The sequence below is a fragment of the Plectropomus leopardus genome, chromosome 23, assembly GCF_008729295.1.
Source record: "Plectropomus leopardus isolate mb chromosome 23, YSFRI_Pleo_2.0, whole genome shotgun sequence".
Classification (NCBI taxonomy): domain Eukaryota; kingdom Metazoa; phylum Chordata; class Actinopteri; order Perciformes; family Serranidae; genus Plectropomus; species Plectropomus leopardus.
The window spans coordinates 14,442,792-14,711,874 of NC_056485.1; the positions used below are offsets into that span (position 1 = coordinate 14,442,792).

The window sequence follows — 269,083 nt, forward strand, 5'->3', positions numbered from 1 at the left end:
TTGAGTAAACTTAACAATTAGACATAAAATAAACATTAATTGTGATTAACAGTTGTATTTACCTACATTCTTCAAGGCAATTGGTTTTCTAGATGTGTTTCAATAAAATCAACTTGTCAGATTTTACAGTGTAGGGGGAATATTGGTAAAGTGGGACACTTCCTAAAAATTTGCCTTTCTGTGTTTTTTTAATTAGGATCCAAATGTCTTAGCCCTTCATGTGATGCTCTTCCAAATAGTTTAAGAGCTCTACTTATGACAAAATTTCACACAAATGTCTGATAGAATAAGTAGGCTAGCTAAACTGATGAGGGACACATAAACAGAGAAGACAATTCTCTAATTAAAATGATACAAGAAGCTATCTCAGTTTGCCAGTAACACACTAACAAAATGCAAATGGAAAAGTGGATCAGTGTCAAAATCCCAATAAAAAAAAGATTAATATGAACATGATTTTTTAAAATTCTGATACACAAGTACATTCCAAAACAAAATATACAACAATTACAAATCATCCACAAAAAATCAGAAAATTTACACAAATTAAGTAAATATAACTAATTTTAAATAACTTAATTAGCTCACCCAGTGATTTATTCCTCTATTAAAAGAAATTATATATATGTGTGTGTGTGTGTGTGTGTGTTGTGTGTGTGTGTGTGTGTGTGTGTGTGTATATGTATATGTATAATCGGTTTCCTAGATTTTATTAAGTAAAATCAAGTTTTCAGATTTACAGATGATGAAATCAGTATTGATTTTTAGTAATGGACGTTTTCTATATGTAAAAGATAAAAATGATTACGTTTTCTATCCCACTTTGTCCCACTTTAGCAGTATTCACTCTATCTGGTGTTATTTTTCATCCCACCTCACGCACGCACAAGGTCGGAGGACTGGATGTACAGTGCACCAGACTGATCACTCAAGAGCAACTCGTGACTTTTTCTCCCCCCTAAAATACCTTAAAGATGACACCTCCCGCCCCAAATATTGCGTCACGGGGTGTAAAGAAAAAAACCCAGCACAGTTCCTAAATGTTCTTTTTTGATGCTGCATCTTGTGGTCCGCAGCCAGTGCACCCAGCTATACGGCGGGATGCTGGTTATGCAATCTCGCAGCGCTGCTGGGTATCCCACTGCATTACTCACGCGCGGCACTCGTGCACGCGCGCACGCATAGGCTACATACAGCGCCCATATGTGTCGCCATGCATGAAGGAGGCAGAACCGGCTGTACTGTAGATAAAGAGCTTTGTTCAGACAGAAGTGCGTTTGCTGGAGGCTGATTTACAACATCTGAATACAAAAGCGTGCTGGCTGATGCTGAAGTTTAAAATGATTTAGACTGACTGGATGGAGTGACAAGTGCGTGTTAGGTGTTAGACTATTAATTAAGTGTTGTTTGATTCAGAAAATAATCCACACAAGCCTATAAAGTGTGGATAATTACATGCAACAGCAATGCTGAAAGGTAATAGAAAGATATGTATTTATTATAATAGCCTATAGGTCTTCTGTAATGGCACATTTAAATACCATTACACATTCCTAGAAAGATAAATAATTTACTGTGACATAGTGTGTTTAAGTTTTATTAACTTTATATCAATCAAATATTGTTTTAAAATCCCAACTGAGGATTACATTGTAGTAAGTAGTGGTCTTATAGTGCTCATTAATTCTCATCCTCTAAATACCCAAGGTTTCCAGTTTGTGTTTGTAAAGTTTTGTGAGGCTTTGATCATCCTGGATGTCACAATAGGTGAATGCCTCACAGCCCAATAATGTTGGCCGGAGGCATCTAAGGGTTAATTTTCACTTCCAGTGATGTCACCATACAGTTGATTATAGAAAGACAACCACATTAATGATTAAATACCCAACGCTGTATTAAATAAAATAAAGAGTTAAATCAGTTGTGTGGTGCTAAGTCGCTGGTTAATGCCACTGACTGGTCTCAGAAGGGCGCTGCAACTAAACAGCGTCATATCTCAGACACTTCCTTAATTTTAACAGCAGCTACAAATCTTATTATTCCATAAATTTACCTGCTAAGAGCAATATAACTTAAGGTCATGTATTGCCTTTTGCTATTAAGTATTATGCATTATACAATTCTTAAAATAATATTTTTGTTATGGTTAATAGTTATCAGGGCTTAGTAATGTTTAAAAACTTACAGTACTAGTATCAGTGCCAGTACCTTTAAAGTGATACTGCTAGCAACACAGTTCATCATTTGACAGCCTTTTTTTCCTGTTTTGGCAGTCAGTGGTGTGCAGGGGCTTTCGGTGATTTTTTATCAAAATGTCTGTTGTACTGCATTCATGTCAGAAAATCAAACTCTCAAATATTATTTGTATCAATTTTAATCCAGTATTAGTTAAGCTCTAGTGTCCTGTCTATTTGTTTTCTAATCAGTGATTATTTAGATAGTCTGGTTTCATTTTTTTTCATATATTTGTGCTTTTCATTTAAAAGAATATGAAGAAGATTGTAATATATATATATATATATATATATAATATATATATATATGTGTGTGTGTGTGTGTGTGTACTATCTGAATTACTTATAGTACACCACAACGGACCGAAATCTAAACTTTTTGTATTTAAAAACTTATGAATTGACTTTGAGCTTTCTGTATACTTGCACTCAGTCAGTCCCTTGCATTTTATAAGCAACTTTAAGATTTTTAATTACATACAATTCACTTTAGGTAAAATTATTGTCTGTTGATAATATAAGTAAAGAACAGTGTGCAAATTTTATAGTTCCTTCAGTCTTGTAAGTTTTTGATCTAATGATATTTCCGTATCAACAGGGCAACTGCATCTGCTGATGAAGATCATGTGATTCAACCGAAAGCTCCAGAACGGCTACAGAATGGACCTCACTGTTTTGCCAAGGTAAAGGACGAACTTCTTTTAATCTTTATAGTTTATTTCAGCACACTGAATGTTTTTATTTTATTTTTTTATTTTAACCGAGAATAGTCCCATTGAAATTCAAAATATCTTTCTCGAGGGACTCACAGTCAAGACAGCAGCATAAAGAATTTAAAATTAAAGAACAAACTAAGAGCACAACAGCTAAAAGTTAAAAAAAAAAAAAAAAAGCAGCATTAAAATGTGAAAACTGGTCAAACATCATAGTTGATACGTCGCTTAAATGCCCAAATAGTATATGTATATCATATTCTTTTAATATTAATGTAATTTATGGTTTAAAAAAGAGGTGGAGGTGCCCAAATTCTCCCCTTTTGGGGGGCGGCCCCTGATGTTAATGAACTGCTGTTACACTTAGATATAATAAACGACCTCTTTCCTTGAGGTTAATTTCATCTTTTCTGCTAAATTGGGTGCGTGACACTCTGGCTGGCTGCCGTGATGCGAACCTCCCCTTGTGCAAGAAAAAAGAAAAAGACACAAGCTCATATTTCTCTCCCAGCTCTCTCTCTCTCTCTCGTCTCAGCTCCGGCTCAATTACATCATCACACCTTTAGTGCAGGAAAACTCCCGAGCCGGCCCCACGCGCTCTGCACTCTGCCAACCTTTCTTTCTTTCTCCTTCTTCATCTCTCTTTATTCATTGTTAAGCCTACAAGCCAATGGATAAATGAAATAGGAAAGAAGCTTGTGGTTTCTTTAAATACACACACGCGTGCACACCACATGCACACACCACACACACACACACACTCCCTTTAGTTAAAGTGTTTTCCTTATTTTTGTGGACGCTGCTATGTATGAATCACCCCACATGATGAGAATACAGATGAAATGCGAGGGCACGTGAGCGTGCGTCTTCATTGACGCCCTCTCAATGTCCAACTTCATTCATCTTTCCAGCAAAGCATCATGGGTAGTTGAGAGCTGTTACATCATCTTGCTGTATTGGTATGCTTTGTAGCAGAGAGCTGGACCCCTCTCACTCTTCTCTCTCTCCTCTTCTTCTTCTGCATTTCTACTACACGCACACACTTTCAGTCTCTTTTGCACGGCGATGACAAAGCATACCAAAGCCAAGCTGTATTACATCACTGGTTTTAACACGAGGCTGTGTTCGCTTCCTCCTCCGTGATGAAAGTCACAAGAGGACATTGAGGAGATTGAGTTGTGTAACTCCTTCAGATTTAGGGCAGTGGTGCATGCTCACGCCTCATGAACACCGTCATGATGTATCTGATGCAAAAAATTGACTCCTCATACAGAGAAAAACAGGGCAAGGAAATGAGAAAACATACAAGGGCTTGATGGCACCATAAAAACACAGGATAAGCAGCCTTCTGCGGGGTTAAAATCCCCACACACGCATTTGCTGGGAGCATCTCAGTAGCGAGAGTGGATGACTAATACTACTCTCCCCTCACACTCATACACACCTACACACTCCTTCACGAAGCAGCCACTGGGCTTCCCTTGAGTACGATGCTTAAAGGAAAATCCACCTAATAAACCCGGGCCTCATGCGGATATTTACTGTTTGTGCTGCAGGAGTGACGCATTTAATAAGTGGGATTTCTTTCAGATTTTTCAGAGCAGTAGCTGTTAATTATTTGTAGTTCCCATTTTTTCAAAGCGATTAAACATGACGCACGTAATTAGAACAGTTTCAAGCACCGATAATGGAAGGAGTTCTAGGGTTATTGTGATCTTGTTTTTTCCCCATATAAGCCTATGCACATCACTTAAGCCGGGCAACCGGAGTCTCGACCCTCAAAACTTTAAATTTTGTGCTGTCAAACGCGACTTTAGAGTAAAGAAAAACATGGCGGACAGCAAGCTAAATGTGTCCAGTCATTCAATTATGGTATGTTTTACAGGGCAGCATTACTAACATTTATTTAAAAATCCAGTGTGTAGGATTTAGTGGCATCTATTGGCAAAGATTGTATATTATATTCATAACTACTTTTGCATTTGTATATAATCACCTGAAAATAAGATTTTTTTACCTTACAATAAGACATTTATATCTACATAAAGAGCAGCTCCTTTTACATGGAGTCTGCCCTGTTGTTTCTACGGTAGCCCAGAACGGACAAATCAAACACTGTCTCTAGGTCGGGCCATTTGGACTTGCGTGCTTTCATGTTTTCACAATGGCGACTGTATTTCTCACACAGGCTTGGCATACTGGAACAGTTGCAGTTCTTTCAAAGTTTTTTTATTTTCAGGATTACAAAAGTAATACAACAAAGAACCTCCGCCGCTTACCGTAACTCAATGAAAAATCAGTTCAAAAGCAGTTCTGAAACTTCACAGCTTGATGCCACTACATCCTTAACATCATTACTTTAAGTTTACATAATCATTAACTTAAAGATCTTACCATTAATAAAAATGTCTTGTTGTTACCTTAAAATTTAAAATAAAAGTTAAAGTAAAAAAATCAACATACTTTTACCAAAGGCTAACTTTAAAAGTCTTTAACTCCTGCATCACCACATCTATTGAACCGGATCAGTGACGCGTCTTGACGCTGTTACACTGAGGATTTCCTGCATCATTCACAGAGAGCGACACGTTTTCCTCGTTTCCTCTTGTTTCACCAGAACTCTGGTCTTATAGAGCAGTGTTTGAGATTGAATCACACACTGAATCAGCAGTGGCGCTGTAGTCTCTTTCCCAAGCGTAGGAAAACATGTATTATTCAGCGCGCTGCTGTAGGATTAAGAGGAGGACACCGACTTTTCAGACCCACCAAATCCCTGCAGCTCTGTCAGGACGTGTGATTCGGTAGTTAGCAACGGCTCTGGGGAGCCATAACTCTGCTTTGATTAAAGGTCTCAGTGAAAGGTCAAGAGGGAGAGGGAGGCGGAAAGAGAGCAAGAGAGCAAATTGATGGACTACAGAGAGCCTTTGGTTGATGGAAATGTAAAATGTCCCTCTTCACTGTCAAAGCAAAGCTTGAAATAAGTGTGTGTATACTGCTGTGATAATAATGAGCTGGACTGACTGTGCCCTAAAAAACATTTTTTTTCTCACTTTGTACAGCATAGCAGTGTGTTCACAACTTACACACTCTATGTGTCTGTTTGCCTCTGACTGATCTCAAAATTTACAAGAAAGATACAGAAAGTTCTTTTGTTGTTTTTTTGCTCCAGAATGTTTTTTTCTTTTGTCGCTTTATAATGCAGTTCAGGAACTCCTAAAGCACTCAATTTTTGCTAAAATTATAACATTTTTCAACTCTCACACACACATCTTTACCTAAATTCTTACCATATAGACTTTTTGGCAGTCTTGCTTCCCAGCCCAGTCACAAGAAGAAAAAATGTGGCGATGTGTACATTTCTGCAAACCACGAATACTTAACATTTGTACGTTACATATCATATCAATGTTTCTAAAGTGATATAAGCCGACTTTATCATCAGGAGGTGGAAATGATAATAGGTGGTGTGTCACCAAAGTGAAAGGCTTACAAAGATGTTCTGAAGTAACCTGACAATGCCTTTCTAGCAGCTTTTTGGGCAACATATGCAGGTGTTTTGTTGCAAACACATAGCTGTTTCCAGTAGCTTTCTAAGCACCAAATGTTTGTGTTTTGTAGCAAACTGTCGCTGTGTTTCCAGTGGCATTTTAGGCACCATATGAGGGTGTTTTGCATTGATCAGTTGCTGCATTACAAGCGTCTTTTTAGGCACTAAACATATTTTTTATTGTAGCGACCCATAACTGTGCTTCCATTAGCTGCTCAGGCACCAAAACATCAGGGTTTTGTAACGGCCCATCACTGTTTTCCATGCCAGGATATCTGCATGGAAAATTATTATTTTTTTGTAGGACATTGCTACTTTTGCAGCATGGAATTTGTCACCAAAAGTTTTCATGCTCAAACATAAAGTTTCAATGTTTTTCCGCTATATAATTGTGGCACTGTTCAACTTTGCTTTTCACTGGAACTGACCCTAAACTATATATTAAAGCTGCGCTAATAATGTGAGCTAAAGTACTTTAATTGTCACTGCAATTACCAGTCAACTCTGTAGTTTCCTTTAACTTTACTGAACTATTTAGTGTTTTTTAGTGTATTGTTTTGGTTTTACAACTTGCAGCTTCAGTTTTTAGTTCAGTTTGACTGCTCTCATCAAGTCAGGCAGCTGATTTAAAAAGTAGGATCATCTAATGTTTAAAAACAGGCTATTTTTATCAGTGGTTTGTGTGGACCTTAACAGAGCAAGAAAGAGAGTGAATGTTGGACTTAGCCTTTTGTCAGCTCAATGCTGATGGTGCTCCATGTCTGCTGGATGTGCAAACATGCAAGTTTGTGAGCAGCTTAATTTTTTTAAGGCTGCAGTATGTCAAATATTTTTCATTGGTTTTGAACCTCTGCTCCCTCCAAATGGTCAAAAAATGGTTTTTTTTAAGCTGCAAACGCTGAGTATTGTTTTCATATTTGTTGTCAGATTTAATCGTAGTCAGGTCCACTTCACTGGTGGCAGTTTACTGATTGCACAGAACGAAGCACAAGTACTGTTTCTATGGTTACCTGCTTTCAAATTTAGATGGTGGACCTGGCAGCCAATAAGAAATAAGAACATTTCTGAAGCTGTGGTATAATGAAAGTATATGATATATTATTACTATTGCCAACTTTGATGATATGATTTAAAGAAAAAACTGATATAAATATAGAAATTATGTACGTTTCCATAGAAACTACATTGTGTGCGTGTGTGTGTGTGTGTGTGCGCGTGTGTGCGTGTGTGTGTGTGTGTGTGTGTGTGCGCGTGTGTTAGAGAGAGAGAGTGAGAAAAAAAACATCTGTTTAAATAAGCCTGTGAGATATATGAGTGTGTGTTTGTGTGTGGACAGTTAGTGATACAATACAGAGCTTACGTAGTAGTTTAGTAGTAGGTCTAGTAGTAGTAGTAGTAGTACTATGGGTATACAGTATTTATTATATATTATATATATATACACATATATGTGTGTGTGTGTGTGTGTGTGTGTGTGTGTGTGTGTGTATATATGTGTATATATATATATATATATATACAGACCTACTACCTACTAGTAGAAATTCAAGAATTTATAATAAAATGTACTCTCCCTGACTTCATTACACAGACCATTTGACCCAGGCCTTAAGAAATTGCAGTCATACTTTCATATTTTGGCTTTGTTCCTCCCTTCCTCACTCCCTACGTCTACATCTGTCCACAAAGTGAAATCTGCCCTGCAATCCTGGCTTCCACTATTTTTCTTTCCACCAATTAAATCCATCCGTCAGTCCATCTCTTAGTCACAGCAGCTGGAGTCAGATGCAGGCATTTCAGTGATTTCCCTCCAGTTACTGGCTGAGCTCCTCTGGATGGAGCCCAGGGGGCCAGAGTGACCAGATGTTGGCCAGCTGTAGTAGCTCTTGTCTGGGCCACTCAGTCACCAGATGGCCTCTCACCTCTGGACCCATCTGAACTGTCCTCATCACTCTCCCTGTCTGGCTGGGAAACCCATCAGTCCATCAACCAAGGACTTTTTTTGTTTTGCCTCCTTTGTTGCTCACACAATAAGCACAACACAAATCTTCTTCATTTCTTGTACTAGGTGAGCGAGCAGTAGATGCATGCTCCCTTCTGTGATACCATTGAAGGGTGTAGTTTGGTAAAGATAAATTAGTTCCTACATGAAACTGCCCACAGCAAGGTCTGTAGATCTTCTTGAGTAACCGAGTCATGTTTTCTGGAAAGAGACATTTCTGTTGATTTTTTTTTTCATTTATTTTTTGGCTCTTTCCATTTTATTGGAGAGAAAGTAGACATCTTTACGGCTGATTATCTCCAACACTTGGCAACTCACACAAGAACAATATTGACTGATGAATAGCAGTACAGGTAAGAGAAAAGGTCTCTCTTTAAGACAAAGAAAAAGCAGCAGATCTTAACAACTGCAAAGCAGAACCATGGAAAATGTCAACATTTTTGCTTGGAAAATGACTTAAAGTGGCAGATTAATTTGTAATTCATTCATGTATCAGTTCGCTTACAAATAGTTCCAGCTCTGTTTTCATCCCACTGAAACCTGGAAGGACATTATTTTTCTTGTACTGCATTCAGATGCCTATCACATGCATTTAAACCTCTGAAACTTGAGAAAACTGATTTGAGTTTCTTTGAAAAGCATGACTTAAAATGGTACTGAGCAACTACTGAGTACTGTCCCACAAACAAGAAAATGACTTGAAAATTAGTTTGCAGGGAGAAATTATTTGGTTAAAGTTAATAATAATTGAAAAAATAGGGAAACGTTCCCAGAAAAACATTTTTATAATTATTATTATTAACCATTTTATCTACATATTTATATTTTTTTGTTTGGTTACCTTTTTAACCTTTTTTCTTTTCTTTTCTTTTCTTTTCTTTTTATTTACTTCCTTAAAGAAATCAAGCCAGTTTGCAGGTTTCAAAGGCTTATTTAATGAGGAAAAACTGTGTTTATGTTAAGTATCTGTTTTATAATAATAATTACTACCTCCAGTTACAAAGGCTATTTTTTACCTCTTCTCATAACGTCAATGTTTTCCACATCTGTAGTCTTATTTGTTTGTGGGATCACGTATACTGTGAAGAATGAGTTCTTGAAATCTTGCCGATTGCCGACATTGCAAAGAACAATTGCCATACATCACATAGAGCCCTGAGGAGGAACTCATGCTGTATTCTGTGCTGTGATTCAATAATGTATAATGTCACAGCACAGCTTAGGGGAAGGACAAAGGGAAGGAGGCCACACATGTCATTAACTAAAGATTTATTTAAAGGCCCAGTGTGTAGGATTTAGGGGAATCTATTGGCAGAAATGGATTGTTATATATTAAGTATGTTTTCTTGAGTGAATAATCACCTGAAATAGGATTTGTTTTTTCATTATTCTCTAATGGGCTGCTTATATCTACATAGGGAGCAGGGCCTTGTCTTATGGAGATCGCCATGTTGCACCATCATGTTTGTAGGGCTATTTGCATTTGAACGTATCCTCATAGAACACTTTGAATGATATCCTACAAATTAGTGGCCCACAAATGATGTTGCAGTTACGTCATTAATGTATAGTTGCAGTGTAAGTTAAGGCAATTAAAGTCACTTGACTCAAAGTTTACACTGAACATATGTCTTCAGGGCAAAATCCTGGGGGAATACCTATACTATCAAAACATTTGGATATATTTCTTTTCGTAGTGTAACAACCTAGCTCAAAAAGGTGGCAAAAATGGGAGACAAGGTGAGCAGGCTGACATGGACAATAATTTAAAATAAAAGATGAGTTAAACTAAACAGTTCAGTGCGGATTTTCAGCAGATCAATCGTGAAATGTACAAATGTATGAACAGTTTGTGAGAAGTGCGGGTTTTGGCGTTGGCCACTGTAGTTTGCAGCCTCTGTGGATGATTCAGCTTACGCTAAAAGACCTCCTGAATGTCTGGATCTCAAGTTATCAGAGAAAATATGTGAGCACATATTAACAGGTGCCAGAATAACTGCCCATCTCCAACATGCCAGTTTAGCTGTTTTAATTATCTGGTCCATTAGTTTCGACTGGAAGAAGTTTCAGCTGCTTAAATTGTGCAATCCTCACCACCAGATGCCACCAGATGCCACTAAATCTCCCTAAATCATACACACTGTTCTTTAAACCAACAGAAAATATGATTGGATAGAAAAAGCGCAGTATACGAAAGACTGACCAAGTGAATCCAGCAGCAGCTGAGCAGCAAGCGCAGGTGTCAGCCGTCCCACTGATGGACTTCCTGTCAATCTCCTCCAGGGAAACTACACCACAGAGGACCACTCAGCACTAGAACACTGTATGCATTAACACATACACACACACACACACAACATGGCCTTTGGTCTATGTACTGTTTACTTTGTCGAGGGATTTAAGAGTGTGAAGTCAGAAAGAGGTCAGTGAGCAGAAATAAAGAAACACACGCAAAGCCCAGTGACATACTGTATGTACACACACACACACACACACACACAGTCTTTTTGCCTGGAGATACTACTATTCTAGTCAGTTCCTATTCAGACAAGTAGCAAGACTGTGTGCGTGTGTGTGTGTCGTCCCTGTTGTGAGTGATGTGTCTGAAGGAGTTTCCTGCAGAGAGCTGCAGTGGTGTTTTGTCACAAGGCGAGATGCAGCAAGGAAACCCTACTGTGTGTGTGTGTGTGTGTGTGTGTGTGTGTGTGTGTGTGTGAAACGCTGACATAGGGAGGAAAAGAACGACTGAGTTATTGAGCACGATATTGCCCTCTGAGGACAGACAGGAATGAAAAAGATCAGGATAAAAACAGACAGAGGAGAATAAAATGCGGTAGAGGGACACAAAGATAGAGATAAATAAAGAATGAGGGAGGCATAGTACAATAACGCTTCTCTGAAAATACAATAAACGCAATATAACACCTATAAATAAAGGGGGAGACCTACTCTACTACTAACAGACTGTAACTACCAGACACTCAGCTTTTGAAGTACAGAAAACAGAGAGAGTGCAAATAAGTTTTTTACAGTTGCTATTACTGCACAAAATGTTAACATATACGATGCACACGTTTCCTGGAATTTGCTTAAGCAATACAGAATTAAGCTGTGAGGATCGATTTGAGAAAAGCAATCTTAATATGCAGTAAATCTTAACTTTTCATCTCTCCCTTATTTTAATCAAGTCTTTGTTTTCTTTCGTTGACCATACTGTAGATAAACAATTAGGCAACTAAAACGACTTTGTTAAGGGGGATCTGTTGTGTTTTTCCTCATTTTCTATTCTGTTTTCATCAAAACATTCGCCTGCTACGGCTGGAAGTAATTAGTTGCAATGCAGTCGCCAGACAAAATGTTGGCATTGTATATGCATTTGCATATTTAGATTATGCATCCCATGAAATTATTGATTACTGCAGCTTTAAATGTGTCTATTGTGTAGTTATCGAGCTAACTAGCTTGTTAGCACATTAGCAAGATATTTAATGTAACCGCAGGAGATGTTTGTGTGTGTGTGTGTGTGTGTGTGTGTGTGTGTGTGTGTCTGTGTGTGTGTATGTGTGTGTGTGTTTGTATGAGTAAAACAGTGATGCAATCAGACAGGCTGTTGTCACTGTGAGCAGCTGTGGGTTAGGACCCCACTGTGTGACACCACTGCTGTCTGACACGCACGCACACACACACACACACACACACGCTCACCTGTCAGTCCATATAACTTTTAACATGGGCGACTTGCGAGCCACACTGAGCTGTCGTATAAAAATAGCGCAGTCTTTTTATTCATAGAATGAACAGCTTTGACGCTGATCGGAAAGGGCAGTGTGTGTTTGTGTCGGTATGTGTGTGTGCCTCTGTATTTCCTCAAAATCAAAGCTACGTGTCAGTTGACATAAATCTGTATTGCTTGGAGTCTGTAGGGTGGCTTGTGCATGCTATGAATGTCCTGCAACGAGTGGCTGCTCAAAAACATCCATGTGGCCCCTTTCTTGGCAATGAATATCATCTAAAATTAAACTCTGAAATTAAGAAAAAACGAGTTAAGACTCCGTTGAATCAAAAATGTCATAATTTATCTTTGAAAAGTAACAGCAGAAAATATATAGTCTGACAGGTAGCAAACCCTGTCTCTAAGGTCTTTAGAAACTCCCTGTTGGTTGTATTAAATCAATTATTTTCCAGACCATTAGTCATGTTATCGAGCAGACCATGCATTTGACTCTTCACCTCCAGCCGGTATTCAGTATTGACCAGAGCTATTTCTTTTCAATCAATCGATCTCTCTCTTTGTTGTTAATCAATTAGGCCGACATGTATAAACAGACAGCAGCTGCTATTTATAAAGTCATTGATCTCTAAAGGTCATTCAGTTGCATTCATGCTGTATCAGTATGTGAACACAGCAGAGGACCATCCCTGAATGTGGTTCGCTCTTGCTGTGCAGATCACACCACCAAGCCAGCAGAGTGGGACTTTGCTGTTAATGAAAATATTGAATATTAAAAAAAATGTCTAAATTAAAAGTTCTGGCCAGTTCATATAATATAGGTTTCTATGATAAAATAGCTGGGTCCAAAGTCATTAAATATTCACCATATGTATTGCTCATAGAGTGTGTATAGAGATGGACGACGCGTCCCCACTTACTCGCTATGCTTAAGTAAAGCTAAGATATCCCAGATATGGCTGCTGCCATCTTGCGCTGGTGACGTCATTCGGAGCTGGAGCCTGCAGTAGCGATCTCCACGGTGGGGGAGTTCCCGCCAAAACACCCGCCGATCAATCCTGAGCAGTCCCACTGAATGTGAGCGCATGGATTGGCTGACACAGCTGTCAATCATGGTGTAAAACCCCCTTTTTGTAGCATTGAATAACTCATGAATAACTCATTAAAATCAAACTTGTGATGAAAACGATCACTTAAACAAAAAGCAGGGGGATGATAACTACTTAAGTAGTTCAGTTCCTGTCACTGAAGGTGTTTGGGATAAAAAAAAATTTTAGCGTATACTTTGAGTTTTTAGTTTGGCCAATGTCCCATTCATTAACATGGAGGGGCGGGCTTTATGGCCAATACTGCAGACAGACACCAGGGGCTGATCGAGACTGAAAAGCTACACTTTGGAGAAACTGTCATGTTACCAATGTTTATATACAGTCTATGGGTGAGATGGATCAACAAAATATTGGATTTTAACACAGTTCGAGTTCAGCACTTGTTTCTTGGGGTCCTCAGTCCTTCCTTAACCTTAACTTCAGGGCTTTTATTATAACCATGGTGTCAAAGGTCCTTAACCATAACCCTTTGGAACTTGAATCAACATTACTTTTCTTGTGCTGCATGCACAAGTCTTTCATAAGTATGTAAACCTTTAAGCTCTGAGCTAATTGGTGCATTTTTTCCCCCAAACAAAATGGAGAAAAAGGCAATGAGCAACTTGGCAGGAAATGTCCCACAAATTGCAAAAAAAAAAAAAAAAAAAAATTAGAAAATTAGATTTAAAATAGCTAAGGAAAAATGTCCATATAGCTGTATTTATAATCATCATAATTAAATATTAAAAAACATACAACCATTTTATGAGGATATGTTAAACAACAAAAGGAATAACACAGTGACAGTAACTGTTCTTTTGTAGCTGCTGGAAGGCCACCAAATTGATCCTGAATTAATATTTTAGCATCCACAGCACTCAGCAAGATAACTGCCCTTTTTATTTCCTCTTGGTTGTGTTTTAATGTTTACTTTTCAACCTTCGACTTAATATTTTGTAAATTTGGTTTGGTCCTATGTGGGAATTGGTCTCAATGACCATTATGTCCCATATGGCAAAAATATTACATCAACATCTCAATCGATTACTGATTTTGGCTTAATGTCTGTCTGTTTTGTTTTTTGAACATCTCTCTTTTCAACTGTTTGCCCATAGGTGTGTGTGTAGGAAGGTGTAATCTCACACAGTTTTGCACGTCCGTGTCACACATACCTTGGTGCACCTACACACACACACATACACACACACACACGCACATCCATACGAAACTTGCAATAAAAAAAACAGTTGTTGCTTGCATAACAGGCCAGCTGTTCTTGCAGTGGATGCTGTACATGAGCTATTGTTGTTTATTTTTAATTATCCACTTTCTCACTCCGCTAATTGGTTTGTGACATGTGGCGCACACACACCTACATGCACACCCCACTGTCCACAGTTACATAACACATCAGCCATACAGTACACCTACAGCTGCTCTGCTTTCAAAGTTGTATAACTGAAAACACTGAAGAGTTTTATTACAAACGCTAGATTCAGACAAACTGGACTCCATTATTTGATGTTAAAATGTAACCATGGAAACTGTCTCTTGAAAACAATCATCTCCTCAGAGCTAATTACTTTAATAATATTCCATTATGAGTTTTACTTTTATTGCATTAATGAGTTTGTGAATGTGGGTGTTGAAGTATTCAATTGCTTTTTGTGTTTGTATTTTATGAGAAGGACTTGCAGCTTATTTATTTTTCGATGAATCATTCACAGTCTTCCCATTCAGACTGAGACGTGTGCCACCTCAGAAATCTGATATCTGCCATCTGTCACAGATAAACATGTGGAGCTTTTTAATTTGTGATGTTAAGTTCTGATGATTCAGACTGTGTAGTAAATCATGCCATCCTCTCTTGGCATTATTTCTTCAGTTGCTTCTTTTAATGAGTGACAAACCACAATCAACACAACAGTCACATATTGCTTTAGAAAGCACAGAATTGTTCTGTAAAACAAGTAGGCCAAAAGTACGTGGACACATTAACATTATACCTTTCTGTAATTGCTGAATATCTTTTTCCACCAACAATAATCTGCTGCTCTAACAGCCTCAACTCCTCTGTTTCCAGGCTTTCCACCAGATTTTGGAACTTGTCGGCCAGCGATGTCAGGCATCAAGTTCATCCCAAAGGTGGTGGATGAGGTCGAGTTTAAAGCTTTGTGAAGGTGAGTCAAGTTCTTCCCATCAAACTGGGGAAACTATTTCCTTATTGAATTGTCATTTGAAACAGAAATGGGCCTTCCCCAAAGTTTGACTCACATTATTGTCTAAAATGTCACTCAATGCTATAGCATCTAAATTTCTCTGCAATCAAACAGAGGAGCGTAGCCGAAACTGGTTAAGGTTGAGTAACAGTTATGGTCATTATTAAACGAAGCCAGTGTTGACTGTGTTTATATGGGAAAGTACCCTAAGTGCATTGCTTTTCAATGAATTTCTCAGAGTCTCTTGTTCTGCTTGCTAATCATAATGTCAGGGTTTTTATACGTGATGTGTTTATCACTGATGTAAACAAGATAGTCCCCCTTCACCTTTGTGTTAACTGACTTTGCTTTGTGAAAATATGAACTTATTCTTCATAGAGTCACGGAGGATTTGTCTTTCTGGAGCACTAAAGTGGCCCCGTGATGGATGAGATTGTTCTTGATTTGAATCCATGCATCCTAAAAGATTTAGTCAAGTACCCTTGCACATGATACTTCAGTTTGAAGAGCTTCAGGGACTCTGTTCAGTTTCCATTAGCTCTCTGTGTCGACTGGAGTGAGGACAGAGAAGAGAATGCCACATTATTATCAATCCAACAAACCTTTGCTGACTACAAATCAAATTGTATGTCAGTCCTATCCTGAGATTAAGGATAGATTGGTTATATTCAGATCTAAAGAAACTTTTTGAACCTTTGAACTTGTTGTCTGTTGTGTGCTTTTAATATTTTAATGTTTTTTGTGCCTCTGTGCCAGCAACAGCTGAGGCCGGAGGCATTATGTTCACGTGTTGTCCGTCTATCCGGCATGTTCTTGTGAACACGATAGATCAAGAACGTCTTGAAGGATTTCCTTCAAATTTGACACAAACATGCACTTGGACTCAACGATGAGCTGATTAGATTTTGATGTTCAAAGGTCCAGGTCCCTATGACCTCATCTGTCTAATGTTATTTAACACGATATCTCAAGAATGTCTTGACGTATTTTTTTTTTTTCTTTAAATTTGGCACAAACATTCACCTGGACTTAATGATGAACTGATTAGATTATGGTGGTCAAAGGTCAAGGTCATGTTCACCTTGCATTTGTCTCATTCTTGTGAAGGTGATATCTAAAGAACACCTTGTGGGAATTTCTTCAAATTTGACACAAACATTCACTTGCACTCAATGAAGCGCTGATTAGAATTTGGTGTTTAAAGGTCAATGTCACTGTGACCTTGCATCCATCTTATTTTTATTAATGCAATATCTGAAGATGGCCTTGAGGGAGTTTCCTCAAATTTGTCACGAACATTCAGTTGGACTCAAGATTGAACTGATTGGATTCTGATGGTCAGAGGTGAAAGGTTAAGCTCCTGGTGACCTCATACAACATGTTTTGGCCATAACTGAAGAACCTTGGGTGCCCACCTTGAAACTGTGCTGATTGTATAGACCTTCTGTGCTGCCACAGGGAAGATGTGTGTGAAGCATCCATGTTTTCACAAACATGGATGAAAACTGTAACTGCAACTTGACTGGGGCGCAGAAGCATACAACTACATACAACAAATATCAAGTTAATTCTGTGTTCAATCTTGCTTTTTGTAAAGTAACTTCAGTTTCCATTGTGCACGAGCTTGCCTTGTGCTTCACTGTTAATTTCTGGTTTGTTAATTGTCTGGCAGCTGATTGTTTAGCCACTGACATATCTAATTGTTTGCAGTTTAGATGAATGTCAGCTTGAAAGCTGGCAGCCAACCAACACTGTCACAGCTTCACAATACCAAAAGCCAGATATTTACAATACAACAGAAAAAAGCATTATTGATTATATCTTTATGAACATTTGCCAAGCTCTGGCTTTCTTTATGACTCATTCAGAGCATTTAATGCTGTGCAGTTATGCAGCATGATGTTTGTATGATAAACAAACGCAGAGTACAAGAGCTCCGTGCAGGCAGAACATGTGCGACCTGAAGTGGTTATTTTCTGCAAATGTAATGATGCTTCAGAGTAAAGAGATGTTGCTGCAGGATTAATGAATGCTTCTTACTAACTGTGGCCCACCACTGCTCAGTGTTTTTGTATAAAACCATTTATTTTACCAGTTGGTTAATTAATTCCCCGCTGGAGGTTTAGAAAACCACAACAAGTCTTTGAGGTTAACACCTCTGTGCTTGTCTTGCCACAACTGCGAATACTGCTTCAACTCTAACCCTGTTTATCAGCAGCACTCTAATCGATGTGTAGAATGAATTTGGCTTTAAATCTTGCAAATTTGAAGGCACGCATTACAAAGAATGACTGCCATACATTACATAAAGCCTTGAGAAGGAACTCGTGCTGTCTGCTGTCTGTTTTTCTGTGCTATGATTCACTGATGTATAATGTCACAGCAGTTTTTTTCCCCACATTTTTGTTTATTGTATAATCAACATTTTAGGAGTTCTGATCATAAACAAACCAATTTGTTTCTCAGTGAAACACAGTTAATTTATTCTGCCATTTTTGAAATATGGAAATTTCTGTTTTCTAAATAATATTAATGAGACATTAATAATCTAACTTTTTGGTTTTGGTCGGATCTTGGGTCTAGAGCTGGGGTAGGCAGAAATCTGAAAAAGGCACATAAAAAATTGGCAGAATTCCTTCCTGTGGTCATTTCTTCTTTCGTTGCTCATTGTGCTCTTCCCAAGTTTTTCACAGGAATCGAGCCAATTTGCCCAGGTTTTAAAGGGTTAAACTGGCCAGTCCAGCTTTAAAGGAGTACTCCACCAATTTAGCATTTCAATCGTATGATATTTTTACGTCTATAGGACATTTAACAAATATAGAGACATACTGTATCACTGTAACACATTTCTTCTTCCTTCTGGAAGCCTGCTGTCTACATTACCCATAATCCCACTCAACCGCCAAAAGTTTGGTCAGAGATTCAGGTGTGTGGTTCTAGTGACATAACGTTTCTCTGCTTTTGTTTTTTAACAGAACAGTTATCTATAAACTTGGCTGCAACCAATACTACTGCAAGTGCTACTCCTGCTTCAAGTACACTTTTCTCTCATGTAGTACAGTATGTTAGCTTCTCATTAGCAGTGACAGACAGCAATGGTGTGTGTATGTATTTTTGTAAACTCTCATCGCAGCATGTGGCTTCATTAGCAGTTCTTGTGTTCGGCTGCGAAACACATCCTGCTAGCAAGATGTGTTGACTGTGGCTCTTTGAGGTTACCACCTGTTCGCTTGCTCGGCCTCGTGTTCTCATGGAAACCAATATGGTGAAGAGCCGGGCCAATCAAACACACAATGGCCTCTTTGTTTTTCCACTTGTGTGTATGTGTGTCTCCACGCTGCGATATGTCCATCTCATGCTCACTTGTTTTTGACCTCTATATTGGCTCAATCACGCAGTGCACTCGCCTCATTTTTCCTCCCTGCGCTCACCTGTAAGATTCAGTCAAAGCTATTAAAGTTTGACGTGCAGTCTGCCACTTGAGGCTGTTCAAAGCAAGCCTGCTGCATTAGACTAGACTTCAAATGGCAGATGACTCAAATGTTCCTGATCTATGTATTCCACGGAGGTATTTATAGCTTCAATAGATCGCAGAGGAGTGGAAGCACTAGCTTTTTTCCCCTCTTTCTCTGTCTTCTCTGTCTCTCTCTGTAAACTGTAACTGTTTCTCAGTGTTTTTTCTTTTGCATTTTCACAGTATGTTTGATCAATCAGCTTGTTTTTTCCATTCCCTTTTTGTCTTCCTTTCTACTTTTTTCTCCACAGTAAGGGCTGTCTATCACTTTTTTTGTCAGTCAACATTTATAAACTGATAAGACAAACTCACCTCAAGGTCCACCTCGAGGTTTTGTTTTTTTAAAAGTTGGAAAAAGGTGTAGGTGAATCAGTTGTAGGTGCAACTGTTGTAGTTACTGCAGTCGTCTGTGTTTGTGTTGTGGGTGCAACTGTTGTAGGTGCTGCTGTCGTTGGTGCTTGTGTCATAGGTGCAGCAGTTGAAGGTTTTATTTTGCTCTCCTATTTTATTCGGCATGTTCGAAATAAAGATCTAACTACCACTTAGTAGCTGTTCTGGAGCTTTCGATTACAACCAGACTTGTATTTTTTCAGTTTTCATGGATTTTGCACAAATGACCTTTGTTCCTACCTTCTAGTGCGACCAGTCTGAACTGTTCAAATTCAAGTTCAGGTTTTTTGAATTATAATTGTAAAAGGCAAAAATAATTGACATCAGAAAATTGATAATACACCAGAAAGAACATTTTTATGAGTTTTCTTCTGTTTTACTTTGCCTTTTTTTCTTTTGTTTTTATTCTGGTATGGCCTTTGTTTTTATTGATTTTATGTTTTATTGTTTGTTTGTTTATTTTACTCTATTATTATTATTATTACAGTGATTACCCGCTCTATTATTATTATTATTATTATTATTGTTATTATTATGTACCATCAGGTCTTTAAACTTGAGCATTTCAGTTTAACAATATGCAGTTCATATAAAATTTCTACATATTTTTATACCCATTTTATCCATATGATATTCCAGTTTTTAGACAACCAAAAAAATGATCCAGCAAATGACTTTAATCTTCAACCCAGATGGACGTGACACTGAATAATTAAAAGTAATTCTCCCTGTTTGCCGCTATCCATCCTTTAATCTCTTTGTCTCACCCTCTTCTCTCTTCAGGAGGCACTCTGTCTCTTTCTCTGACCTGTCTCACCCTCGTCCAAGTCTCTTTTTTTCTCCCCCTGTTGCTCTACATCTCTTTTCCAACCCTCCTCCCATCCCACGCCTCATTAGCGTTCCCAGTGATTACCCGCTCTCACTGATCAAAGGAGAAATCGCAGACTACACTCAATAATTGATGCTCTTAAACAGCTTATCATTTGACTCCATCGCTGCTTATGATGCTTCCAATAACTGGCCTTCTTTTTCATTTTCCCCTTTTTCTGTCAAACTGCTCCTGCAGATTCCAGGTTCATTTTCTACATATTTCTTTTAATAGAGGAATAAATCACTAGGTGGCAGCATAGTAACACACGGTGCATACATTGACAGAGCAGAAGGGTCTATAACTGCTTAGACTGTATCATCTGGGCAGCTAATAGTTAAAGACTCAGGATTGAGTGCGACCAGCTTGATCCCAGATTAGTGGCAAATAACTGCTGCACCATTCATCTTTTCATTTATCTCCTCAACTCCTCTAATTACCTGATCAATAAGCTCCAGGTCGATTGCAGATCAACTGAAATAATGTTCCCCCAACCCATTAGCGACCTTTAACGACCTTTGAAAAGCATTTGGTGCTTTAGCCAAGTCTGTGAACCCTCAGTGTCTCGAGGTTAAGGAGGAGGTCATTTCCAAAACAATTAGAGTCAGACTGAAGTCTCATTTAGTCATCCCTTTTTTATAGTCAAATGTATGTATGGTTGATAGTTATTTCATTTTTAGGAAAAGGGAGAATTAAGCTCTTTGAGGCTATATTATATTTATTATTTCCATTTTTAGTATTATTATTTGCTGTCTTTTTAAGTATTTACCTTTTCTACATGATTTGAATATGAATAACCTGTTGTTTTCCTTTTGGATAAAACCACTAAATTAAGTGTTTTAAAAATAAATAAATATCACATTTTTTCTAAGAAAGGCCATACATTCTAACAATTTTTATAAATGCAATTTCATATATACCCGATTGCCAATTACAATGTAATTGCAAATTCAAGTAACCTAATATTTTGCAGCCCAGACATGCAGCTTTGTGACATTATTTGGGATGGCATGCAGTTGAATCCCAACCAAACCTTGATAAAGTATAACTCATTTTAAAACACAAAGCCTCACAATTTTTTTGTGTGAACCACTGTAAGATCCCAATGTCATTTTGACAACAGTTTCTTTTTTTGTAACAACCTTGGCAAAAAAAAAAAAAAAAAAAAAAAACCAAAAAAAACAGAACAATAACAGAAGAAAAGCAGATTTTAGAGTGTGAATTTAGTTTAGTATCACATAGGCTAAGTCTGACTTTTTTGAGGTAAAATCAAAAGACTTTTCTTTAAGACGTGTCCAGAATCATGACTATAAACAGGGGGATTTAAGTGCAATGACAGTTTAATCCTGGGATTTGTTATTTTCTGCTTTATTCTGGGGTATGGGGTATATTTGTTCTCTTTATTTGAGGAAAAACTGCTCTGAGTTTAAATTGACCTAGTATGTCACTAATGGAAAAAGAGAAATCATTTGTGTAATGATTATGGTAATGTAAGGATTGTTTTTCCACAAAAATAGCTGCTAAGTCTGTGAATGCTCTTAAATGACTCATTTTTGATATTTGTGTGTAGGCTTATTTTGAGATGTGATGTAATCGGTCGTTTTGCTGTGTGTGTGTGTGTGTGTGTGTGTGTGTGTGTGTGTGTGTGTGTGTGTGTGTGTGTGTGTGTGTGTGTGTGTGTGTGTGTGTGTTTGTTTATGAGCCTGGTTTGGTTGTGGGTGGTGTAAACATGAATGACAGATTAAGACCAGGATTAGGGCATTTCCTCTGTGAGATGTGTGTCAGTGAGTTTGTCTCGTAACACCAGACAGGCCCTGATGATGTGGTTTATGATGATGGTGATTTGGGCTGAGACTTTCAAGGATTAGTTTGACGTTTTGGTAAAGGTGCTTATTCGTAAGTAAGTAGAGTAAATACATGCCGCTCCCACTGCAAAGAATTAAAAACATAGCCTGGCCTATGTAAAAAAAAATGTTTTGGTGGACACACAGCACTACCAGGTAGAGTGCATTGTGGCAGAATAAAGTCAGAATAGTATAATAGTACAGTAATAACATAGTGTAGTGTAGTGTAGTGTAGTATAGTATAGTATAGTATAGTATAATGTAGTAGTGTAGTGAAGTATAGAATAATATGGTATAGTATAGTTTTAACTATAGGCATATTATAGTATAGTTCTAGTAAAGCAATAGTGTAGTATAGTTATAGTTTTAGCTATCGTTATAGTGTATTATAGTATAGTATAGTACAGTACAGTACAGTACAGTATAGTGCAGTATGAAGCTACAGCCTGCAGCCAGCTAACGGTGCTTTGTGTTGACCAAAGGTGATAAACCTACTATTAGCACCTCCCAAATGAACATATCAACACATCTTATCTTGTTTGTTTGATCTTTACAAAGACTAAAGTATAAAAAGCGACATATTTTTTTAGTGTTTGTGCAAAGCTAAGTAGCTGCTAGCCACACAGACTTGATGGTAGGCCTCATCTAACTCTACTCAAGAAAGCAGATAAGCATGTTTCCCGAAAATGACCAATAACAGTATATCCAACCATTGAACCAGCATGTTGTACTTGCTAAAAATAAATCTCAAATGTGATAAAGAAATGGAGGTTTATGACATGCAACAAATGACTCCCAAATAGCCTATGAAAATAATGAGTAAAGAGAGACCACTGTAGTAAATGAGGTGTGAGTCTCAAACTGTTGCATTCACACCACTGCTGAATAATATGTATATTCCCTGCAATTAGCATCAGTAACAAGTGTATGAATACAACAATATTTGTGCAATGTGTCAACTGCACATTATTAAAGAGATAAATATGGCAGGTACGAGGACTACTTGTTAAAGATTAGTACAGGATGTGCGACAGCATATTTGCATGATGATAATGACGGCGCAGTAATTTGCCCTCAGTTTGATACGTAACACGAAGCCGTTAATTATCTCTTTGTTATCAGTTTCTTTTATTGCTCAGCTGTGATTGCGGCTCCCGCTGTGCGATGCTTGGATGGAAAAGAGGGGAAATTTGACAACCTGTGAGAAGCTCCCCGGGAGAGCTCGGAGGAGGTGTGTGTGTGTGTGTGTGTGTGTGTGTGTGTGTGTGTGTGTGTGTGTGTCTTTTCCTTGTTCTTGTCTTCCTTTTCAGATTAAAGTAATATATTGAATTTTCTTTGGTGTTGAGTAAATAGAAATATAACTTAAGATGACATAAATATGCCCAAACATCATCAAATCTTTCACCTTGTACATCAAACTAGAGTTGAATCAGTACTCAGTTAAGTTGATTTAGCTATATTTTTCGAGCAAAAAGGCAAAATATTAATTGACTCAGGCTTCGCCAATGCAATGTTTCAATTCTCTGTTTTATATAATTGTAAACAGACTTTGTTGGACTTTTTGGGGCTTTTTTGGACAAAACAAGACACCTGAAGACATGAGTTTAATTATTATAAACCGTTTGAAACATGATTAACTTGGCTGGATTTGATTATTAAAAGAAAATTACCTGAAAAAAAGAAGAAAAAAAGGAAAATAAAAAAGAAAATCAAACAAACAAAATTAAAACTGAGAGTTAGAATGAGTTAAAATTATAATGATAATAATAGTAACAACAATAATACTAATAACATAACACTGAAAATCTGGACAATATTCATTAGGTTTTTTTTCATTAGTTTTTTTTTTTAAGGTCTTTGTCTTGTCAATTTTTACTTCTTTTTTCCTGCATTTTTTGGGAAATGTTTTAACAAGCTGTTTTTTGCCCTTTTCCCCCATGTTCTTTAAAGATGTCAAACCAATTTTCCCACATATCAGAGGTTTAAAGCAGCACAACAAAACTGATCTTGATCCATCGTGTTAAAGGGTTAAACTGGGATAATAGTTTACACTATTTTTCCACATTTCATGCCCAATTTATAAAGAAAGTTGCAGCTACACGTGATTTTTTTTTTTTACAATGTATTCCACTCACATGCAATTTTCACCCTTGGTCATCTTCCTCCCTCCCTCACCTCCATCCTTCAGCCCGTCCCTCCCACTGTTGTCAAGGGCAACTGCAGAAAAAGACCTGAATACAGTAACACCTGATCGGCGGGAGAATCCAGCAGGTGTGTGTGCACGCCTGTTATTGTGCACGTGTACTGCCTTTTTCCACCTGCGGGCCAACTGTTACAACCTGACAAAAACCCTCACAAATACAGGTGGGGGAGGGAGGCTGAGAAGGGCACACACACATCCATCTACACACACACACACACACACACACACACACAAACGCAGGGTGTAAATGAAGTGACTGTTGGCAGGCTCACAGCTAATTCAGCATGAATATTTAATCAACTGTAAACAAATTACTATTGCACTGAGCGGTGCCAGTGTGTGTGTGTGTGTGTGTGTGTGTGTGTGTAGATGTCTGTCTCGCTGCCCTTGTATCTGTGTCAGTGTGCAAATGTTGCTCTCTCGCTCTTTCTCTTTCTCCTTTATTAATGTGGATGTCTCTCTCCCTTCCTAACGGTGCTCTATCTCTCTGTTAGGTGTGGACTTCTCCTTAACCCTTTGAAACCTGGCTCGACATCAGTTTTCTTGCGCTGCGTTTAGATGCCTTTAACAAGCTACTGACCCTTTGAAACCTGAGCAAATTGTTTTGATTTCTTTTGAATTTCCCCTAATTTGCACAAAATTAGTTAAATTTTGCAAGAAAATTACATACAAATTAGTTTTTGTTGTTGTTGTGTTTTTTTAAAAGAGGGTAGGATTATTAGAAAATTATCTAAAAATGAGGAAAAATGTTCCAAAAACTTTATTTATAATTATGACAATTTTATATTTAAAATTATGTCACGGGAAAAAAAAACAAAAAAAAAAAACTGACATCTCCTGTAAGTAATATACTGTTTATCCCACACAGCCCTCAAATCTGAACTATCCCTTTAACAACAACTGTATTGAGTGAGCCCAAATCTGAGCACAAATCAGGTCAGGAACAAACTTTTAGAGCATGTCTGGGCAGAAGGTTTGAATTCATGTGTTATTACCTGCAAGAGGAATGTGGTGTCACTAGGTTTAAGCCAGCAGCAGCAGCAGTAAGGTAAGTTTATATCCCTCACATGCAAAATCAAAGTATAAAGCCACGAGATTTGAATCCACCTACTTTCCAGTGAGGTCCATAAGCTATTTTATTCATTCAAAAGAGTTTGGCCTGTGATCCCTGCAAAAAATATAATTTGAATGATTTTAAGAAGCTTGAAGAAGTAAAGGTACCCAAGATTTTACAAGAAATAGGAAAAAAATGTAATGAAGAAAAATTAACCAACAAGATTTATCTTGGTGCCCTATTTTAGTTTCTGTACATGTTTGGAAATTAATTGTTCTTCAATTGCTGGTTATTCTATTACTCCTTGAAAGACAAACAATAAATCAGAGGGAGTACATAGATTGTAGAAAACAAAACATTTACTGGGAACATCTTAGAAAATGGCCATGCCAATTGTTACCTTGCAAATATTTTGCCCAAATTTGGTTTGCTATTCGACCGGCTTCCCAATGAGCAATGCCAACATGGTTGGCATAGACTATATATAAAGATGGATGTGATAACAGCGACATGACCCAAAAGTGAAGCCAAACCAACTCAATCGCCCCTGGTGGCTAGTTGCAGTACTAGTCATAAAGCCTGCCCCCTCCATATTAGCAGATAAGCAATGGGCCAAACTAAAAATTAAAAGTACACATCAAAGAAATGTTTCTCAAAGTTGGTTTCTGTCATTTTAGGTACTTCTTATCACACCATTTGTTCAAGTGTTCATTTTTCATATAAGTTTAGATTTAATTAGTTATTTGATGCCATAAAAAGGGGGTTTGACATCATGATTGACAGCTGTGTGTGCCAATCAGCGTGCTCATGATCAGTGATGCTGCTGCGAATTGGTTGGCCTGGTTTATGTGCGGGAACTCAATACTTCAGAGATCACTTCTGCACAGACTCTGGTAGCAGAAAGTGGAGATGCGTCATTCATCTTTTCAGTCTGTGGTACCAATGGATGCCTTAGGAAGCCTCTTAAAGATAGTAATATATACTGCCAATTATTTTTCCCAGTGGCAACTGGTGGCACGGCCAACAATTGCATCAGAAAGGCCATGGTATCCGCTCTCCCCTTTGGAAATGCCACTGATTGAAACTATAGGATTAAAAGACTGTTTTTAAGCCAACATGACCCAAAGTCCCAAAAATGAAATGGAAATTCTAACATCTATGATCAGTCCCATTTGAATTCTTCCAAAAATCCATGCCAGGTATAGAAAGAAAGACGCACCCAATAAGAAAATTCAGTCATATCTTCACAATAGCTTTGGCCATTAAGACAGTGTCTTGGTGTGCAAGGGCAGCATAGTGGTGGGAAAAGTGGGACCCAGGGCCGGAATCAGAAGGGGGCCCTTAAAAAGCCTGGAATGAAAAGTTTGATTTTGTAAATAAGTATTGCCTCAACTACATTCAGATTTGCTGAATAAATCAGTTATAAGACTTTACTTTGTATTAAAAAATTATTCTGAAAGTAGAAATTCTTTGCGTGATGGAGAGGGTTACAAGCAGAGGCGTAACCCACAAACAAACCTCAGTGGCTGTTATTTTATGAATATGACAGCAATACAGACAGCCAAACTGTCCTATTGTACACAAGCGAGAAGAAACTTCTGCAGAGTTAGAATAAAATTAAAAGTAGAGGACAAATAATGCAAGATGCAGGGTGCTTAATGTCAGTATAAAACAATGCAAAGAAATAGACCAAAAACACCAACAACGGAGACAATAAAAGCAATAAAACCAAAAATGAAAGGAAATAAAAGATATAAAACATACATTAAATTAAAAGGTAAAATATATAAAAAGAAAAAGACAAAATAAAAAGACATCACATTAAAGCAAGTTTATACAAATTCATTTTAAGAAGGGATTTTAGAGAAGTCAGTGTGTTGCAACTGTCCTCATTCTCCCCTTGCTCTAAAATTGTCAAGTGCTCATAATATAATTTTTAAAAACTCCTCAAACTCCCCTCTTTACTCACTCAGTGTTAGCATCTTGTGAATTTGTGAAACTGTGTTTATATTAGGCCTGCGGTTTCTCTCGCGCTCTCTCCCGCGCGCGCATGCGTGCGTGTGCGCGTTATTTGCTCTCCGTTTAACCTCAGAACAGCGACTGGAGGCGACTCAACACACGGCCGCTTTCAAATCTCTCCTCTCTCTTTTCTCTCTCTTTCTCTCGCTCACTCTCTCTCCCTCCTTGCCCCCTCCTCCCCCTCCTCCTCCTCTTCCACCACCTCCTCCTCCTCCCTCCCCTTCCTACCTGATTCAGATCCGCTCCGACGCTATGCGTATGACCGCGTCTCTCTCTGCAAGGCGAGCACCACCGGAGAGCCCCGCACGCTGCTGCCGCTGCTGCTGCTGACCGCGAGGAGCACCTAAACGCCGGCTGCCGAGCGACCCAGGCCGGGCAACAGGAGCGGGAGACGCCGCCGCTGATTCACCTACGGCGGGGGAGCAGGAGGACGAAATTCACGCGCGAAGGTAAATAATATCCACATTTCATCGACACATGAGAGCGCAGAGGGGTTTATTTGTCAGAGGAGGAGGTGGCCGTCCAGGTCGCCGAGAAATGTTTTCGCGTCTGTGACAGCTGAGCCTGTTTGACGAATATGCACGAGGTAAATTGAATATTGGCGATTATTTTGACAGCAAACAGCGATATGGACGGAATGAATGATCAAGCTGGCTCAAGCGCACGACAGCCTGTTGTGCATCCGTTTTTGTTTTTATATTTTAAGCCCATAAAAAAGCCACAAAAACACAGTTGAACACACTGAAAGCCTACCTGTGCGCGTTTTTTTTTTTTTTAAATTTTTTTTTATCATGATCTGTGTTTTAACATTTATGTGATCAAGTTTGGTGTGAACGGGGGCGGCGGTGAAGTGAGATGCAGACAGGTTTTTGAATAACGTGTCCACATCGTAATGAAGGAAACGCACACACACGTGCGCGCCCGCCCACAGACACAGTATCTCTACCACCTTTTAATGCTCAAAATAACATATGATAGTAGCTACTCCGCGTGCAAGAGCGCGTGCATTAATGTGTGTGAGATGGTCCCATATTAATGCAGGATAGTCTCCCTGTAATGAGCCATATGATCATCATGATTGCCATCATCCTTCCACTGTATTTGCCCTTGTCTCCAGTATATTTGCCATTCATCATCATCACCATGGTTTTGGCACTTGCCTAAAGGGCTGATCTGCATCAAAACGGCTCTGTTTAAAAACACACAGAAGTGTTTTCTCACAAACGCAGGGCAAAGTAAAAGAGGAACCAAGAAAGAGAAGTGGACGTCATTAACTGAAAGACAGCGATGAAGGAGGAAGAAGAGAAATAATAGTAGAAGAAGAGTTGTTTATATGGTCCATAACTTCCTGCGAGGGAGCTGCCAGCCCACCCCCCTCCCCCACCCCAGCCCCTCTCCCCCCAAAAAGAGCTTTTCTCTCCTAATCAATAATTCATTCTTCCATCTTTTCCAGAGTTGGCCCTGGTTAGAGAGATCGGCAAGAGGACGAGTGTGGCGTCCCGGAGCCTGCTGTCCCATTCGTCATCCTCTCCTCTCTTCCTCTACTCCGCCAAGCTCTCACCTCGCCAAACTCATCTCTTCCATCTCTTCTTCGCTGCTTTTATTCCTCCTCTGCAACTGGCAAACTTTCCATCCAGTTCTTTCACACTTGCGTCCTCTCTCTCTCTCTGTTATTTTATTCTCATCCTCCATCTATTCTCCTCTCTGTCACTTTCTTTGACTGCAAGCTCATCATGGCCTCCAAACTGAACCCCAACGTCTTGTACGTGGCGGAGCATGGCGAGCCACTGGGGTCACCCCAGGCGGACTCTGAAAGGACCCACATTGTGAGTACTGCTTGATCTATGTTTAAAACTGACGTAACAGTGTATATGGCTGATTTGCAGAGTGGGGCCGTGGCGGGGGTGAGGGAAAAATCGATACAGTATTATACCGCAATATTTTGAATGGCAATACTGTATCGATATAAGAATGCCAAGTATCAATATTTAATTATATAGACTATTAATGTTGAATTAACAAGTGGTAGCCCACTAGACTGATAAAATCAATTGCTTTTCAGTTCACTAGATACAAGTTGCTGCAATAAAAATGACTGATGTGAGATGAACAGTAAAACTGACAAAGCTGTCCCTTACTTTGGAGTTGAAAAAAAGGTAGTACGTTGCTATAGATTGCATATTATGTTACTGAAATACTCAGCATATAGAAAAACATTTTAAAATTGTAATAATTTTGTATTGTTACCCAAGATCAAGAAAATGTCATACTGGGGGGCCTCTGACTCCCACCTCCAGGCTGCAGCAGAAAGTGTCCTAATTCTCTGTTATAAAACGCCACAGATTGACTGTCTTTGTGAAAATAATGAACACAGTTTTCACTGCTACATACAGTAAGAGGTGAAAACTCTATGGTGCCAGATTTCCGCCACACATCTAAGAAACTAACTGCATAATATAAGCCCCAAAGAATCAGTAAAGAAGCACCCATGCTTAATAAAATCACTAGTTTGTTGCATTTTAAACTTTTTAGGAGCTTAATTTGACCTTCAGCCTCACAGAAGAGGTAGAAATATGATTGAAATAGTAACACATCAAAAACTTTTCGGGGTGATTTCACATCATTTCAAAATTGTAAATCTAAGTAATCAACATATATGGCCCAATTAATTCATAATAATTAAAAAAACTTAATTTATAGAGCACTTGTGATACAAGGGATGTAGCTCAAAGTGCAGCACAATGAAAATTCAACAAAAAAGCAAAAAGACGACAAGATTAGACAATCAAAGGGCTGTCAGGCAGTGATAAATAAGATATGAAAGTGAAGGTAAAAAAGTACAGGTACCAATAAGAACAGTGAGAGTTGAAAAAATTAAAAGAATTACACAAATTAAAAGCCAGACTAAATTAATAGGTTTTCAGCTGTCATTTAAAAATGTTCACTGTTCTCAGTTTTGTACAACTGTGCAAAACAGTTTCAATCCCTCACCTGCATCCTCCTACATGTTCTTTTTATCATCCTGCATGGCAAATATAACATATCCTGTGCAGCCCTTCTTGACTTATATGTGAGGATAAGTTTTTTAAATGCCTTTGATATAAAAAAAATAGCTTCAGTTGAGGCATTATCTTAACATTGGACATATAAATTTTTACAGTATGCAGTATGGCCCCATTACTGCTTAAGTAAGCAGTTGAATCTTCTTGGTACACAGGAAGTGATGAATCAAAATGTAACTCACACTGCAAGCATTAAAGTGAACAAGTCAAGTTCAAGCAATCTGACGACTCAATAAACGTGTGAAAAAGCATCTTGGACCCTAATCCTTAGTGGTCAAATTGTATTTATACACAAGTACAGTAGCCTTACAAGTACAAAATGACTAAGACGTTGATTCAGACATTCAGTGATTCTCAGTTCTTGGAAAAGTCTGAAGCAGAGTTTCAGCTTGTTACCTAATGTGCGGTTTACATGTTATAATTTAAAGTTATACATAAGGCAGATATCAATTGTTTTAAGACAATGTCCTTTTAACCCTTTGAAACCTGAGTAAATTTGCTTGATTTCTTCCAAAAGCATGGGAAGAAGGCAATGAACAACATCTGAAGAAATTGCCCTAAAATTGTCAAGAAATGACAGAAAGGTACAAAAAAGTTTTTGAAAAGCAAACCAATATGCGTTCAATGGTTTAAATACTAATGATACTTGACAGACTGAGCGCAGCACAAGAAAACTGACGTCACTCCAAGTTTTAAAGGGTTAAATTGACAATTGAAAGGACTTAGACAAAAAGAGGACATAAATAAGCAATTAGAGCAAGTCAACAGTGACCAGAATTTGTCTCTGGTTGAGTAGAACACAGTCTGCAAAAACAGCTTTCAGACCATCATGTTGCGAAATTCTTGCACAGATGACCATTTCACAAAAACTGAAAGAAATAAGCGTGCAAATGTACCAAAATGGATGCAAAATTTCGACCAAATTCAAGGATCTCTACAGAAGTGTTTGGTGTGAAGGCTGGTTTGGAAATTACCACCAGCAGCCATCAGTCAAATTCTGGTAAAATATGCGAGCAGCTGCTAAATTTGCTTCACTCACTAGCCAAAAAAGTGGTAAAGTACTGAGTAGCTGGGGGATCTTGGAATCCTTGGCCACTGTGGCAAGTAGACAAAATAGTTCATTTCCATCCTTGGGTGAAGGATAGAGCATTGGGCCTCTGCCCAAACTGGATCAAGCCCTACCTTACCAGCCGGGTTTGGGCTGTGCCCTAATTTCTCATCATTGCCCTGCAGTTGCATTGAATTTGGTTTGCCCCTGTTTTTATATGAATTTACCAAATGGTTTCTACTTTGTCTCCTCCGTCTTGGCGTGTCTTCAGACAGTGCCCAGAGTCTCTGTCAAAGGTGCTTTGAATAACAGTGCTCCAAATAACGGAAATACTGATAGAACATTTCAGTAGCGCTCTGAATTTGTAATCAGTTCGTGACAGAGTTCAGATGTTAGAAATGGTGGTCCGAATGTTACCACGCTGAAAAGACTTAAGTTAATTTTAGCTTGTACATTTTTTAAAAATGGAAATTCAGGTTTTCAATTGGGCTTTGAGTAGGAACTATGCAGCTTCATTTAGGTTCAGGCCTGATTTCGTTGGGCCCGCTCAAAACTCTGGTGAAGGGGATGCTTGAGCTTATGACCCCCTTTTTTATATATGTGTAGATATATATATTTGAAAAAAAAACATATATTTTTTCTGTTCTTTGACGTAATTTTATTGACTCTTGTAAAAGTTCGAATCTCATTGCACACCAGATCTCAAAAAGTTTGTTTTTGTTTATTTTTTGGGGGATGAAGAACACTTTTTTTCTGTCAGTTTTGTATGATTTCAAACCAAATGGTGCTAGTTAGCTGATATAAGCTGTTTTTTAAATTTAAAAGCAGTAAACAATACGGTTTGAAGTTCACAATTCGCTGAAGATTATTTAACAGGAGTATCACAAGCCGATTAAACTGCTTTCTCATAAATCAATGGCTAAACGTTTCCTCTACATTTTGAAAGGAGGACATTTTGCTGCTGATGTCCTCTCATGTGTTCTGGATGCTGAAGAATCCAGAATTCAGTAAATTTGTTCTTTATAAGACTTAAGATATTGTATTGTAGTAATATCTGACAATTGCCCGATACAGGTTTTCCGAAACTCTTCCTTTTTTGTCTCCTGTCTAGGCTGGAGAAGCTGGAGAGGAGTCATCAGACAGCGACGGTGAGCAAGAAGAGACGTCACACAAGTTGATCCGCAAAGTGTCGACCTCGGGACAGATAAGGGCCAAGGTAGGAAAAGACGGTGTGAAAGAGAATGTGTGTTTGTGGAGGTGGGATTGCAGCTTTGGCAGCGTTTCTAACCGTTAAACTGGGTTCCCAGAGAAGTATTGGAGAATTTTACAATCTAGTCTTTCACCATCATGTTGGCTTTCAGCAGTTTTTGCAACACCGTGTCCCTTTTGAGAGCTTTTCTTAACTTTGTACATAATGAAAGAGGACATCTTGAAGGTAAAAGGCAACATCAGCAACACAGTGAGGGAGAAAATGTTTTGGTTCATGGAAGTACTCTTAGCTCAGTTTGGGAAAGTCATGGATTTTTTCATCAGGGGCCATGCTGGGAACCCTGATTAAACCTCTGAGCTGCTCATTTATTTAAGAGGTAATATTAAGATTTAGATACACCGAAGAATGGATGTGCTTGTGGATTTGAAGCCATTTGGAGGACTTTTGCTTTTATCTGAAGCCAGTGATACTCAGCTTATGGCCTGCAGGTCAAATCTGGCTCCCTATGAAGTGGCAAGTCATTCACACAGGGTATAGTTTTTGTACTTTAAGTATACTTAAGGTGCCAGAGTGCATAAAAATGCATAAAAAAAGCTTGTTTATAAAAAAAAGTGCCAGTGAAGGATCCCCAGCAAACCTTGACAGAGGTCCTAACTAAGCACTTTATGTCCTGAAATCCTTGAAATGTTCTAACATCCTAGAAATTTCCTGAAATCCTAGAAATATCCTAAAATCTTAGAAACTTCCAACATTTTTAGTAACATCCTAAAGTCCTAGAAATGTCCTAAAGTCCCAGAAACATGTATGGGGCTCTGGCTTCCCGTCATTTTGCAAAAGTGGCCCCCAAGCTAAGCGAGTTGAGTATCGCTGCCTTACACTCTACTGTCACATGAACATTTATGAAGAGGTTTGCATAATTCAACCCAATGAGGGATTTTTCACTCTATCTGTCTTTACTGCGTTCAATTGTCTCTGTCTCAGGTGTAACTTTATCAGCACTTGGTTCAGAACTTTATCTGATGTGTCTGTGTCTGCTGAGGTCAGCTGACTTCCTGCTTGTGCCTTGCCCACTTCCTGGCTTGCGTCGGCTCCTCTGCTACCTTCACTGTAACGTCGAGCTGTGTTCAAATCTCTGATAGCCGATCTGACGTAATCACACAGTAACAGCTCTCCCTCTCTTATTGGACTTGTGATAGCTGCTTGTTGGCCTCTGCACTGGTGCTTTACAGGAAGATATTGATGGTTTGATATCAGCTTCTTACTGGCAGATACACTCAAACACACAAATCTGCCTCATTAGTTATTGATGAGCTTATATCCACAATGAGAAATGCTTTATTTTTAATGCAAACACATGGATGACAAGAGTCCAAATTAATATTATATGTGCGTGTGTTTGTCTTGAAATCATTATCCATTACTGGCAATGACCGTCAACTGTAAATCATGCCCCGATCGATAAGAAACGCAGGATACCTGTCAACCCCTGTTGTCATGGGGACAGCATCCCATAATGCTACAACTGTTCCTGGAGCAGATAATGGTATGGGATATCAGTCTAGTATTGATTGGTTAATCTCATCGGACACCGCCGTAATGTGATGTTGAGAGTTGTGTGCACGCCCATATAAGGGCAGAAGAACACTATAGAGGGTTGCCATGGTTTCAGGGTCTCCAGGCAGTAAGTGGGGGAAGACAATTACAGGTGAAATCTGTGACCACATAGTAATATATTTAAAATGCGTTTTTTTATTGTCACCTATTAAGATTTTAGATTTTCATGCTTATTTCAAGTCAAACAAGTCTCAAGCTGTAATGGTTAAACAGAATAGAGCTGTAACTAACAATTATTTTCACATTTTCAATTATTTTCGCAATTTAATTGATTAATTGTTTGGTTGATAAAATGTCCGAAAATGGTTAAAAAAAAAAGGTTGGTTAGTATTTCCCCAATCTCAAGACTTTGTCCTAAAATGTGTTGTTTTGTCCACAACCCTAAAAGAGGCAGTTTACTCTCATAGACGAGTAAGAAACAAGAACTGATTAATGCATTATCAAATTGGTGATGAGATTCATTTAAAGTTGACAACTACTTGATCAATTACTCTAATACAGACTTTATTTGGGGGACAGCTTCACAACAGCAGAGACATCTCTAAATGGGACAGGAAAGTTTCTATAAAACGAGCATTCAGCCCTTAGTTTTAGTGTGATGATGTCATCATGGAGCTCTTTTCCTATTGGCTGAAAGAGGCATCTGATGTTGGTGAATTCACCATCTGTCAATCAGATCTGACAATGCTGTGATTAGTTAGTTCTTTGTGTGTGTGTGTGTGTGTGTGTGTGTGTGTGTGTGTGTGTTTATGTGGACTGTGTTTACCTACAGGCATGTGGCTAAACACAGGCAAGTCAAAAACAACAGAAGGAGGCTGTAGTGACAACAATGGCCTGAGCGGATTAGCGTGTTTGTGTATCCTTTGTTTGTTTGGGTACATGTTGGTGAGTGGAGATTGTATTGGTGTTTACGTGTGTGTATTTTGTGCTTGTGTATGTGTGTGTTTAGGGTTTTTCTTTGTGTTTGAACAGCCTCTTAGTCCCCTTTACATGTTCTGCTCCCCTAATTTTGTCTCATGTCTGTTACTGTACTCCATATTGTGGCAGTCTGTTGGCACACTTGTTACGAAGGTGCTAATTCATATCAAGTGCAACATGACATCCTGACACCATTAGATGAATTGAGACCCTCACCCATAAGTCCCAAAATAATTACACAGATGCAGCGATAGCCCTCGGAAAATGTGGCGTGTAACTTCCATGTCACTCTGGACACATCAGTGTTGGCTGTAATTAAATTTCTTTGAGTTTAGAGCTTTTCGAAACATCAGATAAAACCATTTATCTCAATGAAGTCACTCCTTGCAGTTAATTCTTTTGGTTCTTAGAATCGTAGCACACTAAATATTAAATTTTGTGGTTCTTGAGTTCATTTGACTCTTTTTATTTTTTGCTGTGTCATGTCAAGCCTTCAAGAAATTAACTTATAATCACCGACCTTACCCTGCCAGTTGTGTGTGTGTGTGTGCCCGCGTGTGCCCGCGTGTGCGTGCGCGTGTGAGGCGAATGCTTCACACTGTAAAATGTTTTGTTGCTGCCAGTTTATATTCTGTAATCAATGTGAATGTGACCTTGGAGATTTGCTAATTGTTTGACTCTGTAAACTCAAGCCTGTGGACTCCACTAACTGGATTTTAAGATTAATTTCCCCTACGTGTGTGTCCTTGTTTTGATATCTTTTGATCAGTTTGACTTATTTACCTGATTGGGTTTTTTTTTTTAGTCTTGCACCACCCTGTTCATGCAAAGATTCTAAGAAGTCAACCCACCCTACCCTGCAGGGAAAATAAGACACATATTGAAGATCTTATGTTTCGTTTTCGATACAAAGAATTGCTCTTAGGGCCTTGTAAACCACAATGCCCCCAGTTCAAGTCTTTGCTGCGTGCCATATCCGTTCTCTCCCTCCATTTCCTGTCTGCATTGGATATATTCTGTTGATATATTATATCAATCAAAGGGCAAACATGTCCACCGACATTAATGTTCATATGAAGAACTTCTAATTTGTGGCTGTTTAAAAACAATTTAAATGCCCTTGAAATAAAAAGAGCAACAGATGCTGGGACATCAACATGTGAGAGCAGCAGTGTCATTGTTGTCAGCTTACTTTAAAAAAAAGGAAGTCCGTTTCTAATTTTAGTTATTCAAAAATGCTTCTAACCAAATGTGTATCTGGTCTAAGAAGTGAGAGAGATAAAGAAAACTTTTTTTTAGCAACATACAGTATTAACTGTTTACTGGAATGGTTATGCCTTATGTTAATCGCCTGCAGTCATCCCATATGACTGTTCTCTTTTTTTATTATTATAATAGTTTAAGATGTACAACATTTAGTAAATAGGAAGTCCTTATAAGGCTAGAAGCATGAAGTGTGTGTGTGTTTTTGTTCCAACAAGTGCCCATGGCCATAAATCCAAAGAACATGCAGCTCTGCATATAACAGCCAATCAATAGCATGCATTACATCCAGATATATGACACTTTACTGTGGTAGAGCACAACATCATTCACGGTCCAGTGAAGGGAATCAATACATTAATGCATCAGATCTGAAAAAAAACCCAAAAAAAACAGCCATGTTTTGTACTTATATTTTTGCTTAATCTATTTTAGAATGTATGTTTACCATAAATTTACATTCATAAAAGCAAATCATAGGTCTTTTTAAAAACGCATGTTTTTCCTCCTAAGGTTATAAAAAATTCCTGTCCACACCAACAATATGTAAAAAATAAAAAATCTCTGTCCACATCAAAATGCAAACCCGGGCTGTCAAGTGCACGCTATAGCAACAGTTGGCAATATAACCTCTACTGTAAGGTCTCGTCGGCCAATCAGAAGCCTGAGGTCATTACCGGAAACGCATAACAGCAACAACAACAGTAGCACATTGCAGGCAAGGCTAAAATAAAGTAACACACACTGTGCCTGTGCAGCACCGATCAGGCATGTCTTAGTTTCAGTTAGCTGCGACACATCTGGAGAAACAATGTCTTGCCGCTTTTTTCCACATGCTGCATACGGTTGTCAGCAGAAATAAACAGTGAAAATACTGTTTTGATAATTACATTGACTCTATACCACTGTTAATTACAGTTTCAGTGTCTCTATTTGTCACATACAGTAGATGAGGAAATACAAATACATCTGTTGAACTCAAACTTCCCTGCTTCCGTTTCAAAATAAAAGTCCTCTGACGACGTCTCTGTCGACAGAATCCCATAAGTTTTTGACACAAGGCATATTATTATGAAGCATTAGCAGGACCGGTTGTTATAATTGTAGGAGCTGCATGACTTCATGAGCTTAATGTGCTCATGAATGTGGATATACAAAACTCATAGCAGCAGGCAACCCTGCGTGCAACACGCTGCAGTTCAGCGAGGTTGCCATCACATGCTGCCCAGGCGGAGAAAACAACACACACTCGGCATGCATATGCATTGCATATGTACGAAAGGACCAAATGCATAGAAAAAGATTCTAAAAATACCCATGTACGTGTGGATGAGGCCTAAGTTTTCTAGCTGACATTTTATAAGTTAGCTCGCTTGCTGACAGTTTTCTCGCTTGACAGTTAGTTTAGCTGTCAGTTAGCAAACATTAGAGGAGGATGAGGAAAGGGCTCTCTAGCTTAGTTAGCAAGCTCAATAAACCATACAAAGTAAAAAATTTCTCTCTTGTTGAGCAGTTTATTTTTCGATACATTAGCTTCTTCCATTTTAGCCTCTGGCTCACCATGTGTTAAAGTTCACCACAGTTGAAACTGACACTTAAATGCTGGCGTGACACAGCTTTTTTTATTGATGCGTAGCGGACTTCTGCTTTTCTAATTGAGTGGTCTGAATGATCAGCAGCCAAAAGCGTGATGATTGTTAAAATTGAGAAACAAAACTTGCTGCATGCAGGGTCTTAAGTTTTGGCCACTCAGTCATTTGTCACAAGCTGTGACAAAGGTCGTGCAGTTATTTATAGAACTGTCCTCTTTTTAATCAGCTTTTTGCAAGTGACCTTTGACCTCCTGATTGTTTTACTTCCTTTCCTTCTCTTTGTCTTTCCACCTCCAGGCTCAGTTACATAAGGTTTCACACTCTTTCGTCTTCCTCTTTTCTCCCATCCTCCTCTTCACCTCCTCCTCCTCTTTGCCTTGCTCTCATTTACTGTGTGGAAAAAAGAGGATACACAGGAAGAGAATGAGGCGGAAGAGCAAACAGCTCCTGTGAATTGTGTGCAATTGTGATTTGTGCGTGTGCGCGGCTTTGAGTAGGCCGGGCTGTAATGGACGTGCACATAACACACAAACACACACGCAGAGAAAAGGGCAGTCCCGTCATCATGTTTCTTTTCCATGTGAGGCAGTAAGACATCCTCCCGTCCTCTCTGTCGTTATTCTACCGCTCCATCTCTCTTCCAGGCTCATTCCTATTATTTCCTGTTTTTTTCTTTCACTGCACTCTTTATTTTATTCCTTCATTTTTTTTTCCATTTTTCTTATTTATTTCAATGTCTCTCCAACAGTTTCATAAGACTCCCAATCAAAAATACATCAATCAGAATAAATAGCAACAACCTATTCTCTATCAACCTTTTTTCACATTTCCATCTTATTTTTCTCTGTTTTCTATTACATTTTTTTTCTATTACAATTTTTAGAGCATCTGCACCTTTATTTTTTTTTAGATGCAAGCAATCAATAACCCTTAACTTTCCTGCTCCTCCCAAACAAACATATTAAAATAGCAGCACCACTTTAGATTATATAACCAGTCGTATTTCTGGTGTTTTGAGTGGTGACCAGCAGGTAACACCATTTTTTTCATTTTTTTTTTCCCAGTTCCTGTGGATTTCCTGCACGCCGCTTTGGAATCAAACCCCCACTATATTTGTTCTTTTTTATCTGCATCTCGCTCCCAGTGCTGAAATCTGTGTGGGTGTTCGCTGCAATGGAGATGAGGACGAGTAATTGTATGTGTATGTGTGCGCGTGTGTGGTGGTGTGTGTGTGTGGGACGGTAAACTAAAATGGCTTGAGGAGAGCGCATGAGTGTGTGGGATGTCCAGTGTATGTGTATGTGTGCATGCTTTGATTTATGCCCTTGGCTTGATGCGATACAGCTGCAATAGTGTGTGGGTCAATACTGAGAGAGATGGAAAGAGATGTGGAGAGAGAGATGGAGGTAGACAAAAGGGAGAAAATTAGTAAGTGGAAAAGGGAGAGCGATGGAGGCAGAGTGGAAAGTAGCAGAGAGAAAGAGAGAGAGACAGATCCTGAGTCAGTTATATAAGAAGTCCACACAGCGAGCAGCAGGCTCTAATACCCATATTTACCATCACAACAGGTTGGCTGTAGAGGAGGCGGCCTGACTATTTAAGAAGTGTTGTTCAGTCGCTGGTGCAAAGATTGCATAAAACACATTGTTTGTAGCCTTAAGGCTCAACAAACATGCTCAATAAAACATTTGAGAAGCCATTTTTGGGAATGCTTCGAACTGTTAAAAATTGCTTTTTCTTTTCTCCTGTGTTTTGAAAGGGCTGCTACCTTTTAAAGCATTTTACTGCAAGTTGTTTATGTTCCAACATATATAGCCAGTTTGAGGTAAATGCCAAATTTAGAAGAAAGTAGAAGAGGGTAGAAGAAAGTGGGGATTAGGCTCTGGTAGTGTATAATGTTTCATGCCTCCCCGAACTTCTACTAGGATATAACAGTATTAAGTGTGCGGCACTAACTGATGGCGAGTGCGCTACTTACTTTCAGCTTTTCAGATTAATAAATACCCAATAGAAACCCACAAAATGTTAACAAAAGTAATATTCTCACACCTATTTTCTTTATTAAACAGAGAAATGAACTGAACACCTTTTAAATTTAACTTTCTCTTGGCCAAGGAAGACTGACCAGGCTTAATTGCCTAATTAACTCATCCTAAAACAGTCAATTCAGTCCAACAAAAGAGAAACAAAATAAAACTCATCCAAACCGTCTTGGTTACTCTGGCTAGTAATGTAGTTAGTAAGTCCACTGTTCCATCAATCACCAGCTCCAGTTTGATCGAAATAAATCCTTAATTCACCAAGTTAGGTGCAAAAAAAAATATTCCCCACAGTCTCTCCGCTGCCGGCTGTTTACAGTCCTGTAACTTATCTCTCCACCCACTAGGTGTTATGGTGTCTTTCGGCTGAGCTGCCTGTTCCATTAGTAGATACAAGAGACTGAGCTTTGGTGGTGCATGCTGTGCACTACATACAATGAGTTTAATAGAAAGATTGTAAAACATAACCTTCAGGATTTCTAAGGACCCTGGTATACTGTAATAGCATGAGTTATTCAAACACTAGATGGTCTCTAGTGTTTCATGTTTCTCAGTTTGAATAGAGAGCTTGGTAGCCACCTGACCTAAAAACTATGACATGAATGTAGCATGAAAAATAATAATAATAAAATACAGTTCCAGATCATTTCAAAATCAAATGTAAGTTGTCACCTTGGGGTTAAAGTCCAGCCCACAACATTTCAGTTTAAATAGTAAAACTCTGTTTCAGTCTTTGTGTTGACTCATTATATACACAAAGTACTGTAGATTTAAAATTGGGATTGACGTCATTAAAAAAGCTTGTTAATTAAATATGTTTCTTGGCAGGTACTGTAGCTTTGGCTAGTGCGCCAAAAGGTTCATTCACATTATGTAAGTACAAAACGTCTCCAACCAGCATTTAAAACAAGCTGTTCTTTGGAAATATGACAGTCTTTTGTCACCGCAGTTGCTTTAATACTCCTCACTAATTATAAACCCAGTTGTATGCGTTCATTTTTTAGCTCAATCAAAGCAACATGACCCCACTTCCAATATCATTGCTTGTATATTATTGGTAATCTTTGTAAAGCTGCTAACTTGATATGATCCCGAATGCACACAGAGTGTATTATTGATTTGCTATAATGAAATTAATGGGCATAGGCTGTTAATCATACATGCCTGAGTTTATTCAACCATGCACATTCACACACGCACACACGCACACACACACACACACACACACACACACACACACACACACACACACACACACAGAGTCTAAATGCTGAGTTGGTCTGTCTCCCTGACTGACTGGTGTTTGATAGTCTCTGGCTCCAAGATCGGAGCCAGAGACTATCCCTCTTGTCCCCCTGAGACTGTCCAATGAGGGGGGACTCTTCACAGTCAAAGGAAAGGAAGAAGTCCTCGACAACTCCACATTTCATTCAAGGAAAGTAGGAAGTCCTTAAAAAGCTCTGAAGAATTTTCTGGGAGGAAAAACACTCATTTAGATTCTCAGCAAGTATTTCAAAACATGTTTCCTTGGTTCAAAACGACCATCAATTTCTTAAGAACTTACGTGTTTTCTTTTAATTTTGCAAAAAGAAACATTTTCTCAGACAAGGCCACAATTTCAAGTCAAGTCATTAGTGACTCAATTTGGATGCAAACTCACTGTAATAAGGAAGTTTCAGACTGAATCTAAAACACTACTGAAACTGGTCTTATGAACTAAAATGGCATTGGCTCATATGAAATTGGATCCAAGAATAATCATTCAGCTCCCTTATCCCATTTGTCAGCTGTTATGTTATTTTTAAAAAAGAGTAAACCTTTGTGTGACATGTTTTCACTACACTTCCTGTCTCCATTTTTTTCTTCTCTTTTTAATGTTTATCTTTTGTATCCCGTCTTATTTCAATTCCTCGCTTTCATTGCTGCCACCTGGTTGTGCTTTATTCCTCTTGCCTTGATCTCTACATGCTCCCTCTCTCTCTTCTCTGACCTCTTTTGTTCAACCTGTCCTTTCTTTCTTTTCATCATGTCCTCCCTTCATCTATCTACCTTGTTGCTCGTGCTTAATTTTCACCTGCCATCTCTAGATCATTTTTTTTTTAAGTCTCTCTGTTTTTTTTGTTATCCTGCAACTCTGTACCTTTCTCTCTTTCTACCGTCCTCTCAAATTGTTTTTTTTTTTATAACTTTATCTAAATGGGTGCTATTCTGATTATTTGTGATATATCTAGTTAGCAAAATATGCCTAAAAACTCCCAGAACATTGCTGACAGTCTCAACGTGGTGCATTTTATTCACCTGTTCCAGAGCTTTTGATTGTATTTGTATTATATTATTATCACATGTATTGGGGGTTACAAATAAGCCGTACCTGATATTAAACATCTCAGGTATAACTTGGCTCATTTTCTTTACACTTCTCACCTCTAGGGCTGGGCAATATAAATATATATATATATATTATATATATGAAACTAAATATTGGATACTGATATATCGTGATATGGAATAAATAGTGTTTTTTTTTGATTTTAAAGGTGGCTTTACAGAAAAGTAATTTACGATCTCTTCTTATCTCTGAGTCTGACAAAAAATGAACACAGAAATCAGTTCCCTCAGTTGGCTACTGTAGCTAACTCCAACACGATCGGCTAATAGGGCTAGCTGCCCATTGCAAAGGTAGCTTAAGCCAGTGTCGGAGTAGACTCTATTAAGAGATTTAGAGCCACATTAAAAAAATAATCTGAATTTATAGTCGCCTTTTCCAGACTAAAGTATTCTCCCCTTTTTGTTTAGGCACTAGTGGTTATTTGATATACTATTTCATGGCATGTATGATGGATAAAACATACGCCAACAGCAGATCATTAGAAGGCACCTGTTCATGAATACAAAAAAATAAAAAATAAAGCCCTATAAAAGCCCTAAATGTGTTGTCAACAGTTGGGTGAGTAAATACTGACCTATGGGAGCTTTTGTCTTTGATTTTGTTCCTGAACATTTTCTCTTGTTTCACTTCAGTTTCCAAAGGTGCTTTAATGAGACGTCTTTATGTCTTAACGTCATTTAGTGAAGATTTAGTGTTATGACAGGTCAATGTTAGTCCAACACTGGCTTTTTTTAGTCACGTCACCCTTAAATATTGAGCATGAATGTCACAAAGACTTACATCAGCAGCAGGGGGTGGCTGAAAGAGACTTTAGGTGAGTTGACAAGCCTTTCCATCTCTGTGTTGATCTGAATCCATCACTCTTGTTCTCCCTCCTGCTGTTTTTTTTAAATGTTTTTCTGCTGTTTTTCCTTCTTTTCCAGTCTAAACCTCCCTGTCTTTCCTCTCCATCTTACCCTGTCATTCCACCTCCCTCCTGCGGCTGAAAAGTCTGAACCGCCATTAGGCTTTAGTCTGCAATAGGCCATTAAGGAAAGTGTGTGTGATTGTTGTGTGTGTGTGTGTGTGTGTGTGTGTTTGTGACAAAGTTGATGACTTGTCTGCATCGGCTGTGTCTAACATAGTGACACTCGCTTTGGAAATGTGCTAATGATGAGGAGACAACAATATCTCGTGTGTGTGTGTGTGTGTTGTGTGTGTGTTGTCACTAATGAACTAATGTGTGCTCTCAAGCAGTAACAGCTGTGTTGTGTGTGTGTTTGTGTTATCACTAATGAGCGAACACGTTTCAGCCGTGACAGGTGTGCATTTTCCTGCGTTTGTGTTTATGTGTGTGTGGAGCTGCTAATGTGCTAACATGTGTTATCAATCAGTAGAATGTGTGTGTGTGTGTTTGTGTGTGTGTCCACAGGCATGTACTGTTCATCGTTTCCTTGTCTCTCTCTCTCTGCTGCCTGCCGGCTAATGGAGACTGACAACAAGAAGCATGAGTTTCAGCGTGTTTATTTTGTAGATCTGAACTGACATCTTTTCTGTGTCAGAGAGACATGACAGTGTTCACTCAATTGGGTCAGTTAGCGACAATTACACACACTAGTTAGTAAGTATGTTTTCATCCACCCGTTGTGATGTGCATTTTCGATTTGAAAATGAAAAAAAAAACCAAAAAAAAACCCCCAAAAAAAACCAAGAAACAAATTTAATTTTTCTTGACAAAGATGATCAACATGAAACTTACATGAAGAAAAACAGAAAGCACATTGTAATGAAAAATAAACAAAAAATGGTGACATAACACTTTCCACTGACATGAAAAACACAATCACTTTCTTATCTAAAATGAAGTACCTCTTAGCACTGCACGTCCTGCTCACTGGACCACCACCAAAGCAAGTGTCTTAATATGAAGACACAGAGGCTGCAACATGTCCTCTGATGCTCTCCTGCTGTCATGTTGTGCAGTTTGTCCTGTAAGGGACTACACATTCTTACTTGTACTTCTCTCTACTTTTCCTCTTTCCTAGTTTCCTTTTTTTTTGTTTAATGTCTTTTTTTCCTTGTTTTGTTTTTATGCTTGTGTGCACCTCTTGTCTTTTTGTTTAACCCTGTTTATCTCATCTTTTTTCCCCTCTCTCTCTCAGTAGCCAAAAATAGACTCAGTCTTGGTTTTTGTCAGCTCTCTCTCTTGAAACCTCTTTAACAGGAAGCAAGAGACAGTCACCACAAAACACACACTCATGTAAGTCCACACACACACAAAAACATGCTGCTTTTGCAAAAACTGCTGTCCTGAGAAATCAGATAAATTTTATGATTTGGTTCATTCTTTTGACTGCAGCTTGCAAAGTCAGAGCTTTGTGTGTATGCTTGAATGTGTGTGTGTGTGTGTGTGTGTGTGTGTGTGTATGTGTATGGGTACACACATACTGTACACATCTTTGTGTGTCTGTGTGTCCATGTCCTGTCACCCCCCACTGACTTAAAGCACTGCATAAAGAGTAACAGTCTGAGTCAGCAGCATGAAAGAACACATCTGTTAATGACAGTTGTGAAGACTGCACTGTGTGTGTGTGTGTGTGTGTGTGTGTGTGTGTGTGTGTGTGTGTGTGCATGTGTCTGTGTGCGCGTGTGTGTTTGACAAAGAGAGAAGGAGGTTGTGAGTTCAGTCGTTTTCACAGCAGCTATATTCACTACATTTCCGCTGGTATATTTCCTACAACAATAATTAGAATCAATATGATTATTGCAGCTACCGCCTACCTGCTCTGTTTATGTACATATTTTATTGTACAATGCAGGTGGCGAAGGTAACTCTGACTTGTGAGAAATAGGGTTGGATACTGTTTACATCTGAACCTGTCCCGGTGCTGGTACCTCAGATTCGGTATCAGTACCCAATTACACTGACACTTCACTCTTTCTGTAGGCCAATAAGAAAGATCTAATTTTTTATCAAGCTGCAAGTGATTTTACTGCTCTACTGTTTTCTAATCACACTAAGAGCTAAGTCTCTGCCTGTTTGCATGTGTGTGTGTGTGTGTGTGTGTGTATGTGTGTGCATTCACGTAGCTGCTCGTCAGTCTTGCTTTCTGGTTAAACACGAGCAGACAAGTTTGGGCTGGCTGGTCTTTTAGGCTGAGCTATGGGAGTGTTTGATTTGTCGTTTCTCTGTGAGAAGACACCTCTTTTATGTCATGAACCTGTGTTGGCGTGTGTTTCACTTCCTGTACGGCGTGCAGCGCAGGAGGGCTCCCCTTTGTGTTCCCTGTTGGTTTTTGGTGAAAGTCGCAGAAATGGAGATGCTGTAAAGATCAGTTATTATGTAGAAGAAGTATTGAACAGTGGCGGACTCAGGCAATCTGGGGGGGCAGGGGCAAAAAAAATACAAAGGGCACCAACTGCATGCAGTGGGGCACCAGTGTGAAGGCACTGTATCGTGCTGTGTCCGCTGAAAGGGCACCTAGTGGAGTATCAGTATCTCTGGATTATATCATTACTTCACAGCTACTTCTGCTAATGCTAATTTCAGTTTTTACTTATTCTTGCAAAAAACGTTATGCATATATATAGGCATATACAATAAGTGCAGTTATAATACAGGAAAGATTGAAGATGGAAAGATTTTTTGATTTTACAATGCAGTTTCAGTTTTAAACAGACCTCAGTTATGATTTGAAAGCTGTTGTCAAATGAGGCCATTTACTGGATGTGTGGCGTGCTACAACATGCAAATAATAAGACTATCTAACCTGAAGCTCGACCAGGCGTTAAAACACGAGCCAAAACAGGAGCCTTTGCCCCACCCAGACCTTTAATCACTTGTTTTACACTTTGGAGACATATTGTATTTAGAGCTTTTTTTATAGCTTTTATAGATAAAAGGTAAAGCTGAGAAACAGAAAACAGAGAGGTGTTTGAACAAAAAGCTGCTAGGAAATCGATTTATTTCAGGCATTTGATAAATCAAATGTTTTTGAAATTGTTGCCAAGTCAAAGACTGTTTCTGGTCGCGGAAACTGAGTTATTAGTAATTCTTAGCGGAAACAAGAGTCTGGTTTTCTGTGTCTCTTTCTGTAACTCTTGATGTTACTCAGAGTCCACTGGCAGCAGGGTGACTGTACTGGAAGGATGTGGCTTCCCTTCTAAAAACAACACATCTTATTTTTATACATCTCTATGTGTGTGTGTGCGTGTGTGTGTTTTTGAGATAGGTTTTTTAAAAGAGGAAATTTCCTGTCATAATGAAAGCGAGAAATACAGATAGATAGAGATAAACACAGTCTCATTAATAGCACAGCAGCAGCAGATAAATTGATAAAAGAGCAGAGGAGAGAAATTCACTACAAATGCTTCTTGTGTTAACAATTTTCTGATGATTGTAAAATAGCAGGGGACTACCCCTTTCCCCTTTCTTCTTACATCCCTCATCACATCATTTTCAGACTCTGCCATGCAAAGACGCAGCAACTTAATTAGACTATCTTTTTAATTATAACTTTGAAGATGCACTGAGCGTGAAATAAAAAAAAAAATTAAAGTCAAATGTACGTGTAGAAAATCTAGATCTGTGACCTTCAGCATTTCGTCCTCTGACAGATCATTAACTGATTTGAATATAATTTCCCCGCAGAAATAGAGTTTGACATCATAATCTCAACTCAAGGTCCTCTCGCTAACTTTTTTTCCCCTCAGGAGCTTTTAACTATATCCCATGGCCTTCTCGTAAGACTTAAGAGGTTTGGCCAAGCAATATCAACTTAAAGTTGTCAGAAATATAGATATTTTTTCAATATCACGTGTTGAAATGATACAATGTCTGTTAGTTTTACATTCAATGATACTAAAAGTATGTGTGTTTTCCAGCCAAGGCTGCACAGATTAATCAGTGGGACAGAAAATTAACCGGTCCTCATCCTGTGGCTGTTACATCAATCTCTCCAGCAACAAACCCCCGCATGACTGGAGGATCAGGCACAATCAATCGATTAATCATTTATTTGTTACATGTAATTATACAGTAAAATGTGGTTTCATCAGCTCCTTTAACTTGTACGCTGTAATTTAGTCATTTTTTTGCATTTTTATACATTGGACTTTTTTTTCTTTTTGCCATGGCATCAAGAGAGTTGTGAAGAATTGTTTTTTTTTATAATAGTAATGTATCATAGTTTAAAATTCTGCTATTTTGGTATTTTAAAGTCTACTTACTAGCTTTTTTTCAGAGCTTTTCATCAAACCAATAAAAAGAGATATGGTAAAAAGCTCAAGAAACAGCTACTAAGAAGGGACCGAGACTGATTTGTCTGTCAAACTACGATCATCAAGGTTAAAGATGAACTTTAATGCTTAATGTTGAAATCCTTCAAGTGCTATAGATGAAACCATAACAGCCATTGAGCTCACATGTCAACAGATGTATGCTGATATGGTTGAAAGGTCTGAAAAAAAACAGTAAGTGGATCTTGAGTTAGATAATGGTTAAAACTGAACTCTAAAGCTTAAAAATTGGAGATGGTGTTTGGAGTTGCTACAAAAAAAGCTACACACCCGTGCATCAGCAACAAGTCTTTGCAAAGCAAAATGATTGCTCTTCATGTTGTTTGTTAACACAACACTAACACGAGTTATGTTTCAGGGGCTCGATGCAAATCATTTTAAAATTGACACATTCAAATAAGGAGTAGGGCCAAACGTATCGGCTCACATGTGGCTATCTTAAGCATGTGAGGTTTTATGCAAAAAATGTTATTTTGTTGCTATTTTGGCTATGGTGTTCACACTTTCAGAAAGAGACCAATGTCCTGTCAGAGCTCAGTGTTACCCGATACTGATGTAACTCTGTCTCTCCGTAAAGTAATCTGCTCATACACAAAACTAATACAAAGATAAGTTTGTCAAGTTGAGACTGTAGAGAAGCCTTTTCTTCATCTCCACTCTGCAAAATATTACAGTACTTCCCTGTTGGAGATCTGTGGTTTGTAGCTCAGGCAGGGCTGAAGGAAAGCGCTCCATGTGCCTGCACTCTGTGTGCAGAGACCTTGGTTTGTTATGAAGCTGCGTTGGCGTGTTCCTCGCTTGTGTTTACACTCTTCCAGTAAGTAGATGGTGTGAGGGAGGGTAAATGCAGTTTGTCCTGAGGGTGCAGGAGGTGAAGAGGATCATAATGTTTGCATCAGAGGCGGAGAGTCCAGCTCTCACTGGATGAAACGATCACCTGCTGCTTGATTGTCAGACTAATGTGTGGCCTGTGTTTTAATTGGCTCGTAGTCTCTTCCTTTCTTCCTACATTATCTCAAGATAAATCACGATTCAACTTCATTAATCAGGCATTGCTTTCTCTTAAACACAGGTGAAATATCTTGTTTTGTGTTAACTCATTCATGATTTTGCTGGTTTGATTTTACAGATTAGTGTTGCTGAAGAGCAAAACAAGTCATTAAGCAACGAAAGAAGAAATGGCCCAAATATTTGTAATAAATTAGGAAAAAGTACAAGAAATTACTAAAATCATAACAAAAAAATCATGATTTTGCCCGTCTGATTTTACAGTTAGTTCTGCTGAAGAGGCAAACAAGTCAACAAACCCCAGATTAAAGCTAAAACAATAACTTTTTCATTTGTTAACCCTTTGACACCTGAGCAAATTGGCCTGATTTCTTTCAAAAACTAGCATTAAAGGCAATGAGCAAGAAAAGAAGAACTGAGTCAAAAATGTGCAAGAAATTAGTGAAATGGACAAGAAAATTACCTAAAAATGAGTAAAAACAAAGATAATAAAGAAAAAACAAGAAAAATTATCAGGCAAAAGTGCTCAAAAATTTAGTACAATAATTAACAACTGTTAATATAAACAAGAAAGTATATACAATTTATACTACCTTTTTAAAGGAATAGCCTAAAATAACTCAGTTGAGACTTCATACAAATTTTGTCCAACAAAAACAAAACCAAGTGATGCCTCTTACAACTAAATAGACAAGCTTTGCGAAGCTCCGGAAACACGCAGTTACCTCCATAACCTGCCGGTGGGCTGCATTCGGCTCCGGGGGATGGACGCCTGGGAGCCAGGCGGTTTGTTTACATAGTGGAGGATTTTTGGAGGGTAAATTTACAAATGATGGATTTTCGACTCATTGCTGCTGTTTGCAAGCTAATGACTATCAGTGCTGAGCCTCTACCACTCCAAAACTGTAGCTGCAGGCTATTGTTAAGATACGCCGTGATATCTTCTAAGTGTAGTAGGTGTATTATAATGGTCGGGAACACTGTTTTATTTATTCTGGCATCATGTTGGCTAAAAATTAGTGACATTCTTTAGTAAACAAACATGCATGTAAAGACAACAGGCAATATTGAAGTCAGCAAAATGATTAAAGTCATATCTACGTATATTGTACAATAAGTTGCTGTGGTAATTATAACGACAGGCCAACTTCAAGACAAGATACTCTCCTAAGATCCTGAATAGTTACATCCACTCTTAGCTTCTGTGTTTCCTGCATTGACTTCCCACTTGCCCTCCGTCCCCACAACACCTTAATTTAATTGAAGAAAAATCTGTCGACTCTGCAGCATCTCAGTCAGTAAAGACAGGACAGTCTTTCAGACCCAAGCTGATGATGCTGGCAGATGTTATCACTCAACTCTTGCCGCTCTTAAACACAGCATTTTGTTGATACACCCTGTTGCATTTACTCTAAATGCTGAGGCGTTCTTTTTTTTCATCAAAGTGTCCCTTTTTAATTTTTTTTTCACTTGGCTTAGTTGGCCTGCAGAGGCTTTCCAGGCTTGGAATGAGGCTTTCTCCCCCTGCGACTCAGGCCAAGGACACAACTGGCACAAAAAGATGAGGACAAGACGATTTATAATCATATTAGGAAGGAGCGCTTACCCAGCCCCGAGTCGCATGAACGCCAATTTCTCTCCATTTCCATCTCTATCTCGCTCCCTGACTCTGCCTTTTGTCTCTTGCTGCCTCTGCGTCTGCCACTCGCTCTTTCCTTAGTCATCAAGCTTAAAGCTGAGCCAGACAGTGAATCATATTAGAGTTAGAGGTATTGGCAAGTTATCAGAAACACAACGAATACCCCCAGTTCTTTTTTAAATTTTTAAATTGTTTTAGCTTCAATATCTGGGTAATGAAGCCGCACACAAATGCACACGAATTTGCCTTTTTTTGCGTGCACACACTACTGGCAAAACACACACATTATCCCCCCGACACACACCAGCATTCAAATACACACCCCAAACTCTTCACATGCACACACACAAGTCACAAAGGGTTTTACCGGGAAAGAAACTGATGTTTGCGAAAAGAAAAAGCCACATCCTTTGAAACGCAGAGCGGGGCCGAGGGAGCTTAGTGTTTTCTAAACAGAGAGCCGATCGAATATCGCTGTAAACAATGAGAGAAGGAGAAGAAGGGGAGGACAGAGAGAGAAGGAGTTGAACAAGAAGGACAAGTAGGGGGAAGATGGAGAAGGAGAGACGTGAAGTGAGTGTGTGAAATTACAGGTGTGTGTTTATTGGATGTTATAGAGGAGAGGTGATGCTGTTTAGTCCAAGCTCCTTTGTATGTAAAGTAGGTCTGTGTGTGCATGTTTGTGTGTGTGTGTGTGTGTGTGTGTGTGTGTGTGTGTGTGTGTGTGTGTGTGTGTTTGCATGTGTGTGCGTGAGAGAGAGAGAGAGAGAGAGAGAGAGAAAATGGTCAAACAAACAGGATTGTCTGCTGGTATTTTATTTTCAACACCAAAAGAAAGAAGTGCCCTACATACTGTCTGTGTCTATGTCTGTGTCTGTGTCTGTATCTGTGTGTGTGTGTGTGTCAAAATGAGGGTGCAACACTCACACACACACACACACGCACACAAACACACACACCTTACTGGAGGAGCACTGTAGTAAATCTGCCCGTGAAGAAAGGGAAGATTGCAGCTCAGGAATCCGGCCTGAATGTGGCTTCCTGCGTGTGTTCACTGTGGAAGTGTATACATATATGTGTGTGTGTGTGTGTTTCTGCAGCACACGTGTGCAGACAGACATGTAAACGCCAACATGATTTACCTCAGAAACTTGTATATAGTGTATGAGTAGTAGCATGACAAACGGTACGTTCAACAAAGCAGCCGTTGTTTCAATAAACGGTTTTCACGTGAATCATCGCACTTTGGTTTAATCACTGTGACGAGGACATGATTATGACGACAATTCTAATGAAAAGTTTTGCTTCTTTTCACAGAAAGCAGCCACTTTTTGGTAAAATATGTGCATTGTGTTTGCCTGATTTCAAGTTTTGGAGCTAAATTTTTAAAGTGGTTGTCGACAATCCAGCTGCAACTAACAATACTTTTTTTGGTCGTTTGCTTTGGAAAATGACAGAAAATAGAGAGAAATGTTCAACAGCCATCTAAGATGACATCTTCAAATTGCATGTTTTGTTCCACCAACAAATGAAATCCCAAAGACATTGAAAATACTGAGAAGCAAATATTGTATTTCAGTGAAACTTTGGCTTTTTTATTTTATTTTTTGGCTTGAGAAAAGACTTTGGCAATTTCTTATCAAGATGTTGATTATTGTTGACTTATCCTTTTACATTCTAACACTTACTGTCATTAGAAAAGCAGAAAGTTTTGAACCATAAAAGTTCCCTCTTACTGTTTTGTGCCATAAAGCTGTTGATTTCCCTCCTATTTTCCCATTGGGCACATCGTAAAAGCAGCACAAAATACTTCATATATGATTATTTAAGCCATATATTTGAACACTTCACAGTAAGTGAAATGTCACTGCAGATGTAAGGTTGTCTACCTCTTTTTCTATCATCATGCTGAAAAGCAAGAAACATAAAAACATCAACCTTTATTAAAAAATGGACCAAGGCAAAGTCCATTTTTAATGGCAGTCACCTTGCAACAAGTGTTGTCACGACTTCACTGTTTCTACACACAAGATTTGTTCACTAGTAAAGATGTTGGCATTAACTGGGCAGGAATAAACTAATGAAAGGCTGCCATCAAGTTGCATTGTGGTAAATGTAGGATCAGGTGATTTTGGAGCTTGAACCCAGACAAGGGACCGAAAAGTCAGGATATATGGGCCTCTGGTGCTTTGATTTTGATGATTCTTAAGATGACTGAAAACAAGACCAAGTCATGAACAAGACCAGAACTGTGTGAGTGCTACACTGTATAACACACTTAGGAAAAGATGTAGAACGTGTAACAAAAAATAAGCACTCCTCAAATTGATCTGAAAAATTCACATTCCATTAAAAACACCCCCAATAAACACCTCTTTTATTGCCAAACTGTATGTGTACGTGTACTAGGAGAAATGTCCTAATCTTAAACTGATAAAATAAATAAATGAAGAGGCATTGCAGAGGTGAATTTTATAAATACAAATTTCCTTTTTTTTGTCTTTGAGAAAACAGAGGTCTAAATTAACTTCATCTTTATTCAACACTCCTGTATTGCACCGACAGTTTAGTGTTTTCCCCACAGTTTGTGGACCTTAAATAAAACCTTGAGTCATCTTTGTCTGAGACCGAAACGAGACAAGGAAGTTTTATTTATAAACCACATTTCATACACAGAGGTTCAAGGTGCTGTACAGAGAAGTTAAAAACAACATAATACAAAAAACAAAGTCATCTCAAAGTTAAAACAACAAATACAATTAAAAAGAGCATGAGAGAGAGAGAGAAAGCTTTATTAGTAAAAGAATAAAAAAGACTTTAAAATAATATACTGATAATGAACCCTTGGGTTAAAAAAAACAAACATGTAAAGGCTCTTGAGAATAGAGTTCAGTTTATATTTAAAAAATCCAAACTGTAAACCTTTACAAGACCGATTAAAAATGTGAAACTGAGTACTGCAACACTGGATTATATAAACAAAAAAAAAAAAACAATCTGTCTCCGGCTCGATCACTGTATAACATGACAGGCAAACTGTGTACTTAAGTGGTTTCCAACTGGTGGGTCGTGGTCCAAAAGTGGGTCACAAGTGACTTGTAAAATACACACTTTTTTTGAAGTACAGTAAGTCACACAGCTTTTATTTTGAAGTGCTCTTCCTGTTTATTTTTGCAATATGTTTTATTTCTTTGTGTTCTAAGCCAAAATTTGTACATTTTGTGAATTTAAATTAAATATGTGGGAATGTGTGAACAGAGAAATCTGGACCCCATGGCTGGACCAGTTGGAAACCACTGGTGGAGTCGACCTCCCATTTTAAAAATACAAAAACTTTATGAGATCCATCTGATGGCAGCAATAGATCAATGAATTTAGTAACAAAACCCAGGAGGGACCTGCAGTCTTCTCAGAGATGATCACATTAGATTGCAGTATTTAAAGCAACCTCTAAGTCTGAAATATTGATGTTCTGGAATAGACAAGACAGACAAGTTTGTTTACTCGTAAAGTTCACACTTAAAATGCACAAGTTGATTCAATAGTGAACTGTCGTCTCAAGATTTTTCATTTTTTTTGCATGTTTTAATGTATTTTTATTAACTGTAGCTTTGTGAATACATTAGACAGGCACAGATTAGAGACAGGCGTCTGAGTGTGTTTGTGCAACGTGTTTGCACAAGAACGAGCAAATGCATGCACATGATAAGATCATGATTAAATTCCCCACCTGTGTGTGTGTGTGTGTGTGTGTGTGTGTGTGTGTGTGTGTGTGTGTGTGTGTGTGCAGCAGTGTGTCAGCGTTGCTCAGGCGCAGGATTCCCTTCAGTCTGACGAATAGACGGAGGAATCACAGACTCACAGATGGAGCGCACACACAGAAGTTTGTCATGCTTTCTGCACCACCAGCTAACCACTCAGTGAACTCCTTTGTAGAAAGTCTATTTTTGTCACCGTGTGTCTATGTTTGAGAAACCGAGCTTATTCTAGAAACAGCCTGTTACTGTATATGGTAAATCCCCAACCGTCCTCGCTCTGTGTTTATGCATCAAGTTCCTCTTCTTTCTACTTCTCTCTTTTATCATTTTCTCCTGTTCCTGTTTTTGTCAACCTTCACCTTGTGTTAAGCGCTTTTTCTTTCATTTGTTCTTTCTTGCCTTTTTTTCCACCTTTTCACTTCTGTCACTCTTTCTTGCTTCTCTGATGTTTTCTTTCTCTTTTATTTTCTTTCTTTCTTTTTCCCTTGGTCATTGCCGAAGTCTGTCAGTGTGAGTGTGCAGGCATGCTGTGGAGCAATCTGTTGCCTGTCAGATTAATAGGCAACGCACGCACGCACACACACACACACACACTCACACACATACACTTGCACGAATACGCAGGGAAACACACTTAAAGTATAACGTTGGCAAAAATAAATGCACACATGCAGGTGTACACCCACCTGTGACAGAGGGGTCGTGACCACACTGAGGCAAACTTTAGCACACCATCTGCCTGTTACTCTGTGAGTTTACCTGTTTTTTCTCATCCTCTAAACCTTTTTTTAGTAATAGAGACTTTGTTGACAAAAAGAAAATTATTGGTGTTTGAGGTGGCGGTGGATTTTGTACTCTCTTTGTTTGAGGTACAGTTGGAATTCCCCCCCTTTTTATTTGGTCCTGAGGTTTTGAGTATGTGATTCGAGCAGGTCTCTAGCACACTCAGATTGCCTTTTATGGTCACAAATAGCTAAAAATGTAACCAGTCAGTAGTGACTTGTCATTAGGTTTTTCCACACCTTGGATTCTTCTGCAAGTTTTAAGATGCCCTTTCCCACCCTTGAGATCAGAAACGCAAACAACAAGTCAGAAAATATATTTTTTTATGAAGTGATCATTAAATTAATGTCTAAAAACTTAGATTTGATGATTAGATTTGAACTTACACTAGATGATTCAGAAGTAATTGAAAACATGTTAAAGAAATCAATTTATTTATATTTCTTTACCATTGTGTTACATGGACCTTGACAGTACAAGACCTCACATTAACCCTTTGAAACCTGGATTGTCATCACTTTTCTTGAGCTGCATTCACATGCTTTAAACACATTTTTAGACCTTTGAACCTTGAGCAAATTGATTTGATTTCTCTCAGCAAACATGAAGGGAAAAAGGCAACAAGCAGCTTGGTAAGAAATGTCCTGGAAATTGCAAAAAAAATTTTTTTTGGGGGGGGGGGTCCATTCTCAATGTTTTTTTTTGTACTGGCGTTTTCAAGTTTCCGCATAACTTTTGTTTGTGGTGTAATGCTGCCACTATACCAACATTTTAGACCTACTAGTATAAAAACAATATGTATATCCCCTAGATATCACAGCAAAAACACAAAAGCCCTAGGCACGCAAAATTGGCTAATGTTTTTCTTTTCTTTATCAACAACTTTCACACGGTGCTGGTACCAAAAAAGTAACAATAATAATAAAAGGAATAATGTTATTGATAATTATTATTTTGGTTGAAAATTTGGTTGTTCTTTTTTCTTTTATACCTCCAGTACCTTCTATAATAATGAATGCATAATAAACAGAGATTGTATCATTTTAAACATATGGTATTGAAATATCAATACTTGACAACCTTAGTAAGTTGCATACTGAACTGTGATTGGCTCCAGGTCAGCTGTGATGTCACAAAATCCTGGTTATATTTACAAAATACAATCATATATATGCAAAACACATTTTGAGTGGAGGGGCGCTTTAAACATATTGCGACAGATAAAGTAAAACTAGTTAAATTCTTCATATTTTCACATTGAAATGCAAAGAAAATCTTTTTGATTAAACATAACTTTGTTAAGTAGAGCAGACGGCGATGGCGTCCTTGTGTGGTTACACAACATGTTTCCAAATTACATGGCGTGACCATGAAAAGCTGATGAGACTGAAACCATTCTAGTTAATGTACAGCGTACGGCCACCCACAGAAACAGCACAGAATAACTCGCCTACATATAAAAACACACACACGCTGTAATCCTCCGCTTCCTACACCTCTGCTACCCGACCACATGCTGCCGCACCTGATCCAGCCAGAGGAGGAAGTCAGAAATTAAATATTCATGTCAACAAAGGTGTGCTCCCTGGATTTCAAAGCACACACACTTTCACAGTCATATACACAAACACTCGAATGAGGAGAGGCCTCTTTCTCACAGTCGAGTGTCCAAAAAAGATGTACACAGACACTTCTGTTGATTTCACCCTTTCTGAAAATACTCCAAACCAGAAGAATTCAACTCGCATCCACAAGAATTCAGACGTGCACACACTACAGATATAATAAAAACAAGCACGCACACACACACACAGACTTGTTTCCATTTTTAGAGCCTCCTCTGGGATATGGGGTCTAAATTTAGGAGGTCATTTTGTTAAACAAATAGAGCATCAGCATGTTGGACGATTGTCAAAACACGCTGACCATATGTTTCCGTCAGCGTGTGTGTTTATGAGCATAGATTTATCTTCTTGCGGACACTTGCATGTCCGCGCAGAGTGAGGTTATTTTAACAGCGTTTTATATAAACACCAAAACCTGACGGGGGAGTAATGGAGGGAGAGAAGGGGAGGTGGAGCAGAGGGAAGAAAGGTGAAGTTAACATGAGAGGGAGCAGAGTGTAGGAGGAGAGATGTTCAGTTTCATTAGCTTGAGAGACAGGAGAGAAACACAGACACACACACACACACTTTTGCATGATTACACATATATTTAGCAATAAAGCACCAGCTACTCTGCTTGTGTAAGTCCCCACAGTGCAGCGTTTCATCACTTTACAGCATTTTCAACCCTGTTTACCAGCTTGGTCAAAGGTCACAGTTTCATGATTGCTTTATCTGGTCGGCATGTATGTTAAAGTTTACATATGACTTAGTAATAAAGGTCTAGAAATGTGATTTGAACAGTTAGTGTGTACTAAATCAAGACAATATGAGAAAAATTGTCAAATTGTCTTTTTTTGCATGCTGTCTTTCAGAATCAGTAGGTTTTGGAGGCTGTGTGAATCTGGCAGATTAGGAAGAAACTTTTGAAAAGTTTAGCCACAAGGTAAAGGAATAGTTCACCCGGAAAAACCGTTATTTTCTGTATACCTGGTGAAACTTCATGAAGGTATGAAGAAATATACTTCCAGCTTCCCCTTGAAAGCCAGAGTTTACGAATGATCAGAGAGCCCTCAGTCGACTGAGATTTAGAAGTTTAGTTGTTTATTTTTTGCTTTTTCAAAAAACATATTTTCATTGTTATGTTGTGTGGAAATTAAAGAAAATGTTTTTTCCTCTCATAATTGATTTATTAATTAAATTAAGTAAGTTGACCTCAAATGACAAGATGACTAATAATCATATCCATAATAAATAAATACCACAAGTTTGTTTTCTGTAGTTTTTCAGCTTATTTGCTAAACATATTGGTATTAAGTAGTCCAGCCCTGTAGCAAACAGTTTCCACTAAGACAGAAAAACATTTTTTCAGGCATATTTTAAAGCAACCCACACCTTTTTCCACACTTTTTACTTAAAAAAAAAAAAAAAGATGATCCTCAAACAGCATGACTGCCTCCAGAACACACTGAATTCCCCGACAGAAGTTTGTAAAAGTCAAAACTTTAAAAAACATCACAAAGCTCAGATCGCTGATTGCACCTTTAATCCTCGAGGTGAAGCCATTTAGACCACCAGACTGTGCAGAATGAATTTTAGTGGCTAAATCACCACAGTGAGAAAGCAGATTATTATGGTCTAGACACGCGGAGGTGTGCACCATCCATCACATTACAAAACCTGTCGATAACAGAGACAGAGGAGAGGGGTGGAGGTCAACTCAACAGTTTATTTTTATCTGACAAATAATCCACCATCCTGAGTCTGACACAAACTCATAACACACATCCGACTTCTTGATATCAAACTGATGAAGATGCATAAGTGCCCCATTTAGGCCAGTTGTATTGCTTTCTTTAAAGTTTTATGTGAACTTGTTATATGTGAAATATCACATGTGAATGACCCTTTAACACCTGCATCAACATCATTTTTCTTGTGCTGTGCTCGGACACCTTACATAAGTATTTAAAGTATTTTCTTTCAAGAGCATGGGAAAATATATCCTGCAAAAAATTAGTAAAAGTCAAGAAGGGGGGATTATTAGATATTATCAAATAACAGCAAAAACTATATTTACAATTCCTATAATTACATATTTAAATTTGTGTTACAGAAAAAAAAAGTTTACTTTTTAGCACTTCCTTAAGGTAATTTTCTTGTTTTTTTTAACCGTTCTTCTTTACTGTCCTTTTTTTCAGGTAATTTTCTTGTAACATTTTATTCATTTCATGCTATTTTTGGGGCCATTTAGTAATTCAATAAAATCAATGTTGGATTCAAGAAACGAAGGAACAAATTAATCAGGAACAAAGCTGTGTATTCAATCTGTATCTACTGTGAGTGGCCAAATGTAAGGCTCATTACCCAACAGCAAACTAATGGGGAAAAATGTAAATTTTGACCTGAGGGTGGCACCACAGGAAATAATATTAACTTAAATAAATTGGTCAATTTATTGCTCTATGCAGTTGCTTCACATGGACTTGATTACTATGCTGGTGTTATCTTCAATATACATAATTTGCAATGTATGAGAAATCAAGTAAGGGCAATTACTTGTGTATTAAAGAAGTATGTGGCAAATTTCTGTTTTGAACATTTTTAGTTCCAGCAGTTCTCTACATTTTGGCTACAACTAACAATTATTTTCATTGAGCAAATTGATAGATTGTGAAAACAGTTTTAAAAAAAGGAGAAAAGACAAAAGCCAAGAAGGAATTTGTTTGGAATTATCATTATAACTTTTTAAATTATGTCACAAAATTATTAGAAGTTTGTAAGCACTTTCTGGGTATTTTTTTTAAAATGTTTTTTTTTTTATGTATTTATTTTTAAAATTTTAGGTAATTTTCTGGCACTTTTCACTAATTTTTTGGGTCATTTCTTCTTTGATTTCTTCTTACAGTGTGTTTGAAAGAAATCAAGCCAGTTTGCACAGGTTTCAAAGGGTTAATGTATTTAATATTCATTCATTATGCAATATAAGAAAGATACAACTTAGGGTTGATTTTCTCTACGTTTACTTAATCAGTAATATAAAATATATGTATTAGTTCATGCTACCTGCAGATTTTCAGCTGATACCAAAATTTAATTTTAAAGCCAATATCTGCAATACTGATGATGTGCTGATATTATCATGCATCCCAAAAGTGAGATCCATAATTCCTACAAGCTTTGTCAAACGTACAAACAATGCAAATGAGCAGATAGCCTCATCAGGATTCATCCTCACGCTCTATAAAGGAAGAAAAGGGAGCAAAGGAAAGGACAGAATGGAGGTCAAAGACAATACAGAAAACAAAAAGAGGAAAAATGTGGACAGAGGGATGAGGAATGATGACAGAAGGGGGCGGACAGTACAGATGCAGAAGATGAATCCAAATCGACCGAGGACAGTAGGCGTTAAGAAAAGAGGGTTTAAAGGAGAGGGGATAAGAGAGCTGTAGGACGAAGAAAGAAGGAATCACAGTGAAAAGAGGAGGAGGAGGAGGAGGAGGAGGAGGAGGAGGAAACGGTCTGGGTAATAAACAGACAGCCTGGATCGAGGCGCACTGGGCGGAGGGATGAGATGGGAGAGTGTTATTGATCGGAGGCAAAGAATAAGAGTTAATGAGGAAGAAAGACAAGAAGGAAAAGACAAATAAAAAGAGGGAGAAAGATTGAAACAAAAGACAGAGAAAGAAAGAAAATCTTTGCTTATGAGCTTTACCTGAGGAAACAGCTTTTTTAGAGCATCTACTGTCTGTATTTTGACGTATTTGGCAGTGAACCAGAATAGGCAGGCGGGATATAACGTTTAATTTCATTCTTGAAAAGAGGGCATGCCATCACAAACACCCCAAAAGCACAAAAAGCGTCCTGTAATCGTGGTATTCTGGGGAAGCATATTTATTTTTCTAGGATAGCAAAGGAATGACTCGCCCTACTCAGCCTTACCCTGCCTCTTATTGCCTCACCTTGACGTTCTCACCCAAACTGATCTTACTTCTCTTGCCTGACCATCGAAGGCAACCAGTACTAGCCAATCAGAGGGAGGGAAGGGTGAATCATGTCTCCGCCGTCCACAAACCAATGGGGCGACATTACTGTTGCAATGGCCGCTATTTATACAGTCTTTGGTTGAAATTTATACTAGTTTACATAAGAGAAGAAAAAACAAAGTCCCTGCATTAAATTATGCTCACTTGAATATTATAATTACCACCAATATCAATGTATTTAAATATTAAATATTCATAATCTAGTGTGCTGACTGTTTTTTTCTCATTTTGTATTATCTCAGCACCTAGCCCTTGTGTCGTCTGGATGTGTGTGCTTTTGTGAACTTTTTGTACTAGTTTACATAAGAATACGTCATATTTTCTCCTACAGGAAGACAACAAACAGATTTTGATCAAAAAAAATTCAAGAAATATATTTTTTGGCATCCATGGTTAGATAGATGCACAGTATGCATATGGATGAGATGTTAAGGGGTTGAAACGGTATTTTTTCATTTAATCTCTGTTTTAACTTCACCTTACCTTCACAGAAACAGACTCTAACTGGACTGTTGGTTTGCACAGCGACAACCTTTATTTTTCTTTGATATTTCAAACCCAACTGACATTATTATTTACGCCCTAGAAACCTTAGTTAGTGTTGTTTATCTCCTTTATAAAAATAGAAAATTCATGTATAAAATGGAAATTACCTCTGAAAAACAGATTGAGAGGTATAGTGACTCTTTTGCACAGAGCAGGATGAGCTACACACACACACACACACACACACACACACACACACACACACACACACACACACACACACACACACACACACACACACACACACACTCCTCTAAGATATCTGATTTCCAGGCTGTTCAAAACGTCCACTATCCTGAAACTGGAGCGAGAAGAATCGAGACATAATATCGAACTATAATCACGTAAACTGAGCCTGATTGAGACAGCGACGTCGCTGAAGGCTGCAGTCTGTTGACCCAGTAAATTGATACTAATCTGAAGCCTTGTATTCTCACCAGGTGTCGACACACAGCAGCAACATAACAGCGTTTGTATCCGTTTTCATCTGTTATGACTCATGGAAAATTTTTGGTGAAGGTGACTGATTTCCTGATTTCAGGTTAGGTTATGTGCGGTTTAAAATCTGTCTCTCGCTGCTGTTTGGACCCGCAAAGTTGTAATTTGCCTTCAGAGGAATTAGTGTGATTAAGAAAAATGCTCTGCTTAATCATAAATTAATTTGAGTCTTTCATGATGATTAATGAATACAAAATGAGAGTTTTTTCATCTTAGTTTTATATTTAAATCTGCTTTTTTAATATCTCCCAAATATTCCATTTGCTCTTAAAGGGTAATTGATTTTTTTCCATTATAAGGCACTCCACAGTATCCATTATCCTTATTATCTCGTGTGTGTGTGTGGACGTGAACAGTATGGGTGTGTGTATTCATGTGTGTATAATATACTTGTGGTGCGACACTGAGCATATGGTCCACTTCATATTGTTTATCTTGAACTCTTTATATTATCAGATTTGATTGTTAGATTATGTGAATCTCCCATTCCTAAAAAGCATTACTTTTAAAAAAATTCCTGAAAAATTAACTTTAAAAAAGAGGGCAGGATTATAAGAATTTATCCAAACTAATAGGGGAAATGACCCCAAATCAATATTTATAATAATAATAATTTTAATTTTCTTTTCTTTTTTTTCTTTTTTTTTTTGTCTTTTCCAGGTGATTTTATTTGTAACTTTTTTAAATTAATTTCCTTGCTAATTTTTGGGCCATCTCTTTTTAAGTTGCTTGTTGCTTTCTCCCTATGTTTTTTAAAGAAATCAAACCAGTTTTCGTAGGTATTAAAAGGGTAATACACAAATGGTCAATTGGTGTTTGAAGTATTCCTTTAAGTACTGTCTTTCAGAATTCAAAATAGTAAGTAACTCTTTATCAGTTAACAGCTATGATCCCAAACTTTTACTAATTTGGCTCTAATAACCTTAAGAAAGTGAGTCAATGTAAGTGAAGTAAACAACACCTCCTGCAGATATTTTTAGTAATTAAAGTAATTTTTAATAAGCATTTTTTTTTCCACTGCTGCTTGTTAAAAAGTAATCAGGATTCTTTGTGATGCCACAACAGCAATGAAACTTCAAATCAGACACAGAGGAAAGATTTCTCATTCTGAAATAAATTTTTATTCTCACTTAGGGTTAGGAAAAACAGTGTAATTTCTTATAAAAGCGAGTGAATCCAGTTGCAGAGACACGGCCACATGTTACAGTGACAAGAAAAATTGTCTGATTCACGTTTCTTGACTTGATTCAGAGTGACTTGATGCTGATCTGCAGTCCACAGGCTCCACAGGCTCCCGGCTCTTTTATCACATTTAGCAGCGCTGAGGAATTGGAGCTGCACAAACGCTGGAGCCCGAAGCTTTTCTTCTTCGTGCTCTAATCTGTCAGTTCTTACAGTCTGTGTTTGTAGTCGACCAGCGACCAGTTCACAGCTGCAGGCACTTTGTATTTAGACAACACAGTTAAAGCATACAAAGGATAAAATGTTACAGAAAAAGGGCCTTGATCTGCTGAACAGTATGGCTGCACATTATTGGGCATTTCTGGATATATTTTTATTAAATTCCAGCTGATGTTACCTTACAAACTAAATGTGGTAAACTCAATACAAGACAGCCAGATTACACTATTGATGGTACTGTCAAAATCCTTCTGAGAATTAAATCATACACTGTATGCAAAATGTAACTTAATTTAACTTTTTTATGGAAATATTACAACTTTCTCTAGTATAGCTACAACTTTATTTTGTAATATTACAACTTATGTATGTGTGTTATTTCATTCTTAAAATAATAATTTGTTTTTTCCTCAATTGTCCCTTATACCCCAAAATTGCAAAATTTTCACCATGGAAAGTTCATACTTCTTCCACACTTAAACACTTTTATGTTCAGTAAACTGCTGTTAAAATTTGCCTCCAGTCAGACAAAATTGACTGTAATTATAACACACACACACACACGCACACACAGAGTATTCAACAATCCTAGATGCATCTCTCACCCACAACTTAAATGATGTATGTTTTACAAAGCTATTATACAGCAATAAAAACGTAATAATAAGGACTACTGATGGTCGTTTCAGAGAACGTATGGTCATGAAAATTTGCCACCAAGTCACGGAAATGTGTAGTTAAAAGTATGAGTGAACCCAAAAAAAAATGTTCATATGAAGCAAAGGAAGTTTGAAAAATCCCAGTTTCTTGTGAAATTTAGGGGATTTTTCAAGAATTAATATAACTGTCAGCAGTGTTTGTAGGAGCGCAGCAGGATTCAGTTTACTGCAGCAATTATGTTCTGAACGAGACTGAAGGGGTGGGAAAAGCCCCACAGGTTGCCGTGGAAATCACTCTCATCTCCCATGACGACGTTGCGACCAATTGCACAGAGAGAGAGAGAGAGAGAGAGTTTTGTTATTTCTGCTTACTGTGTGTGTGTGTGTGTGTGTGTGTGTGTGTGTGTGTGTGTGTGTGTGTGTGTGTGTATCCTGAGCTGTGTTACAAATTCCACAGGGAAGGGACATTACAGCTTGACAGCACAGGGACATAAAAACAGAAAATATTGCACAGCACGCGCACACACCCACACACACAAACACACATGTGCACACACATGTTTCCGACACACACGTGCAAACAAACACGCAGGCACACACATCCGATGTGTACGAGAGCTGGGAGACAAGATTAAACAGCACGGTGTGATCATCAGGGATAATCACCACCAGCCACAGCATGCGCAGACACACACACACACACACACACACACTTCATCCCTTCCCTTGTCTCCTCCCATCTTTACTCTCCCCTTTTTTGGCCCCACCTGCATGAAGTCATGCTTCTTTCATTTTCTTTCCTTTTCTTTCTCCTCTCTTCTCTCATTTTTCTTCCTCTCATCCCTACTCACCTCTTCTCTTCTTTCCTTCTCCTCCTTTTCACCCTTGCCTCACTTTTCCCATTCTTTCTCTTTACATCTCCTCTTTGCTTTTCTTACCGTTTTTCCTTCCTTTAATCCCTACTCTCATCTCCCCTTTTCTCCTCTTTCCTTTCCTTCCCTTCCTTTAACCTCTCCTCTCCATCCTGCTCCACCCATTTTTTTATTTTTTATTAACTCACCCTCTCGCCTCCATTTCAAATGTAAAAACTTTATTTAAATGACTGCTCTGTTACAATCCAAAAACACCCAAAACATCACAAATCACCAACAGCAGCATGGACAGCATGCTAATCACATCAGCACATTAAGGGAACCTTCCACCTCTCTTTCAACAGCTATCTCTTTCTGGCTGAGAGACTTATCTGTGTGTGTGTGTGTGTGTGTGTGTGTGTGTGTGTGTGTGTGTGTGTGTGTGTGTGTGTGTGTGTGTGAGGATTATGCAGCATCAGAGCCAGATTTGGTCCGTATGCTCCATGCCCCCCCCCCTACCAGCAGCAGCAGATTATGTGTCCTTCACTGCACAAACCTCACAGGCAGACGCCAAAAACTGGATGATATTTCCAAAACACATTAACATACAGACATGAAATACAGCTAAATGTGAAGAACTGTGTGTATTGATTGCGTGTCAGAGAGATTGAAAGTGTGTGTGTGTGTGTGTGTGTGTGTGTGTGTGTGTGTGTGTGTGTGTGTGTGGTGTCTGTCTGTGTGTGTGTGTTGTGTCTGTCTGTCTCTACTCATCTGTCGATCAAATGTACGACAGTGTCATTACGTTCTCTCTGGCTGTTTTTCTTTTGTCGTGCATATCACTAGTGTGTGTCTATTAATAAACACACAGAGGTACATGAGACAGGATGTGGTCGCCATGGTGCAAGGTCCTCCCACGCCTTGTTCTAACTCCGTGTGTGTGTGTGTGTGTGTGTGTGGTCAGACAGCGTGTTTGTGCATCACAGATGATGCAAGCCGCTTCTTCTGTTGCCGTGTTTCTTAAGCAGTTTAAAATAATTTCTTGCATAATAAAAGTTGTCAATGACAGAGGGGTGACCCACACACACAGACACACACACACACACACACAAATGCACAAAGCTTGGTTTACTTTCAATTTGATCAACAGACGAGAAAATGTCCAGCCGTAAAGAGTCATAAATTCTACTTTTTATTATTTGTGTGTGTGTCCTTACATTTCCAAGCTTGAAGGTTGATTTGAAAGTCAGGCTGTTACCATGGCAACCCTGCATGCCTTTGCATTACCAAGTTTAAAATGTCAGTAAGCAAAAAAATATAGAAGAAAATATGTGTAATTAACAACGGCAGACCCTGAGTCAGCTGTTATTTGCAAATGATACTTGTTTTATCCACCTCTGAATGCCAGGTGGGTGGAGTTTGCAGCATCAGGGCCATCCAGGTGGCGTCTGCTTGTGTCTTGTGCATGATATGGTACATTAAACATGTTCACAGATGCGTTTCAGTGCTTTTTAAATAGCTTTGGACATCTTGTGTGTTAAGCTCCACCTGTGCAGTGTTGCAAAGTGTTTAAAACAAGTGCTTCCAGACGATAAAACACTACAGAAACAGCAGCTTTTTATGTTTTAGTGTGCAGATGGATTTGTATGTCCACAAGGGGAACCCAGTGTGTTTCTATTTATAACCCAACACATACACACACATGCAGCTGAGGAGTTAAAACCATGCCAAATCTGACAGATAAATGACTGCACTGCTCTTTCTTTCTCTATTTCATTGCCTTCATGTCTAATTTTTCTTTCTCTCCTTGCTAAGCTGTCATTTCATTTCGTTTCCCTCCCTCTGCACCCCATCACCTTGACTCTTCTCTGTGTTTTTCCCACCCCCAACTCTCTCCCAGTCTGCCATCTGCTGGAGAAAACAAATAACAGCACTGTTTTGGTTTTTTTTTTGAATCACAGCTGGTGACATTGGGCGAGCTTCATTGAGCATTCCTGCGACGTCCAGCCTGGGACACCATGGCCTCGTGATTACAGAAACACGGCCATATTTAAAGGGTCAGGGGGTTCAGTGTCTGCAACAGCGAGCGTGCGTCTGTTTTAATTAGCTCTGGCAAAGACACACCTGAAAGTGTCAGCGTCTCTGTGTCGTTTCCAGAAACTCATGAATAAACGGCTGCTGTCTGTTGTTCGGGAAAAACTCCATCTTTATTTATTATTATTAGAGATTTAAATTTAGTATTTCAGAAACCAGGTATTTTCTTTCTTTTTAAAAACAAACATTTTTATTTACTTTGATGTACTGGATCAAATATTCACTGTTCAGTGTTTTCATCTTGTGATAAAAGCAGTCATGTTAAAGGTTTTGCAGATGGGTTACAGTAAAAAAACCCAAAAAGGAAACATCTACAGCAGGGGTACTAAGCTATTTGCTTGGGGGCCACTTTAACAAAATAGAAAATCAGATTATTTCCCATGCAAACTTTAGTTCCTGTCATAAAAGGATGTTAGTATCTTTGTCACTGTCAATATGAACAACTGTTGTCCACTGTTTAGAAAAAGTTGAAACTCGGATGGTTCTGTCCCCAGAAACACAATTTGACAGACTTTTATTTTGAAAAACAAGTGGTTTTAGAAAATTCATTACTTGACAAACTTTTCCTTTAGTAACATGATTTGTAGATGAAAAAATTAATCACAATATATCACCATATCTGTTACTGCAATAGTAAGTATGTTGGAAGTTGTTACAAATAACAATAATATTGAATTGTGACCAAAGTATCAACATAATATTGTTTCATTCGGCTTCTGCTGATTCTCGCCCCTGCTTGAAAGTAGCAATGTTAAAGATGCTGCAAAAAACAGCTTGCAGCATTCATACAAAATATTATGGTCCTAGTTGTTGGTTTCATATTTCAGTAAAATTATAAATAAGAGTTAAATTTTATGGCATTTTTGCAAAAAATGCAAGAGGCTGCATTGGTGGAGGCATACTGGTGAGAAAAACAAACTACAATCCAGGAAGTATTACAAGAACAATTCAGTACATTCATCAGTTTGAGGCTGATAAAATTAAAACACTGCAGAGCAGTTTAAAATATTATGAGATAAGAGTTTATAACTCTGTCTGTGTGCTAACTTAACTATTGTTTGATCCTTGGATCCTTGTCACATTACAAAATACTTCTGGACATGTTTTATTGGCATTGCTCTGCCTGATGACGTTGCAGCGTTGCAACAGAGCCAGATTTAACTTCATAGCAGAATCACCTTGAGTTTTTTTGTTTTTTTTTTCCTTTGGTTGCCAAAGCTTTCTGCACAGGCTCCCGCAGTGCCAATGCAGTGGTTTCATCGTAATAAACCTCCTAACGCTAAATTTTTAAGGAATTCTGTGAAGCTCTCTTAAGTAAGCCCCTCAACCAAGGAGAAATTCAGCCTTAAGTGTCATGGTTAAGGAGAAATCTTAAGGTGTTTTGTGCAACTGACCCTATTTATACAGTGTTTTATCAGCAGCATATATGGACTAGAGATGTAACATTCCTTTTATCAGAGGCATTTCACATGAATAACTTTTGCTTCATGACTCATTTAAGTCACTAATGAATCTCTTTGACCTGACTCCAAATTGATTTTAAGCACGAGTGACTTAGATGGAGGGAAAGATGTGGGTGGGAAAAAAAGTTTTTGGAAAGGAAAAGAGGGAGAAAAAAAAGGAAATTGAGGGGGAGAGACAGAAGGAAGGAGGGAGAGACAGAGACAGACAGTGAAAGAGAGAGAGTTGGTGTCAGTGAGTGAGTCTGCAGGGAACAGCATGTTTCTGCTCATTAAAGACAGAATGATATGCCGACTGGCAGAAAACATACACACACACACAAGCACACGCATACACACACATATGCACACACACATACTCGCCGTAATTTGCCTTGGCAGATGAGACACTGATCTGACACTGAAAGCAGTCCGGTGACAGTGCGTAGGCAGCTAACATTCACACACACACACACACACACACACACACACACACACACACACACACACACACACACACACACACACAGATGCACACACAGAGTGCGGACAGCTCATGCAGGCTGGCAGGACATGAGTCTGTGTGATCACTGTGACGTTTCCAGCTCTTATAAGCAGAGTGGTGTGCCATTAACCTCCCCGTCAATTTGAAATGATGTGACTGAGTGTGTGTGTGTGTGTTTGTGTGTGCGCACTCTTAGTGCCAATCAGACAGGTTCCTCCACTTCTATTTATAGCCTGGAGGAAATGGGCTTGTTCTCACATGAACACACAGACACACACCGCCCCTCTCAGGTGTGTGCCATGCAAGGTGGGGGAAGAGCTTATTTACATTTTCCACCTTATCTCCAGTGTGTGTGTGTGTGTGATGCGTGTGTGTAAGAGAGAGAGAGGCACACACACACACACACACACACACACACCAACAACGAGGAGTGTCCGAAGTTCACCTGAGAGGGTGTGGCTACCTGACAGGGGATTTTTGAGAGGGAGGAAGTAGGATTGCATTGTTTCAGGAGCCGTTGCTGTGAAAGGAGAGCTTTTGCTGTGGCTGGGTGTGTGAGGCAGAGATGCAGAAGGGACGTTTTGTTTAAAAAAGGTAGAATAATTCATTTTCAAGAAGCAAAAGAAAAAGATGGATGAAGAAGAATCTAAATAGTGTTAGAGAAGAGAAAAGGTTGAGAGAGTCATTGTGTTTTTGGAGTTTCAGGCCATTGTTTAGCTATATTGCTCAGCTAGCACAGACAGTGAGGTCATCAGCGGGCGCTACTAATGCCGGGCTTGTGTCAGCTCAGCGGGTGCTGCGTGGCGCCCTTGTTGTTTCGCTGTGAGCGAGGGCTTGAGGACGACGACCAGCTCAGCCATGAGGACCAACTGGAGTCCAGTCACATTGAGAAGTTACAGGAGAGTCGCCTGGTGAAAGAGGTCAGTGCATGAGAGGGCAGGCATATCTAGATTGACACCAAATTAGGATATTTTGGATAGATGATAGGTGATATTGCTTGCATTCACACAGTGAGTAACTTATTTGACTGTGGTTTTATTTTGACAGATTGTTGGAAGCTCCAGCAGTGGGTGTGTAGTGATTTTGCTTTGCATAAAGTCAGTATTTGACCTGGCAAATTCTGTATTTGCACTGTGTCTGTGTGATAACCTGTGTGCCATTTTATGTGCTGCTTGAGAAGGATGAAATTATGTCGGTAAAGTACAAACTTTTTACAGTCAATTTTCAAGTTTAAACCAATAAGGCTGGCAATGATTTTGATTATGTTGAACAAAAAAATCACAAACTCCATACAAAGATCAGAACCAACAATGTGTAAGTCCTCCTCTAGTGACTTCCCTACCTGTTCTCAAACACTCAACTCATTTGTTCCTATTGAAGACATTAATCTTCACGAATACTGCCTGATATGTACTATGGGGCCAATAGTTGTTTATTAAAAAATGCAAAGAAATTGTCATCATTGGAAGAACTTTATTTATTCATCCATTTATTCATTTTTTTCTTTAAAATTTCACTGGCTTGTTAAAATAAGTTGGTAAGAACTTGCTGTATATGATGTCAAATGTGTCAGTTTTGATTTAACATTTGCTAAAGGTGTTTAAACAAAGTTTTGTATTGGAGTTTGTTGTATCCCAAAATCTAAATATTGACAGAGAGGTTTTCATTTTTATTGTAAATGAATATTGGTTCTCATTAACTAATAATAATTGGTGTTGGCCCTAAAATACCAATGTAAGTCAACCCCTGGTTTCTACGATTTTTTCCCATGTTAAAGGATTTTTTGCGGGGAGTTCGGCTTTTTCTGCTGAGAATATCCAAAAAGAGGGGTGGCATCTGCTGTTAATGCCCTCTGAGGCCTACTGAGATTTGCGATATTGGATTAAGAAAAAAAAAAAATTGAATTGAAATTATTATTGTTCAATCCTTTGGGCCATGCTTTATGATAGGCCTAAAATGGACTTCACCAATCTGTAAAGCGCTTTGGGTTGCTTTTGAGTAAGAAATGTGCTATATAAAAAAAAAAAAAAAAAATGTTTATTACACAAAATTAATTCCTGATGTCAAAGAACCACATGAAGTTGTGCTTTCTCTTAGCCAACAAACTTGACCAGATATTGGTCTGCGGGTCACTCAGCTGTCTAGGAAATAAAAAGAACTCCAGCAATTTGTTGATCGGTCATGCAGGAGTGTGTGTGATTTGGCGGGACGGTGGTAGACAGATGCATATTTGTGTATGTGTATGTATGTGTGTGTGTGTGTGTGTGTGTGTGTGTGTGTGCGCACTCGGTTGGATTGTTTAATGTAGCTGACTCAAAGGAAAGAGAGAGAGAGAAAGGGCGGCATCAGTCCGATTTGTATGTGGGTGCACTTCAGAGCTCCGTTTGACTGTGTGCACATTTTGCAGATGAGTAAGTTTATGTGTTAATGTGCTCCTGTGTGCATATCCACTTCACAGCTCCTCTCTCTCTCTGTGTGTGTGTGTGTGTGTGTGTGTGTGTGTGTGTGTGTGTGTGTGTGTGTGTGTACGTGTGCGCACATCAGCTCTGCTGGGGCTGATTGTTGTGATGTAATTAGTCCTGCTCTAATGAATACACTGATCTGTCTGACAACATCTCTCAGCTGGAGAGGGGAGAGGAAAACACCATCCAGAGTGCGGCTACAGTATGACCGCAAGCTGGTGCAGGCCCAGCCTTTGCATACGTTGTATGTTGTGTTTATGCAGGCGTATGTACAGTACATGTGTGCTCTGCTGATATCTCGTGAAAGCCAGCCAACCAGGAAGAAGCCTTGGTCTTATTTAATCAGGCAACTTGATTAAAATTGTTGGGTGCACAAGTGACCCAGAGGAGGTGTTGTGAGAAGGTCATGCATGTTGAAGCTGTGTGCATAATTATGCAATTATTCCGCCATTATTTATTCTATATCTCCCGTCTCCATAGTAATCCTGTGTATGTGGTTAAACTTTGCACTCAGATTGTGGGAGATGGAGGTTTTATTGCCTGAAAAATGAGTGAATTTCATTTCAGAGCTCCGAATGAGAGTGTTACAGGTTAAAATGGTCATACCCAGATGCAGATTTCAGCATACAAATCTACCCTCCCTGGGTTCCCATAAAAGTGGCTATGCCAGTCCATGAGCTCGCTCTGAACACACGTCATATAAACAATATTTCTATTAACTCCCGGGGTCATTGCCATCGCTTCTTTTATGCAGCTTGAGTGCGATTCATAATGAGACCGAGGTGAATATGTGGTAGATTCTATCATGTGAATGTGAATAAGGTTGGATTGCTTTACATATGATTATGCCTACTTCATACATAGCAATTTTCATGTCTTTTGGATCATTGCCCTTGCATGTTATTCATTATATAAAGTATTTTAATACAAGACCTTGGCCATAAATCCCACCTTCATGAAAGTTTTAATGTTTTTGCTTCTGAGAGTTTTGATTTAACTTCATGGTAAATTTTAAAACCCAACCAATACTGGGTTTTTGAGGGGTAAAAATTATAATAATCATCTATCTATCTATTACCTCTCTCTCTCTCTCTCCCTCTCTCTCTATATATATATATATATATATATATATATATATATATATGTAATTATGCAATGCAATTATTTGTCAGATTTTGCATTGGTTTTATAGGACAGCCTAAATGTGAATGGGTGAGAGAGAGGGGGTGACATGCAGCACAGGGCCAAGGTTGGAATCGAACCTGCGGCCAATGCAGCAAGGACGTAGTCTGTGTACACGGGGCGCCTCCTCTTCCAACTGAGCTACTGATGCCCCACAAGTTGCTTTTTTTCCCGCATGTTTTTGAATTCAAAGGTTTTAATACTTGCAAAAGGCATCTCAAACACTTACTTTATACACAGATACTCAAGTCTTTCCATACATTTTACATATTTTTTATTTTGCTAAATGGCTCAAAGGTATTTTCCTAGTAAAGTAAGACAACCGAGCCAGATGTTAGCAGCTGGGGACTAGTGATACTACATTTAAAAAGCTGCCACCATCTATAAGTTTTACAGCAACATGCAGATTACAACATCCCGACTTGGGTCTAATTTACAGTACTGTACGTCCTTCGGCGATATCGGTGGTTGCTATGTCATTAGTCGCTTTTGTCAAACAAATCCGCTCTGATTAGCTTCTTGACTGACAGCTCCCGTTGGTGTTGCTGCAGCAACCAGGGGAAAGCCTGATTGGTGGAAGAGGGGTGTAGCACCTCACCGCTATCTCTGACGCGTCAGGTGGTTCAGTCAAAAGAGACCTTTACACCTTCATATTTGTGTTTTCTTCTTTCTTCTTCCTCCTCAAGGCATTGCCTTGTTCTTTTGTTTGTTTGTCTCTTTTATGTTGACTCTCCAGAGTTCCTGTTTGTTGTAATTCCTGCATCACATTTTTAGTGCTGTTTCTCTTTCTTCGCTCCTCGCCGCCGTCACAGCCCTGTTTTTTTTCCTATCTTCTCTCACTAATGATCCATACCATTGGACAATCTATCATGGTTTCCACAATCAATCCTCCCCATCCTCTTCCTCTTTCTTTCTCTGTAACAGTCTGACAATATGAGATTTGCTCTCCCTCAGGGTGCTAAGGCGCATTTATTCTAAGAAAGAAACATGCGCTGTGGGAGCACAAGAAGCGTTATGTGTCATTACAAGGCAGGGTATCACTCGGACACACGTACACACACAGAGATGAGAGCTGAGGAATGAGATAGTGATGGAGCGATGAATTTGATTTCAGAAGTGCTTTTGCCTTGTAATACTCCCTCTGTTGAGACAGCCAAGGCCATTACTGCGAAGACAGACGGGCAGAGAAAGTGAGACAGAAAAAGATGAAGAGCAAAGAGAGAAAACCAGTGGGATAGATGAGTGACATTGAGATAGAAAGAGAGATGAGGAGGGACAAAAGACATGTATACAGAAATAATGCAGTTAAAAGACAAAAGGAGATTGATGGGAACAGATATAGAGAGGTTAACAGGTGGAAAGGAGACAGATTACAAAGGTGCAGAGATGTAAAGATGGTGGGACATTGTAAAAGAGGGAAGAAGGAAGAAGGAAAACCTCCAATTGCAAAAACAGTAGCTTCATACCAAAACAATGCTTTTTGATACCTTATGTTGTGGATTGTTTAAGGCTGTGCCCAACTCAGAATTTATGTTGCTCAAACTGCATTGACTGTTCAATATGAATACTGGATGACTTGTTTTGTTTTCCATATGAGGTTTTAAAGGCTAACAACGATCGTAAACGTGCTTCAACATTTTTTGCAGACACAAAATACTAACAAAAGTCAAAGACTGTATCGCATTAACTTGTTGTAAACTGTAAAATCACCACCTCCGTAGCAAAATCTCTGGACCAAAACACCCCTAGGGCATCACTGGACAAAAAGAGGCTGCCCGACTCTCAATAAACTGAGGGTCTCCGACTTTAAGTGGGCAGCGCTGGAGTTGTTGATGTTTTGGTGTCATTGAATCTTAGCCAAACAGAATGTTAACATTAAATAAATAGAAAGTGATGTATTATAAAAGTTTAATTACTTCAGAGAATGAAACAAAGCAACAAATTTTAGAAAAAACAATTTCATTACTTGATACAATTATTTGGTTGCATCAGTAAAAATCTTTTCTAAGTGCACAAGAGACTGCTTTGTTGTTTGTGATTTGCAGAAGTACCGTTGTGTTCATGAGGAAATGAAAATGTGGAACATACATGTAGTTTTTGTGTTAATGACTTACCCAGTGATACACTGAATTGTTGTTTTTCGTAGACGTTGACTAAGGCCCCATTTATTCTTGTCATGTCAATGTGTCTGGCAAAAAACCTCTTGGATGAGATATAACCTTGATGCTGTTATCACGTTGTTTTTTTGCTTTGTCACACACTTTCAGTTTCTGTCTTCCATTTAAAAGTTAACACCCTTTCTCTTGTCCTGCTGTCAGCTTGTTGGCTTGTTGGTAGTTGACATGCAGGTGGCAAACCTCCTGTCTTAGTCTTGCTTTTTTCCTTCAGGGCAGATTTCCCGGATCATGCATCGAATCCGGAGACCCTGCCAAGTTACTGCTGAGCCAACGGCTCTGGGTTAAGCCCTGTTGAGAACTCTGGTTGATTGCACTAGATAAACATCATGCCTTTGTAGTGGAAAGCAGAGAGTCTTTTGTCATTGCCTGTTCTGTCTTTTTTTGGGTTTTTTTTATTACACCGCGATTTCGTGGCTGCTGATGTGGAGATAACAAAAACAATATCCTTCCCAGCTCTCTTCCACTTTCCTTTTAGCACTTCTTTGTCATTTCATTCTGTGGTTGCAAAATTGTGTTGCACATCAATAAAAGTCTGACTCTTGTGCTCCCGGAGACTAGCGCTATCATTTTGGCCTATTCTACTGCTAAATTCAATGTGAAACAAATCACAAAACAACCAAGAACCAGTCAACCAAAATACTAAAATTTAAACATGATTTCTTTAAAATGTATTTGTTTGTGGTGGAAATTAAATGTTATATTTGGAGACAGTGTTATTCTTATTTTGAAAATTAAAACCAAGTTGCAACTCTTATGTGTGCAACCTGACAGTGATATATATATTAGGCTTCTGTTCAGGCTATTTCAACACCTTTAAAACATGTTTACATAGTTACAGACACAGTTTACCTTTGCCCACAGTTTGTAGTGGCAGTGCAGGTTGTGCAAGCTTTTTCGTTACAGATTGCGTAAATAAGATCAGGAGACTGTGCGATACTTGGATGACGTTGTTAACTGTGTTTGCTGATTACTATACGCAGCCATTTGTCCTGGAGACTTTTGGAAAAAAACAGAATGATTAGTCATTTCCTGTAGTAACTAATAGTTTATATATACTAATACTAATGTATCAAAATGTTTACATTGTTTTTTTCCTCTTAAATGGTTATTCTAGAACAATTTCTTGTATTTTTATGCCAGTGTTAAGGTCACTGTGACCTTATATGTGTTTCATTAATTTAAATGCCATATCTGAAGAACACCTTGAGGGAATTTCCTTAAATATGGCACAAATGCCCCCTTGGATTACCAAATGAACCTAAAGAATTTGTGTGCAGGTTTTTACAAAGTTTCTAACAAAATTCGAAATGGACAAAGGGTCAGGGGAGACATTTGGCACTAATTTTAGGTGCCCACCTTGAAACTGTGCTAATAGATTTTCTGTGCCATCGGGTTGAATATTTGTGTGAAGTGTCCATGTCTTCACAGACATGGATGTAAACTGTAGCCGCAACTTGACTGGTTCTAAGTGGCATACAACGGAGAGGCAGTAATTCAACTTTTTAACAAGCAATATTTTTACTAACCACATTCCTGTGTAAAGGGTCTGTAGGATGTCACTACTCAAACATTTCCAGTTAATCCACTCCAGCTTTATCATACTGGAAAACCTAGGGAGAGATGACGCTGACACTAATGCAGGCACATGATTATCTCTCTGAGAAAGTCACAGGTTTTCCAACAGAAGCCAATTTCATAAAATCTGTCTTGGTGACTCGTGCAGGAACGTTGCAAGAGCAGCCGATAAACATGCAGGTATGGAGGGAGCCATGAGTAACGTGATCAGAGTGTTAAGATTGCATCAAAGTGTGTGTTAGTATGTGTGTGTGCCTGCGCCTCGGTATCCTCTTGTTCGAGGAATGAGGATCTCCATGGCGACCCCCGATGTCCTGTCTCAAATTGATTACCCCTGGTGCATTCTGTCCCCTCGGGGCATGTACTCATAAATAGAGAGAGAGAAAAAATGAGTGCAGGATGAGCAGAGACACAGAGGAGGACATGAAATCGACGGTATCAAATCAAATCATGCGTTCTGGCCGTGTTAATAATTTTCAAGCAGACACGGATGGCTGCATCTTCTACCTGCCGCATCACTTCATCACTGTTGCTTCCATAATCGCAGTACAGGACCGTGTTATTGCTGTTGACACACATGCATACTGATAACTCAGCCAAACATAGCTTCTTTGTTTTCTTATTTACCCCACTGAAACCTGGATCAACAGTTTTCTTGTGCTGCATTCAGATGTCTTTCACAAGCATTTAAACCTCTGAAACGTGAGCAAGTTGGTCTGATTTTTTTTAAAAACATGGGGTAAAAGGCAATCAGCAGTTAGTAAGAAATGTCCCGCTTAACGCAAGAAATTTGTAAATGATGAAAAAAGAGAGAGAGAGGGGAAAAATATTAGAAAAAAAACCCAAAAAATTGTGAACTCAGGAAAAATATCTGTCACTTCAGTTATTTAGAGGATTTGGATGCACTAACGTCTGTTCTGTCTTTTCCCCCTGTCCTTCCATCCTTGCCTCTTTTTTGTCCTCTCTGTGTCTCACTACAGAAAAGTGTGAAGGAGGGAATCCTGTTAAAGCAAACCAGTTCTTTCCAGAGATGGAAGAGGAGGTACTTCAAACTCAGAGGGAGGACCCTCTACTATGCCAAAGACTGCAAGGTGACTGCCAGAACAGGTTTTGGGGACTCTTTAGCATTGCTAATACAATTCAACAAGCTATGAAACCAAAATCACTTTGAAACTGCCCTGAGGTTACACACTAAAGAGTGGCCTACAGTTGATTGATTTACAAGTACTCAGATATAAAACAAAAAAAGAAGAGGAAGAAGCTGATTTTTGCTTTGTTTGTCTTTCTTCTCATCAGTCTCTGATTTTTGATGAAGTAGACCTATCAGACGCCAGTGTGGCGGAGACCAGCACCAAGAACATCAACAACAGCTTCACGGTAAACAAGACTGGTCTCAAAATGTCTTAAATGTGGATTAAAGCTTTTTAAACTCAATATTTGGCTTTGTTTTCCAATTGTACAATTGTGACAAATCAAGAGATTAAAACTTAAAAATTAACAACTAATGAAAAAGATTGCTATGATATTTGGTGCAGTCATTCATGGTCCCTGGATGATGAACCACAGAGACTTTGGTGACCAAATGACTTTTCCTTTAGCTCCCCCATGAAGTTCACATTTTGAGAGAAAATGTCTCAGCTATTGGATGGATTGTGATGAAATCTGGCACACACACATTCATGTTCCCTTTAGGATAGGTCTGAGGCTAGCAATTATTGTCATTGTCCAATAATGCAAGTGTTACGTCCAAAGCAATGTCTTTAAAGTACTTCTTTTATCCAGCTAACTTTCCAAAACCCAAAGACTCTTCATTTACTATCAGAAATGACAAAAAAGCAGCATCTTTCTTACATTTACGAGGCTTTTAACAGCAAATATTTGAATTTTTTTCTCTTCAGGATCAATTTGATAACTTTAGTGATTCTTAATATTTTATTTTGCACTATAATTACGTCTAAATTAATCATTAATCATTAATTAATGAATTATCCAATGATAATGAATTATTTGCAAAACTAATATTACCACAAGCCTCAGCTGTACACTTTGTTTAATGCTTATAAGCTAATGTCACCACCAGCAGTTAGCATTGCCATTGTGAAAATGTTAGCATGCTAATGTTGAGAGCTGCTAGCATGGCTTCTGAATCCCAATAATGTGGTGTGCTGTTGAGAAATAAATAGTTAGGGTACATAAATGTGACTGCCGATGAGATTGTCTGTTAAAAATAAGTCATTTCTAAACTCCAACTTTGCCTTTGTCTTTCCATTTTATTTTCGTTCTCAGGTGATCACGCCATTTCGCAAACTAATGTTGTGTGCAGAGAGCAGGAAGGAAATGGAGGACTGGATCGGCGCTCTCAAATCCGTCCAAAAATGGGAAACCTATGAGGTAAGCAGAATATGAGAAATGTGCCAAATTGATGATGATCTGATAAAAGCCGGTGTTTAATCTGGGTGGTGAGAACAAACTTTACACCTCGCTTCTTAATTCTTCTCCAATTTGTTCTTTTCTCTAAATATCCACCTTTTCTGCTTCCTCGGAGAAAAATACTTCTCTCTCTTTGCTCTTATCAGCTTTTCATTTCAGCGATTTGCTTGCAGATTAATGTCGCTCATAAAATTAGACCTTCTGCATTAATAGGCGATAAAGAGAGCTAAAAACGCTAAGCTGTAAGCCATTTTTGACATTTTGGGTTCGTTTTTACGTCATTGTCGTATACCTCATTATTTCTACTTCGTGTGTTGCTCCTCGTTAATCTGCAAGTCTGTGAAGGTGCAGATCAATCTATGGATGGCATCTTTTTCAAAATAATCCCAATTTTAGATCTGACATTTTGATTTCTCCCTAAATTATGAACAGTCTTTGAAAAGGAAGAAGTGATTATTTTGTACAGAAAGTTTGATTTGACTGCACCAAGGCACTGTCTAACATTTACATTCTGCCTTTATGAACTCTTTTTGTCAGGCCAGTCAGCTGTAGCATCAATATCGTCTCCGTCGTTGTATGTCTCAATCCTGAGGCCACAGAGTTTAATATGTACTGCTGATGTCATTATCTTATCCGTGCTTCCTCCGGCTGTGAATTTCAGCATGAAATTTGAAAAGTCATCATCCCATCCTGCAATATCTCTGCTTCCCCGGGCTACATATTCCTATGTCCCGCTCTGATGATTTTTATTTCTGTGTTTCCACCTCTAAAGCTCAGTCAGTTTAACATGGAGCGCTGATGTCACTGTCCTCTCCCTCTCCTCCAGGCCAGCCAGTTCAACATGGAGCACTTCTCCGGGATGCACAACTGGTACGCCTGCTCGCACGCTAGACCGACCTTCTGCAACGTCTGCAGGGAGGCTCTGCCAGGCGTCACCTCCCACGGCCTGTCCTGCGAAGGTTCATGGACACACACACACACACACACACACACACACACACACACACACAGATACACACATTTAGAGACACCCTGAGGACCAATATCAATATTTCTGGCATAACCAGGCATTCAACTATTGTCTGTCATGACATGAGGTCATGGACTTGATGTTCTCTTTACTGATCGTCATTGTAGAAAAGTATTTAGAGCATGTGACTGTGACAATAAAGAAGTAGGTTTATAGCTCCTAATTGCAGGGTGTGACAGATTTCGTCACAGGTTTGACACACTGACACCTTGCAAACATTCCTCCTACCTTTCTTATAACAGTAGTAAAAAATATAAACACACAGCAACAGAGTTATTAGGTCAAGGAAATTAAATCTCTATAAAATGTTGATGTTGTTTTTTATGAAATGAAAATTCACTTGATATAAACTGATTTGTTCTTTTTCATATATACACACATATATATGAAAAAGAACAAATCAGTTTATATCAAGTGAATTTTCATATATAAAGAGATTTTAAGAATGTCTAGAAAAATGTATAATTTTTTTAGAAAAATGCAAATATATTGACATTTGTAAAATATATAGAGAAATATATTAAATTTATATACAGATTTTAGATATTTATCAGTATCAAAAATATAAACTTAGACACTTATAGAATTTATAAAATATATATTTCAAAAGTTTAAAATGTATAAAGAAATGTATAAAATATGTATAATATTCTATCAAATATTTAAAAATACTGCAGATGTTCGAGCAACTTTTTATCATAATTTATGTGAATGTTATTGGTGTTAAATTTATTTAAAAAAAAAAAAAAGAAAAAGAAAAGAAAGCCATCATGGTCTTGTTTGGTCATAAATTCACACATTAATCATAATTTATGTGAATGTTATTGGTGCTAAATTTATTTAAAAAAAAAAAAAAGAAAAAGAAAAGAAAGCAATGCATACACATCAGATGATACATTTTGGTCATTCAGAGAATAGTTAAAAAAGTTAAATGGACCAACCAATTCTGATACATATTAAATAGTAGACATTTAATGTGTGAATTTATGACCAAACAAGACCATAAACTTTGCCTATATTTGCCTAGCACTTAAAATCATATGCTTTTTAATTGTCAGGTTATTTATTTAAGTTTCTCTAACATGACATCCATTTATCCATTCTCTGCAGTTTGTAAGTTCAAGGCTCATAAGCGCTGTGCAGTTCGCTCCACCAACAACTGCAAATGGACCACACTGGCCTCCATAGGAAATGACATCATTGAGGATGAGGAGGGGGTGAGTGATGAGGCTGTGCTCTATGTGTGTGCGCCAACATAACACCCTTATGCAGCTTGTACAGTGAGGGAAAACATGTAAACAAAAACAAATTTCTCGACTATAGAAAACTGTAGTTTAATTTACAGGTTGTGTGCTGCAATAAAAAAAAAATTTATACATTGTTCTGGGATTTCCAGTGATCTTTGCATGTGTATGATTTCTGCCCAAGTTGCTTAATTTGTTTTGACTTCAAATCCAATGTGCTTTGGCTCAGAATAGCTGATTTATCATGTTTTTTGTCATTTTACACATTTTTCTCAGGTGTCCATGCCCCACCAGTGGCTGGAAGGCAACCTCCCGGTCAGTGCCAAATGTGTGGTGTGTGACAAGAACTGTGGCAGCGTGCGACGGCTGCAGGACTGGCGCTGCCTGTGGTGCAAAGCCATCGTAAGTGGGATCGATTGTGGCTTCCATCTTGTCAGAAAACTGTCTTGTCAAATCAGTGTTAGTGTTTATTTAGGACAGCGCTGCCTGCTGGGACTTATTTTCACCCTAGGAGGTTTTTACATTAATTTAATATCAGTGTGTGTGACTTCTTTCCTCTCTTGCTTCTGGATATCTCCCTCTACACACCCGACCACAAGAAACTGAAGGCCTGCATTATCTTTCTACAGTCATGAATTTAAAATCAAACACCATCAGCAATATAAATGCACTGATATTCGTGGTAATAGAGTCCGTCCAGTTGGTAAAGCTGTTCCAATTACCAATTTTTCTTGTGGGAGTGTCTGCGCTGAGCCAAGGTTTTTTATTTAATGTCCCAAATTTTGACTTTCAGTAGCTCTCTCAATGCCAAACCAACTATCCAGGATAATAGAGGAAGTGTTGTTTTGCTGCTTTCAAAACAAAAGTGCAACATTTGTTACTGTGAAAAATGAAAAATTAAAAAAAATGTTTTGATTTATTAACAGAGTTTCTAATATATACAGCATTTCATTTTGGTCTAAAACTGTATGTAGCAGAAGTGGAAATATTTCACATTAGTAATACATTAGATGAAATTTTCTTTAATTTGTTCACCAAACAATCTCACATGTTGATGTACGCAGAGGAAATTGTGAGATATCGCTCCCAAATTTTGTATTGTTTTTGACTCATGGTTCAAAACTTTAACTCAAGCCAATGTGGGAAAATGATGGAACTTAAAGCGGCAGCACAGATTCCCAAGGTGAAGAGGAGGAGGTGGAGGAGGAGGGCAGGTAAAAAAATGAAACCCAGAGTCTGACCCAACACTCTGACCACCTCCAGCAAAATGAAGGGAATACTTTACCTTTGCAAAAGGCAAACTAAAGCATGTTAAAGTGAATTTTAATGGGATGAGTTAGTTGCAGCCTTTACTTTAGCAGGTGAACACAAGACATCATTCATTTAAAAACTGAGCAGAAAAGTTTAGCTCAATCGTCCTTTAAGACACAAACAGTGACAGAGATGTAACTTCACTGGTCCACTTAGCAAAGGCTGAATTGCATTTGAGTGTTCAGGGCAAAGGAACACACATTAATAAGCCTAATTTTTAGCATGCATGTGCGCACACACGCACACATACACACGCACACAAAACATGCACAAATGAATCAGAGTGGTATTTGTAAAGGTTACAGAACTGACATTTGGTGTGTTTCAGAGGGATGTAATGACCTTTCTGCTTCTACTGAAATATAGAATTACTATGGAGACCACTGACTCTGTGTGTATTTGTGTGTGTGTGTCTGTCTGTGTGTGTATGTGTTTGTGCAGGTCCACAACAGCTGTAAAGAACAAATGGGGAAGGTGTGTCCCTTGGGTCAGTATCGAGTGTCAATCATCCCTCCCACTGCACTTAACAGCATCGACTCAGATGGTGAGACACCTCACACACACACACACGCATGCACATGCACATGCACACACACACACATGCACGCACACATACACACATATTCTTTTATCCGTTCTTTTGTACTGCATGTACAGGAAGCTCAGGAATGTCCCCTTTCAACTCCCAACAGTGTAAATCTTTGATACAGAGGGCATGACATTGATCTTTCTACTGACAGTACAGCAAATTCATCTGATCCCATATAGTTCTGATGATTTTGAAACAATTTTAATAAACATTTTAAATTCTAGCATGCTTTGAGTTCGTTACACATTTGACAAAAGAGTATATCATATTATTATGTTCCAACTGTGAAATTGTGGGCTAGTACAGATGTTTTAGATAACAGCTTGACTGATAATCAGTACTGTATTTTTCTTGTTTATTTAGTTGTTTTTTTTTTTGTTTTTTATTCCTCCAAAGAAATATTCTTTACAAGAAGTATCTTTTTTAAGATCATTCTTCTTCAATTCATTACACACATCTTTGAAATCAGAACATTTTCAACCACTCAAATGTATGAATTAACCTATTATAACCTTCTTTTACATAAACATGTTTTTTTCTCCAAAGTAACAGGTTCACATGCCTTTTTTGCACTATGTATATCATAATTCTCTCTCTAATATTTTATGTTGATGTGAAAAAGCTGGATGTTTCTCATCAAAACTAAATTTTACAATACAAATCATTAGAACGTTATAATTTACCTTTAGCCCAATACTCATTCTTACTACATAGGTCTTGAATGTGTAATGTAACCGCTGTTAGCTGTTAGTTCCAGCCACAGGCAGCTACGAGCTAACGCAGACCTGCTCTCCTCCTGCCGATTTTAAAATGGATTTGTTGTTCGTGATGTAGTTTACAGCATCCTTCTGTCCCGAAGACATCTCAGCAAAGATCTCTGTTCACTCCACGTTTTCTTTTGTCTCCAGGACGATATTAGTCTTGAACCCTGCTATTTAGCCTGTGCAAAATTTATGAGACACAACAAAAAAACACCGTCCAGATGGCAGTCAGCAAAGCAAATATCAGCCAATGCCGATGTTTGAGCAATAAGTTAGTGCTTTCCTACAAGTTACACAACAAAAAGGACTTTGTCGCTGTAAATGTACAATTCTGACACAATCCCAGTTCTCTTATCATCCAGGTTCCTCTCAATACAGCTTTCTCAACACGAACTGTGTGTGATTGCCAACATTTGGCCTTGAATCTGAGAGCTAGAAATGTTTTTCAGTCTTCATTTTTCAAAAGGTGTTTTCATTTATGAATCTTCCTTTCAGGTTTCTGGAAGGCCACCTCAGCATCGTGCTCCAGCCCTCTTCTGGTCCTGGTCAACTCCAAGAGTGGAGACAACCAGGGGGTGAAGTTCCTCCGCAAGTTCAAGCAGCTCCTGAACCCGGCTCAAGTCTTTGACCTGATGAACGGAGGACCAGAGCTCGGGTACTTTTTGTGAACAATTTCATTGCTTTAAAAAAAAAAAAAAATTATAATGAAATAATAAGCTTATATGTGGCAGAAAAGTCTAGATTTTACTTGTTAACAGGCTTTATTTTTACTGGTTTATTGCTCTACTAGTGGGAGCTTCTAGTTTATCACGACTGGTTTAATGCTTGAACTTATGATGTAATTTCGCTGCCTTTTCATGACATCTGCCTCTTAACATTTTGTGCTTTGCTTTGTCCTCTTCCTCTCCTCATCCTCCCATCCCATCCCACTCTCTCCTCCCTCAGCCTGCGCCTTTTCCAGAAGTTTGTGACGTTTCGTATCCTGGTATGCGGAGGAGACGGCAGCGTGGGCTGGGTGCTCTCAGAGCTGGATAAACTCAACCTCCATAAACAGGTGAGAGTGAGGCAGAGGAGGAGGAGGAAGAGGAGGAGAAGGGGATGATGATATAATGTTGAAGGTAACAGTGGAGAACTCTGATGTGCAAGAGAGAGCAGCAAACTACCTCGTTTTCCAATGTTTTTAAATAATAATAATAATTGTCCTCAGATACTGAAATGAAAAATGAAATGAACATGTGACGGGAATATTTCGTTTATTTTGACCACACTCATATCTCAAAGGAAGTGAAATGGGAAATAGAGAGAGAAAGGAGTGGCAGCCTTTAAAATTACCAACGATGCACTAATTAACTCAACGAACTGACGTTGTGGAATTAATCCAAATTAATGAATGCCGTGTTGGATTACATGGTGTTTATTTTAAATTAGTGTTTAATTCAGATTCAGAGGTGCCATGTCAAATCAGTTTGACTAATTTTAGGTCATGTCAGATTAATTAGATTAACCAGTTAATGTCAATGGTCAGTCAGGGTGATGTTTCTCAATTTTTTTCAACATCTTCATGTTCTTCTGACTTGATTTGACATTTATCTTAGTATCGCAAGATTTTAAGGTTTGAAACAGGTTTTTTTGTCCCTGGAAATAACATTTAGGGGCCAGACTAATAACTGTCCTCATCCTGTGCTGTATAATAAACCTTTTCAGCTGATTTGTTTCATTTTCACCCTAAGTTATAAGTTAAAAATCTTTAAATGTTTTTGCAGTTTCATCATTTATACACATCTTAACTTAAAGCTTCAATTACTCATGTACTGATAAAGTTTGTTTGTTTTTTTGTTATTCGGCACATAAGAGGCCGGCATCACTTTATTGTTTATCTACTGTAGTTAGATTCACTTGAAACCAAAAATGAAGAAAACTGCAGATTTAAAATTTAATTTATATCTATAGTAGGCCCTAAATAGCAGTGTGACTGCAAATAATGTGCTTATTTTTATCAGTGCCAGACAATTGTGATGCTTTATAAAAAAAAATAAAGACACTGAAGTTCAGTTTTCCGATAAAGATGTTTAATTAGGACATTTGATTTCAACTCTAAATTTGGTCTTGTATCTTAATTTCAGGGAAAAGAGATTCCATATTTCACACCAGATTTGTTTTTATGCCATCAGATCTGCAGTGTTAGATTTCCAGAAGTTACGTACAGACTCTTAGTGATTGAGATTGATGGGACATTAATAATTTGTGTTGTGCTGATTTTGAATGAAAGTTGGATTCAGTGAGTTTGCAGATGATGTGCTGTTTTACATTACAGTGCCAGCTCGGCGTGCTGCCTCTGGGCACAGGTAACGACCTGGCTCGTGTCCTGGGCTGGGGAGGCCTCTGTGATGACGACGCTCAGCTGCTGCAGATTCTGGAGAAGCTGGAGAGAGCCACAACCAAAATGCTGGACCGGTAAGACCAGAGGAAGAGAGGGTGAGCGGGGATAACAATGTGGTCAGAAAAGCTGGGCGATAAAACGATTTTGTTAGGGGATTACTATAAAATTAATGTTAAAGGATTATAAACTTTAGACATTTTTATTTGATGCAAATTGATATAACACACACAAATGCAACAACAGCGAGTCAGTGTCAGCTACCTTTCGATAAGAATGTGAATAAGCATATTTCCCCAAATTTAGAATTACCCCTTTAATCAAAGGTACATAATTCAAATAGGTAAAAAAAAGTTTCCATGTTCTGCAGGTGTTTACTGACTTCTTCGTCCTCAGCTTGAACTATAAATGGATTTTTTGTCGATCTGCTGGTTATATCAGCGGTACAATCACAGATAGAAAAAGGACATTTCGATTCCCCATGTCCTGTCCTCCTATCTCGATCTGATTAGCTGATAATAAAGTTTATTTTCAGCTGTTTGACACCGGTGTGTGTCTTTGTGTGTGTTTTTTTTTAGATGGAGTGTGATGACGTACGAAGTGCCGGCCAACACTAAACGCACACCCATAGTGAAAGAAGACGACAGCCTCGATTCTCCTCTGCAGGTAAATTACTTTCAGTGAGCCGTCTGCTTTTTGACAGATGGTGTCCATAAATTAGCCCCACGCAGCCAGACCTCGCAAGCTTGGAGAAATTATTTTGGAAAACATCCACTGAGAATCAATTGAGCCTGGCAGCTGGGAGCCAAAGCAATCAGACCTAAAACACAGGGAGTGGCATCAATATAGACGAAGGACAGCTCTGTATTTTGAATTTAAGCTAAAAGCTTAACTCCAAAATCTTTTATCAGGTTTAAGGGCATGCTGACATTTTAAAATCACAGCATGAATTTGCACCTGCATAGTCAGTTACTCACCACTTTTTCATCATCACTGGTGGATAATTAAGGTCAAATTTCCCAAAGCAGGGCTTATATTACTTAGAGTTTAAAGCATTAAGGCTTTAAACACTGGTCATTTATCCATCATATCCACTCATATTACAAGTGTTTTTAGGGGGGATGAGAGCTAATGACAGACCCCAAACCTACACCAGTCATGTCTTTTGAACCTGGACAGACCACAATAAGTCTTTTTATGGGCAGTTGGTTTACAAGTACATAAAAATTGCTATAATAGACTCAGCTTTATCCTGTTTTTTATTCTGTTTCCATTTGACATTTTCAGATGACTGGTGGTTAAATTCACATTACTCAAAGGCTTTAAATTTGACTTTTTTTGTCTAAAAGTCATAACTGAAAAGTTGTGAAGCGGCTAACTAGACCACAGAGATCATAGCAAGTAAATCAGATTGAGAAAAAAGCAGTACCTACCAGGTAAATATAGTTTTAGATTATTTAAGAATGAAAAAACATCACTCTCAGTGTCAGAGGTTGTCAAGTTGAGTTTTTTTTTCTCAAAATTGTATTCAATACAGCAAATGTTTTCTGTGTGGCAACATAGTGTATAAAGGCTGACATAAAGAATCAAAGTACATTTAATTTTAAATTAGTTTTATTGACAAAATCTGCCCTGTTTATCAGTGGCCACTGTGTTATCCTTTTCTTTCTGGGCAGAATAAATTTCACATAGTTTGCAGCACAAAAAATAGTTTGGACCAAACAATATGTTATGATTTTGACTCTGAATCTCATCAAATGATGTCCTGCATTCAAGTTTAATTAAAAATTGTAAATACACCGCACTTTACCTACATACTTCTACCATCTGTTTTTCTAGTTAACACACTTTTTTGTCCACCAAAGCATTATTTTTTATAGTTTATTTTATTATTTTTTTTATATGTTATGTTATTCCTATTTTAACCTCTGCACTGTTATTTCTTTTATGTTTTGGATTCTCAGTTTTACTACATGATTTTTTTTTCCTTTTTGCATTTTACAGCAGCATTATGAAATCAGCCTTAGAACAAGAATTTCATTGCCAACAATCACCCAACTGTAACTGTTGTGCATATGACAAAAAAGACTTGAAAAGAGCAAATAAAAAGGGAAAATATCTTCCAGAAAATTTCAAGACCAATTTCATGAAAAGAGAATCACTCCTACGTGAGGTTTGACTGGATCAAGTAATCTCAGGAACAAACCTCCACATTTTCTGAAGTCTGAAGTCTTTTTCTCACTCTCAGGTCCACATCACTCAGTATGCAGACTCCGTGGCCTCCCATCTCGCCAAGATCCTGGACTCGGACAAACACAGCGACGTCATTTCCTCTGCCAAGTACGTGCCGTGAATGCCTTTGAAAAACAGGGACAGGAGAGAAGTAGGAGGGAGGGTGAAGCAGGTGAAGGATGTGAAGGCTGGAGAAGATGAAAATGAAGATGGCAGGATGAAAGTGAGGAGGTATAAAGGAGAATAGAGAAGAGAGATGATGAGAGAAAGAGGCAGACAAAAGGGGCAAGTGAGTGTCTGGTCAATGAGTATTGATTTTTTTCGTTCCCTAAGGACACACACGCGCACACACACACACACTTGGAGGGGACAGTAAGTGCTGCCCGGCTGTAAGTGAAAGAGACAGATGAATCAGTATTTAGGGGTCATCCTCAGTGCATTAGTACATTAGTAGTCTTCCTTTGGGAAGAGTCGAGTGGCCATTACAGAGCACTTTTCTCCGCCGCTCTGTGTGTGTTTGTAAAGCACCGCTGATTGTAGTGCAGCGCATTTAAAACACTTCAGGGACGTCAGGACGCTCCCAGGGCACATTTTCATTGAAACACAGCCTCGGTGTTGTCCGATAAAGAAAATATCCTGTTTGAGATGGTTATTATTTCAATCTCAAACTGGAATTTTAAAAGGTTTCAACCAGCCGAGGTCGAGAGAAACGCCCGGCACATGATAGAAATCAGTTCAAAGAATGAAATAACATCAAAATAACATTTTGAGATTCCATCAGGATCAGCAAGCACAATGTGACACTTTATTCTTGCGTGTTTTTTTCATGATTTGAGTTAAATTTTGTCATCGCTTCAAGTCCCTCACTTAGTATTTTTAAAAATGAAAATGAACATTGGTGCAGAAGTACTAGTATTATTTTCACACATGTATTCTAGATATTTACCGTTACTGAACTATTGAAAACAACATAGAAATGGTATAAATAACATCATACATAATTTTTTTCATCAAGATTATGATGGAATAACATTGAATAGTTTTAACAATAATGAATATTCATCCTTTTTTAAATTCATAAAATTTGTGAATTTATTGGCTTGGCATCACTATCTTTACAAACATAGGCAAACATTAGATTTGTATTTTTGTGTAAAGTTACATAAATCTGTTTGCTAAGACCTCTGAAACTATAATATGTTGAAGAAAATCCCACACAGAGCCCTCATGTCTGGAGTGACTTTTTTTACTGACTTCCTGTAGGAGGAGAACTAAAAAGGAAGACTATTTAAAGACAAAGCAACATCTAGTGGATTTTTATTCAGACCATTCCTAAACCAAATTGTGAAGAAAACTATTAGGTTGAGTTAAATTCAGCACATTTTTCATGAAGATATAGTGACTCAGAATGTTTTATACCAAACAGTTGAATGGGATGTTAAATGGTTTTAATTTTCTACAAAAAATAGCATCAAGATTCAGTTGTGGGAGTTTATTTCAGATATAGGGCTGTGCCTTGTTATTATCCACTTTACTGTAATAAATGTGTTGTCATTTTGCCAGCAAAGACACTAAAGGGACATTTAAGTAAAGTAAGACTGCTGTCAGGCTCTAATGGTTCCCCTTAACCATTAACAATGATATGTTACTGACGTAACAGGGTCACACTTGGCAATAAAGAAAAGTAAGTGAGATAGATAAGCAGAGCAGAGCTCCAACAGAGAGATCTCATACAGGAATAATAATTTAATGACATCTCTGCTTTGTCATTGTGCTTAAAAAGAAAAACTTTTACTCTGCTGCACAAAAAAACTGCAAGAGAGGAACCATCCATCACCTGGCCTGCTTATATTGTACATTAGAGATTAACCTCCTTCTGCTTAATTCTAAAAGTTGTAAGATATCTGCAGAAATCATCAGCTGACCTTTACAACAGCCCTGCAGAAATTGACACTATATAACAGCACAAACAGAAGGCAACAGACTTGCATAAACATGCATAAAGAGGCCTTCAGGAAGAGTACAGTTCAATAAAATAAAGCAGGTAACTCATTTTTTGTTCTTGGCAACAGTGTATGTTTTTTAGCTCCTCTGCAATATAAAATTTAAGTGGCCCTCAATTAGGAATGCCATGTCTAAACTAGAGAGGAATGAGTCTTGTTCAGTCTTGCTGTCGTTCATTCTGCATTCGTCTTTGTTCAGTAGATTATTCATCCACAGCGGCGGCATTCAGATATTAGGAGTGATGCAGGATTTTTATATGTTTATAGGCAGCTGTACAACCAAAAATATATATATTGTCTGTTTTATTACTAACTTTAGACTAACGCGAGAATTCTCATTAAAAGACACAAAAACAGACTTGACACATAGAAAGTCTTGTCATAAAGAATTGAAAAAGAGTTTGGAGAGTCTGAGTTGCATAATTTGCGTTTTGTCTTGAATCTTAAAAATTGATGAGTTGTTATAAAAAGAACTGCCGCAGTGGAAATGTTGGATTAAGGTGCAGGTAGAAGTTATACGTTGCATTACAATAAAAATACATTTTAAATACATTACAAAACAATACGACATGGTGCAGTTTAACTTTTCTAACAGTGCCCTGCCACCTGCAGCTGTTAAACAAGAACATGATAGAGTCATTTCCACTACTGACACCTCAAGGTGAAGAGTTATTTGCATGATACACGGCAACACTTTGCAGACACAGACTAAGCGCACACCAACTAACTACCGTAAACTAGCTAAACCAATGTGCCACCATTGCATCTGCTCTTTCCACATATCCAGTCTGGAAATAAAACCTGTGAGAGTGAACAGGAGGGTGAGCTTTATAAACGAGGAACCTGTTTTTCTGCAACAATGTTCATTTTTACAGGATCAAATATTTGCTAAATGTGCGAGGACTGTGAGAGCTTGGAGAAACCTCCCTGCTGAGTCATACAGCAGCGATGTAACAGCTGTGAGTAAATAGTGAGTGTGCGGAGGCGACGTAGCTGACAGGCAGGTAGGCGGCGATGTAATCTCCGAACACAGTGACAGCACGGTGAATCATCAAATCTGAAACGTGTTACCCTGGCTGATTTGTTTCATTTTCAGCGTTAATCATGTTGACCTTCACCCTCACCCATTACCTCTTTCTCTCGCTCACTCTCCTCTCCTTTCTCTCTCCCTGCACCTCTCCGACAGGTTTCTGTGTGGGACGGTGAATGATTTCGTGGCAGAGGTGGGGAAGGCGTACGAGAGAGCCACAGAGAACAAGGAGGAGGCAGATGCCATGGCAAAGAAGGTAAATGGTTTTGTGTGTGCAATCGTTTGCATTATGTAAGAGCTTGTATAACACTAACCAGTGGGCAGTGTAGGTGTGTGCGTGTGCGTGTGTGTGTGTGTTTTTGTGTGTATATAACAGAGAGTGAGACAGAAATAGTAGTGTCGAAGGTTAAGTTTCATTATTCTATTTAATCATTTGACACATTGTAAGAATCCAGTTAAAAGAAGCATTTCACTGCTGGAAAGATGCTTCTTCCTTTTTTCATAAAACTGGGATGGCTATGCAGTAGAAAGACGCAAATACTCTTGACATTGGTGCCACTTAACCACAGAAAACAGAGGGAAAGGGCTGTAGCATTTGCTTTTTGCTCAAAAGGTAGAAAAATACTCACCACTACCTGAGTGCACTGAGCTGCACAAGAGCATTAAAACTGCTCCTGCTGGTGGTCATGCAAACTTGTCTGTTTGACACGATGTTCGCCGGCTGGGAACAAACAATCTTGTATTACAGTTAAATAGTAAGCAAAAACATGTTTCTAAAAACTTTTGAGGCAGGAAATATGCAGCAGAATTATTGTTTATATTTGATGAGCGCTGCTTAGTTTTACTGTTCGATGTTAGTATTCTCAGCCAACATTTTTGTCATGCAGAAAGCAGTGTGGCGCCCACTTCCTCGTCACAAATTCTTGCCATTGCAGCTAAACATGTCAGTATCATATGTTTTTTTTTTTTTAACATTTTATGCAATCAATAGGCAATACAGTAATGTAATCTTGGTTTATATTTGATTGGCAATGTCTGTTTTTATATTGATTTATTAAAGACGTGGTGAAATGTTAAATATTTTTGCACTAAAAAAGCTAAAACAGTTGTGATTGTCTCATTTATATGTGATTTAAAAAATAATAATAATAACCCACATGATGCAAGAAGCAGCTGGGTAATTTCACATGATCATCATCTGGACCCTAAAAAAGTTTGAACACACGTGTTTTAAGAGGTCACTATGAGCTCTGGGCACTTATGATAAGCATTTTTTTTGCTTTTTGTGGATTATGTATGGACTGTACAATAAACTGATTAATTAATCAATGAAATAATAATGAAAACAATCTTTAGTTGCACGCAGTTCTCAACATGCTGATGAAGCAGCACCTCAGAACAAAAAAACTGTGTTAATTCAAGGGGTATGTTTTGATTTGACTGACTAATGATTGAGAGAAAGGTGTCTTTTTTTTTATTCTAAAAGACATTCAGAAGTAAGTAAATATATAATATATTGTATACGGGATGCTGTCAGAGATTATTTTTTTCCATTTTTGAAGCTATTTGAAGAGAGGAAAATGTGAAAATGGGATGTTAAGGAGTTAAACTGAATCATTGCAGCAGCTGTCAGTCACCAGCAGATAAAAGTCCCGCGAGTCTGAAACTGCAAAGAGAATCACGCTGAGAGGAAGAGTGGTTTGCCAACTGTTTTTGTGAGACATTTCCAAATCGAGAAAAATCTTTTCACCCAGCAGAGGCATCTCAAGCCTTCCCCAAACTCCTCCGCGTCAGATCTCTTTGAGCTCCGTCCCGCTTATGGGTTTTTTTTTTCTTTTAAATAATGTGATGCTTCATTGACTCCCAGGGGGAAATTCGCCCATTGCTTCTGCAAATAAACAACCTCTATGTGCTGTATAGGTATTGATTTCATGCTGGTTTTGAAAGGTACAGCAGCCGCACAAAAATGAGTTTTTAAGAACTTCTGCCCAGCATTGATGTGTCCTTTATCTCCCAATTTACACCCCTCTCATTTGATTTTGAAGTGAGCAAGAGAGCCATAAAAACAATAAAAATATCTCTCTGTGTGTCTGACTCCTCTCCCAGTGTGCACTGCTGAACGAGAAGCTCGACTCCCTCGTCAAGGCCTTAAGTGAGGAAGCTGAAGCTCAGGTAATAACACTACCTGCCCTAATTAATACGAAATTATCCTAGCAATCAGTCTTATGGCTCGATTAAAACCACAAAACTGTCTGAAATCCTAGTTCCTCATATCAAGCAGCAGCTGAAGTGTTTTGCAACAAAATAAGATTTGAATTGTCTGGAAAAAGTGAGAAAATGTGTGTCAAATAACCCAAAATCTAGAAGTTTAAGGATAAAATGATGATGCAGGTTTGACTGGTTTTACACTTCAATGCATCTGTTTAAAGCACCATTCATGTCTAATCTGCCACAGCGGATTTTAATCTGTATTTACTGTTGATTTGATCTATAGTGGTGCTGTGTGGTTGTCTGTGGTGTTCAAGTTAGAAAAGAAATGAAATGAGATTTTTCCCTGAGAAACTGAATGCTGTTGTTTCTCCTCAGTGGAACCACCAGAGTTTTTCAAATCCCCCCCTGATTCAAACTAAGCCTTTACAGGAGTCGCAGCAGAAAATGATGGTTTTTCACACATTTTTAAGTTTCCTCAGAGGAGCTAAAATACAAAACGGCACATAGCTTTTTGAGTCTCTGCTCCCTTTGGAGTCTTTTCATCACAGATTGATGTTGGTGCACTAAAAGAATAACACAGCCCTAAAAGTGTCAGTATGATTTCAACCTCCTCCTCAATAAAAGGGGAAAAATGCTGAATTTAAGCTTCTGCATCAAGCATCATTTCATATTTGATGCATAAAATATGGATATCCTCTTTCTCAGTGCTTCCTGTAAATTAATATTTATCTGCCTCGATTTGCTAGAAATAAAAAAGTGATAATGCATTACTTTTAGGCTCCACAGAGCAGGAGTAATAAAGATTTATAAATGAAGTGGCATTCTCCAGTTTAGCACTGCTGCTTTAGTGATAATGTGACAATGCTGCAGGGTTTCCGCTGCTCTTAAAGTGAAATAAATCTCATTGCAGAGTCAGAAAACATCAGGAATGAAACAAAAACGTCATCTTACAGGAATGTACCATAATGGATATTATTATTTTATAGATGTGTTAAAATGCTTTTTGTTGCCGTCACTTCCAGGTGGTGCCGGCAGGATCAGTGCCTAGCCAAGAGAGCGGCGGCTCGAGCCCCGTCGAAAGTGGCGGCGAGTCGGGTTCAGAGGGTAAAACGTACCGGTCTAAGGAGCAGCTGATGCTCAGGGCCAACAGCCTGAAGAAAGCCCTGAGGCAGATCATCGAACAGGCAGAGAAAGGTAACCTAGAGTGATTTCTTTGTGTGTGTGTGTGTGTGTGTGTGTGTGTGTGCGCGCGCCTCGTCTTGCTATTCCTTTCTTCTTCTTTTTCCATCATTTTGACACAATCATGCCTTGAGTGTTTTGTATTAAAGTTCACCAATGTCATCATTTCAGTGGTGGACGAGCAGAACCGACACACGCAGGTCCAGAGGATGTCGTCCTCGTCCTCCATCAAAAGAGAGAACAGCGAGGAGCTGAAAGATGCTGAGCCACGTAAGTGTCGCTTTGGTTTGAACCCAGCAGGGACACAGGGTGAAGGGACATACTCTGAAATGCTGTCTGTACATTTTGGAAAAAAAACATCAGTACGGTAAAAACTCTCAGTATTGCATTTTGTCAAAAAACGGTTTGAAGACGACTCATTCTTTGAAGAATGACTTATAATTTGCATAATTTCACTGTTATTTTGTCTAGAGAAACATTAATAATCCAAAATTTAGAGAGAAACTACATTATTTTTGGACATTGTATATGAAAGTAACCATTATGCTTCTGTCCAGGTCAAGGAAGCTTAAGTCCCACCTCCCCCATTGTCCTTGAGAAACCTGAGAGCCTCCACACTGTGACCTTCAGTGAGGACACTGTGTAAGTCTTTGTGCCTGCTCATCCGTTTGCATCGTTTGTACATCTGCGTCCCTCAGATGCCAGCTGTGGCTGAAAAATGTGTTCTTGCAGTAATGTATTATCACATTTTAATCTACATATTTTTCTGTATTGGCAGACAATGCTCAGAGAAGTGTGTGATGAACAACTACTTCGGCATCGGCCTGGACGCCAAGATTTCCCTCGAGTTCAATAACAAGAGAGATGAGCATCCTAAGAAATGCAGGTACGAAAGCACTCACACAAGCACACACGCAAAAACGAATTATAATCTATCAGCAGAGCACTTTATTAAGATGTGTAACTCAGCAACTCTTTTGCCAACAAAACAATGTAGTGTTGGAACTCTAAAACTACATTAGATAAGTATTGAATTCACATTAATCACACACATATTTTAAATTACTTGTGCATATTCTTTGTCGGAAATTCTCCAGGAGACTTATTGCATATCCACAAAAGTTATGAAACTGCATAAATTAAATGCTTTAACAAGATTTTCTCAGAGATGTTAATCCATCAGTTTAAACACTTAAGATGAAGATACAATCTCAGTACTGACATTTTCTATTGGAGTCATCTTTTACACATACAGCAGAGTATCATCTGCATACATAGAAACCCAAACAGCTTAAACCACTTCCCTTTTGGGTCAGTTTTTACCTTCATCTGGCAACGTTGGTGCCTCACAAAGGCAAAAGATCTGAACTCATATGTAGAACTGAGAAAAATGACTTCAAAGTGTTTTGGTTTTCAGCTAAACAAATTATAGGCATAATATTGGAAATTTGGCAGGTAGCATTTTGCATTATTTGCAATATAGTAAGAAGAAAGCCATTGAAAAAGGCATTAACTACCATTTGATTCTCACTTTGTTGCTGATTATGGTAAGCAATAGCAAGTATCCACTTCTTATAATATGAATAACGAAGAAAAACCAGAGTCATGGAAGTTGGGGAGTTTTGCCTTGTTTTATGCAAAGCTTTTTGTAGTTGACACAATCCACTATTTTATACAGGAAATAACAAAGAAGACAGGATAACTGTCTATACTGCTGAGTTTGTCTTTGTTGTTCTACAATTTATAAACTGTTTTTACCAAAATGAAATAAAGGTCTTTTGTAATTGGACAGCATTCTGTTGCTGTATTTTGTTCACAAATTCTAAGACAAAGTGCTGTTTCTCCAAATGGCTTCTTCTCTGTAGAAACTTAAAATTAAAACTGGTGACCATATTATAAGATTATTACATGATATGGGAGAGTCCTGTGTTTCTGTGTTTATTAACATTTAGGACATAGTTTAAAGAGAAATGACTATATCCACTGTCCAGAACCGGTGTCTCCTTCTACTCTTCCATACTCTTTAATTAACTGTACTGATTCAGCTTCACTTCTTTGTAAATAAAGTTATGTTCTAGTGTTGATTTGTGTCTTTCTCCTGTCTCCCCTGCAGTAGTCGCACCAAGAACATGATGTGGTACGGGGTGCTGGGGACTAAAGAGTTGGTCCAGAAGACGTACAAGAATCTGGAGCAGAGAGTTCAGCTGGAGGTCAGTCACACAGCAATGTCTCTTACAGACTGAGAATAAAGAATATTTTGGGAAACAAAATGCCATCAGCTGTTTTTGTGTGTTTTGCCCCCTTTTGAACCTCCTCTCTCTCTCTCTCTCTGCAGTGTGACGGTGTTCCCATGTCTCTGCCGAGTCTGCAGGGCTTGGCTGTGCTCAACATCCCCAGCTATGCAGGCGGTATCAACTTCTGGGGTGGAACAAAGGAGGATAATGTGAGTGCTGTGAACAAAGCAACATCGTGTACATTTACACCTTCCAAGAAATGTTGTAAAAGCTGTATGCACAGCCACATTAAATAGTAGGTCAGTTAGTTTTAAATGGACGGATTTAAAAGTCACAGTGAATGATTGGCTCTGATGTCTTTGGTTCAGAACTTTGGCGCTCCGTCATTTGACGATAAGAAGCTGGAGGTGGTGGCGGTGTTTGGCAGCATGCAGATGGCCATGTCCAGAGTCATCAACCTGCAGCACCACCGCATTGCACAGGTAACACACCTCTCTAAAAAGAGTTGACACACCTTTATTGTCTCCATCAGGCGTGTGTGTAAGTGTATCTGGCTGTCAGCAGCTAATCTCGCAAAGTACTGGATCAATCAGCCTAATATTTTGCGTGCATGTGTATAATAGTATACTCAAGGACCTCTCCTGGTTGCAGTGATTCACAGTTGTTGAAAAATCATTTTTATTTCTATGGTCATTGACCGCTGACTCCTCAATCCTCTTAATTGGTCAGTCGGGACAAGTTTTCTGAAAAAAATCTCTAAAAACAACAAGCCTTACAGCAGGCCATATTTTAGCCTTTGTCATTTTTCAAAAACTTATGACCCTAGAAAGGTTTGGTCCTATTTTGAACCAGAGCATCTGCAGATTGTTCTATATCCGATATGTTGTAATCCACGGAGGTTAGATACTATATGGGATGAATATATATCAGTTTTTTTTTATCTTTGCTGACATCTTGACTGTAAGGGAGCTGGGAGGGACAATTGTTCAGTCCTCTGCACCACATATTACCACACCAGAAGCATGGAGCATTTTGCATGCCTGATTTTGAAGACTGAGATTTTGTTAATTTGATGATTTTTCCTTGATATTTGTGCTTCTGCTACAAGTAAGTAGGCTTTAAAATTAAATATATATAAATATATTTTTTGTCTGTTTTATTGTGTTATCTAATACATTGTTGTGCATTTGAGACAGTCGTAAGTATGTCATCATTTAGCTGCCTCACAGAGACGTCAGCTTGGTTTTAGACTCTTAATCTTGTTAGATATTCAGCCAGTGTTCGTATCTGTAGTTATTCAACAACGTTAAATTAAGCACTTGGATTCTTAGAACAAACAACCTTGAGTAAGGTGTGCAGGGGTTAGCAGCTGCCTCCAAAAGATTTATTCGCACAAGAACATGTACTGGTGTTTATTTTAATCTTCTAAAACTGAATTGAAGTGAATAAGAAAAAAAACTCCCTTCCCTTTCAGTCACAAGGACAAAGTATTTCAGAGACATCTTTGGTCCATCTGGACTTTCAACACCGACATTACAAACACTCTATGTAATAAAATACAAGTTTTAAAGGTGCGGGTTTTGCAGGATCATAAAATTCTCAGTTTCCACAGCAGATGACAGAGGAGGGATAAAAAAAGCACGCTATGCATGGTAGGAAAAAAGAACAAGAGGTCTCATCTGACAGCTGCTGTTTTCTGCTCCGTTGCATCTCAGTGCCGCCAGGTGAAGATCACCATCCTCGGGGAGGAGGGGGTCCCTGTGCAGGTGGATGGAGAAGCCTGGATCCAGCCGCCTGGCATCGTCAAGATCGTCCACAAGAACCGAGCACAGATGCTCACCAGAGACAGGGTAATGTCCTGCTGCGTCAGAAAGTTTTATACATGATGTTTTTTTTACTACACTTAACCCTTTAAAGTTTGGATCAACATCTTGGTGGTGCAGTTTCTTTCAAAAGCATGAGAAAAAGGCAATGAGCAACTTGGTAAGAAATGCTCAACAAATTGCAAGAAATTGGTAGATTTATTTTAAAAAATGTTTTTTTTAAAAGCCTGGGAAAAAAGAAAAAGAAAAAGTTAGAGGAAAACTTAGTTTCTCATTATCATAACATATTTTAAGTTATGTTACAGAATTATTATAATCTTAAAGTGCTTTTTCCAGGTCATTTACTTGCTTGTTTGTTTTTTTACTTTCTTTTTTGTTTTGTTTTCTATTTATTTTTTTGTTTTGTTTGGTTTTTAATACATATATTATAATTTTGGGGTAATGTTTTTGTACTCCTTACTAGTTTCTTGGTAATTTTTGGGTCATTTCTTCTTTCCTTGCTCATTGCCATCTTCCCATGTTTTTGACAGAAATCAAGCCAATTTGCTAATATTTCAATAACTCTGTTCAGTGAGCTTCTGGATTTACACGTGCATATGTCCACTGTAAGCACATGGAAAACAAAAAGTATTGGCTTAGACTGCTTTCATAAATATTGCAGCCAAAAATCCACTCTCAGCCCTGCAGCTTCAGCTCTCTGCCCGTGTTGTTGAGTCCTTCTATTTCGGGATTTCTTAAATCAAATTCATACCCACTGTGTTTGTTCTCTCTTCATGCTGCTCAAACCTTTTGAGAGCTCTCTTGAGCCAAGCACATTTGGGCAGTTTGTTTCCATGGTTTCCCTCCTTAAGCACCGCAGAGAGAGAAGATTGTTGGCTTGCTGGTTTTATCCTCCTAAATGTGGCTTTTATTCCGTCAGACGGTGACAGTAATGTTTCAAGTCAGTGTTGTCACAGCTGGATGCCTGGTGGAAACATGTTTATTGGCAGGTTGTTAAATTAAATTCATATCTGGATGTCATAAAACACTTTATTTTTTGCCTCAGGTACCTCAGATTTAAAAGGATTGTTTTGTCTCAGTCCAGGCATGAGGTTAAACTTTGAAACCTGAGCAAATTGCTTTGTATTCTTTGAAACACATCGGGAGAAGGCAAAAAACTACTTAACAAAACATGGCCCAAGAAAAAGCGAGAAATGAGTAAAAAAGTTACAAGGAAATTGCCTAAAAATAAGCAAAAAAAAAAAAAAAGTTAAAAAAAAAAACAGCACATCAACAAAATGACCTAGTGTAGAACTTTTTTTGTAAATATGACAATATTTTGACAAAACATGGCTCCAATATGCATCAATGTGTCACATTTTGTTTACTATCATATATGTTTCTTAATTTTCTCTCTGCATTCACCTCTCCCCTCATGTATGCAGGCTAGCTGAAATTACGTTTGAATAGAGTTTGAATCTGATATGTTTGAAAACTGCTGGGCAAACAGGAAAAGAATGAAAAAAAAAATCCTGAATCCTCAAAAAGTCATTGAAAAGTTTTGAAATTTTACCCATGAAAATATGTGGGAACCTTGTGCATAATTACAGTGATTCTAAGTATAGTTTTCTGGGCATTTTTTTCCTTAATTTTTGCTAATTTTCTAAGAATTCTCCCCCTTTTATAAAGTGAATTTTCAAATAATTTTCTTCGACAAGTTTTACCAATTTCCTGCAGTCTGTGGGACATGTCTTGCCAAGTTGGTCATCGCCTTTTTCTCCCATGTTTTTTAAAAAATTAATCAAACCAATTTATTTAGTTATCAAAGTGTTAAATAGCTTGTGAGAGGCATCTGAATGCAGCACAAGAAAAATGATTTTGAAGGGCTGAAATAGGGTTATGTCCTCCTAAATGTGGCTTTTTTTTCAGTCAGATGGGGACTGTAATGTTTCAGGTGAATTAATTTTTTATCTGGATGTAATAAAACACTTTTCTTTCTGTCTGCCTCTAAGTGAAAAGATTGGATTTTTTTTCTCCTGTCTCTCAGTCCAGACATGAGGTTAAAATATGTTTACTTCTACCTATTATTGTGTCTCCACTCAGATTGACACCTTGAGTTTTCAGTTTATGTCTTTACAAACTCACAGTGCCTGAAGAAGCAGCTTTTAATCAGGTGCCAAGTGTCTCTTGAATTCAATACTGTTTTCATTTTTCAAGTACCAACTTTCAGAATTTGGTCGGCAGCAGCACAAACTAACACAATATGCTCATCTCAGTGATGAAAAGGCACAAATGCAAGTGATCACAGTCGATAAATGACAAGTTTTTGTTTTCCTAGGCGTTCGAGAGCACGCTGAAGTCATGGGAGGACAAGATGAAGATTGACAGCTACCGTGCCAGCAGACCCCGGCTTAACTCCCAGCAGTCCATGGAGTACCTGACGGAGGAGGAGTGCGCTCAGGTTCAGCAGCTCGGCATTGTGGCTGACACACTCATCAACAAGTAAGAGCACTTCACATTTTCTGTGGTCGCTACAAGGAAGCAGATTTAACTCTTGGTTAAAGAATTTTTGACTGTGAAAAACAGGCATACTCATTTGCACTTTTTTAGCAAATGAAGGTCTGAAGTCGAAAATATATTTCACAAACTGTTTTAATCCAATAAACTTTTGATGTGCAAGAACTTTTTAGCAAATCTTACTTAAATGTAACTTCTGTTGCATTTTGACTGTGACTGTTTAAACTTCACCTCGAGAAAGTTGGCGTTTTAAAGGAAAAATGTAAATGCGAGTGTTAAACTCAGTTTTCAGATCTTATTACTTTTGTAAATTTTTCTGTCATGATTATATAACATAATCAACAACTAGTAAACAATTAACGTTAACGATTCATACTATATATCTTTTTAAAAGGAAGATATATATTAAATCTAACATGCTTTTAATGTAACACTTGGAAATTCATCTTTAAAAAAAACTATTTCAAATATGTAAAAACCTCGAAGTTTGTACATACGTATACATGATTTGCTAACTTCACAAGCTCATTTGTTTTTGCAAATCACAAATAAACAAACATAATAAAAACATTTACAGTATACACAGTGGAATTCCAAGAGATTTGATACCGGGACACTGAGAGCACAATAAAATGTTTTCTTTTTTTTCCTTGAGAAGAAATAATTCAGAGTAAAGTTTCAATTATACAACCAGTGCAATTCTATCATCAAATGACCCTAAGAGATATCCCAGAAATATTCCTATATTTCAATATGGATTAGAATCAAGAACTGGTTCCAGTTTCGAACCAGTTCCATGTTGGAATCTGAATCGTACACCTCTGAGCTTATCAATTCCTCTGTGAGTTGTGCATTGCAAAACAATGACGTTAAACCAGAGCGTAGCTTCATTTCATGACTCATGACAACATGCTGCTTGTAATGTCTGTAAAATGATTATTTTGAATGAGTGCGGAAACATCGGCAACAACCAGCAGCATGTTGTGGGCGAGCAGCCCGTCCTCAAGATGCCAAACTGCAGTGAAGATTTACTCATTTTAACACAAAGCTGCTTTATTCAGTGTTTTATAGATGTTTGATCACCTTGTTCATTTGTTTTGGAGAGGAAGAGAACTCTTTGAATAATTCGGTGCCTGATAAAATGTCATGAATAATGAAACTGAAGAAATTCTAGACGTGATCCATTTTAGCTGGATACAATCTGCAATTCACAGCTAGATGCTACTAAATTAAATTTACACACTTCTCCTTTGAAGTTTTGTGATCCACTGATCAAAATCATGGCCAGGGTTTGAATTCAAACATGTACAAACTGAACAGTGGCAGGATCAAGTCAGTTTTATCAGTACAGCCCAATATCACAAATTACAACATTTGCCTCAAGGGGCTTTTAAATCTGTGCAGCATAAGACACCGTCTGTCCTTAAAGTCTCGATTGGGAAGAAGAACAAAAAAAAGATAAAAACTTAAATGGGAAAAATGGGAGAGACAGAGGCTTTTGCCCCATCAACAGGCTGAGACAATTTGTTGGAGTAATCACCATAAATGTGCCGTTTCAGCTTGTCGAAATAATAATTACTGCTCCTTAAATCCATGATTTCCCTCCCTTAGGATCCGCGAAGCAGCCAAGACCCACAAGCTGGTGGAGCAAGAGCTGGCTCACGCTGTCAACGCCACCGCCCTGGTGCTCACAGAGGCCAAACTGTCCAGCCCCGAGGTAAGACACCAAGCGGGAGGAAAGGGTGACAGATGGTGGATTTGACTGAGTAAAACGTGCAGATTTTCAGCAATACGCTTGGGTCTCGTGTCAGTTTACAGGCTATTAATTTTGCAGCCTGTTAAAAATGTAATGCTGCAGTGACGTCACTTCAAGGACACGGCGGCCTGAGACCCAAAGTGTTGAAGATTAATGAAAAACAAATAGGGCAGAGTCACTTTGTGACAGGCTGCTGCTTTGCGCTGAATAAGCAGCTGACTGGTTTGTCCTTATCAACACACAAAGACTTAATGATGAGAGGTGACGTTCTAAAATCATCACCATAATGGGGAAAAGTGGCATTGAGAAATAAAAGCAGACTTTGGAAAAGGATGTTTAGAAACAAAAAACTATCGGAGTTGAGTAAAAATGACTTCATTTGTTAAAGGGTGCAGATAAAACATAATGATGAGCTGAATTTGACTGAATTTATTGAACATTTATTGAATTATTTCACAGTGTGATGTATTTTTCACCTATTTAGTCATATAAAATTTGATTTTATAACACTTTTATGGTCTTCCAAACATCTTTTTTTTAAAAAAAAAATATTTCACTGATATAAGACTTTATTATTATAAAGTTGCAGTATGTAATTCTGGAGAAAGATAGTTGATGCGTCAGCAGGTTGTCACATGCTGACGCTCTGCAGGGGTGATTTAGTCTGACTTCTTCCCCGAGGTCGTCCATATATGAAAACCTGGAAGTGAGACTTGATAAACAATTGTACCTTCAACTGTGTTCTGCAGAATGCAATCTGAAATGCACTTTGAGTGTTTTTTTTGGCGATTTGCTTATTTGTAAACAAACTTGTATACATTGACACATATATCATCTTTATTTTTTCCTTCAGGCTGTATTTTGCATATTTTCTTATTGAACATCTTTGGTTTTAATGATGACAAATGAAGTAATGAATTATATTTTCAGTGTCTGAGTCGCAGCACGGCGGTGGAAATCGTCAACAGCAGTAAAGTTCTCCAGGCTGAGACCAGGATGCTGCTTGATGGAAAACTACTGGTACAGCTCTTCGATTTCATCCACATCTTCTCTCTGTTGTTGTCTTTGTTCCCCTCGCCTATTCTCTTCCTCTCTCTCTGTCTGTGTGTGCTGAAGCCATTCAAGCCCGACATCTCACATTTCAGTTTCTACTCTTTGTTTATTGCCTTTGCTCAGTTTTTGTTTGCTATAGCCTTATTTACCCTGTGAGGAAATGTACCTTTATTCACAATGGCCCTTTGTGCAGGAGAGCAAATATAATGACATCACTATTGCAGATGACACAGGGTTTCTAAGGTCATGAAGAACCTGGAAAAATCATGGAATTTGCAAATAGCAATTTTCAGGAATGAAAAAGATTTGGAAAACTAAATATACCCTGGAACTTTTGGAAAAGTCATGATTTTTTTTCGCAAACCTATAAAATAACACTTAATATTCAAGGACCATCGAGATTTGAAAATTCACAGATATTTTCTATTTTACAGTTTCTGATTGTGATAAATCGTGTAATTTTTGGTGATTTTTAAAGGAAAAAAAATCAAACCTTTTCTTTAAATATGACCAATATTTGAAAAAAGCCAAATTAGAAAAAAAGAAAAAAGAGAAGAAAAAAATTTCAAAGAAAACACACCTTGCAAGCATGTTTTCTTTAAAAACTGGCAGTTAAATAATTACAAAATACAACCATTTAAAGTAGTTTGCCCCTCCCCTAAAGCCAAAATATAAAATATAGGTCCCTCTCAAGTGCTTAAAAATATTTAACATGCCTCTCCCCTCTCCATAAATAAATAACAAACGGTCCATAAGTTATGTTTAAATATTCACTTTTAATACTGTTCTGAATTCATTATTGCTTTTTTTTAAATGTATATATTTTTTTAGAAAGCTATTATACAGTAATGAAAAAACCCAATAAGGAGTATCGATGGTCGTTTTAGAGAGTGTATGGTCTTTAAAATTTTCCTCAAAGTTATTCAAAAGTCATTGAAATTTATAGGCAAAAATGTATATGAACCCTGATGACAACAATACTGGGGACATAATTTAATATTTATCCTATTTCATGTCCCTCTCTGTTCTCTTATCTGTTCTCTGCTTTGCTTTTTATCTTCCTCAGTTTTGTTTATAACCTTTTCAGATTCAATAGATTGGGCTATGCTATGTAATTCTGAGACATTGAATAATTAACTTCAGGTAGTGATTCTGCTTCTCTAAACTTACTTGTGATGAGAGGGATAAATGAAACCGTGATGACGAGACACACATGAATAAAGCAGCAAACAGAATTATTGCGATACGCTCAAACTGTTGGCAGAATTACAGGTTAGCAGATGTTTACTGTCTACAAATCTGTGAATTTGCATAATATATGCAGGGTGTCAAAATGTACATCATCTTCAGATGGTAGAAGAACAGAGCAGATGTTTAGCATTTTGCATTTTTTAATCAGTTTTCGAAAATGTCTCCAAGCAAGCTTTTGCACATTTTAACCCATCCCCATGATTAAATACCACATTCTAACCAGAAACTGCAGTTCAGGAATCAACTCTGCATTTATTCCTCCTCATCCTCCGTAGTCGGAGTCCCCAGAGGAAGAGGAGCTTCGGTTGACCCTGAACAGTCTCAGTGCCGAGCTCCACAAGCTGGACGACATCCACTGGATCTGTCCGCTCATGCAGTGCTCCGAGGAGGTGAGGAAGGACGCAGTCTGTGAGAAAATCCATCGCATTATCACAGTCTGTCTAACAAGCAACCACAGTGTCATTGCTGCTGCTCAGTTCTAACTAGTCGCAGCCCATCTGTCCTCTCTGACACTGTCAAAGTGTAAAATATATCTTGGAGCATTTCCACATGCCCAAAGATCTGCTCTTCTCGTTTTAGGATTCGGTGAGAGGCAGCAGTAAGAGCGGCAGCAGCAGTATGAAGCTGAAGATCATACCAAAGGTGAAGAAGGAAAGAGAGAAGCTCCACAAGCAGAAATCCAACAGCTCTCTCTCGGGTAAGAGATCCAGACAGAGCCCTGAATTCAAGTAAAGATGCCCCTATCATTTTTTCTTTGCTGACAGTAGTAATTGTCAGTCTTCTGTGAGCCATGCTGGCGGATACACAGCTAATACGAATAATTGTTTGGTGTGTTCCAGCAGTTGGCATAGCAGTATTATAGGTCAGTGTGACTGCTTTGTAGTGTACTTTGATCTCTATCAGGTCAATCAATCAGATTTTATTTAGATAGCACCTGTCAAACAAATCGAATGGGATTCAAAGTGCTCAAAATATAATCTATAATTAACAAAATGTTATACACTCCATGATAGCAGGAAAATCATACAGCTTGTGATCATGCTCCGAAAAAGAAAAACACAGAACTATTATATTTTTATAGACTGGCCATACACAAGCAAGCGAAAAATTACAACAGACATTTTCTGCAAGCTAGCAGACATGGCCAAAGCAAAAAAAAAGCATAAAGTCAAGACTGCAGACTGCCACTTTCAGAAGTAGGTAGTCGAATGCTTTTTCACTTAAAGATGAAAGAGTTGTGTTTGTGTCATTTGTTCGGGCTTGTTAATGCTGATGTTACGTACAATTACTGCAGTGCATTTTTTGAATTTGCGTCAGAGTCTTGTGTCCTGTCAGCTCTGAACAAGGTCCGCCCATCCAGTGCAACAGCTCGATCTGGGATGTTAGGGGTTAACCATGTCTGTGTGAAGATGTGCACAGAGCAGTCTTTGATTTCCCATTGCTGACTGAGCCTCAATCGCATCTAAATCACTGCATTCTCCTGCAACCAGACATTAGCCAGAAGAAGGCTTGGTGGAGGAACAGCTCTTGGCCCAAGTTAGGTCAGCTTTGCCCTGATGCTGGCTCTCCTCCCTCTCTTTTTCTGGCGCTTTTAGTTTTGTTATTCCCCTCTGGTGGGGGTCCAAACTCTACAAAACTTTTCCTGATGTTGATGAGTGCTTCTCCTTCTCCAAGCTTCTCTGGCTTGGGCCCAAAACTGCTACCATGTGTTAGGCTTTGGCAGAAACTGTTTGATTTGATTTGATTTATTTAGCACATATACAAAAAACAGCAATGTTATACATTTAAATAAAAGGAGACATGCAGTGGAAACCCAGAAAACCCTTAAAGGGTGAGGTTCCCCATAAACTGTGCAGGTTCATATACGGCCTTGCCTGATTTTTTGGGCCTGATTTAAGCTCTATTGTGTTGGCAGTCATACCAGATTTTCCTTTGAATACCAACAGTGCGGTTTACTGACACTTGCTGACACTTACTTACTGACAGCTACACTAAAAAGGGTGGCGCACGTTTTCATTTAGCTTTTCTCTGTCCTGCAGGAAATTGGGATATCAAAGGTGGGGCTGGTGAGGCAGATTCTTCGGGCAATTGAAGTCCTGCATGAGGTGCTTTATTATTGCCCCCACGTTGCCCTGACAACCAGGGGTGAGGAGCACCCCTCCTGTTCTCCTCCCCTCTAACGGCGATACCCAGAGGCCTGACAGAGGTGTGAGGAAGAAAAGGAAAACCATCTTCCCAACTTTTATGCTATTTCCTCCCTGCTTCTTTAACCTCTAATTTGCAGGGAGGACTTTTTTTTCTTCTTCTTCTTTCTTTCTTTTTTTTTTTTTTGAAGGGGCCTGGCTTTGCATTGCTTCACCACTGGCATTCTGCTTTTGGTTCTGTTTACCTGCTTGAGTTTAGAAGTCGCCGTGGCCCACAGCGGATCAAACAAATGAAAAGGGAGGCAAAAGTGTTCTCGCAGATTTTTTTTTTTTGACAAAGAAATGTGTTTACATGGTGCTCTCCTTGCATGTCGAGTGCAGCCATCTTATTTTATATCTATCATAAGTTGATATTTTCCTCTCTAATCGTTTTATTTCCAAACTTCTGAACAGCCTTCAGGCTTTGATTTTTCTCGCGACTTTCGAAGAGTATTTATTTCTTGTTGCTACTGCCATGAGAACTCAAAACGGCAACAACATGAACAAACTGAAACATCTCAACCTTATCGTCTACTGAACCGGGGAATATCTTAAATGTTGCAAAAAATGTACTGAGGAATGTACTTGTGTGGACTTGTATTAACCTGTGAATAATGTTAAATGATAATTCATATAAGGTTTCACAAAGGTACTACTGTTGTGGTTCTAAAGTGGTTCTTTAATAGGCTGTTATCTGACTCGTGTGATTCGAGGTTTCGCATTGCGAAGAGTCATTTCATCTTGGATTTAGGCTTGTGAAAAGATCTGACTGTGCAGTGCATCACTCGGTTATTATTAGGGTCTAAAATGGGACTCATGTGGGAGCAAAATAACTCAACCCACTGGTTTGAGGAACCATTTTGAGGTACAGAACCAGATGAAATGACTCTATTTTTTATTTTTTGGCAGTGTATGGTAAAGGTGTTTACAGAAGGAGGAAGCATCAAGGACACATTAACAAAACATTACAGCTACTCAGTGTATTACTCCTACTTTGCCATACTCCTGATTGTATATGTAATAGAATAAGTCAGTGGATATTTGATTTTGCCTTGTCTGTGGTTAAAAGCTATTATTATTATTATCATTATTATTACAAATATATTATCTATTTTTTTGTATATCTTATTTTCCCAATGGTAATCTGTGAAGCTGTCCTGGCTTTGCTGCTTCCCCCTTTGACAAACTCCTCGGCCACTGTGCATATAATCGAAGCCAACTAATGCAGTTCTGTGTGTCCCTGCATGCATACTTAGCCTTCCTTCGCCTCACAGTGTTGGGATGAAGTTGCCTCAAATCAGTGAGTTTTAGCTTGTTTGTTCCGTCTGGCAGCATTGCTGAATATTTTTTTGTTTTAACCTGCTTGAATGCACCAGATGGTTTGAGTTTTACCACAAGAAAACACTCACTTAGCAAAAAAATATCAAAAATTTTACTGTGTTGGTCAAACTTTAAGAGTGTATTGCTTTGCACCTACAGCGCTCTGCAAGCAGGTTAAAACAAACACCAAGATTTCATGTATCTGCTTATTATTTAAACTCGCCACAGCCAAAGCAAGTAAGTTAGTGAGAGTTGGCTGCTGTTCCGAAATATTGATGTGTACGAGTTCAAGAGGCAACTTCTACCCAGATTTTACGGTAATGCTCTGGAAAACGATGGTCCATTATCTTGGGAAATTTGCTTATATGTTAGAACACGAAAAACAAGAAGGTACGTTATTTTTTTAAAAAAATGTATCTCTGTACACTCAGAAAAAAAACCTAAAAAGATGGACTTTCTGCTTCAAAAGTAAAGTAGTCCTATACCTTTTGAGAATTTTACTGTTATCGCAAGAATCGCAAAAATCTCTGTACACTTACTATACAGATAGAAAGAGAAAGTTGACCAGCTTAGCTTAGCAAACAAAAAAAAAACCCAAAAAGAATTGGACATTAATATACCTTTCTTATATACGTTTCTTATTTCTGTGCACTCAGAGAAAGAGAGAGCTCTCAGCTCTGCTTAGCTTGGACAATAAAACCTGAAAAAGTGCGCATTCTCTGTCAAAAGTAAAAAAGGCTTTTTGGGAAATTTTCTGTTTTCTGAAGATAAATAATTGAAAGAATTGTACATTCTTGGTTAACAGTAAAAAATATGCAGGAATGAATGCATCCCCGCATCCAACTCTGTATCCAGCTCTTTTTATACATCATGAAGCTTACTTTGCACTGAATGTACAGAGATGAATTTCCCGTCGTTCTTTCTTGTAAGACGGGCAACAATTTGAATTTCTTTAAACATCAGAGTATTACTTTAAAGACTTTAATTGACAAGGTGAAATAAAGAAGTATTGTGCACTCGTCAGGATTGAAAAAGAGTGAAATACTGGATACAAAAGTCCCATCGGTGGAGTTAACTGTATCACATAAAGGTTCAATGAGGAATTACAGAAATTTGTCTTTTCGTGATGCACAGTTAGTTGTGATGCAGCTCTACCATTCTCGAAACTATAAAGAAAAGCTCACGTTTGATCACGTCAACCAAAGTCACATTTTTCAAGCCTTAACTTGAATATTATCTCCACAAACAAGGCTGTAAAGGATCATTTCTGTGATTTTCCCGTTCACTTTAAACAGTTAGTTTTCGATTTTCTCAAAACACATTTATCAAACTAACCCAAACTAACTCTTGATAGCGCAGAGTAACTGTGAGGCGTTGTAGATGTTCAGCTCTGGTAGGATTGTGCTACTGTATCCATAGTGTGCCAGCTATACGCTCTACACCTTAGAGGCTTTAGTGGTGTCGTGCCAAGTTTGTACTTGAGTTCAGTGGGTTATGAGACATACAAGGTGTGCGTGCGAGAGTGCGTGAGCTTCAGATGCGAAAGTTGCTGTATGTCGTACATTTCAAAGTTTACTGTATCTTGCCTTGCACTTTACAAAGAAGCAAACTTAATGGGGGAAAAAAAAGACATTTGTGTGCATGTGTGCGCGTGTGTTTAAGATTTCGAGTGTTTACGAGTGTTTTTTTTTTTTATTAATTTGATGACAAGAATCTTTTATTTATGATAAATGTGTACGGACAAAAGTGTGTTGATAAAATGTAATATATCTAACCAAACATAAAAGAATGATAAATATATAAAGATGTATACACAAATGTTTATTACATCAGTGGTTGTACAATTACTCCCACAGCAGCTTGAGATCTCCCATTTAACGCCAATGTTATTACATGTGATTATGTGTAATTTCACTGCCACAGCGATGTCATTGAAGTGTCTCTCCAATGTTACACCGATTGCTATTGAAATGGTATTCTAAATATTTTACTGATATTAAGGTTATTCAAACTTTAAGCCAAAGTCAAAGGAGTTCTCCGGTATTGTTACAGACTACTGATGAATTGTTTACACATAAACAAGATGTCATATTCAGCCTATGTTTAGCCAAAATTTAGGTGATTTTTTGTGTGTGTGTAATTTTGAAATTTTCAAAATTTTAATTTTGAAATTGCTAACATCTACTGAGGAAGTCTACCTTATAGTTAAATTAGCATTTGCTGAAAATGAACTCAAAGATGTGTTCATTTTGGGTAACACACATTTGTGGAAGCCAAATTTTTTTTTAAGATAAGAAAATTAGTTGCCTTTGTTTAATGGTCTGTTATCCAAGGATTTTATTTTGATGGCATCTTTTTTTTGTGAGTGTCATTTTTTTTCACACAGCGAAAATGTCACTTTTGACTGAAACTCTTCCAAAGAGTTACACGGAGCTGGGAAACTGAAATGAACTCACGGACTGCAAACACCTCACCATGTTTGTGCAACAGTATTCCATAGACAACATTTGTGAACGCACCCCCTGATCTGAACAGCCTATATATTGATATATTGAGACTGTGTGCGCAATGCTGGAAGCCAGACTAGATGTTGCACGACCTTGTACGTTGCGAGGTGTTTTATTGTGTTATTGTGTGCAGTGTGTAACAAAGACAAAGTCAGCGCAACCCTTTGGAGATTAAATGAATTATTGAAGTGTGAAGCTTGAGTCTGTTCATGTTAAGGTGTTGAATTTTGTAGTTTCAGCATTTATTTAACTCCTAAAAGGTCAAAATGTTTAACAAAATTACCCCAAGGCAAGGTGAATGGGCGACACCTTTGGACACTGATGTTGGGTAAGTTTCAGGTATGAACACAATATTATACTTTTTTTTGTTGTTTTTTCTACTTCCCCATTAACCTGTTGCATGTTTGTTTACCTTGCAGGTGGAGAGAAACATAAAGGTCTCACTGTTTCTTTAAATGAACTGGGTCACAAAAAGTGTCAACCATCCATGTCTACAGGTAAAAGTGTTTATATGTGTTCTTGATGCTTTCTCCTTTTTTAATTGTTTATTGAGCTGAGATTACATGATACTGGATAAACAATACTTCAGTGTATAGGCTACATATTTTTATGAATACAGAATGTAAGAATTTTGTTAGGCTTATAACAAGTGTAAATGAAAATGAAACTGTTATATAAACATTTATATTGCTATTATTCATTTTCATTTCTTTATTTTTTGTCAAAGCCACAGGGAACCACTGGAGATGGATACAGAGCTGCATGCGCTTCCAGAGCCACAGGTTACCTCCCTCTATTATAGTTTTTTTTTAAGGAAAAAAAATTCAAGTACTTTATTATATGTAGTGTAAATCCAATAAAACAGTTAAAATATCCTTAAAAAGTAATTGTATAATATGTTAAAATAAAAGTCATATAGTATGGTACAAAAAAAGTGATAGTATAGTATGTCAGAGAAAAAGTTATAATAAAAAAAACAACAGTATAGTATGGTACAAAAAAGTCATAGTATAAAATGTTGGTTTAAAATTTATAAAAAAGTACAGTATTTTGAAAAAAAGCCATTGTATATATATAGTATGTTGAAAAAGCCATAGCATAATATGTCCGAGTAATAACATCATTGTATGGTATATAAAAAATTAATAGTATAGTATGTTAAATGGATTACAGTGTGAGCTATACCCATTTGGGATTTAATACATTGAGATTTATTAATGAAAATGAATTGGTGGTTTGTGTTTTGGTCTCTTGTACATTTTGTTGCGAGATTAGCTATTGCCACAGTTGGTTTACTTTTATATAATAATATAATCATAATTTTATTCTTAGAGCACTTTTCAAGCAAAAGCTGTCCAAAAAAACCCCAGAAATTATGAAACACAACGCTTTAGTTGAATTGGGAAGCAATTAGCATCGTAGGAGATTCTACAGATTAACACCACCAGGTTTTTTTCAATATATTTTTGGTCCCTTAGTCTAGTAATGGTTGGGATATTATGTGGATAATGTGAATTGCTGTGGGAGGTTGATTTCGGGGAGGGACAGTAGGGGGCGGTAGTGGTCGGAACAGCGGCCTGGCGGGAAACCAGCGAATGAGTGGGAACTTCCGGGCGGGAAGTAAACAAACTGCTCGTCATGTTGCAGGTTAGCCGCTAGCACCTGGCTGCTGTTTGGGTGGACTAAATCAATCCTGAAGAGGGAGAAACGTTTTTAACCAGTTAAAATCGTCAATAAACCCAATGCCGTTAGCTCTACACGCAGTTTGAAGCCATGTACTGAGGTCTAAGACCCCGCGGAGGGGACCAGCGCCGCGGGACGGTGTGGGAATGCGACCGGAGAGAAAAGCAGACTTTCCACGGTGCTTTAAAAAGTTCAAACGGTCGCTAAAATCCTTCCTGGCCAGCTCAGACTGCTCACGGGCGGGGTTGTTAGAGCCCACATGGACGATTACACGGTGGACAGAGGACAGGAGCTTCTCCGGGACAACAGTGGGTGGCAGCGTTAAAGAACCGGGCGTTTCTGGCGATGGAGTCCCCAATTATTAATGTGGACGAGGAGACGAGGACTAGCTAGTTGTGGTGCAGCAGTGACAAGGGGGACAGGAAAACGTCCCGAGCGTCTCCTCACGGCAACTTTAAGGACCTTACGCCGGGAAGAAGAGGTCGATGGGCGGGATGAGGAGCCTTGAGTTAGCTTGTCCTGCAGCTGCCGGGGCCCCGGGATCCAGGTGAGGAGCAGCCAGAGCCGGAGGAGCAGGAGCGTCAGCCCGGTGGACCGAAGACGGCAGATGGCTGGGGGTCCAGCAGGAGGAAGGCCGAGGACAGGAGACGGGATCCCAAACATCTGTGTCCTGGATGGTGGCGCAGAGCGAGGCTACTTCCATGAAGCTGGACGAAAGGAGTCCTTATTTTTAAGTTAATCGGAGAGTCGTCTGTCCTCCTTAAGGTTAGTTATCTTTTTATCTGCTTTTTTGAGTAAAATAAAGTGTTCCGAGTCCCCAGGAGACATGTTTCTTAGATAGTTTAAAATCCAGACACTCGGTGATGTTATAAAATGAGGATTAAAACCGGGTAAACAGTTCATGGGGAGCTTTGTTGACACTGATCAGCTGATGAACTGATGTATTAAAGTCCAAGCAACCGATGACTAAAATCCTCCATCCATTAAGTCGTAGATAAAACAACCACGATCTAAAATGTATAATATTTGAAAAAAAAACGACTTAAAACTGGATAAAAAGTCAATTTGTTCTTTTAATCCTTCGTAAAGTTACAGAGTTGGATTTTGGTTGTTCTGCTGTCTGGCGCCCAACTTTAGATAATCAGAGATAAAACCCAGCAATTCTGATGTTATATATAACATATATACCTGTTTTAGTAGTTAATACAGCAATGGGTCATATTGCTGGCCTGTGAGAACCAAGTATCTCCAAAACATCAACTTAAAAATAAAAAAAATGTCAGAAAAACAGCCCTGTTTGCAGCTTTGTGATAATTATAGAGCTATATATTGGTTATTGTACTGTGTACAATTACTTATCTACAATAGTGGAGGGAAAAATACAATCAGATGGAGAATCTGTCTTGAATTTTTGCTCTTTGCCTTTTCACGCATACTTCCATTAAAAATGTCTGAAGCTTAAATTATAATAGTTTGTTCAACCCCAAAAAATCTGTTTTCCTTCCTTGGTAATTGTAACTGATACTAATAATGTGTAATACTGTAAAACAGTGATATTTTCTGAGATTTTATTGTAAATCTCATATCATTGCAACCCTACTGATGCATTTTCCAGCTGATCGAAGAGTTTTTAATGTGTTTATTTAGCTTTATTAAATAATTTATTTTTAAAAACATATGTAATTTTAATAATAAAGAGTTTATTTGGGGACTTTTCTTAACACAATGTATTATTATATTTGGAGATACATGGTTTTCGCTGAACAGGAAGGGTATAGTAAAGTATTCTAAAAAGTACCTAAAGCTGTTAGACAGATGAGGTGAAGTAAGAAGTACAATATTTTCTTCAGAGCAGTAAAGTAGAAGTAAAAGGTAGCGGAAAATGGTGTCCAATTTTTGAGATACTTGTACCTTTCTTAAGTACAGTTCCCAAGTCAACATACTTAGTTACTCTCCACTACAATTTGTCAGTTGTACAGAAAAAAATTAAGAACTCCTGTTGACCCAACAAGTAAAAATGCCTTTAGATGAACCTACAAGCACTTCATTTTTAGGATAGTGAAGTTTTAAGACCACAGTCTCAATCTCTGGTTATCAGACGGCAAAAACCGTGCTTGTTTCAAAACATTACACCATCAACTATATCCTCTGTCAATCTTTATTTGGCTGTAGTAAAGCTGGTCAGTGAGTAATGCACTGTAGGTTGTGTTTGCAGATAAACAATAGGCTAACATTAATGAAAACCATGCGTGGAAATACAATTTCAGCGTGACTCACAAGATAAAGGCGACCAGTTTTTGTTTAGAGCTGCAGTTTAAAACACCCACATGAATTCAAATGACTCATTAGGCTTTTAAATGTGTCATTAATCTTGATTTTTCTGCTTGAAACACGGGTGATGTGTGATGGATAACAACTGAGCATCGATGCAGCCATTTATCTGTTTTTGTGCATTTTAAATAGACAAAAAAAGACTGAAAGACAGAGGTAGAAACAAGTTGCATCCAGTTGTTCACATTAAAAACAACAAAAATCACATAATGAAATATAACACAAAGGATCAAATCTGTTTGTCGACTATAGATTTCAGAGATTTGAAGAATAGAAAAGAATCAACCCCCTTAAATCTGTCTCAAAGTACCCGTACGCTAACAGAGTTGGAATCGACTTATTTCAAAAATAAACACCAAATCTGATTTATTGCAAAAGTCTATTTAAATTAAAAGTTTGTTCTACATCACTAATGCAAATGAATGCAGCTGAAGACATCTTAAAGATCTGTTATGTCCTTGAATCCTCCCTCTTTCTCCTGCCTCCCCTGCTACTTCAGCGTCTTCCTCTCTTCCTCTGCCCTCTTCGCTCCCCCTCCATCTCCGTCCTCTTTAATTGTAGCATGTCTTCATCTTTCTTCTTCTGCTCGTCCTTGTCCTTGTCCTTCTTTGTTTTCTTCCTCATCCAAGTCAATGTTGTCTCTGTCATCTGTGTTTCAGTCATGCCGGTACGACTGTGGTTTCGGCGACGGAGTCCTCTACAGGCTCGGATCAGGTTTATAACTGGGGTCCTCCAGTTTGCACCAGGACACTCAGATGACTTTGCAGATGTAGCCTGACTACCGTTTGACATTGGACATGTTGACCAAGCTCTGCTTGACATTAATCACATGATGGTAAGAAAAAATAAAAAATATTTATGAATGTATTTGTCTGTTTATGTCTTTATATACATATACACGTGTGTGTACGTACGCCAAGGGGTTTGTATATAAATATGGCATAAACGTGTCAGAATATGTCTTTAAAAAGTCCTTTTATCATATACCAAAAATGTCATGGTATAGAATGTCATAACAAGTAGGATGAAAACAAGGCACAGTATAAAATGTTTATAAGAATTCATAATATAGTTTTTCAAAAAAGTTTAAAAAGTCATAACATAGTATATTAAAACAATGGATAGTATTTCACAAAAAAAAGTCAAAGTGTGTCATCCAAAATGACATAAAAAGGTCATAGTATAATATTGTCCAAAATAACATATGAAAGTCAAAGTCTGGTATGTTGTCCCAAATGGAAAAAAAGGCAAAGTATATTATGTTGTCCAAAATGGTATAACAAAGTCACAGTATCGTATGTTTAGTAAGTAAAATAATAAGTCATAATATTGTATGATGCTCAAAAGTGCATAAAAAGTCATAGTATGGTTTGTTTTAAAAAATACAATGAAAGTCATAGAATAGTAACTCATCCAAAATACACAAAATAGTCAAAGTATATGTTGTCCAAAATGACCTGAAAAATTCATAGTATAGTATGTCAAACAAAACTGCATGGGAAAAAATCATAATATAGTCTGTCATAATAAAAAAGTAAAGTATGTTGTCTAAAATATGATTACATATTCACAGTGTTGTAATTGTCCTAAACAGCATCAAAAAAGTCAAGTATGTCATCAAAAACTGCAAAAACTGCAAAATCCAAAACAAAATAGAAAAGTCATAGTTTAGTATGTCGTCTGAAATGGCATAAAACAATCATAGTGAGCTATGTTGTCCAAAATATCATGACAAAGTCATAGTATTGACTGTCATCCAAAACAGCATCAAAATAGTCATAGTATAGAATGTCATCCAAAATATGATTTTTTAAAAATCAGCGTATAGTGTGCCATCCAAAACTGCATAAAAAGTCAGTATGGTATGAAAACCAAAATATGATGAAAAAAAAGTCATAGTATGTCATCCAAAACTGCATAAACAAACAAAAAAGTATAATTTCTCTTCCAAAATATGACAAAAACGTCATTGTAGTATATCATCCAAAATATGATAAAAAAGTTATAGTATGTTGTCCAAAACTGCGTAAACAAACAAAAAAGTATACTTTGTCGTCCAAAATAGCATAAAAAGTCATTGTGGTGTCATCCAAAATATGATAAAAAATGTCATAGTATATCTTCCAAAACTGTGTAAACAAACAAAAAGTATAGTTTGTCGTCCAAAATAGCATAAAAAAGTCATTGTAGTGTGTCATCCAAAATATGATAAAAAAGTTATAGTATGTCGTCCAAAACTGCATAAACAAACAAAAAACGTACATTTGTCAGTCATTGTAGTATGTCATCCAAAATATGATAAAAAAAAGTCATAGTATGTCGTCCAAAACTGCATAAACAAACAAAAAACGTACATTTGTCATCCAAAATAGCATAAAAAAGTCATTGTAGCATGTCATCCAAAATATGATAAAAAAGTTATAGTATGTCGTCCAAAACTGCATAAACAAACAAAAAACGTACATTTGTCAGTCATTGTAGTATGTCATCCAAAATATGATAAAAAAAAGTCATAGTATGTCGTCCAAAACTGCGTAAACAAACAAAAAAGTATAATTTGTCGTCCAAAATAGAATAAAAAAAGTCATTGTAGTGTGTCATCCAAAATATGATAAAAAAGTCACATTATATCGTCCAAAATGGTGTAAACAAACAAAAAAGTATAATTTCTCTTCCAAAATATCATAAAAAAAGTCATTGTAGTATGTCATCCAAAATATGATAAAAAAGTTATAGGATGTCGTCCAAAACTGCGTAAACAAACAAAAAAACGTACATTTGTCATCCAAAATATAGCACAAAGCATCATTGTAGTGTTATCCAAAATATGATAAAAAAAGTCATAGTATATCTTCCAAAACTGCATAAACAAACAAAAAAAAGTATAATTTGCCATCAAAAAATAGCAAAAAAGTCATTGTAGTGTGTCATCCAAAATATGATAAAAAAAGTATAGTATGTCGTCCAAAACTGCGTAAACAAAAAAAACGTACATTTGTCATCCAAAATAGCACAAAGCATCATTGTAGTACGTCATCCAAAATATGATAAAAAAAAAAAGTCATAGTATATCTTCCAAAACTGCGTAAACAAACAAAAAAAGTATATTTTCTCATCCAAAACATCATAAAAAAGTCATTGTAGCATGTCATCCAAAATATGATAAAAAAGTCACATTATATCGTCCAAAACGGTGTAAACAAACAAAAAAGTATAATTTCTCTTCCAAAATATCACAAAAAAGTCATTGTAGTATGTCATCCAAAAAAATATGATAAAAAAGTTATTGTATGTCGTCCAAAACTGCGTAAACAAACAAAAAAACGTACATTTGTCATCCAAAATAGCACAGAGTCATTGTAGTGTGTCATCCAAAAAATGATTAAAAAAAAAAGTCATTGTATATCTTCCAAAACTGCGTAACAAACAAAAAAGTATAATTTGCCATCGAAAATAGCACAAAAAGTCATAGTGTAGTATGTCATCCAAAATATGATAAAGTTATAGGATGTCGTCCAAAACTGCGTAAACAAACAAAAAACGTACATTTGTCATCCAAAATAGCACAAAGCATCATTGTAGTACGTTATCCAAAATATGATAAAAAAAAGTCATAGTATATCTTCCAAAACTGCGTAAACAAACAAAAAAAGTATAATTTCTCATCCGAAACAGCATAAAAAAGTCATTGTAGCATGTCATCCAAAATATGATAAAAAAAGTCATAGTATGTCGTCCAAAACTGCATAAACAAACAAAAAAAATGTACATTTGTCATCCAAAATAGCATAAAAAAGTCATTGTAGCATGTCATCCAAAATATGATAAAAAAAAAGTCATAGTATGTCGTCGTCCAAAACTGCGTAAACAAACAAAAAAGTATATTTTTGCCATCCAAAATAGAATAAAAAAAAGTCATTGTAGTATGTCATCCAAAATATGATAGTCATAGTATATCGTCCAAAACTGCATAACCAAAAATGTATTAGTTGTCATCCAAAATAGCATAAAAGTCATTGTAGTGTGTCATCCAAAATATGATAAAAAAGTCATAGTATGTCGTCCAAAACTGCGTAAACAAACAAAAGTATAGTTTGTCGTCCAAAACGTCATTAAAAAAAAGTCAGTGTAGTACGTTGTCAAACATGACCTATAAGTATGTATAAAGTCTCAGTTAATACGTTTTCATTCAAAACAGAACGAAAATCATCACACTGCAGTATCTTGTCCAAAAATGCATTATAGTTGTCATATTCGTCTGTAAACAGCAGGTTGTCAAAAATAGCAAGAAAAAGTTTCCATCCATTAGAATCAATAGCTTTAATCACTTTAGATACACAGACGAAAAAAATTTGATCATAGAAACAGAAAAGTTTTTTATTTTTTTGCAGCTAAGATGAATCCATTTGAGTAGTATATTCACATATATTGAGATGACAAAACACTATTTACTGCATTATAACTGAAGGAGTATAAAGTATCCAGTATGTTTGTTGACGAAAGATGTAAATAACTTTTTACTTTAAGAGATTTACATTTCCCCAAAAAGAAATCCAAACTTATAGTGTAGGCAAAACATTAAGTTTCATTTTGTATCTTTTTTAAAGCTACAAAAAAAAAAAAACAAGAACTGTATAATTATAGAAACAGACGTTTTGTTTGCTTTTTTTTTTACAGAGATGTAATTAAATTTAAGATTTTTGTCACTAATGTTTGACCCAATCTCCGTATTGTTTTTTTGGAAGAGTTACTCAAGCTCGGGCATGTCTTCGAATTCTCCTGCTTCCTCCAGCATTCTCTGCTCCTCCAGCTTCTTCCGCTCTTCCTCTGCCCTTTTCCTTTCTTCCATTGCCTTCTTCATCTCCTCCTCCACCTCCTTCAGCTTTAAGTTTTGTGTGTCTTCCTCGATCTTCTTCTGCTCAATGTCCTTCTTCTCCTGTGTTTTATTTGCAGCTGTGTCGTAGGCCCACTCCTCGTCTGAGTCACTAATGTCGTCATCGTCAATGTCATAGTCTGGATGGTAGGACGCTGTGGTTTCAGCGGAGGAATCCTCCACGGGTTCAGGCTCAGGTTTATAGTTGGGGTCCTCCAGTTTGCCCCACGCCACTTGGTCAGCCTTGCGGAGTGTGATCTCCACTTTGGATGGGACCATGTTGACAGAGCTCTGCTTCACATTGACCACCTGAAGGTAAGAGAAATCGACAAAGTATGTATTGTGTGTTAACGGCGATGTGTTTAAATATCAGTGTCCATATATGAAAAAATGGGAACATGTCAAATTTTGTTTTTGACCCGTTTTGCAACTTCCTTTGCTATGGCGTGTCTTGTCAGGCTATTCTAAGCGGTTTGCAGCTGTTTTCAACAGTTTTTGGGAGGTGTCAAATTTTGACATTTTGCCTTACTATAGCCTTGGATTTTTGGGTTTTTTTCGACGTGCAAAATCCTGCTGTTTGGGCTCTTTTTGCAAGTTTTTTGCTATGGCGTGTCTTGGCAGGTTATTGTAAATGGTTTCCAGCGGTTTACAACAGTTTTTGGGAAGTGTCCAATTTTGACATTTTGCCTTACTATAGCCTTGGATTTTTGGTCGTTTTTTCGACATGGTAATTTCTGGTGTTTTGGGCTCTTTTTGCAAGTTTCTTTGCTATGGTGTGTCTTGGCAGATTATTCTAAGCGGTTTGCAGCTGTTTTCAACAGTTTTTGGGACATGTCCAATTTTGACATTTTGCCTTACTATAGCCTTGGATTTTTGGTCGTTTTTTTCGACATGCAAAATCTGCTGTTTTGGGCTCTTTTTGCAATTTTCTTTGCTATGGCGTGTCTGGCAGGCTATTCTAAGCGGTTTGCAGCTGTTTTCAACAGTTTTTGGGAGGTGTCAAATTTTGACATTTTGCCTTACTATAGCCTTGGATTTTTTGTCGTTTTTTTCAACATGCTAAATTTGCTGTTTTGGGCTCTTTTTGCAATTTTCTTTGCTATGGTGTGTGTCTTGGCAGGTTATTGTAAGCGGTTTGCAGCTGTTTTCAAAATTTTTTGGGACATGTCAAATTTTGACATTTTGCCTTACTATAGCCTTGGATTTTTTGGTCGTTTTTTCGACGTGCAAAATCCTGCTGTTTTGGGCTCCTTTCGCAAGTTTCTTTGCTATGGTGTGTCTTGGCAGGCTATTCTAAGCGGTTTGCAGCTGTTTTCAACAGTTTTTGGGAGGTGTCCAATTTTGACATTTTGCCTTACTATAGCCTTGGATTTTTGGTTGTTTTTTCGACGTGCAAAATCCTGCTGTTTTGGGATTTTTTGCAATTTTCTTTGCGATGGCGTGTCTCGGCAGGCTATTCTAAGCAGTTTCCAGTGGTTTTGCGACAGTTTTTAGGACGTGTCCAATTTTGACATTTTTGCCTTACTATAGCCTTGGATTTTTGGTCGTTTTTTCGACATGCTAGATTCTGCAGTTTTGGGCTCCTTTCGCAAGTTTCTTTGCTATGGCGTGTCTGCAGGCTATTCTAAGCGGTTTGCAGCTGTTTTCAACAGTTTTTGGGAGGTGTCAAATTTTGACATTTTGCCTTACTATAGCCTTGGATTTTTTGTCGTTTTTTCGACATGCTAAATTAAGCTGTTTTGGGCTCTTTTTGCAAGTTTCTTTGCTATGGCGTGTCTTGGCAGGCTATTCTAAGCGGTTTCCAGCTGTTTTCAACAGTTTTTGGGACGTGTCCAATTTTGACATTTTGCCTTACTATAGCCTTGGATTTTTTGGTTTTTTTCGACGTGCAAAATCCTGCTGTTTTGGGATCTTTTTGCAATTTTCTTTGCTATGGGCGTGTCTCGGCAGGCTATTCTAAGCAGTTTCCAGTGTTTGCGACAGTTTTTAGGACGTGTCCAATTTTGACATTTTTGCCTTACTATAGCCTTGGATTTTTGGTCGTTTTTTTTCGACATGCTAGATTCTGCAGTTTTGGGCTCTTTTCGCAAGTTTCTTTGCTATGGCGTGTCTTGGCAGGTTATTCTAAGCGGTTTGCAGCTGTTTTCAATAGTTTTTGGGAGGTGTCAAATTTTGACATTTTGCCTTACTATAGCCTTGGATTTTTTGGTCGTTTTTTCGACATGCTAAAAATTGCTGCTGTTTTGGGCTCTTTTTGCAAGTTTCTTTGCTATGGCGTGTCTTGGCAGGCTATTCTAAGCGGTTTTCCAGCTGTTTTCAACAGTTTTTGGGACGTGTCCAATTTTGACATTTTGCCTTACTATAGCCTTGGATTTTTGGTCGTTTTTTCGACATGCAAAATCCTGCTGTTTTGGGATCTTTTTGCAATTTTTCTTTGCTATGGCGTGTCTTGGCAGGCTATTCTAAGCGGTTTGCAGCTGTTTTCAACAGTTTTTGGGACATGTCCAATTTTGACATTTTTGCCTTACTATAGCCTTGGATTTTTTGGTCGTTTTTTCGACATGCAAAATTCTGCAGTTTTGGGCTCCTTTCGCAAGTTTCTTTGCTATGGCGTGTCTTGGCAGGCTATTCTAAGCAGTTTCCAGTGGTTTGCAACAGTTTTTGGGACGTGTCCAATTTTGACATTTTTGCCTTACTATAGCCTTGGATTTTTTGTCGTTTTTTTCGACATGCTAGATTCTGCAGTTTTGGGCTCTTTTTGCAAGTTTCTTTGCTATGGCGTGTCTTGGCAGGCTATTCTAAGCGGTTTCCAGCTGTTTTCAACAGTTTTTGGGACGTGTCCAATTTTGACATTTTGCCTTACTATAGCCTTGGATTTTTTGGTTGTTTTTTCGACATGCAAAATCCTGCTGTTTTGGGATCTTTTTGCAAGTTTTCTTTGCTATGGCGTGTCTTGGCAGGCTATTCTAAGCAGTTTCCAGTGGTTTTCGACAGTTTTTGGGACGTGTCCAATTTTGACATTTTTGCCTTACTAGCCTTGGATTTTTTGGTCGTTTTTTTCGACATGCTAATTCTGCTGTTTTGGGCTTTTTGCAAGTTTCTTTGCTATGGTGTGTCTGCAGGCAATTCTAAGCGGTTTGCAGCTGTTTTCAACAGTTTTTGGGACGTGTCAAATTTTGACATTTTGCCTTACTATAGCCTTGGATTTTTTGGTCGTTTTTTCGACATGCTAAATTCTGCTGTTTTGGGCTCTTTTTGCAAGTTTCTTTGCTATGGCGTGTCTTGGCAGGCTATTCTAAGCGGTTTCCAGCTGTTTTCAACAGTTTTTGGGACGTGTCCAATTTTGACATTTTTGCCTTACTATAGCCTTGGATTTTTTGGTCGTTTTTTTCGACATGCTAAATTCTGCTGTTTTGGGCTCCTTTCGCAAGTTTCTTTGCTATGGCGTGTCTTGGCAGGCTATTCTAAGCGGTTTCCAGCTGTTTTGCGACAGTTTTTGGGACGTGTCCAATTTTGACATTTTTGCCTTACTATAGCCTTGGATTTTTTGGTCGTTTTTTCGACATGCTAATTTCTGCAGTTTTGGGCTCTTTTTGCAAGTTTCTTTGCTATGGTGTCTTGGCAGGCTATTCTAAGCGGTTTGCAGCTGTTTTCAACAGTTTTTGGGACGTGTCAAATTTTGACATTTTGCCTTACTATAGCCTTGGATTTTTTTTGGTCGTTTTTTCGACATGCTAAATTCTGCTGTTTTGGGCTCTTTTTGCAAGTTTCTTTGCTATGGCGTGTCTTGGCAGGCTATTCTAAGCGGTTTCCAGCTGTTTTCAACAGTTTTTGGGACGTGTCCAATTTTGACATTTTTGCCTTACTATAGCCTTGGATTTTTGGTCGTTTTTTTTCGACATGCTAAATTCTGCAGTTTTGGGCTCTTTTTGCAAGTTTCTTTGCTATGGTGTGTCTTGGCAGGCTATTCTAAGCGGTTTGCAGTGTTTGCGACAGTTTTTGGGACGTGTCCAATTTTGACATTTTTGCCTTACTATAGCCTTGGATTTTTGGTCGTTTTTTCGACATGCTAATTCTGCTGTTTTGGGCTCTTTTTGCAAGTTTTTCTTTGCTATGCTATGGCGTGTCTTGGCAGGCTATTCTAAGCGGTTTCCAGCTGTTTTCAACAGTTTTTGGGACGTGTCCAATTTTGACATTTTGCCTTACTATAGCCTTGGATTTTTGGTCGTTTTTTTTCGACATGCAAAATCCTGCTGTTTTGGGCTCTTTTTGCAAGTTTTCTTTGCTATGGCGTGTCTCGGCAGGCTATTCTAAGCAGTTTTTCCAGTGTTTTCAACAGTTTTTGGGACGTGTCCAATTTTGACATTTTTGCCTTACTATAGCCTTGGATTTTTTGGTCGTTTTTTTTCGACATGCAAATTCTGCTGTTTTGGGCTCCTTTTTGCAAGTTTCTTTGCTATGGTGTGTCTTGGCAGGCTATTCTAAGCGGTTTGCAGCTGTTTTCAACAGTTTTTGGGACGTGTCAAATTTTGACATTTTGCCTTACTATAGCCTTGGATTTTTTGGTCGTTTTTTCGACATGCTAAAAATCTGCTGTTTTGGGCTCTTTTTGCAAGTTTCTTTGTATGGCGTGTCTTGGCAGGCTATTTCTAAGCGGTTTGCAGCTGTTTTCACAGTTTTTGGGACGTGTCAAATTTTGACATTTTGCCTTACTATAGCCTTGGATTTTTTTGGTCGTTTTTTCGACATGCTAAATTCTGCTGTTTTGGCTCTTTTTGCAAGTTTTTCTTTGCTATGGCGTGTCTTGGCAGGCTATTCTAAGCAGTTTCCAGCTGTTTTCAACAGTTTTTGGGACGTGTCCAATTTTGACATTTTGCCTTACTATAGCCTTGGATTTTTTTGGTCGTTTTTTCGACATGCTAATTTCTGCTGTTTTGGGCTCTTTTTGCAAGTTTCTTTGCTATGGTGTGTCTTGGCAGGCTATTCTAAGCGGTTTCCAGCTGTTTTCAACAGTTTTTGGGACGTGTCCAATTTTGACATTTTGCCTTACTATAGCCTTGGATTTTTGGTCGTTTTTTTCGACATGCAAAATCCTGCTGTTTTGGGATCTTTTTGCTTTTTTTTTTGCTATGGCGTGTCTTGGCAGGCTATTCTAAGCAGTTTCCAGCTGTTTTTTGCAGTTTTTGGGACGTGTCCAATTTTGACATTTTTGCCTTACTATAGCCTTGGATTTTTTGGTCGTTTTTTCGACATGCTAAATTCTGCTGTTTTGGGCTTTTTGCAAGTTTCTTTGCTATGGCGTGTCTTGGCAGGCTATTCTAAGCGGTTTCCAGCTGTTTTCAACAGTTTTTGGGACGTGTCCAATTTTGACATTTTGCCTTACTATACTATAGCCTTGGATTTTTGGTCGTTTTTTTCGACATGCTAAATTCTGCTGTTTTGGGCTCCTTTTTGCAAGTTTCTTTGCTATGGCGTGTCTTGGCAGGCTATTCTAAGCGGTTTCCAGCTGTTTTCAACAGTTTTTGGGACGTGTCAAATTTTGACATTTTTGCCTTACTATAGCCTTGGATTTTTTGGTTTTTTTTTTCGACATGCTAAATTCTGCTGTTTTGGGCTCTTTTTGCAAGTTTCTTTGCTATGGCGTGTCTTGGCAGGCTATTCTCTAAGCTGTTTCCAGCTGTTTTCAACAGTTTTTGGGACGTGTCCAATTTTGACATTTTGCCTTACTATAGCCTTGGATTTTTGGTCGTTTTTTTTTCGACATGCAAAATTCTGCTGTTTTTGGGGCTTTTTGCAAGTTTCTTTGCTATGGCGTGTCTTGGCAGGCTATTCTAAGCGGTTTGCAGCTGTTTTCAACAGTTTTTTTTGGGACGTGTCCAATTTTGACATTTTGCCTTACTATAGCCTTGGATTTTTTTTGGTCGTTTTTTTTCGACATGCTAAATTATGCTGTTTTGGGCTCTTTTTGCAAGTTTCTTTGCTATGGCGTGTCTTGGCAGGCTATTCTAAGCGGTTTCCAGCTGTTTTCAACAGTTTTTGGGACGTGTCCAATTTTGACATTTTGCCTTACTATAGCCTTGGATTTTTTGGTCGTTTTTTCGACATGCAAAATCCTGCTGTTTTGGGATCTTTTTGCAGTCTTTGCTTTGCTATGGCGTGTCTTGGCAGGCTATTCTAAGCAGTTTCCAGCTGTGTTTTCAACAGTTTTTTGGGACGTGTCCAATTTTGACATTTTGCCTTACTATAGCCTTGGATTTTTGGTTGTTTTTTCGACATGCTAAATTCTGCTGTTTTGGGCTTTTTGCAAGTTTCTTTGCTATGGCGTGTCTTGGCAGGCTATTCTAAGCGGTTTGCAGCTGTTTTCAACAGTTTTTGGGACGTGTCCAATTTTGACATTTTGCCTTACTATAGCCTTGGATTTTTTGGTCGTTTTTTCGACATGCAAAATTCTGCTGTTTTGGGCTCTTTTTGCAAGTTTTTCTTTGCTATGGCGTGTCTTGGCAGGCTATTCTAAGCGGTTTCCAGCTGTTTTCAACAGTTTTTGGGACGTGTCCAATTTTGACATTTTGCCTTACTATAGCCTTGGATTTTTTGGTCGTTTTTTCGACATGCTAATTCTGCTGTTTTGGGCTCTTTTTGCAATTTTTTTTTGCTATGGTGTCTTGGCAGGCTATTCTAAGCAGTTTCCAGCTGTTTTCAACAGTTTTTTAGGACGTGTCCAATTTTGACATTTTTGCCTTACTATAGCCTTGGATTTTTTGGTCGTTTTTTCGACATGCAAATTCTGCTGTTTTGGGCTCTTTTTGCAAGTTTCTTTGCTATGGCGTGTCTTGGCAGGCTATTCTAAGCGGTTTCCAGCTGTTTTCAACAGTTTTTGGGACGTGTCCAATTTTGACATTTTGCCTTACTATAGCCTTGGATTTTTTGGTCGTTTTTTCGACATGCAAAATTCTGCTGTTTTGGGCTCTTTTTGCAAGTTTTTCTTTGCTATGGCGTGTCTTGGCAGGCTATTCTAAGCGTTTGCAGCTGTTTTCAACAGTTTTTGGGACGTGTCAAATTTTGACATTTTTGCCTTACTATAGCCTTGGATTTTTGGTCGTTTTTTTTTTCGACATGCAAATTCTGCTGTTTTGGGCTCTTTTTTTGCAAGTTTCTTTGCTATGGCGTGTCTTGGCAGGCTATTCTAAGCGGTTTGCAGCTGTTTTCAACAGTTTTTGGGACGTGTCAAATTTTGACATTTTGCCTTACTATAGCCTTGGATTTTTTGGTCGTTTTTTCGACATGCAAATTCTGCTGTTTTGGGCTCTTTTTGCAAGTTTCTTTGCTATGGCGTGTCTTGGCAGGCTATTCTAAGCGGTTTCCAGCTGTTTTCAACAGTTTTTGGGACGTGTCCAATTTTGACATTTTTTTGCCTTACTATAGCCTTGGATTTTTGGTCGTTTTTTCGACATGCAAAATCCTGCTGTTTTGGGCTCTTTTTGCAGTTTTCTTTGCTATGGTGTGTCTGGCAGGCTATTCTAAGCAGTTTCCAGCTGTTTTTCAACAGTTTTTGGGACGTGTCCAATTTTGACATTTTTGCCTTACTATAGCCTTGGATTTTTGGTCGTTTTTTCGACATGCTAAATTCTGCTGTTTTGGGCTTTTGCAAGTTTCTTTGCTATGGCGTGTCTTGGCAGGCTATTCTAAGCTGTTTCCAGTGTTTTCAACAGTTTTTGGGACGTGTCCAATTTTGACATTTTTGCCTTACTATAGCCTTGGATTTTTGGTCGTTTTTTCGACATGCAAAATCTGCTGTTTTTGGGCTCTTTTTGCAAGTTTCTTTGCTATGGCGTGTCTTGGCAGGCTATTCTAAGCGGTTTCCAGCTGTTTTCAACAGTTTTTTGGGGACGTGTCCAATTTTGACATTTTGCCTTACTATAGCCTTGGATTTTTGGTCGTTTTTTTTCGACATGCAAAATCTGCTGCTGTTTTGGGCTCTTTTTGCAGTTTCTTTGCTATGGCGTGTCTTGGCAGGCTATTCTAAGCAGTTTCCAGCTGGTTTCAACAGTTTTTGGGACGTGTCCAATTTTGACATTTTTGCCTTACTATAGCCTTGGATTTTTTGGTCGTTTTTTTTCGACATGCCAAATCTCTGCTGTTTTGGGCTCTTTTTGCAAGTTTCTTTGCTATGGCGTGTCTTGGCAGGCAGGCTATTCTAAGCGGTTTGCAGCTGTTTTCAACTTTTTTTTGGGACGTGTCAAATTTTGACATTTTGCCTTACTATAGCCTTGGATTTTTTTGGTCGTTTTTTTTTTTTCGACATGCTAAATTCTGCTGTTTTTTTGGGCTCTTTTTGCAAGTTTTTCTTTGCTATGGTGTGTGTCTTGGCAGGCTATTCTAAGCGGTTTGCAGCTGTTTTTCAACAGTTTTTGGGACGTGTCCAATTTTGACATTTTTGCCTTACTATAGCCTTGGATTTTTGGTCGTTTTTTTCGACATGCAAATTTCTGCTGTTTTGGGCTCTTTTTGCAAGTTTCTTTGCTATGGCGTGTCTTGGCAGGCTATTCTAAGCGGTTTCCAGCTGTTTTCAACAGTTTTTGGGACGTGTCAATTTTGACATTTTGCCTTACTATAGCCTTGGATTTTTTTGGTCGTTTTTTTTCATGCAAAATCCTGCTGTTTTGGGCTCTTTTTGCAGTTTTCTTTGCTATGGCGTGTCTTGGCAGGCTATTCTAAGCAGTTTCCAGCTGTTTTCAACAGTTTTTGGGACGTGTCAATTTTGACATTTTTGCCTTACTATAGCCTTGGATTTTTTGGTCGTTTTTTCGACATGCTAAATTCTGCTGTTTTGGGCTTTTTGCAAGTTTCTTTGCTATGGTGTGTCTTGGCAGGCTATTCTAAGCGGTTTGCAGCTGTTTTCAACAGTTTTTGGGACGTGTCAAATTTTGACATTTTGCCTTACTATAGCCTTGGATTTTTGGTCGTTTTTTTTTTCGACATGCAAAATTTCTGCTGTTTTGGGCTCTTTTTGCAAGTTTTTTTGCTATGGCGTGTCTTGGCAGGCTATTCTAAAGCGGTTTTGCAGCTGTTTTTCAACAGTTTTTGGGACGTGTCAAATTTTGACATTTTTGCCTTACTATAGCCTTGGATTTTTGGTCGTTTTTTCGACATGCAAAATCTGCTGTTTTGGGCTCTTTTTGCAAGTTTCTTTGCTATGGCGTGTCTTGGCAGCTATATTCTAAGCTGTTTCAGCAGTGTTTCAACAGTTTTTGGGACGTGTCCAATTTTGACATTTTGCCTTACTATAGCCTTGGATTTTTGGTCGTTTTTTTCGACATGCTAATTTCTGCTGCTTTTTTGGGCTTTTTGCTTTTTGCAAGTTTCTTTGCTATGGCGTGTCTTGGCAGGCTATTCTAAGCGGTTTTCCAGCTGTTTTCAACAGTTTTTGGGACGTGTCCAATTTTGACATTTTGCCTTACTATAGCCTTGGATTTTTGGTCGTTTTTTTCGACATGCAAAATCCTGCTGTTTTGGGGGATCTTTTTGCAAGTTTTCTTTGCTATGGCGTGTCTTGGCAGGCTATTCTAAGCGGTTTCCAGCTGTTTTCAACAGTTTTTGGGACGTCAAATTTTGACATTTTTTGCCTTACTATAGCCTTGGATTTTTGGTTTTTTTTCGACATGCTGCAAAATCTCTGCTGCTGTTTTGGGATCTTTTTGCAATTTTCTTTGCTATGGCGTGTCTGGCAGGCTATTCTAAGCAGTTTCCAGTGTTTTTCAACAGTTTTTGGGACGTGTCCAAATTTTGACATTTTTGCCTTACTATAGCCTTGGATTTTTTGGTCGTTTTTTTTTTCGACATGCTAAATTCTGCTGTTTTGGGCTCTTTTTGCAAGTTTCTTTGCTATGGCGTGTCTTGGCAGGCTATTCTAAGCGGTTTCCAGCTGTTTTCAACAGTTTTTGGGACGTGTCCAATTTTTGACATTTTGCCTTACTATAGCCTTGGATTTTTGGTCGTTTTTTTTTCGACATGCAAATTATGCTGTTTTGGGCTCTTTTTGCAAGTTTCTTTGCTATGGCGTGTCTTGGCAGGCTATTCTAAGCGGTTTGCAGCTGTTTTCAACAGTTTTTGAGGTGTCAAATTTTGACATTTTGCCTTACTATAGCCTTGGATTTTTGGTCGTTTTTTTCGACATGCAAATTATGCTGTTTTGGGCTCTTTTTGCAAGTTTTCTTTGCTATGGCGTGTCTTGGCAGGCTATTCTAAGCAGTTTCCAGCTGTTTTCAACAGTTTTTGGGACGTGTCCAAATTTTGACATTTTGCCTTACTATAGCCTTGGATTTTTGGGTGTTTTTTCGACATGCTAAATTCTGCTGTTTTGGGCTTTTTTGCAAGTTTCTTTGCTATGGTGTGTCTTGGCAGGCTATTCTAAGCGGTTTCCAGCTGTTTTCAACAGTTTTTGGGACGTGTCCAATTTTGACATTTTGCCTTACTATAGCCTTGGATTTTTTTGGTCGTTTTTTTCGACATGCAAAATCCTGCTGTTTTGGGCTCTTTTTGCAACTTTTTTTTTGCTATGGCGTGTCTTGGCAGGCTATTCTAAGCGGTTTCCAGCTGTTTTCAACAGTTTTTGGGACGTGTAAAATTTTGACATTTTGCCTTACTATAGCCTTGGATTTTTGGTCAGTTTTTTCGACATGCAAAATCCTGCTGTTTTTGGCTCTTTTTGCAATTTTCTTTGCTATGGCGTGTCTTGGCAGGCTATTCTAAGCTGTTTCCAGTGTTTTCAAAAACAGTTTTTGGGACGTGTCCAATTTTGACATTTTTGCCTTACTATAGCCTTGGATTTTTGGTCGTTTTTTTTCGACATGCAAAATTCTGCTGTTTTGGGCTCTTTTTGCAAGTTTCTTTGCTATGGCGTGTCTTGGCAGGCTATTCTAAGCGGTTTCCAGCTGTTTTCAACAGTTTTTGGGACGTGTCCAAATTTTGACATTTTGCCTTACTATAGCCTTGGATTTTTTGGTCGTTTTTTCGACATGCAAAATTCTGCTGTTTTGGGCTTTTTTGCAAGTTTCTTTGCTATGGCGTGTCTTGGCAGGCTATTCTAAGCGTTTTCCAGCTGTTGTTTTCAACAGTTTTTTGGGACGTGTCAATTTTGATTTTGACATTGCCTTACTATAGCCTTGGATTTTTTGGTCGTTTTTTCGACATGAAAAATTATGCTGTTTTGGGCTCTTTTTGCAAGTTTCTTTGCTATGGCGTGTTGGCAGGCTATTCTAAGCTGTTTCCAGCTGTTTTGCAACAGTTTTTGGGACGTGTCCAATTTTGACATTTTTGCCTTACTATAGCCTTGGATTTTTGGTCGTTTTTTTCGACATGCTAAATTCTGCTGTTTTGGGCTCTTTTTGCAAGTTTCTTTGCTATGGCGTGTCTTGGCAGGCTATTCTAAGCAGTTTCCAGCTGTTTTCAACAGTTTTTTTTGGGACGTGTCCAATTTTGACATTTTTGCCTTACTATAGCCTTGGATTTTTTTGGTTTTTTTTTCGACATGCTAAATTATGCTGTTTTGGCTCTTTTTGCAAGTTTCTTTGCTATGGCGTGTCTTGGCAGGCTATTCTCTAAGCGGTTTCCAGCTGTTTTCAACAGTTTTTGGGACGTGTCAAAACAGCATAATTTGGGCATGTCCGTTTTTGACATTTTGCCTTACTATAGCCTTGGATTTTTGGTCGTTTTTTTTCGACATGCAAAAATTCTGCTGTTTTGGGCTTTTTTTGCAAGTTTCTTTGCTATGGCGTGTCTTGGCAGGCTATTCTAAGCTGTTTGCAGCTGTTTTCAACAGTTTTTTTGGGACGTGTCCAATTTTGACATTTTGCCTTACTATAGCCTTGGATTTTTTGTCAGTTTTTTTCGACATGCAAAATTATGCTGTTTTGGGCTCTTTTTGCAAGTTTCTTTGCTATGGCGTGTCTTGGCAGGCTATTCTAAGCGGTTTCCAGCTGTTTTCAACAGTTTTTTTGGGACGTGTCCAATTTTGACATTTTGCCTTACTATAGCCTTGGATTTTTTGGTCGTTTTTTCGACATGCAAAATCCTGCTGTTTTGGGCAAAATGTCTTTTTGCAAGTTTTCTTTGCTGGCGTGTCTTGGCAGGCTATTCTAAGCAGTTTTCCAGCTGTTTGCAACAGTTTTTGGGACGTGTCAAATTTTGACATTTTTTTGCCTTACTATAGCCTTGGATTTTTTGGTCGTTTTTTCGACATGCCAAATTCTGCTGTTTTGGGCTCCTTTTGCAAAGTTTCTTTGCTATGGCGTGTCTTGGCAGGCTATTCTAAGCGGTTTGCAGCTGTTTTCAACAGTTTTTGGGACGTGTCAAATTTTGACATTTTGCCTTACTATAGCCTTGGATTTTTGGTCGTTTTTTCGACATGCAAATTCTGCTGTTTTGGGCTTTTTTTTTGCAAGTTTCTTTGCTATGGCGTGTCTTGGCAGGCTATTCTAAGCGGTTTGCAGCTGTTTTCAAAAGCAGTTTTTTTGGGACATGTCCAAATTTTGACATTTTGCCTTACTATAGCCTTGGATTTTTGGTCGTTTTTTCGACATGCCCAAAATCCTGCTGTTTTGGGCTCTTTTTGCAATTTTTCTTTGCTATGGCGTGTCTTGGCAGGCTATTCTAAGCGGTTTCCAGCTGTTTTCAAAAACAGTTTTGGGACGTGTCCAAATTTTGACATTTTGCCTTACTATAGCCTTGGATTTTTGGTCAGTTTTTTCGACATGCCCCAAAATCCTGCTGTTTTGGGCTCTTTTTGCAATTTTCTTTGCTATGGCGTGTCAAGGCAGGCTATTCTAAGAAAGTTTCCAAAAAAAAAGAGCCCCAAAACAGTTTTTGGGACGTGTCGAAAAATTTTGACAAAAATTTTGCCTTACTATAGCCTTGGATTTTTTGGTCGTTTTTTTTGACACACCCCCCAAATTTCTGCTGTTTTGGGCTCTTTTTGCAAGTTTCTTTGCTATGGCGTGTCTTGGCAGGTTATAGTAAGCGGTTTGCAGCTGCAAAACAGTTTTTTTGGGACGTGTCAATTTTGACATTTTGCCTTACTATACCAAAAATCCAAGGCTATAGTAAGGCAAAATGTCAAAATTTGACACGTCCCAAAAACTGTTAAAAACAGCTGGAAAACCGCTTACAATAACCTGCTGAATCACAGTTTATAGCAAAGAAACTTGCAAAAAGAGCCAAAACAGCAGAAATTAGCATGTCGAAAAAAACGACCAAAAATCCAAGGCTATAGTAAGGCAAAATGTCAAAATTGGACACGTCCCAAAAACTTTTGAAAAACAGCTGCAAACCGCTTAGAATAACCTGCCAAGACACGCCATAGCAAAAGAAAGTTGCAAAAATAGCCCAAAACAGCAGAATTTAGCATGTCGAAAAAACGACCAAAAATCAAGGCTATAGTAAGGCAAAATGTTTTTGGACACGTCCCAAAAACTGTTGAAAACAGCTGAAACCGCTTAGAATAGCCTGCCAAGACACGGTCCAGCAAAGAAACTTGCAAAAAGAGCCCAAAACAGCAGCAAATTTGCATGTCGAAAAAAACAACCAAAAATCCAAGGCTATAGTAAGGCAAAATGTCAAAATTGACACGTCCCAAAAACTGCTGAAAACAGCTGCAAAAACACTGCTTACAATAACCTGCCGAATCACACCCATTGTTTTAAGCTAGCAAAGAAAAAACTTGCAAAAAGAGCCCAAAACAGCAGAATTTAGCATGTCGAAAAAACGACCAAAAATCCAAGGCTATAGTAAGGCAAAATGTCAAAATTTGACACGTCCCAAAAACTGTTGAAAACAGCTGCAAACCGCTTACAATAACCTGCCAAGACACGCCATAGCAAAGAAACTTGCAAAAAAGAGCCCAAAACAGCAGAATTTAGCATGTCGAAAAAAAAAAACGACCAAAAATCCAAGGCTATAGTAAGGCAAAATGTCAAAATTTTGACACGCCCAAAAACTGTTGAAAACAGCTGCGAAACCGCTTAAATAACCTGCCAAGACACGCCATAGCAAAGAAACTTGCAAAAAGAGCCCAAAACAGCAGAATTTAGCATGTCGAAAAAACGACCAAAAATCCAAGGCTATAGTAAGGCAAAATGTCAAAATTTGACACGTCCCAAAAACTGTTGAAAACAGCTGCAAACCGCTTAGAATAACCTGCCAAGACACACCATAGCAAAGAAACTTGCAAAAAGAGCCCAAAACAGCAGAAAATTAGCATGTCGAAAAAAACGACCAAAAATCCAAGGCTATAGTAAGGCAAAATGTCAAAATTTGACACGTCCCAAAAACTGTTAAAAACAGCTGGAAACCGCTTACAATAACCTGCCAAGACACGCCATAGCAAAGAAACTTGCAAAAAGAGCCCAAAACAGCAGAAATTAGCATGTCGAAAAAACGACCAAAAATCCAAGGCTATAGTAAGGCAAAATGTCAAAATTGGACACGTCCCAAAAAAACTGTTGAAAACAGCTGCAAACAGCTTAGAATAACCTGCCAAGACACGCCATAGCAAAGCAAAGAAAAGTTGCAAAAAAGAGCCCAAAACAGCAGAAATTAGCATGTCGAAAAAACGACCAAAAATCCAAGGCTATAGTAAGGCAAAATGTCAAAATTTGACACGTCCCAAAAAAACTGTTGAAAACAGCTGCAAACGCTTAGAATAACCTGCCAAGACACGCCATAGCAAAGAAAGTTGCAAAAAGAGCCCAAAACAGCATGGATTTTAGCATGTCGAAAAAAAACGACCAAAAATCCAAGGCTATAGTAAGGCAAAAAAATGTCAAAATTTGACACGTCCCAAAAACTTAAAAAACAGCTGAAACAGCTTACAATACCTGCCAAGACACACACCATAGCAAAGAAACTTGCAAAAAGAGCCCAAAACAGCAGAATTTAGCATGTCAAAAAAAAACGACAAAAAAAATCCAAGGCTATAGTAAGGCAAAATGTCAAAAATTGACACGTCCCAAAAACTGTTGAAAACAGCTGCAAACCGCTTAGAATAACCTGCCAAGACACGCCATAGCAAAGAAACTTGCAAAAAGAGCCAAAAAAACAGCAGAATTTAGCATGTCGAAAAAACGACCAAAAATCCAAGGCTATAGTAAGGCAAAATGTCAAAAATTGACACGTCCCAAAAACTGTTGAAAACAGCTGCAAACCGCTTAGAATAACCTGCCAAGACACGCCATAGCAAAGAAAAAAACTTGCAAAAAGAGCCCAAAACAGCAGAAATTTGCATGTCGAAAAAAACTGACCAAAAATCCAAGGCTATAGTAAGGCAAAATGTCAAAATTGGACACATGTCCCAAAAACTGTTGAAAACAGCTGCAAACCGCTTAGAATAACCTGCCAAGACACGCCATAGCAAAGAAACTTGCAAAAAGAGCCCAAAACAGCAGGATTTTGCATGTCGAAAAAACTGACCAAAAATCCAAGGCTATAGTAAGGCAAAATGTCAAAATTTGACACGTCCCAAAAACTGTTGAAAAACAGCTGCAAACCGCTTACAATAACCTGCTGAAGACACACCATAGCAAAGAAACTTGCAAAAAGAGCCCAAAACAGCAGAAATTTAGCATGTCGAAAAAAAAACGACCAAAAATCCAAGGCTATAGTAAGGCAAAATGTCAAAATTGACACGTCCCAAAAACTGTTGAAAACAGCTGCAAACCGCTTAGAATAGCCTGCCAAGACACGCCATAGCAAAGAAACTTGCAAAAAGAGCCCCCAAAAACAGCAGAATTTAGCATGTCGAAAAAAAAAAAACGACCAAAAATCCAAGGCTATAGTAAGGCAAAATGTCAAAATTGGACACGTCCCAAAAACTGTTAAAAACAGCTGAAACCGCTTACAATAACCTGCCAAGACACGCCATAGCAAAGAAACTTGCAAAAAAGAGCCCAAAACAGCAGAATTTAGCATGTCGAAAAAAAACTGACCAAAAATCCAAGGCTATAGTAAGGCAAAATGTCAAAATTGGACACGTCCCAAAAACTGCTAAAAACAGCTGCAAAAACGCTTAGAATAACCTGCCAATCACACGCCATAGCAAAGAAACTTGCAAAAAGAGCCCAAAACAGCAGAATTTGGCATGTCGAAAAAAACGACCAAAAATCCAAGGCTATAGTAAGGCAAAATGTCAAAATTGGACACGTCCCAAAAACTGTTGAAAACAGCTGAAAACCGCTTAGAATAACCTGCCAAGACACGCCATAGCAAAGAACTTGCAAAAAGAGCCCAAAACAGCAGAAATTTAGCATGTCGAAAAAACGACCAAAAATCCAAGGCTATAGTAAGGCAAAATGTCAAAATTGACACGTCCCAAAAACTGTTAAAAACAGCTGCAAACCGCTTAGAATAACCTGCCAAGACACACCATAGCAAAGAAACTTGCAAAAAGAGCCCCAAAACAGCAGAATTTAGCATGTCGAAAAAACGACCAAAAATCCAAGGCTATAGTAAGGCAAAATGTCAAAATTGGACACGTCCCAAAAACTGTTGAAAACAGCTGCAAACCGCTTAGAATAACCTGCCAAGACACGCCATAGCAAAGAAACTTGCAAAAAAAACAGCCCAAAACAGCAGAAATTAGCATGTCGAAAAAAAACGACCAAAAATCCAAGGCTATAGTAAGGCAAAATGTCAAAATTGGACACGTCCCAAAAACTGTTGAAAAAACAGCTGAAAACCGCTTAGAATAACCTGCCAAGACACGCCATAGCAAAGAAACTTGCAAAAAGAGCCCAAAAAAACAGCAGGATTTTGCATGTCGAAAAAACGACCAAAAAATCCAGGCTATAGTAAGGCAAAATGTCAAAATTTGACACGTCCCAAAAACTGTTGAAAACAGCTGGAAACCGCTTAGATAACCTGCCAAGACACGCCATAGCAAAGAAACTTGCAAAAAAAGAGCCCAAAACAGCAGAAATTAGCATGTCGAAAAAACGACCAAAAATCCAAGGCTATAGTAAGGCAAAATGTCAAAATTTGACACGTCCCAAAAAGGCTAAAAAAACAGCTGGAAACCGCTTAGAATAACCTGCCAAGACACACCATAGCAAAGAAACTTGCAAAAAGAGCCCAAAACAGCAGAAATTAGCATGTCGAAAAAACGACCAAAAATCCAAGGCTATAGTAAGGCAAAATGTCAAAAATTGACACGTCCCAAAAACTGTTAAAAAACAGCTGGAAACCGCTTAGAATAACCTGCCAAGACACGCCATAGCAAAGAAACTTGAAAAAAGAGCCCAAAACAGCAGCAAATTAGCATGTCGAAAAAAACGACCAAAAATCCAAGGCTATAGTAAGGCAAAATGTCAAAATTTGGACACGTCCCAAAAAACTGTTGAAAAAACAGCTGCAAAAGCTTAGAATACCTGCCAAGACACGCCATAGCAAAGAAACTTGCAAAAAGAGCCCAAAACAGCAGAAATTAGCATGTCGAAAAAACGACCAAAAATCCAAGGCTATAGTAAGGCAAAATGTCAAAAATTGACACGTCCCAAAAACTGTTGAAAACAGCTGCAAACCGCTTACAATAACCTGCCAACACACGCCCATAGCAAAGAAACTTGCAAAAAAGAGCCCAAAAAACAGCAAATTAGCATGTCGAAAAAAAACGACCAAAAATCCAAGGCTATAGTAAGGCAAAATGTCAAAATTTGACACGTCCCAAAAACGGTTGAAAACAGCTGGAAACCGCTTAGAATAACCTGCCAATCACACCATAGCAAAGAGAAAACTTGCAAAAAGAGCCCAAAACAGCAGAAATTTAGCATGTCGAAAAAAAAAACTGACCAAAAATCCAAGGCTATAGTAAGGCAAAATGTCAAAATTGGACACGTCCCAAAAAACTGTTGAAAACAGCTGAAACCGCTTAGAATAACCTGCCAAGACACGCCATAGCAAAGAAACTTGCAAAAAGAGCCCAAAACAGCAGAAATTAGCATGTCGAAAAAACGACCAAAAATCCAAGGCTATAGTAAGGCAAAATGTCAAAATTGGACACGTCCCAAAAACTGTTGAAAACAGCTGCAAACCGCTTAGAATAACCTGCCAAGACACGCCATAGCAAAGAAACTTGCAAAAAGAGCCCAAAACAGCAGAAATTTAGCATGTCGAAAAAAACTGACCAAAAATCCAAGGCTATAGTAAGGCAAAATGTCAAAATTTGACACGTCCCAAAAACTGTTGAAAACAGCTGCAAACCGCTTAGAATAACCTGCCAAGACACGCCATGCAAAGAAACTTGCAAAAAGAGCCCAAAACAGCAGAAATTTAGCATGTCGAAAAAAAACGACCAAAAATCCAAGGCTATAGTAAGGCAAAATGTCAAAATTTGACACGTCCCAAAAACTGTTGAAAACAGCTGCAAACCGCTTAGAATAACCTGCCCAAGACACACCATAGCAAAGAAACTTGCAAAAAGAGCCCAAAACAGCAGAATTTAGCATGTCGAAAAAAAAACGACCAAAAATCCAAGGCTATAGTAAGGCAAAATGTCAAAATTTGACACGTCCCAAAAACTGTTGAAAACAGCTGCAAACCGCTTAGAATAACCTGCCAAGACACGCCATAGCAAAGAAACTTGCAAAAAGAGCCCAAAACAGCAGGATTTTGCATGTCGAAAAAAACGACCAAAAATCCAAGGCTATAGTAAGGCAAAATGTCAAAATTGACACGTCCCAAAAACTGTTGAAAACAGCTGCAAACCGCTTAGAATAACCTGCCAAGACACACATAGCAAAGAAACTTGCAAAAAGAGCCCAAAACAGCAGAAATTAGCATGTCGAAAAAAAACGACCAAAAATCCAAGGCTATAGTAAGGCAAAATGTCAAAATTGACACGTCCCAAAAACTGTTGAAAACAGCTGGAAACCGCTTAGAATAACCTGCCAAGACACACCCATAGCAAAGAAACTTGCAAAAAGAGCCCAAAACAGCAGAAATTAGCATGTCGAAAAAAACGACCAAAAATCCAAGGCTATAGTAAGGCAAAATGTCAAAAATTGGACACGTCCCCAAAAACTGTTGAAAACAGCTGAAACCGCTTAGAATAACCTGCCAATCACACGCCATAGCAAAGAAACTTGCAAAAAGAGCCCAAAACAGCAGAAATTTAGCATGTCGAAAAAACGACCAAAAATCCAAGGCTATAGTAAGGCAAAATGTCAAAATTGGACACGTCCCAAAAACTGTTGAAAACAGCTGCAAACCGCTTAGAATAACCTGCCAAGACACGCCATAGCAAAGAAACTTGCAAAAAGAGCCCAAAACAGCAGAAATTAGCATGTCGAAAAAAACGACCAAAAATCCAAGGCTATAGTAAGGCAAAATGTCAAAAAATTGACACGTCCCAAAAACTGTTGAAAACAGCTGCAAACCGCTTAGAATAACCTGCAAGACACGCCATAGCAAAGAAACTTGCAAAAAGAGCCCAAAACAGCAATTTTAGCATGTCGAAAAAAACGACCAAAAATCCAAGGCTATAGTAAGGCAAAATGTCAAAATTGGACACGTCCCAAAAACTGTTGAAAACAGCTGCAAACCGCTTAGAATAACCTGCCAAGACACGCCATAGCAAAGAAACTTGCAAAAAGAGCCCAAAACAGCAGAAATTAGCATGTCGAAAAAAACGACCAAAAATCCAAGGCTATAGTAAGGCAAAATGTCAAAAATTGGACACGTCCCAAAAACTGTTGAAAACAGCTGCAAACCGCTTTAGAATAACCTGCCAAGACACGCCATAGCAAAGAAACTTGCAAAAAGAGCCCAAAACAGCAGATTTTGCATGTCGAAAAAACGACCAAAAATCCAAGGCTATAGTAAGGCAAAATGTCAAAATTTGACACGTCCCAAAAACTGTTGAAAACAGCTGCAAACCGCTTAGAATAACCTGCCAAGACACGCCATAGCAAAGAAACTTGCAAAAAAAGCCAAAAAGCAGCAAATAATTAGCATGTCGAAAAAACGACCAAAAATCCAAGGCTATAGTAAGGCAAAATGTCAAAATTTGACACGTCCCAAAAACTGTTGAAAACAGCTGCAAACCGCTTAGAATAACCTGCCCAAGACACACCATAGCAAAGAAACTTGCAAAAAGAGCCCAAAACAGCAATTTAGCATGTCGAAAAAACGACCAAAAATCCAAGGCTATAGTAAGGCAAAATGTCAAAATTGACACGTCCCAAAAACTGTTGAAAACAGCTGCAAACCGCTTAGAATAACCTGCCAAGACACACCCATAGCAAAGAAACTTGCAAAAAGAGCCCAAAACAGCAGAATTTAGCATGTCGAAAAAACGACCAAAAATCCAAGGCTATAGTAAGGCAAAATGTCAAAAATTGGACACGTCCCAAAAACTGTTGAAAACAGCTGCAAACCGCTTAGAATAACCTGCCAAGACACGCCATAGCAAAGAAACTTGCAAAAAGAGCCCAAAACAGCAGAAATTTGCATGTCGAAAAAAACGACCAAAAATCCAAGGCTATAGTAAGGCAAAATGTCAAAATTGGACACGTCCCAAAAACTGTTGAAAACAGCTGCAAACCGCTTAGAATAACCTGCCAAGACACGCCATAGCAAAGAAACTTGCAAAAAAGAGCCCAAAACAGCAGAAATTTTGCATGTCGAAAAAACGACCAAAAATCCAAGGCTATAGTAAGGCAAAATGTCAAAAATTGGACACGTCCCAAAAACTGTTGAAAACAGCTGCAAACCGCTTATAACCTGCCAAGACACACCAAGCAAAGAAACTTGCAAAAAGAGCCCAAAACAGCAGAAATTAGCATGTCGAAAAAACGACCAAAAATCCAAGGCTATAGTAAGGCAAAATGTCAAAATTGGACACGTCCCAAAAACTGTTGAAAACAGCTGCAAACCGCTTAGAATAACCTGCCAAGACACGCCATAGCAAAGAAACTTGCAAAAAGAGCCCAAAACAGCAGAATTAGCATGTCGAAAAAACGACCAAAAATCCAAGGCTATAGTAAGGCAAAATGTCAAAATTGGACACGTCCCCAAAAACTGTTGAAAACAGCTGCAAACCGCTTAGAATAACCTGCCAAGACACCCATAGCAAAGAAACTTGCAAAAAGAGCCCAAAACAGCAGAAATTTAGCATGTCGAAAATATGATGAAAAATCCAAGGCTATCGTAAGGCAAAATGTCAAAATTGGACACGTCCCAAAAACGGTTGAAAACAGCTGCAAACCGCTTACAATAACCTGCCAAGACACGCCATAGCAAAGAAACTTGCAAAAAGAGCCCAAAACAGCAGAAATTAGCATGTCGAAAAAACGACCAAAAATCCAAGGCTATAGTAAGGCAAAATGTCAAAATTGGACACGTCCCAAAAACTGTTGAAAACAGCTGCAAACCGCTTAGAATAACCTGCCAAGACACACCCTAGCAAAGAAACTTGCAAAAACAGCCCAAAACAGCAGAAATTAGCATGTCGAAAAAACGACCAAAAATCCAAGGCTATAGTAAGGCAAAATGTCAAAAATTGGACACGTCCCAAAAACTGTTGAAAACAGCTGCAAACCACTTAGAATAACCCGCCAAGACACGCCATAGCAAATAAAGTTGCGAAAATAGCCCAAAACAGCAGAATTTAGCATGTCGAAAAAACGACCAAAAATCCAAGGCTATAGTAAGGCAACATTTCAAATTTTGACACCTCCCAAAACCTGTTGAAAACAGCTGGAAACCGCTTAGAATAACCCGCCAAGACATGCCACAGCAAAGAAAGTTGCAAATATAGCCCAAAACAGCAGAATTTAGCATGTTGAAAAAACGACCAAAAATCCAAGGCTATAGTAAGGCAAAATGTAAAAATTGGACACGTCCCAAAAACTGTTGAAAACAGCTGCAAACCGCTTAGAATAACCTGCCAAGACACACCCTAGCAAAGAAACTTGCAAAAAGAGCCCAAAACAGCAGAAATTTGCATGTCGAAAAAAACACCAAAAATCCAAGGCTATAGTAAGGCAAAATGTCAAAATTGGACACGTCCCAAAAACGGTTGAAAACAACTGCAAACCGCTTACAATAACCTGCCAAGACACACCCTAGCAAAGAAACTTGCAAAAAGAGCCCAAAACAGCAGAAATTAGCATGTCGAAAAAAACACAAAAAATCCAAGGCTATCGTAAGGCAAAATGTCAAAATTGGACACGTCCCAAAAATGGTTGAAAACAGCTGCAAACCGCTTACAATAACCTGCTGAATCACACCACAGCAAAGAAACTTGCAAAAAGAGCCCAAAACAGCAGAAATTAGCATGTCGAAAAAACAACCAAAAATCCAAGGCTATAGTAAGGCAAAATGTCAAAATTGGACACCTCCCAAAAACTGCTGAAAACAGCTTGACACTGCTTACGATCACCTGCCGAATCACACCCTAGCAAAGAAACTTGCAAAAAGAGCCCAAAACAGCAGAAATTAGCATGTCGAAAAAACGACCAAAAATCCAAGGCTATAGTAAGGCAAAATGTCAAAACTGGACACGTCCCAAAAACTGTCCAAAACAGCTGGAATCCGCATAGAATAACTGTCTGCAAGTCAAAAATGTCAAAATTTGACACCTTCCAAAAAGTGTTGAAAACAGTTGGAAACCGTTTAGAATGACCTGCCCAGACACACTATAGCAAAGAAAGTTGCGAAAAGAGCCCAAAACAGCAGAATTTAGCATGTCGACTTTCATGTTGTCTGACATATGATGAAAAAGTCACAGTATAGTATATTGTCCAAATGGCACAAAAAAGTCATAGTCTACAGTGTTTCCCATTAATAAGCGGCAGAGATCAGTCACATTAAAAGTCAAGCTAAACTTGATTCTTCTGGCCCTAAAACTGTCTGAAAAAAATCGTCATAGTACGATAAAAATGTAATCTAATATTATCTCTAAAAAGGTAGAAATATGAAAAAGTCATGGTTTATTATGTGGTCCAAAATGGCATTAAATGTCATAGTGTCATAAAGTCATACGTCATCGAAAATATGATAAAGGAGTCACACTAGAGCATGTAGTCCAAAACAGCACAGAAAAAGTCATAGTAGAGTTTTTCGTCTGACATGATAAAAATGTCACAGCATTGTTTGTCATCCAAAATGGGATGAAAAAGTCAAAATGCACGCAAAACATGCAAAAATATTCATTATACAGTATCTATAAATTGATAAGCAACACGACAGCTCATATCACCCCACTGGCAGATATATTAGGAAGTACTCACGCCCCAGAGGTGGAATTCTCTCTTGAAAATCTTGTCATTCTCAAACTGGATTTGACATGAGAGCTAAAAAGAGAAAGACAATAAGAAAGAACAATTATGTTAATTTGTTGTTATTTGTAAATAAAGGTGTGCATTGTCAACACATTCTTGCTCCCAAGTTGTCAAATACCAACACTTGGTCAGTGGCCCTATGAGTCAAACTATGATGCTCCAGTTACTTGGAGGGACCGTGATTATTCGACTAGGCACTTGGTACCAGAATTACTGGTGGGTTAAAGTGGTTCTGATCTTCAACGTCTCACACTTTCTCTCTAGCCTGAATGTAGGAGGTATTTTTTGGACCATAGGAGATCCCCATAAATGTGGACATCTGTGTCTGTCAATTGTTCTCAAATCTGTCTGTTTTCATTTTTTTTTTTTTTTTTTTTTGCCTTTGGACTAGTAGAAATTTAAAATTCTGTTGAAGCGTCAGGGAAATTGGTTGTTAGTAACATCCCTAATAGGTACTCCACTAGTGTCAATTTTGGACACACATGGGCAGCAAAATATACAGTTACTGATACATGAATACAGTCTCTTCTCAAGAAATTTCAACCAGCTTAGGTTTACTTTGTTTTTTGGTTGAGGCAACACATTTACTTAGTTACATTTGGAAAAATTGATCAGAATGTTTATTAACAACAGATCGTACTGTAATGTATGTGACATACTATGTTACAGACTTTTGGTTTCACATGGTCTCCTGGATTTGGTCCTGACTCATCCACCGCCCCTCCGACCGACCTTCATACTCTTAGACTACATCAGCTACTCGAATCATCTCGTAATGCTGCGTCCTGGTGTATCTCATATGCACGGCAAAGGGTGCTTCAGTGCATCTTTATCTGACGCGACTGACCAAACGCTGGCATTTGTTGGGAGTGAGAACATCCTGGCATTGTTGATCATTAAAGCAGACAGCATGGCATAATTGTTTACTGTATACATGCCAGTGGTATGGTTGGACTAACTATGCAAGCGTATATGTGTGAATGCTTGTACTGTATATCTGCTACATGTATGTTTGTCTATAAATACATGGAGTTAAATAAAAAGTACAATATTTATTGCTGGAATGTAAAGGAGTAGAAGTGTGTAGTGAAGTGTAGCAGAAAATGAAATTGCTCAAGTAAGTGCCTAAAAGTTGTTCTTAAGTACAGGACTTGAGTAAATGTACTCATTACAGTACTGGTACAGAATAAAATGTTCCCAATGCATCTGACTGTGTGTGTAAAACACTCACCACTGTGCGGTTGGCTTCTATGCAGGAAAATTCGGGGTTTGCATTCTTGGCGTAAATTGTTACGACGACATTATTTCCCGTTTGGTGCCAGTCGTGTCGACAAGCCACTTTCTTCTTGTCCTGTTGGCACAAACAACACAAAGGTCTGTCACAAATTTGGGGTGTTTTGAATCAGTCTGTTTTCCTGCTCTGACTCTGTGATCTCATTTGTAAAGCAGCAAATCACAATCAACAGCAGAGTGACTTGAATCTCCCCGATGCTTACTGTTGTTGCAGTGTTGCACATAATAATGCCTGTATGTTGCTTTATATGATGTTATTGTTGTTTAGTCACATGCAAAACCAACCTATAAAAAAAATCACATCACAAAGTACAGCCTCCAAAATTACCACCTCCGTGAACTGTTTGCACTAAATACCGAACATTATGACACTTATGAAGGTAGGGTGCTGTTGCATTAATCTGCATTAGTTTTAGCTTGGTTCTATTTAAAGATCAAAAACAGTAAGACTCCAATTGCATGTGTTTTGCTGCTTTTCCAACCAAAAATCACAAAAATAACACACCAGGAACAAGCAAGCTGTGAGCATGTGATAAAATGACTTAGTAGTGCCCTCCACAAAGATTTAAGTTTCACCTTGATGTACAAAATTTGGTATGTAGATGTATCATGCTCAGACTTAAGAAATACGTGTTTTGGAGCCATGACCTAAACCCAAATTTACTGAATTTACTGTGCAATTGGCTGTGCAATTTTTGGCCATTAACAGAGGTCATATTTTAATAAAATCCTCCTTCAGATATAATCCAATCAACTTTAAAATCTGTCAGTGCCATCTAAAGAGATAAAAAGTTTTTATTGAAAAATGCATTGTGTCAGCATGAAACTGAAATGACAATGAAACTTTGAGCTTGGCCCTTTTGTTCTACCTTTCATTTATGCAGTATGCCCCCCAAGGTGGTGTATGTACCTGCTTCCGGACCCAGCGGTGCTTCCCTGAGGTGCAGCCCTTCTGGTCCAGGAAAGCGTTGAAATCTATAGTCTTTATGCAGCAGCAGTTCCAGTACTTATACCTGAAACAAAAACACAATCACAGCTTAGAAACAGTTTGTAACGCCTGCATCGTTCAGAAAACAGAAAGCTTTAACTTACTGATATTGATATAATGATACAAATCATACTAACAGCAGTTTTACACAAGAAAATAAAGCCATATGGGTGTCAGTGTTTCACTCAAGAGCTCCAAAGCAGAGAGTGATGCTCATTTATTTTGATGCAATTCAAAGAGCAGTTTAATTTACCTCTAAAGTCGGTTTTAATGTCGCGGATTTGTGTCTAATTACTGATCTTTAATGAATTGTCTGATATTTAGCTTTTATGTTTCCTGCTTTGCTTACATGGCCTTGGGTTATGTTTTGTTTACATTTCCTCTTTGTAGCAGTGTTTTAATGACGCTTTGAATAGAGATTTATGCAAATAAAGATTGTAATTTTGTTCCAGTGGATTGCGCGTAATGCCTTCTTGTGATATCCAGAGTAGAGAAGTGGAAACGTGCAGCAATGTGTCTTTGTGTCTCACCCCTCATGGAAGACGGGTGCTCCCGGGTGGTGGATGCAGACCTCCATGTCTGTCTCTGGTCCTTGATAGATCTGAACACACAAACACAAAGCGAATGATCACAGCGTGAAGATCAGATGATCAATAATGTGGAGCAGATTACAGTCTCTCCTCACAGCTCAGCTCATCAGTCACACCATAAGGTCACCAGTCAAGTGTGTGTTGTTGTCTGAATTCAGCAGTTCTCAATCTTGGGATCGGGAGATTAAGCAGGGTCATTTGTTTTGCTGACAGGGTCACGAGATAGGTGCTCTAAATCAGGGAAACATTTTCTGCCTAAATCAAAACATTTTTGATGATTTTACTTTAAAGATTCCCTGAAGAAGAGGATTAAGTTTTTGAGTGTTAAAAAGATAAATATACCCAATGATTTATTTTTCACCCAAAACTTCAACTGTTACTGTATACATTTTCAACTGGTACTTACTGATACAGTATATTATATATAGGATCAGATCTGAAAGTTTTTAGGGGCTAGAATATAGATTTTAAAAATCTTTCAAAAACTTAATCTACATAATTTGGACAGCCTTTAAAACAGCATAAAAAAGGCAGCGAGTTCAATAATCTCTGATCGCTCACTGTGGAATAAGTATTCAGATCTTTAAAAAATTCTGCTGACTTTATCAGCATCAACGTATCATTTAAATGTCTCTAATGTAGTCAAAACAAAAGTCCTCTGCTACTGTCATCTCTCTGTTCCAGGGGACAAATGCATGTCTTTTAAGCCTGAGGGGGACATGTCCTGCATCCCCAATGAAACCTGCACCTATGCATATTTTAAGTAGGCAGCATTTTAATGTTACAGCTGGATGAAGCAGAGTGAGATTCAACGACTTTATGTACTGTTTAATCTTAAAAATGCATCATATTTTGTAACATGGTTATATGTTTTGTATGTAAAATTTCTAATCTGCTAAGTAACTAATATAAAAAAAGCTGTCAATCAAATGTATTGGAGCAAATATTACAGTAAATCCTTCTGAAACTTAGTGGAGTAAAATCAATCAATGATATTTTATTTTTTTTGTCACATGGAAATAATACTTGGTACAATTCCAGTATAAAAAAAAAACCACCATCGAGTGTAAATAAAAAAGTGACTAAAGTACAGCTATCTAAAATTTAATTTAAGTGCAGTGCTTGAATAAATGCACTTAATTATGCTACACCACTGAAGTATTTTGGGACATGAAAATAGGCCAGTACAGGCTGAAAAAGTTACAAAGTATAATAGAGTCAAATGTGTTGTTATCTGTCTTGTCCACTAGATGGAGCTGTTTATAAACTTTACAAAACTGAAGTCCAGGAATGATGAAACAAGCACACAAAAGGCACAGAAACAGAACTGAGGCCACAGAAAATTCCAATAAACAAACAAACAAACACACAAACACACACACACACACACACACACACACACACAAATGAACCCATAATGAAAGAGGCACTCACTGTTTTACATCCTGCGTTCTTGCACTGGGTCCCCAGCATTGTCATCTGACTCTCTGAGAGAAGAGAGACACCAGAGAGGAGTGAGATAAGGACACCGGGACTCTGTCTGTCACTGCAAATAATCTCAGGAAGTCAGTTTTGTCTGAATACAAGGTTTTTTTTTCTTTTCTTTTTTTAAAATAAGTTAATTATAAGAAGAAATGAGAAACTGCTACCAGTTTAAACAGAAATGTCTTAATGAGACAGTGATTTTTGCAAAGCACTCGTACAAAAATATATACTGTTGTCATGAATTATGCATCAAACACACCGGACACAAATTTAAGAAATGCCTTCCAGTTAAAAGTTCAAAAACTTAAAAGTGCAGTATAAATATTCCAAACTGTTTCAAAAACACGAACTTGCTTTAAGTATTTTATGATTTCAACTTTCAATTTCTTGATTTTAGTGCAGAAACCTGCTTAAATTTGTCATGTATACTCAAAAACAAAAACATCACACTAATACAAACACACATTAAGCCCTGAACCCACGCATTAGCAAACATGAAACAAATAAGTATACTACTAGTACTATAAATAAGAAAAGTAGACTAATGCACAAACACAAAAACAAAGTGTAATTGTGATTGTAATGGTCATTTAAGATTATTTTTTTTATTTAAAAGTCAAAAAATTTCAGATAGGATTATATTCTTGGTTGTAGTGCCGCAACCTGCTTGATTTCTGTGTTTCAAGACAGTTTGTGAAAATTCTTGACACAATTTTTTTTTTTTTTAATAAAATAGTTGAAATATTCTGGCTGAAATTTAAGATTTTCTCACTCTTTTGAGGTTATAGTGTTTTTAATTTGATATTTTGCTATATTAGAGTCAGATGCGTGTTCAGGAACAGCAATAAAAAGAAGGAAAGACGGTTATTTTAAATCTAAAAGCTTCTGTATTAAAGACACACACAGACGCACACACACGCACACACACACACACGCACTGACCTGTCTTCTCTCTCTCGGCTCTCTTGCTGATGTCCAGTTTCTCCAGCACCTGAGCCAGCGATGCAGACACTTTGTGGGGAAGCTTGGTTTTTGGCTCCTCTGAACTGTGCATAAGAAACACATACTTTCATGTGAGCACAAAAACGGATGTCAAGATATGAACAAAAAAACCTCACACACACACACGCGCACACACACAGAGGCCTGCAGGACGGATGCATGGCATTATCCTCTAAATTATTTACTCCAGGAATATTGCAGGTGACTTCATTATGACCTCTTTGAATGAACACAGCTGCATGCATGTGGGAAACAGGAGTGCGTACACAAACACATTCCAGTTATCTTATGCAAAGTAGAAACAGAGGAATCTTGCTATTACAAACACACACCTGGGTCTCTCCTTCTGCAGCATCTCAGCAGATTTGGGTCCCTGGTAGATTATCTCCTGGCCGTTGGTGTGTTTAATCTCGCCCTTATCTGATGACACCTCCGGCCGCAGAGGCTCCTGGGGCTTCTCGTTGCTGTGGTGCCCGCGGGTGCAGCCCTGCATTCAAAAGCAGGAACTTCACATATTATTTCTCTTCTCATTGGGGCTTAATTTTAGTAACTGTGTCCTATATAATCCTTCACAAAGGAAAATGACTGCAGCTACAGCTTACTGTACAATTTGTAGCCTCACTATGTATCTGTTAATAGGGGAATCATAATGGTCTAAAAATAGTTAATAAAAACATTAAAACTGTTTTTGGCTTTTTGCAGTTGTTTCTATGGCGGCCAACAAGAGCAAATGCACTACTGCTGCCGAAAACATTCCCGTTGGTAGAAAACATGCTGCAGCTTCAGAAACGTTGCCAATTGAAAAACACATGAGAAAATCCCCCTGAAGATACAACGGAAACGCAGTGCTGCAGAAAACCAAAACAAATACATCAACAACAGACATGCTGCAAATACAGAAACAATGCAACATATAAAAGAAAAAAAACACACAAAAAAACCAAATACACTGCATATCCAGTCAACACAACATATTTAGGGTTAGCAGCAACTGGAACAGCTTGATTTATGACCCAAGAGACACCAGATGAGAGCATGTTTGTTTTTTCTGCTGGAAGTAAAGTTGAGTAAAGAGTCAACATAAAAAACATAAAAAAGTACTTTTTTATTTTTTTTTTTTATTTGGCCTTAGTGTTTTACAATATTACCTAATGCTAGCTTTGTAAATTTGATGTTCTTCTACAATGAAGTAACAGACTGAGGCTGAATTTTAAAAACAAAGGTAACCTTTTTATGTTGCCTATTTGCAGTGTGTTTGTTAATAATGTATGTCTTTTGGCTTTCGGCAGGACTTTTTTTGTGGTATTTGTTCAGGATTTTCATACGTGTTTTTGAATTGGCATCGTTTCGGAAGCTGCAGCATGTTTCTCCTAATGGTAAATAGGATTGTCTGTTATATCGTGGATCTGTAAACCACAGTATGAAAATTAATGGTAATACCGTTTGCGTTGTTTATCTACAGTATTGACAGAAAAATGCAATCGGACGGAGAATCTCACTTGTGCATTTCCTTTCTTCTCGGCTGCCTCTTAGACTTGTACACATACTGCCATAAAAAATGGAATCCAGTTCCAATTACTTTTAAACATTTGTTCAAGCAAAAAAAATCTTCTGTTTTTATTCTTTTGAGAGTTACTGTGACCAATAATAACGATACTAATTGTGTAATACACCATACTGTGATACTGTGACACCTTGATATCTTCTGATAAGGTTATTGTGCCGTGAAAATCTTGTATCGTTGTAACCCTAATGGACATTTTTTGGATCGATGTAGCACGTTTGTCATCCACCGTATATTTCTCTTTTGTCCATACTGGGCATTAAAAGATCCCCTCCAAAAGTGCTTCTTATAAAAGCAATGAAGAACCAACTACACAGTTCTTGTTTTAACTTATGATAGAAATTGGAATTTATTTTTGCACAAAACTATTGATGCACTATTGAGTAAGCGTCACTTTAATGCTGCAGCTGGTAAATGTGGAGCTCATTTTAATTACTTTATATTCTGTTGGGCAGCCTCTGTTGAAAATCAATAATGAAATAATTTTAAATGCATTTTTAATTTATAGTATAATTTTTAATATAAAATAATGATTATTATTAAATGCAAAATCATCCTTTGATTATTAATCTCAATCTACAGGTCTCAAATAAATGTAATGGAAAAAGTACAATATTTACTCTGAATTATAAGTTCATCAATCAATTAAAAGTAGTAGAAAATGGAAGTAATCAAATAGAGTACCTCAAACTTGTACTTTAGTACTTACTTGGTTAATTCTCAATGCTTTTTACAATAACTGATTTTGAGTACTTTTACCTTGTTACATAATTTTCTTTTACATTTCACTGAGATGGACTTTATACAGCATCCTTACAGAAGTTTTGCTCCAACCAACAATATTTACAGGATGTTGTGTTTTCTGCAGATGCTAATAAGTGTTCGACCCTGAGCTGTTTTTACCTTAATGGAGAGAAACTCTGAGAAGTCCGTCGTCCTTTTCTTACAGCAGGACCAACCCTGAAGGAGGAGAACAAACAAACACATTAATTTTTCCCCCAGCTTAATAAAAGTGTTTATATGTTTACTTATTCATCAGTTTTACCTTCAGAGCATCATGGAAGATGGGGACACCTGGATGGAAGAGGCAGGAATCTTTTGGAGGAAAAAGAAAGTGTCAGTCTGTATATAGAGACACACACACACACACACACACACACACACAGAGTCAGCCGGGTCTACCAGCTGTTCACGGGGGTTACTAGAGTTGAGAGGGAGCGTCCCATAAAAGGAAGTCGGCTGCTGGCTCATGCTCTCAGAGACACGTTGCCTGTTATACTGTGCATGCTCTCACTCTCTCTCACACTCACACTCATACACAGTTTATATGACATTAACTTCTTTGACGTCACACAAAGCGACACTTTGTTTTATCCTGCTTCTGTAAGTAAATATAGCCCATAAATCAGGTTTCCTGTACAACTGTTGTGTTCATCAAAACACTCAAACTGATCTGAGCTTACTTGCACCATATATATGTTACGTGTTTGTGACAAATTTGTCAAAATTGAACCCAAAGTTTACATTAATTTGTATATTAAGACCAATAAATCTAGATACAGGAACATACTTTCAAAATAAAAGCAGACACACACCCTATCTCAAACTAAATTAGCTTGTGGTGGTTTGGAAAAGTAAAAAATAAAAATGTCACTTTTTCAGACAAAAATTAAAAAGTCCTCCTAGTCCTCCTTTCAGCTTGCATGTTGTTTTTTTTTACTCTGACAGGGTTTGAATGTGCAAATTTAGCCCAGAAATTACAAAAATGAGTAATCAAACAAAAACCAAAGCAAATCTGTACACCACAAGCACCTTACATGCTTCAGTTCAGGCTTAACACAGACTGACATCTGCTGAGGCTTCACGTTCTCGATGACTGAAATATTAAACCAACCAACAACCCCAGACAGGATTGAGTATTTGGAATTAAAAGTACAAAAACAAACTGGCATCTTACCCTCTTTGTTCTTGTCAGTGTCATACTTCAGTCCACAGCCTTTGTTGTAGCACAGCAGAGCCATGTTGACCTGATAGTTTTTGGTATTTCTTCTTTACTCTACGGTCTGAGATATTTTCCTCCAACCTGGCGGTCTCTCCAGTTTTAATGCTGCAGTCAGACCTCCAGAAGTTTCTCTGCCCAGAAAGAAGAGAGAGATCTAGAAGGACCGTCTTGTGGAGAGACCAGAAGGAAAGAGAGGGGTCTCTCTTTCTCTCTGGCTGAATGAAAGATAAAAATAGCAGCTCCCGCCTCTCTTCCCTCTCTCAATTTACAGCTGTCAAAACTTATCTGAATGTGGGGGTTGGCATACCTCCTGGTGAGTGTCATCTGTCACAAGCAGGCCTGCTGCGGCCGCTGCAGCCACCACCGTCAGACTGACATCTTCTGGATTTCTGTCACTTACTGGATCCACTGCAATCTGGACACATCATAGGCCTATTTACTCAGAAGCAAACTGCAATATCACACCCGTTAAGCATTTGAATTCCAGCATTTCAGTGCCAAGTTTGTGGTGAAATGTAATGAATATTTTAGTAGAAAGCCTCATTATGACCCAGTAAGAAAAGCTAGAATATTTTGCAATGATTAGATACATAGATGGAAAAAAATACTATACCTAAATGTGGCTGTTGAACATCTCATGCTTAAACAAAGGGCATTAATGTGCTGCCGTAACAGCCTCCACTCTTCTTGGAAAGCTTTGCACGAGATTTAGAAACCCGGCTGCAGGGATTTTCTCCCATTCAGCTTCCAGTTCCCATTAAGGTGTTGGACAGGGCTGTGGTCAGTACAAACCAGTCAAGTTCTTCCACAACAAACTGGGAGGACCGTTTCTTTATGGACCTAATTCAAGACAGAGAGACATTTTTATTAGGTGTGGCCCCACAATACAATAGTATGAGTCACAATATAATATATTAAATGTGTTGCAATATGCTGAGTATTGACATAGAAAAATATAATTTTATTTAAAAGTTTTCAGACATTGCAGCATGCTGTATCTCATCCACTGAAAAAGGAACTGATCGCATTTTTCTTGTAGACTACCAAAAGTTTAACCCTTGTAAATCTGAGTAAACTGGCACTTTCTTCCAAAAATATATGGGCAATATAAGGCAATGAACTTATGAAGAAATTATCCAAAAGTAAGCACAAAGGACATTGAAGGAGAAATTACCTAAAGGTTGAAAGAAAACAAAGCTTGAAAAAAGTTATATTAACAATAATAAATTCAGTCAGATAATTTGATGATTTTCTTTATAAATATAATTTTGGTGATTTTTTCCCCCTTAACTTTAAACAGATAATTTCCCATATCTACTAATTTCAAGCAACTTGTGAAACACTTCTTGCCAAGTTGCTCCTCTCCCATGTTTTCAAAAGAAAACAAACCAATTTGCTCAGATTTCAAAGGTTTAAATACTTACTGAATGCAGCAATAAATCAAAACAATGCTACTTTACTGTTTATTTCTCGGCTAACATGTCTTCAGACACAAATTTCCATGCATGTACTTGTGCTATGGTGAAAGGAGAACTAACAGGAAGCAGGGATGAGGTTTCAGGTGTTTAATCCAAATGTGTTCCCTCATTAAAAAGTGTTTACCTTATCTTAATGCACTGCGCCCCTCCTAAAGTTTCGGGGATTGATACTATGGGTTTGGTTTAGGTCAAGAAAACTATATTTTGTTTAGTTTTTGGTTCATATAAAGTAGAACATTAATATTTTGTAGTTTCAAGCAACTGTAAAGTTTGTAAACTCTTAGCTTTAGCTAGTTTAGCTAGAGCCGACACGTATCAACAAGGAAACAGGCTTTACCAAAACACCATATTTCACTGAAAAAACTAAGCTCAAACAGTGAAGATAGGCGGTGCTGGACAAATGTAACCGAAATATCATTCCTGCGTTGCACATTTGTCGCCCAAAATGTTTGTAAACACATATTTCAGCCTACCTCACTGTGACGCGGAATCGTTTGCTTCCTGCGAGCCGCCATATTGTTTTTCGTGGGGAAAAAAAAAAACATTTTAAATATCGGAGGTTGCATGACGTCATGGGCGCGTCCATTGGTCCGCTGTGGCGCAAAGGGTTCTGGGAGTTGTAGGCTTTTTCTACGCCATGAGCAAACGCAAATAACACAGCCCTTTTCACTGTTTTCTCCAGTCATGTAGCAAAAATAAATAAATTAAAATAATATAAAGAAAATTAAAAAAAAAAAAAAAACTGGAGAAGAAGGAAGAAGGCAATTGACAAGTTTTAGAGAAGTTCCAAAAAGTGACTTGAAAATGACCAAAGGCAAACAAACAAACAAACAAAAAACACAAATAAGGAAATGATCTAAAAAAAAAGTACTTCAAATAATAATGGCTCTGTAAAGATATAAGATAAGATAAGATAAGATATGACAACATAAAATAATATAAGGAGAATAAAGATATAAATCGCACATATGACCTGAATTTAACCTGGAGAATTTTATAATTTTTTTTCACAAACTAGTTATTAATGTAATTATTAATTTAATATCATAATAAATTATGGCGATATGATAATATAGTTTTCTGGATTTTTTTTCCCATATATATATTTTTTTTTTTTAATTCTAAATCTACTAAATCTTGCAAATTTTCTGGATATTTCTTGCCAAACTGCTCATTGCCCGCCCCCATATTTTTTAAATAAGATATCAAACCAATTTGCTTATGGTTCAAAGGTTTAAATAAATTCTGTATCTGATAAGGACAAGCACAAGAAAAGTGATGTCCGTTGTTTCAATAAGTTAATAAAAATACCACCTTTCCAGCATTTAAATACTTCTTTAGGTAGCACCTTCGAATAGTTATATTCCCTGTAACGGAGAGAAAAGTTCAAACTGAAACACAAATATCACTCATCCCCCATGCGTAGTTACCGTTTACCTGTTTTTGTATACACCTGTTTATACACGCACCTGTATATCCCTGTTTGTTGTGACATGTTGACCCTAAACTCTTATTACTACCTGGTTTAATTTTGTTAAAACAACGTCTGCGGCGCTCCCATGGCGAGAGATTAAAAAAAGCAGGTTCCCTCCTTCTGACTCCCATGAGCTCTGAATAATGAAACTGTTTGTGTACATTTGTTTCACAATCACATCAAGAGGCTCTCGCAGACACCAGCAGTGATGTATTTGGTCGTATTTCAGTGTTTTTGATTAAATGGTTTTCAGTAGGAGATGCATCACTCAAAACATACTGAGCCTGACAAACAGCAGTGTTTTGTCTTTACTGAATAATTTATTGTCGAACCACCTGCAGCCGCTGCATTTGTCTCTCAGTGCCTGGCGGGATGATGGATATGTGGGAATAAAACTACAAAAACTCAGCTTTTAAAACATCTCTCTGCTACATGTTAAACTCCATTACTAATAAACTGATAGAGAGAGGAATAAGTCAGAGCAAGTTTGGAAAAACACACAACAGCTGATTTTAACAACAAAAAGTGCAGATTTTGATAACATCTCAACATATATGTAGACCTATTTTATAACAAAAATGTCTTTTAGGGTCATAAAAACTTGACAGCAATAGTGAAAAATAAGATATTATAACTATTTTGAATACTAAGTTTCACTGAAGGTTATTACAAAGAAAAGTATTAGTAGTAAAACAATAAATACACTGTATTTCAAAGTAAAAGGAATATTAATAGACAATTGTAGAAACAGGCTTTTAAGGCTTTTTGTTGTTGAGGGTTAGATTAATCAGTGTAGATCAGGAATTTGCATAATTCAATTAAGGACATAACCTTTGCCAAAATCTGTGAACTTTGTGCATTTATGGACTTTTTTATACCTTTAAAAATAGAGTTTACAAAGCGCTTTGACAAATAAGGCAAAGCAGAAGCAGGAAGGGTTTCATGCAGAAAACGATAATGCCGAACTAAGGCCAGATGAAATTTAAAGTTGAATTAAACAAGATAGAAAAACTTCAAAGTAACCAAACAATCCAATTCAAAGAATATTAGCAGTAAATACAGAAATAATAGTACTTAAAATTAAACACCATCGAGACAGAATTTAAAAAATTACAAAACAAACTAAAGTAGACTGAGTAAAATAGACTCTCCTCCTTCAATAACTACGATACAGAACATCGAGACAACTGGTTCTTGCAGGTAGATTTTAGTTGAATGTGAATCATTTTTCTGCGATAAACGGTTAAAAAATGCCAACTACAGTAAAATTTGAAACTAATTCTAAAGTAAGATATAAATATAATAAAATACATATTGGATATGATAAAACATGGATTGAGACCTCACTAAAAAAGAGGCAAAATTAAGAAAACATACTTTTAGGCCCTTGGGCGCAGCAATTAAAAACCAGAAGATGCCACATTTCAAGGCTTTGAATTTGTATCACCTAAGACTTACAGGTATGTTTTAAAGGTTTGTAGACTTTTTTGGCAGTTTGAATCGAGGCTAAGCATGTGTCAATAAAGACAGACGATGGCTTAGGAATGGAAAATGACTTTTAATTTCTTCCAAAAAAAGAGAGAGAGAAAACAGATCCCTAGAATAAACAAATATACTGCTGTAAAATAAAAGCCTGTGATTTTTTTTTTGTCAACTGTAACATTTGTTTGCCTTTCCATGCTTGATACAATCCATATATTTCTGCTTTAAATAAATAGAAAAAAATGTACAAAGAGATGGGGGGAGGAGACAGAGAAGAGGAGAGAGAGAGACAGATTAAAAGGTGTACTCTGCTCAAAAAGACATTTGGCATCATTGAGAATTCATGGCTGATCCTGATGTACAGGGAGGTCTGCAGCCCTCGAAATCTGCATCGTCTGTCTGTTTAGCCCGTCCCCACTGAGGAGTAATCATACTTATATACTGCTGTAATAACGCTAATATCTTTCACGTTCAGAAAAATAAAGAGTAAATGAAAAATAATGCAGTTGCGGGTTATGAGAGTATGTGTTTAAGCTCTGTGTTGTGAGTGTGTGCATTTCTTTATATACAGAATAGTGAGGCAGCAATCCGAGGGTTCTTACCAAAAAACACAGATGTAGAAAAAACAGAACGTGCACAAGAGATCTTTGATTCAACAAACCAACTCACTGACAAAATGAGGAAATTTATCTGTTATTAAACAGCCTCTCTCTTTGTTTCTTTCATTTTGTGGGGTTTTTTTGAATTTCTCTGCCAACGCGCTCGGCGGCCCGCAGATGGCGCCACAGCAGTGGAGAATCCAAAAAGGACAAATCTGTGCTGCAAGTAACAAATGTGACATCTTTGGGAGAAGTAACACAAAAAAAAAAAGTTTGGCGCTCCGTTTTTGCTACAGTGGCTCGACGACAGTACAAACATCTGTCAGAATCAGTCCCTGTCATGGACAGCAAATGTCAAGGAAAGTGTGATCCATCTCGCCCCTTTCACCTTGTCCGGGGGGCGCCTGACAAGACGACTCAAAAACGGGGGAGACAACAAGAGGAGAGAATTTATCTTCATCATCACCATCACTGTCATGCTTTTTGGAAAAAAGGACAACAAACAACGATACAACCATGCACTCACCGACCCCAGAAAGAGAGAGAGATGGTCAGAGAGGAGTCTGCTCCCTGAATGTTTGATACACTTGGCCTTAGCAGAGAACAGACATTTTAATATGACATCAACGTTTATCCGAGTATCCTTCTCCACCTAGATTCATGCTACAACAATGCAGAGAGGTGGTAGCAGCTTTTAAAGTTGAAAGGTCTGTTCCCAAACAGACCAGGTTGGTAGCAAAAAACACAAAAACAAAAACAGTGGGTTCCTGGGGAATCTCCCAGCTGTAAGTGTGAGAAAGTGTCTGAATTTGAGGAAGGGAGTTGCCGAAAAAAGAGCCTGCATGCTCGGCCGAACTCCTCCCTGGATAAATACCGTAACAAAATGACCTCCATGATAAAGCTGTGATAATTACTGGCAGTTACATCAACGCTAGGGAGACGAGCCAGCAACATTTTACGAGACTCAGAAACCACAGTACGCTCTCTGAATCCCACGAAATTTGACCATTTTGAAACCACTTTGAGACACACAGACAAAGACAATCTCATCGCAACAGGCAGGACCGGAAACCATGCAGAGAACGTTTTAGAAAACGGAAAGAAAAGCTCACCAAGAAGAACACAAAATGTCGAATTAGCTTGAAAGAAAAAAGCTGAAAAAGTTGGGTCAAACAGCTATTTCGGGTAAATTAGCAATAACAAACAAAACACCCTCGTACTGTCCTTCACACCATAGCTGACACATTTCATATTCCGAGGACGTAACTACAAAACATCAGGAATCATCAGCTCTGCATTTGGACCTGATATGATTCATTGTATTTAAGATCCAGGGTGATCTGATTCTGGATCAGTGCCACGGCCGGTAACGGCTTCTCCTTCTGAAGTGCCTATTCATCACCGCCAGATTAGAGACAGTGAGACAGCTGTCCCAGAAAAATAAGAGCTGTGATTAGAACTCATTTTTGGTGCCAAAGCGGGACCATTAAGAAAATAGTTTAATGAGAGTTGAGGTTGGAAGCCAAAAGCAATTGGTACCTGGATTTTTGAGGGTGGAAACCACAAGGTGGTTGATAAAAGTTCAGTTTTAGGAGAAGAAAGCAACCTTTTGGACCCAAAAAACCAAAGAAAACCACCATGTTTTTTGCTATCAAGGCTTGGAACTGAATGTTTATTCAATTGCCCAAAACTGTAAAGTCTGACAAGTTGATTTTACTTTTTAAAAAAAAAAATCTAGATTACCTTGAAAAATATGAGTTAATATAACTATTACTCTTAATTCATGTTTACTTTTTATCTTATTATTAACTTTAAGTTTAATTAAATCTATTTTTCTAAGTTTAATCCACTTCAGTAAACCAAGTTAACTGTGCTATATATCTGTGTTATACTAATTAATTATATTTGTATATTCTTAAACATGTTAACAAAACAGAACCCGCAGATCTCCTAACTTCATTACTGGCATTGATGATCAAGTTAAGTCAGACTGACTTGGTTTGCTGAAGTTGCTAACACTTAGAACAAACAGGGTAATTTCACTTGTCACTTTTAAGTTGCAACAACTTCACAAAATTAAGTAAATAGAGCTATATTGGACCAATTGGATATAAAGTAAATGTAAATTAACACTTATAGTTATATTTACTTTCCTTTTTTCAATGCCATCTGTTTCTGAGATTATTTTAGTTTAAATCAACTTGTCCAATTTTACAGAATAATTGCCATATATTCGCCATTGAATAAATGTTTTAGGTCCCCCTGACAGACAGCTGGTTGACTCAAAGTGGCTAGTTTAAGCAGACAAACTTTTAAAAATAAATCAACTAGTTAAGCTTTAGCTGCATTTCCAAACTTGCCAACAAAATCTCCCATTTTCCCAAAAGACCTGGATATCCAAGCATCTAATTGGGTTCAACAGTCCAATCAGAGACAGTTTGTAGGCTGTTGACATCGTAACGAGAGGCGGAGATGGCCGATGTTGTTGCGACAGGAAAAACTAAAAAAAATTATGAGGACCTTTATCTACCCAGACACTGGAGCAGCAAGAAGAAAAAGAGCGCACTTATAGCTAGAGAAAAGCGAACCACAAAGCCTGAGAGCCTCCGAAAGTTTTTGTCTACAGCTAAAAGACAGAGACACCAAGAGAGATAATAGAGCTATAGTAACTAGACACTGGCAGAGGTGAGGACAAGGTGGCAAACCTACTGCAGGAGGTCTTCTATAGGGAGAATACTATGAAGAGAGGCTAAGCTAACACAAGACTGCGACAAGAAGCGTCTAAGAGCAATATCTATCCAACAGTGACAGTGATGGGTGGGAGCAGACGATCTAGACAGAAACTGGTTATTACTATAATTTTTTTTTTTTTTTTTTTTTTTTACATATCTACACATACCAAACAGTGACTAAGCAGGCTAAAAAAGCATTCTAGAGATAGACCAACTAGACAGAGTTGAGAGACTGAAGTGAGATTTTGGAGATTTGAACTATCACTGGGATGTAGACACTGGACTGGGAGGGGATGGGACTACAAAAATTTTCAAGTTCATTGTTAGAATGGCAGGAAAAACAATTTTTAGTCACCTGCCAAAGTGGCTGGTGAATTAGACAAACTTTTAAAACCGCAAACGATTTCTATAAACTTCAAATCTCTTTCTCAACTTTTTTCATACCCGGAGAACTGGCGACAGCTCTACTTTCGGCAGGATAGTCACTTCAGTGCAAAATTTTTGCATGTGCATTTTGCAACAAAATTTTGACTTTACAAGAACAAAACAAAAAAAAGCTCATTTTGTGTCAAACTTGCTGGCTCAAATTTGGCTCAAAGTTTGACACAATTTGACCCTCAGAAATAGCCCTCAATGGAAAACATACACATAATATGTGTAAGCACACGCATGAAAACACACTAAAAAATGCATTATACCAACAGTCGAACTCATGGTGACGGATGCTTTGGCTGAGGAATGACCTCTTACGCGAGACAAATTTGATCCCCAAAATTTCCTGGAGCCACGGAGCGAGGGTGATGCCAAAAGTTCAGTGTCGTTTTGGCTCTCGGTGCAGACCGAGTCACACTTAAAGCCACTCGCTTTGATTCAGTGCAATTTAAAGTGAATTCAACTTAATTCAGTAACATTTCATCACTCACTCAGTGCTGCTGTCATCAATCACTGGCACATAGTGTTGATCTGCCAATAGGGTGTACCTAATAAAAAAAGCTCTCATTTAAGAAACCTTTCACATCTGCATCTGGTTGGTGAGCCGATGAGGACAGGAAAAAACAGATACACACAGGTCAACCAGGTGCTAACAGGCGGCTAGTTATGCTAATAAAAAAATCTGCAGTCGCTTTTGCATAACGAAAATACGAGTGTGTTCGTTTCTGTTTTTCTCTCTCTACTGAGAGTACTGGCAGCCAAAAATGCTTCAAGATAAATGTGTCTGGCTAAAAAAACAAAAGTGGATTTGCTAGCAACAACTTAGTAAATATGCACAACTTTTTCAAGTTCAACTTTTGTGAACTTTGACTCACAAATTATTGCCATCAAACAAAGACCAAGTCGTCTTAGGGGAACGAAAAGTCCACAATGGAGGAATCTATTATAGCTTATTAGCTCTGTTGCATCATTCAGTTTTATTCAGTCTTCTCTGTTGGAGAATAAACTGCCCCATATAAGCAGAATTTTTGTGTATATTTTTTAATAAACAGTGTGGACTTACTGTCCCAATTAGCAAGCGAGCTAACAAAGTTGTTAACCGACAGTTTGACCTAGCTAGCTAGCACAGAGGACTAGCTACCTCAGAAAGCCCTTTCCCCTTTCCCATTGTTAGCTAGCTGCAGAGAACTAGCAAGCTAGTCCAAGGAGCATTTTCACCTCAAAGGTTTAAATTGACAGTTGCAACTAACTAGCTTGCTCAGAGAACTAGCTAACTAGCTACGACAACCGTTCCCCCTTGAAGTTGTTATCTGACAGTTTGAATTAGCTAGCTAGCTCAGAGAGCCAAATTACCTAAAAGTTTGAATTAGCTAGTTAGCTGAGAGTTTTTTTCCCCTCCAAGCTGTTAACAGTCTGAATTACCTTGCTAGCTTCTAAGCTAGCATCTAAGCTATGTTTGTTGATGTTATGCATCATCAGATTGTGCATAACATGAACAAACAAGGTTTAGAAGCAAGCTCAGAGGCTTTTTTCCACTCGCTTATAGGACAATTATTTTAAAAAATGATGTCAGAATATGTGTCGGGGGCCAAGGTAAACAACACATTGCAGAGAAGACGGAAAGAACTGGCTGGCACTAGCTTTTTCCTAACTGGCTCGAGTGTTAGCAGTTAACTGGCCAGCAGTGGTAGTTAACCAATTAGCTCTGCGAGTATGACTGTATCATTATACCTTTAAAACCACAAGTTTATCAATAACGCAGTTATGAATTTTGTTGCACCACTTTCTGGTGTCACCAAGCTTTAAGATTTTTGGTTCACAGAAAAATCTAGCTGACAATGCACCACGCCAGCATGTCGTCGCACTGCTAATCCCTGTCTCTCTGTGTATATCTGTCGCTTTAGGAGAAGAAAACAATGCAATATGAGTGACAAAGACTTAAGCTTAAAAACCCATAGCAACAAACGCTCAACTACTATTAACAAATGGTTCAACAAAATTGCTGTACAAGCCCCGATAACATTCAGGAGAGGCTGCAGAAGAAAACAGATTGAAAAATACAAAGATACCCCCAACAGAGAGCATAAAATTACGGGAAACACACTTGAGAAGATTTGCCTCTAAATCTCTCGCTGATTGGACATTTGTGGACACAGGCGGCGAACGAAGGGGATGGAGATGAGGTCGGTTGCAAAGGTATTGTCTGAAACAACTGCTTCCCGCACACATACTTCCACACACACTAAACAAACACTTGTCCCCTCCTAAGTGCTCCCAAGTTGCCGTTGCAGGCAGACGATAACCCAGAGAGGACAAAATAGCACCAGTATGAAATAAAGCTAATTCTGCAGCAGAGACTCTCACAGCAGTCAGACGGGTTTGACTGAAAACCAGAGGTAGGGTTTCCTCATCCCCCTCTTCTCTCCGCCTCCATCTTTCCTCACTTCATTCTCTCTCATCCTGATTCCCTCTCCTGAAGCATCACTCCATCCATTTAAAACACAAATTAGACAGTAGAACAGAAAGAAGCCACACACACGCATACACACACACACACTTGCAAGAAGTTGTTTCAGACAACAACCGTCCTCTCCACCACATCCCTCCATCCTCTGTTCGGTCATCTTCTCCTCTTTCCACCTTGTTTTTTGGTGTTGGTTGGTTATCTTGTCGTCTGTCTGTCTCTTAGTCGTTTTAGCATGATCAAATCATTCCTCCGTCCATCTGATCGTTCCTCTTGTGTGTTTTCTTCTGCTGTTTGTCGCTTTTGGCACTCTGCTTCCTCCCCTGACTGGATTACATAAACTGCATCTGAACAGACAGAAAATGGTAAGAAAAAAATAGAAACTGTTTCTTTGGATCATTAACTAATGCACTGAAAACAACTTACACTAAGAAAGAATTTCTCAGCAGGAATTTAGAAATACTAAAACAGTTTAGTGAAACAACTTTAAGAGATACACAGTAATACAGTGCAATACTAATACAATTTGCACTCATAGGCTATTTTTCTGCATCTGTTTGTTATATTTTTCAGTGTCTATCTACCTACCTACAAAATGCTATTTATATCTGTAAACATTAACGACTATGGCTTTTAATGCTGCCCTTTTTTAAATTAAATATAACATTTAAATGGAATCCTATTATTAACAGTGTAAGTCTGAGAAAAAGAAATGTACTCTTGGACAAGAAAGATATGCATGAGTTTTGCACTGGTCACAACCCATAAACATGCAACAGGTCATTCAGGGGTCATAAGTAAGGTTGCAAAAGTCCGGAAATAATCAAGAAGAAACTTTCCATGGAAATAACAGGAATAAAATTAAAATATATATGATCGATATATGGTCATGTGACCACATAAATAAATAAACAAACACTGATTATGCATAACATGACATATCACAAAAAACAATAAAAACTGCTGAACTGCATTACAAGTTGCAATATGGAATGAAATGTCTCAATAAAGTAAAATAAGTCTGTACATTGTCTTACATTTATGACTGTTTAATTTATGTCAAATTTATGCTATGTCACACTGCACTGATTAAAAAAAGAAGGTCCTGTTATGGTCATGTTGTTGCATAATTTATCAATTTTGACCTTATAAGAAATATAACATTTTTACTGACTTTTCCTTCAATATTATGCAGTTGTAACTTCATAAGTTAGCTCATATAAGAACACAAATGTGTCAAATTACTGACCTGGGCTCCGGGCATGGGCGCAAAGGGATTGGTGGGTCTGAGAACAGGCTGGTTGTACATCATTGGCTGAGGAGCCATCACTGGTACCCCGCCCATCTGACCCATCTGGGGAGGGACCTGGAGAGAGAAGCAGGGTTAAAAGAGATAAAGATGGGACATAAAAAGATAATGCTGTAAAGAAAGAAAAAAACGGCAACAATTTTGATAATCATTGAATTCTTTGAATCATTTATGAAGCCAAAAAAAAACAAGAGAACCCAACACAATTACAATAAACTTGATTATTTCTAACACAATATATACATAGACTGATTTCTCTTAAAAGACTACCCTTCGTATATATTTTTAAAGATATTGATTTTAATATGCGTTAGACGACTGTTGAAAATTTAAATATGGCAAAACTAATAGATTATTTAGAAATTTTAGTTTTAATCCACTTGTTTAGCAGTTTAAAAGGTGTCTTGCAATTTTTCTTAAATGCCTAACCTGCTTTTATATTTTCAAAGATATTGATTTTAAAACCTGCTAGAGTACTATTAAAAATGTAAAAAAAAATATATAAATTGGCAATAACTATTACATTATTTAATTCTATTTTTTTTTTTTTTTTTTTTTTTTTTAGAATTTTCAGTTTTAAACAAATTATTTAGCAGTTTAACAGGTGTGTTATGATCTGTCTTAAAAGACTTTTAAGGATTTAAAAGGATTTTAAAATGCACTTTACTAAGTTTTGTTGTTATGTTTCTTTCTTTTCTCTACATGTTATTTATTTGTTGTGCAATCAAAGTTATTTTATATTATGAAATATATGTTCTACAATTTTTATTATGAAAATATGTGGAAAAGATACTCGATGTAAATTAATGTCTTCAATAAAGGTGAAGTTACCAAAAAAAATTGTGAGTTATGAGTAAGATACTGAACAATTTGGGGTTTTTTTGTGCCTTCGTGCATACTCACCATTCCATACACAGGCACTTGCGGTGTGGTCATGGGAAAAGCCATGGGCGCTGGAGCCTGGAAGAAAAGCAAAAAGCAGGAGCAACTTAAAGCAGGTGAAAATAGCAGAGCTGGCAGAAAAACACACCTGGGTCATACATTGTATGCACATGTGGAAAACCACTGGGGTTACTGTACCGTAAAGGACTTTAAAAAAGGCTTTAGCGTTTTTTGGCTCTGAGAAACATTTCGTGTCTCCATTAGACAGGTCTGATATGATAAATAAAACGTGTAACGTATGTGCAAGGAGAATAATGCTGATAAAGTGTGCACATTAGGAGCGCAACAGCACAGCATGCAGCAGCGGTGCTTAGTGGAATCCCACTGGGAGCAATCATTACCACAGCTTTAAAAGGGGGTGGCTCAATAGGACAGCGTTTAGCCCTGCCCTCCTTACTTCGCAAATCAAATCCACTACGGCTGAATGGGCCTCAAATTCAACGTGACGGACAATTTGTGGCCGTCGTTTACAACCTACGCACATCCTCATCAAACAAAGCCGCCGATTTCTGCTCGACAAATTGGTAATTTATGGGAGTGAGCGTCTGAGGTGCATTACAGTGTCCTATCAGCGAATGCACCGGAGGAAAATCTGTTTGGAAGATTAGAAGTGAAGATGCAGTGCAGGGTGCCTCTTGCACTTCAATCTATAACACATAGAGGAGAATACATATTTTAAAAAATGTTAGATGAGATTTGTATTGCCTGCAGTAATTTCACCAGAGTACACATCACAGAGGCAGGCTGACAACTTCTGTAAAATATAACAAATCAGGATCTGCATCTCTTAGTTAGATCTGGAAATACCTGCAAGCGTTTGCAGATGGTTCAGGATACCAGCATGACTTTTTCCCCCCAATCACACGTAATTGTACAGTGTTTTCTGCTGTCTGAGGTTTGCTCTGCTGCAGGTCATCCCGCTCACCCGGAAGTCGCTCCCACTGTCTTCAAAAACCCATTAAAACACAGCTTGCAGAAACACACTGCTGCCTTCACAAACCCAATCAATCACTGTAAATGAGGCAACTGAGGCATTTTTTCCTCACATGACTTTATAACGCCTCAATCATTGCAGAGATATTAAAAGCACTTCTACTCTGCCACCGTTGAAAGTCTTTGCCGAACATTGTGCACATAAATGAAAAAAAACCTTATAATTTCCATTAAACACAGTAATTAGCTGTGCAAAATCATATATTGCCTTTGCAGTCTACGGTAAAATGATGGATTACATTAATCAAGGCAATACAATGGTGCTTTTATTCTTTTTATGTGGGAAATAAAACTACACTAGCATTGTCCTTTAATTGCTACTTATTAGATGCTTTAAACAAATAGAGTGTTATGCTGGTTGATCTATAAAAAGAGTTCAGTCTTAAAGATTGAAAAAGAAAAATGTTTTCAATGTTTCAAAAAACTCTAAAACTAGATTTTCGCCTTTTAGTGCAAAATGTTGTCCTTACATACAGAGAAGGGATGTTCCTAATGACCTATTTCCTGATGTTTGCACAGAAGTTTAAAAATTCACTACTTGACTAGTCTGAAAGTCAGATAACACTAAAAAAAAACATTAAAAATTGAGCTCAATTTAAACTAAAAAGGTTAAATATTGACAAAACAATTATTGCATATATTCTATGAACTATGTGAAATTGTTAATCACTTTTTTCAGTGACCAAATAGTATTTTTAACTACTGCTGAAATGTGTTGCACTTTGCACCATGCATTATGAACACTACATATATCCTACAAAAAAATGCAACTCACTAAATCTATGTTAACAAATAACATTAACTGAAAAACAATATTCTTTGGGGAAAATTTGAGAAAACACATCTTATTATTAAATAGCACTGTCACTGAGTGTACTCAATTGCATAGAAGCCCATCCTATAATGTAAAAAAATCAAAAATCAGTAATCAGAATATGTATTAATACAGTATTTAAATGTGTAAATTAATAAAATAATAGTTTTAATATTAAGTTTAACAGACTAGTATTACTGAAGGCAACTAACAAGGGTAGCAATGTTTAATTGACTAGTTGACTAACTGCACGCATCACAGAGCACAAAACCTCACAATAGCACGTTTCAATGCATATCAAATATAGAGATCACAGAATCAAAGAAACGTGTGTCTGCAAGAAGTATCTAAAGTTTGGTCGATACAGAGCAGAAAATGTAAACTGAGGCTGTAAAGAGCAGTCAGGCTGCAGGGTCAAACTTCAGCACTTTAAGGCTACATTTTTTACATATAAGCATCATTAAAAGTACGCCAAATTAGCAGTTAGAAGTTCCTGTTTGCAATGTACCCAAGGAGGTACAGACAACTATCTCTGGATTGCTGATACTGAAGAAAACTTAGAAATATGGAAATTTTCACGCAGGAGCTATAAAGAGCGTCTTTTGTTCGAAGATTTCTAAGCAGGTTTATCCCCCTTGATTCTGTGTAAGTCACACTTAATCTAAAAAAAATGTTTATTGTATTGTGTGCACATTTGGTTGAGTTACTATTTTTGTGACAGTTTTTCCATTGAGACTACGCTTCACGTAGTATTTTTGTCTCTCCCTCTGTGCCTTCTTCATCTTTATTTACAGTCATGCAAGTTTTTAAATGTTCTTCAGGTTTTCAGAGTCTGACTTCTGATACTTAAATTTCCATTTTTTAAAGGACATTTTTAGGTAATGACCATTTTATTTAACCATATGCAATGCTGTGATGCCATGATAAACATACACTATGATATTTAGCCTAATTTGATTCAGATTTTGGGGTGCTATGTGACATTTTAAAGCCAAAATCAGGTGTAGAGCATATTGGTTAAGGAATTTTGAATCCCAGCTAATCCTCAATGGTACTTTAAAAGGGAAGATTGTTGGCAATTCTCTGTTAAAACATCTAAAACAAGAGGTTTCTAGTCGGGTCAGGCGAACTAGTGAACTGATCTCAGGAGACAATCAATGTGATTGATCCAGCATCCCCTTTTAATTCCTGCCTCCAGGGAGCAGGCTGTGAAAGTTGATCATAACCATTGATCTATCTGATCTCTTCCAGCAGCGGAGCTGGCCAGCAGCCAGTCAGGTAAGAAAAAGAATCCAATTCAAGCCAAAAGACTTGAATTTTATCAGTTAGAAACGTTTATTGCTCACTTAGTAATGCACTAGTGGTTCAGGAGGCTTTTACGTCAGGGATTCAGGCCCGGATCCAAGCACACTGACCCCAAGGGCGTAGGTTTCTTTCCACATTTGAGGGCGCACACGTTAAGTATGTGGTCTGGGGATCCTCCTCAAGGGAAATTTTGAGCGTCAGATACTTAATTTTCTTGCATTCTGGAGGATTTTTCCACTTTTCTGCATCAATTTATGGTGGATACGTCATTGCACTTCCCACTTCAACCATGCATAGTTGCTACATTGTCTTTTTGATTTACTGCAGATAGCAAGAAACGCAATTGAGGTTGTGTTGTTGTGTCTAAGAGTCGTGTTATAGCAGTTTGTGAAATTTGTCTGATGCTTTCATGTTTTTACTAAAATGCATGTGTTCTATTATTGATATTAAGGGGGAAATGTTTCCTGCAGCCCCCCAAAAATCTATATATATGCTTGAAGTCCAGTTTGCTGGAATATTGTGGACACTGTGAACCGTACCCAAGGATGGTTTCTCAATTTGATGTATGGTTAATGTGCACTGGGGTACGAGTGCATCTGGTGCGAAACCAAAACATGAAAGTGGACTGCTATTTAACGAGAGTAGCAGTGAGTGAACTTGCAAAGGCATTTCTAAAATCTGTGTCTGCATGCATTGTTCTCGTCCTCTGAACTTCACTGTCATGGGTGATAAAGTAGAAAGTCAGGCAAGTGTATTGTTCTTGACAATCTCTCCAAAATAAAAACAGGCATAACGTGAAGTTAGATTTCATCGTATAGGCTTGGGATCTTGCAGTTGGCGCTCTTTTCTACTTACAAAATAACACAAATGCCACGAAGATTATGGTGCAATCATTCTCAAGTATGGTAGTTTCACTGTACCAGCCTCAGAATTATGTCTTAAATTATGTATCTTGAACAGATTTTGATGTTCAATATGAATATTCGACTTTTCATTCCATTTTTTCCATAGACAGTTTGAATGGGATTCAATGGGACGTTCAGGATGACAGTGCTGTTCCTGGCTCTGGGTCTGCAGCTGCCTTAACCAGAGAGCATCATGAGAGCGAAGAGTGCTCACTCTGCAGCTAAATCTGGGGACCAAAGTGTTCACTCATAATTCAAGTTCTTAATTTTCAGGGGGCAGCCCAACACTGTACTAATCAATCGTACCAAATATAAAAACCTTTAGTAATTGAAACCATGATGAGAGATTTCACTGACTTTACATTCATCTGCACCCGAATCACGCTTTTAGTTAGCAAACCATCTGTCTCTGAGTTTGACTGCTCTGTCTGTCTTGTCTTAAACTGACAGGAGGCATCACTTCTTTTTATTTTGTAAGTATGACAAGAAGACGTCTGAGAGAAAAACAGAGCAGGTGAGACGCTGTTTATGCACCACTACACCTTCTCTCTCTGTATTTTTGTCCATCTGTCTTTCAGCCCAGCTGTCGGCCTTCAATGCATCATGCTTTACATTCATCTGTTTGTCTGTTTCTGTCTTCTGATGCTCAGTCTGTCTCTAGCGTGTCTCCGTGCCCTCCTACATGTGTATTCATTTTTCCTCTACGTCTTTAATCCCGACTTCTAGCGACTCGGAGCTGAACTTTTGCTATTCCCTTTGCCGTCTCCCTCTAAAGGCGACTCTCTTCTTTCTATGCTTTCTCTGCAAAGTCAGACTTGTGACCTCACATGACCTGCATGGTTAAAAGTGAAGGCTAAAGAAGTAAAAAGGCTTTGCAGGGATTTCTGGCTGGCATTTTAAGTATCACACAGGCACAGAGCGACGCAACTTTGCCCTTCTGGCGAGAATCTCTGATGTGGGAGTTTGACTTATCATGCATGACACCCTACTTATCTGCTGCCCCGCTACCTGTGATGTCTTATATATTACTGCCACATGCAGCTGTAACTTATTTATCATCTCACAGCTTATGGAGGCTGTGCTTCGTTTTTGAGACGTGTATATTCACAGAAACATTATCTTTTCTTTTTCTGGCACAATAATGAGCAGTGCTATAAATATTTAAAGCTTTATTTGTTCATAGTCAAAGCTGATGCTTTTATTTTTTTTCTCTTGTGATTGCTTGTCTTGCTAAATGTACGTTGAGGGCAGGATTCAGTTCACTGCTGACCAAACAATGTGAGGGCTTTTGTTTTGTGCCATATAGAAGGGTAAAGACATTTGAGTCTGTTTTGCTGAGACAACAATGACTTCAATTTTTTATTCTGCTATTGAATTAATCCCCATAAGGGAATTGTGTTTTTCCTTGTCAGTGAGGGTCAGAGATGAAATAATGAAGTCAAAGCATGTCACCTAAACTAGATGGTTTAGCAGTTTTGCAAGTCCTTGACTTTTTACATAGAATAAAACGCACAACACTAATAGATTGTCTTGAGTGTTTAGTCTGTGGGCACATAGTGCTGGGTTAAAAGGCTTATGGTGTTAAAACCGCCCAAAAAAATAAATTTGAAAAACTCAGCAGCAATGTCTCTTTCCAGAAATGATGGCCGGGTTTCACAAGATAATCAACAGACCTTATTATGAGCAGTTTCATGTAAGAACAATTTTCTTTTTACCAAACTACACCTGTTAACTGTTTCACCACACAGAACAAAGCATCTACTGCACCCAAACAGGTCACGTTTAACCTAAGCGTCCGTGATTTTGCTGCGTAATCCCCACCATCATGACAGCCTACGCCGGAGCGGAGCATAACAGGTGACGCAGAAGGACACCTAAAACGTCATAAGTGGACACAGACAGTCACGGACAGAGCACCATATAATGAGATGGGATGAGAACATGTTGGTATTAAGAAACCCAGTGCAACAGCAAGGGTCACTGACGGAAGATTTAGGCTAAGGATCAACAGGTAATAAATGTTATTACTATTATTATTATCAATTTACTGTTGTCTTTGGTGGGATTTTTTGACTATAAGAAAAACAGAAAACATCACCAGACTCATCCTGTCAGAAAGATGTTTCAGAGACAAACAAGACTAAACCTGCTCTTACAAAGAAAGCAGTACAAGAGGAGGAGAAAAGAAGCACCCTGCTGCTATCAGACAGTTTACTTAGTGCTTGTATAACCGGCGCAGATCATTAGCCTGTAGCACAGAGGTGAGGGGGTTATTTGCGGAAATTGCGGCAAAAACAAAATGGAGTTCTTTTAAAAAAAGAAGAAGTGTCTCCAAAGATCACAAGAAAGAAAGAAAGAGGTGACGGAGAAAAAGATGAAGAGGGAGACAGCGAGAGGAAGGTTGGAAGCACATTATAGGAGTCATTAGGACTTGTCGTACTAAACAGGGATAAGTACTTACATAACTAGTATAGAACATTCCATTCTGCATCAGGACGCAACGGGAAAAAGAGACAAGAGACGGAGAGGAGGACAGATGGAGAGGGACGGGAGATGGAAAGAAGGAGGGTAGAGGATGAGAGAAAGTGACAACGTGAGGGTGGAAGAGAGAATCCGAGAAAACGAGGAGATGATGAAAGAGGGGAGCAAAAAAAAGATGTGATGAGGTAGAGAGCAGGAGAAGGTGAGAGTGGAAGAGTGAGAGAGTTACAAAGAGAAGAAATAGGAAGAGAAAAGATGTGACAGGAAAAGAGGATGAGAGAAGAACAAGGAGAAAGAAAATGGAAAGAAAAGGAGAAGGAGGAGGAGTAAGAGGGAGTGATGGTGAGAAAAAGTAAGACAGAAAGGGAGAATGATCATGAAAAAAAAAGTGGGATAGTTTAAAAGAAAAGAGAGAAATAAATCACAGTGCAGGCAAAAATGGAAGACCAACAGAAACATGTAAAGGAAATATAAAAAGCGTAAGAGGTCAAAATGCGGACGAGCAAATGTCAAAGGCAGTGCGGCGAAAACAGGACGAGCAGATGACAACGCAAAACCGAGACGCGATAAAACGGGCAAACAGTGGAAGGAAGACGAGTGCATGACGGTGCAAAACAAAAGGAAAGAAATGCATGAAGAGGACGAGTGGGACAGGAAGGAGAGATGAGGAGGAATGACAGCCAGGGTGAAGGGAGGAAAGAAGGAAGGACCAACAGGAGAGAGAGCAAATAAAAAAAAGATATTGGGGAGAAAAGGGAGAAAGAGAGGAAGCGGAGGGTTAGTGACAGTTTGTCCTCGTCAGCCAGAAACTGCTGTCCAGAGATCAGGAGGACAATCAGGAGATGCCAAGATCAGCACACACACATACAACCACACACACACACACACACACACACACACACACAGCGTGCACAGGCAGCTATATACTGTATCAAGTCAAAACGCTCACATACACCCATGTTACCGTCAATACAAAATATGCAGTCACATGCAAGTCCAGCTTTTAGTGTTGGCAACAATTTTAGGGTTAATATTTTATTAGCAAGGTGTCTGCAAGTCACATTCGGATAAATGTAACATTTTTCATGTGTTTTTTTTAAAGATCCAAACTAAATACTTTTTTTAGATGACAAACCGTTTCCCCCATTGTTAAGTCTATATGCTAAGCTAAGCTAGCCAGCTGCTCGCTGTAGACAAGAAATAGTCATCTTGTCCAACTCTTGCTAAGAATGTAAATTAGAATATTCCCCAAAATTATTTTTTAAAAGCACCTCAAACACCTTTAAAAATTAACTGAACTCTTCATTTAAAAGAGCCAGAATCCAGCCCATTAACACATTTTGAGACGTTTCCATGAGTTACAGACACCTTGACGGATTCTCATTAAGAATAATTCTTTTCTATTACAACTTGGGTGTTATTTTCAGAGTTTTAGCCATCACCTCTGAGATCTTTGTAAAGTCACGTGGGAAGAAATATGCATTAAGACAAATGAGCCCACAGATTTTCCAGAATCAGTTACTTAAGGAAAACTGAAAGTGGGCACACCAAAATCTTTGGTTTCCATACTTCAGTGAACAGGAATATTTTTGGGTCAAAGTTGCACCAGAGGGCCAGCATGTGAACTGTGACTGACGTTCACAACTAACAACATGGGTAATCATTAATTTTCACTTTCAAATAAGTTTCCGAATAGCTTAATCCTGTCTTGCTGTCTAAGCGCTCCTGTTTCTTGAGCTGCCAAATTCCTTTATTACTATTGTTGCCTTTATTACCAGATTTAAGCAACTGACATGGTTAATTCAATGTTATTATCACTGACATAAAAGATGGCCTAAACTGAAAAAGTAAGATCCAAGTTATGATAAACTGGAATCATCCTTTAAAACGTTTTTCTGGACTTCTGGCTGCTGGATGGATCCTCAAACTCAACCTCTCAGACTACTCGGTGTGTGTTTCCATTTCCTTACCACATGTTGTACAGGCATGGGCTGTGGGGCCATGGGCGCGGGGCCCCACTGTGTGGTCGACATGGTCTTATTCTGCCAATTCTGGCCTCCTGTAAGCTTCTTCTCTCCAGGCTGGTTCCACTGCATCTCTGGCCTGAAGACAGACGAGAAGAGCAACAAAACACTTTTTTTTTTTGCATTTTCACTCGATTGACCTGAGGCCAATCTATCAAACACTAAAATCATGTTTTGGAAGAAAGGACATGCAGTAGATTTGCTCTATTTACTTGTTCTTTCTTTTTACTTTCTCTTATTTTTTATTGTCCCCCGAGAGGAGCATCATGAATTTTAAAGACCAACAATGCTGCAAGTACAGCAGAAACGTGAATGGGAATCTGTGTGCAGCAATCTCTTGACTTCAACACTCTGCAGAACCCCCAGCCTACGCAGTTTAGTTGAATACTTTATGATATATTACATTTTGACTTTAAGCAGTAAAAGTTATATTTTGGCTAGCTGTAGGTAGGAATGCTGGCAACAGTCAAGGTAAGTATAACAGGGAGGTGTATTTATTTTGTCGATGGATAAATCCTCCAGCCCAGACTATAAGCACAACATTGTAAAGTATCATCACAACTCAAGACACTTACTTCTTGGCAGGGGTCCCACCAAACTGCAGATCTGAGGAGGAATAAAGCACAGAGAAACTGAGTGATCACAGTTAAAAGATGGTACATGAAAGATGGGGATGCAGGTATTTCTGCTCTAGATACTCTGATTTCTGAGTTTTTATTGAGATCAGTTAACTGAATTGACATCATTTTTTTATGCTGTGTTTAGAAGACTTTTACAAGTATTTAAACCTTTGAACCTTGAACAAATTTGGTTTGAGTTCTTTTAATAAAAGAAAACGAGGGGAAAAGGGCAATGAGCAACTTGGTTTGAAATGTTAAAAAAAAAAAAAAATTGGGGGGGAAAATGTCCTGGAAACTATTATTACTATTATATTATTATTGTTATTATTATCATAATAATTATTATATAATTATTAATGAAATATATAAACTTATTTTACAGAATCATTAATATTTTTAAGCACTTTTTTCAGGTCATTTCCATGTTTGCTTTTTTCTTTTTGTTTTTGCTCATTTTCAAGCAATTTATTTTGAAGCTTTACTAATTTCCTGCTAATTTTTGGGTCACTTCTCAAATTTTCTCATTGCCTTATTCCCATGTTTTTTTGTGTTGTTTTTTTTTTCAAGAAATCACGCAAACTTGTTCAGTTTTCAAAGGGTTAAACTAGGTTGAGTATGCAGTAGAAATATTTTTGAAATTTAAAAAGATCGTAATTATATAGTTATATAGCAGTTTTTCTGCAGGTCATGTTTTTTTGACTTAACTTACGTGTGTGTGTGTGTGTGTGTGTGTGTGTGTGTGTGTGTGTGTGTGTTTGTTTGCTTGTTTTTGTGGTCATTTTCAAGCTAATTTTCTTCAATTTTTCAGTAATTTCTTGCAAATTTGGGGTGTTTTTCCTTTGAAATTACTCATTGCCTTCATCCCCTGTTTTAGAAAGAGATCAAGCCAGTCTGCTCAGGTTTTTGAAGGATTAAATGAAAGGGAGGTATAACATTCTGCAAATTTTGACATTAAAAGGAGGAAAGTGCTGCCATGTGAAAGCAAAAGGTCTTTTGTGTGTGTCTTTACATAACAGTCTACATCCTTTCATCTACACTCAATCAACATGAGTAATGTGTGTATGAATTCACTCAAGGCCAGGCACTGCAAGTGTAATTACATAAATATTAAAGTGTTTGTTTTTTTAAATCCCCCTTGTTGACACTCTCAGCTCAGCGTGCACATGCATCTTGACACTCACTGCCCACGAGGTTGGCCAGAGACGAGTCGAGGTCGTTGGCTAGCAGCTTTCCTCCATGATGGATGGCCATTTGAGGAGGAGGAAGAGGTGCAGTGTGTGTGGGCATCGTAGGCTTCAACAGGTCTCCTAGAGCATCAAAACCTGCAGGAGAGATGGACTCATACATGTTAATAAGATGGAAAAAAACACTATTTTTGATAATACAGGCAGGAAATAACATTATACAGACAGGATGAACACACAGAGAGTTAGTAAAACATATAGACACATGGAAATACAGAAGAGCAATCAAGCAGTTACGTATCAGATTATCTGTTAAACCAAACATTGATTTCCGAATCATAGCTTAGCAACCATATCAAGGCAAGGCAGACCTGTCAAGTGTGAAATTTCTTGGCATTTAAAGAGTTTGAAGGTTTCTTTTTTTGCCTTTCAAAATCTAAAAAACACAACAGAAAAGATCCAGACATACAAAACCAATATCTAAGAATTAGTGTCTGTGAAACAGACTGCTGCGTTGCTTCACATCACCTGTGTCTTTGCCAGATCGTAGCGCATGAACACACCACAAAGACTACATCAGCACCTGCAAACCAGCAGGAGGCGGAAATGTGAATTCGTAACTCAAAAAAACAAACTGAAAGTCAGACGGATTACAAGTTGGCCAGTTAGCACATTAACAACACAATGTGATACTGGAAGAACAAGTAATATTTACCATGCACCAGTGCACAATTACACAAAACACAACAGTTTAGATTGCTTAAAGCATAAACTGCATACTCTGTACAAAAATGTATTTCTTGACAGGCGTCGCTACGGATTAGCGCTTAATTCACTAATCAAAATATCAGCTGCACAAATCTGAAAAACACTGAAGAAAACTCGTGTTTGAGGGGACGAAACTTAAAGAGCAGAAGAAACTGATTTCAAAAAGCATTTAGTCCCAAATCTAATCAAAGCCGACTCAACTTTCAACCCCGCTCCCCAAAACTTTTCACTCTCAATTCGACCACTTTGGACGTTTTTTGATCTGAGAATATTGCTGAGCTGTGCCTCCTTAATGTGAACCATCAGATCTCACCGCTAGCCTCGCTGTTAATTGAATTCTTCCTGTTCTATTTTTAGCATTTACCTACATGGAGAGAGATTCCTGTTTAAAGCAGACTCTACTCTTTTATTACTGTCATGCAGCAGCCTCATTCTATCAGCCTGTAATCCCTGACTCAGTAGCTCGCAGCACTTGTTGTAGATGATTGATTTATCTGTTCGTGGCTGTCATGTACACACTCCAACTCGTAGCGGTGATTAGTTTTGAACATGTATGTGTTTGTGTAATCGGGAGAGTGTGTAAACTGGACAGTAGGTGCAAATGACAGAGTAATTTCTGGTGTTGGTGCACGGGTGTGCGTGTAAGTGCCTGTTAACAACTCCCCTTGTCAGCATTCATCCAGCTAATGGCTTCATATTACTCCACTGGTAGAAACCTGGAGGTGTGTGTGTATGTGGTTATGTGTGTGCATATATGGGAGAAGTGGTGACTAGTAGCAGAAAAACAAGAAAAAAAGGGATTTTTAAAGCCAAAATGAAAGCATAATCTCAAAAAGCTGCAGATATTTTACATAATTTTGCTTTATCGTGTGTTGACGGTATCAAGTAACCATTACCTTCGCCGCTAGAAGAGTCAGACTCAACCAGAGATTACTGGGTGACACTGATGATGGATAATGCTTCTTTTGAATTATGACAGCAAGGTTAAATAATAACAAAGGGAATATTTATCAGGTTTGGGAACATTTTTTAAATTACAGAAATGGCGGAAATAGGTGCTTATAACATGCTACGGTACTCATATATTTACTTTATTTTACTTTCTTTTATTTAAGTCACTCAAAGGGACATTATATCTAGTATATAACAAATGATGATATACTTTGTTATATTATGTTTATGTGCTGAGACATATATGGTTTTTTTTAGATTGTTTATATTAAAGTGTCATTTTTTTTTCCTTCATATGATGTTTGATTAATAGAAAGACTTAAATAGGAAAAAAAATCAATGCATGGAGACAAGGCGACAAAAGCCAGAAACTAGACGAAACAGAAACGTAACAAAAAAAGAAAAATGTGAATGTAAGACAACGCACAGCTTCCCTGCAATACACATAGGAGGAGGAGAAAGGGGAAAAAAAGAAAGAGACTAAACTCATGGTGGGAAAAAAAAAGAGGGAGGAATAATATTTAGTTAGGAAGCGGTGTGCCGGTCTGACAGTGGTGCTGACACAAGAGATTCAGAAAACACTTTTCCTGCTAGCTTAGCAGATGGGAGAAAAGGAGGGAGAGGAGGAGAAGCACACAGGGACGGAAATAAAAGAGAGAAAAGTTAAAGAAATGAAGGAGAGAGAGCAACCGCTATCTCTTTAATTCTCCTGACTCTAATTTCTCTCCCATTGTGGGCATTTCCATTATTGTTGTCAGTGTGATAAAACACTTTGGCAATGTGGGTGATTTTTTGTTTCTTAAACCAGCGTGTCAGTAAAGCCTAGTGAATTAAATTGAACCAAGAGAGCAATAGAAGAGAGCGGAGATAAAAAGGGGGGAGGAAGAGAAGAAAAGAAACAGTGAAGTAGATCACACAAACAGCACCGGGCGGATAGAGGAAGGAAGAAAACAGGGAAGGAGGGAATTGGGAGGTGGAGGAGGAGGTGATGAAGCGAGCGCTGAGAGCGTCGTATTGAACTGGGAGGATAATGCTATCAGTGTTAGCTTAGGTGTTTCAGCAGAGGATTTGACAGTCAATGGAGTTTAAGATCAAACGGGGGGGAGAAAATCCATGTCGAGGGTTCAATTCCAAAACACTGGCAGGGAGAAATCTGTTATTTACTACTATTTAGTTGGATTATCTGAAGCTCTTTTCAGAATACGTAACACTGCTGGATTACCTGTTAACCCGTTCAGAACCCAATTATAATTCTTAAACTATATATATACTGTATATAGATATATTTCTTCTCTAAATGTATTTATAAATCATTAGCAAAAAATTGATTGGGATGCATTATCTGTGTTTTTCTTTGCGCAGAAATCGCCTACAAGTGACAATAAATGGTCTTAACAGACTTTTTTTTTCTAATTTTAGTTTTTGGAGATTTTTCCCTTTAATAATACGACTGGTATAGATTGAAAGGCCTCAGCATACAGGGCGCACACTCTACCAGGCGAGCTAGAGGTCGCCCAAATAGACCCACATATATACATTTGCATATAGGACAAGCCTTGCAGTTTTTGATAATAATTTAATTAGGTAATAAAGGGGTAGGTACTTCTTCCTGCTACCTTTCACGCATGGAAATTGGTAAAATTTGCAGACGGCATTCATTTAATATTTTTTCTTTCTATTTTGTATTGATATGTTTTTATCTGTTGTTTTTGTATTTTACATGTTCGAAATAAAAAAAAATCAACCAATCAATCTTTTTTTTTCTTTTTTCTTCTGGTTTAACAAATTTGTGACATGAGTCTCATGTTCTTTTTGCATAAGAATTGTTCTTTCCTACATCCAAAATACCTCCAGACATCAGATAATGAGGGCTGATTAATGGCTGATTTTTGTTTTGATCGCCTGCAGCAAAGATGCGTGGCCTGCAGTCGCAAAAATTAAGCAAATGTTTTCACAGACTGCTGCCGCAGGGTGCCGCGCAGCTTTATGACAGCTCTTCAAAAGTGGAGTCAGGCTGTTAGTTTAGATAGTGCTTGATTAGATAGGCAGCAGAGTTTTCTATGAGTGGAGCACATGATTTAAACGTCTGTATCATAGTCAATCATATTCAAGTGTGGGTGGTGAATTTTATATAACTCACCCGTTTACATTTTGACAAGGCTTTAAGGTATGCATAATTAAGGGGTCAGCTGCTTTGAGTTACAGGCTGTCTACGAGGCGTCACCGCTCACTCTACAGCTCCAGTCACTTGTCCAAATATGGTCACCTCGAGTGACTTCTGGCTCCAAAAATCCAAGATGACATGAGCCAAAATCCCAAGGTAAAGGCTTCGAAACACGAGTCAACAAACCAACAGGTGACATCACGGTAGTTACGTTCGTTATTTTTAAACTTTTTAGGGTTGCTACGCCTGTCAAGGTTTCCGTTTTCGCACAGTTATTTTGCAGTATGTTGGATTTCATTCTGGAAAATCTCTGAAACCATAAGTCCTTGATTTCAGACAGAGATAAGTAAAAGCAGGCTTCAGCAGGCACTATTGATTTTGTCTGGCGATATAACATCTGTAACTAGCAGATTCATGATTTTCCTAATCTCTGGCTGACTTTTTATTGTTCCCAGCTGACTCATTTTAAAACAACAACCTTTGTAAAATGAGTCTTACATATGAGGTTGATAGCTACATCCATGATATCATGCCCACAGACTGAAACTAAAGCATTGCTCTTGTATTGCAGTGCAGAGCTAGTTAGTCCTTGTATTATAATGAGGGAAAATGTGAGGTCACACTGTTATTGAATTCTAACCTAACCCTCTTAACCTGTCTCTTGTGCGTAAGACGGCATAATTGAGTGATACACTTATTATCAAACTGCTCTTAATAAGAACAAGATGTGCATTTAAACTTGTGCTGCAGGTTTACGTAAATGTGATTCAGTTCATACAAAGTAAGCCTGACCTTGTAAGCCTGCCATTGTGCCTTTGTGATGAAGTGACTTGAGTGCTTATTAAGACATTTACACAACGGTGTGCATGTCTGAAAGGAGCATAGAAGAGCAGCACTAAAGACTGATGTTTGCTGATTACTTCAGTAAACATTACTGAGTTTTACTTTCAGAGGAAAAGGTTGACCATGAGTGTATTTACATGGACATAATCAACTTGTTTTATAAGGCTTATCCAGATAATTATCATATTCAGGATATGGTGTTTACATGAGCAACAGAGAAATCAGCTTGTTCATATTTCATGTATACAAGAAAAATAGCAGTACCCTGGTAACTGACGACTGCTGTCTAAAACCTGACAATGGGAGAGAATGTCAGTAAATATTTAACACTATACTGTACATTTACCACAACGTAACTGTGGTAAGATTGATCAGATTAGTTCAAAGGATGAGAGGAGCAGCTGCTGCAGATGCGAGTGAAAGCAAACTTTTAAACCCAGCGCTGGACTGCAGGGTGCACTGTTTCCATGGCAACGCCAGAAAAACGATGGGCAACTCTAAAATATAACAGAATGATATTGTATGGATATGGACAAAGACATAGACACATGAATGAAAGTTGAAAATCTGAAAAATCAGAATTCTGATTTGAAAACCAACATAAAAACTTAATAAATGGGGATGAGTCTGCATCCCTCTGTGAGGAAAACCAAAACAGATACAGCAAATAAATTAACAAAGATTAATTAGCTGTTATAAAATAAATAGCATTCTTTCACTGAAAACGGAAGCAAAACTACATTCCTAAGTCTGTGTAAAAAACAAAAAACAAAAAACAAAAAACAAAAACCAAAGGAAAAAATAATTGCAAGAACTGTCAAAACAGAAAACAGATATGAAGGATGGGAAATTCAGAATACATTATAAAGACATCACACACTGTGCACTGCCTTTAAAAACAAAAATAAAATTAAAAAGGAGCAAGTACGCCTCCAATTCTCTGTACACAAATACAGTAAGATACCAGTTAAAAGTGGACAGAAGAAAAAATGGATAAAGAAAACAGATTTTGCAGAGGAGACAGAGGAAGGAGAAAGGACCGTGAATTGTAAGGAGGAGGAGAGCAGATGGAAAGGAGTTGCCTGGGTGACTCTTGCCTTGTGAAGTGTGATGGGGAGACGGTGAGGCAAAGACGGAGAGAGAGATGAAAAAAAGAGGGAGGGGGGGAGGGAGGGGGGAGGAGGAGGAGGAGGAGGAGGAGGAGGGTGGGAATGGTGTGAACAACAACAAAACAAAACAAAACAGACGAGTAGTCACAGACAGATGGGACGGGGAAAAAAGACAGACGACGTGCAAACAGACGTGGACACACAGAGTTACAAACACATATAAAGACACATGTGGACGAGGTACGTGTACACACACACACACACACACACACACACACACACACACACACACACAGTACAGTAGCTGCACACAAACACAGGGATTTTGTGAGTTGCTGCCAGTTACCCAGATGGTGTATTGGTAGTTGTCGTAGTGGCAGCTTCAACACAAGCTCTATTAATAGAAGGGAGTTAGTCCATCCAAAGCCTGAACCAGGCTGCTCGATGGAGTCACAAGCCTCCAACTGTTACTTCTGAGTGTAGCAGAAGAGTCGGACAGGGTTAAACAAGATTACAGCGAGCCAGAAAAGAATTCTACAAAGAATCTGCACTATTTAAACATCTGAAAACCAAAAGAAAAACAAGCTTTATGCCAAGCTTTATTAAGTAAATTTTAGAAGAAGAAATGCTTCAGCTGTACAAATGCAACTAATACTCCTGATAATGATGACAAAAATGCGTCATCAAAAAAAAGAAAAAAAGGAGCTTCAGAGTCCATTTGGAGGATTTTAAGATTTTCCAGATGTATAATTAGCGATCTCGCTCTGAATGATGCTACTGTTTCGATTAAGTCATACAAATTTGAGCGGCGTGTGCAGCGACTGCTGGTGTGAAACAGCTGGCTGATTAATCCTGGCAAATTTCCAGTAATGCTAATTGATGGGCGGCGGCGCTGTGAAATAATACGCTCGGCTGAATAAAGACGAGGCAAAATGTTTGAACCTGTAACACTGACTAGAGTTTGAACAATGAACGGCAACATTACTGGTTGTTGTGAAAGAAATTTGTCTGATCAGTTGTTTGGTAAATAATGATGATTAAAATGCACCACACAATAAATCACGATGCACAAAACAACTGACCGGGGGATAACTTGATGCCATTTTGAGGCAAAGATTTCCACTGAAACTTGAAGGGTAATTCTTTGAGTAATCATTTTTTATATTGCCACAAAAAAACAAAATAAAAAAAAAAACATGAAAAGACCAACTAATGATCCATGTGACCATATGTGGCACTCAGCCCCAAGCCCATTGTGTCCTGATGAAGACAAAGAGCTCTATAAAGGCTTGATAATTTTGTGGGCACAGTGAGCAAATACAAATAGTTACAGCTGCAACACTGTCTGTGTGAATATGTGTGGGAGCCGCAGCACTCCAGCAAGGTAGCCGTCCCACACTGCTCACGCTTGCATTGTGGCCCAGGCGTAAGTGACCCAGCGCTGGATTGTGGAGCACACCGTTTCCATTGGACAGCAGCCATTCTGATTTAAACAAAAATCTAATGAAATCTCTGTTGTTTTAAGAAAAACAGTGTTTTCTTTCCATGTGAATAAAAGATTGGTTAAGTTTCACTTTTACTGCGTCTGCTGCTCCGTCTGTGTCCAAAGTACGGTCTGTATTCCGACAGTGTGATGCTCTGAATAACCGAATTGTATATATTTATTCCAAAAGCTCTTTGAATAATCAAACACTCCAGTTTTTGTCAGAGTTACAAACACCCACTGTGTTCTAGAGACAGAGATAAATCAAAAATCAATATGTGGCTGTGAATGCTGATATTGCTGCCACAAATAAATGAACGGGAAACCCTGATGTATCTGTTGACTACTTTTAGTCATTGATTAACATTTGGTGTGCCAGTAAGCATTTACAGCAGCACAGATGACGGTGTGCTTGGGATTGAATCTATAGATAAAAACTACAGTGCTCATGACCATTGTGAATGAAGGAGCATGTCTCCCAGGGCAACAGTGTGACTCACTGATGCACATTTTTAGACACAGAGAAATTAGCTATATCAAGGTCCGGCTACAAAGATACCACGTTAGTTCTGGTCTTTTAATCAGATTTATTGTCAGTAAGACAAAAATCTAATATTACCAAACTTAACTTTAATTAAAAATACATCTAACTTCTGTAACCTCCTCTGAACTCTTGCAGTTTAAACCTGCACTTGTTTCTAAACTTCTTTCTCCCTTTATGACTAAAATAGTCTTTAGATGTCCTCTGCAGGTAGTCGCTCTTATCTGCTGGGCCTTGTTTTGAAGCTGTCGATAACTCGCCTTGCCTTAAAATGATATGCTTTGCAAAAGCGTCTTGGGACCCGAAAGGGTTGAGAAGTACAGAGATTGATTGTGTCAGTCGCTGAGCGGTTACAAGAAAGTAAGCCAATAAGAGGGCTCAGAGCCAAAGTCCCAGACCTGTAACACTTCGGAGCCATCAGTCTGAAGCTGTTACCCCAAAAGGCGGGAAACCACAGCAAAAGAGGCTGGAGGAGTTGAAGAGAGGGTTCCTACACATTGTCTGTACCATTCAAGACTTCTAGACATTACTTTTGTCAATTTTGGTTAGTGACTCTATGATGTATTTTCTATCGGTTAGTTACTATTTGTTTAATTGCTTATAATTTGCAGACCTGTGTAGGACCCCTGAAAGAAAAGATGCGAAGATGAGATGAGAAAAGATTCTGAGTTACTGCAGAAAAACCAAGACTGGGATCAGTTAACTTTGGTTCAAATGAACATATTTTTATCACTGTTTTGGTTGTTTTACGGGGAATAATTTTGTTAAAGCTTTTCTCTTTGTGTTTTCTTAATAGTTTCTATTTTTTCTTTATTATTATTTATTGGAGTATGTTTTGGTTTTAAAATGTATTTATTTTTTAGAATTATTAAAATTTTAATTTGTGTCCAACACTTAAGATGGAGTACTGTTAATGTTTACAACCAAGAACAATTGTATATGTGGTGATGATGACTGGTGGGTTTGGGGGGGTGGCTGTATGTATGTATTTTTTGTGAATTGTAAGAAATAAAAACCTTTAATCACAAAGAAAATTCAGCTGAACTTAAAGTCAACTGATCCCTCGTTTCTGAGTTGTACAGTTAGGGTTGCTGTTGTTACGGTATAAGGGACTATATGTAAGAGCTTAAACAAACAGTCAATGTGAAAGAGCTGGAAACTACACACACCCACCCAATGTCAGGAACAACCACAAGTCGCAGGAGCTAGTCAGAGGGTTAGTTAAAAGCTATGATTGTGCTGCCAGCAAAGTGAGAAAGGTTTTAGTTTTCAGTCTGTCTGGACAGTCAGACAAAGCTGGCTTTACCGGCTGCAGGTTGTGGGCCGTTGTTACTGGGCGTGGCATTATTCCCAAACACGGCATCGAAATCTACAGCCATGGCTGTGGTGGTCTGCTGCAGAGGCTGGCTCTCCAATCCTGGGGGATGCAGTTAAATGTGATCCATTAAAACCCTGTTTTGGATGTTTAAACTGCACAAGATAACTGCTGGGCTATCTGACACTGCTTTGAAATTACTGCAGATATGTACATCAAACTGTAGCCTGGATAGAAATCAAGGCTTTGCTCGAGTGAGGATCCCACCACCTCCCGCTAAACTAATCCCATTAGATTAGGAACATGGACATTACAGTCTCCGGAGTACTGCCATTGTTGTTGCTTAGTAACTTGGGATTGTGTGTAGGCTGTCGGGAATGTCAGGCTTTCAGAGGAGAGTTAAGCCTGTGCACGAGAAAATCCACTGATGCACCTTTTGTTTTTTTGTCTTCATCCACATCCCTGTTGGGGATTAGGGCTTGAAGCCTCAGAGAGCGGTTGTCTTTGTGTGTCCACGAAACAAAAATACACCACAAAATTCACAAGACGCCACCAGGTCTATTGTGGTGTACTGTGACTGTTACCACGAACCTTTCAGGAAACAGTGATTCATAACGATGATCTAGAATGAACTGAATATGGCAAATAGAAAATGGTTTATTAATAGAGTTTGCGTGCAAGAATCACTGTTTTTAATGTCATTCACCCAACTTGCACCTCGCACTTCTACATGTAAATTGCTCTTAAACCTATTTTTGGGTATTTTGCCATGGCACAAGTTTTATTAAACTAACTGGTTAAACACATGCCTTGACTTAACGAGATGAAAGATGGATGCCACTCTCATTTCTGTTAAAGGAGTACTTCACCTCCCAAATGGTTTGTATATCAATTACTTACCCCGCCTTGAATTTATGATGAAAACTTTTGTTTTCTCGCATGCCCCAGTGCTGTTGTTTAACTCACCGTTAAACCCTAGGACTTAATATCATCAAGAATTTTTGTGGTGTTGGATTTCTCATTCACCATGGTGGCATGTGAGAAATAGAAAGTTTTCTTCAAAAATACAACGTAACGCAGGGTGAGTAATTAATGTCAGTATTACTGTCTTCTTTGGTGCTTATAGTTTCAATAAATTAAACTGAATGATTGAATTGTAGAGAATATTACCAAGCTAAGCATGTATGTAGCATGTCCATATCGACAAAAGTTTAAACATTTATATTTGTATGTGCGATCTAAGCAGCTAAGTAACGTTAGCTCCAGGAGGTAGCCTATGAAATCATATAAAAATGAACTGAATGGCAACTGGGACTCTAATTGGGGACAGGTGTATATATGTCAAAATGTGCAGGCTAGTTAAAGGGAACGAGCATTTAATTGGGACGAACTTACATTTGAAGTTTTATGGCTTTTTTAAAAAATTCAAACCTTTCCTCTAAAAAAAAAAAAAAAAAAAAAAAAAATCACAAATATGTTCTTCATTCTGCAGCCTGACTGACAGCTTCATCACTGTTTCTGACGTTAACAGCCTCGGGCGTTTAGTGAAGTATCCTAAGTGTTGTTTTTGAGAAAAGCACAGGGGATAGTTATCTCGACTCCTACGTCGGAGCACTGATAGCGTAAGGGGCTGATATCTGAGCTGAGAAGTAGCTCTGACTCTGAAGTCTGGCCAAACTAACGGCTTCAGATTAATCCTCTGTCATAACGCCTGTAATACTCCATGCTAACAGCGCTTCCAGATGCATCTCTGTGCTACTTTTTTATTCGAGCCGGCTGACTTTGAGCTTAAATGTCAACTTTTCTTTCCCCACGAAATACAAGGGAGGAATATACTGTACAGCAAAGTTACCATGTGAAAGTCAGTGTTGTTGCTCAGCATTTCTGCCGCAGCCACATTTTCCACACTGACAGACACGAAAACGAGGAGCTGCTCACTCTTCTTACAGGATTCATTATTACAAAAACACTGGGAGTATTTACAACATAAACACCTGCATCTGAGAGGTGTTTAACCCTGTCTCTACACAAGACACCGGCTGGGTCATGCAACATTAGTTTCTGAGGAAAAGGGAGGGGAATGATGATGGATGGTTTACATAAAAGACAAATGAATGGCTCGACAGATGGACGGGCAGACATGTGAATGAGTGGCCAGAGGGAGAATATCCCCCGAATGCCAAACACACTTTGAAAAATGACATACTGACTTTCTGCTCATTGATCTGAGTGTGTGCATGTAGGTAGTGACTGTCTTATTTGCATGTCTGCACCTTCATATATGTGTATATGCATGTGTCTGTGCAGGTTTGTATGAGTGTGTGTGTATATGTATGTGTGTATATGTGTGCGTATGTGTGTGTGTGTGTGTGTGTGTGTGTGTAGGTAGCATACCTCCCCAGGCACTGTTGGCGGTGGAGATTGAAGGAGTGCTCTGCACAGCGGGGATGAAGGCCGGCTGAAGATCAAACAGGTCACTGTTCAGATTGGGCACACTGAGGAGCAAAAGAGTGGATAGAGAAAGAGAGAGGGGGAGAGAGAGAGAGAGAGAGAGAGAGAGAGAGAGAGAGAGAAAGAGGGATAATAGGAGAGGAAGAAGGAGGAAGACAAAAGTGGTAGGATAAAGGAAAAAATGAAAAAGTAACAGAGAAATAGTGGGGAAAAAGAATGAGAAAAAGCAGTGAGGAGAGGCAAGTAGAGGACAGACAGATGAGACGAATGATGGAAAGAAAGGGAAAGAAATCAGTGAGAGATAAAGAGAAACAGAACAGAGAGGTACGAAAAGACAGATGAGCATTAATATTTAATCAATCGCACATAAATAGCTAAAGTCATGGGTAAAAATGTTCGTTTGTCACAGATAAAGATTAATGCCCGCTCTCTGAAGGGCTGTAAAAACTTCCACGGGGCAGTAAAACAGTTCGGAGCAGTAAATTCAGAGCGTGAAACAGCGTGTGCGTGTTGAGTATAAATTCTGTACCGATTATCGAGAACAAATAGTCTGACTGTGACTCTATTACAGCTGGAACCAGCTGGGGGTGAGATACAAGGATTTTGTTCTTTTGGGGAGGAAAATCTAAAACAGCTTGCAGAGTTTTTCTTTACATAAAGCACATTTTAACAGTGAGTTTTGAATAATAACAGTCATTCAAAGGTCTATTTTGTATCATTTTGTAGGTTTCAACCAATTTTGCTGTGAGCTTTCCTTTTCCCTAATTTAAGAGGACCACAGTGGATATAATTTGTGTTAAAAATGAAGCCCAATCCCACATTCAGTGATGGAAGAAGTATAGTAAGTAGTAGAAGTAAAAGTACAGATACCAAACTGCAAAAATACAGATATAAGTAAAAGTCCTGCAAAGAAAATTTTAATTGAACAAAAGTAGAATTAAGTAAGTATACTCAGGAAAAAGTTCTACTGAAAGTAAAAGTATAAAATGAAAAAAAAATATTTTATTCAAAAACAAGGCAAAACAACCCCTAACTAAAAATATATATATATATGAAAAAGAGGAAAAACAAACAAAAATAAAACTCAAAATCGCAAAAAATAAGGAAGAAAATTAAAAGAGGAAAAAAAACCCTAAAAATGATAAAAAAAAATATATTTAAATATTTTTTTAATCAAATATTTTAAAAAAGGACAACAAAACTTAAAATAATAAAAAAACAACTCCCAAAATTCAAAATTATTTGAAAAAACTGATTGATTAATCAACTAATCATCATTGTAATTGTACTTGCATAAACTGATCTATAACAAAACACTTTATAGACGCGTCATAGTTTTCTTATGCAAAAATCTTAATCTGTAAAGTAACAAAAGCTTTCAAGTAAATGTAATGAAGCAAAAAGTACAATATTTTCCTCTGAAATGTAATGGAGTAAAATTATAAAGTGACATGAAAAGAAAACACTCAAGTAAAGTACAAATATTTCATATTTGTGCTTAAGTACAGTACTTAAATAAAAGTACTTAGTTATGTTCTTCCACTGCCCACATTTAATACCATTTATGATCTATATCTTTTTTTTAAATATCCAGAGGTCGAGAGGTATTTACAGAATGCAGTTTTTAGCAAATATACATGTTTGGGAAGTCCTGAGCGTACAGCTGAAAAAATGTGACTTCGATTATACTGCACAATTTATGTGAGAGTTTGTAAACTGATATTTTGACATAATTTTGCTCCTAATAAAACACAGATCCCGATGACTTCAGTTCATCAAAAATGTTCTCAGCTTTTTGACTCCACATTCACCAAGGAAAAGTGTGAGAAAAACACCAATCAATTTCAAATTCTGTAATTTATTGTAACACAAGGTGAGTTACTAATATACAAGTGGTCACTGAGGGGTGAAGTATTCCTTTAAGTTGATTTAAACTGGGACATTTTAGTATATAAATTGACACATTTGGGCTAAGTGGTGTGTGTGTGTGTGTGTGTGTGTGTGTGTGTGTGTGTGTGTGTGTGTGTGTGTGTGTCCTGTTTGTAGACAGCGTGGAGGTGAACAACTCTGGGGTTTGTGAGATGTGGTTGTTGTTGGCACTGCCTATCGATTGGCTGTTCGGGGAGGCAGAGGGTGGAGTCTGCATACCGATCTCCTTCAGGCGCTGGTCCTGGAGAACAGACACAGACACACACACACACACACACAGACACAGACACAGACACACACACAGACACACACACACACACACACACACACACACACACACACACACACACAGAACACACACACACACACACACACACACACACACACACACACACACAGAAAAACAAAACATTGTGATGAGGAAAACAATGGGTAAACAGTCATTTCCCACTGGGAAATGAATAAGAGTTTTGTTTCCAGTAAACTCAAATCCTGGAAAAATGACAAAAGCATTCTCTTCACTTGAAGGTGTGAACAAAGACAAATGCACTTAAATGTTCTCTGGAAGAGGAAAAAAACGCCCAAAATTCATACAGCTGTCCTCCTGGAACTTCCTCTTGTTTAGAAATCCTGTCAAGTATCTCCTTGCCCAAATGCCCTTAGTTAAGTCAGTTAAAGTAAGAGCATAAAGGGAGACATTTAAATTTGTATCCTTTAGTAATATTCAGATATTCAGTTCTTGGCTTTAAGACCAAAAGCCAGGCCTGCATCCAATTGAATTTCTAAATGCAGTTTATTGCTTGGTGCTGCCTGCCAAGGTTGCCTGGTGGAGTGGGATTCAGCATACACATTATATATAATGACAAACGATTAGTTTAAAGTACTATTATATAGATTTCTAGCAACAAAAAGGCTTCCCAGCACTGTTTTGTTGTGAAGCTAATAGCCTCTCAAACTGTATCTGACCTTGTCCGGTTGAGACGCAGGTGTTGCTAAAATGGAGACTGTTGTTCTCTCTGGTGACAGAGGAACAAGCAACAGCAAAGCCCTAAAGTTAAACCGAAACGTAGGTATTTATGCATGACAACTATCAATTAAACCAAACATTTTCAAGTTTTAAACTGCTCTCAGGTAAGAAACCCACACAGTAAACAACAAACTTAAAGTACCCAAAGTTATTTTACCTGCTTATCCAAGATCAACACTCCTCTACTTATAAGGCACTCCTACACATTTGCAGTTTGGAAAAAAAAATCTCTCTACCTCCTCCAGACTTTCATTTCTTGCATGAATTTGAACATTTTGCTTCAGGTCAGTTTGATGCATGCTGGTAACAGCGGAGAAATCTGACTGTCAACAACTTCCCTTCACTCTGCAGCTTAAGATGATGCTATATAAAAAATCTTAAAGATAAACTACACCCCAAAATAAAAAAATGAACATTTTTACTATTACCTGTAGTGCTATCTATCAATCTAGATTGTTCTGGTGTGAGTTTTCGAGTGTTGCCATAGAAATGTCTGCCCTCTCTCAATAAAAAAAATCATGACCCGGTTACTGAAGATAATCTACAGACCTTGTTGTGAGCAGTTTCATGAGAAGAATTATTTTCTTTCTACCGTACTACAACCGCCAACTATATTACTGCACAGAAGCAAGCATGTCAAGTCAACTTTATTTGTATAGCACATTTCGTACAATGTAGGTTTAATGCACTAGCCAGGATGCCATTAAGAAGGGCTGTACCTGTTGAATCAGATGTGGCATACATATTTACATAGGGGAAGAGTAGGTGGAAGGTGGACTATTGCACAATGTTTAATGTTTTCTAGTCAGCTCACCTGAACAACCTAACCTGCAGGTTGTGGGTTGACCTGCACATCACTACGATCAAGTTCCATTTCATTGCTTATTTATTACAGTCGATATCTGCAAAGCTCGGCAACTCACACCTAAACAATCTAGACTGATAAATAGCACTACAGGTAAGTGGAAAAATGTGTAGATGTGTCGATTTGATTTTAGGTTAAACATTGTATGAAATGATAGTACGTAAAATGTATTTAATTGATTATAAATAAAACATACTGTTCCTCTGTATAGTTTATATGACATGTTCAATCCTCCTGCACTGTCTCTGAGAAATCCCATAAGTGACTGCATTACATTTTATTGCTTTATTGATTCATTTGATCACTCTAGCTGCTTTATTGCTTATTTCTAGTGCCATCTGCCTATATTTCCCACTGGATCTTATTACATTTGCTGCTGCAATGACCTAATTTCTCCACAGGGATCAATACATTTGTGTCCTATCATGTGGGAACATGTACTGGGAAATAACAACAGTAAAAAAAATCATGAAATTACGTTTTGTGTGGCACACAAGGAAAGCAATTTACTGAACAAAGGTGTAAATGTTTAGTATGGGCGGCCACAGCGGAAATGGAAATGCTGCTTCTCACAGTGCTTTTATTTTTACATGGACACGCAGTGTTTAATTCAGTTTAAAACTAAAACTTTAAAGATATGGAAATGATCCAATTGACTTTACAAACTCGCCCACCTTTAAAAGAATTTGGACTTCAGGCAGATTAATAAGTTGAATCTCCTGTACCAGGCTCAGCCGAGCCGACTCCTCTTCATTTATATTCTGACAGCATAGCGAGGAACAAATGGGAACTGATGTTATTGTTTGGGTTAAGGCCCCAGCTGGACAGTAGCTGTAGTGTGTAAGTGGTTTTGTGCGTGTGTATGTGTGTGTTGAGTCCATATGGACGCCAGAGCGCGCAGACAGCTGGACTCGAGTATTTGGACGACCCCTGCTCACCCCGGCTCTCTCTCACTCCGTTTCTTACTCTGTTATGTTCTCACTCACTTTATCTTCCCTCTCCTTTCAAACTAAACCCAAAGGTAATCAGTGGACCTTGGCAGAAACAGGGCAACCAAGGGCACAGAGTAAACAGCGCGCTAAAATCCAATCAACCGCACACACAAACAAACACACCAAGACACACTGGCAGCACACACTGCGCCCTAATCTGCCAGGGTGTACACATGCTTCATATACACACACAGATCAACAAAGCTCACAGAGATACTGGCAACACCACTCGACACATACTGTATCTCCTGTGCCAGGACGTACGCATGCTTAACATGCACACGCACACACACTGAGCCGCTGTGTGCCTGTGTTGTAGCTTCACTGCTCTTACTCAATTACAGTTTGCTGTAGGCAGGACTCCCAGGGCTGGAGCAAGAAATGTCAACACATTTTACACTTGACTTTTCTATTGCTCGGCTCGCCACTGAGACTCTTGGCCTTTATCCTCAACTGGAGTTCAGAACTCGGCAAACTGCAAAGTTGCTGGACAATATTCAGCAACGGCACAGGCTGATTTCTACAGCACACCAGAGTGCAGCACTAATATGGCCATGTGTTACTCGGGGAAATCACTAGAAGCTCTATGACAGAATATTATCCCAACTATAAAGTCATGATACAATATAATTGCAATCTTCAACATTTTGCAATAATATATATGGCAATTTATTACCGTTTTTTTTTTTACTGCAAATTAAGTCTGCAAAGAACAACTTGTCAACATCTGTTGATCCTCCTTCAATCACTTTTATTGCAGGAAAATATATACTGTTGACTGAAAAAGCAATTGATTTAATTATTCTAATGAAGCACCAAAAATGTAATTTTTTATTTGCAAAATGAATAGCTTATACTAAAAGATGATACTCGGTGTCTGCAATCTGTTACCATACAGCCACGCAAAATATCGTGATACTAAGCGGTATTTTTTTTTTTCCCCCGCCCCTATTGTGTATTTGCAAGAATCTGGCAGTGTGATACAATTCACAATACAGAGGTAACGATTCAATATAACAATATTGTAATCAAGGCAATGTATTGTGATTTTTTAAAATCTAATCTTGGAAAACTTTCAGTTTGAAAAAACAGAGATAATAATGTTTCCAGTACAGATCACTTTAATACCAGTGGTAAATGGGGCCTAAAATAAGAGAGCATCCCTCATAAATCCTGAGAGCTGCTTGAATCAGAGTAACAGGGTAGAAATGGTGACAGCAGTTATTGTTACACATCCTCCTCCTCCTGCTGCTGCTGCTGCTGGTCTTTCTGCTGCTCCAGCACTCAGCCTGACCCTCTGATTCAGAGGTGATTTGTTATAAAAGTGTAAAATCTGTTACCTTTAGAGCCTGCAGCCTGGCCTGTTCCTCCTCCAGGGCCTGCTGCTTCTCCTTCTCATCCATGCGGCTGAAGGACATGCCGGTGGAGGAGAGAGATGAGACGGCGCTGGACAGAGTGGACGCTCTGAAACACACAAGACAAATTTAAAGGTCCAGCGTGTCAGATTAAGGAAGATAAACTGGCCGAAACAGAATATAATATAATAAGTATGTTCAGGGTTCAGCTTATTGTAAATTAGATTTAAGATTTTTAAAGACACTTTTTTAATAAAGCTCAGATTGAAATTTAAAACTAATTTACAATTAGAAAAATTGAGGACTATAAAGCTCGTGCCAAGTTTGGAAAACCTTTTTGTATAAAATACCATGAATTTGAGACTAATTTGAAGGACCATACATTCTCTAAATAACCATCTATAGTCCTTATTGGTTCTTTATCATAAATATATAAATAGCTTTCTTAAATATATGCATTTTATGTGAAGCTAATGAATTCAGAACCAAATTAGAGCTGATTATTTCAATATAATTTAGGGACTGGGATTTTTTGGGTGATTTTTAAAGAAAACATGCCCTCCAACTATTTAATACAGCAAGACACTGTGAAACTAGAAATTGCTGTTGGGTTTTTTAAAATTTCCAGTGGTCCTACAACAAAACAAACAAAAAGATGCATCACAAGAGTTGTCCTGCCTTTAGGCCGCTAAGGAGGAGAAATAACGCAGAAACAAGGTCTATGTAAAAGGTACAGCCAGCAGGATGTGACTGGGCAGGAAGAGTGTGAGAATTTGATGGCGTTTTTTGCGTGAAATCCACCACAGGAGATTTTGACGATGCTGGCACGCTTTCAAAAACCACACTTTAGAGCAGCATGAAGCCGCCATCTTTTGGTTCTGTGTAAAAATGTAAAGAAAAGGGGATTTCGTAGCAGCTCTTAAGAGCAATCCCTGTGTAAAAAGGGCTCCTGTTCCTTTAAATATTTATTTTCTTCTCACAGGTCTTTGTAGATTTTGAAATAGATATAGGCAGTGATCCTTATCTACTTTGAAAGGGGCTTTGATGTTTTTTTAAAAAGTGTTTTGAACAGATTGGAGGTTTGATATGTTTCAAGATAACTAAGAAAACTTAAGATATATACCTGGTGTCTGCGTTCAATTCCTTAGTCTTCTTGCCCTCCAGAGAGGCCAGGTGCTGCTCCAAAGCCTCCAGGAGGCTGCTTGGGGCCTGACAGAGAAATAAGAAAAAGGGAAAGAATAAAGAAATTCAGTAATCAACTTTCTGAGAATCCCTTTCTCACTTTCTTTCACTTTCATATGCACAAAAAGACCTGCCTACACATTCACACACAAACACAGCACCCAGAGTTAGTTGGTCTCACAGGAAGGTAACAGAGTGCATCAGGCTCCAAGAATAGCCATGGCAACATGCAGCAAACACTCGCACTGTTAGCAGGAGACTCAAAGGAGAGAGAGAGAACAAAGGAGGAGGTTGAAAAACAAAGAGCGAGGAAAAAGGTGGAGAGTGGAGGAGAGGTTGCGCCACTTCTTCTTCTTCACATGAGCAGAGGGCGATAGATTCTGAGCCGTTTATTTCACTTTCTCCCCCCCTCTGTTCAACTTCCCTTTGCTGTGTTTTGCCTCTTTGTCTCGCTTATCTCACAGTGTCCCTCGCACTGAGGTCCTGTCATACTTGCACAATGAGTGCCAGGATGTGCCCCCGACTTGTCGTCTCTGCTGTCATTTAACTAAACCTCTGCATATTTATTCCGCGAGGATTGATATTAAACACTAATCTCTTTCACCTTTTCTTGATTAATTGTCCGGAAAAACAAGCGAGGCCGAGCGTCTCTAAAATGCTCTTTGTTGCTAGATGGCATAAGGCAGCTGCATTAAATTTGAGCTCAACCGTTCTGGAGTACAACTTAGTGATCAGGTTACTTGGGGATTGTTGCTACGCTACTACAGAAAAGTGGATTCAGCTGCAAATTCAAGTTCACTTTGAACAACACAATGGCTTCAGAGCTTGTTAGGTGCCTCGTCAATGCTCAAAAACCATGAGAAACAAGAGGGCAAAAGCGAGCGAGACAACTACATTATTAAGAATTCTGTTACGCACATCTACAACTTAACAGGGAAAGACAGAGTTCAGCCCTCCTTTGGCTGAAGCAGAGAGGAAAGGAAATTCTTCCACTGAGAAAATATGACAACGTCATGTCTGTCTCTCTATCCACAAGAATGCAAAGTGTGCTGTCAGTAGGGCTGCAGACATGCAAAGACGCAGACATACACACACACACACACACACACACATTTGGGAGTGTTTTGGAGGCTGGCTAGACAGCGGCTTCTTGCCAAACTGTTGCCTGGTTGTTAAAGAAACAGCAACAGAAAAGAAAGAGACCATCTTTAACTGTCAGTGGGTCTGAAAGGGTGAAAAGAGGACCTTGTGTATGCCTCGTCAATATTAGCTCTGACACACACAAACACACACATTCAGTAGGGAGTCTTTCTCCTCATCCCTTGAATGTTTTGTATCTGACTCAAGCCCCACGCTGCACAAAAAAACCCACTAACACCTGCTAACATCTGGCTTTTTTTTAAGCAGAAGGGTTACAATCGGCATTCACTTCCAGGTCTTTGCCAGTGTTATGTCAAAGTTTGTTTCCTCTTCGATTTGTTTCCTCCTTATCACATGCTGCCTTACATTCAAAGTCAGACGTTGAGATATTTCAACCTCCTACTCGAGAAAGTACATTGGAACATCACTCAAATTTGGAGCTCCTACATGTGAATTTAGGGCAAATCCATGAACCCCGACTTCAGCGGCCTGACATCACACAACAATGGCAGCATCCATCGAGGTGCACATTGCACATGGTAAGAAATTAACTAAAGGGTAATGTAAAGTATATTTGCATGTCCACTTAAAAGGCGCAGTAGTGTTTTTCCCAACAGCCCCACCCGTGAGTTCCTCTGCTCACAGACTCTATATTGTGATGATGTGACACATTTTTAAATCATTTTTCTTGGCTCAAGAAAAGTTTAAAGATTTCATGATAGAAAAAGTTAAATTATGTGAGCGTCTGTAAACAAATTAACCCTTTGCTATGCTCCGCCTCTCTGCAATGGTCTGTCAAGCTTTAGAAATATTATCTAATTTTGAGAAAATTGAAAAAGCGATTCCAGAGGGAGGCAGACAGACAGGTCTACAAAATGTGTCTGAAGGATATGTACAGGGTGTCAAACTAACTGAGCAGCAAAAACAGGTTAAAAAGATAAAGTTTAAAGCTAAAACCTAACGTACAGATCACAGTGTTGAAGTGAACCACTGCACTGCATCACCTGGCAATCAAGACAAAAGAAAATAAAAATGAAGGGAAGCTTTGCAGATATTCAGCCACCTGTTTCACCTTGCAGTGTGTGCAGATAACTGCATTTGGCTTTCACCTATAAGGCTAGAGCCTTAACCTCCACCAGCTGACAGGTGGAGAGGTCCAGGGACTGACTGACGCTACGCTCTGGTTGGTCGGTCTGCGTTGGAGGTGGGACCTAGCGAAGGGTCAGCTGACCTTGTTTGCAATTTGAGGTATACTTTCAACAGTTTTCATATGTTTTCTTTACAATGGTGGTCTCTACCATGACTGGCCACTGGGAAAAAATTGGAAGAAAGGCTGAGCAGCATTCCTGGCACCCTCAGCATGTTGCAATGATGACTACGCCAGAAAATACCATCCGTTTTCACACTAATTTTGGTGGGAAAATGACATCACTGTGTGTGTACCTTTTGGTTAACAATGCTAAGTCTGAGAGCTAACTTCGGAAGGCAGGGAGACATTAAAAAAAGTCATCTCCACAAAAAAAAAACAAAAAGAAAGACAAATTCCTCCTTTTCTCCTCTCTTGTATTTCCTATCTTCACCATCATTACTTGGGTCATTCACTACTGAAGCATCTCCGCCATGCATGTTGAAGCAATGGTGTTGTGCATGACAACTATGAAATAAAAAACACAGAAGGAGGAGGAGGAGGGTGAAAATCAAATAAGCGAGTTGAAACCCAGTGCAGGGATTCTTTCATGCAGATGTAGACAGAGGGGCGGAGGGGTGAAGCCTCATTTTCTATTCATGAGGTTTCATGGCCTTTTGCCTGTCGTGCCAGAGCTCTGTGTGTGCAGTTTGGTGTATGTGTGAGAGACAGCTACAAGCAAGCCACCTGAGGCCAACACACACATATTGTACTCGACAACAGATCGCTCCACACAGGAAAGAAAGAAACAAGAAGCATGCCTGCGAGTGTATGAGGTGTGAGTGTGTCCGCCTGCACACACACACATACACGAGCATATAGGGAGTTCATGCAGGGGGTTAAGCAATACAGTATGCAACCCACCACCTACAATGTATGATCCTTTTGTTTTCTGCGACAGACGAGGGAGAAGAAAAACTCTATTTAAGGACCACAGCGAACTTTTACTACGAGTTCAAAACCCAGACAGTCAGTCCAAATGCTGTTAACTTCCAGATTTACACTCTGCAGTGATTTTTTAGTAACGCAAGACCAAGGTCACATTTCACTGAGGCTGTAAAAGTTACAGTTGGATCCGTCTGTAAAGATGTCTTAAGACAGAAAAGCTTCAAAGTGTCAAGTTATCAACATGAGTATGCGACAAAGTACCCCTCGGTTTAGTGACTGTAAACCTCATGAGGGCTCCAACTAATGATTATTTTCAGTTTTGATAAATGAGCAGTGCTGTCACGGCAACAGAACTCTTATCTCTGATACAACACCTTGAAAAATATCAATATTCTATGTTGTTTTTACACCATGGGAAAATCTGACATTGAGGGAGTTACATTTTTTACATATTTTTAGAAACGATACATATAACAATGGTATAACATAGCGCGGACAACTGTTTTGGTTTGGTAGCAGAGAATAACAGACTGAGAGTGTGAAAGCACAGCTGGTACCGGTTTATCGAAACTGCTGAAAATTAGTATTGAAACCATTTCAAATATTCAGAATCGATTTGTATTGATAAATCAACATTTATCACACTAAAACAACTGTGGTGCACATTCACAAGAGCTTTCTCAAACTCAGTTCACTCAAATAAAAAAAAAAAAAATTTCATGTTCATATCTCACTATTTCAATTTTGAACAAAGTTCACAGTTTCAGTAAATGAAGTAGTTTACGTTCATGTCTTGTTTTTGATTTTTTTTTAAATTAAGAAAAATCTCATGATTATCATTTACTCACAAATATTTCCCAAGAATAATCAGATGTCTTTTTTTCAATTTGATTCATCGTTTTAATTTTTTTTTCCAGTGTGGCTGATATTCGCACTTCTTTTTTCCAGACCCCTTGGGGAAATATTATGTAATCTGTAATTTTTTTTCATAAAATTACTTTAAATATGAACTGGCTTTAGCTGTAGTCTAGCGGTGATGTCTGAATTTCCAGTGGCACTAGCCATGCCGGTGCTCTGTCAAAGTTTTTTCCTCCTATTAAAATTTGCAGCTCATACCTGTGTAGTTAGGAAGGCTAAAGAAAATAGTTTGGTTCAGATTAAGGTAAGTGAAAACACATATCAGAGGGGAAAAAATCTTTGACAAAACAACTGCATGCCAGGTGCAGTAAAACACATAATTTTATCTGTTGCGAGAGAATGATGCACATGTTCACGTTCATTAGTTGCAAACCGATATATTGATATTCATCAAAAACATGTGCATGTTTAATGAACAAGTTCTTTTGGCACGCTCATGCAGGATTCCTGATTCTGTTACTTAAGCTGTGTTGATACTCTGAACTTAACTTTACTCTCTTTTTGGCACTAAAAATTAAATTGGCAATCCACAGTGGCTGAAGCACAGTACAAATAATGACGGGTGGCTCAAGTGAAACACGCACTTAGTCACTGGTTCACAGAGACGTTTCTGAACATTTTAAGAGAAACATAATTTGAGTTCAAAAAGGCCACCTCCTGGTTATAAAATCAATTGTCAAAAAAACCCAAAATGTTCAATTTGCAATGATAGAATATGGGGTTGCAGCAACTTCAACCTCACCTTTATTTAGCAAGCTTCCTCTATTTCATATAATTTTATATTGGACTAATTAAGCATTGGACTGTTGGCTGAACAACAAAAAAACACGTTTAAAGACATACCCTAGGGCTTTAGGAAATATTGACTTTTTTTCATTATTTTTGGAATTTTACAGTTCAAACAAGTAACAGAAACTATAATGAGTTGAATGAGAATGAACTAAGAATTAAAAGTAATTGTTAGTTGCAGCCTCTGATTTAATTATTGATTCATTTTCTGTCCATTGAATAATCCACTTTATCCAGTTATAATTTCAGCACTAAACCAAATCTCACATTACAGGACATAGCATTTATTTCAGAACTATGATTACAAACTAGATAAAAATAAATCAACAAATTACAGCTAAAGGCACATTTTTAATGCCTGTAAGATTTTATATTTGAATCTCAGTTTTTCAGCCTCATGTATAACATCATGTGCACCGGCTAGACCAGGGATGTGTAGTCTCTCTTAGGCCCTCCCATGAACTATCAAGAGGATAAAAAACCATGCTTGAAGTGGTTCCTCTGAATTCACAATAAGATAAAAAGGCAACTGTATCCTTGACGATTAATAACAGAAATCATGTCTATTCCCCTGCAGCGGTACTGTCTTGTTTTTCCAGCCCTTTGTTGTTGCAATTATCATTATTTTGGTAGATCCAAGGTCTAAGCTCATTGTGCGCAGTTGCTCAGGGTTTTCAGATCCACGTGATGAAACCTGCAGGAGGCCTGCTGACAGCGCAGTGTTTAAGCAGGCCAACTTAACAAACCTCAGCCTGTTGTCGGGTCTATAATGAGCATTTAGAAGTGAAAGAGAAAGCAGGAAATCAATCAAACCAGAGGGGAGTTGCCTAGACTAAGATCGGGTTAGACGAGATGGTTTGTTTGAAATAAAAATGAGTGGGTGGAGAGTGAAGGAGAGAGAATGAGCAGGTAAGGAGGGGGAACTCAGGTATATGAAGGGGTGAAATAAGGTGTGAGTACAGAGGGAGCGGTGAAACCACATGTAGTATTGAAGGAAAGACAGATAAAAAGGCGAAAAAGGAGGAGGAGCAAGAGGAAAAAGAGAGGGGAGGAAGTGGAAGGTGAGATGTACACTGACCTGTGAGAGATCTGGGATGTCACCCTGATCTATTCCAACTTGCTGTCGTCAAAAACAAACAAATCAACAAAAATAAAAAAGGAGAAAGGTAGGTGGGATAAAATGGAGAAGAAAAGAATAAAGAGAAGAGCAGGGTCCATTGTAAAAAAAATTAAAAATAAATAAGATGAGAAAAAGAAAAAAACAGGGGAATCATTACTTCATGCAGTGGCAGTGTCAACATAAACAACAACAGAAATAAACAAGAAAATCTGGATTGGCCAATGAGCCAACCAATCCTCACAGTGAATGACGATGATGATTGGACAGTGATAAATATGTCTGACCAATGAGGGAGAGGCATGGCGACTGATGACCAATGATGTGACGACACCGAACACATTTATAAAAGGACAGCTAAGTCCAAAACCATCTCCAAAAAGACTCAGACAGGTAACATTAGTGTGACTTTCCAGGAAACAGATAAAGACATTGAGCCCGGGACTTTTCAGACAAGACCTTGGTTGTAAAACACACCTTTAACGTCAAATTCAACAGCAGAAAATATGAATAATGGTTAATAAAAGTGCATTCCCACTTCTTTAAAGATGCAATTTGAGACATCTAGCTCCTGCTTTTAATCTTCTTTTTCTGAATTTTTAAATTTTCATAAATCCAAAAGTGACAGCCTGGGTGAGTCCAGGTCAAATAATTAAAGGAATACTTCCTCCCATGATCATCTGCATATCAATTACTCACTCTGCGTTGTGCTGAAACTGCCTTACATGTCAACATTGCAAACAAGAATCCAAAAAATTATAAAAATCCATCATGAATAGAAGTAATATCAAAACATCTGTTTACAAACGCTCACATAATTTGTACAGTTTAATGTAAGTCTCATTTATCTCGAGTCAGTAATTCCCAAGCACAAGCATTTTTGCAAAAAAATGTTACTGTTTAAAAGACCTTCACATAAACAGCATAGGCACACTACTCAACCATGCATGAGTCTATTTATGCAGAAGTGTTTTACATTGTAACGTTTTAGTGAAAATGGATGTTTTTGGAAAGTACTGGATAAATGAGCTCTGTAGCAAGTAAAAACTACATAAAATGAATGAATTAAAACAAATACCTCATTGTAGCAGAGGTAATATGAAACAGCAGAACAACCTTGTGGCGTTTTTACGTTTTGCAGGTAACAAACGCCACTCTGCCCCGCCTACATGGTGTGTTGCGTCCATTACGTGTGTATTTTGACCACAGTGAGAGGTGAGTAATTGATTTACAAATGTTAATTTTATGGGTGGAGTATTCCTTTACAAACATAGGAAGAGAACATAATAAGGTAAAGGAGACATTGAAAAACTATAACAATGGCACTAGTTTTGATCATCAGAACCTTGCAATTCACTTTTTCAGGGATTTGTTAAACTGCCTGAGGGCACTGACTATCAAGAATCACCATATTTTTAAGACCATGAACCTTGATTTTTAACGACTACGTTATTTTCTTAAAATTACCCCAATAACCATAAATAACAAGCATCTAATCTTATATAACTTACATATATTTTGTGTTCATGTAACTTTTAGTGGTACTAGCAGTCTGTGGAAGTTCTGCATTGCACTAAAATCTCGTGGGCAGGACAGTGGGTGGTAAAAAGTTAAAGGCCACGTGTAGCAGCCTCTGCACGTGCACCATTGTGCAAAATCTACTGAGAAAGTTAGCAATTCATGGACATAGTATATACTATACATGTCTTATTACAGTGAGTGCTTTTAGGGCTGATTTTTGAACTTTTCATGCCCCCTGAAGTATTGTAACATCATTTAAATTGACCGAATATGTTTAAAAACTTCCAGATCAGAGTTAAGCTTTAAAAAAAAAATGAAAAAGCTTTTGAGACATGTAGTGTAAAAAAAAAAAAAAAACAGAGCAAATCATTGTTAGTTTATTCACTGAATGTGTGCATCTTTTAATTAAGCACTATTGTTTTAAATTGTGTCTGTAAAAAAGAAAAGCACACACAATTATCCAGGGAGCTCCTTAAAATCTAATTATAAAGACAAAGGGGTTCGGTTGGGACCATTTATTTCAATGTACATTAATGCAGAAAAACGTAAACCACCAATGTATTACTCCTGCTGAAGTGACAGCAGCTGATTCTCCCTGTTTGGAGTCTGCTGAAACAAAGGAGGGAGGGAAAGAAGAGGGCACGAGAGGTAGGAAAGAAAGAGGGATGATCTGTGGGCACTGGGCGAAGGAGAGCCACACGAGTATCCATCTTTGTCAGGAGGAGAGAGGGAGGAGAGAGGATTAGACGGAGGAGTGTAGGGGGTAGAGGGAGAGGGAGCTAATGGAGCGCCTAACCACATCCTCCATTTTAGGGTTTTTCTGGGTGTATACATATATATGTATGTGTGTGTGTAAGTGTCTGCGCAGCAAATGTGGGGCAGTGAGGGTAAGCCAGGTACTCTTGTCTGCACAAGGTACAGTAACTGCGTGAGCAAAAATTTTGAAAGTATGGGAAAATATACCCATCCATATGGTGTGTATTGTGCATTAAAGAGACAGTTCACACTCAAATCAAAAATCATATTTTTGCTTTTAGCTGTAGTACTATTTCTGATTTTGGTTTTGTTTTGGGAGTGTTGGAGATATCTGCCGTAAAGATATCTGCCTTCTTCCAGCTATAAAGAACTGGACTGTAGTGATGCGGAGGTCGAACCACAACCCGCTGGTTGGGGGGTTCGGGTACGCTTTCTAGAAATGATTGTGAGTTTTTTGCAGGCAGGTAATTATTGGATAAAGCCGAGTTAGTTATTCAAAACTTATTAGTTATTAAAAACTAAAAAATCGCATTTTGCAAAAGTTCACCTTCTCTTGCCCCCTGAGCATTTCTTGACCTAACAGTGCGTCCTAACAGCAAGCAAGCATGTCTCTGTACACACTGAATCTGTTAAATATGCACATCTATTACCATGGTTTGTTTACTAGTCATGAAAACAAACCCTGTAGCGATCAGCTGAGCGCTAATGTAAATAAACCCTGTAGCTATCAGCTGTGTACTAATGTAAACAAACCCTGTAGCTATCAGCTGTGCGCTTGTAATCATACTTTACACATAACCACTTAAAAGATGGGTGACTACTTGACGTCTGCACATGTTTGTAGACTATTATTTTAAACAGAAAATACACATTTTATATTGTGATAGTATTTCCTGAAAATAACATACAATGGAGCCAACAGCAAGTAGGTTTTTATTAGAGATGGTCATTACCAGAAACTTCCAGTTCTGGTTTGCGGGTTGGGTCCTGGCCATTGAGTAATGCTTGTGTTTGTGGGTCTGGTGGGCAGACTGGTTCTCATAATGAGTTGGGTTGATTGTTTTAAAAAACCCTGACATCTTTCCGCGCTGTACAGTTGGCAGGTGAAGTTCGGTAGAAAGAAATGACTTGAGACGAGGCAAACTACTCTACGGCTGATGTCTCTAACACTCTGAAACCTAAATAATATAGACTGATATATAATAATACAGGTAAGAGAAAAGATTTTGTATTTTTTATTTGGGGGTGAACTGTCCCATATGTGTTCAGAAGGTGTGGTCAGGACAAAGAAATTATGAGAAAAAAGGTAAGGGTAAAGTAATTTTTTTATTTTAAATCTAGAGTTAAAACTTGACAAAAAAACTCTAATCTTATCCTTGATGTGTGAGTGCACATTTATGTATTTTTGTGTGTGTGTGAGTGAATATACCTCGGCCACCTTGAGGAACTCTGACAGCTTCGTCATCCTGTAAAGAAATTTCTTGTAGATGTCCAGAGCATCTTTGCACTGGTTCTTCTTCATGTCAAAGTATTTCTCTACAGAGACAGCAGGAAAGAAGGAGGGATGAAAACAGAAATAAAGGATTTAAAAAGGAAAAGAAAAGGACGGAGGCGTTAGAGGAAGGAAGGAGTCATGAACAATCAGCGCATGATTGATTGGAGACAGCTTATCAAAACCTACTCTGCTGCCATGACAACCAGACTGTGTGCACATACGTGTGTGTGTGTGTGTGTGTGTGTGTGTGTGAACTGAGTGTTTGCTTTTCTGTCAGACACATGATTTTGTGTGTGTTTGTGCATGCAAAACAAACTGTAGCTGTACTTACTGCTCATCATTTCTGACACATCTGAGCATGTAAGCTGTGTTTATCTCAGAGCGGAGTGTGTGTCCTTGTGTGTGTGTGTGTGTGTGTGTGTGTGTGTGTGTGTGTGTGTGTTACCCAATAGGTTGATGACCCCTTCATTGTAGGCAGCAAACAGCCTTATGGAGTCTTTGAAGAGCAGCATGAAGGCTGAGTTGATCACTCCGTTTGTCAGCTCATTTGGGTTGGCCTAATAGAGTAAAAGAGAGAGAGATTTAACCCAACTTTATTTACACCACAAAATTATTATTTAAAAAAAAATGTTCATCCAAAAATTGTCTATTTCAATATGCACTGGCAAGGAAAATAGCCCTTAGCCCTTTTCACAAAGAGACCGCACTGTGAAGCTGCTGCGAAGCTGCTGCGAAGCTCCTTCTTTATTTGTATTTTTACACAGAAACAAATGACAGTAGCATCACTCTGCTGCAGTGTGTTATTTTGTGGAATGCTGGAACGCAGTATTCAAGCATGCCGCAATCGAGAGGCGTAACAGGCCTCAAACCCCTCAATCTGTTCAAAACATGTTTTAAAAATCATCAAATACCCTTTTCAAAGTCGATAAGGATTGCTGCCTAAATCTAACTCAAAATCTACCAAGACCTGTGAGAAAAAAAAGAAATATTTAAAGGAACATGAGCCGTTTTTACACAGAGGTCGCACTATAGAACTGTTATGAAATCCCCTTTTTATGCATTTTTACACAGAACCAAAAGATGGAGGCTTAATGCCGCTCCAAAAGTATGATTTGAGATAGCATGCTGGCATCACCAAATCAAACAAGGCATGACATGTAACACAACAGTGTCTGCCTCTAGTGTGACATGTAACGGCTACTTATTAAATCTCCTGTAATGGGTCGCACACATAACACATTGTCAAAATGATTCAGTGCTGTTGCTACCTCCCAAGGCGGATTAAAGGCGAGACAACTCTGATCCCCCATTAAATGACTGTATCTTTTATACATAACTGCAAGGTGGTTTAACTGCGACATATTCCTGCCCTGAACTGGCAATGTTTAAGAGGCTATAACTGCAGCTTCATCAAATCATTTACATAAAACCTATCACATCACACTCCCCGTCTCACACACTCACCCACACCAACCCATGCACACGCACACACTATCTTGAGTTAAAAATTAAGGTTCAGCAGACCATCTTTCCTCTGTCTGATGACCCACACAGCCTCGAAGGACTCCAGATACTGATCAACGTACAGAAAGCGTGCTCTACTCTCAGATGAGCTGCCATATTACTCTTCATCTACATCAACCCAACTCTGAACTAACATCTGAAAGAGAGAGAGAAGGAAAGAGAAAGAGAAAGACAGAAGTCCCAGTTGCCCTAAATGTCCACAAATTGGGAAAACAATGAAATTCAGGAGCTCCTTACCCTCAGAGCAGAGGACAAGATCAGACGCCATATTACAGGGACAGTCAAAAACTGTTATTGGCATGTAATGTCATTGTTATTGTTTGAGAGCAGTGCTGACACATATGTTATATGTCACACTAGAGGCCAATGCTGTTGTGTGAAACGCAACGTTAATTGTGCTTCCTTTGCTTCAGCGATGCTGGTATGCTGTGTATAATCACAAACTGGAGCTGCGTGAAAAAAAAAGCAAAGGCAGCACAAAGAATGGACTTAGTAGCGGCTCTATTGCATGAGATCTGCGTAAAAGGGGCTAAAGAGAGAAAGAGAGAAAGTGAGAGAGACAGTGATAGAGAAAGAGAGAGAAAGAGAAAGAGAGAGAAGGTAAAGGAAACATCTCTATCACATCTTCCCAAAGCTTTTCGGTTAAAAGGAAACATTGCTTTCAGACATTTTTTTCTCAAAGTACCAGCGCCTCTTCCCCTCGCTACGCAGCAAACACATCACCACACACAGAGCAACTGTCAATTTAGTTTAAGTGGGGAAAAAACATCATGCGCAGACACACAAACACACACAGAAACCCACTCACAAGCCACACACACACACACACACACTTACATATGCATTCCAATGAGAAACTTCACCATCCATTTTTATCGCTCTTTGAAGCTCGCTGGCACAAACCACAATGCACCCACCAATTTCTGCAAATCCCCACCCAATCCCCTTCTCCCGTCTGTACACACACACACACACACACACACAGTGACGCAGACAAATGCTAAAACTCGCAATCTGTCGCCGTAATATTCTTCTTATACTCCATCAATAAAGAGAGGTTTCAAACTTTGTGCAAAGTGTTTCAATTTACATTTTGATTGGAAAGTGAATCGACCAAAACTTTGACAAGCATGCACAAAGACACATGCAAAACACACACACGCAGACACACACACAGACACAGACACAGACACACACACACACAAACACACACACACACACACACATACACACACACACACACACACACACACACGCACACACACACACACACACACAAACACCCACACACACTTAGTACCTGGAAATCCAGCAGAGCATCCAGCTGGTTCTGAATGATGGGCAACGTCTTGATCAGCTTCTCTGTGTTCATGGTACGCATCACACCGTCAATCCTGAAAAAACAAAAACACACAATTGTAGCGGGCACCTTGTTGAGGGAAATTCTTATGCAAATTTGGATGCAAATGAGGGAAGTACACAAGAAACAAGTGAAGAAATGATGGGGAAAAAAAGAAAACTAATGTTTTGCATAAAAAAAGTTTTCTCAGTAATGCAAAATCTTAACGGCTACTCGAGGTGAAAGTCTCGCAACAAATGGCGAATGAAACACATTTTGCGAATAGATAACGAGAGTCTGCTCAGCAGGATCGACATGATAGACGATTCAGTGTCATTCCACAACAGTTGGACTTTCTGAAATTGAAATGAGCTTCCGAACACGACCTGGAGCACTTTTATGCAGAAGTCTCCAGCAAGGCTGCATTGTCATTAGTAGTTACACTGAAATGTAACAATGTGACATCAGAGGAAAAATTTTGACATTCTGGAAAAAATAGGCTTATTCGTTTTCTTGCCATGAGTTGAATGTGAACACTGATACTGCACAAAAAGATGGAAACAGCTCTTCTGGCTGCATCTGATGGTAACAAAACATGTCGATCAGCACCTCTGAAGCTCAATTAATATTCAGTTATAGTTTGTATGTTTAGTAATACAAAATCAGAAATGTTAAAATGATAAGTCAGGTTTAATGGAAGGCTATTTGCGGGACTATTTTTTGGCTTCCTTGAGCCTTCGATGGCTGCCTGACAAACTCATGGTGATGACAACCAGGCTAGCCATTTCTTTAAGAAGCGTCCAACGTTGGCCCTCACACCAGCTAAGTAAGCCAATGGGAGCTGGGTCCCCAAAAGTGAGTCATTTCTTTTTTTTTTGTCACAAAAGTACTACAGTAATTTTTTGGTTAATTTAACTCCTTTTCACTCAGAATAGAGGTGTCTATTTTCTCTTGTGTAAACAAAATGCTATGCATGAAATTAAAAATCCAGGAAAGTCACACAAAGGAGGAAGTGTTCAGTAAAACCGCACAGATATAATTTTATCTAAAGTCTTTTGTAAAGCCTTTGTAATGAATGTTAGCATTTTAGCAAACTTAATGCTAACACTAGTCCCTTAATGTGCTGTTAAATATTATCTTTTTGTACATGGTGATTTTGTTTGTCAATGAAGTGAACAAACTGTTACCTTTCATTTCGGAGTGGGAAACAGCTAAATAAAATACTGCAAATTGTGTTTTTAATTTATATTCTATGTTTATATTGTGAAAGCAGTAAGATTTTAGACACACACAATACAACAAATTAATACAATGACAAGTTTATTTTTTCAGTTTTATTCCAGAGGATATATTCTGTATTAGAATCTGTTTCTAAAGGTTTATAGGGCTAACATGAATGTTAGCTTATATCAATGTAATTTTTCGTAAAGTCAACCAGGCTTTATTTTTTAATTAATGTAACATAGTATTTCTTTTACCCCAAACACTCTAGGAAAAAGTATATTTTTATATTGTACATACATGTTTATTACCACTTAATCAAAACTGTGGTCACTGAAAAATAATATTTTGCTATTTTACTTTTTGCTTCACAAAAAAAAAAAAAATGTTAACCCTACTTAAAGCCTTAAGCAGAGGAATTGAAAAACAGCAAACCCCTGAAACTAAATGAAGTATTTCTTGTGTTATCTACAACATCTTTAGACATTTCTCTCCTGCCATATGAGATTTTGAAAAGAAAGTTAAAGTCAGTTTCTGTCTTTTGTGGTTCTCTCCCTTTAATGCCAGAAGCTTAACACTGTCTCTGGTGTGTGACAAGATAAGTGTGCAATGATGAGTGGGATTGTCATTTTGTGTGAGTGTGTGATCTCACGTACCCTCTCTTCATCTTGGTGAAATCCACAGCCACCAGTCTGTAGGACATGGCCTTCTCGTTCAGGTAACGGCTGTATCGTCTGATGAAGGTTGACATATCGTAACCTCAGAGAGAAAAAAGAGAAGAAAGTTATAAGAGAGGCAATATACTGAGTGTTTTATGTGAGACGGATACGCATGATTTCTACCATCTGTACTATAAAATGATTTAAGTATTGTAATGTATATGTGTACTGCATTAGACGCATTTAAATCAAGCAGTCAACAAGACCATTTAGACTTTTAAATACTTTTCCTTGATTGATTCTTAAGCTCTGTGTGTAATGTCCTCTGAGGCAAATCCTGCCCATCTGGTTCTTTCAAAACAAATTAAAGCAAAATGCTGTAAAAAAAAAAAAAAAAAAAATGTCACCAGACTTTTGAGAGCACGAGTGTTTGTGAGCTTTACCTTGCAGAGCTCCCTTATCCAGGAAGTTGTTCAGGTTAAACAGAGTGTTTCTGGAGGCCAGGTACTGGATGAAACGCTGAGATAAGACAGACAAGACAAGACAAGAAAAGTCAACGCTTGGTCAAATGAAGGTTTGCGACAGGGTAACCCAAAATATAATGTGAAGAACGAAGAATCCAAAAGGGTGAACATTCAACAGCAAACTATATCAAAACATAAGTTTACAAACTTTTGCATGACTCGTGCAATACAGTCCATGTCTCATTTATCCAGCCGTACACTCAGCATTTCCCAAACATTTTTGCTGTTGTTGCTTCCACAGTGAGCAGAAAATCCAAAAATATTCTTTAAAAAAAATCTTAAATTCTTCCTGAAGTTAAGTCATTGGGGACCACAAAAATGTGCATGCAACCAGCAAATGCTGACAATATGACTGGTTAAATGAGATTTGAATTATACTCTACGGTGTTTTGAAAAGGTTTAGCTGTTGTTAAACGAGGCCCCCCATGACTTCAAGAATGTTGGCTTTTTTCAGATTTTCCATTCACCGTGAAGGCATACGTAAAGAATAACATTTTCTTCATGAATGCAAGGTAATATGCTGTGAGTAACTGATAAACATTTTGAGTCATTTTGAGAGTGAAGTCTTCTTTTAAAATAAAATGTCAACTTATAGGATCCCACACATTTGTGGACACATTTTTCCATGACTTTTCAAGGACCTACAGAATAAAAAAATAGTTCCCTGCCAAATCTGCCTTGTGTTGCTTTTTTTTTTTTTTTAACATAGATTCAACTCAAACATACTATCAGCTAGCTGGCATACAAGAGGGAAGAGAGAAAATGAAGATATGCATGTATTGGTGAACAAAACGTCACATTAATGCATATTAAGGCGACGTAACATCGACGGCTGCAGAAAATAAATATGACGTTATGTAATATTAAATGACAAGTTATCCACCAAATATTCATGCAACAATTTCATTGCACACAACAAAATTCCAGGACTTTAAATGATTTTTCTAATGCCATGACATTCCCAGGCCTCGAACATGTGACTGTGAAACTGAATGACTTTTCCAGGTTTACCATGACCACGGTGGGAACGCTGTACTTGGAAAGCTTGTGGTTGAAGTCACTTTTAAAAATTTGAAAGCTGAAGTGATACTCCATGGATTTTTAATTAAATATATATATAATGGGAAAAAACTTCCAATTTAAGTAATTTAAGCTACAAGTAGGTCTTGACTGGTTGTATTTCAAAACTAGTTGGAATAATCAGACTGTTCCTGAATTTTCTGTCCCACAACAACCAAAATGCTTCGCCTTTAATCTCTCCAGCGGAGGTCATCGGCATCCTAAAAATGCCTTGAACCATTCAGCAAAGGCCATCTTCTCTTGATTTAAAAGATGATTTAGATAACTGGAAAAGAACTGTTCTGCTGAAACACATTCACACCGTCTGACAGATGGTGATAGCTTGTGCTCATTAGCCAACAGCTAATAATGAAGAATGATATGATTCATCACTGACATGAACGTTTCTATTAAAATGCAGCACACAGCTTTCTCTACTATGACTCAAACACTTAATCTCTCAAGAAGTTTAAACGCACTGCGATGATTAAATAATAATTTTATGGTCTTAGAAATTGTCTTCTCTTGTCATTTGTCTCTGTTTGCCTTTTCACAGAAAGGTCAGAGGTCAAATACGGAGCAGCAAACAGAGCTGGAGGAGATTTTTGCACTGAGACACCAGCAGGGAGGAGGATTTAACCCATGTCTTCCTCCTGCTGCTTTGGATGGCGCAACCTTAGCTGCCTGAATCACCTCAGGCTGGGTCGTGTATTTTTAAAAATGAACTCTTCTCTCGCATTTTTGTTCCTCCAGTCACTTATTCGGACTCCTTAGAGTGGCGCACACACAGAAGTGGCGAGGGAGGACAAATGGAGAGAGGAAGTGGTCACAAAAAAAATTAATTAACCTTTGGGAAGAAGCAGATTTGCAGCACAACATAGTAAATTATTATGTAACAACCCTGTGAAAATGTTAATGAGATCAAATCTTAAGTCTCCAGAAAGTGATGAATCACGTCGTCCCTGTCATTTACAGACTTTCTGACGGTTGTATTTGAATATTTTTCCACCGCTAACAGAAACTTGATCCCTCTCCTATTTTCCCATACAACTCAACACTGCTTACTTGTTCCTTTTGACAGATCTGATGTCACTGAGCAGGTGCTGGAAAGCTCTTTACTTCCCATTTTCCAGGGAAGGTTTGCCCGGCGTGTCTGCTCTTTTTCCCACACCACCTCGCTTCACATTTACACGTCCTCATACTCACACCTGGGAGTCGCCCGGTGCAACGTATGTTTCTTTTTTTCTACTTTTGCTTGCTGAGCAGCTCCGAGGTCTTCTTTTGAGGGTTTTCTTGCCTTGTTTGAGAGAACTTCAACGCTGAGATATTAATGATGAAGAGAGCTTTACTTATTCAATTTCTCAAGCCCAGATTTTTCTGGCTGGAGCTGGAGATGCAGTCAGACTTTGGGTGGACTATGCTCCCTGAGCAGGTGCTGGTAGCTCATCCATATTTCCCCCAAAATGATCTGTTCTTGGTTCTCTAGCAGAGATGGACACCCAAATATGAGTCAGCATCATGGACTTGCATCCAGGGTGCAAAACTAACCTTGTTGGGTGGTTTGAATTAGGTACTGAATGTTTACATTTTCACTGAGGCTCGCAGAATTAGTAACATCTTGCTAAAACTCAATTTTTCAAACTTGCTTTTATGCGATGTCATCTTCATTTATTTATTTTCTCTTTTTGAATTTCTCTTCCTCTATTTATTTTGCTGCTTTTACTCTATTTATCCCTTCCTTATCCTTCTGATGTCCTGTTCTTACCATATTTTCATGTTTTAATTCACTAACTTGTTCATCCATCTCTTACCGAATCTGTTTCTATCTACTTATCTTTAATGTATCCCCACTGATGATTTTATATTTGTATTCATTTAGCACCTAAACTGACTTCCCTGATCTGCCCGTTTTATCACATTTATTCCTTTTATTTGCTTCATTCTTGTTGAACTTTTGTGTTCGCAGTGTGTTCTTGCCTTTTTGTTTGACTGTTCCAGACCTTTCTCTGTTTGGCATATTTGTTGATGTTTATTTTATTGTTCCTTCAGTTCTTTGCTTTTTCTGTTAAAGCACTTTGTAAACATCTGTTTTTAAAGGTATATGCTATACAAATAAATTATTATTATTGTTTTTGTGGGCTGGTGTGTGAAGCAACTCTAGCTTGTTTTGACAGCAATCAGCTGGTAAATGATGCTAATTTTGTGCCCTGCTTGCATTTCAAATAATTCGCCTTAAGACATGATTTTTCACTCGTCACTAATCACTAACAACAAATCAGGTCTGACCCCACGTGAACCCACGTAGACTCTGTCCAAGCCGACAAAAGCACAAATCACAGCAGCAGTAGTTTTTGGCCCGAGTCTGATTAAAACACAGAATTTCCATTGTCAATAAAGTATTTACAAGCTAAAATCTACTAAGTAAGTAGACTTTGTTTATAAAATGCCTTTTTAAACCTGAGTTACAAGTTAAACAATGACAGTGCACAGAAGGCAAATCAAGAAGCCAAACACACAAAATAATAAAAGAAGGCAAACACCCGTTACAGGACGAAATGCTTCTTAAAACCATCTGACCGACTATAACAAGGTGAGGACAGGAGAAGACGGTTCCAAAGGATGGGAGCCACTACAACAAAAGTGTGGTCCCCTCAGGTTTAAGCTTTAATTTCAGGATAGCCACGTTTTGTAAAATGCAAATTGGACCTGAATCAAGCCTGTGGAAATGTTGAGAAATGATGGCCAGAAACCCTGCGGTTCAAGGTTGGGCCCAATCAGGTTTTGAGCAGAACATCCACTCTACACTTAAAAAATATTATTAAGGCACTGAGAAACGAGTCAGTGTGCAGGTTTGTGAAAACAAAGCAAGCTGTGATGGTCTCTGCAGTGTTTAAGCAGTCTCTGTTATAAGCTATACCCTTTGAATAGTAGGACTTCAAAGACCTTGGGCTAAGTAGAAGAGCTGCATTGTGTACAGAATGTGTTAAGAGAAAACTCCTGCATTCAACTGTACAAGCACCTGGAAAACACAGGTGTCAGACAGCGCCAACGCAACCTTGAGCCAACGCCACCATAACACTGCAAAGTGAAATATGAATATAGCATGACCTCTTCTAACAGATGGTATTTGCAAAGTCGTGAGGCAGGTTATGAAACAGGTAAGCTTGTGTTATTAGTAAGTCGCTACACTGCTTTCACTTACTGTATTAAACTTACTGACAGTGTTGTTAAGGTTACTTATGAAATGTGATAAAAATTAAATAAAAAATTAAAATGTAATAAGTGATGTAACTATCTTAATCACTTCAGAGCAATGTAACTTATTACATTTAAATACTTTTCTAACTAATGTTTTAAACTGAGCAATAAAGCTAAAAAGACCTAAAAACACGAGTGCATAAATGTGCTCAAATTTGTCTCCACAGCAAAAAGATGTAAAGCAACAGAATGAATGTTTTATTCAAAATAAAAACTTTATACCTAAAAGATTTTTTTCATGTGACCCCTTTATAACCACTAACATTTTAATTAGTAACTGCAATTTAATTGCACATTTTTTCTCATTAACTGTAACTTATTACAATTAATTTGTAATTGAATTACTGTAACAAGTTACATGTTATACTTACTCCCCAACACTGTATACTGAAATGTAGCCAGTGTTTATTTATTGCAATTCTGCTCATTGGTCAATCAGATTTTATAGCTGTTTCATATGATCGAGATGTAAGAAGCAAAGCTTAAATTTGGAAGTCATAAATAATGGAATTCTCCATCTGCTACTAGTTACTTCCATACACACTCCAGCTAATACTTTTGGAGTCTTTTGTTGGCCCTGAAACATTTTCAGTTACTTTATCTGCTTAATGGTCTCTATATTTGCTAAGAATGCAACAAAAGGTTTAGAATTGAAAAAATATAACTGAAACATGAGGTTTGTTGAGTGCTGTGCTTTAAAGGAGTCAGAGTTGTGTTTCCTATATCTGTTACTGAATAGGATATAATTCCTTAGCAGTAAAAGTTCCAGAAATATTGCTGCCAAGTCAAATCGTCGGGGAGACTAGAGGCCTGACTTGAACTCTGGACTCTAAAAACTTGAGATTTAACTCTGACTCTGTCTCTCATGACTAGACCCGAGCTTGCGTTTTGTCCCTCATGTGCAGTGCAGTGGAATAAGTCTTGGCCACCATCCATAGTTATGGGAACTCAGGCCTCGGGCTTCCCAAAAGCATCTTAACGTTAAGGCCGTCTCTGTCCAACTGACTTAAAATGATCTGAGATTTGCCAGTTTGCCAATTCCCGATCTGGCAGAGAACCAGCCCTCACTGGCTGGTTGGAGCATGTGTGGGGGAGTGTGTGTGTGTGTGTGTGTGTGTGTGTGTGTGTGTGTGTGTGTGTGTGTGTGTGTGTGTGTGTGTGTTTGTGAGCACAAATATGCTTGCGGGCATGTGTGTTGGATTCAGCTGCACTGAAACGTTTCCAAAGGCTCTGGGACTGTTTAAAAAGGCATAAAGGATTTGATTTTGTTCTTGTCCGTTTTTTGTGTGCATGCTCACGCTGTGGGGACAAAACTTTGTTCACGCTGTCACATGTGAGGATTCAGCTTCCATCTGTGGACAGAGTTTCCGCCTCAGAAAGTTTAAGCATCAACTTTAGGGTTCAGACTCTTTACAATTAAGACATTTTAGAGATATGGTTAGAGTTGCAGCTAAGTTAAGGTTAAGATGTAGGTTGGGGTGCATGCAAAAGTTATGGCAAAGGCAAGTAAGATTTGAGGAAGTTCAATTGAAAAAGTATTTTACTACTGGAAATATGGTCTTCTCATAAAAGTGGGCTTTCTGTGCAGTGGAAAGAAGCAAATGCTTTTGAAATTAGTACTACAACAGAAAAAAGGACTTTTGCTCAAGATGTGAAGGACTTACATCTATCAGAATACACTGCACCGCACCGGACCGATAAATGCTCCTGCTGGTGGGTAAAATAATATAAGCTTTACCATTTTTCCACAGACTGGTAATAAACAATCTCAAATTAAAGTTAAACAGTGCATTAAATTGTGTTTCTAAATACATTTTAGACTAGAAATAGGAAACTAATATATGCACTTATTATTGCTATACTATTGCACTACTATATGTTTCTGGGAAACATATAGTAGTGCAATAGTATCCCAAAAATTTTGATTTTCGTCTTACCTGGTGTTGGGGATATTGGTTACATTGCTGCACATCAATTTTAGTAATGAGTCATGAATAATATATTTTTATATTAACTTATCTTGAGTTTATTTTGGTCTAAACAAAGTATGCTTTATAGATTGACAATAAGGTGATGAACCCGGGTTAAGACAGAGAAACTTAGACAAGATGGTCATGGATAAAGAGAGTAAAAGAGGGAGAGATAGCAAAAGCGCTCATGAACTTTATAAGCTCTTTCTCTGCCTCATCTTGTGTGCCGACTGCTCTCTTCCTCATCAAAAGTCCATGTGACGAGAGCCTGCGTTTCTCCCTCAGCCTCAAACACAAAGGCGGAGGCACAGAGAACGCTCACAAAACGCATGGATATAGTTAAAAAGGAGGAAATCTATAAAGGGGCAGAAACACTCGGCACAGAGAGAGACAGAGAGGGAGACTCAGAAACCCGCTGAGCCCAGATTATTCAGCGAAGACGGTTCCAAGAAAAAGATGCTGTTCTGAGAGGAGACTCAGATTTTGAGAAAAGGTGTAAGAATAGAGCGGCGAGTGTACAGAGATAGATAGAGGGGGAGGGGGGAGACTGAGAAGCAGGTCGGCTCGTCAAATAATTCATGTTAGCATATCGGAGAACAACCTCATGTATTATTGATACATGTAGATCCTGGCTACTCCCTGCCGCTCTCAACCTCAACATAGCTATAGATAGAGCTACCAGCAGTCAGATCTCAGCTGTCTTCCTCTGTCTCTTTCCCTCTCTTTCTCCACCTCTTCTCCTTCCACATCTTTCTCTTAAAAGTGCACAAGTTGGTGGTTTCCCTAGTAACCGAACACCATGGCCTTAGCACTGACCTGAAGTGCTTTTTTTTCTCTTTTTTTGAATTGTGCAGTCATGTTAAGGTGAGGCGAAGCCAAGGCTAGAGCTCTGGAGACTGGTGTAGCATTTTGACAACAAATTATGGCTGGATGAAGATCCAAATGAGACCCACGAGAAAAATTATGTTTAAAATGCCGAACATGTGAGTGACACTGTGACTATATTTATGCTTCTTTTTTCCTCAATCACACAGCAATGCTGAGATAGGGTTTAGTTATATATTTTGCTTGTGCTACGCAAAAATTGGTCTGTGCAATGAATGAAATTAGTGCCGCAGTAGCCGTGCTATACAGCTTAGTGCTGCGTGTGAGAGATGAAACTGCTTGTTTGTGTGTGAGGTGAATCGATTGCAGTCTATGTGCAAAGGTGAGATGATGCCTCAATGCCTTCAACAGATGTGATACACTGTATTGCTAAACTATAAGCATGACAGAATATTGTGACTTTGCAAAAGTTAATTTAAGGAAGAACTGTCAAGCAGCCAGAAACCTTTTTTAAAGTCTTGCTTTTAATTTATATAATTCTTGTAATTATTATTTTATATAAATTCTCTTATTTTTACTATTCTTACTGGACTCTGTGCTTTTTACTGTGACTTTTATATATCTTGTTTATCACTTTCTGTCTTTTGATTGTCTAATCTTGTTGTCATTTTTTTTTTCTGCATCCCTTTAATAGTAATAATAATAATAACAGTAATAATAATAATAATAGTAACAACAACAACTATTATACTATAATAATTTCTTATTTTTATCTTTTTTGTTATGATTATTAGAATTTGTATTATTATTATTATTATTATTATTATTATTATTATTATATATACACAGAATCTGGGTAAAAAAAAAAAAAAAGTACTTCAATGCAATCTCCACAATGGGATCTGCACTTGTATTTGCCACAGTCCCTGTAACACACTAGCTATATGCTCTCTTGTTGGAGTGGAAGAGTCACATTGCTGGGGAGATAACAACACTGCAATCTTGCAGGTGGGGGTTTAAAAAACTGCACAAAACGAACCACTGCGATGAATTTTCGCATGTAACTACTAAAAAATCAATAGTGTTTTTGAGAATAAATACAATATCACAAAACATATCCTGATACTCATGGCAGCCAACTAATGTCCATGATGTTTAAACTATTAACATGTTGGTGAATGCTCATCAACATACTTTATGCAGGTGGTCACATACTTTATGGCAATTTGAGTGTTTATCATTAGATTCATAATGATACAATTTACAATAAGTATTTTCTACACATTAGTTGATGTATTACTGATATATTTAATTTCAGTACAACCAGGAGGGTACTGGGCTGTTGGCTGATTGACTGGTTGAGCATCTAGTTAGATGTCATTGGCTGCTGTAGCTATAGACATTTGTTATAAATTGTAATATAAGTGAACTTAAGTTGATAAAAGATTCATAATATTGAAAAATATATAAATTCTGTTTTCTCTTGAGAAATTACTGGATCAAAACGATGAATTTGAGGCTCTTTACCAGCTGGTTTATATGACATTTCACCCCCCCCACGACAGAGGGTGAAAGTTTCAGAAGTTTTTGAAACCCTCTCATTACACCTTCATTAATATCTGACATCACTTCAGACGCATTACTGACCCCTTTACATATTAGATTAAAGTTTCCCTTTTTTGTCCAAATAAAATCCTAAATTTTCTTATTTTTCTTCCCAGAGGAAGTAGTGAATGGTAACTCAAGACTGAAACTGAGGTACGTAATCTGCCCAGAAAAAGCTGCACTCGCTGACTTCAGATCTTTTTCATCTCTCCTCCCTTTGGTACAAAAATAAAAAAAATAAAAAAAATCACAGAGCAGCCTGGTTGGTAAACACGAGTGTGCTGTGTGGAGCTTACTGACGTCACATTACATGATATCTGGGAAGCTGAAACAGTTCCCGTTCAGCCCTCTTTGGACCTGCCAACGTGTACACAGAGCCAGCAGGGAGGAGGCATCCTGGGGCTTCTGGTTTAAAAGAACTCAAAATATATATTTTTTAAAGTCACAACATATCCTAACAACTGTTTACAGGGAATACAGACGGGTTATCTCCAAAGGGGGGGTCAGGGACTCTTCACAAGAATTTATCTATTGGCTGCTGTGCTTGACTTTACTTTTACACATGCACAAAATCCTATAGAAGTGCCTGCAAACCGAGCTCCGCTGAAAGGTGATGACTCACACACGAAGAATGAGTCGTGATCGAGCTCTGTTGAATGAAAGCAGCTCTTATGCAAGTGCAGGAACGCACACAAGGAAACAGACGTGTGGACAGATACAGACACATGTGCACGCACACACAGACTGCTTTCCTGCCTGGGATTCTCCTCCCTTCATCTTGTTCTTCCTCCCTTTCCCCTCATCATCCTCCCTTTCTCCTACGTAGAATTTCTCCTCCTCTCTTACGCAATCAGCCATTTACCCTCTGAATCCAATCTAAGTGTGAAAGAAACAGTCACAAAGAGGAGCGGGTGGGTGCTGAGGATGATGGGATTAAAGAAATGTCTATGTTTAAACGTTTATGAGTGTGTGTGTGTGTGTGTGTGTAGGAATGTGTGCCTACAAGGTGACAGGGCTGAGAGTGTGTGGGCTCCAGCTCTCATGGGAGCAGTTGTGTCTTGTTGGTGGATGAGTGTGTGTCTGTGAGGTCAATGATGCAGCCAAGCAACATGAGTCATCATTTGAAACACTAATGCATACACGCACACGCACACACACGCACACGCACACGCACACACACACACGCACACACACACACACACACACACACACACAACACACACACACACACACACAGAGTTTTCTCCTGACATGTACTATTGACAGAAAGTGCAAAGAGTCTTGTAGTAGTGCATCATCCAGCATCAAAATCAGACGTGATCTCAGGGGAATTTGGTCTGCTCTTGCAACTAGAGGTTTTTGAGGGTTGTATTTTTTTTTGGTCCTAATTTGTAAAACAGTTGCAGAGCTGTAATATTACAACTATTTTTCAGGATAGACAATGTTGAATAAGTATCACCAGGAAAACTTCCAAGGTTTGGCTGGCCATCAAATGTACAAACAGTCTATCAGAGAGACACTGTGTTAGAAAACAAAGTCAGAGATTCAACACAAAAGTCTTTAAGTACAAAAACTAAAAGTTAATCACAACTCCAAAGCATTTTAATTAGAAATATCCACTTGAAAACCTTTGATGTGTGTATCACTAAAGCTAAAGATTCCACTTTGAAGAGACGTGATAAAACCTTTGACAATTTTTAAATTCACTCACTTTTGGATGAATTCATCAACTATGGTGCAGTGTTTTGGCCCCTATTCCAACTTTGAAGCAGTTCTTCTTAATGCCTCTGCTGGCTTCATCTCTATCACAACAACAGCTGAGGCTCATAAGTATATATATTTAGAACATTTTCTCCTCTTTACCTTAAAAACTAACCAAATGAGGCAGTAGATGATCAGCAACTCCCATATTCAGCAAAGTAAAACATTGTGTCTCTGTCAATGGAGTGCGATGGCTTTGACTTACTGGTTTAAGTTCCCGGCCGAAAAGGGCTGTCTGATGGCAATGTAAAGCAATGAGAATATTCATAATACAGTGAACACTTAAACTGATAGTGATAGTGACCACTTGAGGCAGCAGTGCTGTTTGATTTTATGTACGTGACTCAGGGGCTTTTTTACTTGGAAGTTACAGTAAACAAACATTGTGATTTGGTTAATTGTAGTATTTAGAGTCAAAATAAAGTTGAGAAGGAAAATTACATGTTTTCAGAAACAAGTTGAAATAACAAAAACATATCTTAAACCTATGATATTAAACTGTCAAGGAGACTCGGGTGATTCTGTGTTGACTAAAACTGGGGAGATCATTAAAAATATGGTATATTTACAATGTTAAAAAATATCCTCCAACTTTGCTACTCTAGAACACTGCATCTTTATTTATCAACATAATGAGCGTCATCTTATGTACATATGGGTGTGCCATAATGATTAGGTGTTTGACCTGTCACCTGATAAAGAGCTATTAGTCATTGGACGTCAGGTAAACACTGGAATAGTTAAGCTAATAGTTTAGAAAACTTTTGTTATTTATTCACAAAGATAAACAACCTAGGGAGGAGTCATGTTTATAGTCTAGAATTAAGTCACTTCTATATTACTAGATAATTTTTAACTGGAGATCAAATGCAGTGAAACCGCTAATTGTAATGTTTCGAGTGCAATTGTATTGAGGGGCGGCAGCAGCAGAGCTAATTACAGCACAACTAATTAAAGCTGGCATTTGAAGAGAGACTGGTGGAGGGAGCAAAACGACTTCTCACAGGCGGTAGGTACCCTTTAAGGAGAAGTGAGCAGCTGCTGAGCTAACACAGGAGATGCTGTAAAAACAAGACTACCTCATAACAGCAGAAAAAGAAATCAGATGTATGAGCAGATGCTTTCAGGGGTGGGGAAAGTGGGCTTTCACCATTTCATAGAACATTAGGAGCTGCTCTACATTTTGTCCTCAAACACTATCAGACACTTCACACAAATGTACAGCAAAGTTTGAGAAAGCATTGTGGATTTCACAGGACATGACCACTGAGCTTCACCAGAAACACCAATCAGACATCAGCACTATATCACTATTCATTTCAATTATATTTTACCACATATGATGTAAAAAAGAACATTTTTTAATGACAATTTGCTTTGCCCCCTTAGTTACTACCTTTGTTTATATGCTTTTAATAGGCTTCTAATTTTCATATGAATTTAGTAGATTTTATCAGCTGCAATTTAGCTACAAGTTGGATTTGACTGGCTGATTTCTTTTGTGTATAGCAAATTTGTTTTAAAATAACAATCTTGTAATAGGATTCCAAAAAATATATGGCTACAAACATATCATGCTAAGAGATGCAGGGTTAATCATTACAAAGGAAAAGGATTTTGGGTTGATAAAAAGTCTCCCATTAACAATAACAGTATAAGGCGGTATTTGTATGTGGCACTACATACATTTACTATGTTGCACAAGCTCTCTTAGCTTTTTAAGTCTAATAAATAAACAATATAAACTTACAAAATGCCACGAAAAGTATATTCTTAAACCTATGTTCTTTACTAAATAGAGAATTACAACCATACATCTTCTGAATTCAAGTCCCCCCCCCCTCACCAAACTAAAACTTAATTGCCTTGTTAACTAATCATAAAACTCACTAAAACAGTCTTAGTTAGTCTTGTTAATAATTTAGCTATTTAATCCACTGTTCCAACAATCACCAACCAATCTAATTTGGTCGAAATAAACCCTTAATTCACCAGGTTAGATGTGAAAATATGCAGTTTTTGTTGCAGTTATTTCTGTTGGCTGGCTGTTTACAGTCCTGTAACGTTATCTGAAAACACTAACACTCACCAAGTTTCTGACCTCTGGTGTCATGTGATGTGCACTGCATACAATATATCCTGAACACAGCATATCTTTATGAGTGTAACTCAAAGGTGAGTGTCTGTATTTTTCATGGTATTGAAAATCACACCGTTGGGGTTTCTTGATTACCTGGTATACCACTCAAACCTATCAGTTACTACTGTTGGTAGTAAGCCCGGCAGGCTAACTTTTGCATCTTAGATCCATTCCTAAGACTTTTTCTCTTGTATTTTTGGTTTTGTAAAGGCAAAAAACATAAATCTCCTTAAAAGCTGAGTTGCTCTTACTATAGCGCCATGCACACCTCTTTAACATGTGAAGAAATCCAAAGCTTGACAGGCCTGCCGTGCCTCGTTACAGTTGCTAAGCTATGATTGGACCACCGCTGTTCTAGGGAGGAGTTCAAGCACAAATCAAATCAGTCATGTGTCAGCAGATACTCCAGAATCAATAACTTGAATCAGTATTGAGGACAAAAAAATTAAATAAAATAGATCCCTCACTGAGAGAATCTCTACTGAGCTAGTTTTACTCTGCAAGTTTCTGGCTGGCTGAGCCCAGTAGGACGACCACACAAGCACACGCTCTGCACGCACGCGCGCACACACACACACACACACACACACACACACACACACACACACACACACACACACACACACACACACACACACAGACACACACTTTCATCTATTGATCACACAGATGCAGCCAATTTACTTGAGTTGGAAAACCTTGTTTATCTGCCTGCAGGAGCATAAGGAAGTGTGTGTTGAGGGTGTCAGCTCGTCGTGGGTCACACCAGAGTTTTTACTTTTTAGATCAGGCATACTCAGCTTGCTTTTCTTTGGGGGCCTCTTTAGCAAAATGATAGGAGGCCAGGGGCCAGTTGCAGCAGCCCCATACATGCCTCTAGGATTTTAAGACATTTCTAGGGTTTCAGGACATTTCTCTGATTTTAGAATATTTCTCAGATTTTAGGGCATTTATAGTATTTCAGGATGTTTCTAGGATCTTAGGACATTTCTAGGACTCTGGGATGTTGCTAGGATTTCAGGATTTCTTTTCTTATGAACAAGCTCTGTTTTGATGTTGTTTACACACCCTGGCACCTTATGTATACTAGAAGTGAAAAAAAAAATCCCAGTGTGAATCACTTTATTTCCCCACAGGCTGTAAGTTGAGTATGACTATTTTAGATGCTTGGGTCTCTCTGAAACACACACACACACACACACACACACACACACACACAGTTCATGCACTGCAATCTGCTTCTGCACTAATCATCTTTATGTTTGCCACACCAGCAGCTGATAGGAAGCACGTGTGTCATGACTTTGTGTCTGTGTGTGTCTGTGTGTGCATTCAAGCTCTTCAGATTATCACAAGTGACCCCTATTAGAGTCAGGGTGACCTCAAACACACATACACACAAATAACATCCTCCCTCTCCCGGCTCCCTCTGACACAGTGCTTGAGTCAGCAGATCTCGACACCGTCTTTTTTCTCTCCGTCTTTAATTTTCTATTTTCTGTCTTTTTCCTCAACATCTTTCCTCCCTTCTCTTGCCCCGTCAAGTGTCTGTCTTTCGCAATATCTCACACACCCTATCTCTGCTTTAATCTCTGCCTCCGTCTGTGTCCTCGCTTTCCCAGAGGAGGCGAAAGGGAGTGTAGTGATGAGAGTGCATCGCTGACGTCACTGAAACAAATGGGCCGTTCGCTATCTGGGACACTGGTGGCGGGTGAGGTGAGTTGGGAGGGTGGCGACTCTCACCGCAACTCTACACTGCCGTAAAAACACACAAATGTTGGCGTCTCACACACACGCCTTACTGCTCTCTCCTCTCTTGATCTCTCTCTATCACACACACACACAAAAACACACACAGAGAAAAAAGCAAAACGGTGTGTCCTGCTACCATCAGCACTTTCGCCAGTGTCCTCGCCAGACCGTCCCTGTCTCCTCTCATGTCCTTAATGACTCTCACACTCTGTCTACTCTCTCTCTCCATCTTCTCCTTCCTTCGCCCTACCACCTTTCCCTCCCTCTTTCAAACGTACTCCATCCTATGCCTGTGTTCGGTTTTTGATGTACAGAGTCGCGGCTCTCTATCCTGATTCCCGATGCACTTAGGTGCAATCAATCAGACTGTAATTTTCCCCGCTGACACTCACAACTATCCTGTCCTGAAGAATAAAGGATGATGGGTAGTATTTCTGGGGACTTGACGTCCTTGAAAACAAACTCCCAAAAAGGGTTTCACGGCGCTGTGTTATACTGTACCTTGAGGTCTGGCAACTCTTTGTGCTGTGACATTCCTAGAAGTCACAGTACACTGAGGGAAAACTATGAGGGCTATTAAAAAGGTGATTCATCATAAAAAATAAATAGCAACGTTTAAGCCTGACAGGTTAGGGTTGCAGGGGTTTGATTTTCTGCTGTGTTCAACTGGCCAAAGCATTTATTCTTTGGAATAAAGAATTCTATAGAACACAACCAAATTTCAGGGGAGAATATAATTGTTTACCACCACAAAAACATAGCTAAATTAAAAAGCAAAACTGTTATTATTTTTGAAAGATGGAGCATTAGGACGACTAAAATCAGCTGTGGTTTGGGACAAAACAACAGAATCAACTTCTAATATAAATTATGTGCTGTTGATTATAGAGGTCGACAGATTATCAGCTCTCCTTGTTGCACTTTTTCGATCTTAACTGAACTTAAAATGGTGGATAAGGTCAACAATCTAGCTGCTAAACACCAGCATGTTAGCGTGGCAACGTTTTCCATTCACTGAAGCATTTTTCACATTTCACCATGATAGTTTAAATTTTTCTCCTTAGGCACATTACAAAATATTTAGTATTAGCCACGGAGTATCTCACCTTTGAGTACCTCTTTAAGTTACTAAATTAATCCTCCCTAGGTACATAAAACTCCCTTTACATCTGACATTAAAATGAGATTTAGGTGATCAGATTGCAGTCTGATAGTGCTTCACCATGTTTAAGTACAGGTTTAAATGTGCCCTAAATCCATTGAGGGCGGTCTGTGATCTGATCGGCCAGACCATTTCCAAAGGTGGTCAGAGAAACATTGTGACCAAATTGGACATAAGTGTTAATGTAACTGCATTTTCAATCCACATAAAACAACCACATAGGCGTGAGTAACATATAACATGCAACTTTTCCAAACCAGTGAGGTAGCAGCCGCTTAGCAAACTGAGCTACTACCAAGAAAGCTTATGGATACTGCAAGCAAGCTCATGGATGGAGTCAAAATGAGACCAAATGTCTGTGCAAATGCACTTCATATTGCAACTGAGCCTTTTAGAAGCAACGGGCAAAGAACAGCTGGAACCTGTTGCCATGCAAGGTGTAAAGGGAGTCTAAGAAACATGCACAATGTTGCAATGATTCGATTTTTGTTAGATATTAACAGTTTAGTTTAGTTAGTTAGAGTTTATGCATTCACCAAATAATGTGCTTTAATGTAGAATTTAATAAAGTTTCTTGAGACTTTTGGAATAATCATGCCTTAATGCCTGTTGGGAAAGGATTTTGTTTCATAGCTGCAGGACAGTGAATAGATCTTATTTGAAACCAAACCAAACAAAAGCATTACCGCAAAATCTCTCATTACGTTGAAAATAACTACATCACTATTGGAGAATCAGTTTAAGAAATGCTGAGAAAGAAAATAGATTCAGGTGGATTATGTGTCGAATACCCATTTGAAGAAGTGCTTTTAGCCTTTCAAAAATCAATTTTAAAATAACTTTGACTTCTATATGACCCCATTTCTCCCTCTTGCTCGAACACTCATTTCTCGTACGATCATTTGCTACATCTTTCCCTCCCTTCTGGTAATTTTGCAAACAAATTATCCTCTTTTAGTCACCATATCCTCACTTCCTCTCTATCCTCCTATAACCTTGACTTGGGTGGTGGGAGCATCCAAACTCCAAGGAGAGAGACACAACAGGCTGAGCTCACCCTGTCCAGGATGGAGCTCCCTAGAGAGGAGGTGATGGGAGTTCTGGGGCTGGAAAACGGCTCTCTCAGCTAGTGTTCATTTCATTAACAAAAACTTGAGACTTTTCCACCTTTTCCACCAACATCAGCGCATATGCAAGTTTTTTAAATATGGGAAACTCGTTTAACATAGGTGATAGAGTCCTTTTTTATTGCCAGTAGACTAATATGTCTTTCTTTTTTTTCCATTGTCAATTCTGATGTCAAAAAGATGCTGACGACAGGGTGAGCAAAAGAAGAAAGCAGTATGGAGGCCTGTGAAATGTTACGGTAGTTACTTCTTATTTATACCTCTTACTTATTCTGTCTCCCTCAAACTCTAAGCCAAATGCAGTTAAATAAATTTAAAATGACCAAAAATAAATAAGATAAATAAAAATGACCACGATGGCTGCTTTGTCACAACACTACAAGCTATTTATTCTATTGGTTCGACAAACAAGTCAGTGCATTCAGATGTTTTTTTTTTCAGCCTTTAAGTTCTGTGAATACATTGTCACAATATGCAACAGTGCTTTGAGATTTTTTTAAAAAGTAATCAAGTATTTTTTTAAAGCAAGTACTCCAGTGCTCAAGTAGTAATTTGACTCAGCAATTTATTGGAGTAATATTTGACCAGGAATATCAACAGGACTTTGACTCAGCAACAGAGTTGTGTACTTTGTCCACTACTTTTCAGGGGTAAACGTTCACTCACCACATCCCTGCTTGGAGATTATTTCATATTTAAACTTCATGTATTTCTTAATCTGTAAAGTTCAGTCACGATCACCCAGAAGTTAAAAAGAAGCAGTGCAGACTCCAGATCCTGCAGCAGTGTTTCTTGGAGATTTACTCTTTAAAGTGGCTTTGTACCAGCACAAAAGTGAAATCGTGATCAAAGATATTGACTGACTCTTGATCGCTCATAAGATTCAGAGTGTCACTGGGGATGGAGCCAGGATTGCTTCTTGGCAGGGAGGAAAAAACTGGAGGTGAAGAGATGAATGACTATCAATACCAGCCCGTCGACTACTCCTCAATACACACACACATACACACACACACACACACACACACACACAGATAAAATGCACTATTACCCTAATCACGATCTCCCAAGCCCGTTGACAAATATGGCAGCTGAGGCAAAGAAGAGATATTAAAACTTAATTCACCTGCTATTTGCTCTGAATGGTAAATTCCCACATAGGATTTGAAAGCATGGGCTGAATACATTACCAGGAACAGCAGAACAAAACAGGTTGCATTTTAAAACGGATGCATTTTGCTGACATCCAGACCAACTTACAATGAAAGGACTAAATTTAAAAATGCTCAGATATTACAGTTTTTTGATTCACCTCTGCAGACTTGCAGAGTGAGCTGCAGTTTAATCTAAACTACACTGTCAAATCTGACAAGTTGATCATACTTAAAATAATCTTGGAAACAGATTGCCCTGAAAGGGTAAAGTAAGTACAACTATTGATCTTAATCTATGTTTACTTTATATCTTATTGTTAAGTAGACTTAAAATGTATTTAGTTAAAGTTATAGTTCGAATTTTTTTAAGTGGGCCTGTATGAGATACTTATGTATAGTCAATGTATTACATACAGTGGCTGACGGTCAGTCCTCTACCAGTTCTTTCTCTTTTTCTATTGTACTCTTCTTCCTTCTCAAACACCCAATACATTGTATTGATGTAAAGTTGGTGTCAAAAGGATTGCTATCTTTTAATTTCTTTGTTTAGCAATAAGTATTCAGTCATTCCTGTTGAGCTTTATTCTTATCGGAGTAGAAAAGCCTGGGAAAGTCCTGAGAAGACTCAAACACTGTCGCTGAAACCCAGACAAATGAAATTATTTCAGGCTTAGCAGCTGCTTTAATGCAGGGTGACCCAAGAAAATAACATTTCAAGGTGGAGCCTTCATCATATCAGAAGTGGGCGAACATCTAATATGTAAAGCGACACAACTCAGCTTTCTGAGTCGGCCAAGTGAAAGCTTAAATCCAACACTGCATTATCAAAAACTCTGATGTTGCTCATAAGATCAAATCATATGTGACAAACAGCAATTTATTTTCACATAAAAAGCTTGGGAAAGCTGTGTGATTTCATTTGATGTAAACGTTCTTTACTATGGGAGCATTCAGCTGACATTGTGCAAGGCCATCTCCGGTGTGCCGGCCAAGCTGGAATCAGTCAGAGTGTTGATCTGAAAAGGAATGTACAGTCTATTGACCCCAATTCTGTGGGTCTGTGGTTTCTAATTTTACGGCCAGATTTCTCTCAGCTCTGACTATAACGGATGGGACGGCCATGAGGGAGCAGGGACACCTGGCCCGCTGAGCCTCAGTCAGCACCACTGTCCTGACAGGCCTGATGAATGCAGGCTGATGAGTACACACACTTGCTCTACTACAGCCCGCTGCCTCGCTCTGTGGGGCTGAAGCAGAAGCGTAGTGCTCTAATGCTCTGCAGGTGTGTCTGAATAAGGGCTTTTACATTACTGTACATAAGATTTGTAGTTTCCACAATTAATAACCATTAAAAAGCAGTGTACTGACAATAAAACACTGCATTTGACATGTCTACTGTACTTGAATTATCAGTAAGTCTAACAGAGTACAGCTCTGTGTTAGTAATTTGATAAGCAAGACTACTATGTAACACAAATCACATTTTATACAAACAGCTTGACTGTACTGTGCAAAAAGTCTTAAGCCACCTTAATTTTGTTCATCTTAGCAAGGCTGAGGCTGTACAATTCCATGTTTCACACTAAATATTGACTTCTGAAGAAGCCATTTTTTTGGTGTTTTAATGCATTGTACATGTTCTCCGTATTCTTTTTTTGATGCCACAGTGAAGTTGAACTTTAAACTTTTGAAAACAAAATGTCATTACTTCATCATTATATCCTACAAGACCTTTGTTTGAAATTTTGTCATAAATTGGCTTGTGAATTCTTGAGTTATGGCAAAAAAAAAACGTGTGACTTTTGAACACCAGAATCTAGTCATTTTATCCTTGCATTCAAGTGGATATTTTGCCAAATTTGAGAAAATTCCCTCAAAGTGTTCTTCAGATAATGCATTCACAAGAATGACACAGATGCAAGTCATAGCGACCTTTGACCACTAAAATGTAATCAGTTTATCAGTCCAAGATAACCCCTGTGCCAAATTTTAAGACGTTTACTGAAGGCGTTCTTGAGATATTAAGTTCACAAAAATGGGACAGATGTTTGGACAGCCCGAAAGCATAACATCTACAGTCAATGCTGTCGCCGGCGTGGATGCTTGAAAAATAAAATTTAATAACAGACATTAATTATTACTTCTGTTCTAAAAGGCAAAATGACAAGAAGATGCTGTTTATTACTTTAATATCACCACTTCAAACTGAACTGGAGGCAATAAAATGATGGAAAAGGATCCATCTTTCTCTTAACTCAGTAATAATCGACTAGACTTTGAATTTTCATCATCTACTATGACAAAAAATAAAGCTACACGCACAGTGGTTGTGATCTCTTCAAACCTCTCTTACACTCTGCAGAAATTAGGGATGAACACTGCGTTGCAATCATTGTTAAGTCACTCTAGCTGAGACATCAACATCAAAACCAGGTTCAATCTGACGGTGACAACTGAGAGATAAATCAGCCTACAGCTTGGGAATACCTCTAAACCACTTCCTGCTGCTCTGCAGTGACCTACTTAGCATGATTTGCTTCATCAAAAAATGTTGCGGGAATTTCCACAGCTTGAGCAAACATTTAGCACGGAGCCATCTGATGACCTGATGTCTCTCTGAACTGTTTGTGAGGTCTTGGCTTATGTAACTCAGTTATGCACCTCCACCGCCAACAGTACTTTGACATGTTCCCAACACCTATGAATACTATTTTAGCAGCAGTGAAATCAGCCAGGCTGTGGTTTGGGTGTCGGTGAGTTTAGAGGCCTGTTTCATACCGTGAAACACAATGATCTCGCATCCAAGTCTTCCTCTTTTCAGAGGAAGTTTAGATTAACGTAATAAACAAGGAACCAACAGAAGGAAGTGTTGCGTAATGTCAACACAACTGATCTTGACTAAACAAGGAAGCAATGCTTCCCTATTTAAATGGAAATCTAAAGGAATGTGGAGCAGGGTGTGTCTGTCCTCAGATCTGTTTGACTGCTGTGTGTGTGTGTGTGTGTGTGTGTGTGTGTGTGTGCGTGTGCGTGTGCGTGTTTGTCTATGAGGGTTTCTGCTTTCGATATGTGTATTAGTACACAAGCTATATAATATGTACTGAAAATGTGCACATGGGAATAATTACCAACTATGACATGGCAGTTACCAGATTTTAGTTACAGGAAAAGGAATGTTTATGAAAAATGTACACAATCCTTTTTAAAGGCATGGTTAAAAATTTTGTAAAAAAAAAAAGACAAAAAATTCATATATATATATATATATATATATATATAATATATATATATATATATATAAATCACTTATTTATTTATTATTTATTTTTTTTTAGTTATTAGGTCACTGTACTTTCACACTACATAACTTGCTGTCTTGTAAACGACATCCCAATTGCCAGAATAAATGTTGGCATTTTACGTTTCTGCAAACCAGGGATGCATTACATTTGTATGTTATTATCTATCCGGTAAGTTGTTTCTTAACTTAAAGAAATCAAACAAAAACAAAAACATAAGTGTAAAAGTAACACTAAGTGCTATGCTAATTGGCTGCTGGCAATAGTTTTTCATTTACTGCACTGACACGAGAAAGAAAGTAAATAAACGCATTTCTTAAAAATGTTAAACTATTCCTTTAAGTTAAGCCACAAGAATCTGAAAAAAATGCAATTCAGAATAAAAATTATAGTAAGTATAGTGCATATAACACAAAGTACTGGAAACATTCTAGGCATCATACGTTTTATGTTACGATCAAAGACAATATGTCATAACAAAACAACACGCCGCACTCGGACTGCTGTTTTCATAAAATATACATTCAACAATATACCAGTATGGTGAGCTCCAAATGGCACCGGTCCATCTGAGTATCAAAGTGTGTTTTCATGTTGCGTTTTAAAGGGATTCTGAATTATTAACAGTCTGCACACTAGAGGATTAATGTAAATGCAACCTACAATTGCTTTTTTTGAAGAACAAAAAGCGCTCTGTTTCTATCTTGTTAGAAATTAATAAAACTAAAATTCCTACGAATTAATCTCCCCTCTCCCTTTCAAACACTGCACTGCACCGTCGTGTTAAAATGGAGACATTTTGCTGACTCTTCATGCTAAAACAGTACAAAGTCTGGTCAAAAAATATCGTAATTAATAACACAAAAGTTCTCCCAAATATGACAGAGACTGGTTGAATTTTAATTCCCAATTATTGTGTTTGAAAGTGTGTAAATCCATGGAGGGACTGTGTTATTCATCCGGCTTTCAACCATGTTTTCTATTAAGTTAATTCATTTGATTATTCATTTGCTTCTATCCTTGTCCCCCATCTTGCTTCCAGCTCGCACTGAGCTAATTAATTTCTCTGCACTGCAAAGCTATTTCTATTTTTCACTCCATGTGTCCGATGAATGTGTATGTTCTCTATCGCTGCACACGCCATTTGTGTTCAAGTCAGCCTCCCCGACTGTTGATCCTAATGTTGATATGCACATAAATAAATGATCAAAATGTGCATGTATGTTTGTATTTATGAATATGTGGGCAAGACAGACTCGAGTAATAATATGACTTGTTGGTGTGGCTTCCACTGACTGCCCTGGAGGGTTTTTCTGTGTGCGAGCCTCCTACCTCGTTGCCGTACATCATGAGGTGGTGGGTGGTGATAAGAGCTTTGAAGACCACCACCCAGCTGGAGTTGGCCGTGCGCTCAAACAGCGTGTCCGCCAGCTGGGGAATGTTCACGTTCATCTCATTGGTGCAGTGGATCAGATCTAGAAGGGAAGAAAAAAAGGAAAGAAAAGGCGCACAAAGAGTTACACAACGGCAGTAATGAGAAAAGCTTTTAAAGGTTTGATAACCCTGATCGAAAACAACTGCAAATTGCTTTTCACACAAAGACAGAAAAACGTAGACGCACAGACACAGCAAGGACGGACAAACACAATGCACGCACTTCAGCTGAATTCTTAAGTGAATAAAGTGTAAAGGACGGATGCTAGTCGGAGAACTTTTTCTAACCTCCTACTCCTCTGCTGACTTCCACTCAGCTGCACCTCCTCCCTCTTTTCTCTTCTCTCAAGAAACGTTCGCAGAAGTTCAGGTGTCATTCATTGACCGAACCTGGTGGAAAATTAAACCTCCGGGCGCCAGAATGTGAAGTTATACAACTTGCAGAAACTGGAGACAAGAAGGGCTCGAGAAGATGATAGTAAGTCCTGCAGTTCTGTAGTATGTGCCACGCTTGGCATCAGATTCATAAGCAGTATTTGTGTTACTTTTACAACCCTTCACAACTACGTCGTTGTGCATCTCAGCATCTATTTAGGTTGCTTTTGAAACATCTGATTTTGTGTGGTGCGTGCCGAAAAAATGGCAATAAACCCATCAGTCAATAGCAGAAAGTCACAGGCCAAAACTGATATCAATTGTTACATTTTTTATTTTTTATTTTTTTTAAACAAAAATTGTTTAAAAATTAAGATTTTCAATTTCTTTTTTTTTGTCTATGATAGTGAATATCGTTAATATGGGATTGCCAGTTGGTTGGTCCAATAATTAGAAAATTAACTGGTAACTATTTTTACAATTATGTCATTCTTTTTTTATGCAAAAAACATTAAAAAAAAAAAAAAAAACACACACACACATATTTAATATAATATATGTATATAAAAGGACTTGCTTTCCTTTTAATCATCTTAATTATTTTTGATTTACTAAATTCATTTAAACCTTTTTAAATGTGTACTTTTGATTTTTGATTTGAATTATTAAGAAACAAGGCAAATGCATGTGACTGAATGTTGATTGGAACTTTTTAGGAAACCAGGGAAAAGCTTTAGCCGAACTTACTGACGTGCAAAATAAATACACAAAACTTGCATTCTCAGAACAATGAGCAATAACTTTTACATCTTCAGAAAACACCAAGCATGCAGACATTTGCAAGTCTGTGGATTTCACATTCAAAGAGGAGACAGAAGTCCCATTTCTTTTACACAAGATCTAATCGAGCTATTGATGCATAAAAACCTCTTTAATTTACTCCAAGCCAACATTTTTCCAAGGGTGCTCGATATGATCTGACCAGATCCTAACAGCTTGGCACCACCTCACTGTACTCACCACTTTAGCCAAGATTGATTTGAACTGATTCTTTTTCGGGTCCCCAAGCTTATTATCAAGATCTGGTGTCTTCACTCACAAAAGGTAACACACACAGTGAACCTCTCAAGCACAAACATCATTACAGACACACAAATTGATCATTCACACCATATTTTTTTTTTCTTTTTTTGGTTCTATTTCCCTGACGTTCTCCGCCTCTTTTATTCCATGCCTTTACTTCCAACCTCTCTCCATCCACCTCCTCTCCCCATCCTTTGTTCTTCACCACAGGACATTATAAGCTGCTGGCTCTCACACCTGGTAACTACGGAAACAGCTTCTCATTAGACTACTGGAGGACTGTAGCAGGGAGAGTCCCGTCGGGAGACTTCATCATCATAATCAGGAGGCGCGTGCACGTACAGGTGCACACAGTCATTCAATAAAACCTTCCCTCACTCACTTAATGCATTATCTCCCCCAAGCACTTGCCCACACATACAGCAACAAAACAGACATCCAGTCCGGCATTATTCGCAAATCTCTCACTCGACATGGCATGTCTCCCACTTCACCACGCCATGTGGTGGGCTATTTAGTCGATACAAATGAGTGTAGGTACATTACTTTGTGAGCACAATACCTCCATTTAGCTGCATTTAGCGGTGTGAATGACAGCTGAACAGAACAATGCTCATTCAGTGGCTAGCAAAGTGAATCTGAAATGCAGTTATCAACACGGAGAGTGGCAGGAATAATACCTGTTGGGACATTTTCCAGATATATGAACGCACAAGCATGTTGAATGAGTCTTTTCAGTAATAGCCTTGATCTGACAGCTGGCCTCACCTTGTCCTTCTTTCTGTCTTGGTGCAATTCTTTCCCCTGCCTTCTGCGTCCCCGTATAATATCTCCACACTGATTGCGTACACGTCTCTGGACTGGAAAAAAGCACTAAAAGTGACTGGTGGCTTTATTTTCTTTTAGTTCTGCTACCTTTACTTTCCGCTCATGTAAACCGGCTAAACCTGCAATATGTCATTATGTCAATTTTAAAAGTAGCTTCAGTCACTGTGCTAAATACAACTCAGATTGTATTAGTAATACACAATATGGCAGCGTGATTAATATAATATAATGTTTGTAAACTTTCTAATGGAGCAACTAATGACTAGTAACAGAATTATGCCGGTCGAACCGGATTTGGCAGTTTAATACAAATATTCAACAATTTGTTTTGTTTTCAATACAAACTTTGAAAAGCTCTGCAGAACGTTTAGACTGACAGCGGCATTCATGTAATATAGTAAACAAGCTTCTGGCGCTAATGACGGATCACAAATGCACAACAACATGTTTTAAAGACACAAGATATCAAACAAAAACAATAGACTGTATCGTATTAACTTGCTGTGAGCTGTAAATTCACCGCTTCTTCACCATACAGTGTGGTCTCTCTCTCTCCCTCTGTGCCGCTGACTGCATATCCACAGCTGCAAAGAGTGGCATGGAAGTCAAAAGCACTCACTCTGCAGCAAAATCTGGGCACCAAAATGTCCCCAGAAGTACACCGCACAGAAAAAGCAAAACAATAAAAATAACGAATGCTCAACTTGAAGCAATCTCAGTCGACTGAGGTGCTCCGACTGATGATCCAAGCCTCCGACTTTCAAGAGACAGCACTAAAGAATATTACCTTTTGTGGAGTATATTAAGTAGACTAAAAATGGCAAGACAGCCTGCAGAGTGTAGTGAACTCGCTGCACACTGTTACCTTCCTATAGCTTATACCCCGAAATTCCAGCAATGCATGAAGGTATAAAAATTAGACACCACCCAAGCACAATTAGATACACATCTCTGAACTGGAAACAAGCACCAAAAGTGACTGGTGGCTTTGTTTTCTTTTTATTTCTGCTACCTTTAATTTGCGCCTGTCCATCTCGCTTTTCTGTTTTTTTAAATAGAGCTCATGTTTTTTCATTAGGTCTGGAAGTGGTGTGAGAGAGATAGAAGTAAAAGAAGTACTGATTAGGTCTGTGGGGACACTTGTGCATGAGTGTGTGTGTGTGTGCAAGAGATAATGTAAAGAGGGTACATGTGCTGACTTAATCAGGCAGAGTGCAGAGCATTAAATGCCACTGATCCCAGACCACGGGGAGAAAAAGGCATGGATTGAGGCAAACATATGGCACAGGGAAAAAAAAGGAGAGTGAAGAGAACAGAGAGAAATGAGGGAGGATACAAGTCAAACAGAGAGGGTAAAAGAGAAAAAACAAAGCCACGAATAGCTGAAAGGAGAATGAGATGGTCAAACCAAAAAAGATAATGAGACATGAGAGACATGAGTGTCTCTTCATCCGGACAATTTGCAGGGATCCACACTCAGCCCAACAAGCCTCCTCGCCTCGATTGATCTCCCCTCGCTTTCCTGATGTGGTGATGTGTTTTTTTCACCCTCAAGCAAACCCCGAGCAATTATTCTGACCACAAATGGAAAAATACACCAGATCCAGTCCTCAACAATCTTCAACTGCAAGGCTCTGACCGACACGTCAGCGTCCTGCGAGCAGCAATTACCTGCACAACAGCTGCACCGTGAATCTGACCCGGCTAATTGACGCCAACATATTACAAGATAGTTTAACAACAGAGGAGTAACGCTCACGGCAGGAGGAACTATAACACCATGTCAAAAGTCTGTCCTCCATACAAGTATACTTTGAAGTTGAGTCGAAGGGTCTCGGAGGGATCTTGACTGTAGTGTATGGATATAATTACCCTATTGCGCTTGAGGTTGCAGTTTGTATACAAGGCTGTGCAAAATGGCGGATAATTTAACACAATAATCATTTCATTGTTGAAAATTTTTCCTTAATTATATATTCTCCAAATGGTTTTTGTATTATGAGATCTAAGCTGCATAGTGATTTTGACTTTTTGGATAAAGAATTCGCACAAATATCTGGAGATGCACCCAGTGTCCGCAATCTTTGACTCACCAACGATGAAAAAAATTCACAGACTGAATTGCCTTTTTTTTTTGTTTCACATACAGGCCAACATTTGTTTCAGTATGTTTCATTGAGACTGTAAGGTATTATGTTAAATACGAACTTCGGAAGTAAAGTAAAGCTGTAGATCAAGAGATCAAGAAATCACATCTTTGAGATGTTATTACACTTAAAAAGATTTGAACAGTTTAGGTTTGGGAAATAAATGCATTCACTTTTTTGTCAAGCGCTGGAAGAGAAAATCAAAACCACTCAAAATATATGAAGCTGCAACCAGCAGCTGGTTAGCTCAACATAAAGGGCATCTTTAAAGCTCACTAATTAACATATTGGAGCTCCTTTTGTTTAATTAACACAGAAATAGAAATGTCAAAGTGTTGTTTTTCCCCACCTCCATTCACCGTGCTGAGCAAACAACCTGCTTCATAATTAGCAAACATATTTGAGAGTGATATCAAATCCAACTCTCAGCTGTAAAGCAGAATCGGAGAATTCCTAAAATGTTCAGCCTTTTCTTTGAAATGATGATCGCTTAGATTTGACTCCCAAATCGACATAGTGGAGTTAAATTCTTATATCATCTCTTTAAGTGATGAAACAAAGTATAAAACAGTAACTCAGTCATCTAACAACGATTAGTCGATTAACCCCTTGAAACCTGGAAATCACTTTTCTTGTGCTGCTTGTGCTTTTTTCACCAAACTGGTGTGATTTGTTGAAAAACGTTGAAAAAAAGCAATGGGCAACTTGTTCGGAAATATTACACAAATCGCTAGAAATCTGTAGATTGAGAAAATGATTTTTAAAAAGCTGGGAAAAATTATTCGGAATGAAAAAAACCTAGGGATAAACTAGATTTATAATTAGCACAATTATTTAAAATGGTAGAAGAATTATATTTATATTATATTTAAAGCACCTTTTTCCTTGTCATTTTCTTGGTTGTTTGTTCTTTTATTTTCTTTTTGAACTAATATTCAAGTCATTTTCTTGTACTTTTTACTAATTTTTTGCAATTTTTTGGGTAATTCAGGTAAAGTTACTCATCGCCTTATTCCCATGTTCCAAATTCCCAATTTTGCCCAGATTCAGCTTCTCAAAATTACGGCTTATCTCCGTCATCCATGATGTTATATTGATTTGATTGATTGATTTTTTGTTTTTTGGGACTGATGGTGTGATAAAACAAGCAATCTGAATATGCCAATGTGGGCGCTAGAAAGTTTTAACAGGCACTTTTCAACATTTTGAAACTTCAGCTTTCTTTTACATTTTCTTTTCCTCATCTGTTAATATTGTTTGCCTTTTGCTGCCTTGTGCGAGAAATTAGCATTGTGACAACGCGCCCTCTCTCTCACACTTTCACTCTCACACTCACACTCACACACACACACACACACACACACACACACACACGTGGGAGGAATGGCTGCTGAGTAAATGTGATCTCATTCCCAACAGTGACCTTCTCTGTTCCTCTCTGATCTGAGGTTCATTGTTACTGGTCATCTGTTGACCTCTGTGGGCTTTTCATTGAACCACAATAGATTCAGAGACTTCCTGGTACCAGGGGGCCAGTGTGAGAGCTCGGGGTCGGGATCTGATGAGGAAGTATGTGCTTGGTACACTTTGAAGCAATAAATCAAGAGAAATGTATCAATATTCTGTTGTTTTCTTGGTTGAGATTACGTTATTAGAAGTCGTGCCAGTAAGCATCGACAAACCTGGACATGAGGGACTTCCTGTTTGTGGGAGATAAAGCAGGTGGTCAGATCAAGCAGAGGAAGGAGGGCAGGAGGAGGAGACGGAGATCACATCTGGTCCAGCTGGTCACCCTCTATCAGGGCTCTCCTCTCGTCTCTTCATCCACCTTTAAGTCCCCTATATCCACCTGCTTCCAGGCAACACACAAACACACACACCTTTCATCTCCTACATCTCCTCTGATCTGCAAACAAGCTCATCTCCTGAGTCGCTTTCAATTTCTTTGTCGGTCCGCTGCATCTACAACCTCGCAAATATAACTAATTAACCTTAAACAAGATTATGTTTTCTGTTTTAATCCAGCTCGTGTTTTTCACTAATTACCTGTTTCTCGTACTGAATGTCACTTTAAACCTCTTCCTTCTCCTTTACTTAATCCATTTCAGTCACATGGGACTGACTGCCAAGCTATAAGATTACACAAAAGGAGCCAAAAATGGCTAAAGAATCCCAAAATCCAATCCAAGAAGGGCACATACCGTAGCATATTTAAAATGTGAGTATTAACAGCAGTCGTCCCTACTGACTGTTTCAAAAACGTAGGGCTGAATTTGGGGGGAAAAAAATCTAATGGTGACTATTTTCAGTGATTTCACAATATGCATCACTCTTCTTGTTTTTTTTGAAAGATATATTAAAAAGATCATGGTGTGTTTTTTTTCTGTAGCACACAGATTTTGAATGGTATTTTTACACATTTATTCATTCATTCATTTTATCACTAACAAATATCGTGCCTTCTATAATTTAGATATTGCAATGGGCCACATTGCAATTTCAATAAAATTCCTATTAATTTATCAGCCCTTTACAAAAGTTATCATTGCTATATTAATTAATACCATAATGTTTGAATATTTAATCATTTCTCCTGATCAACAAGTCACTCGTGGTAAAAACGTAATACAATAACCATGTAATCATGAAGAATCAGAAGTGCATTTTTGGATGTCTGGTCTACTCTGCAACTAATTTAATCTGATCTACAGCTGGATTAGATGAAGGAATGATTAATTGAAGACTGATTAACAGCAATAAGGTTTAGATTTGTCAAGAATGTAGCAAATAGGTGTTTTTTTTTCAATATTTCCACTTTGTTTTATTGTTATTATTATTATTGTTGTTCTTATGTTGCTGTTCTTATGATTACTATTGATTATTATGATTAATTATTATTATTATTATTATTATTATTATTATTATTATTATTATTATTATTATTATTATTATTATTATTATTATGGGCATTTTCAGTGGGGGTTTTTACTCAAAAATGTGCATATATTGTGCATAAATTGGTGTATCATGCACCTATAGTCATTTGTGATGTAAATCTCTCATTTACAGCTCATGTTTACAGTTTCAAGAAAAATCATAAAGCTTTTTATTCATTATTTGGCCTGATTTCACAAACATAACCAACAGGCAATAGAGAAAATTGCTTAAAATTAAACCTGATGTTTTGGCCATATGGGGTCAGCAGCAACAAGCTATAGACACAAAAATACTATTAATTTTTAAGTTGATAACTAACTTATTGGCAAAAAATTGCTACAGAGTAACTTTGGCATTCATTTGGGGTTGGGTCTCTCTCAAATATATGATTCATATTTACAGTCTTTTAGCTCTGTTTTGCTCTTCACCAGCTGAGGAAAATATTAACATAAAGTCGAGGGACTGCGGGTTCAACACTATGAGGGACATTGTGAATTTTAAAAAATGTATGGTAGACACTTTATGTAACCTTTAATTGAAAAGAGGGCTAAAATACTGGTTGCAAAAAAAGTTATTCTGATGTCAATACAGTGTTTTAAAAGTTGCTTTCAAGCTGGTATCACTCGACATAGAGCCGTATGTTGCCGTTACTAACAGTCGACCTCAGTTTAGTCTGACACATAAAGATTTGGAAAGTGGGATCAAGATAATTCAACAAGCCCCCTAGTGGGACAGACTCTGAGGTGGATTAACCCTTAAGACCAGATCTGCGATCAGCTTCTCAATCCTATCTTGACATCTTTTTAAAAACCTTAGTGGGGCATGACGGGACATCAGTGCCTCGCTTTGTGTGCTTGACACAGTTTCAGCCCCTTCAGAGACCACCAAGGGAAGGTCGGGCTCACATAGCTGGAATTCCTAACGAGATGGCTCTGCAGAGAACATATCTGGACAAATCTCAGAGACGTTTAGCTGAGACTCTTATGAAGAGAGGACAGTATGTTGACACAGTTTTGTCAAAATACTGTGAAGGGACACATGACTGCCAGTATAATGGCTGAACTTGTGACCTGAAAACGATGCCGTCCCAGCAGCGTCTGATCAGGATGTCCAAGAAGTCCAGTTAATGTCTTCGTTTAGTATTTTTACAATATTAAACATGCATAAAGTCACACCGTGATTGTTTTCGCTACGTAACTTTACCTACATTCACTGTATAGTTTATTCATCTAATGCTAATGTATATTAGCAATTTAACATGACTGACAAACCAGCTATATCATATGATGATGTGACATCACGTGACTTGGTGAGTATCAACAAAACTTTCATACATTAACATGTCGGTAAGGATGATTTCTGTCCTATCACTACTTTAAGACTTTATAAAACCCCATTTTTTTTACTGTTCAGATAGAGAAAGAGCAAAAATTCTAGACTGTGGGTGTAAAACTTTAAAAAAAAAACTGACCACAGTTGATATTTTTGTTTTGTCTATTTGGATTTCCATTGTCACTAAAACACTTAAAAAAAAGTTCAAAACCTGCTGTACAGAGTTTGATATGCTGCTCATCTGTTTATCATTTTATTTATTAACATTATTTTGATTAGAACTGTTTTGAATCTATCTCAGATTTGTGAAATGTTCTGCATTTTGGCAAACGTCAAATTCTGAGAATAAATAACAGCTGGATAAATCAATTAATTTGTGATGACCAACGAAAAAAGGTTGTAACACTGCATATCGCGTTGCTGAGCCGCCCATAATCACCACGGGGGAAATTAATCAGTCCTATGACCAGAGATATGTATTGGTTTTGGATCTATTTAAGTTCTTTGATCTCAAAGGGACTTTCTCTTTCTGGTTTTGTATCTCCAAAAAGGTCAGAGGTCAGCTACTTACAGAATAACCCCACTGTTGCTTGTAGGGATTCAATGTCTTGCTCAAAGACACTTCTGCGTGATGGACAGTTGCCGGCAAGAAGGTGAAGGACGACGTCTCTAACTGCTTGACCACCCTGCGGCTCCAATCACGCTACAGGGAATTGAGATTATCAAGGTTTAATAGTACTGATAACTAAGAGGGAGTACCTCCAAAGAGTTGACTGACCTTCATTGAAAATGTGCAGTACTAAGTACCGGGGGACATACACACCAACAGACAGCATACAGATAAAAAACCAGACACAGGAGTACAGCCCCAATCTGTTAAAGATTAACGCTGCGCAGTATCAGCACCTTGTCTGGCATGTACTAGTAATCTGCTTCTCTCCTCTGTCTGTTTCTGTGTTCGGGACTGCAGACAGGGTTTGCCTCAAAAGAGGATTCCCCGTCCACCCCTCCCTGCCTCTTTCTTCCCCTCTCAAATCCTTCAGATAGGAGGTGGAGAGGGAGGAGTGAGCTGTGAGGAATTGTAAAAGAATTGTAAGCCTGCTAAATTTGAAAGAAGCATCATTTCCATTCATTTTGGGGCCTTTACAATCACACTAAGCCCCAACTAACAGTGCTTTTTGTAAATACTCATAAAAAAGGAGCGGGTGATTATGAAAAGTCGTGTTTTGTTGTGCTGACAAGGGAAAACAAAGCTTTTCCCACACCTTCACAGACTCTCTGTCATAACCTGTTCTTTCTAGGATCACTCACTTTGCTGCCAATACAGTCCAAGAAACAACAGATGTTACATCATTGATCTGTATTTATGTTTATACTGTCAGATGACTTCTTGGGAATAAAAACTGTGATTTGACTGGCTGTCTTTGGGCCCCAGCACAGATTCATAGATAGCTTTTACGAGCAAATAACAACGTTGTCTTATTCTCATGCAGTTTATTTGACAACAAAAACAGAAAAATGACAATAGCTAAATTGTTGGGGGTTTTTTGCTGTGTTAATAGACAAAATATGTAGTCACGCAATGTGGGAGGTAAAAAAAATAATGGATTTTTTTGCTGTTTTCCTGTTTTCTGTATTGCCACTTTAGAGTGGACTGGGAACTAAATGAGCTGGAAATGTGGACAGAAAAAAATGCTTTTACATAGAAATTGAGTTTATCTCTCTCTTTTATGTGGATTTATATAGCTGAAATGAAATCACTATTAGGGCTGCGGCAAATTGTCGAGTGATATGCCCATTGTTTTCTCCATTAATCATTTAGTTGTTTGGTTTATCAAATTTCAGAAAAAAAGGTGAAAAATGTCAATCCATGTGTCCCAAAGCCCAGGATGATGACTTTGTTTTGTCCACAACCCAAATATATTCAGTTTCATATCATAGAAGAGTAAAGAAACCAGAAAATATCCACATTTAAGAAGCTGGAATCACAGAAATTTTACTATTTTTTAGGTATGTTTCTTGTATGTTTTGGGGGGTCATTTCCTCCTAAGTTGCTCATTTCTTTCTTCTCAGGATTTTGTAGGTTTCAAAGGGTTAAAGGCTGAATTACAGTACAGTGATGTAATTTTCTGAGCTTACCAGACTGTTGGCGTTTCTATTATTTGACTTTGCCTACTTAGACATTATCCACATTACTGTTGATTATTTAACGAAAACCTCATTGAGAAATACAAAACAATATCACTGCAATATCGATAGAGGCATTTGGTGAAAAAACTTGTGATATTTGATTGTCTCCATATCGCCCAGTCCTAACTTTAAGCAGTCATGATTTCAAATAAAAAAGTTAAAAAAGAGCACTGCTACTGGATGAGCACTCAAAATCTGCCAAAAGTCAGGAGTTTGTGCATCAGAATCTGTTACCAGAGAGCAAATGAGAGATCAGTGCAGGAGTTGGGTGGGAGGACAGGGAGGAAAAGATGGAAGGAGGGATGAAATGATGAGCCAGGGAAGTGAAGGAGAAATAAATAGAGGGGGGAAAAGAGGATTAAAAAGAGGGTATAAAGAAGAGGCAGAGTGTAGAAACTAAGACAAAGTGTCACCAGAAGTCTATCTATTAATAGACTGGTTCTGTAGCTTTAATTTTCCCCTTGAGGTATTAAATAAAAGTGGATTCTCCTCCGTCTCTCTCAATCACACACAGAAATATAGAGAGGCAGAGAATTAAGGACAGACGAACTCTCGTCTCCAATGTTTTCATGGGGGGATTCGGGAAATCTTGTCAAGTGAATAGGACTGAAGTCTCTGCGTGCGTGTCTCTGCACAAACATCTTGGGGGAACATCTACCAGTTTCTGTCAGGTAAAAAAAAAAGAGTGACGCCGGCAGAGAGGCAGACAGACGTACATGCACGCAGGTAGACTACGGGAATAAAAAAAAAAAAAGCGGTTGAACCCAGCCAAAGGCTCCTGAGAGAACACGGCTAAAAATAACCAGACATCAGAACGGGAACAGAAGTACTGAGTGTACCCAAACACACACACACACACACACACACACACACACACACACACACACACACACACACAAAGCCTATTAAATACCATGTACTGTCATTACTTAATACACTAAATGTGTAAAATGATTGTGTAGTGTTCCCTCTGTATCGTACAGTGCATTGGATTTGTGGAGGCAAGGGGACAGCCGGGGTTCCCATGACAACCGAATATACTCAAGTGAAGTTTCTCTGGATGAATAAATTAATTGTTAGTGTTGATAACTGCACTCTGTGATCTTTAACAGCAGATGCTACATAATTAATAACGGTCCAGTAACACTAATGTGTTAGTCAATTTGCAGTATTTAGCAAAAAAATGAACTGCTGCTTGTTTTATCGTTATTGTTGCGTGGTTAATGTCAATTTTTCTCTGTCTGCAGATTAAAGAAATCCATATGATTAATCATTTCTCAGAGTATTTAATCTTGCATCTCAAAAATGTCAGTCATGGGAACTTAAAGTGCACCTTGTTTTACCCTGGGTGATGAATATCTTTTTTATGATTCACTGGGCTCTTCTGAGTGTTTTGAAGTGTTCTGAAATATGAAACCAAACTTGGTCGTTCTTTAATTGTTTTTCAGCTGCATTAATTTACCTTTATGACCATTCAAGTGCTCTACAACAAGTTCAAACAAGACATTTCATATATTATTACTTTTTGTTGACAAATATTTGCAATTTATTTTTTTTTTAGCTCTGTTGTCATCCTCACCTGTGAAAGATATATTAGTGTTTGGCTGCTAAATGCTCTATTCTGCTTAGTAGCTGGTTGTTAACTTAATCAGTCTTCCACTTGGAAATATTACTTTTTTTCTTAAAGATTTTGTAATTGATTTTTTTCATGCTTCAAGAAAAACAAAGTCGAAGCGAGAAATCAGAAAACGTTGGATGGTTCGAAGACACAGACCTTTAGCAGTTTGCGCAGAAACTTGAATTCAGCTAGCCCAGCGCAAACTCCCTGATGGATCAGCAAATTTTCTTTTGCTAACACAAATTAGAGCACACTGTGAACTCCGGTGAAAGAGTTGCGCCATCCGAATTCGAGTTGCTTCCTCTCAGTGAATGGTCTCCGAGAGGCGAGGAGTAAGGTGAAGGGACTACAGGGTGCTAACGAGCTCATTTATGTTTCATTTGTGGTCTGACAAACAGAGAGAACGCAAACGTGGTGAAATGAGGGGCTGAGTGAGTGCAGTGTGCTGCATGTAGCTCTAAAACAAGATTTTTACCCATTTTACATAGTAACAAAAATGGAAAATCAGTAAGTGGCGGTCGATTTTGACAACGTGGCAGCCAGCAAAAATTACATCAATATAAGCTATGGAAAACTCTGCAGGGACAACTCGAAGTAAAAATTCAATTTTACTTCAACAAGTACTTTTTATTCATTCTATTGCACATGTGCATCTGAGTGAGTAAATATGTCGAGTTTATTTAATATAATACCTTTCACAGAGCAAGGTCGCAAAGTGCTTCACTGGAATAAAATAAAAAAAGGGACCATAAAAACAGGTATTCATTTATTCAATACTTTTCTATGCTGCATATGATGGTGCTGAAATAACAGTCAGAATGACTGACTGACAAGTGATGTGCAGCGTTTATGGAAATATGTCCCATGATATAGCATACAGTCTCCACAAGTTTCTGATTTAACTTTTCCCATGATCTAGTGTCAAAAAAGTAAATAAAAATTACAATAAACTGTAATATCGAGTTGCAAAAGTCTGCAGATAGAATGGTAATACTGTAAATATTGCAATACACAGGGTGCATACATATTTTCACTAATATATTTTCATAACTTTTCCATGACATTGAGACAAACTTTAATGACCATAAATTCTCTGAAATGACCATCGATCCTCCTTACCTGACCATCATGTCTTTTTCATTACTATATAAAATATATATCAGAACTGGATATATAAATATCAATTGGGGACTGTTCGTTTTTTATTAAAGGGGAGGGGGTGATACAAAAAAGGGGGAGACATGTCAAATATCTTTTAGGCACTTGGGTGGGACTTTTTTTTTTTATTTTTGGTGTAGTGGAGGGGCATACAACTTTGAACAGCTGTGTTTTGAGTTTATTTTACTGCCAATTAAAAAAAAACAATTGAATGGGTTCTGTGGGTTTGGAAAGCATGTTTTTTTTCCCTTTCATTTTTTTTAATACGTAAAGAAGGAATTTTGTCAATTTTTTGTCTTTAAAATGTTTGGTGATTTTTTTAAAGAAAAAATGTTTGTGATTTTTTTTTCTTCAAAACTTTTTTTGGTGATTAAAAAAACAAAACATGATTTCAAAGGTATGTTTTCTTAAAAAAAAACACCAAAAATGACAGCTTTGACAGCTTTGATCATGGAAAGAAACTGTAAAAAAAAACAAAATTATCATTGAATCTTCAAATTTCTGATGGTCGTCTTTTTTTTTTTTTTTGATTTTTTTTGGGGGATTTTTAACTTTGTTTGACAGGATATTTATAGTGTGAAAGGGGGTGCAAGAGGGGGTGACATGCAGCAAAGGGCTGAGATTGGAATCAAACCTGTGGTTGCTGCAGCAAGGACAGTTTTTGTACATGGTGCACCTGCTCTACCAGTTGAGCTACTGGGTGCCCCGATATCCGACAGTCCTTAAACACATCATCTGTTATTATACAGGTCTGTGAAACAAAATTTCTAAAACATTAATAAAAGTGCAGATTCAGCTTCTTTTTGGTGTGTTTTACATGGCTGAGGAAGAGGGAGGGGATCCAGGATGTAGAAGATGTGGTTAGCTTGATTATGTTCGTTACACTAAATAAGTAAATGAGGGGGAAAATGGGAGGAATTATGCAAAGTTCACTCAATTGGGTCTTTGTAGCAATAACATGACTAATGTAATAAAATGTAGTTGGCCACTTTAAAGCCCAGTAAATCTGAAGACTTTAAGTCATGTAGAAAACATTTTATGGACCTTGAATTATGCATTAGACTCTAAATAAAAGCCGGCTAATATTGCTTCTCCTCTGTGTTGTTTTATAGCACGCTGTGGTCATGCCAGGCCCAGCTGAATGTGCTTCAATGTGACCTGTGCAGCAGTATTTGTTCACTCAAATCACTACAGTTTGTATTACACATTCACCGACTCTGCAGCCTGTTTGCAACTGATCTCATACACACTCAAAGAGACTGAAGCACTCTCACGGGAGGCAGAGACACCACTGCAATTCATCGCTCTTCCCACACACACACATACACAGTCTCACACACTCAACACTTTGCGGGCAATCCCTCGGGCTTCACTTGAAACAGACGTATCCAGACAGTCAGCAGTAAGCCTTTTTCCTGCCTGGTAGTCTAAACCGGGCCTATCTCTGCTCTGCAGCCAGGGAGGGGCTGCCCCGCTCTGTTTAGATAGCATTAGACTCACCAACAATCACTTAAGACACAGGCGTCCCCACCGTGTTACTAAGCAGCTACACCCTGCAGCAGGTCTATCGGCGCTGGAATCAATGCAACACAAATAGCTGGAAATAAGCGGGACTGTTTGTATTCTTAAATGTCCTCGAATCACTCTGAACCTTTTCAATTCCCTGAAATACGTTCTTTTGTGGTATTCAGTGGATGGTGATAAATCACTTCATGTCTGTACTCTGTGTAACAAGACTGCAAAAAGGAATAAAAAGGGACAGAGTGACAGGAAAGGAAAACACGAAATATGGGAAAGAATCAAGATTTAAAAGCATATAATATCGATCTTTAAAGTGGAACTGGAAGTTAAATTCTCTGCACTTCTGTTTGAGGAACAATAAACTATAATAACACTGCATCTGTTGTAAATGTTTTGTGGAAATAGCATCTAAACTTTAGGCTTTCAAGTGGATGTTTCCCATGACTGGCAGCAAAAGCCAGGGTTGTGTAAAATGCTGTTTGCCTGTTAGGTTTTGCACATTGATACAAACAAGTATTTACCATTTTTAACCAGCCCTCATTGTAGTGATTTCCAATTGTTAGCAATTTAAAGGGACAATTCACACTAAAATCAAAATCACTTATTTTTCCTCTTACTTGTAGTGCTATTTATTAATCTAGATTGTTTCGGTGTGAGCTGCAGGGTGTTATCGGCTACATCTTCACAGCTCCAACACGCTGAAACTCACATTGTAACATTCTAGATCAATAACAATTGAGCAGGAAAAACAATGACTTTTTTGAGTTTGGGGTATAATATCCTTTTGAAACATATGTCCTTTTAAAATTCACAATATTTAGGAGGACCTGTCAAGCTGTTAAGATTGTATTCCACCTAGAGAATGGAAGCTAGCAAGCTAGGCTTACTATAGATTACCACTGGACATTAATTTTCTTCTTGTTATTTCAACACCTGCTTAGTAATCAGCAGCTCCTGCACACTCAGTGGTGTGTTTGTCTCACATTACAGAGAGGAGGGACTCTAGCTTGCATCAACCGTCTCTCGTTCATGGGTCCAGCTGCAGTGATGACAAATAACTGTCAAAACTCACAGCGACAGGCGGTCCTGCAACGTGGACTTTCTAATGCGCAGAATCAGAGTCGGTATACGAATAATTATTTGAATCAATTTTTGTTTTAAGGCAAATTTATATACTTCAATGTAATTTTTTTTTTGTCTCAATCAGCATTACTCTTAAAATTGTAGTCATTATTGCCCAGGGGAAATGTTTGTGTATCTAAATAATCCCAAAAGTACCAAATTCCACAAACCCACGCCCATATCTAACACATAAACACAGATGTATGAACACACAGAATGGTCAAGGTGACCCCCAAGCCCCGGTCTGAAATAGAGCTGTAAAGTTTGAATGGGCATAAACTCACTGGAGTCTGCAATACAAACCACATAAACCCGAGCTCAATAACCTGCTACCTGTCTCCTGCATTAACCCAAAGACTCACTGTAGCCCAGACAGAGCCAGTCAGAGTGTTGGACCACTCTAGCACCACATCAATTTGTCATGCAAGTGTAACCTAGTTTTAAGGTTTGGCTAAAAATGGCCCCGATACAACATGCTGTCAGAGGACCTGTGGGCCAGCAGCTCAGCCAGCTGGTAAAAACGATGTGGCATGTTGTATTAAGCCTCCATAACCTTAGCTGCTACTGAGTAGAAAGGCCTGAAAATGTCCTCAATAACAGGATACTCTGACTAAGCTGCTGAGCCAAAGGCTGTGGTTAAAATTTCTGTCAAGAATAGCATGTAGATATAAAACTGCCTGACCAGGGCAGGGCGGCAACAAAAGAGTAACTGAAAAATGATAATTTCAACTTTGGCCAGCAAGTGTGACTCTTCTGCAAGCCATCAGCAACTTTGGGAGGAACTGTTTCAACAGGAAAAACTAAATATGTCGGTTAATACCAAGAGTGAGTGTTTTTTTATGTAGAAAGTGCAAGTTATGCTTTATGTATTCAAACCTCTGTGACGGTCCACATGGCAAAAAAAAAAATAAATAAAATAAAAAAAAAATATCCTGACCTGCCCCAATCCCAGAGGATGTTCTCGTGTTGTGTTTTTAAATAATAAAAAAAGGGTTTATTCATATTCATTTATAAAACAAAGCATATTTAGCAAGTGTAGCATAATGCTGAAATATCTTTTACCATAACAGCCGAAACAGCTATATTGCACATATTTCTGGTATCTTATAATATTTTATCGTTATTTTCTATTCTATATTAGGTTTTTATTTCCTCTAAATATGCTTATTGTATAGACAAAACACAGAGGCACATTGCTTGTAAGTGAAAACCTATCTGGAAATAAATCTTATTCTCATATTAACTGCTACAACCATGAGGTAAATAATACAGATAAGGGCAATTAGGAATAATGTGCAATCAAAAATTTGCATCAAAATCACTATTCTATCTTAAAAAACACTGCATTTTACTCTATGTACTTTACTTATGTACTAGTAGTTGCTGAGATTGATTTCACAATATTATTATAATGATTCCTGTCCCCACATTTACACATTTCCTGTTCTGTCCCACGTCAGCCTCTGAAGTACATGCCTACAAACACGTCCACGTATGCAGACACTGAATATAGCTTTAACTACTGTCCAAATCCTTTTAAGAGTGCATCATACCCTCTAAGCCTCTTTTAAATCACTGTTACATGTGAAATAAAAAGTCCGACAAGCACTGCACGTTGACAGTGCATGCAACAACGGCCAACAAAGACAGCAAGAGTATCAAAACATGTCAAATGTTTCCTGGCAACAACACGTTTGACTGTAATGATGCAACAACTCAGAGGCAACTCCGCAAGAATCGCTGCCCACTGGAGACTCGATAAACATAAATCACTGGGATTTTTTAGTCATGCTCCCTACAGGGAGATTCTATTGTCACCTGTTCCTGCTCTGTGAGAGGTCAAAAGGTGAAGATCACCAGACAGAAAACTCCTCTCCAAAAAAAGAGATTATCACTGTGTCGTGCAAAGGCATTTTAACAGGGAGGATACCTGCTGACACAGAAGTTCCTCCTGTAAGCCAACATTTTGTCATTTATCTGCAGAGCAGCTGGGACTTAATGTCAGAGTATGCTTGAAAAGAATGAATGTGTCAAATGGTGACGACAAATTTTGGGCAGTTTCTTTACAAAAGCATTCTTAGTATTGCTCACATTTTAACACAGAAAAAGTGAAGGAAGTAGTTGTATGAAGAATTGAAAAAGGGGAGCTTCAGACAGAAGTTATTAAAATAGTCACATACAACCCAAGTCTGATGCTGTTTGGGCTCACCAGATTGTCACTGAAATCACATTTATAATTTTTCTTAAAGGAGTACTTCACTCCTCCATGTGACCATTTATGTATGTAGTTGTATAAGTTTGTAAATAGGTGATACTGGTTTCTTAGGGCTGATACTGATACCGATTATTAGTAGTTAATGAGACCGATAGCTAATATTTGGAATCGATGCATTTACAATAAAAAGGAAAATCTTTCTGTAAATATTTAGAATTTGGAACATAACAAACTCCAACACAGAACTACTGAAATTTTGAACATCAAACACAGCAGTTGCTGTTGTTAAGCATGGACCCCTATGACTTCAATACATAAAGAATTTGCTCAATTTTTAGATTCTTCCTTCACAATGGAGGCATGAGAAAAAAACGATATTTTCTTTACAAATTTAATGTAACACGGGGTAATTAATTGATATAAAGAGTCATTTGGGGGATGAAGTATTCCTTTAACATCATTTAAATTGTAGTATAAAAGCAAACCCTGAACGTAACTGTCAGTTGGAAATAAAGGCTAAAAGAAAGACTTCATTACTCCTCACTTCCATGGTCCGCCCTCCTCTCATTCACCTCTTTGAAGACAACGAAGGAGACATTTTGGAGAAGACAGATGGTTTAGAAGAGGCGTGAAGAAAGCCATCAACAGTACATCAAGTCGAAACAACCATCCCTGAACAAAGCAGGGGTGAAACCTCAGCATTACTTTACCACCCACTTACATCACTTCATTCGCACCTCCATTTACGTGGCTCCAATGACTCTCACATCATGACTAGCAAGTGCCTCTCATGTGATGTAAACGTGTGTATTGCTCACAGAGGTTAAGTGTTGCAGAAACTTGCCACCAGAGATTCGGTAAAACAGATAAATGGCGAGAGACCGAGCTAATTCTCCTTGTTGCTTTTCATTAGGATTATTAGATATTCCATTACCTGGATTACTGGGAAGCTTCATTAAAGTCTCATTGTCTAATTCTAAGAAACGTTCACCAGCAGCTCAGCTCAATCCGTATAAACAACAGCTGTAAAAACAGCACCATTACTGAGGCTGCTGCCGATTTCACCATCCAACTTCCCCCTGTCAACTAAAGTCCATTTAACACAAGCCAGTTGGCTGGTTTGCTGCCATGACAACAGAGTGCCAGCAAAGGGGAAACTAGAATTCAGTTTAAATGCCACAACTTCTCGCTTAACAGCTGTAAGATGGTGAAACAATCAGTGTTTCAATGATGCCAAAGTGGAAAGAAGTGGCCTCCTTAAGTGTGTATGCGTGTGACATTGCATCACTTAGCTGCCGATAAAAGGCTGGATTAAACACACGATAACTCTCACCTTGAACAGTGGTGAAAGAAGGATTCGGATAATTCACTTAAGTAAAAGTACCAATCCCATCCTGTGAAAATACTCAATTTCAAGTAAAAGTCTTGCTTTGAAAATGTTACTTGAGTAAAAGTTAGAATTAGGGCTGTGCAATTAATCCAATTTCAATTTCAATTTCAGCTTCCAACAATTACAAAAACAATGTAATCGAGAAAAAACAATTACTTTTCCACATTCTGTTTTGCAAGCGTACCCTTATTTTGTCTTGTGCCCTGAATGCCATGTGCATTTTCGCCACTCCTTCCCTCAGCCTAAGCTCAACACTTGCAGTCGATTCTACCAGCGAGGCGAGTGGTATCAGCGCGAGGAAAGATGACGGAAAAAGAGCAACAGCTTTTGGTGAGCAAATTAGGCAGAACAAAAATTCCGTTATGTGGGAATACTTTGGATACGAGGCATCCCACATGGAGCAAAAAAGAATAAAATGCAAGATCTGCTGCATGGTGGTGTCTGCACCACATGGCAACGTGTCGAATCTTTTTCATCGTCTTAAGTTTAAACATAAAGTGGCCTATGCCCAAATAATTTTAAAAAAACAATGGAAGAAAAGGACAACCCCATCAACATCCACCACAACACAGTCATCTGTTTAGGACACATTATAAAAAGCAACTCAACAGTAATTAAATTAAGGAATTAAAAGAAGCTCAATGGGAAAAGTATTAAGGGATATTAAAGTTCAACTTTTTAAGTTTTTTATGTTGAATAAATGCAACATGTTTACAAAGTCAATGAGTAATCGTGGTAAATAATTGTGATTTTAACATTGACCAAAATAATCATGACTAAGATTTTTGTCATAAAGGAGCAGCCCTGGAAGGATAATCAGGAACATGTACTTTAAGCCTTAAACAAACAAAGGGTAAACAAAGTACCCAATGCAGAATTTTTTTTAAAAAAAAAAAAAAAGAAAAAAAAGCACACAAAAAACTCAATTAAAAAAAATAGAAACAACCACAAAAAAATTCTATAAAAGAATTTAAAAAACAAACATCTTTAAGAACCCCCCAACAAAAAAAACAAAATTATTTAAATGTTTAAAAAAAAAATAGAAAAAGACTTCATTGTTGTTGGCAATTTCCTGTTAACCGACTGTTTAATTAATCAAGCAGCTGTACTTGTACAAACTATTTTAATTTATAACAACCATCATAATTTCTAAAATCATGTTTTTTTTAATGCAAAAAACTTGATTTGTAAAGTAACTAAAGCTGTCATGTAAATGTAGTGGAGTAAAAAGTACAATATTTCCCTCTGAAATGTAGAGGAGTAAATGTATAAAGTAGCATGAAAAAAACAAGTAAAAGTACTTCATATTCATACTTAAGTACAGTGCTTGAGTAAATGTACTTAGTTACATTCTTACACTGTCCTTGAAGGCTGCAAGCAGTTGTGCGAGCATACATATCACATTTGAACCCTGCATCACTGATTTTATGACAATCATTTCCTTAAAAAGAGGAGCTATTCAAAACTGATGAGAAGCACTCGACATTTTTGCCACCGACTCACAAGCTCGGGGTTAATTGAGGTGGACAGTCCCAGTCATGACACTAAATGGCTTTAAAACGGCACTTATTTTCGCCAGTGGTGCGTGAATGTCACGGCTGCTCCGGCTAACAGCAGACCCCCGAACCCTAGCACGCTCGCTGCTACGCTGGCAGCACTGAAAGGCTTCTGCCAGGGTTATTCGGTTATTGGGTCTAGATGCAAATATGCCGGTGAGATCATTCACAGCTTGCTGTCAGACAGTCACAGCTGCTTGTGGTGAAATTGTGCCGGGGGGAGAGCGTCAGAAAATGATGGTCGTGTGTGTTTATGTGTGTGTGTGTGCAGGTGGGTGGAGGGAGCTGTGACTGTGTGAAAGATGGATAAACAGATAAAAGTTTGCAAAAACACAAACTAAATGGGGTTTTTAGTGTCAAAGTCTGTCACGTTTCCAGGTTTCTCTCTCTGCAGGCTAACAATTCACTAACCAGTGGACTTGTTAGCTGACTCACACACCAGCGAGCTGGCTGGCTTACAACAGCTGAACCCTATTCAAACCTGTAGCATCTTGTTTCCAGATGTATCTCCATTGTGCCAATATCCAGCTGATGTGGACTGCAGTTTGGCCCATGCTTCTCAATGCATATTAAATGTGTCTTGATTGTTGTGATTAAATTTCACTTTCCTTCATCATATTTGACTGTTTCTGAAAACAGATGTTTACAGACACACTGCTGCAGATTATGGCAGTTATTAGGTAACTCATCACGGGTGCAGATGTCAAAACCATGTTTTTTTTTTTCTTCAAATAATTACAGCATTTCCTAGGGGCAAGTCAATATGATACCATGGCCAAAGACCTTCTAGATTCTGAACACCTGTTACTTATTCTTAATTAATGCACCGATATTCAACTATAAGTTATAATAGCTCAAACCGACATCTGTCATTTGTCTTTAGTGGGAAAGACAACAACTGTGAGCAATGTCTCCGCAGTAGGGGTCAACCGATATTGGTTTTTCACATCCAATACCAATTATAAGTAGGTAATGAGACAGATAATCAATATTTGGAACCGATATGCAGTAACAATAAAAAAAAAAATCAAAATGTCAATATAACAATATAACAAACTCCAACACAAAACTTTGTTGAAATGCATTTAGCAAATGTTTGATAAAAACTAAACGGTCAAAATGATATACAAAAATCCCCAGCAACTTCTTGTTTTAATAAAGTAAGATGAAAATTTGAATCAAAAATAGATAACTACTATTACATTTTTATCGGCATTAATTAAAATAAAACGACAAAACAGATAATTGGCAAAATGCAAATATCGGCCCCAATAATCGGCCAGGCCAATAATCTGTTGACCTCTACTTTGAATGGCTATGGCATCTACCACTGCTTTTTCCACTACTGTCTGCCAGCCTCACCAAATTTTATCTTCTTGCTCTTGTCCACTAAAGTGATATCTTTTGCAGTTTACCCTCTCCCAGATTCCCTGTGAGCACAGCTTAAGCTTTGCATTTGGAACTCATGAACGAAACACATTATGTACTAGATTTACCACCCCATGTGTTCTCGGTACATTGGCACCCGATAGTGTTATCAGATCACTTCATTGTTAAGTATGAATAGGGAAAAACTGGCAAACTGTCTCACCTGGCTGCCTGTTTTCATTACATTACCGGGCGGCTGGATCAGCGGGCTGGCTAGCTGACTGAGTAATGATCGAACACAGTGCCTGCCAGCCTCCCCAGCTCGCTAACCGACTCACAAATTGACTACCTGCCTGACTGAATGACGACCTCACCTATAACCTGCCTTTATTCCTGCCTGCTGGCCGCTCTCTCTTATAATGCCAACAACACAATGAACTCGACGGCCTGGATATTACCTTCATGGGGAAATCATCAACATGGACAAACATCATGACAATCAGGCCTTCATGTGATGCACCACTCACTCTCTGACCGTTCCCCCCTGCGGCACCGAGGTCGTTGCTCTCACAAAGAAATCAATAACTTACAATGATTAAGCTTGACGTGGCGTATATTGGCTGTAAGGGTCTGGCCAAGTTCACAAAAGGAGCGGAGACAATACATGACTTTTGTTGAGCGTCAGCAGCTGAGTCTTGCGAGCGAGGAGGAGTTGACGGATGCGAGGCAGCTGAGCCGAAGCATCGATCAAACATGTGCGTCCCGTGCCGACAAAGGCCGGTTCTCAGAAAACAGAACTTCAGCACATTTCGTCCCACAGTAATGTCAAACACGCGGCACATGACTCATTTTATATTTTCAGCATTCACTCTTTCTGTTGTTTTTGCCCCATTTGCATCATCGCCACCTTCAACATGACTCAGTTTGATTTCAGTGGGCTTTACTGGCACCTTAATCCACTCTTTCTTAGCAAAACAAAATGTGACATGACAGCCAGGAATCCAGAGAAACAACATCAGCAACTAAAATCCAGGAACTTGCAGTATGTGCGAAAGGTTTTCCCAAAGCATAAAGGCCACCAAGGAAGGAAATATGATGTTTCTGCAGATTTTAGAGTATATAACTCTTTTTCTTGGTCTCTATTGGACACAAGGTGAGCACATTCTGTCCTCCCAGGGCTGCAGGTCTGATGAAAGACCTGTTTTCTGTTGCAGCTGTCACTTGTGTTGTTATCTCTGCAAGACTCGCCTTGACGTTTGTTCAACAGGAACCTGCTGTAAAAGTTTTGCAAGTGAGCCAAGCCCTGAAAACACAAGTTCTTTGTGTTCTTAATTATCTTTTAATATACAAGGAAAGAGTGGTGAAAAGATTTGTGGAGTAATGCATACGTCAATGGACGAAGTTAATCGCCGACTATTTTGATAATAGATTAGTCGTTAGGTAATTTGTCAGGCAAAACAAGACAAATACTTGGAAGATCCAGTTTCTCAAATGTTCCTTTACACTGTTTTGTATCATTAAAACTGAACATAATTGGGCTTTAGACTGTTGTCCGACCAAAATAATCAATTTGAAGTAGAGCGGAAATGACTGGCTGAAAATAATCCAACTTTTTTGATGATCAATTAATCATTTGGCTTATTTTTCCAAGTAAAAATGTCAAATGTTCTCTGTTTTCAGGTCCTGAGATGTGAGGGTTATATGCAGTGCTGGACCTGGCATGTTCTGCACCCTGGGTAACCCCCCCCCCCCACACACACACACACACACACACACACAACACACCCCTTGATGATTTTTTTTTTCGCAAATTGCAAAAAAATTACCTTTAAAAACATCCCAAAAAATATATAAAAATGCGTATATTTGTTGTAACATAATATTAAAAAATATTATAATTCTAAATGTATTTTCTAGACTTTTTTCTGACAATTTTCTAAAAACCCTACCCTCTTTTTAAAATGAATTTACAGGTCATTTTTTGTCACTAGTTTCTTGCAATTTGAGATACATTTCTTGCCAAGTCGGTCATTGCCTTTTTTCCCACCATGTTTTTGAAAGAAACCAATTTGCTCAGGTTTCAAAGGGTCAAATAGCTTTGGAAAGGCATCCAAACGCAGCACAAGAAAATTGATGTCAATCCAGGTTTCAAAGGGTTAAACGATAATGAAATCAAACATTGCTTGTAGCTTTAACTGAATCCTTTGGGCTATTTGGCTGAGCAATTTTAGGACATTACTTTGTGGACCAAATGATTGATCAAAATCAGATAAATAACTGATCAACATATTGACTCCAGCATCATCACAGCTGGCATTGCAGATGTTTTAGTACAAGTAGTCTCATTTTACAAACAGTGAAATGTACAGAAGCATCCAGGTAAACCCAGTTTGTATTATCTTTTAACTGTCAAACCAGACAGGCAGTGTGAAGGAATGTGTGTATCAGTCTGCTGTGCTGACTGGTACGTCTGCATTTGAAGCCCTGCAGCTGGCTGACAACACACATCTAAAAAGAAGATATACTCACAGTCAAGGTGTTTCTTCTTGGGTCCGCTGACTTCATGCGTGGTGGCTTTGCACACAGCCTTGCTGATAGCCGACCCGGTCATGCTGTGCTGCGCTGCTGCGATCCGATCCGTTATAGATTGGCCCGACATCGCTTCTTCTGTATCTATTTGCTGTTTTTTAAAAACCGCGATCAGCTAAAATAGCACAATAACGATCCGATCAATGGATCAACTCCCCGCGGGACACAACTCAACGTGACTTCACTGTCAAGTGGAGGTAAAGGGTTGCGATCAGACACCCACTGTTGTGTCTTTTTTTTTGTTTCAGGTGCGTATAAAACCTGTGCAGTCTGCAGTAATGTCAGATCACTGGTGGCAAAAAAACTGCAGGTACAAGATTGGCTTAAACCACAATCAACAGCTGATTTGCAGTGTAGTTGAGTTGTTTGGCAACAGTTAATCTATCTATCTAGTAAACACAACACGACGACACTAATCTGAGCTAGTCTGTGTTAGCTAATGTTTCCGTTGCAGTACTCGAACCAGGAAAGAGTCCCACTGTGGAATTTGTAAACACTGGAAATTACTTTCTGGCCACAAATAAACATAGCTAACTTGGCTGGTTTGTAACCTGGACGATTTGTTTTGGGAGACCACCTCCGGGTTGGGCGACAACAAAAAGTAATCCGTGTGAAATCACAGTTTGGAAAACATCAACAACAATCTCGACAATCCAAAAAAAAAAAAAAATGTTGAGTTCCTCCTCCACGTCAACTTGTTAGCTTTAGTTAGCAATCACTGGTCGCTTGGAAAAGTGTGTGTTAAAACCCCCATCGGGCGTGAAAAGTCAGTCAGAATTAAGCAGCACATTGTTTTGAGTTTCTAAGAGGATACTGTGTGACTGACAGCCGGGACAGGTGCGGTTTCTCCCGGTGAGAAAGGGTGCGAGCAGCGGTGGGTGTTAGCCGAGTAGCTAGCGGGGGTTAGCTAACCTGCCAGCCAGCCAGAGCGCGAGCGTCTGGAGTCTGTGACTGAAGAGGAGAGCCGGTGGAGCCGCTAAGTTAAAAATGACAGCTCCTCGGGCTCCGGTGTTTCCTTTCACAGTCCTTGGAGTCAGTTGGTGGTGTCCTTCGGCTGCCGACTCCACATTACCGGCTCGTTTTTGAACCCCCGTCCTGTGCTGCTGCCTCAAAGTCTCGCCAGTGGTTTCTCTTTACGGACTGACTGGCTGGTAGCTGCTCTGCCGGACAAAATGGCAGCGTAAAAAATCAGCTGATCTCACAACCGTGCTGCCTTCAGGGCTCACTGCTGGCCTCGGAATCTAGAATTTTAGATTCCCACCACTCTAAACCGCGTTCTAGAATCCTCAAAATCTACTGTTCTTTTTGCATTCTCTAAACATACATGCATGGAATTTTTTTTTGTTCTAAACATGAGAATGTTCTAAATTCTGAGAATAGTACAATGCAACCAGTGCAATGTTTTATTAATGTTTACTGAAGCAAGTTTTTGTTTTTAGTTCCCTGAATGTTCTTCTTAAAGTTAGGGTAGCATTCTCTATAAACATTAAAAAAAGTCTTTAAAAAGTTTAGTTTTTAATTGTTTTGTTTGTTGTTTTTCTTTGAATATATCAGATTACATTTATATTTTTTTAAAAAGTGCAATCTCACAGCTCAATAACATGCTTTGAATGATGCTTTGAAAATGTTCTTCCTTTGTTCTCATGTATCATTTGGGGAATGTTTAATAAAAGAACATTCTAAGAATTCATACCTTTTTTTGTATTCATACTTTTAAAAAAATGTACATGCAAGAAACTTTTTATATGTGTAATGGATGTTGAAGGAAGATTAATGGAGCAGGGCAAGGTTTGGGTTAGGGAACATTAAAAAGATGCGTGCTTTTGTTTTTTTACTCTGTATCTGTTACTGTCTCTGTCATAATAGTAGTGCTGTATCATATGATGCATACATGTCTTATTGATTTATTTTATTTGTTAAGAGAATGTCAAATATGTGTTTCATCTGTCATTATGCTTAATGTTTTTTTGTAACCTGTCTTTCATTGCCCTGATATTTATGTCTTGCAATACTGACAGTTTTTATTGGCTGATGACATTCCACAGACAAAATAGCCACTTTATTTACTTTTACATACCTAACTGATTATGAAAGCAATCTTATAGCATGTTGGTAGTCTATTTTTGACATGGCTGAGTCTTGCATCAAAATGCCGCATTAACCTGTCGCTAGCAATCTGTAAGCAATCGGTAATTCACCATCCTCTGTCAGTCACAGAGTTTGTATGTGGTGGTATTTAAAATTATTTTATGTTTTGTAGTTTAATAAAGTGGAAAAATATGCAATAAGAATAGGCTTATTTGGTGTTTTTTATTGAGTAATTATTGAACTTTTGACAAATAGAAGTAGAAATGTATGCTTTTAATAAATAGAAGCAAAAGTGTAAATAAAATTTAATTTCATTTTGTTTTTTAAACAGATGAATTAAATTATATATTAACGAAACCACACAGATGTGTCAACTTTTAATAAATCAAAGCAAAAGTGCAAATAAAATTGAATTTTATTTTATTTTTTTAAATAAATATTAGATGAGCAGTCTCTTGAAGTACAATAGGTACACCTCCACAAAACAAAAATCCATTATTTTATCCCTTTTTTTGGTTTTGTTCCTTTGCACTTCATGCTTAATTGCTATATTTCCCACAGCTCGTGAACGCCTCCACAGTCTATTGGACGCGGGCTGGGGAGCGAGTGAAGCCTTTAAGGTGTCACGGTTTAAATTGTAGCGGAATTTATCCAACAAACGTCTCAAATTTCACATCTTTTCAACATCAGAGGGCATTTCTGCTCCAACGCAACAATAAACAGTCTTTAATGTCCACCACCATCTCTTTATTAACGCATCTCTCGCGCCGCACTAATCCAAATTTAAGGTCGTATTAAATTATTCCTCAGACGCCGTGTCCTTGTTTGACTCCAGACTATATAGAACACGGTGTGCTGCCCAAATCAGTGGGAAACCGCTCGTGCGCGGCCCAGTGGGTATCAAATCGGATCTGAAAGCTGAATAAATCAAATATTAAACTATATTTCACACATCGGAGAAGATATAATTAGATAGCAGGCTGCTGTTGCCTGTCATATTAAGTGGTTTGCATTGATTATAGCTGCATGTCATGATGCAGTAATTCAAAACTGATGTTGTGCATGAGGTGTTTGAGTTATGACAGAAAAGGGAGCAGTGAGTGAAAACATAACTCACAGATGGATTCCTTTATGACTTTAGGTGCATTTTTTCCTGTAAGGGTTGTTTGCAGTTTCACACAAGCAGCTGCATTTTGCAGTACTTCCCACCAAGGTGAAAATATTGTAAATTGCAGTATTTCTCACCCAGGTGTGAGACTGCAAACTGACCTAGCAGCAGGTGAATTGATGGAATCCATCGACCTCCATTGACCTCTCCTTCCCAACAGGAGAGAAAAACCCCTCCAAGCTGCGATGATTGATACCACAAACTTTGATATGCAGACTGATGAGAAACATTTCTGGTCAGCACTTGGACGCTGAAAGTGTGTGTGAATGCAATCCACCTAAAAGCAGCCTAACTGTGCTCATCTGGTTTTCACACATGTCTGCCAAGTCTAATGAGGTGTGTGTGAGGCCTGAGAAAAAAAGAACGTGCATGCAGCAGACAAAAAAGGAAATAAGAAATGCAACCACAGTAAATGGAAGTGGTTGAATGCTGCAGAGGCCACCAAAGAAGGTTCAGTTCCCAGGTTTTTCATGCTCTGTGTCACAGCTGAAGGGACGCCAGCATGCAGTCTTTTATGTGTCCTAACAGCTGCGACAAAATCAACTGTTTTTCATTACAAGCAGTTATGATCTTGCAGCCTTTTCTTCTCAAATATCACAAGATAAAAACATGATCAGATCGTGTAAAAATGCACATTGGAATTGATGCACAGCAGCACAAAGATTGGCAGGCAGACAGTCACACTCCTGCCTACAGGGAATGTCTGGGAACTGCGGCACCCAGAGGAGACGGAGGTGAATTCAGGGTGAAACATGCAAACCATGACATCAAACCTACACCCCGCTCTTTATGAAGCATCAGTGCCAAACACCGATTTGCTTGCAGCACCTCATTTCAACTCACATGCCTCCCTTCTTGATTCAGAGTGCAGTGTTGCCATCTGCAGGCAGAATGGATGAACTCCCTATTTCCATGGCAACTGTGTGGATGCAAGGAGCCCCCCTCCAACTGTAGCCCTTGGCAACAGGCTCTTGACTGGGGTTGGAGCTGTATCAGCAGCTGTCAATCATGGGATGAGCCGCAGCCTTGCCTTGGGCCAATGTGCTTGGAGAGATATGGATAAATCCATTGCCACGCCGTAGACAGGGACGGGGTCAGAGACAAAGACGCAGAGTGGAGGATCCACACAGTTTATCGACAGTGTGAATTAATTGTAGTTTGTCAGGGATAGTGATCAGTGTGATTACTAGGTTGCAATTGATCGAGAAGCTCAGCAGCAGGTGAGGTGAGCTTTTTAATGACAGCTCTCAAGTGTCTTGACCTCTATATGACGTGCATTAGTTACCTAGATGTTTATCCAAGAACAAAAAGTCTGGTGCTGCAGAATTATAATACATGAATGAATTGTGAGAAATTAAGCATAGGTGTATAAAATGGCCTCCCTCTTTCCCTTAAAGCACTAAAAGTAACATTAACCCTTTGAAACCAAGCAAAAATTCTAATAATTTTGATATGGAATTTTAATTTAATATATTTTTACCTGGCTTTTTTCTTTTTTTCCCTGAGACATTTTGCCCCACTTAAAAAAAGAAGAAAAAATCTAAATCTACCTATTTTTTTTTTAAAGATTATTTTTTGGGGCTTTTATTGCTTTTAATCTATAGGAAAGTGGGGGCGTGAAAGGGGTAGAGAGAGAGGGGGAGACAGGCAGCAAGGGGCCGAGGCCGGACTCGAGCTCGCGGCTGCTGCGGCGAGGACACAGCATCTGCACATGGGGTGCCGCTCTACCCACTGAGCCACCAGGCACCCCAAATCTACCTATTTCTTGCATTTTTTGGATTATTTCTTACCAACTTCACTGCCTTTTTTCCCATCTTTTTTGAAAAAAAATAAAAAAGGAGCATCAATTTGCTCAGAATTCAAAGGTTAAAATACTCGTGAAGAACATCTCAAAGCAGCACATGAAAAGTCATATTGCTCCAGGTATTTAAGGTGAAAGATCACTGAGCCATTTGAAGTTTCAACAAGAAACATTGATAATTGTCACTTCAAAACAGGCAGGAACATCCAGGGCTGAAAAAATGAAGCCAAAGCAGAATTGCCAAAAACTGCAGTTCCTCTAATGGCCACTTGAGACCGACTCCACAAGCTTTCCACCTGAATGTGATGTCTTTTTATACACTTTACCATGTGTCTCATTTGCCTAATCCTAATCATCCATGCCAGCATGTGCTTTTGTTGACGTGCCAGCATTGGTTGCCATGTCCTATTGCCTTAACAGAAGCTCATGCAGTGTATCTATAGGTTTTTACATTTTGCCCCTTGTGTAAAGTTATTTTTTAATAAAATATAGATGCTAGATAACAACTATAGAGAGCGAATATACAGCTGGATATAAAGCTGTAGCGCCACAGTTCACTTCTTTGAGGATTTCTCTTGTTGACTTTTCATGAAAAAAGTAAACACGTGCAAATAGATGCTGAGTCTTAAGTAAACACACACCTAACCAATAACATTATAAATGAGCTATTGTAGCAAATCCATACTTGCCTGACAGATATCACATCAGTCTGAGGAACAGAAAACTGTATAAATCAATAAAAGCTGTGAACATGTAGAGCTTCAAAAATTTCACGTTCAGAAATATCCCTCAGTCAACATGTTGAATGCACATTGTGTTTGTGTGTGTGTGTGTGTGTGTCTGGAGAGGCAGTGGATGTGTGTGTACGCATGCATAACTCCAGGCTTAAATACTGCTGCAAAACCTTCTGCCTCCTCCGGATTCTCTCAGATCACTTATTCACTCATCAAGCTTTTAAGAGATATGAAGCTGTTGAATAATGAGGCCGATAAAATTTAATTGGATCCGTTAAGATGCAAACTTGATAGTCTCAGTTTTTTGCGGAGGCGCTTTGTCTATTATTCAGGCAGACTGTGAGGTGACTCATCTTTGATCTGAAATGTTATTTGCTTATTTGCTCAAACACAGAAACAGAAGAGAGGGTCAGATGGAGGGCTATTTAGTTTATTAAGGGTTTCTTTAAACACGAATGAAAGAAAGCCAACAGAATAGAACAGAGTAGTGAATACAAGTCACTGTGTGTGTGTGTGTGTGTGTGTGTGTGTGTGTGTGTGTGTGTGTGTGTGTGTGTGTGTGAATGGCAATGATGCATTAAATGCTGTGTCCTTGTGTCTTTTCATATCTATTCATTTTGTACATTTACGGTAAAAAAAAAAAGATCCTTTCTTTACTCAGTATAATACGAGTCTCCATTTGTGAGACCAAACATGTAGTCGGACACACATTGCTCAGGTTAATGGCAGGTGGACTTTCTATGCAGCCTAAGCATCAATCAATCAATGAAAGAATATGCATGAATTAGTAATGCAGGAACACTAAAATGACTTATTTATTAGTTTATATATCATAAGCAGCTCTGTCGCAGGAAGAAATATTGGCATTTTATGTTTCTGCAGAAAACGCAGAAAAAAACAAAAAAACAAAAGTTATTTGTGTGTTCATACGAATCATATCAATGTTTTTAAAGTGGTGTAGTTCTGATCACATAATAATTTCTGAGCATGATACTTAATGGGCTCCGTGATCAACATCAACATGTTTGTCACATTTAAAAATGTTGAATTTATTTAACAAGCTACTAAAAGTCTTACAAACTGTAGCCTAAGCAAACACGCTGAAACACTGTGGCCTGACATGTTAAATGTAAGACATTTTTTATAATTAAGTCCCAGCTCTTGTGAATAGAGCCAATTAACATGTGTGAGAAATGTCATTTTCATGTGTGACTTGTTAGCTATCGTGTGGTTCTCTAACTCACTGAGACAGAGGCTGATGGCTTCATACCATCCCAGCAAGGTCCTCTGATTCACTGCCGACGGCGACAGGCTGGCAGCAGCCAATGCAGACATATCTGAGGGTCCATAGGTAGATGCAGCTGGACAGGATGACGGTCACAACCAGCAGCAGGAGGCTCATGAGGGACTGTGGGCTCGTACTGAGCAGCTTGACGGGGGAGGTGTCATTCCTGGATTCCTGGGCTGGAAGAAGAAGCAGCAGAAAAAAAAAAATTTTGTCACAAAAAAAGAGAATTTTGAATTAATTTCGCAACTGTTATTGACATTTTTACATGGTAACACAACCTTTGCACGGGTTTAAAAACAAGGGGAATATGAGTAAAGTACTTGAACTGGTGAAGCTTCAACCCATAATGACCACCAAGAAGACCAAACATTGACTCTTGCTGTCATTTATGTGATGGCCACCAGCCACTTTTCTCCTTTACAATTCCTCAACTAGTATGATATAAAACTGAGACTTAGATTTTTGGTCTTAAACAAAGCAAGATGAATTCACAATGATAAGGAAAGAAAAACAAAGACTTTAAACTGAGATTTGTTTCATGCAGCATACATCATGAATTATCAAGGCTGATTGAAATGGGGTGCTTGCAGAGAATCTCAATCATTGGTTGAAGGGTACTTGAAGATGATAGGGTGCAGACACAATGCACAGAGAAAAGCAGCATTTTTTTCCTCAAGGATCTCTTCACACGTTAACCCAGCCATGTGATGTGATCTGAAGCATAAAATAAGCTCTAACTGGGAGAGTTGGACAGGTCACAAGAGATTAGTTTCTTAACACCACTGGGTTGTTATTAGATTGCAAATATGGTTGTGATTGTAAAAACCTATTTCTCCCTTAAGTCCTCACCAATAAAGCAACTGAAAAAAATTATTTGCATTTTTTGGTTCGGATGTATAATTAAAAAAAAATCATGTTTATTTTTTGACAAAATATAGGCCTCTACCAAATGGTTGATATGCACGTTCATGGTAATGGTTAAACAGAAAGAAAAAAATCAAAATCAAAATTACAAATCACTTACTGGTATAATGCTTGTAATATGTTAGTATACCAACATTTATCAATTTTTGACAATGAAATTAGTAGTACCATTACAGAAAATGTCTCAGAAATGGTGGGGAAAAAAATCATATATACATATATATATATATATATATATATATATATATCCAAATTCCCATCCTCCCACTGATTCCAGTCCAGTCATGAAAAAGGCCTTTAATCAACTGCATGATGGGCAGCCTGTTACAAAACAAACTGAACTCACCTCTTCCAAAGTTCAGAATCAGCAGCAGACTTAGGAGGCTCCTAAAAGCGGTGGCCATTTTCATGACTGGACTGGATTCAATGGGAGGATGGGAATTTGGCCATTATCTGCTTAGATGTGAAATCAAGAATGAAAACCAGAATTCAAAACCATTTTTAACAAACTTAAGCCTTTGAGACTATATGTTCAAAAAGGACCTATTATGCTTTTCTTTATTTCCGTTTTTTAGTTTTACAGTTGGATGTTTATAGCAACACTACTGAGAACGCTCATTTTCAAACAGTTTTCATGGCTACAGCATGTCATAGTTTGCCTGATTTCTTATGTTCATGTGCTCCAGGCATGCTACTTCAAGTGTTTACATTACCTAGCTTGGCCTGCTACATTTAGCTACATGCTAACGTCAATGAAACACGTAAACTTGGTTGCCTGTGTTGAAAATGTTTACCCGATTTTCAAATAAATTCCTGATGGAACATGTCTGTGATTAGAAGCATTTATTGGTGATTTTTCTCCGTAAATAGTGCTGCTGTTCTCTGCTACAGCCATTCCCCGACTGAAAGCACATTGTTAAGGTATGTAGCTACATGCTAACGTCGGGGAAGCATGTAATCTTGCTTGCTGATGCTATAAATTTCACACCGATTTTGGATCATATACTTGCTGGAACATGTTTGGTTGTGTGCAGAAGCTTTTATTGGTGATTTTTTTAATGTAAAAAGTGCAGCTTTTCTAACTACAGTTATTCCCTGCTGCAAGTACACCCCTAATGTACATGTGGCCATATGCTAATTTCAGGAAAACATTGCTATTTTTATAAATTTCTGCAAGATTTTGGATTATATTTCTGCTGAAACATGCTCATTTATGTTTAGAAGCTTTTATTGGTGATTTTTCAAGGTAACTATTCTCTGTTACAGTCACTCCTTGGCTGCAAGTCCTACACTGCTAATCTATGGCTATAAAATTTGCCAGGTTTTCAATGTCATGTCAGAAATAGGCAAAATTGCCAAGAAAAATCCTGTAAAAATAAATCTTGAAATCTCTCTTTTAGACCAAACATCTATTTTTTCATACAATTTTGGTTGTTAACCAAATCCCTGCTGGAACCTGTTTGGAACCTGGGGGGCTGCTGACAAAGACAGGCGTAAAAGGGGACATTTCAGACACAGGGTGAAGGTGTTTCAGCACAGGCGTTATGATTTCTGACCATTAAAGCACATAAACATGTTCTAGCAAATATCTTAAATACAAGTATGAACCTGAAAATGAGCATTAAGGTCCTCTTTAAATATAATTCAGTGTCAACATACCTGTTGATAAAAAAAATCATAAAAACATAAAGCAAAGAAAGAATTGCCACTCAGGGATACTGTGAAATGGAAACAAAACAGCTAAATATTTAGAAAAGGAGTGAGGTACAGACTCTACCTTTTGAAATGCAAATAGAAATGCAACAAGAAAGAACATCAATCTATTGATGATACAAGGATGCTTTTGAGAACGTCAGCCCAAATGTAAACAAACAGGAAACACAACTAAAATTCAAAAACAGGACAGAAACTGCTTTAATTGCTCTTGAACTGACATAAGGAAACAGTTAAGTTTAAAGTTTTCTATTATGGTGACTTGAAAAACACACAACCTTTCACAAATTTTCATCTACAAACCAAACACTTCAAAAATATCATAACTCAGCCATGTGGAAAGTAAATTAGAAACCTCAAAAGAACATAAGATGGATTTGTGAGAAGGCAATGCACATGGTAATTATTTTTGTGAATAGGCTAGACATCCATATTTTCTTCATTTCCCAACTCACAGAGCAAAAATGTTTGATATCCTTCCCTCGCTGCTGTCAGTCCTTCAAGACGAAACAGGTGTCTTAACAAAAACACAACACCAATGATCCATTTCTTCTCAAGAGGACTGGAGAAAAACAAATTAATTCGGTGGGGAGGTTTTCCATCCAGCATCTGCACAGGTCGACGACCGCCTTCCTATCTGGAGGAATTATCAGCGACCTCTATTACTAATGCTCACAGCTGCGAGGAGACCTAAAGAGATCCCTCCTCCTTTCATCGTTGTTTGCTTCTCACACCAATTCCACTTGCGGGAGAATGAGAATCAGGTGCACTAGAAAAAGCAGGAATGTGAGACAGAGCAAGAGAGTGGAGAGGCATCTATGTCCAAAAATAGCAGCTATTGGGACAAAAACAATCACTTCAAACCGATTTCACTCCCACACCAGCAGCAGGGAACTGAGGAGGAGCAGAGAGAGGGATCAGGGTGGGATATAGTACATAAATGCAACATGGTGACTACTTCATAATGTGAGAAATGTAAAATGTACACATTTTATGAAATACAATTTCAGCTGGAGATCACTGTGAACACATTTTCAACTTATGGCTCCCTCTAGTGGTTCAAACTGCTCTCAGACTCAGCAGAGTGCCTATTAAAGACAACACCTGCTCATGTTATCATGATTCCAAAAAGATTTGATAAGTTGGAGGTATTTGGGCATGTAGAACAGAAATTTGGAGAAGTTAAACCACATAATAACTAGAGCCATGTTTGCCAGGTTGTACAGTATACACTCTTGTACCAGTCAAGTTGCACTTACAGTTTACATCCATGTCTGAGAAAACGTGGACATTTGTGCCAAATTCAAAGAAATTCCCTCAAGGTGTTCTTGAACTATTGCGTACAGACAAGCACCTCTATGTCCTTGCCGCAGCGGCTAACTCCAACCTCGGCCCTTTGCTGTATGTCACTCTCTCTCCCCATTTCGTGTTGAACCTGTCCTGTTGATTAAAGACCAAAAGCCCTAGAAATAGTGAAAAAAAAAAATTCAGTCTGTCCTTTGGCAGGCAGAGGGGGATCATCACTGACCATGTGCATAATAAGTTTTAGGATTCTGTATCTTTTCTGATTGGTGCAATTTTAAACGTTACATTGTCACCCGGTCTCCCCCACACATGTCAACAGATGTCGAAAAGTTGGCAGAATGGCTGCAAATGCATCAGCATATTTAAAGAACCACTGTTAGAGATCTAGTTAGAGTATGTGGATGATTTCAACATTAAAACTCAGGTAATTTCACTTGTAGTTGTTTCTCCCAAACAGATGTTTAATTTCTTTTCCTTTCATTTCCTGCAAAGCTTTTACTGAACACTTAAATTGAACCTTTTCAGCCGGAGGGTTGAACGATGAATGCAGGCTGCTGCATGAATGAAGTAAAAATAGG

The 269,083-nt window shown here is 38.3% G+C and overlaps 3 protein-coding genes across 6 annotated transcripts; 1 reads left to right on the forward strand and 2 right to left on the reverse strand.

Annotated features, from left to right (window-relative positions):
- Window positions 1-27,521: 27,521 nt before the first annotated feature.
- On the forward strand, window positions 27,522-111,276 carry si:dkey-172j4.3 (diacylglycerol kinase eta). Of its 2 annotated transcripts, XM_042511976.1 has the most exons (31): window positions 27,522-27,874; window positions 28,879-29,251; window positions 32,647-32,751; window positions 77,042-77,152; window positions 77,358-77,438; window positions 78,348-78,452; window positions 79,318-79,450; window positions 80,632-80,738; window positions 81,042-81,167; window positions 82,518-82,620; window positions 83,922-84,081; window positions 84,372-84,480; window positions 85,741-85,880; window positions 86,382-86,469; window positions 88,052-88,143; window positions 91,225-91,324; window positions 93,175-93,240; window positions 94,302-94,473; window positions 94,630-94,728; window positions 95,016-95,100; window positions 95,237-95,344; window positions 96,572-96,668; window positions 96,794-96,901; window positions 97,061-97,174; window positions 98,408-98,542; window positions 100,833-100,996; window positions 102,623-102,728; window positions 103,698-103,787; window positions 105,347-105,460; window positions 105,651-105,768; window positions 107,111-111,276. In XM_042511976.1, the coding sequence occupies exons 2-31, from the start codon at window positions 29,159-29,161 to the stop codon at window positions 107,161-107,163; spliced, it is 3,282 nt and encodes a 1,093-aa protein (XP_042367910.1). In that variant the 5' UTR covers window positions 27,522-27,874; window positions 28,879-29,158; the 3' UTR covers window positions 107,164-111,276. The 2 variants fall into 2 exon arrangements, with proteins under 2 accessions (XP_042367910.1, XP_042367911.1); XM_042511977.1 differs by lacking the exons at window positions 27,522-27,874; window positions 28,879-29,251; window positions 32,647-32,751 and adding an exon at window positions 69,091-69,585.
- Window positions 111,277-119,758: 8,482 nt separating this feature from the next.
- zgc:92429 (uncharacterized protein LOC445063 homolog) lies at window positions 119,759-154,205 on the reverse strand. Of its 2 annotated transcripts, XM_042512340.1 has the most exons (14): window positions 154,171-154,205; window positions 152,833-153,059; window positions 152,527-152,634; window positions 152,175-152,350; window positions 151,263-151,312; window positions 151,121-151,177; window positions 148,986-149,140; window positions 148,594-148,697; window positions 147,601-147,653; window positions 146,107-146,177; window positions 145,499-145,601; window positions 144,527-144,646; window positions 143,245-143,307; window positions 119,759-120,277 (listed from the first exon to the last, which is right to left on the reverse strand). In XM_042512340.1, the coding sequence occupies exons 4-14, from the start codon at window positions 152,236-152,238 to the stop codon at window positions 119,843-119,845; spliced, it is 1,275 nt and encodes a 424-aa protein (XP_042368274.1). In that variant the 5' UTR covers window positions 152,239-152,350; window positions 152,527-152,634; window positions 152,833-153,059; window positions 154,171-154,205; the 3' UTR covers window positions 119,759-119,842. The 2 variants fall into 2 exon arrangements, with proteins under 2 accessions (XP_042368274.1, XP_042368275.1); XM_042512341.1 differs by lacking the exons at window positions 152,527-152,634; window positions 152,833-153,059; window positions 154,171-154,205 and having other exon boundaries at window positions 152,175-152,384.
- Window positions 154,206-162,371: 8,166 nt separating this feature from the next.
- On the reverse strand, window positions 162,372-258,637 carry si:ch211-200p22.4 (phosphatidylinositol-binding clathrin assembly protein). Of its 2 annotated transcripts, XM_042512372.1 has the most exons (19): window positions 257,425-258,637; window positions 231,954-232,096; window positions 209,429-209,504; window positions 208,983-209,085; window positions 207,067-207,160; window positions 204,688-204,799; window positions 204,177-204,283; window positions 200,432-200,473; window positions 194,374-194,459; window positions 193,236-193,359; window positions 189,119-189,252; window positions 187,026-187,126; window positions 184,623-184,733; window positions 175,455-175,595; window positions 174,229-174,259; window positions 173,600-173,732; window positions 165,093-165,149; window positions 164,130-164,246; window positions 162,372-163,227 (listed from the first exon to the last, which is right to left on the reverse strand). In XM_042512372.1, exons 1-19 carry the CDS (start codon window positions 257,552-257,554, stop codon window positions 163,213-163,215), a joined length of 1,857 nt encoding a protein of 618 aa, XP_042368306.1. In that variant the 5' UTR covers window positions 257,555-258,637; the 3' UTR covers window positions 162,372-163,212. The 2 variants fall into 2 exon arrangements, with proteins under 2 accessions (XP_042368306.1, XP_042368307.1); XM_042512373.1 differs by lacking the exon at window positions 184,623-184,733.
- Window positions 258,638-269,083: the final 10,446 nt, after the last annotated feature.

What these genes read in the sequence shown, in the direction of transcription:
- si:dkey-172j4.3 (XM_042511976.1), top strand. Translation starts at nt 29,159, where the DNA reads ATGGCCTCCAAACTGAACCCCAACGTCTTGTACGTGGCGGAGCATGGC. An exon ending in TCATTGAGGATGAGGAGGGG is followed by an intron (nt 80,739 to 81,041) that starts GTGAGTGATGAG and finishes CATTTTTCTCAG; the next exon opens with GTGTCCATGCCCCACCAGTG. An exon ending in AGCAGAGAGTTCAGCTGGAG is followed by an intron (nt 96,669 to 96,793) that starts GTCAGTCACACA and finishes CTCTCTCTGCAG; the next exon opens with TGTGACGGTGTTCCCATGTC.
- zgc:92429 (XM_042512340.1), bottom strand. Translation starts at nt 152,238, where the DNA reads ATGGCTCTGCTGTGCTACAACAAAGGCTGTGGACTGAAGTATGACACT. An exon ending in AGCCGAGAGAGAGAAGACAG is followed by an intron (nt 147,654 to 148,593) that starts GTCAGTGCGTGT and finishes CTCTTCTCTCAG; the next exon opens with AGAGTCAGATGACAATGCTG. An exon ending in GAGAATTCCACCTCTGGGGC is followed by an intron (nt 120,278 to 143,244) that starts GTGAGTACTTCC and finishes TCTTACCTTCAG; the next exon opens with GTGGTCAATGTGAAGCAGAG.
- si:ch211-200p22.4 (XM_042512372.1), bottom strand. Translation starts at nt 257,554, where the DNA reads ATGTCGGGCCAATCTATAACGGATCGGATCGCAGCAGCGCAGCACAGC. An exon ending in AGGGGTCATCAACCTATTGG is followed by an intron (nt 204,284 to 204,687) that starts GTAACACACACA and finishes CTGTCTCTGTAG; the next exon opens with AGAAATACTTTGACATGAAG. An exon ending in GGTGGGACCCCTGCCAAGAA is followed by an intron (nt 173,733 to 174,228) that starts GTAAGTGTCTTG and finishes GTCTGTCTTCAG; the next exon opens with GCCAGAGATGCAGTGGAACC.